Source organism: Ochotona curzoniae, unplaced genomic scaffold (assembly GCF_017591425.1).
Source record: "Ochotona curzoniae isolate NIBS_2020 unplaced genomic scaffold, NIBS_Ocur_1.0 scaffold_4505, whole genome shotgun sequence".
NCBI lineage: Eukaryota > Metazoa > Chordata > Mammalia > Lagomorpha > Ochotonidae > Ochotona > Ochotona curzoniae.
In genome coordinates, this window is record NW_024467118.1 from 26654571 (window position 1) to 26942928 (window position 288358).

At 37.7% G+C, this 288358-nt stretch overlaps 1 protein-coding gene across 1 annotated transcript; it reads right to left on the reverse strand.

Annotated features, from left to right (window-relative positions):
• Window positions 1-42952: 42952 nt before the first annotated feature.
• KCTD8 (potassium channel tetramerization domain containing 8) lies at window positions 42953-224937 on the reverse strand. The gene is made up of 2 exons (XM_040966080.1): window positions 223751-224937; window positions 42953-44295 (listed from the first exon to the last, which is right to left on the reverse strand). Exons 1-2 carry the CDS (start codon window positions 224703-224705, stop codon window positions 43835-43837), a joined length of 1416 nt encoding a protein of 471 aa, XP_040822014.1. The 5' UTR covers window positions 224706-224937; the 3' UTR covers window positions 42953-43834.
• Window positions 224938-288358: the final 63421 nt, after the last annotated feature.

Genomic DNA, 288358 nt, shown 5'->3' on the forward strand with positions numbered 1-288358 from the left:
ACTTTTTGTACAGATACAAAAAAAACTTATCTTTTGAAAAGTAGTTCTTTCCTAACCTAATTAATTCAGTACAATTTTGGTATGAATTACTGGAGTAAATGATGAAGAGAATTTGCACCAATTTGTAGGACTACTGTCTTGCATTTAACTTCATAAAATTAAAAATTATATATGTTATATAAAAGATATTTCCTCTTATATTCCTGCTTTATTGGCAAATATACAAGTCATGGAGTCAAGAATCACAGTTCATAACTTTAAGAGATACTGCACACCTTAGCCTTTACCTTAGCTGCCCTGGCAATGAGGTGAAAAACCCCTTCACCTTGCCGGGAAAAGGAAAAGAGATAAAGTAAGAACCACAATTTTTCACTCAGACCAGCAGACCTTTCCAAAGGAATACAGGAATGCAGGTAGGGTCTTCTCCGGGTTCAGTGCTGGCAAGTGTGGATTACTCGGGGGAAAATAGCACCAAAAGGCACAGCCCTAGAGCTGCAGGACACGGATGGAATCACCCCAAATTCCACAGAGCACAAAAAGGTGACTCTTGGACATGTTCTGAAGCCATGCAGAGCCCTGAGCAGTGTTTCAAAGCAGGAGACTTCCTTAGGTCCCACAAGGGCTGTTCAATAAGTTGTTTCTCACACTGGGCCCTGAGTTACAGCAGTGGGTGGTAGAGATTGCCCAGGGACTAGCCTAGACCATACAGAGCAAGCAAGAGAGATTCCTAGCCTGTATATAGTGTCCTTCACTAGCCCCATGGGGCCTGAGTGAGAGACCCTCTAAACCCTGAGGTTCTATGCATACTGCCACTGTATTTCAGTCACCAGAGCTTTGCCACAGCACATGATAAAACCCCCTCTCAGTTTCAATTGCCCCAGCTGTATGCTTGCCATTTCGTGAATCCCAGCAACCCTGCTGGACATGAGTAAAGAAACAACGACTCCTGCAGCATGAAGACCTGTGACTATTGGTCCCATTAGGCCGAGGGAGACCTGTGATTACACTTCCTCTGCAGAGCCTGCATTCCCTGGGCCCATGAAAAGGGCCCACTGCATACTGCAGCTCTGCGACAGATTGCTGTATGCATTGCAGAGGCACCCACAGTTAGCCTACTGGGCCTCAGGAAAGTGCATTCTTCATTCTGCCTCTCCATCCTATGATTTACAATGCGCAGTCCTGAGTATAACTTATGCTCACTGTGGTGAGACCTGGGGAAGTGCTTTTCCTTATCCTGAAGCATGGAACAGTGGCAATGTTGGTATTTCTCAGAGTTATCTGAGCTCACCCCATGGAACCTGATAAAGATCCTATCTGTAATCCATTGCACCAGGCCACACCTGACAGTACAAATCTCACTAACAGATAAACAAGAAAGATAACCAAAAATTATTCCAACAACAAAGAAAACTATCAATAACAAGAAGTAAATAAACAAACGATATATAAAACAATCAGTATACAATTAACAATTCTTTGTCATCCATATTCACCCAAAATGTAAACAGATTAAGTTCCCCAGACAAAACAATAAATTGGACAAATGAATTCAATAACAAGACTACATGTTTCGTATAAGAACTTCACTTTATAAGAAAATATACAAATAAGCAAAAAGTAAAAGAGTGGGATAGGAAAACCCTTGCAAATTGAAAAGAAAACTAAGCAGGAACAGCCATACACCTGTCAAATGAAACAATTTTAAAACCAAAACTGTAATAACATACAAAGGTTTTACACTGTGATAAGGATGATGCATAACATTTATGACTTTTAATATGTTATACATTATAACATTTATAACATGTGTACCCAACATCAAGCAACTCAAATATATAAAACAAATATTATTAGATCTAAAGGGAGAGGCAGAGTTCAGCACAAGAAGACAGGGGACTTCATTACCCATCAGCGTTGATGGGCAGATCAGCCAGGAAGAAAACTAGTCAACATAGGAAGTACTCAATAGAGCAATTGAATGCTAACAAACCTTAATGCAGCATTTCAACTAAGGTGCAAATTACACATTCCTCCCATTAGCATATGCGACATTTTCCCAGACAGAATCTATGGTAGGTCACATACACCCTCTTAAAGTATAGCAAAACTAGATATCAAGAAAGCAATTCAAAATTAAATATACACATGAAAATGGAACAACAGGCTCCCAAGTAATCACATGATGAAAGAAATTTAAAAAGAAGTAAAATTTCTTGTAACAAATCAAAAAGAAAATATACTATATTAAAATCAGTGAGATACAGGTAAATTCATAGCATTAAAGGCATTTAATATCTTAGAAGCAATCAAATGATATAACTAAAAGTCTCAGAAACAAAACAATAAATTAAATAGATAATAAGGAGGTGAAAAATAAAAAGGATCAGAGCTGAAATAAAACAAAAAAATGAAAATTATATTTTTGAAAAAAACAATTGATAAAGTTTCAGACTAAAGAAAAGCAAGGAAAAACTAAAATAAACTACAGATAAAAGTAACAAAACTACAATGAATCCTAAGAAACTGTTACAAACTATGTGCTAAAAAAAATGGATAGTTTTAAAGAAATGGCCAAATCTTTGGACACATAAAACTTACCAAATTAAATCAAGAATATAAAATCTAAACAAATAGTAAGCAATGAGCTTTAGGGAGCTGTTAAAAATCTTTCATTAAAAAAGCTCTATGACCTAATAAGTTTTATAGCTAAGCACTACAAAGCATTTAAAAACTCCTTTGTTTTCAAACTATTGCAAAATTAGAATAAAATTCTGACAATCTGTTTATGAGCTCATATTGCTCTGTTACCATTGCTAAAAAGATTATACCCACTACAACAATAAAACCATGAAGTAGGACCCTTGGTAAGCATAGATGCCAAAACTCTCAAGAAATATCTCCAAATTAAATCCAACATTGTATCAAAAACCAAACACCATGATCAAGTGGGACAAATCCCCAGGGGAGGATTTACAGAAAAAGAAACGAGGGTAAAAACTAACACAGCCACCACAGGAAGCAATACAAGAGTCCATAAAGACAAGAAGTAGATCTGACACAGCACACCCTGTTACTGGACACATAGCCCAGACATGAACTCACTGTCTCAGAGATACTCGGGCCACCAAGTATACTACCACACCAATCACAATAACCAAGATACGACATCAACCAAGAAAAATCAAGACAGTCACACCAGTGGAAGGATGGTGAAAGACACATACATCCAAGTATTTCACCAGAGTCATCCTCAGCAGAACACAATGAGGTCGGCCAGTCTCCAGCTGAATGACCCAAATGAGCCTCAGCGATTCTGTACCCACAGCACAACAATACCTAACTGAAAATGCTCCGGCAGAGTGCTCACTTCGCCTGAACAATTAAACTACTTCAAATACGGTCACATCCCAAGGTAGCGGGAATTAGGATTTCAACAGATAAATCAGACAAGAGGAGTGTCAAGGCACCTTTAGTAGTCACAAACTCCTACCACGACTCTAAAAGATGAAGTAACACTAGTTGTAAATGAGCATCTTCTATTTGTAAGGCAGGGAGAAAACATAAAAGGATGGACTGATAAAAACAATCCAATTAGATGTGGACATGCACTCACCATTCCAGGAGATGTTCATATTCACTTCTATCCGGATGCACAACGTCAGGCACTGTTAAAATCGGCTACACAGCTCTTCAGGGACATCTCGGCTGAGACCGCCACCTGCAACAAAGTTAGGGTTAATCGCTATGTGCTGAAGACCAGAGCAAACCAACTTACAGCTGGTTGTATTTCAACTCTTTAACTTCTTCAGATATTGGAGTTCAGATACTTTTGACACATAAAAAGTGGCTTATTTTTTAAAGCTCTAATTCTTATATTCTGTGGTTTAAAGTCTGTTTAGTAAAAAAAAAAAAAAAAAAAAAAAAAAAAGCTGCTATGTTTTTCACACTTCGGCTAAGGTTTTTAGCAGGCATCATGCAACTCCTGTTTTCTGTTTTTGCTTTTTTTTTTTTCTTCTGATGAGTCAGCCAAACCGGGACTGGTGTCACCCCAGAAGGCACTGGGTACTTTCAGGGGTAGGTTGGAGGAGATGGGAAGCATCTCTCCCACTAGGCTGGTGTACCCCCTAAGGACTTGCCCAGCTAGTAACTGATTTAGAGCACAGGGCAGTAGCTTCGGAAGAATTTCCTGCTTCAGTTGTAATGGGCATAATTCCTTTCTCCTTCCCTAACACATTCTAAGGAGTAGATCTAAGAAGCCATGAACTCGAATTTTTCTTGCTGGCTGCAGCAAGCCTGGCAAATGCCCAGCAACTCTAAGTAAAAGCATTAGAGGTACACTGCTGGCTTGTCTCCAATGGCATTGCCTAAATCTCCGCAAAAGATTAAGATAGAATGGCTCCACCATTTTGGTTTTTCAGAGCAACTGCAGCTGTCAGTAGCAAGGCTCACACATTAGAAGGACTAATTCCTGATTCCTGAGGAAACCAGAGCAGGCACACAAACTCCCCATCCCCCGAGGCTAAGCTGGGATCCTCCCCGGCCCTCCAGCCGCTAGCTCCGCAGCAGGGCCCAGCGCCAGGAGTCCAGAGCAGGCCGGCGCCAGCAGAGGTCCTGCACACCCAGCAGTGGTCCTGCACACCCAGCAGTGGTCCTGCACACCCAGCAGTGGTCCTGCACACCCAGCAGTGCTAACAGGGCCACGAAGCTCTGGCCTTCCTCCCGCAGCGTCCAGCCGGCCCTCTGGTGCTTCTTACCCCCGGTCAGCGTCTGCCTCGAGTCCGGCACCGCAGTCCCTCCATAAAGGAAGCATGCGAGTTTTGGGAAGTCCTCTTCCAAGAGCCCTCAGAATGTCATGCGGGCGCTGGGGCCGCCCGTGACAGGCTACGGGGATCCAGCAGTCGTTAGAACTACCTGTGATAATTTTGTAGCCCAGTTCTGACAAGATGGACAGAATCCACCACCAGAAACTGATACAACCGCCAGAGTCCAGGATGGCTTCAGGGCCGCAGAAACTCCGCCAATGGTACAGTTGAGGAACACTGTGGAACTCTGGGAGCATGGCGAAGTTGATGAGCTACTACTCCAGGCTGCACGGTCCTGCAAGTCCGGCACCGCAGTCACTCCTGTGGAAGCTGAGGTGCTCAGCAGCTTCACGGTATCTTTTCAGGGTCGTGATGGTTCCTATATGGCGGCGCTGAAAAGAGGAGAGGACCCTGCAACTATCACCAGCCCGCTGCGTCCACCTTTAGACAGGCCCGTTCTGTGCGCCCCCTTCCTCCTGCAGCCGCAGCCCCCGTGCGGTGAGTAGCCGCACTTCCTGCGGAGATGAGCTTCCGGGGGAGGAGTCCCGCCTTCTCCGGCTGGGTTGTGGTTCAAGTAGCCAGTGGCCAGGTTCACCTGGAGGGTCATGGATTCAAAGATGGATGAGCCAAGATTTTCTTTTCTGTCATGAACCTGTTCGTCAGGACCTGCCCCCTCTGCCGCCTTTTGGGCAGCTTGTAAGAAAACGTCATCCTTGGGGCCTCAGACTTTCTGATTTGTATAGGTCCCTAAAAGCTGAAGGGTTCTAAATGCCTAAGACAAATAAAAGACCTCGTAACATATTTTTATCTAGTGCACACATAACTAAGGTTACTGTTGGATTTTGTGCTGAATCCTCAATTTTTTATCACAACAAGGGTCTTAGGAATGGGAATTGTTTAAAGGTAAATAAATGTTTATGAATACTCAAGACTAGAATTTAGGAATTTTTAACTGTTCTTTGTCAGAAATTAATGCTTTATTTGAAGCTGCACAAGTGCACTTCAAATAAACTATGATTAACTGTAGAGGCCTGGCGGGGTAGCCTAGCAGCTGAAGTTCTCGCCTTGAACGCACCGGGATCCCATTATCTGCTCTGCTGGAAACTAGTAACAGCTGGTTCTAGCCTTAAACAAGCACCCCACCCTTCTGGAAGCCTATCTGCTCTCAGGCTTGTGTAGGATTCTAGCAGATGTGGCTTTAAACATTCATCTTGCTGTGTGACTTTGACAAACTCATTAAACTCACTGAACCAGTATTTGCTTGCTTTCTGAATCTTGCGTCTGTGAAATTGCAGTGTGATTAAAACATAAATAGGTCATTTCCTTCAAGCTCTCAACACATAACCACACATAGATTGCACATGTATGTCTGCAAATATCTTAGAAGCTTATCAAATGCTTTCTAATATGTTATTTGTTACTGCTGAAGGAATGCTGATAGAACACTCTATGTAAAGATACCATGTCCATATTAATATCATTTTACTTCTTGATTGCTTAAGAAGAGCCAGGGACTATGCGATAATGCAAAATATAAAAACAAACAATAAAGTTCCATTACCATGAATTTTGGTGTGATTAACTTAGGGGATAATATTTCTGAAAATATTTGTTTAATGATGATAGCAGCAGTATTAATAATATTCCATGGTAAATCATTCTTCAGTTAAGCTCCTAGTTGAAAGATTAACATTTTCCTTGAAGATTCCAAGTCCTGTGCTGTAGGCGAGAGTTTTTAGAATTATTGAAGTTAATGTTATATTTGGGGTGTGGGCAGAAAGCTGGCTAACAAGGAGCTGAGGTGCCCACCCCATTCCTGCAACCTTCCTTCTGCAGTAGCCTTTAGTCTTCAAATTTCTTTCTTCTGTCAAAGATAAGAACTGGGGCTCAGCCATTCCACAACGGCAAAAGCATTCTGTTTCCTTTCCTCAAGTTAATTAGCCTCACTGAATTGTAAGCTGAAAGCAATGAAGGTATAACACCAGCAGCCATGTACAAAATGAGCTGTGATTGCGCTGTTGGTTCTGATTTATAATAACAAATAGAACTGCACTACCTGAAAGATGACTAGTTTTCAACTGGATGGCATCTGGTTATTTCTGTACAATATCCAAGTCAAATGATGGCTAATAAAAGATAGTGATAATTGAGTACTCCAAATGGAAAGAATAAATTGTGAAGAATGGTAGGAAGAAATTAAAATCTACTGAGCCCACAGTCTTCTGCTTTCAGGACACAATGTATCCCCCAAGAAGGAGCAATGAGCAAGAGGGTGTAACTGTCAAGGACCATGACTGATTTCCATGCTGACTATTAGCAATCCATCTCTTACTTCTGAATTACACCTCATAAGTCACAACTCAAAAAGCCTTACTGCTGGCTAATGTCTGCACCCAGGAAGAACAAATAATTCATGGATTGCCTTTTCTTCTACACTCCATTTAAGAAAGCTAATTGTTTAGGGAATAGATGTTCCTTGGCTCATTGGCTTAATAATACAGGAAGCTCTTAAGAGTTTCACACTAGGAAGCCAAGGGCCTCAATGAACGAATCTTCCCTTAACTCACACTTGTGACAAAAGCAGAGAGCTTTATTAAAATGTAAACAGATAATGAATGGATACACTCACTCTTCTCCCTGCTGGGACATTGAGCCCTTGGGTAGCCTTCAGCTGGAAACTGTACAGAAAGTAAATCCTCGTTAATTTGAAGCAAAAGGAGATCACAAATAAAACATTTGTTCACTAAAATCCACATTCTAGCCCTAGGACCTCTGCCATGGAATGTCTTTATATCATTTGTGACCTGTGTCAACAGGATCTTAAAATCCTACAGTTTTTATTAATTTCACAAATAGTCCTAAATACTCTGATTATTTGCCTTTTGTTATGCAAATTTGGAGTAAGATGGAAGAGCCTGAAGTCAAGACATTGTACCCAGATCTGCTTCTATTCCTAGATGTATGTGAAGGGAATACCCCTCCTTTTCAAATATCATCAATTATGTGTTTCACAAATATAATAGCGTAGAAGCCACTGTTTTAGTCGGTTTCTGTTTTAATTCTGAATTAAAGAAACTATCAAGTCTCGTAGCCAAAAGTATATGCAGATGGGACCAAACATGAACACATATTCCCATCTTTATCCTCTGAAATTTTTATTGTGAGGTAGGCAGTGTGATTCCAGGCCAAAAACAAAAAGTAATGCACTTACGTTTAGCAAAGTAAATAATAGCATAAGCAATGTTAATTCCTCAAAATTTTTTTTCTCTAATACATGGCATATTGGCTGTCCATATTAAAGAGCCCATTTAATCCCTGCAACAGGCCATAAGGATGATATGATTATCCCAGTTTTAGAGGAGATGTATGAAGCTCTGAGAGGTTAAGTAACTTTCCTAACAAGCCAATAAACAGTGATGGCAGGATTTAGACTCAGGACTCACTGTAAGTCGTATGTTATTGCTTTCCCACTATATCATTGAAATATGTCCACACAAACTATAAATCAAATTAATATCACAACTTTAGGCATGGGAAAAGATGAATAGACTGCTGTAGAGAAATTGGAAAGCATTGAGTTAGGTACTGTGACAGAATGCTAACACAACTTCCAGTGCTCCGTTCCTGTGTAAAATTCCCCTTAAGCGTGTGTGGTTCTGGGCTGTGAATGTGAAGGAATACTTAATATTGGAAAAGTCAAGGGAATTTTTCAAATACAATTGATTTCCTAAACTTCTTATCTTTTGATTAATCAAAAGTTGATTCTCTTAGACTTAAAAGGTGAGGTTTACAATGAACAAATCTATGTTTTCCTTAAATATCATATAATTATGAAGGACATTTTCACTTCCCCCTAGAGAGTCCAAAACTTTTAAGTCTGCTGAAATAAACTGACAAAAGACAGAGCAACAGGAAAAAAAAAACACATGTAAATGTGTTCATATGAATGTGTGCACAGGGGTCATACAGAATGTACATTCCAAGAGAGGGCAAATAGTTGAGACTTAAACACCTTCTTCATGGAAGAGAGGGGAATAGGTGGCTGCAGGCGATCCTGGAGTGCTACTAACTGACTCTAGTGAATATAGATGGATCCAAAGAATAGACAATGGTCTTTGAAAAAGTTCTTCTGACTTCCAGGTGTATTGTTTGATTTTCAGTCTACTCCAACAGTTAAATCTCCAGATTAATGAAATTTCAAAATTGCATTTCTTACTTAGGTAATTGAAATTCAGAGTGTCTACCCATGTCAATATGGAAAGAGGATCAACACCTAAAGGGTGGGAGGTCAGAAAGATTTTAATTCAGAGATTGTCTCCTACTCAGCATGTCAAAGCTGCAAACTTTTTTTTTTAAGATTTGCTTATTATGTTTTTTTTTTAATACAAAGTGATAGAATAAGGGAACAGAAAAGCGAGAGAACAATCTTGCATCCATTATTTCACTCCTCCAGTTTTGTCAATGGCAGGAGTTGGGCCAGGGCTAAACCAGGAAGCTGGAACTTCATTGCAGACTCACACAGGGAAAAGAATCCCAAAGCACATGGGCAATCTTGTGCTGCCTTCCCAAGCCTGACAGCAGGGAGCTGATTAGTACTGAAACAGCTGGGTCTCACACTCATGTTCATGGGGGAAGCCAGGATCACAAGTATTAACCCAAGCTGCATTGCCAAAATGCCAACCTCGTGGAAAGTGATGAAGTAAAAAATAAATAAATAAATAAAAAGTTATTATGACTTCAAATATTTAAAACACACACACACACACACTTTTTTCAGGAAGATTGTTGTAAAAATAAGGACTGGCCTTACCCCTGAATAAAGGGACATCAGCGGTTATGCCACTGCACACAGAGAGGGATGAGAGAATGAACAGTTCCTAAGAGAAGACGCCAAAGACAAGGGGATTGCTGCTAAGCTGACCTCCAGTCATCTTAGTAAAGTCAGAACAGAGACTCAGTACAACAATGGAGGATGAAAAACCTGCTCAGACATGAAGGGAGCCAGACCAGACTTCAGATATGAAGGGAGCCACATTTCAGGCACAAATACTGGACTCAGAAGGACAGATATGGGAGCACACGCCAAGGCCTAGTCCAAAAGAGAGGTCAGAGGAGTCAAGACGGCTGGGAATCATTGTCAGAACAGACACACTTTCCTTTAGCCATGCAGAAGCAAAGCTCATAGTTTGAGAGAAAATGTCACAGATATGGACATCTGGACCAACTCCAAGAGCAGAGATTGGTCCATGGCCTAGAGCCAGCAAGAAGACAAAACATAAGGATGTTTTCTAGAGAAGGTTCAAAAATCAGCATTAACAACTGTTCTGAAATGTGACAAATGGCAGGCAAATGTTCATAGCATTTGAAACCCAGTAATGATCATAAAATGCCTAGATGCCAAAATTGTGTTTTAAAAAAGTAAATGAGGGCCCAGCGTGATAGTGTAGCAGCTGAAGTCCTTGCTTGAATGAGCCAGGATCCCATATGGGCGCCGGTTCTAATTCCATCAGCTCCACTTCCCATCCAGCTCCCTGCTTGTGGCCTGGGAAAGCAGTTGAGGACGGCCCAAAGCTTTGAGACCCTGCACACACATGGGAGACCTGAAAGAAGCTCCTGGCTCCTGGCTTCGGATTGGCTCAGCTCCAGCCATTCTGCTCACTTGGGGAGTGAATCACTGGACGGAAGATCTTCCTCTCTGTCTCTCCTCCTCTCTGTATATCTGCCTTTCCAATAAAAATAAATGAATCTTTTTTTTAAAAAAGCAAATGAATATATTTGTTTATTAGTAAAATATATAAATCAGATAGTACTAAGGAGCAGACACTGTGGTTCACCTGCTTAGGCCTCTCTGTTAGGACACATCCGAGTGCCTGGATCAAGCACTGCCTGTGCTTACTATAAAACTTCCTGTTCCTACATATTCTAGAAGGCAGTAATTGTTCATAGGCTAAAGTCCCTGCCACTGTTGTAGGAGAAGAGATGCAGTTCCTGGCTCCTAGATTTGACATGGCCCATAATTAGTTATTGCAGCCATTTAGAGAGTAAATCTGCACATAGAATACCTTTGTCTCTTTCTCTCTCTGTCTAAATGTCTCTCTCTTTCCTCTGCTTCCTCTTCTTCCTCTCAGTTGCTCTGTCTTTCCAAAAAGACAAACATACAATTTTTTTGTAAAAGAAGTAATGACTAGCATATTCCAAACTGTTGCATCCCTCCAAGAAAAACTGAGTGCAATGTAGATCAAAATATGAACAAGATGATTTGAAACCCATATCTAACTGGGTTCAATATTTTGTTACCTTGACTTCATTTCATATGACAAATGTATGGATACCTTGAAGAGGCATTCTCTAGAAAATAACACCTTAATGTGGCCAAAAAAATTTGCATCTCAAAAGGTTATTTCACCTTTAGGCTGAAATGCAAAAATAGTACCTCTTGCTCATCTCCTGTGTCTGAAGTTTCAGAGACTTCCTTTTTTGATTTCTACAGGCTTGCTGAAGGTGCCCTGAGCAGCATCAAAACAAGATTTAATGGTGTCTGTGACATCTGCATTGGCATTAAATTGTAGTGGGAAATAGAATAGCACATCCAAGTCAGGGCCTTGGAAAATATACAGCAAATAGATTCATTAAATGAAGACATTATGTGAGGATGTTGCTTCCTGCAAAATGAAATATGAGGTTACCATTACAATTTGCCTTCAAATTATTTAATGATCTCACAAAAAAATTACTGATAATTAGAAAAGCAGGATCATAGTTTTGTATTTATTTCCGTATTTTGATGGCTCAAATGTGCATAAATTATCAGTGAATTTTATAACTTTTAGAATGAGAAGAATAATCAAGTTGGAGAAATTGAGACTCAATAAACATTAAAATGTAAATGATCACCTAGGTGGTCATTTGCATGAACAAAATGTAACCACTGAATTCTTTCCAGTTTCCAGATGCCCTGGTTCTAGGTTCACATAAGGACATACACAGAAAGACCATTCTTGGGCATTTAGCCAATGCTTATAGCTCGCAATATATCATAAATGAAACACTACACAGTTTCTTTAGCTATAAAAAGTACTAGCTAAATGAGATGGGCATTATAAGCTTTTCAACTAAAATGCTCTGTAATTTTGCATTCTGCAATCCACTGGTATTGAATTCTTGCAGATTTCAGATTTTTAGGGTGATTGGCAAACTCAAAACATGCAAAGCCTTAGAATCTGTTTCATCTTGAAGGAGCTGAGACTCAAGCAGAAACACTCAGCAGCGATTTGACGAGGCCATGGCCCTGTGAGCGCATCACCAGAGCTTTAATCGCATCTCCTGCTCTTTTCCAACGTGCACCTTGGGGAGAATTATTCAACTGCACTTCCGTGTGATCATGCAGGAAGAACAGTAACCCCAAGTGCCAAATTCTTAGGGTTGGTGTGAAGATTCAATTAATTCATACATATAGTACACATAGAAGAGTATCTGGCACATGCTTAATAAATATTAACTGTTACTATGTTTTCTTCCCTGTTCAAGCAGAAGGAACAAAATGAGTCAGATGAAAACCTCTGCTCCTGGGAATTGAACCAATTTATCCTGCATTAGAAAAAGGCAAGCAGGGACATCTAAAATTTCTCAGTCAAATCAATCTTATTAACTTCCTTGATTGCTTCCCCTGATGATTTACCTTTACAAAAGTATAGAGGAAAAGTTATGTAGGCATGTTACAAACGATGGTAACATACCTGAAATTCTAGACAGGAATATGAATGATTTTTTTTATACAACTTAGTTCACCAATTCAACTCTGTACCTTTCCTTCAAGACCATACTCAATTGTCATATTTGAATATTGATGTTTCTAAAAAATGAAAGTGATACAATTTTTTTCCTCAAGCCATCCTTTATTTTAGAACACACAACACTTTTTAAAAATCTTATTTCATACAAAGCATTAAGTGAGTCATCCATCAAAATGCACTAATGCTTCACTGAATAAGCATACCTAAATAAAATGGTTTATAATGTCCCAAGCTATGTTCCAGGCACTTTGCAAATATGATTTCATTTAATACTGGTAAGATTATACAATACAATCACAGTCTCTCCCATCTGTGTTCGCCCATCCTCTCTCCATTCCTTTGAACCTGAGTCGTGATTTATTTGGACAGCAGAATGCACCAGAAGTGACATCTTGTAGTATTACTGACTGTGATATGCTCTTCTTGACTCACATTGTCTTGTAAAGAAGCCTATAGTAAACCTGTTGAAAAAAGGAGATCTTGTGGAAGTGCCCGGCAACAACTAATACCACCTGCCTCAAATGGGAATGAATATGTTGATTATAAATCACCAGTGGCATCACTAGACAAAAATAGCTACATGAGAGACTAAAACAACAGTACCAGAAAAATCCTGCAGTTGCTAACAGCCACTAGATTTGAGAAATCTGTTTTGCAGTTAATATTGAATAATGTACTAACTGTATTAATATGAACTCGATATAACCTATTCCCTTTATAAACAAGTGAAATGTCCAATGTTACACAAAGTTACGCAAGCAGACACCAACCTTTGCTTCAAAGTGCATCCATTAGAATGTCTGGCATGTGATGAATGTTTAATAAATATTTGAAGTGCCAGCATCATAGGCCAGAGGTTTAAGCTATGGCTTATGTCACTGGTATCCCAAATCTGAGGGTCAGTTAAACTCACTGTTATTCCACTCCTCATCCAGTTTCCTGCTAATGCACCTGGGAGGCAGCAAAGGACGACTCAAGTACTTGGATGTGTTCTAAGTGTTTGGGAGCCTTTGGCTTCAGCCTTGGCCGGAAGTGTCTGTTGTGGTCATCTAGAGAAAGAACCAATAGATTGGGTAATCTCTTTCTCTTTGTCTCTGCCTCTCTGTTTCTTTCACTCTGTCTCACAAACAAATACAAAATGAATAATTATCAGAAATGAATACTTGGGGCTATATTATTCAACCTTTATTTGGTTTTACCATCCACTTGCCTTTGCAAATGAAGCCATTCACGTTTCTTTGTTGTATTTCTCCATGGCACATTCTGTATGTCACAAGACATGACAAAGAACAGCCTTCATAGCCTTCAAGAGTGCTGAAACGCTAGTGACAACTAAAGAGAAACGAGTCGATGTTTCACTATCTCCTTCATGTTGCAATTCAATATCGAGGGATGTTGGTGACAACCACCTTAAAAAGTGACATCTTGTGAGGAGAAAATAGGCTGGTAAAAGATGTGTGGACAGAATAATAAGTCATAGATTCAGAGAAAAAACAATTTTGGCATGAATATCTGTTGGTAAAAAGAAGGTCATATAATAGGTAATGACTCTGTAAAATCATATATTTGATCTCTACAGAGGAAAGTTAAATGGTTTTCACTATCTTCATACATGCGTATAAATATAGGTAAACAAGCAAATTTTGTAGGAAATGGAGTTAAAATATAAGCTTATTTTGGTGTATAACTGAAATCCATGCATATGTCAACAATTAAAAATCGAAGCACAGACTTCAAATTTTTTGCAACAAAATACTTAGCTTTTAATTCCATTTCCTTGAACTTTCTGAAGTATTCTTTATCACTTGACATGCACATATGGTAACTGTATTATGTAAATGTAGTGCAGAAACTTTGAATTATATGTTAATCTCAAATGCTGATAAGAATCCAGACACCTTTGATTTATAATTAAGTGAATAAATATCACAAATCCTTAGCAGACTAAACATCAGGACTCCTGACCTATTCAGATGCTGATGTCTTATTGATGTCCTCTGCTGCCTTAGGAAACTAGGGCTTATGGAAGAGTCTTGAATGCCAGCCCCAGGAGGCTGAACTTTAAGAATCAATGCAAACACCAGGAAGAGAAGGTCTCTTTAAGTAGAGAGGATGTACGGAATAGAAAATATAAATATAAATGTTCTGTTCTTGCTTCCTCCTTACTTTCCTCCCACAGCTGTGTCTTTTGGGATGTTAGAAAGAAGATAGAGGTTTGTGGACGTTGTAAAATGAGTATACTGTCAAACTTGAGAAAAAGTGGAAACAAGTTAATAGTAGTTTGAGATATTTCTAGTGCATGAAGCCAGTAGGACCTATGCTACCCTTGAGTAGCAAACTTAATTTTGGATGTTTCATGTTATATCAGGTACCTAGGTGTGAATTATAATGAGAGATCTTCCATATGCTAGTTCACTCTCCTAAAGAACCAGCCTTTTGGGGCTGGGTCAGGCCCCAAAATGTTGATGAAGCACTTTTTACTACAAATGATATACTACTGACATCCAAGTCAATAGATTTCTACTCCAATCTGTTCTCAGGAAGCCCAAAAAGCAAAATGTCCTTGCCAAAGCACTGCTTTGCCAACAAGCTTGGTGATCTTTTGGTGCATAGCAAAAGGCAAGGAATTGCATGCGATTTCCTCAGAATGGAAAACCTGGTGATTAGTTCTACTGCCACTTCCATATTTGTTCCTCCCCAACCCTAGCTCTACATAATCTCCATCTCCAAATCCTTCCTCGTTCTTGCCTCCCCTTTTTCATTTCTTTTCACTACCCTCTACTACTTCTTTACCTCCCAACTTGGCTCCTGGCCTTTTCATCAGACATCAAACTCCACCAGAACACATCCACACTATGAAAACAAACGAACAAACAAAAGATAAAGGCTCCAGTGTTGACCAGAACAGCAGGGGCCAGATAGAGGTGGGCCAGGAACCACTGCCATCTTAAGAAGATTCCCCCACTTTCACTATTCACTGTCCCCAATATAGCCAACAAGACACAGCTGACGTAAGTTTCAAAAGTAATCATTTCGCTTATTTGCTTACAATTTTGACAAGACTATCTCTGATCCTTTGTGAGGTGGGCTTTGATCCCTAGGCTTCACCTCCTACAGTTTTTGTACACTGACTCTATGAAAAGTAAGCAAAATATCAAATGTTCCAGAACATTTTCATCATTCATGCTGTGCTGGCTACATATTTTCACTCTTCTCATCCTGGCTGATTCTGCTGGTCCTCCAGGATTGAAATTCAGAAACTATCTTCCTGAGAAAGCGTCCATGGCCCCACTTACTCTACTGAGCTGTGCCACTGTAGCAGTTTATGAGTCACTCCACCAGAACACATCCAAACAAAATAAGTTTCAATCTACTTCTGTGGCTCTTTCACTATAGTAGAAATCGCTTGCATTTAAGCACTGGGAATTTTTGTCTTTACTGTACATATTTTGCTTTTCTATCTGTAATATATTTGCATATATATGTATAATATCAGCTTATAAGAATTATGTGAATGTTACGAATCAAATTCTCAAATGCCTGTTAAGCGGACACTGTTGTCTTTGCTTAAAAACCATTGTTCCTTGGGATGGGCATTCTGCTACTAGGAGCTAAACTGTCGGCTGTAACTTAAACATCTCCTATTGAAGCAACTGTCTGAATTTCATATCCTCTGCTTCTGATTCAGCTGGAAAAGAAGGAAAGGCTGGTCAATATACCTGGGGCCCTGACACCCCACTGGGAAATTCACATAGAGTTTCAGGCTTTTGGAGTCAACCTGAGCCAGTCAGTCCCAGCTTCTGAAGACATTTGGAGAGTCAAACAAAGGATGGGGATCTGACTGTTTCCCTCAATCTTTGTCTTTAAAATAATAAATAATCTTTAGGAAACATTTTCATATCCCTCATGTGTAACGTAAGGAAAATACTCAAATGTGTGTTGAATAAATGGAAAAATGAATAAACTAATGAATTTATGGACAGATGAGTAAACATTTTGCCCTAAAATAATAGTATGATCTTCTTGTGGGTTTGTAATTCTTTCTAAAAATATTTATCTATTTTTATTGAAAATGCAGATTTACAGAGAGAAAGAGAGACAAAGGGAAACATCTTCCATGTTCTGATTCACTCTCCAAATGGCCACACTGGCTGATTTGATCTTACACCAGGAGACTCTTCTGTGTCTCTCATATGGGTAAAGAGTTCCAAGGCTTTTGGCCATCCCCCATTGCTTTCTCTGGCCACAAGCAGAGATCTGGATTGGAAGTGGAGCAACTGAGACATAAATTGCTGCCCATGTAGGACGCTGGTGCTTGCAGGCAGAGGATTAGCCGGTGGACTTTGCCACTAGCCCCAGCAACGAATTTGTGTGACTTACTTGTTTTCCTTCAAATATCTTCAGTTAGTATGAAACTCATAATTCATTTAGACCATTTCCAAGTGACAATTTTTTCAAATATACTGATGTCATTAATGCAATTATTAAGTTATTTTGATTTAATAGCTAAATAGTTTTTATGATTAATATAGGTTTTGGGTTAACTTTAAAGCTTAGTCTGTTTATTCACAACATCGATGATTTTTCCTTTCAAATTACAGATACTGAATAACTGTAGGCATTATTTCAGTACAGTCATTTTAAGGAATGTGACATATGCCAACATTTGTTTCTAGAAGTGTGATTATTGTGGAAAAAGTTTTATAAATTCCAATTTATTCATCCTGAAGATTGGTGAGAATATGTTGTTTTGGCAGATCAGAAATAATGTATTATAAATTAGACTTTTATCAGTACTTTAGAGTTTAAGTTGTGTCTTTTTGATTGCATGAAAAATTTAGATTTATATGTATTTAAATGGTTGTCTACTAAGCAAAGAATTATTATTTTGCATATCTCATCATAAAAATAAGAGGTTTAGGCATTTTCTGTCTTGCAAGAGAAAAATAATTTCTAAGATACCTGGATAGACAAAGACTACATTTTCAAGTTTAGCTGACAAGTGACATAAATTTATACATTATTTGATGAAGAAATTAATATACATGCACATTTCTATTTTCCATGGGAAATATAAACTTCACTTTTCCTTAATTGCTTTAAAACACAAGTTAGAAATCATAAGTTCCAATAAAAATACCTCTACTTGATAGTCTAGCGAACACATTATTCCAGCCATACCAGCAATACTCTACAAGAGTCATGTATTTCCACTCCCTTCTGGCAGCATCTCACTGTCAAGGCTGAGAACTCTAGAATGGAAATGAATTACAGTAAGATATTTGGTCACAATTAGTAAGAAGATGGCTTTTGTGCGTTACTACGAGATGAGCATTAAGCTAATGAGCTAGCCACTTACCTTTTCTGAGTCTCTTCTTTCATCTGTAACATGAGGATAAAAATACAGGATATCAAAAATCTTGAAACGATTCATTAGAACTAAGTAACCAAACTTATCTCAGGTTGTCACAGGAAAATTTTGCAGTTTTTTCCTTGTGTTTTGCATGTTTTTTCCTTGTGTTCATATTCAAACGTTTTCACACTCGGTTACTGTCTATAATCAAATATATCTAGACCAGCTTGGCAATCCTCTGAACTAGACTACTACCTTCCTACCTTCCTTATCACATGATAGACACGATTTGGAACTTGTCATTGTTTTCCAAAGAATCAGAACCAATATTGTACACATGAGTATTTCAAAAGTCTTGTGGAAAGTAAAATCGAAAATTAAGTTTATTTTGCTATAAAATTAAAATCCATGTAGTTTCTATAACTTAAGATTTCTCATATGCATAAATTTCAGTACCTTTTTGCTCTAAAATAAACTTATTTTTACTGTCATTTTCCTCTGCCTTGGAAGTAAATATATTTATTATGAAGAATTTCCTGTTGCAATTAGGGACTGAGACGCTGTTATTTGTAAATTGGAGATCCTGACATGCAATTCAAGTCTGAATGAAGGCCTGAGAGCCTGGAAAGCATTTAGTGTAAATCCAAGTCTGAATACAGAAGATAGATGTCTTAGTTCAACTAGATACAGGGAAAGCAAAGAGACAAACTCTTTTTTGGAACATTAGCCAATGATGTTCACTTCCTACTTTGATTATGGATATGTATTTCTGATCTCAGTTAATAAGGCATGGTCATTTATCTGGCTACCCAGTATGTAGAACATCAATGGTCATCCTGAACCTCTCTGTCTTTCCTTCTTTGCCTCAATGTCCCAAAAGAACTTAATTACAGTGAGCTCAACATTGAATTCATAATCCTTTCCCCAAATCAGTTAAAATCTGTGTCAGGAACTAACACCATTAGGAACCTTCATCTGCTTTAACGCCTTATTTGTGATCTGACTGCTCTTCCTTTGCCTTTTTGCCCTCTTTAATGCAAAGGTCCTTCTCCTTTGCTTCTCTCTTTCAATCTTTGCCAGTCCTTCTTAATTCTCCCAGACTCTACCCATCCAATAGCTATTCTGTTGTTTGAGTGATCTTAGGCTGTGATTAAAATAAGGGAGAACAATTACACTGCAACATTTCACAAGTTTTGCAAGATTTTTGTAATAGCAAACTATTTTCAATGACTCCCTCCTATTGTTTATATTATGGTTATAATTAATTTTCTTTGTACATAATTTATATTAATAAATGTATTGTGTTGAACACCTGTTGTGCTGAACAAACTTGCTGAAATCTAATGTTTGATGGAAACACTTTATGTGCTCGCTTCAGCAGCACATATACTAAAATTGGAACCATAGAGAATCCTGTGAAAGGATTGAAACACTTCATTACTATTTTTTTGAACAAGCTATCATCCATTACTCAATTGAGAAAATAGTTTCACATTTTTTACCTTCTTTAGTGTTCTTCTGTTTAATGTAGATTTAAGTTTTTGGCGTATCATTTCCTTTCTCTGTATAGAAGAGTTTATATTACCTCTTTCAAGACAAATCTACAGCAACAAATTCATTTGATTTTTTGATTGTCTGAGGAAGTTTTTGGTTCTCCTTCACTTTTGAAAAAAATGTTAAAGTTTAAATAATTTTATGCTGGTAGGTATTGTTCTCCCAGCCTTGCACCTGTTACCCCATGCTTATCCCATGCGGAATGCTGGTGTTGTAGGTGGCGGCCTTATTCACTACACCACAAGGCATCACTCTGTATTTCCCCATCTATTCTCTTCTCAGTTCCCCTCAAACTCAGAGATTCTTCGGTCTATTAACACTAAGTCATAGAAATTCTTCAGATCTGTGGTAGTGTTTTAATTTCTAGTATCTTTCATTTTTATTCTTGGGATTTCCATTTCTCTGCTTACTTTCCCAACTGTTCCTGCATGGCAATTTATCCATGAAATCTGTTAACATGTTAAACCTAACTGTTTTAAGTTCCCGCTTTGGTTATTCCAAAATTGCTGTCATACATGAGTCTTATTCTAATGTCTGATCATTCTCTTCCAATTGTAACTTGCTTGTTTATGTTTGTTCCTTGCTTCTTAATAGCACATTAGATTTAATATATGTTTATATATTACATACTGACATTAATAATATTATAAACTAAATAATATATTAATATATAAGTATATTAACTCTTGAGATATTGAGTTTATATTAATATATTGATATGTTAAATGCAATATCTGTACTATTTAATACAGATATCTGTATAATATCTGTACTATTATATATATATATATATCTTTTGTATAAAAGCCAGACATGGTGATACTGGTAAATCAAGCTATAGTAAATAGGCTTTTATCACTGTATTGATAAGCTAGGGGTGTATGTATGGGTTCTGCATTCTCGTGAGGGCATGCCTGCCAAAGAACAGAGCGCTAGGAATACCATTTTCCTCCCGCTTGCTGGAAGCTACCGGAGGTGAGGTTCACATCATACCCATAAATGTGCCCGCTCTGTAGTTTTCAACTCTGAGAAAGTGAAGAAAAATTTGTTGATTTTATTGTATTTGGCCTTTTGTGTATCAAGATGCATCTTAAGCTCTATATAAGAGCTCGCTGATATTTCTTGGTCCTGTTCTCATCCATAGCTGGGCTTCCATACCATCAGTTACAGCTGTAGCTTACCTCACATGTTGTTAACACCAAAGTCCAGAGGTGTTTTCCAAACCGCAACTGACTCTGCTTGATCATCACTCTTTCTTCTTCTTTCTAAATCTCCTTCTGCTATACAAAGTTAAAACATTTCAGCTTCCCAAGACATAGTTAATTGATTATACCCCCTTTTCTCTGTCATCAATGAAATGTGCTAAATTTTCTAATTTTCCATTGAATATATAGCCTAAACTTACTAAAACTCTCTTGCGTATTTATTCAATAACCGTGTTTTTCTGTCATTTCTTGAAATTATCTAAAACTCTAACTCTGATTGTTAAGTGCATTCTCTTAGTATAGCTGAACAGCTGTGTATTATAGAAGAGTGCAACAGCTATGCCGACTGGTCACATGTCAGTTTATGATCAGAATCACAAGGCAGCCCTCCGTGATTTCTGCGGTATTCTACATTTATTATCTCCTCACGTTTATACCATCACTCTCATAGACAAACACTACATACTTTCTTCTTTCTTTTCAAACATACAGCTAAAATTACTTCATCCTTACTCACAAAAGGATGTTCTGCTTTACTGGAAAATTAAAAAAAAAATTGCAAGATAACTCTTTTACTGTGACATTTCCCTATCTAATTATCTCTGTGCCATGTGTTATTTCTCTTCCTGTTATTTCAGATAAATGACAATTGTAAAGACCAATTATTTCATTAATAACCTTAAATCTACAAAATATCTTCACTTTTGTCACTTTCTTGGCTCCAGTCTGATGGACAAACCCAACCTTTCACATCTGTTCATTAGAATGTGATTTCCATAAGAGGAAGCATATTGCTCCATTTTTTTCCTTATATGTTCCATACCCAAAGCCTGAAATGGTAGAATATAAAAGGCATTTAGAAACATTTATTAAGGCATGCATTGTTACACAATTGACTAAAACATTGTTTACAATACTTGCATCTTCTTTTGTAAATGGAAATGAAGCCCAATTCCACTTTAAGAGTAAGTTCTTGCCATTGCACACACTGGCAGAGAAAAGGTATGGCTCTAAAACGTTTGGTCTCTGTCACCTATGCAGGAAATCCAGAAGGCTTAAGACTGGCCTAGTCCTATCTAGCTGTTGTGGACATTTGGGAAGTGAACCAGCAAAGAGAAGATCTCTCTGTCTCTTCTCCAACCCTGCACTCAAGCTTTCAAATAAAGAAAAACAACTCTAGAAAGGTAAAACTCCTTTAAAAATTTCTTGAATATGTTACTAAATTCAGTGCCATATTATCATGAAGGGTAGTAAAGGCTTTGAGATTTTTTTTTCTACCTACAAGTTTTTGCTATGCTTTCACAGGTGCTGGCAGGAGACACAAGGTTTGTAAGTCAGAGACAAAGGATTCACTTCTTTGAGGTGCAACCAGCTGTATGAATTTGATGTTTATAATGGTTTCCTTTGCCCCTCAGGTTCTTTTCTTTGGTTCCTATGAATAATATTTCTAATTTTTAAAAATTATTTTTATTATTTTCCATGATACATTTCTACAGCATAGGTATCCCCCTCTTGTTTGAATACATACATGTTTGGATTAGAACTGATGGCCATATGGGATCCTGGCGCATACAAAGCAAGGGTCTTCCCCACCAGGCTACTGGGCTGGGCCCAGTGTATTTCTTAATGTAGGTCATTCTCGCAGAGTTAGGTGGAACCTCAACGTGGCTTTTATTTGTGTTTTCCTGATAGCTGGGAACCTGAAGAAATGTTCAGAGCAGGCATCTTTCAGAAGGAGCAAGTTCAAATGGCTAATGCCTGCTCACTTCCTTCTCCCTTTTCTTGACAAGGTTGTTGAGTTTTTTAAGCTCTTTGGAGATCCTTGATAGTAATCCCGTCTCTGTTGTGTAATATGCAAGGATTTTCTCCCATTCTATCCATTGCCTCTTCCCTTTGTTGTTTCCTTCTGAACAAAAAGAAGCTTCTTAGTTTGATGTAGTCCCCCTCGTTTCCTTCCCTTTTGGCTTTGATTCCTGTATTTTTGTTGGCTTTTCCAAGTCTTTACAAGTGCAATATTAACATAAGTCCAGGCATTGCTGCAGAGACACTGTGTTTGTAGATATTATCTTTTTTTAATGGACTGCAAGTATACCTGCGAGAACTTTGTCCTGGAGGAAACCGCAAGGTTGATTCCAAGCACCAAGCAAGCCTTATCTCTGCTTCAGTGCATCTGATAACATCCTTACAAAGAGTTTGCCACAAAATCTCCCAGTGGCTTTGCAAAACCTACTGAAGTCGATGGAGAATTGTATCCCGCCAGTTACTTTACCTTCCACAATGTTTCTGTTCCTACTTGAAGAGGTACCTAGGCAAGGTACTGCCCTGTTAGCAGTGTAACAAGTCACTTCTCTTCTCTCAATGTGTATCTTTGCTTTGCATACAGTAGATGTTGATATCCCTCATTTCCAATTAGTGCTTTTTTTTAGGACTGAAGTAGAACATTACTTCCTTAGTAAAAGCTTCCAATGAGTTCCTTTGAGCGTCACAATTACCCCCATGTTGCTGATTGCACTGCTTCAAACACAGGGTTTGTCAGAAAGGCTGCTTCCTACTCAATAGTTCTTTCACTGAGTTTTTGTATTTTGGTGAGACACCATGGTGGAGAATTGCTAATTCATTGTTGCTAATAATAAAGTATTGAAATTTGCATCTGTTTGATCATAATAGGCATATGTTAACACTTTGAAGGGTGTCATCTGTAGTGTTAGGCAGGCTTTTGACTGAGTGGTTGTCAGTAGGGAAACTGTATTCTACTTTGGGGTACCCCAGTTTGATTCCTGATTCTGGCTCCTGCTTCCAGCTTGCTGCTAGTTCAGAATCTGGAAAGCACAGTAATTGCTCAAGTAATTGACTTTTTGTCAGTCAGTTGATGGTCTGGATTAAGTTCCTGGATCCTGGCTCCCAGATCATATACATGGGGGGTATGTCGGTGAATAGAAACTCTCTCATATAATATTGTAAATATTATATTACTACACCTTCATTTTCCTCTTAATTCCTTCATCAGAAAAAGTGGTAGTCTGGGCTTCAAATACCTCATTTCATATCAGAGAACCTGGATTCAAATCTCAGCTCTAATCTTGATTCTAGCTCCTGTGAAGGTGGACCCCAGAAAGCAGCAATTCATGGCTCAAATTCTTGGATTCTGCCAGCCAACAGGAAAAATGACTGAAATCCCAGTTCCTGGCTTTCATTTAGCCTAGTGTCAGCTACGACAGAAATTTAAAGAGTGAACCAGGAAGTAGCAAATGTTTTTATTTTCCTCTCTTTGGCTGTCAATCTGTTGAAATAAACCATTTCTTATAAAATGATAAGGTAATGTAAATGATGTGGGCCAGGCGTGGAGTCAATGAGGGACAAGCAGCTAAAGACTGCCGAGATCCAAGCTGTGTGCATCCTCCAGATCATATCAGTTTCTGTTTGGATTCAGCATGGATGAAGAGTTGGCACCCCTACTCCTCATCACACAGCCTACCTGTCACTTTCCTTGATGTTCCAGATGTCGTGACATCGTCATGGAGCTGCCATATGTGCTGCAGCTGTCCCCCATATCCTGTGTTCTTTAGATCTTCAGACAGATGCTGTCATGACCAACACTCTTCCCTAGAAAAGGAATCTCCTGGATCTATCCTTATACAGGAAAGACAGACCTTGTATTAAGGCCAATAGGAGTGTCTTCAGACAGAGTTCTCTACCCCTACATCATGATTTGGAGAGTCCCACCCCTACAGCACTATGCTCCAAAACGTCTGAATCATTAAGACTCGGTATTTTCCCACATTTCCTCAGTACCTTATTGTTAAAGTAACATTTAGGTTTTTGTATTTGCTAAAGTATGTAAGCTTGTTCTTTCAGGAACCTGACATTGCTATACCTACAACCCCAGATTTTCTACTTTTTTTTTTTAAAGATTTACTTATTTATTGAAAGTCAGATATACAGAGAGGAGGAGAGACAGAAAGGAAGATCTTCCGTCCAGTGATTCACTCCCCAAGTGAGCGCAATGGCTGATACTATGCCGATCCGAAGCCAGGAGCCAGAAGCCTCCTCCAGGTCTCCCACGCAAGTGCAGGATCCCAAGGCTTTGGGCCGTCCTCAACTGCTTTCCCAGGCCACAAGCAGGGAGCTGGGTGGGAAGTGGAGCTGCTGGGATTAGAACCGGCACCCATATGGGATCCTGGCGCGTTCAAGGCAAGGACGTTAGTTGCTAGGCCATGCTGCTGGGCCCCAAGATTTTCTACTTAATGACAACTGTGATAGTGTAGCAAGGAGTTCAGATCAAGTTTATTTTCTCTCACAGTAATTATCTTTAAATTTCAACTTATAAAGGCAATATGATATTGAATAAAGTTATGAACTTTGAATATATTTTGTGAAAAAAAGAAAAACAACATGGTTATTTTTATAACTTTGGGTCAGAGATGATTTTACTTTGCTGTGCCTTGAGAGTAAAACAATAGCATTCTACTTCGTTGCTCAGTGTGCTGGGCCCATGGCAATTTCTGTTGGAGTAAGTTAATGGCAGGCTTGCAGTTGAACTCGCAGTTGCCTTCCTTTAATTCATTTGTTATAATACTGCTAGAATTTTTATATTTTAATATTTAACAATGGGCAAGACCCCTCTTTTACCCATTCTTTTCTGACAGCTGTGATACTTTTCTAAGGAAACAAAAAAGTAATTTTGCAAATTGTTGACTCCTATCAACCAATGCATCCTTGAAGCTATTAAGTACATAAAACAAAATAAATGAACCATTGCTATGGAACTCTGGATGATTAAAAGGAGTCTCAGTATGTTTAATACAATACTTAGGCTAAAATTAATTCACCTGGTATCTTAGGGCATACCCTCTTGTAAAAGTAAAAATAAGCAATGAAAAATAAAGCTATGACTATATAGCCTTCTTGAAAAAAAATCCTGCTCCCATTTCAGTAACACTGAAAGCAAGTTACACAATTCAATATCAGTAGCCAAAAAATTTAGAAAGATAAGGAAGACAAAGTTTGCTTCTTGGGCCCGGTGCCGTGGCTTAGCAACTAAAGTCCTCACCTTGGACGCGCCAGGATCCCATGAGTGCCGGTTCCTATCCTGGCAGCTCCACTTCCCATCCAGCTCCCTGCTTGTGGCCTGGGAAAGCAGTCGAGGATGGCCCAGTGCTTTGGGACCCTGAACCCACGTGGGAGACCTGGAAGAGGTTCCTGGCTCCTGGCTTCGGATCAGCACAGCACTGGGTGTTGCGCTCACTTGGGGAGTGAATCACTGGACGGAGGATCTTTCTCTCTGTCTCTCCTCCTCTCTGTATATCTGACTTTGTAATGAAAATAAAATAAATCTTAAAAAAAAGTTTGCTTCTTTATATTACAGGTTGATGTTATTTATGTTGAAGTCTCAGAGCTAGTCTCATCCCCATTACAGTGTATGGGGATTCAATATGCTGAAAGAGGTAATATCGGAGAGTAATAAAACTTTCAGATTCAGGCGTGAATTCTAGCAAGGTAACCTACTAGTTATATACCTGTGGGCTAATTATCCAACTCTTTTGCGTTTTAGTATTTATATCAATCATATAGGAAAGATAACACATCTTATTATTTATTTTATTTTATATTATTTCATTGAAAAGAAAGGCAGAAAGAAAAGACAAGGGCAAAAGACACAGATGGACAAACAGCTCTTCCCTCTGCTGGCTCACTCCACAGATGCCCTCAGCATCCTTGGCTGGACCAGACTGCAGTCAGATCTGGGATATCCCAACTTGCCGTTACCTGCTGCCTTCACAGGATGTGTATGCATAGGAATCTGGGATTAGAAGTGGAGGCAGGGCTTGATTTTGGGCAATCCAATATTGGATGCAGTTGTCTCAAGTAGCAGCTTAACTGCTGTTCCACAAAACAGCCCCAAATTACCGTGTTATGTTAACCACATACACTGTAACAACTGTGTTTTCAAATATTTTAAAAGAACAATTAGTTATTTTACAGGCAGAGTTGCAGAAGTGAGAGAGGATGGAATAGAAAGACAATCAAACAGTATCAGAATGTTGAAGGGGTTGTTTTTAGGTTATTTTCCATGAGTTGAATATTGATGATATCTATGAAATAATAAGCTTTATTTGAACAGCAGAATAGAACTGCCAAGAAGCAAGGGGCTAGTAGAGAACCTTGTAGCCTAGGGATATTTATGACAGACTGTGCTCTGTTAGCTTTGGTGCTGGACAGGAAAGACATATAACAAGGGTTGTGTAAGGGACTTTCTTATCTCATTCAGTTGTTGGAATCTTTCTGTTGTTATGTCAATGGGAGCAGAGGAAAGGGACCTTGAAAAGGAGAATTTATATCAGGGGCAAAATTTTAAGAGTAGGTCAATTTGGTCTCAACTAAAACAATGCACATCAAATTTACAGCACAGTTCATGTCATTAAATAAGGATATTGCTGGATTTGATTTGCCTAGGGCCAAGTGCCTAAACTTGGCATTCCTTGGAGGTGGCAGGATAAATGAGGGAACAAGAGAAAGCACATGAAGTTGAACTTGTTCTTCCACCTTTAGTGATTCATGCCATGAGTCACTCCGAGAGAGTTCTAGGACTGAGATGCTCCTACACAAGTAATAAGAATGTGAGAGGGAGAGAAGAAATTAGACTTTACCAAAAGTACATACTAACTAAATGAACCTTGCCCTGGAGGCACCATGCAACACCAGGACAGGGTGGAGGGCAGGAGAAGCCATGCACTAAATTTCTCCCTCATGTGGGATTATTTCACTGCTCTGAGAAGAGTGGAATTGTCAGAATGGATGGACTCAGGTGAACTGGATGAAAATTAGGTATGCTAATCTAGTTCATTCAGTTTGCCTTTGTTCCATCTTGGTATTTACGTAATACAGCCTGCTTTGTCTCATTTGGAGTCAAGCCTTCCTTGAGTTTCAATATTTGTGTGGAATGCCTGGGATTGTTTTTGGTGGCTTTTCTCAAACGCCTGCCATGAGACCTTTGGGATGGGGGCATAGTGTGAATTCAATAATAAATAAACAGATTTAGCAAAGAAGAAAATGATATTTTGTTACTTGAAAGCGCTCCTTGGGGTTCAACTCTGAGCACATTGGACAAGTCAGCAGTTTTGGAAGAGTGTGTGTGAGCAAAGCTCTCCTTCATTCCTCCTCAGAGACACCATCCAGAGAGAGAACTGGGCTCTTAAAGTACTAACTCCAGAACTATTTGGATAGAGTTTGCTTTTCTTTGTACATTGTTCTTGCTTTTTTTTCTTCTTACCACTGAGGCTTAGTGTTTCATCCTACAGCACAGAAAGCAAATTTACAGAGAGAATGGGCCATTAATCACATTGATTCAGTCATTAGCAAGTGTTAATTACACAACAACAACAAAAACCTTAAATGCATCTGAAAAACTAATCATGGAACCTCTGCAACACTTCTGATCACCTCAACCCAGCTTTCTTTCTGTCATTATGTTAATGTTTTATATTGCATTTGTCAAGTAATTTAATCTCAGGGCCTCCACTAGTGCCTCTGAAATAAATGGGTTCTACTTCTGTGGACTGTTGGCTGTCATGCTTTTCTTAGCTGTCTGGCTATGAATATGTTAGCTACTTTTGGTTGGAGATTTAAATTTTGATCCCAGGTTTTACTCTACTGTGAATATTTGATTAGCCATCTAAAATTAGGCAGGCATTTCTCTTCAAAACATCAAATTGTGGAGCTGAAAAGAATGCTAAACTTTCTGCCTTCTTGAAATGTTAACTTCTGGAGAAAGTTTCTGAACACCCTAAGGATGGAACACCACTACTAGAGGTAGCCTTGACTGGAAAATTGCATGTGCATACCCAATATACACCCATGGCATTCTGGTAAATCAGAAGTGATAGAAACCAAAGTATTATTTCCATAAAATTGTAATATCAATTCTTTTAAAATATGTTTTCCATACATAATTATTTGAACTACACAGAACTACTTGATTCTGACATAATCCCACATAAAAAGGATTGGTATAGTACAGCAAAATTTCCTTTGAGTTGCAGTGACGCCTTCCTTAGATCCAACCCATATGCATGTCGATGGGGGCTGTAGTCTTGCCCAGCCTGGTCTGTTGTTCAAGGGACTTTTATTTTGTATATAAAAAATAGAGTTTAATAATTCTTGTGTTATAGTATGTGTGACCAAGCTAGTGATGATGATAAATAGGATATTATTTAAAATTACTCAGACACAAGGAAGCTGACAGGACATGTGATACAGGGAAGAAGAGTTATGCATTCTGAGGTACAGAGCACATAACACCATTTAAAATAGAACCAAATGGGTAGTATTGGTGATATACATATATATATATATATAATGTAGTTGTCTACATATAATGCGCTTGCATAAAAGAAATTACTACTTAAAATGAGTAATAGTATGAAAATGCTGAATATATGTGTAAATATATAACTACAACTGAGAAATAACCATACAACTTTAGTAAACCTGTCATATAAGACAGATACATTACAAACACCATATATCAGTGTATTTTAGATATATGCATATAAAGGAGCATCTCAGAAATTATGGTTTGTTCAGTTATGAATTTTGCCCTAACCCTTGATCAGTGGCGATAGAAATTGTGGTATTTCAAGTGATCACTGCTATGCTCAATAGCCAAGCCCTCCACTACCCAGAAATCATTCACAAAGAACTAGGCTTCAGCACAGGCATAAATGAGAAAAATTTATTTCTTCATAAATAGGATGGACGGAATTAAATTATCATGTCAGTAACTAATTATAAAAGTGCATTCATTCTCCATTGATATAGTAAGGGAGATAAAGCCTTCTTCACACAGAAATTGCCAAATACTAAAATGACTGCTGAGCCAGAAAGGCTATTACTCAGGCCCCTGGAGTAACGGGATGCGGAAGTGGAAATGAGTGTGGAAAGCTACTGTGTTAAAGACTATTTCTAGTTATAAGAAAATGAGCAAACTGAAATACTAAAGAATACATTTACCTTGAGATGAAAATCTAAAGATTAGCCACACCATATACTGACGTGAAGTGAAAAAACAGTCACGGTGAGGCACAAATGTTAATTTCAAAGAAATTAGTTTAATATACTTAAAGTCTTTATTTATTTTTGAGAGACAGGAGTTTTTCAGTCACTGATTCATTCCCCAAATGCGTACAATGACCAGGCTCAGCCAGACTAAACTCAGGAGTTGGGAATTCAATCTGAGTCTCCCAAATCAGTGGCAGGGACCCGTGTTCTTAAATCATCGCGGCTGTCTCCCAGGGTGCTCACTAGAAGGAATGTGGAGTTGGAAGCAGAACCATGATTTGACCTTGTGCTCCAATACGGAAGGCAGCATTTTAACCTTTGCATCAAACACCTGCCCTTATACATTAACATTATAAACTCATATCCCTGTGGACAGAAAACCCCAACTCTGAAAAACCCTTACAATGCCTTCAGCCTCAGGCTACTTTCTGATTATGTGAACCAAGTCCATCAGAAGCAATGATTTGTAATGGCTGCTTTACTCCTAGTGTCATTTTTAAAAGGGTAACTTTTTCTCAATTCCATCCCGTTCATTTCCAGTTAAATTTATTAACTGACACATAGAAATTATATGTAAGAATACATACACACAAAAATGCATTGAAGAAGCACTAGGCTGTTAGTATATGACAAACCTGGAGAGGGATAAGGTAGATACATAAACAAGTACAAATATGAAATACTATGGAACTGTGTCTATTGAGATACCAATGCAATTCTTTATGCATTTATGTTACAGATCATCTCTCTCTCTCTTTTTGCTTTGTCATCCAGAAGGTGTCATTTGAGAAATTTGAAGGAACAATTTTCTCTTCATGGATGAAAAAAGAAGCACCATGTAAACTAGCGTAAAACAAAGGCAGATAGTGGCCCTGGTCTTATGCAAGGATCATCCAGTCTGTTTGGCTGTGTTGTGGGGTACATACAGAAGAAAGTGTTGGTTTGGGGAAGGATAAGAGACCATCTGGTGATGCTGAATTACAAGAGGCCAGTTTCAGTCAGGAGGCTGCAGGGGAACCTCCCCGGGACTCAACACTGAGGGATTTCCCATATCAAAAGCCGTGAAATGTTAGTTGTGTGGTTCTACTAGAGTGTGCACATACAGAAACATTCATATGTAAATATGTATATGTTATTAATACATTACGTGTGGCTATTTGGATCTTCATTTCTCCTAAGTGTGCAGAGCTGAATCATTTCACAGATATTCTGAAAAAGAGCAAGCAGTTTTCTTTATGAATGATAGTAAAAAAACCTATGAGATATTTTATGACAAAATTACTAATACCTAACTCCCTAGAGATAAAACTGATACTATGGAAATATATTTAGAAACATAAATTTGTGAAATAGGGTAGTACATAATGTGTTTAGGTGACAAACTGAATGGAAAAGTGATGGCAACAGAAACGTGGCAAACATAAGGATAAAGCATGTAATATAGTACATAGCACATAATAATTGCTTATTACCCACCTCCTCCAAGTTAAAAAGAAGACTTCTTATGACAAGACTCATACGAAGTATTTTTATGCATGGCATTAAATGACTGAATAGAAATTTCAATATTATCCACTGGTGTTCCAAAACTCTGCCAGGGAATTTTCTTTGAAGCCATTACAATAACCCAAGCAGACCATCAATATACAAGAACAATGGACATGCTCTTTTCACTGTTCTGTTCTCAGAAACTTACATCTTTCTCTTGTTTCTAAAGTTAATGCTAGAATGTCTGCATACAGCTTTTCCTTTTTCAGTGAGTGCATGAAAATGTGGGAATCTTTATTTGCCAGCAGAGACATAATGGAGTTGCAAGCAAACAGCTCATTAACTTTGATCCTGAAAGATGAAAGTACTTGGAGAAGTATTACAGTCCTCTCTTTTTTTCCTCTGCACTCTATCACCCGAACTACAAGTTTTATACTATATATACACTGTGTCATAGCCAATGCCCAGGAGGCCCTTTCAGCCTGCCCATATTGTGCTGGTTGAGGATCCTGTGGAGGTCCACACTATCAATATGCTCTAAAATGGCAATACAGAAGATAACTTTACTTGATTTTAGGATGAGAGGTTAACTGAAGAAGATTTTGCAGCTAGTACCACAAAGACTGAAAAACTGAAAAATGGCTCGGGGTCGGGGGTGGGGGAGGTCATTTTCTGAAGTTTGAATGCAGATGCAAACCCAAGCAACAATTACTGGATCAGCTGATAGCCTCAGGCTTCATGAAAATATGAGAGGGATTTGGAACTAGATTGACACCAGGAAATACTATGGAATGGGACATCTCAACTCCTTTTTGTCCATTTTCACCTTCAACCAAATAAGCACATATTTCCAACACTCTTCCTGTTCGCTTCCTGTGGAATGGAAAAATCCATCCATGTCATTCACATCTCAGTTTAATACAGAGTTTCCTTTGATACCCTAGAATTGCTAACGTGTCGAAACAGAAACAAGCTAACTAAAGAAAATGAAGTTCAATTCCTCCTGGCAATGTTTCAGGCACTAGCACCAAACTAAGCAGCTATTGATATATTGTAGCTGTGAGATTTCCCACATGACCTAGAAAAAATTGTGATATTTTCTCTTGCTGTAATATTACCTTAGAGTGAGTGCCAGGGGTCTATTTACCCCCTTGATGTTGAAGACTGGAAAGTGCAAGAAGCATGGTGTCATAGTTTGGCAAGAACTTTCTGCTTGTGTTACAACATAATGCATGACATGGCATGGCTGGAATAGTTACAACATCTCAGCGATAATATGGAAGGGGCCAAACATGGAACAGCTTTGCTTCATAACAGCTTCCCTCACAGTAACTGGTCCAGGTCTTTATAACCTAATCTACTTCAATCAGACAGATCTTAATCACTTGCCAGGGTCATGACCACATGACCTAATGACTTCCAACTAGGTCCCACTACTTAAAGGTTCCAATCCTCTTAAATATTGTTGCATTGGGCACGCTCCTAGCATATGGACCTCTGGGGAATAAACCTCATTCAGAGTATGGTGCAGGGCAGGGGAACAAACACCCCGAACATTTGTGTTCTCAGCTCACACTTTAGGGTTCATCGTGTGAGCATTATAGAGTTCATAAAAATGTTAACTATCAAATGAGTTTCATGGAAACCATTCTGCTAACAAACAGAAGGAAAAATTGTGCAAATTAGTTATTTGACAGATGTGAGGAGGCCCAAATGTATTTAACTGAACATCCTAGACCGTTGACAGACATCTACGTAAACAGCAAAATTGTAAATGGGTTAAAGCTGAAGCAGGGCCAAACCAATGAGAAAGTGTATCAACTATCTTCTATCACAAGGAGAATATGGAAACATAGATGCCTATGGTTTCCTTAAAAGTCAAACTATCACATTACGAAGAAAGAAGTAGTAGCTCAGTTAACCAACACCTCAACTTCAACAGAGATATAGTATAATCAAATGGTGCTCTAATCTATGTCTCAGAGTCCTTCTTGCGTATGAACATACCACAATTTTAAGATGCAGCTTGTTTGAGGCATGTTATAAACACTCACAGCTGTCTAAATTCTGTGTTAATAGTTACAGTTATGTGGGACTCAAAGCAGAAATCACAGGCAAAGACAAGCGTAATCAGCACCGGGAAACCAGGAGACAAGGCAGTGAGATTTTACCAAAGATCTCCCATGAGTTTCATCTTACGTTGAAGGGTATTAGTCAAACATCGCCAGGCTTGGTGATGCTATCACAAACATGTGGAACTTGAAATAAAGAGGAAAAACAAAAAGAACTGCTAAATGGACTAAAGATGACCATGGATAATGCAGCAAGGTGAAGCAGAGAAGAACATTCAAACATAGCAAAAACCCTTTACAGCTACCCCCATGAGCTCAGCTGGCACCTTCCAAGGCTCGAAGCCTGTGCCTAACAGAACTTCTGACCAAAGCAAATGCATGGAAATCTTGGTCAGGAAATTAGGTTTGGGGCAATAAAATAAACAGTAGCCCTGAATGCACACACTTACAGGCCATTTCCAACATTTCTTTATTTGAAAAACATCCAATAGATTAGTGATTGGAAACTAGAGAAACGTTCCAGTAGCCTTGTTTTCTCAAATAATAGGTTATTTTTATGTGGCCACTTAGTCTTGCAGCCGCTCACTCTTGCAGCAAAGAGTTGTTTAAAAGACTCAATAATAATGATTTATTATTAAATATTTTTAAAAACTATGTTTTAATTTCATTTCCCATAATATTTTTATGCTACCCTCAAGTAACCTAAGGATTAATTTCAAAAGTATGTCATTTGCCAGTAGGTAGTAAATAATGGAGCTGGACATTCAGTTGCATCCATTTCCTTCACACAATTTAATTCTTACTAGAATTATTACTGTCTATGATGGTTACAAATAAGTTTAGGGGCTAAGTCTGTCATCTGTCAGATTTGGGAATATCCTAGCAAAAAATGTACTCCTAAATCTCTTGGGTCTTTTCAGTTATTTTACTTTTCTCCATATCCAGTGTTCACTGCATTGTTTATGCACATAATCTATCTGATTCACCGTATTATAATTCTAGTCAGTCATACCTAAACTCACACCTCCTGTGCAACCAAGATGAGAAGTCTAAAAAACTTGCTTACATGTATCACGTTTCTTAACATTCACTGGGTCATCATTGTCCCTAGGAATAATCTACAAATTTAGCCACAGGACCAACGGCTCACACAATTTAGGTTTCCACTGAAATTTACCACTTCACCTCTCTGCATTTTGACTTCTGGATTTCCTTGTTTCTCATTTGCGCAAGCTTGTCTTTTAAATTTCAAAATACTACTCCCTCATCAAAACGTCTGAGCCATGCTCTTTACTCCCATGTCTAGAAAATTTCTACGAACTCTTCACATGTCTTCTGGAGACCTTCCCTTGTTTCACCCCGGACCAGCTGCGGGCGGCACAAACCCTTTGTCACAATGGCTCCATTTGTTCACTTTTACTTAGATCCTTAATTATTACTACTGAAAAACACACTATGAGGCCACTGAGTCTTAATTATTCATGACTGCAGAATCATTAGAATCAGAGGGTAAAAACTTTAAAAATGAACACAAATAAAAACTCTACAATGAGTTTTTAAATTCCTCAAGTAAAAAACAAAAATAATTTAAAAATCAGTATGCCATGTGCACATTTCCTAAAAGCATAGTGCTTTTTGGAGTGACCAACATGAGCTGTGCTATTTTTTCAAATAAAGACCAGACACGATTATGGATATAGTACAAAGGGACACTACAGAGATTTAGGAAACAGATTTTTCAAAATAAAAATTTCATCTGTGTTCTTAGTATGTTATATGCGCATCTTCGTCAGTTTTTAGACACTGTCAACAGCAACAATGGAATGGAAATATCACTCTCTTTTAATGATGTAACCATATAATCTCCTACTGTAAATAATTTCCACTTTCCCATGTAGGCAACTAGGAAGCACTGCTTTAAAACAAAAAACCATGTAAGGTTTTTCAGTTAAATACAACATTGGGTAATTTAATGATAATTTTTAAATTTTTAAATGCTAGGAATAAATATCTTTGTGTTATTTGTAATAATAAGTATTCCTTAAATAGGATGTAAATAGTGATTTGGTTAAAAGTATTTTTTGCTGAATATAAAATAATGTGCTTTTGGCATGCTTTGTTTTCTTCGTGTCTCCAGGTAGCAAAGAATACCATCATCATTGAAGAGTTATCTATTATTTGGAACTATCTGTGACAGGCTCCATTGTTTCCATGCTTTGTGGATGGACAGTTTCAGAATTTTGTTGCTGAATATTGCTGAGAATGCTTGTCCATATGTTATGAAATAGTTGCCTTGTCCTGAATTCATACTATCTCCAGTTCAATGAGGAAAAAGTGTAAGATTGTAGAAGATATATGATAAAGATTCAGTAGGATGAAAAGTTTGGTATCATTTTATCAAAAGCATTTTGTTGGGAATTCAAATTGGGTAGGACTATTCTTAAAATATTATACATTCTACAGTGTGACTGTGAAAAGGCAGCTTATGTATAGGCCCAGTCAACTAGACTCTCCCATGAACGAAAGCTTAGAACCTTCTCTGTTGAGTGGCCACTGATATTGCTCTCTTAATAAAACCTTCCACATTAAATGAATCTGCCACTAACAAATGCTTTGAAAAAGCCCATATTCTAAGCAGCCAACTTTTGCATTGAAGCCTGACTTAATCAAGATTAAAATAGGCGCTTACCTGAAGTGATGGGATTTATTTTGAGTTTGGCCTGGATCATGCAGGCACATGATTTCTAGGTATTTGGGGATGCAATTATTATGATGTTTAGAAAACTCGGAAATCTAGAGGAATGGGGGCAGTTATGAAAAGCTGATTTTTTTTCCTGAACACTATCATTGTCTAGGAAAGAAAATTGAGATAAAAGGTGAGTGTTTTTATTATCATTATATTAGGTGTACTAGTATTTTCAATTCTGAAAAATGCAACTTTCAGCATATCACATATTTTTGATTTATGTTATTCCACTGTAGCCTTATTTTGCACAGTGAGTTATTCATCAGAATCACAGGATGATAAAATCAAGGGGCAAAATAGAACTTAAGGAAAATGATTGCTCCCGTGGTCTCTGTTTCATGCTAGCCAATTTCACTATCATTTGAATTGGGACTTCTGAGAAAACAATGGAAGAAATAACGTCACCATGTAAGACTGGATAAATTAAAAATATGTAATTTTTTTTAGTAAAGCAATTTCCCTAGAAAAGAACAAATATTATTAAAATTCTATCAATTTCAAATGCACTGACATAGCTAAAATGGATTAAGGTCCTCCAAAAATCATCCCCTTCCGTTACGGAGCTTTGAAATGAATCCCAAACAAGTGCATGTTTTGCTATGTGAGTGACCTATGTTTTGCTATGATAACAGCATGGTGTACAGTTCTGCTTGCCACGACAACGCTATATTGCACCTTATCAGACTACACAGGTGAGCCATTGCTCTTAAGTATTAGATTCCAAAAACATATACAGGGACTTTCTTAGTCCCTATCCTTATCTGCAGGGGATACATTTTAAGACTCCAAGTCCATGCCTGAAAGAGTGAATAGTATCACATCCTGTATACTTTCTCTGTCCATTGATATAAGTTGAAACATAGTTTTTGTTCATATATGCCACCTGCAAACTTACCTTTTCCAGCTTGACTAAATATATACATACTGTGTTTTAACTGTTGCAGTTGGAGGTGCAAACACAAATTTGGCGCAATTTTTTCCTTCATAATTTCAGATGGAAGATTGTTTTTACTGTGCCTTTTATCAACATCAGCATGTGAGCTTTTTCTTTATTAGTTAGAGAATTTTCATTTTTCTAGCTACAGGAAAAAGTTAACTGCTTCTCTTTGGCATATATGAATTGCCAGCACTAATAATCATGTGCTTTGAGCTATCATGTGGCTAAGGTTTGCTCTTTCTCCCACCTTCAACTTCCAGCTCATAGAGCAGTTTCATGTTTGTGACACTAAGCAAATGGAACTTAATTCTCTGAAAAGTCACTGGATAGGATTAGGTCATCTTCTGCCTCTTGCTGCGTGATGCTCTGCTAGCAAGAAGGTTACCATCCAGTGAGACTCCTGGGGCTTGGACCTCCAGAATCATGAGCCAGCTTCAGGTGCTTCAAAGGAATGAAGATCCAGCTGATACAGGTGACATTATTGTCAGTTCTCTGTATCCACAGGTTCCACATCCAAGGACTCAACTAAAACTAAATTTAAAAAAATATTAAGCCTATGATGGTTGCATTCCTATGAATATGGACATTTTTTGTCATCATTCCACTAATACTATTTACACAGTATTTGCATTTTATTAATTGTTGAAAGTGGGACACTTTATCACACTGATCGGATTTAGGCAGGCAGCTGGTTCACGATTAAGTTTGGAAAACATATTTCTACTGCTTGTGTAATCCTTTCTGTCCACCTGTGAATCAAATGATGCTTACCTATGATCATTTGGAACCTGGGGGGTGGGAGTGTCACCTACTCACTTCCCTGTCAAGCCCTTAGAAGCTAAAGGGCTTGCTCTTTCTCTTCACTAATGACCAAATGTATCATTCTCTGCTTTACCCTTTCAATTCCTGGTCCATTCTTTCTGAACCTGGCCCACATGTGTCTGTATCCCTCATATTCGAAATTTAAGCCATGTTTGTGTCTGTGCTTAAAATGCTTTTTGAGCAACAGGTAGGAAACTAGAAAATAAATATTAGGCCATAACCTACAATACAACCACACAATTTAAATCTTATCAATTATTTATTTTTTGGGATTATCTATTTCAAATCTTCAGATTGTGATTGACCATAGAGGTTACTGAAACTGGAAAATGAGAAGTGCCAAATAGGGGCTCCTATACAGAATTTTAACAGGAAAAAAAAAGGCTTTGGTCGTGGAAAGCCTACCTTCCACCAGCTTCTGGAGTGTTCTTCTGAAGCCTCACATGCCCTACACTAACAGTGTTCATCAAAGTTGGGAATGGGATGTCCATAGAGTACACCAAGAAGCCTTGACTCTGTCAAGACGTTCACACACATATGTAGGACTACCTATCGTGGCCAAGAAAAACCCAGGAAGTTCCTAAACCTTCACCATGGGCTGACTTCTCATTATTTTTCAACCAAATATCCTCTAACTATTATTCATAGTTCTGAGTGTTAGGTATTTATCCCCAGAGTCAAAAAAAAGATCTAAGCGCAAGGACCGCAAATGGAAAACTAGGGGACACAAATCAAATGTGTACTGGTCATTTTCCCACTTTTCATTTATGTATAAAAATGACGGAATATTAAACATTAATGCAAAAATAAATGCGCCACAGTGAACAGTTTTGGTGGTTTAACTTTGTAACAGTTATGAATTGTGGGAGCTTGCCCTGGATCTCTGCCTGCTTGGCCTATGTGGGAGGTCATAGGCACACAGCACACTGGCACACTGTGTCCCGGGGAAGCCCCTGACAATGGTTTTGGCTAACTGAACCACAATCTGGCCTGTTCACTGGGCATGCAGTGAGAATAGCGAAATGCACCCCGGTCTCTCTTCTCTGTCCTTGGAAGTGTGCTGGGACTTCCTTGATAAGCAACTCAAACACCACTCCAGCCTACTTGCCAGCCACACATGGAGAATGTGACCTGAGGCACAGCTTTCAGTCATGCAAAACATGACTTGTGACCAGGTTTGAGGGTCCAGATAGAAAGACAGAAAACCATGCCCTCTAGCCAGTGAGTGTCACTGTTGGTTGGGAGGACTGTCACGGACTGCCCTTCTGCCTTCTCCTTTCCTAGTATATATAAGTTGTGCTTTCTTTACACTAAAGGGACATGTTCCATCAGACTGTCCCCCTCACTTCCTTGGTAGTCTTGGGGGCCTGCTGGCAGAAAAGAACTCCAAGAACGAATAAAGAAAGTGTTGTATATAATAACAGAATTTGGATATTTCACACAGGTACAGTTATATTTCAGGGCAATAAATGAATAAAGCACCCAGCTATCAGACAGCATGGATAGTCCTTGAGAACATTGGGGTAAATAAAAGTCCAAATGAGAGAATGCATTTTTGATTATTTTGAATACAAGACTTTGCTGAAACAATCTACAGAATTCAAAGGTAGAAAGGTAAGGGTGGGAATTACGGCACAGTTAGAGGGAAAAGAAATTCCAAATTTGGGAAATAAAAGGAACAAACAGAAGAATTGGGAAGTGGATGCTGCAGATTGGAATTGAGGTGGAGATTTAGCAACAGGGATGGTGAAATGAATATGATATGGCCAGCAGAGAGCGTGGAGAGGGACAGATGGGGGATTTTGCTGTAACCTGGAGGCAGAGAGCAAGCCCTTGCTTCTAGAGAACGGAGTATACAATGAGAGCAGTGCTTTAGGAAAAGGAAACGTTTCTGTTTAGTTGCTGGGGAGGAACAAGAGAACTCCAAGGGAGTTAGAAGAGTAACTTCTCATCGAATGGGACTCAAGTTATGTCTGTCAAATTAAAGAAGAAAAGTATGGGGCAGTTTCAAGTAACTTGTCCCCTTCTAGATACTTTTTAAAACCTAAACTACTCCCATCACTTAAAAGAAGCCCCTGCTTTTTTTTCTAACCAAAATTGCCACTCCTTCAAGACCCTGCTTTGATGCTGTTATTTCTAAGTTAATATTCATTTCAGGCCCTGGACCACCCATTCTATCACCTTATTCTTTATTCCAGTAATTTAAAAATAATACATACTTAAGCTTAAAAATCTATGATATAACTTAAATCCTAAGTAGCATTCCTCTCTCTCTTGCCTCTCCGGATTTTAGTACGTTTGTCTGAGGGACAAAAAGCCAACAGATTATTGTTTTCATAGCTATTTTGTGCTCTGACTCCAGGGCTCTAGGTTTGCTTCAAAAAAACCAAATGACAACATAAACTGAGATTATTCTCGTTCACCAACATCAACAGCTCTCTCAAGTTTCTTACTTTTATTTAAAATTCCTGGGGTATTTCTTTTATAATATTTCTCATAACACTTTTTAAAATGTTTAATGTTCACTTTTTAAATGCATGATGTCTTATATATGGAAGTGGAAAGGTATGTGGGCTAGTTACTTGCTTTTATCAGCCTGAACAAATGCTTCATCTAGTTGAAGACACTGCACATCATGTTATATATTTTAAATGATTATTTACTTGAAAGTCAAAGTTTGAGAGGAAAAGAGAGAGAGACTGAATGAACGCTTCTGTGTTGTCTCATTTCGTGAACTGCAGTAACGGCTAGGACTGGGCCAGGCCAAAAGCAGAGGCCAGGAACTTCTCGGCTTTACTGTCTCAGCTTTTCAGTCTTGACAAGTCTGATTCATATTTTCCTAGTAGGAAGAAAAGATTTGATTGTACCTAGTAGAAAGAAAAGATAAAAGTAGGCTTATTGCATTTTTCCAGAATATTAAATTTCACAATGAATGTTAATTTTCTCTCAACTTCATGTTCAATGTTTCCACAGAACTAGAAATAGTTGAGTGTCTATACTCAATAGGAAGTAAATCATGAATATTGAACTTTGGTTAGTGCTTCCAGTCCTTTTACAATCTAGGATGATCATACTGTAAAATGTAATTCTGCAGAAAGGGTTTGGACACCAAGTGCCAGCAGTTCAATTCATCTTCGTTTTTTCCTTTTTTTTTTGCATCATCTTTTCCTTTGGGAAAGACAAACCACTGCACTTGTATCTTTTATTCCAGGTAGCCTTAATTGAGGCCAGCTAGGTTCTTGCCTTTAGTGAAAGCAAAATATTTTGAAGGAATTAGATCATAAACTTATTCCTAAATGCAACAGTGGTAATTTCATTTCTTGAATGTGAGCCAAATGCTGCAATTAACAGATTACCGTCCACCTCATGGTTCGGAACTTCTATTCTAATAAGAAATGTAAAGGTGAATACAGAGACGAAGCTATGGAATTTTTTAGTTATCAAATTCTTCCCATTGTCAATTTGTATGAATTGCCGTGTTGGGAAAGAACAGCAGGGTACAGAGTAGTTTACAGGTCTATTTTCTGTCTGTTGCCTTTGAACCTGTGTAGATTATATAGCTAGACACCTTTGCCAAATTGCTTCCATTTACACTGGGAATATGAGGGAAATCAGAATACAGGAGCAAGTGCGAAGCTAACATACTTTCCCCCTTCTGCCTTAGTATTGGATAGATCTTTGGAAACAACCGTGACTTCCCAGAAACTAATGCTTTTAGTAGTTGCTTATCCCTTTGTATGTTAAATTTCCCATTTGGTACCAACAGCCAACTTTCCATTTGTTTCTATCTCCGTGAGTAGGGGTCATGCCCTACATCAGTCACATGGTCTCTATGATATTACTGTTTCCTTATTATCTTAAATATTCATAAAATCAAATACATAGTGATACAGGTAGAATCTGAATGTGTGACACAAACAATAAGCTCTACCCACTTACCAGGATGTAGCACCCATATCAAGCCGTGTTGAAACTGCCAGCTTTCCAGAATGAGATGTGAACTGGAGAGAAGCTTCAGTTTCTAAAGCCTGTAGACAATGCAAGGTAAATCATATATCTTTCTTTGTTTAAATAGCTCATTGTAAATTATATTTTATATGATGATACAGTGAGAAATCTAAAAACACACAATAAGTGAAGACAGAGTTCTAAAACTTTGAGTTTATAGTGCTTGCCTCCTTGCATTACGCAGAAAGAAATGATTCTCCAAGCACTGCTCCTCTTCCATTTTGACTAACCACAGTGGAAAGTGAGTTCCAGAAAATATTCCATAAACAGTTTTCCCTTTTCTCTGTCCTACACTTTTGTGAAATTTTATAATGTCATACATGTCATTGTTTCAAAAATATTTATTTATTTATTTATTTATTTATTTATTTATTTATTTATTTATTTATGTATTTGAAAGACAAAGTTACAGAGAGACAAGGGGAGACCAATCAAGGAAGATCCTCCATCTGCTGGTTCACTCCCTGAATGACTGCAATGACAAGGGCTGGGTCAGGCCAAAGTATGGAACCATTGTGAGCTTCATCAGGGTCTCCCACATGGGTGTCGAGGCACAGGTACTTGGACCATCTTCTGCTGCCTTCCCAGATGCATTAGCAGGAAGCTGGATCTCGGTGGAGCATACAGGACATGAACCAGGCCCGAGTAGATGCTACTGTCATTGGAGGTGGCTTTACGTGCTGTGCCACAGTAATAGTCCCATGTATTTCTTTCTATGTAGATGGCAAGGTGAAACGGCGTTGCCTTTGACAACAAAGCTCGTTTCCGTATGCACGACCCACAAAAAGTTGCTTTTCATAAAGACTGACCTTTGAGCTTGTCATAAATCTTATTCCCAGTTAATTGGCTAGAGGTATTTTCTCAGCTGCTTTTGGAGAGATTTTCAATTTGTCAACTAAAATGAAATGTTAGTGCATTCTGAAATATTTTACTCTTGCATGTTAAGCATTTACTAATCAATTTCAGGGCTATCTGTACTTATCTTCATTTGAATTATGTTTAAATTTGTCAACATTACTTCTGAACAATTCACTCTACAATGTGGGATAAAAGAAAAACCGGAGCTATTAGAAAAACAGAATATTTGAGGAAAAAAGTCAATAGAAGTAAAGACATTCTAATAGGATTTTTCTTTTTTTTTTAATAAATACATAAAGCTCTCTACCATTTCCCTCAATTATTTTGATTAACATGATAATAGGATCTTTCAGGCCATCATCTTACCAATTCCATAGCCTTTTGTAAAAGATTCATTTTATGAAATAATCATACTAGCATTAATAGATGAATGTTGGTGCCATATCACAATATAAGAAATATTTACACCATCTCTACATACACAAATACCATACACATACACACAGATCACAATCCAGAACGAAGAGTATTCAGTCTCCTAGACAACTAACATTGCTAGGCTTTGTCTGAAACGTTTATTTTTGCTTTATTTACTGTAATTTTTTTCTTTCCAAGCAACAGACTTTCCTATTTCTTGTGATTTATTTTTAACATTGTGCTCATGCAGAAATAATACTTGTTTGATTGCATTAACATTTAAACAGTTTTGGACTTGAGTCCTAAAACCATCATCTAAAATTTTACTTGATGTTGCTTCATCCATATTGTCATTTTCATTGATGTGATATGATGATTTGATTTTGGTGAGTTACAAAATGAGAGACATGTCAAGTTCACCACAGTTCAAAAATCAAGAGTCTATGCTTCTTGCTCATGCACATTTTACCTTCATTCTTGGAAAGACTGTTTGAATTGTATACACCATTTTGAGTCAGCATTTACTGGTTTCATTTTTTAAATCATGTTTCTAAAAACAGCAACAACAAAAGGAATGGAAGAAAATACTGTCCCACATCCACTTTTCACAAAAAAAGGAAGAGCAGCAAGGATCACACTGACCATACTTGGGATATCAGCCAGGTGGTGATAGAAGAGTAAACACTGAGTCTCATCTTTATACCGCAGGAATGTGATCATTACTATAAACCGTACTTCTGCAAGAGTTCAGATTGCCATTGGCGTTTGCGCTCTGGAAAATAATCGGGGATGTGGATTTTTTTAAAATCCTGAATGCACTTTTTCATCTCTTCTTCCACAGTTAGCTTCTCACAGACTTTCTTTTTGGAAAGATTGGTTTCTCGGGACTTGCTGATGAGCGTCTGAAAGAGTTCACTGTTTCTGCGTTTGTCTGGCGGGGGCATCCATTGCACAGGTGCCTTTTTGGAGGGGCGATCCAATGTTAACGTGTTAGGTTGGTGGGCTGCTGCCTGCTGGGCATTGGGTGGGTTGTCCTGGGGAGTGCTGGCCTCTGAGTGGCTGTCACAGCTGGAAGTGGAAAGCTCATTGCAGGAAGTTCCACTTTCACTTCCTTTATCTGTGACTTTGTCATTTTTCCTGTCTTCACGTTCTTGTTTAGGTGACACTATTTTCTGAGGGGGGCCTAGAAAGGAAAAAAAAAAATAGAATATAAGAAATTAGAGCAAAAGAATGAAAAGAACCTTTATTTCTGTTTTCTATTTTAAGCCAATAACCTTTATCCCAAGAAAAATGCGACTTGTTGCATTAGCCTGTATTTGAGGGATTCAAAAACACACGGGGCCTTTAGTGTACCCTGAAATAGGCAGCATGTTGATTATCGATAGCCAAAATTGGAGAGATCTGCTTAACAGTATTTCTGCTGCAATAGACTTATCAATAGCTTCATGCTGAAAAGGTTTTTGTTAATTTGTTACTGAAACCTGTGAAAGACACCATGTGTAAATAATTTTTCTAGGCTTATGTCTGCTTCATTAGATACTTGATCCATTTTGTTCTAACCACTATTCTGGGGTTCTATGCCGATCCAAAGCCAGGAGCCTCTTCTGGGTCTCCCACGCGGGTGCAGGGTCCCAAAGCCTTTGGGCCATCCTCGACTGTTTTCCCGGGCCACAGGCAGGGAGCTGGAAGGGAAGTGGGGCTGCCGGGATTAGAACCGGCGCCCATATGGGATCCCGGGCGTGCAAGGCGAGGACCTTAACCACTTGCGCCACCGCGCTGGGCCGGAGGGAGCATATTTTAGTCCCTTTGACTCTGTTGCAAAATTAGGACCTTCCTTCAGCATTTTTCTGAACACTACCACACACCCAGAACTACAATAAAACTTTGATCAAATGGAGCCTGACCAATCAGAATCCTTGGGGACTTATATCTCATTTTTATTTCTGTAGTCCAGTTTTATGAGAAGATGTATAAATAATAACTGGGGCAGAGGTACCAGGATCCTTTAAACAACTGCCCTCAGGGTTCTACTAGAGAACAATCCATCTGATTCATAGGGTCTCAACCATTTCAACATGGAAAGCTTGATTACTGGCATCAGTCCAAACATCCTGATTTAATGCATCGTAGCCTGATTTAATGCCTACTGTGCCATAAAGCAGATCCAGACAATTGTGCTATGCAGCCAAGGTTATAAGCCATTGCTCAGTATAATATTCAAGTACTCAAAATTTCACAACAACAAAAAAAACAATAGATCACTTTATTTTAGTCCCCAAATTAGAATTCTATGTATAACTTTTTCCAAAGTATGCAATTTTGCTGAACTTCTTTTCCTAATATAGTAAAAATAGTTCAAATGTCTCAGACAAATCAACAAAAGTAATTTTCGTAAAGGCACCTACTATGTGCAACACACTAGTCATAGCTCTCACCAGTTTCTTCTATTAAAACACAAAAGAAACAAATTCTATCAAATATTAGTTGAATGGAATTGAACATTTTTTAAAGTTTTGTGTTGACAACTGGCCTAATGGTTAAAATGACACTTGAGATGTGCGAATCCCATGTCAGAGTGCTTGGGTTTTTGTTCCAGCTCTATGCCCCAATTTCTTACAAACACATCCTGGTGCAGGTGGTTGCTCAATTAATTGAGCCCTGCAACCCAAATCAGAGACTTGTATAACTCTCAGATCCCAGCTTCAGCTGGTTAATTAGTAAACAGAAGGTCTCTCTTATAAAAATCAATTAATGTAATTAATTTTAAAATTTAAGTAAAAAGACTTGACTTTTTAAAAAGTTTTATTTATTTTTATTACAAAGTTAGATGTACAGAGAGGAAGAACTTCTGTCTGATGATTCACTCCCCATGTGAGCAGAACGGCTGGTACTGTGCCAATCTGAAGCCAGGAACCAGGAACTTCTTCCAGGTCTCCCACGCGGGTACAGGGTCCCAAGGCTTTGGACTGTCCTAGACTGCTTTCCCAGGCCACAAGCAGGGAGCTGGATGGGAAGTGGAGCTGCTGGGATTAGAACCAGCGCCCATATGGCATCCCAGGGTGTTCAAGGCGAGGACTTTAACTGCTAGGCTACGCTGCCGGGTCTGACATTTTCTTGCATGATGGAAGTATTTCATATCTTGATTGTGGGTTTGGTTATAGAATTATATATATTCGTGAAAACTGACAGAATTCTACACTTAAGACAAATGAATTTTTTTGTATGAAATATATATTGAAATTAACATGCATGTAGGTATATAAATGGAGGGGGTGGAAGAGCTGAGACATTTATCTAATTATCTTCATGTTATCTTTATCTGATCTCAAGCAAGCTTGAAACTCAACTACCCTCATACAACACAAGGCACAAACACACTTAATATACAATCTTCTGCATTACATTAACAAAAATTACTCTCACAGGAAACTTTTCATTCCTAATCATGACTAAAAGATTAAATTGCAAAGACCAGAGCAAGCCAATTATATCTGAGGATAAATGAGTGATGAGAAAAGTCATTTCCTTCTAAGAGGCAAGGGATACAACCTGAGACAGAGCATCAGGCAGGAAAGAGAGAGTAGAATATGGAAGAGTGGGAAGAAACCAGCAACAGCAGAGCAAATTCTTCATTCTGCTTCTGTTTACATGCAGAGCAGACTTGATGACAGATGGCAGTGAGGATACAGAGTTCACATAAAAGTCCATGCGTTAGCACGACAAATTATATTTAGATATTTTACTCAGCACATTATAGATTGTTGCTTAGCATTAGTAGACACATAAACATTCCTCAATATAACAGAATACAGCATATGTAGGATGGAAATCAATTTCTCTTGCAGTGCAGGTCAAAATGTCCACGTAGACTTCCCCGAAGAAGACATCAATATGCTACCACTGGGAGAAGGCACATAAAGGAAAGTGAACTCTTTTCTGATGAACCTCAAAAGCTTACTGTGTCCTCAAGCAGGTGAGGACCAAGTGTGTGAAGTGCCTAAACATGTATGGTCAAGGATTCTTCTGACAACATGCTAAGACGCACTTCACACTGAATGGTTGCTAACTAAAATCATTAGCAGTTTCCCTCGTTCCCATCCTTTGTTCTTTTGCTTGAGACTAGCCTTATCAAGAATATCCTCTTCTTGTGGACTAGATCAGGGAAAAGCCAGGCTGGGCGGATTATTCCTACTGGTGCAAACAAAATTAAAGTGGGCGAGGTTTGTTTGGGCAGCATCAACTGGAATCTGGGAGTGGGAGAGGCCTGGGAGGGAAATAGTGGGCTCATCCCTCTTGGGTTACCACTTCCACGGGAGGACATAAAACTAAGACAGCAGCTGGGGTGGAATGGGATGTGGGACAGACTGGATTACTGCTACACTTACTGGCAAACCAGGGTAGGGGGTGGGCCTGGTTGGGGTTATTGTGGGTCGCTCCAACCTAGGCTACAGCTCCCGCTGGTTTATGTGAGGGCCAAGTATGTGCTGGGCAGAACCAGACTGGACTGCAACACCCATTGGCTCCAGTGGAAGACGGGAGTGAAAACAGAACCAACCCAGGAATTGCAACCACCAGCTGATTGGAGCGATGGACGGTGCCAGGCCCTGTACTTGTTAGCACATACAAGAAGTTTCTTTGGAGATCTTCCTAATCTAAATGCTGGACTCAGAAGCATAACAAAGAAAAGAGAGAAGACAGAACGGGTCAACCAACCATCTAAGCTATGATGGACTATGTCAATCAGTGGATTTTTCAAAGACCTCATAGTGCTTGGAGCGGCAAGATTGACAGCGATTCATAACTGTTGCAATATCAAAACCACTTGAGCAAGAACCTCAGAGCATGCCCTACACCCGGGACTTGGGGAGGGTGGGAAATTGGGTGGGCCTTCTCCCTTAATACCCCCCTTTTAAACATGAAGGTAACAATATGGAAAACATATTAGTATTATCCACTTTCCTGTAGCCCTTGAACCTTCTTACTCTAATTAACTATGTAAAGAATGTCAAAATAAAATTTATTAATAAAAAAAAAAAAAAAAAAGAATATCCTCTTCTTCCCTTTACACCATCAATGACAATTTGGTCAGAAAGAGTCTAACACTGTTAATTACTTTAAATGCACGTGAATATTTAGAATCTCTATCGATATAGATGTTTTAAGCTATGAAGAAAACAGTAAATGTCGGCCTGATTTAACGATGATTTGTATATACACACACACGTATATATATACACACACACAAACACACAACACCTCATAATACTTGCACATTAATGAAAATGTATACCTATATATGTTTATGTTTTACTATTCCCTTTAAAAAAGCTATCTTTAGGGCCTGGCACGGTAGCCTATTGGCCAACGTCCTCACTTTAAACATGCCAGGATCCCACATGGGTGCCGGTTCTAATCTTAACAGCCCCACTTCTCATCCAGCTCCCTGCTTGTGGCCTGGGAAAGCAGTCCAGGACAGCCCAAAGCCTTGGGACCCTGCACCCGCGTGGGAGACCTGAAAGAGGCTCCTAGCCCTTGACTTTGGATTGGCTCAGCTCTGGCCATTGTGCCCATCTGGAGAGTGAATTATTGGACAGAAGATCTTCCTCTCTGTCTTTCCTAATTTCTGTATATCTGACTTGCCAATAAAATAAATAAATCCTTAAAAAATAAGCTATCTTTAGGCAAAGTGGACTCATTAACAAAACAAACAGGTACACAGAATTCTACTGTGTCTTAGGGGAAAATATTTCACTTTTTGTCCATATTTTTAATACAAAGTATAAAATGATAGTTCTTTGGATAAATCATTAAGGATGATTTATGCCAGCATTCAAAAATGTTATTTAATTAAGCATACCTTACATCATGATTGATGCTAGTGGATTCAAATTGGAACCAGATACAATAACTTAAACTGATTTATGCATTTTTATGATATTAAATTTAGAATTATGGATTAATTCAGAAGAAATTATTTACTCTAGCTACCTGACTTGCTTGTGGATGAATGCTAACCATTGGATTCTAAGGGTCATTTGAAACACTGTATTTTTAAAAAAATATTTATTTTTATTTGAAAGGCAGATTTATGGAGAGAAGGAAAGGACAGAGAAGGATCCTCCCTCTGCTGATTCACTATTGAAATGGCCCCAATGGCCAGAACTGAGCAGATCTGAGCCAGGAGTCAGGAACTTCTGGATCCCACATGTGGGTGCGGAGGCCCAAGGACTTGAACCATCTTCAGCTGTTTTCCAGAGCACAGGCGGACAAACAGACTGCAAATATAGTAGCTACAAAATGAACTGGCACCTGTAACAGATCAGGCTCTGCCACCATGTTGACTCGTGAGATTTTAACTATCATTCTGTAATGTTTTCCAATGCCAGCTGAAATCACTTGAGCAGCACATAAATGATACTTTCAGTATCACTGAGTTTTGCTTACATGGCAGCATCATGACTGTTGTAAATTCTATTCCTCTCAGTTAGATAGAGTCCAATTTGTGCTTGAATGAACCTTCTGAAAACCATTGTGCCTAATGAGTCAGAGTACCTATCAGACCTGCGTGGAAGAAGCAATCCAGATGTGCTGCCGTGTCTGCCAGCAGGGAGTTCTCCCACACACGGAGAGACTCAGTGAATAGGCACATTTCATAGATATGTAATATTTATCCTCTAAAAAGGTTTATTCTTTAAATGTATTCAGTACATAAGACCTTCAAAATATGGGAAAATTAACCAAATTTTCTGTCTGGTGATTTTCTATCAGATCAGAGATACTACATTATGCAGTATTTTTTTTAAAGATTTATTTATTTTTATTGGAAAGTCAGACATACAGAGAGGAGGAGAGACAGAGAGGAAGATCTTCCGTCAATGGTTCACTCCCCAAGTGACTGCAACGTGCAGAGCTGAGCCAATCCAAAGTCAAGAGCCAGAAGCCTCTTTCAGGTCTCCCACATGGGTGCAGGTTCCCAAGGCTTTGGGCTGTCCTCGACTGCTTTCGCAGGCCACAAGCAGGGAGCTGGATGGGAAGCAGGGCCGCCAGGATTAGAACCAGTGCGGCACCTACATGGGATCCCGGTGCATTCAAGGCAAGGACTTTAGCTGTTAGGCTACAGCACCGGGCCCCATTATAGAGTATTTTTCTGTGGGACATACAGTGTTACTTAAAAACATAAAGCCAGCCGAGTAGTCCTCCACAGTTGTTTCAGAAAAACAGTCTATACACTAACATCCACATTCACACACACAATTATACTAAATTTTTATGTCCATGTTTTCATCACTGTGTGCATTAACTGTGGGCAATCTGGGTAGAACCTGACTCTGAAGTTCCAAGCAAGCAAGCACTTTGTGTCATTCATATAATTTTTCTAATTTTTGGTCCTTGTTGGTTAATATTTTAGGTATGGCCCTTAGGTTCTTTCTTGCAATCATGCTAATTCTAAAATGATACACTGAACAGAAGGCAATTTTCCAACCTGTAAAATTCTAGATTTAAAGATTAAATATTATACATTGGAAAGACACAAGGAACGAAGACTACCTCCCAGGATGGGGAAACAAATTCAATTTCCATGAAAATACTTCAAAGAGTTTCAGAGTTCAATAATATATTTCTGTAATAGGCTGACATGTAGTTCCAGAAGATGTTGTCAACTTAACCCGTGTTTAGTTATATCTGCAAAACACCTGTTCAAGAACGATGCTTAAAGCACCATAGATCAGGCTGTCTGGATTTGTGCTTCAGTTCCGTAACTTCACTTAGTCAAGTTACTTTTTTCCTTCAATTTCAATCTCCTTGTTAAAATGCCCAAAACATGTTGCAAGGGTGGAATGAGTAAATACATACATTAAAGCACTCTGAATGAATCTGGCATGTATAAATGATTAAAAATGTTAATTATCATTCAGCATAAATATCTCTTTGCTATTGTGTCTTGAAATGGCATTTTGCTGGTACACTGAGAGAACTGGCTGAGGAATTCAGATATTCCCAATTTCATTCTAGCTTGGCACATATTACCTGTGGACATGCAAGGGAGATTCAAAAAGTTCACAGAAATATATAAATAAAACATAGATTTATTTGCATCAAATTATTTTTTCACATATTATTATGGTACCCTCAATCTAAACTGTGGGCAAATCTCTTAGTATCTTTCTTCAACAACTCTTATGCTTAGAGTAAGAAAAAAAAATGTGATTATGTAAACTGTAATCTGTAAAGTTTTATATTAGGTAAACCCATATTATTAGTTTTAGTCTGACACATGCTATTTATAGATTTAAACTTGAGAAGCTAAATATTAGTATTTTTGTGTCCAATAATACATTTTTAAGAAAACAAAAGGTTCTGTTACAAGTCACTGAAAATATGTGAAATAAGAGCAATAGTAAAAATATTGTATTAAATGAAGTAAGAGCAAAGGCAGGTATAATGATCTGAGCGAGCAAAACAGTGATTTATGTTTATTTCATTGGGTTTATTACACTGAAATAAAAGGAGGAAAAGCTAGCTTATACTGTGGTTTGAAAGGTCAAAGTCAACACTTTTGTCTTTTGAGTAACTCTCTGTACGGGCTTGTTTATTAAGAGTTTCTCTCTCTCTCTCTCTCTCTCTATATATATTATTGAATATGCAAGCATTTCCAAATGAAATATATGTGTACAATTTTACACCTGAAAAAGTACCTCTTATTTCTTTACTGATCCGGTGATGGTAAAGAAAAGAAAGACTTGGCATAAAAAACACATCTGCAAGAGGGGCAGTTCTCAGAGGGGAAATCACCCTTTACACATATTAAACCCAATAATATGTGAATGGTTATTTGGAATCTGAACGAAATGAACCATTCTAAATATTAGCAACAAACAGACATTAAGTGATTGTATCAAGGAGGGATCCTACGGGTTGGTTCCACAAACGTGTTGAGCACTCACGGTGTATAATTATTGGCATTAACTATAGCGGTGTGTATACATGTGCTTACACATACATACACAACACAAAGACAACCCCCGTCCTGATATCAACTAGTTCCGATTTCAGGTAACAAATGCAGAATATAATCGAAGTTTTAAGAAAGAAGGAAGCAAGCTAAATGGGATGTGATTAGAATGAGGAAAGGATTGAGCGTAATTTTTGTCAATAAGATTCCCACTCTACATTGAAACACAGTGGTCATATAAGATGTGCTCAAAACACCACTGCAAAGAATAAAAATTAAAGCGTAAATGAAACATGGAACTTACTCTGCCTGTTTGCTAGTTTTCATTAGAATTATTTATCGACTTTCATGGATATTGGCAATAAAAACAAATACAATATGAAATCTGAGCTAACACCTTCCTTTGATTCTCTATAAACTCTGTTGGCTTATTACTATATTTATTTATAGTTTTTCTTTCACACCTAAAATATAAACTCCTTGGAAGCAGAAATTGCCTGTTTTTTTTTTTTTTTTTTGTCTGTCAGGGTGCCTTGGTCACAGTAATTCCTTAATTGTTCGCTTATTATTTGACATTCACCACTATGTATGCTATTAAATATGCATCTCGATGACCACAGAATAGGAAAGAATGCTTCCAATATCCCACATTCAGTCCATTCCTATGTGACCTCGCTCCTTCGGTCCCTAAGTCAGCATCTAAATTCTGGTGTCCTAGCTCCTCCAAACTTCTATGAGAGCAGAAATTGTGCCTCGTGTTTCCTTACGTGAGACAGCTCAGAAAGCTAATTTATCACTGAATTAGTGATACCAGCAATGTAATGCAGCATTAAGAAAAATATTTGAGAAAACATGGTTGTGTACTGGAATTTATACTGATTGGGCTTCAAAAATCACACATTTTAAAAATAACTACTTATTTATTTATTTATTTATTTAATTTGAAAGGAAGAAGAGAGAGAAGCCATATGCAGAGAGCTGGATCAGAAGCCGAGCAACCAAGACACAAACTGGCACCTACACATCATGTTGGCACCATAGGCAGAGACTTAGCCTGAGTGCCAAGGCATTGGCCCCTGGAAATCATTCAGTCCCTTTGCATACCTAATATAAATTTTATAGAGTCAAATTAGGAAAATTGCTAAGATGTAGAAGGAACAGATACGATGAAAGAACAATTTTTGAACTTGTGACCTGTCAGGTATTTCTAATATCTAGACTATCAGAACTGTATTTGTAGAACAAAGCATCTTTAATCTTGAGCCTTGATCAGTGAAGGTTCTGACATGAGGACAGAGATGTCTGCTCAGAGCTCTCATGGTCTAATTAAATCATGAGTAGATTTTATCAGTGGTGAGCCGCCTTGAACTTTTCATGTCACTTCATAGTGCACTTTAGTCTACACTGAACATTTCAATAGCAGCAGAAATGTCAATCTTCTGTGACATTAAAGCCAAACAGATTCAAAGACTGATAAGTGTTGTTAATGAAACCATTACAAGATAAAAAGATGTGCTAGTAAAGCATATTTAGATTAATTGAAATGGTTGTGTAAGGAAGGAATTGCACTGAAAATACACTTGGAAAAGGTATTTAGTTATGTTATATATTAGTGATTATTCATTAAAGCATGAAAAAAGCATTTTTCTTACACATCTGAAGTATTCCCCTGGTGTGATCAATACTGAAAAGGTTTCCATAAAATGCTGCTAACATAAGTTTACAAAAATGAAGATTTTGTTTGATTTCATACAGTTCAATATAAGTAGTCAGGGAGTGTTGCTTTTGTTAACTTTACAAAAAATTATTTAACATTTATGTGTCTGTGAATGGAAAATTATATTTATTTCTTGTGTAATGAACATTTATATAAAAGAAACTAAAGTTATAATTTCTTACTATAAAGAATAATTATAAAGATTACTAGTTAATTGGCATTATTCATAATAAAAATGATTTCAACACTACTGTATTGTATATTATAGAAGTGCAGAAAAAAATGCTTCAACCAGTGATTAAAAAAATCATTCCTTTGCTTGAATAGCCAGCTACTCTGTTTGCTTTTGACATGTCATAACCTGTTTTCCAAGCAAAACTGATAGGTCAAGGTGAAAATCTACACAGAAGACTGAGCAGGCTCTGATGTTGCAAGTTAAAGGCAAAAGGAAGAATTTTTAATGTTTTTTTTTTATTGGTTTTGTTCTACCAATTTATCCTTTCTGATTTCATTAGCAAAAAATATACTTATAACTAGGAAAATACTATAATTTTATCTTAAGTATTATGTATCTAAATTGTTCTGCCCCTTAGCTATCACAACAAAAATATTCTGTACTGTAATGTTTGGTAAAACAAGTTTTATTAAAATGTAATTCTTAAGCATGATGTATTATGTAGAAGTCAAAATAATTACAAGAATAAATGAATTACGTCAACACTACTTTCCCTAGGACCACTCTAATAAAATGCTATCAAGGAACATGGCATCATGTCACTGATGGAACAGGGACTAAAGAACACAGCCTCCCCTAGGGTAACACAGTGAACAGGGGAGAGGGGAGGGAAGGAAGTGAGGTGATGGTGAACCACTCTCATATTTCACAATCTCTTATCTGGCCCTGTGAAATTTCATGGAAGGATGAGGGAAAATCAGAGAAAACACCTGGAAAGGTAGATTTAAGTCAAAACAAGTGAAGTCAGAGACAAAGTGAGGGTAAGACTGGATTTGCATCTTGTAATAATCTTCTCCATATTTATGAAGAGTATCTTAGGAAGCAATAGACCTAGCTTGATGTAAAGGGCATATAAGACGTTCACTGTTCCCTAGTTGAGAAATGATGAAATATCAAACTAAAATGCTACTGCTGCTGCTGCAAATGGAAGACAATGAAAATATCAGAGCATTTTTACAGCAATGAAAACCAGCAGTATTTACTGACGGCTTGGTCGTGAGTAAAGAGGAGAGTGTAACAGAGGTGTACATTTCAGTGATGATGCCTAAATTTTTGACCTTTATAATTGGTTGCATGACCATGGTACCTGGAGACAACAGACATCACAGGAGAATGAGACTTATGAGCAAATAAAAATCATGAGTTAATCTGTTGCAAACCTACTGAATTTAGAGAGGTTAGCATGGTCTAGTGAAAATTCATCTAAGCTATTGGAAAATTCATGTAAGCTATTGTCTGGACCATGAACAGAAGTCAGTCCTTAAATCCAACAAAGAAGAGAGCAAAAGTAAAGCAAACTGTTTTAAAAAAAAGTGATTAAGTCATGATTGCCAAAGACGATGGGCAACTGTGAATCGAGGTCCTGATACGTAGCACGGCGTAGTGAGAGGACTAAGAGGAATATCCTTGAGAAAGAGAACACACCACAATTAACTCTGTTTTAGTGAAATATGTTAAATACAGGCTAATTTGAAAACTACCAACTGGAAGACTAAAAACATAAGGCATACATAGGACATTCATAAACAAAGGAAAAGTAAGTGAAAGTGAAACAAACTTGCAAAGCACAGATAAAGCAAGCACGTTTGTCCCTAAAACTTTGATCCCAGAAAAACAAACAGGAGGCCCTGAGAGCCCCTGGTAGCTAGATTTTCTGCTGGAACATTCTCTTTTTTGCTTGAAATCAGAAAGAAAGCAATGGCATCCTGAAAAGTGAAGGAATTCGAAACCGTCACTTCTTAATTGTCATTATGCTGGAAATCATGCCGCACAATGAAAGCGAAAGCAGGACACAGTTCTTTCTCTTGTAGTCTTTTTTTCATTAGTCACCCCAATGTGGAAGCTGTTGATAGAACGTACCCATATCAAGAAGTGGAATAAAACTGATGTTAGTTCTGTGCTGTACTTCAATTTTCTAGTGAGAATAAGAAATATCCGTTGTGAAACTTGGGTAGTTCAACATAGAAATAGATGTCCTGACAAAAAAAATAGTATCCATGCTAAAATGATAAAATTTAGAATTTCTTTTACTTGGAAAAGCATTTTCATTGTGATATAGGCACAAATTCTATAACACAGCAGGTACACATATGCACAAATAATATGACAAATTGAGAGCAAGATCACAGAAAAGCTTTATTTTTTAGTATCTCTAACAGTTCCTTTTTGTCTTTTTGTTTGTTGAGCAAGAAATTCCCTATATTTCATTTGGCCTTGTGTCAATGCTGTCAACAAGACCTTTACAAGTTTATTTTAAAATGGAGACTCATGCAAATAATGTATAATTCAACCTCAAGACATAACCGATGTGAAAAAATATGGCCTTCTAGAAAGAACACTGTAGTCTTAAACACATTTAACTGCAAGTGATAAGGAATACAAATGAACTAACCAATTAATTAGAATTCAATTCAATGGCTTGCAAGACAACAACACAACACAAAAATAAGCAGGAGCTTAGAGATGAAAGGCAAAAAATAACAAGGTAATAAAACATGCATAAATTAAGTACATGAAAATTTTGCTGAGAAGACTGATAGCTTTGCATTATTTCTTAGAAAAGAGGGATCACATAATTTAGAATGAGAAAGCAGATATTATTAAGAAACAATTTAGAATGATACAAAATCACTATTAGTAAATTTGCATCAGTGAATTTTAAATTAGTCACTGTATGAAAAATAAATTCTCCTCTTTTGGGTAAGAAATAGAAAATATGAAGAAATACAGATAAAAAGAGAATTTGGAGGTAAATTTAAGATCTAGTCCTAAAAAAGGAAGCATGATGCCTTTATTTAATGTTTTCCAGTCTATTCTGTAGGCACGAATAACACTGAAACAAAACCCAAACATACAAAAAGAGAAGGAGTCCACTGATTTTCTGAGCATAGATGTGGATGTTTTCATTAAAATACATGCAAATTAAATCTAAAGATTAGCAGATTATCACATATGAACAAATAATACTCATGCCCAAAATTTCAATGATGCATCACCATTACTTATATATGGCATTATTTGTTAAAATGAGAAAAATGAAATCATTATAGAAACTGCAGAATGCATGAAAAGTAATTCGAATATCTGACATAAATTTTTAAAAAATAGCAAAGTAGAAGTTAGAAGAAAAAAATAACTTGATAGCAACATATCAGAGGTATTTTCTTTAAGGTTATAAAAAGTCAAAATAGCTACTTTTCTTAGCAATACTCATTAATATACTAAAGTAGATACCCAATAAAGTAGAAAAAAACTAAAGAAAAATAAACATAAATGTTAGGAAAAATGTAATGGAAACATAATTTTCTGGCTTATCCAGAACAACTGCAAAGGCTTAAGTAAGTTTCATAAAGAGATTGACACAAAGATTGGGATATAAAACCAAACATTTTTATGTCAGCAACAGTACTTAAAAATTTACAAAATTAATCATAATGCAGCAACACATACATCAAATTTATTTTGGGTCAAGTTAGTAAGAGGCACATGAAGAAAGGCCTAAACTTTGGGAACAATACTGTATTGATTGTCTTGAGCAAACTAAATAAATGGAGAGTAATAACATTATAAAGATGTAATCCAAATGTTTAATTTCAGTATGAGATTACAAAAAAATCAAGAAAATATCTTTTGCAATTTCACAAACTTATTCTAAATAATCTGGAAGAGGAGTCACAGAAGCACAATGTACAACGTTCTTTAACAGAATAAAACACATGTGGAATCTATGATCCTGGATAGCAAATCATACGTTAGCGGCCAGCACTGCTGTACACTATTTTCAAGCTTGTAATGATGCAATGGTGGCATCTCATATCAGAGTCATATTTCAAGTCTTGGCTGCCCTACTTCCAATCTAACTTCCTCCTAATAGACCTGGGAAGGAATCGCCGATGGCCCAAGAGCTCAGGCCATTGCCACACATGTAGGAGAACTGGATGAAGCATCTGGAAAATTCATCATTCTCTTTCTTTAAATATGATTTCTTTATTTATTTGAAAGGCAGGATAACGGAAGGGGGGAGGGAGGAAGACAGAGAAAGATCTTCCATGCTCCAGTTCACTCCTCAAATGTCTGCAAAGGCCACAGCAAGAACATGCCAGAATCTGAGCCTTGGAAATTCCTCCACACCTCTCATGTGGGAGGCAGGGCCAAGCCATCTGGGGCATCTGCTGCTGCTTCCGCAGGCACATCAGCAGAAAGCCAGATTGGAGGTGGGAAACCAACACTCAACTGGGATTTGCTTTCATGTTTTTACACACACTTGCAAACATACACACATGCATAATTTTTTATTAATATAAAGAGAACAGATTTCATATATTTCATAAATGCAATTGTAAGTAACAGCCATACTTCCTTCCCACGAGATAAACCCACTGTCTCACACAGTTGAACACAGATGCCTTTTTGTCTCTTCAGCTCTCTCCCTGTACTCTACTTTTCGAATAAATGTTTCTTTTTAAAACCATGTTACAACTTTACCATAATTATAACAATGGAAAATTATGTCAATTGGAATGAAATGGAAAGTGTAAAATACATTAGAAAATCTGGTATTTGTTTGTTTTGAACAAAGATGCACTACTTAATGAGTTGTATAAAGGAAATTAGCTATCCATTTGGTAAACGCAGAACTACTCCTACCCCATACCATATATATTTTCTGGATAAAAGAAGACCCAAATATTTGGGAAAAAAGGGGGAGGGGAGAGAGTAAAATGAAAAAGAAACTGGAGGAAATACGAAGTTCTTTACAAATAACGTGCTATCATAAAACAGAAAAATTGGAATATCAGATTTCATAAAAATATAAAACTACTATAGGAACTATTACCACTGTAGTGTTAAAGATAAGTAACTAATGAAACAACTCAACATATAAAATCTATTTTGATCACAAACATTCAGGCTGAAGGAGATCAAAATTAATAGTAGGGCTTGGCTCAATAGCCTAGTGGCTAAAGTCCTAGCCTTGGATCTGCTGGGATCACATTCGGGTCTGTTCTAATCCTGGCTGCTCCACTTTCAATCCAGCTCCCTGCTAGGGGCATAGCAAGGTAGTTGAGGATGGCCCAAAGCCTTAGGACCCTGCACCTGTGTGGGAGACGCAGAAAAAGTTCCTGGCTTCTGATGGATTCATCAACGGCCTTTGCAGACATTTGGACAGTGGACAGATGATCTCCCTATCTGTCTTTCCTTCTCTCTGTAAATCTTTCAAATAAAAATAAATACATCTTTAAAAAATAATGATAAAGTAATTAGAAGCCCTGGAGTGTGGGAGAGAAAAAAGGTTGCTATCACTATATATCATATTGAATCTATGCTATCTTAAGTAGAATTAAGCAATTTCAGACATCCACCAACTTGGCAGCCCTTCCTCTGCAAAGCTCATGACAATGAAGACAACAGTAAAAAAAAATTTTCTGGACATAAGCAGATCCAAACTAAAGAGTGACAGAAGATTGAAAGAAAGCACAGATATCTGACAACATGCATCTTTTAGGGAAATGAATATAATGCTAGGGTGAGTGAAGGGGAACTTTCCTTGTGTTGTTTAATTTTTGAAGTTAAGTAAGATTCATTATTTGGTGACTCCAAATGCAGGTGGAGAGACAGGTGTTTGGCTCAGTGATGAAGTCGCACTCGGGACACTTGACTCCCACACTGCAGCATCTGGGACTCAGCCACTCTGCTTCCAATCCAACCTCCTGCTGACCTACATCCTGTTAGAAGGCTGCAGTACTGAGTCCCTACTGCCCAAATGGGAGACCTGGATGAGTTCCTGGATCCTGGCTTCAGCACAGCCGAGCTACAGTTTCTAACAGGCATTTGAAGAGTGAACCAATGAATGGAAAACCTTTGTATCTCTGCCTTTGCATAAAATGAAAAAAAATTTTTTTAATAATACAAGTGGAGAGTTTTGACAAGAGGCCCGAGTTGACATGCCAGTTCTGCAAGCAATCAATGAACAATCTTCCAGGAAAAACTGCACCCTCTTGGTGCTTGAATCCTTCTCTGAGGGAACCAGCCATCATCAAGGAAGCCCTTGGAGCTCTGAAATGTTCAAACATCACAGCAGAAAGTAAAGGGATTTACAGCCCAGTGTCTTCCACAGGGAAGCCTGGTATCTCTTCCCACTCAAAATAACCTCTTGGCTACAAACCTGCAGCAGCTACATAAATGTTCACAGCTAGGGGCAATGAGGTTGAAACATACACAATCCATCCGAGTCCTCCTACGTCTGTTCAGAGACTCATTCTTTGTAAAATGGGACGGAAAACTATCTATATACTTCCTCAGGTGCTGCCAGCAAGCTGGTCCTTGGGCAGGCCTGTGGATGGCTCTGCATGCTTCCTCCAGCCACAATGTCCAGGATCAGAGTCCCTCACTTGAACTTCCATAAGTGTCTGCTTGTTACCCGGTGGCCTGGGTACTCCACATGAACAGGAATTGTGTCTGAGTAGTTTGTTAGAATACAACTTGGAAAAGAGGCCTGAGCGTAGGTTCAGTCTTGTCTCTTTTTAACTAGAGATAACTCTCTGGAAGTTACTAACTTATCTTCTAGAATCAGAGAGTTGTCACCCATGAAGAACCGCTGTTAAGTATCACATGAGATGTGCTATGCAGGGAAAGAATTACGCACACAATGGGCTCAAAGCTGGAAGATAAAGATAGTAATAACATCACTCAAAGTGAATGATCAGTGTTAGGTCCTTTTAAGAGCTGTACTGTTCAAGTTGGCAGCTCAGAGTACATGTGTCCAAATACCAGACAAGAAATCTTACACCTGGAGATGTTAGGTGTTCTAACACATCTGTGTGGCCTTCTACAAGTTACTTAAACTTTCCATATGTTAGATTTCTAATAGAGAAACAGACAAAAGCACATATTTTATCAGGCATGGTGCCTTGCTCTGAGTTCTCAATACATATTTTAAAATAAATAAGCCCTCAAACAAAATGCAAGTTTTATTACATGAATGTTATCATCATTTCTTTCATGTATTTGACTAGTATCTTTCTGTATGAGTTCAACTTTGCTCACTCTATTTTAAACCACAATCCACCTCTACTTATTCCTCTGTGATTCCTCCAACATATAACGTAATCTACTTTTCACATATCTTGTATATTTCCTCCATTTTCCCATCATAATGTTACTTGCTTTACTGTTGTATTCTGTGTATCTGACCTATCATATACTTGAAAATACCAAATAAATAAATCAAGAATGCATGACTGAAAAGCTTTATATATTCTTTCCCTATTTCCTATGTCTCTGGAATACAAAAATGGGTTTTCACCAAACCTGTGGTGCATTGACATGTTAAGTTAATGCATGTATTTCCTTAATTCCATAGCAGGGGGGATACAAGCCAACAAGCATATAACACTTGTGTCAACTGTGACACAAGCCCCAAACATAATATAACCAAAAAACTCAATTATAACAGGAAAACACACTGTTTTCTCTGCAGGAAGCCTAGAATAATGCTGAAAGATGAAATTGCCTGAAGAGTTTTATTAGGTGCTGCAAACCTAGGGAATGGCTTGCTGCTGAGTTGCTAGGAGTAACAACATAGGCAGAGGAGGCAGGGATGAGAATCGTAGGCACAAAGACCGAGCTGAGACAATCACATCTGACCTGTCTGGTGATCTCGGAACTTCTTCTGGAGTTCAAGAAACAAGCACTGAAGACATCTCAGGAGGTCGTTGTACTAGACTAAGCCATCTTGCATCATTCATAATTTTCCTCTTGGGTATAAAAGGTGAACACGGCTTTTAAGAGGAGACTTCACTTGGCTTTCCTAGAAAATAAATTTTCTCATTTTCTCCAGCAATTATCTCCACTTTTCTTTCTTTTGTTGATATAAAATTTCTGACTATTATCACAACGGTAACACAGTAATTACATTCAATGTTGAACCAAAGGCATCATTACAACTATTTTTATAATAGTTTCACTGAGTCCACACCAAGTGGTGTTATCTTTCATAGCTCCTCTATGTATCCTGGCACTGTGCAGGAGCAGCTAGCAGGGGAGGCAATTACCCAGGTGCCATAACCACTGGGACCTTCACAGAACTGCAGCATCACCAGAATGCATCTTAATGAGTAGCTTTTAAATCTGCTCTACCTTGTATCACGCCTTCCATAAAGTGAAGGCTTCCCTAATTAGGATCATTCTATCAGGCTATAAGATAGAATATAAATTATGTTTTTAAAAACCTGCAAAATAATACCAAAGAACAAGTTTGATATGCTCCCAAAGTAAAATGTATGTGGCTTTTCATCCTCAAAGAAACGTGATCTTTCTGGGCAAGACTACTGAGCTGCAGTTACTTCGATGCTGTGCTTTCCAACCTCTTGCTGATGCACTGCCCTACCCCTTCACTGCACATGATTTCATAAAGCTTAGCTGAAATACAATCCTTCCATCATAAATACAGCATCCATTAAGCAAAGCAAAGGTTTCACTCTCATCTCAGAAATTAGGAAATAGAAATAAGATGAGGGAGGATATTATTTTCAGAGTGCTTGTCAGTTCTGACTTGATAACTGCTGTGAAGATAGAGGAAATTACATAGCAGCTTAAGGTGCTTCTTTAGTTCATACCCTGAATCTCTAGGTAATAGAGGAAGCTTGTCATTTGTTTATTAAGAGGCACTTGATTTTGTTGCATATGGATTTTGAGGTCCCATTATTTTAGGAATGGCCTATGATTTCCATGCAAGTAGCCTAAAAGAAAAATTAAAATAAGTAAAAAATGCACTTGATTGGAAATCTTGAAATTTTACCCCCTCGCCAGCCATTACATTTAATGATCTGTTAAAATAGTGTTTTCTGAAAAACTTCTATTATGCATACACAGCAGGGCTTGCTTTAGAATGGCTTTCTTTGCAATGAGGAACCGAGAAAAGACATACTGTGGACGGAAGAGCACTTAATGAAAGAATATGAGACTCAAGATTTCTGTTCCAAGGCAAGATGCCCACTAGGGAATATCAGGTTCAAATACAATTTTTCACCTCTTTGAGTTCACTCTTTTAACTGAGAAACATTTTATTTTGCAGTTTTTAAATTTTCTTTCTCCATCTTTTGCAATGTACATCATTGTTTCTCTGTTGCTCTCTTCAAAGATACCGATTACCTATCTGTGCCTACCAACACAAGTAATGAAAGCATGATGTAGACACAGACATGGCCACGGTAGAGACACAACTGCATTCACTAAGCTGCTCCATTTGCTGGGTTCTGTACTGGGTTCCTGACATGGATTTCTGTTTGCTATAATTACTCAACTTATGTGCTAAAATTGAATGTGAATATTTTGAGGAATTGCAGGCCTTAAATTGACAAAAAACAAGCCAGTGTTAAAAAATACAGTAAAAATGTAAGGGTGTGAATGAAAAGGAAAGGTAAATTTAAATAAATGAATGGAAATTCATTAAGGAGCTTGGACATACTGAGGCAGTGGAAACAATTATGCTATTAAGAACAAGAGAGATTATGGAGTCTTAACACTAAAGGATAAAAGCTGCTAAGTTTCTAGAACAGAGGGAGGGAATTTACAAAGCAAAGCTGTAACAGAGACAAGAAAGCAAACTAATCTATCTGAACTCAGTTTGAGACATCTCCATTTGAATGCCCAAGATATGCTTTGTCCTAGGTGTGTCAATATTTCAGTAGTTAAGCCTATTATTGCATCCTCATTTTTCCCCACAATTCTCTTCTTCGAAGTGTTTACTCCCTGTGTATGAAATGATGAAATGCTCAAGTGTCCTCAATGAATCTGTATTTCAGGAGCTTGGAAAATCAGACAATTATAGTAATGAGCCTTTCCTCTTATCAAACACTTCGTATGTATGGTGATGGAAAAACGCTAAAACATTTTTGTTTTCCTTATGAAATCACACTCCATCAATCATAGCGATTTTCTGTCTAGAAAATACTTTATAAAAAAGAAGAAAGACATATCAAATGATTTTAGCTATAAACAATTAGGAGATTTTAGTTTGTTATAAAGGCAAGCGGATGCCTTACCATTATTATACTATTTTTTTGGTCTACTTCAAAGAACACTTATCCACTATGCATCTTGACAAATGGACTCCACAGAGAAAAAAATAATAATAAAATTTCGCACAAACATCAGTTACACTTGATGAATGGAAACTAGAAAAAAGAGCTTGTTGAATGGGTAAGGAAAAAAATGGGGTGAAATCCATTTCTTGTGTGAAGCAGACGGGGCACAGCTGTGTTTCTGATCTAAGCATATTCTCTCTGAGGACTTGCATGGGAGCTGGGCCTGAATACAGGCACCCAGCAGTTTGATATCCAGCAGTATTTCTGTGTCAGTTTAAAAGAGAGGAAGATGTAGGAGAACCTGAGCTTTGTGTGCTGGTGCAGAATCATGGCCACCACCATGAGTCATGGCCAGTACCATGACTTGGCCCAATTATTAACAATATTAGATTGGACAGAGTTTTCTCTTTCAGCAACTTTGCCTCATCTTTAAAATGTGCTTAAATGAAGAAATTACTCAGTTCATTTTATGTATTTAAAAATGTTGTGTATACTTTCATACAAAACCACAAGTAATATGTCATGTGACAAAGCATAATATACTAAATCATGGTGATCATGACACCAAAATGAAGATGGAAAATTTTATAGTTCTCTTGAAGGAACATGTGGTTTGTCCCATAAATACAACTATATTCTCTTTTAAAAATTAACTATCCCTAGCTTTAAAACTTCTCTTTCTCTCTCTCTCTCTCTCTCTCTCTCTCTCTCTCTCTCTCTCTCACACACACACACACAGACACCATGTATGATATCTGGCCTGTGTTTTGCATTTGAGTTTTAGGAAAATGTGCAGTGACGTGATGGGACCAGCATTGTGGTGTTGCACGTTACGCTGCTGCTTGTGATGTCACAGTGTCACAGTGCCAGCTGGAGTCCTGACTGCTCTGCTTCTGATCTGCTCCCTGTTAGTGCACGTGGGATGCGCTCCTGCCACCCACAGAGGAATCTAGGATGGAGCTCTGGCTCAGAGTTGGTTGTGGCGGCCATCTGAGGAGTGAACAGGCAAGACCGAGAAAAAGGTCTCCCGTGTGCACTCAATATCTTTCGTTCCACTCCAGTGTTTCAAACAGTACTTCCTTTTTTCTTTTTTTTTTTAGCCTGCAGAAGCCTGAGTGAGCCACCACGCTGACCCAGCATGGTTTGCGAATTCCCTACAGCTGGTTCCCACGTAATAGAACCTATCAAGTAACTTTAACCATGATCAGAGGAACATCTACTGTACTTCAAGGAATGAACTTTCACATTTTAGAGCCACCGCAGTAAGTGTGATTAAAGAACCCACTGCACATGACAACACTGAACTTAGGAATGTGAGGTACCTAGCTGATACCAGCAATCAAGTCCTTCTGCTTTCACTCAGCTATTCTTTAACCTTCAAAGAGTTCTATGACTCTTCAATGTGATGAATAATGCACACATAAATTTGCTTTTTCATAAACCCATTTCCATGTATGTACTCATCACACAAGAAGCACATGTACTCTGTAACGAAACTCAGGTGTGTGGAACAGCTGAGACAGCTGACTGCTGTTGTGACGCCTAAATTCTGTTTGATCAGCAGAGTAAACTTCTACTTCGATTACCCAACCAGACTCTAATTATTTCAGTCATCCCACAGTTTATCTATTTTAGTTCAACACGGCATTTTTAAGATTCAGCCACATGGCTGAGGGTTGCTAAACTTCATAAATGTATGTTTTGCTATTAAGTGGTTAATATTCTGCCTATTCTCTCAAGGGCACACTGAGGTGGGTTGCAGCATTTGGTGTTAATACGAACAGTGAACATTCTTAGAACTGCTTCTGGGTATGTATTTCTATAGAGTACATCATGAACAGAAATAATTCAGCCTCACAAGATAACGCCAAAACATTTCCTCAATTTACTATTTGTTATGTCTGTGTCACAGATATAATTAAAAGCAGAATTAAAATCATTTGTCATGTTAGTAAATGGTGGAATTCTACATGTGCATTAATATATTTTGTGCTGTTCATTATAGCTACTTCATTTTAATTTTTATTGTATTTCATTACATTGTTTTCTAACTTATGCCTTCCTAAGAAATACAATTATAAATTCTACAGTGCTTCTCTTCTTACCTAAAATACACACTACTTTATAATTCATTTATTATTTTAAGTATATAATATTTTAAAGTTAAAACACTACAAACAGATCAGATTTGTGGTTGCTAGAGGACTGTGATATGGGCCTTGTGGTGCAGTTAATCAAAAGATACCACAATGAATGTCTATGATAACAGAACAATAGAATTCTGTTTCTTGACAGTGGTGGCACTTACACAGATATATATCTATCTATATATATATATAGTAAAACTGCATAAAGATAAATACACATACAAAACGAATACGTACTAAACCAAAGAAATTTGAATAAGATCAATGGATTGTACTTATGTCAATTTCCCAGTTGAGATACTGTATTATAATTATTTAACCTGTTCCCATTGAAGGACATTTTTGTCCCTTTTTTTTTAATTTAGTTTACAAGCAGAGTTATAGAGAAAATGAAAGAGAGAGGGAGAGAGAGAGAGAGAGAGAGAGAGAGAGCAAGAAATAAGGGATAGAGAGAGAGGGGGGTGGGGAGATTCCCCCAGCTGCTGTCTCACTCACCAAATGCCCACAACGTCCAGTGTTAGGGCAGACTGCAGACAGGAGGCAGGAGCTGCAGCCCAGCGTCCCTTGTGGGTGCAGGGGTTAAAGCACCTGGCCTGTGCTCACTTGCTTTTTCATTCACACTAACAGGCAGCTGGACTGGAAATAGAACAGGCAGGACATGAACTGGATCCTACATGGGATGCCAGCCTGGCAAGCAGTAGCTTAACCTGTTATACCACAGCCCCATTCTCTGTCTCTTTTTTTGCACCGTCAGTTGCTTATATTCACTTTAACTTTTTTATTGATTGAAATTCTAAATTATATTTTTATTTTTTTTTAAATTATTTATTTAAAAGCAAAAGTGATAGAGAGAGGGAAAGATAAGAAACAGAGAAATCTCCCATCCCTGTTTGTTTACAATGTCCAGGGATAGAACAGGGAGAAGCCAGAAAGTAAGAGCTCCACTCTGGTTTTCCATATGGGTGTCAGGAGCCCAAATTTAGGCATATTCTTCTGTTGTCACCCGTATGTTAGTGGGAAGGTCGATTGGAAGTGGAGTTGCCAGGATTCAAATTGGCCCTTTTAAAGAGGATGCTATGGCTTCAAGAAGCAGCTTAACATGCCACACCGCACGTTGGCCTCTATATTGTTATCTCATAGCTTTCCTTAACTAATCTGAGATTAGAAACTCTGTTTTTAGTTTTTACTTTGTGGGCTAATGTGCTTTGAATGTTTAATATCTTTAGATTTCAAAACAAACACATTTGAATATGACACTATAAAATTTGAACTCTCATCACTGTCTTTTCCACTTTAAATGATATAGTTGACAAACTTTTGGTTTATTTCTTTTAATTCTAGAATTTAGAAATTGTTATTTATTAAATATATTATTTATATATAGATTTTCCATGTTCTGATGCTTTTGTATTAATTTACTGCCTTCTTAAAATATTACTTTCATAGACTTTGATGTTCTGTTATTTGTTAATTTTCTATTTTTACCTGTTTTAAAAATTTGTTCTTACTCCTGAAAGACATTTTTGCTGAGGATATACTTCTATGTGGACTCTCATTTTTTCTTAGAATCTAAAGATATCTGTTTTCACTAAGATGGTATTTTTTTGTTATTGTTCTGAAGTCCTCTTAGCAGGAGTTGAAAGAATATAAGCCCATTTCCTATGGTCCATTTTTATACAGTTCTTAAGCTAACAATAGTTTTAATAATTTTTTAAAGATTTACTTACTTTTTTGTTGGAAAATCAGCTATACAGAGAAGTGAGACAGAGAGGAAGATCTTCCATCTGATGATTCACTACCTAAGCAGCCGCAACTGCTGGAGCTGCACCAATCCGAAGCCAGGAACCAGGAGCCAGGAGCCAGGAGCCAGAAGCTTATTCTGGGTCTCTCATGTGGGTGCCAGGTTCCAAGGCTTTGGACCATCCTCAACTGCTTTCCCAGGCCACAAGTAGGGAGCTGCTTGGAATTAGAATCTGCATCATCCTGGCACATGCAAGGCAAGGACTTTGGCTACTGTGCCAGGCCCTGACAAAACATATTTTGTATTTTGTGTCACTTAAGCTCATATCCCACAAATCTTCCTTACAAGGCCAGCACCCTTTAAATATCATATGTTGTAGCTGATTAGTCATCTACATGTAGGAAAATTATTCCTTAGGATACAGAGTGTCTATATATATACATATATACGTGTGTGTGTACCATCCCACAAATATATATAGTTATATATCCTAGAGAATATATAGTAGGAAAAAAAGTCCTCTGAAATAAGCCAGAAATCTTAAGCAGCTTTTCTACAACAGTACAGGTAATAAACAGCAGAAGTGACAGATACAGAAATAGCTCTGAAAACTCCCCTTTTATAAAAATCAATCATTAGTAATGCCATCTATATTAGAAAAAGAGCTATTCCCAATTTTCATCAGAGACTTTAACATTATAAGCTTCCTTCACCACACTCTTCCTCTCCCATTTTTATGACTTTGCTATACCACCACTATGAATTTTAAGTTCCACTTCCTTTCCAATGCTCAGAACAATACAGATAGAAGTTTCAATCACCTGATGCCTTCTTCGGGCCTCATATTTTGTGCAACTCTGGTGTTCTTGCATGTAATTAAAATTATTTTCCCCCAGTTAATGTGTTTCTTTTTTTTGTCAATTCAATTTGCAGCCCAGCCATAAAATCTAGTGATTAGCGTTAAGCCACTTCCAAGCCCTCCAGTGTGCATTTTGTAAATGCTTCGGTTCCTGCTTTTGTTGTTTTTCTTTCTCTCTTTTAAGCAATGTTGCAAATACACAAAAACAAAAGCTCTTCTACATCAAAGACCTTCCTTATTCAGCCTAGAAAAAATAATATATTCCAATGATCTGGATAGCAATAACATATAGCTTAGTATTCTACCATGTACAAAGCTAAGTGTTTCCTTTTTACGTATTTTTCCAGTTAAAATTATATAAAATGACAGAATTCTTATTAAAAGGTTAATCATTCTTTGATTCGGTTACAATTTTTTATAGGGAAGAAAACATTGTTGTCAGTTTTAATTGAAGGCTAGGGCACCAAAATCTCACCTTTCTGTACTCTAATTATGATACTTAATTAGGAGGTCAGTAAGTTAAATCCATAATTTGGAATTCTTCAGAGAGTTATGAGAATGCACTGCATGGAACTGACCAAGAATTTGAACTACAGTCTGTTGGGAGCTCTGGTTATCATTCCCATTTTTTAGCACCTCATTAACCTTATACAGAGATAATGAATCCCGAATCCCCCCAATGGGGCTTTTGGAAACTACTGGAATGAAATTAACCTATCATCAAGTGGGCCTGAACAGAAAGAACTCACAGAGTGAGAGCAGCACGATGTCTACCCAAATGGACAGGTTTTTCTTAGATTCTAAAACCAGTAACAGGTCCCCAGTGTCTTGTCACGTCTTATTAGAAGCTTAGAAAACACCTATCATATAATAATAGGACCAGGTGCAAAAGGGAGATAGCTGCTGACATTCACTGAAATCAAAAAGCAATTTCCATTTTTTCTACAGGGTTTGAAAGCAAACAGTGCAGAACAGGCAACTGATATGTGGAAAACTCTCTGCTACTAAATTTTGGAGTAGAAATTCTAGAGTTTATGACAATTTAGAGAGTTGACTCTGTTTTAGTAATGATCTTAATGGTTCAAAATTCAGCAGTTCTAGTCCTGTTAGCTAACATGCCTTCTTAATTTATAGAAATTAATATGTTTGACCGTTAATTTTCTACCTTGTACCACATCAACTGTTTTGCTTTGTTTAAAAGTGGGTGAGTATGTGTGCATTTGAGAAAGAAAACATGGTTAGTGACTGCAGATACATAACTGGCTCAACAAGTGGACATTATTAATATTTTTCCTTAATGGCAATTTATTCTCTTAGTCTTAAGAGCTAATGATCTTTTCCAAGGATTTAATTTTGTGGAGAGCATATTGTGACAAATTTATTTAATTCTCTGGTAGAAAACTAAGAGAAACTTCAATGGGCATATTCCCATCCACACACTAATAAAACAGTAGATGGCTCAAAGCATTATTTTCTTAAGTGTATCTAAGAAGCCTGGTAGAAAACTAAAACAGTCTCTCGGAATGACTGATCAGAGTGATGATCATTATTGATCCAAAAATCAAAGGTGGAAATTGAGAATGCAATGATAATCAAATCAGTCAGCAGGAAAAAATACTGGCTGGAATACGAGTGGGCAAAACTAGGAGACAGATCACAAACCACATGGAAGTATCAAAAGAAAAGAAATGCTGAGTGCTGTCTGTTGGTGGTGTTGGTGTTGCTGATCCCAAGGCTTTCATAAACCTCCTTCCCCTTGGTAGAGCAACACAGCACAAAGCGAGCTTCTCAGCCAAACAATGGCTGAAAATACTGTAAACACATTCCCACAGCCACTGACATTTCTAAAATGAAACTGGAACTCTTCACAGTGCCTGGAATTGAGACATCACATGCCATCAGGAACTAGTCACCTAGCATTCCTTCCCTAGCTTAACATGCCCTTGTCCTACCATTTGATGACACTAAAATTAACTCAGCCATTTCTACAAGGTTACAGGCACCAGACTCAGGAAGTCATTTGCGCCTCTCATAACACCTGAACTGTCAGTATTATTTTGAGGAGTTTCAGGTAAGGAGTTCCAGGTCCAGGACAGGAAGTTACCACATGCATGAAGCTCTCAGAATGAATGAAGTGCATTTTGCCACTATAAAAGTTGTTTGAAGAGCATGGGTATCGTGACCAAGCAGAAGCCTGGAGATCAGCTGAGCATGCACGTCTCAGCCCAACTTCAATCTGTATTTTCACGCTAATCTCCAGGGCTGCCTGGGAATCAAGCCATGGTTTCAGGCTCTCTCCTGTGTTAAAGCCTCCAATCTTCCCCTTTAACCACTACCACTAGTTTTGAGGTTTATTCATGTATTAACAGCACTAGGACTATATTTTCTTAAATTTTCCCAGTCACGCAGCTTCATTCTCTTCTACTGAGAAAACTGTGGTTTTCACTTTGTATAAGGTGGCCCCATATTTCTTGGTTCATCGTGTATCACCGCTCCATGATTGTAACATGGGCTTCATTTAACTACTCCAAAAAGTATTATCAGTGAAGCAAATAATAAAACATGTTTGATGAAACTGCTATAATATTGTCTTGTGTGATTAGACATTCCTTATATAGCTTAGAACATATGAAAGAGCCCACATTAGAATTACAGTAGATAAGGGGTAATTATGCCTCATTTACAGGGGGAAAAAAAACTGTGGTATGGGAGTGATGCATCAAAATACTTCGCCAACTCAGGAAACCCAGCATTCAAAAATTCAATTACTGGTACCCACAGCAAGAAAACAGCATGCTCATTCCTTTTAGGTCTTATCGTGATAGTATAGATAGTAATACTTGATGTATCTTGATTCCAAATTAGTGATGTGCAAAAGAGTTGACTGCCAGGTAGGAGCCTATAGAAGCAGAGCACAGTTTGATTTTTTTTAAGAGATGAAGATTTTTAAAAAGGTATTTGCTGATAGAATGCAGATAATCAGAGTGAAATGAAATGATATATCTGTTTTTCTATATCTTGGAAGGTGACTCTGGGAATATATACTCCATGCTGTCATACAACTAGGATGCAATAATAGTAATACTAGCATTGATTCAAAATACAGGAAGGACCAGATATATAAAAAATATCCTTGGAAATTCCACTGACATTTGTGTAGGCAGCACCATTGTACTTCCCCAGAGTTCACTGTCCTTGTCTTTATATAACTGTTATTAGACATTCTGCCTCTGACATCTACCAAGTAGCATTTTTCTTTCGAGCTCTGTTTTCTTTCCCTCTACAGAAGGATGCACCTTTCCCAGTTAATTTTGGGGGCTTCTTGTACTGACTAGAGATCAACTCAGTTGTGAGAATAATGGCTATGTGGAGCTAAGACCAAAAGCAGAATGCTCAGAGATATCTGAAGCTAAGGATTCATTACCCTAGTATATAGAGAAAATTAAAGTTTTAAAAAAATATTTAAGTTAAACTCTATACCTCCATCCCCGTCACTGCAACAGGTGAAAAGTTACCTTGATGAGTTTGTTCTTCCTTGATCACACTACCATTTTCTAGCCTAGACAATGATAACTTTGCTTTTCAACTTGTTACATTTGGGAGACATGTAATGGGTTTTAAACCCAAAGATTAATGCCAGCTGTACAGTGGAACTCATCACTTTAATGTGAGCTAGTAATGTCTGCCATCATCATTGCTGAATTCTGGACATGTAACAAATGAAGGAAATGAAGAAGACACAATCAGTTGGACACATCATCCTTGGGATGCTCTTAACAAGCCAAGAGGGTTCTCTGGTACTTATCAATGTATTGTCTTTCAGCTCCATATTCACTCTTTCACACCTTCTCTACAAAAGCAGGCTTTTCTTTGAGCATTATGAGAAGTCATGATGGCAGAGGGTAGGAAGGAATGAGGGGCTCTTGTTGCCTCGTTTGACTCTACTTTCCCTTACTGCATGGGCAATCAGAGGTGTGTGTGAGTGAAGGACACCCAAGGGACAAACAAGTTACTGCCCTCAGAAAGCTTGCTTTCTAACGGGGTAGATATTCAGCACTAAAATACACCTGTGGTCATGACACCATAATAAAGTAGATAAATGCAGTGAAAATAATCTATACTCACTCAAACATAAAAGTTCACATAGAACAAAAGAATCGCTGTGAAATTATAAAATTAAAGAATTTATGAGGGGGTTTAGTACTAAGGGATCATTTCCAAGCCTATCATTTTTGTTTGCAGAGAAGAGCCTAAAGTTGATATGGGTCTATCAGACTGGCAGTTGTGAATGCAAGCTAGATGTGAATACTAAGATGAATTGGAACATAGAGACACAAAGTAGATAACACAAGACACCTAAACCACATCTGTCTTACAAGAACTGCAATTGTGGCACTGTAATTGCTCTGAAAGAGTAGTTCCTCCCTTCTCCACAGCTGCACACATGTACCTAGGAGTCAGTATAGCTGAGGATGGAATCTGAAGGGCTTGGAGAAGTTGCAGATCTGCATGCTGACACTTGCAAGACTTAAACCACCATTTTAATGAGATACAACAATGTCTGCTCTGTATCATCAGAGAGTAAGAAAACTGGCATCCACCTTCTAAATCTCATGGAACTATACACAGAAGGAATTTGGGGAATAACAGTCTATCAGCCCAAGCACAAAAGTGCACGCACCTGCCCACCTTTCAGGTAAAAAGAAGAGGAAATAAAAATATAGGAGATCTTAAAAGGTCTGTGGAAACTTGGCATTTTGAAAACAGTATACATATAACTTGTGTTTGATATGGTAGAGATATTGTATGATTTATGTTTTAGGAAGATTCTTGTTGGTTACTTAGAGAAAAGTAGCAGCAGATATATGTAATATGTGACAGGAAACTTGTGATTTGGACTAAAATTATGGACACTGCTCCTAAGGGAGATGTGTAAGTAGATACAGGTATTCAAAATATATATTTTTAAAAAGTGACAGAAACTGCATACATTTCATATTAAGAGAGACAAAGCATTGACATTCCTGGATGATTATTTGAATGTGTCCATAAATTATGCTGTTTGGTGGATAGTTCTAAATGTTATTTTTCTGAAGTTCTACATTGTACTTTTTCATAGACAAAGGGAACACTGATATAGAATCAAATGACATCTTGTTAGGTTACTTTTCTAACAAGCACATGGATTTAATCAAATGAAGCTACAGGATTGAATTCTGACTCTATAGTTAAGAAAAGGCAAGTTATGCCTTGAGAATCCCTCTATCCAGCCATGTCCAACATATAAAATTTTTCAATACTTTCAGACAAAATCAGAGGTTGATAATCCAAAGCTCAGCTCTTGCTGTAAATAAATGTCTATCTGGATGTAGCAATGCCTGCTTACTTACCATGCTGTCTCTTCATTATTTTGTATTATAAAGGAATAACTGATTAATTATGACAGAGACTGGAGCACAAAGCTGAAAATACTGATATGTAAATCTTCTCTGTAAACGTTTGTGGACCCTTGGACTAGACAACTTAAATTGTTAGAATTATAGGAATTATTTCCAAGTTACTCCTGGAGAGGTTTTCATCTGATGTGCTTGTCACTAATAACGGGGTATGTATCAGCACTGTACATGTACAGAACAATTCTCAAAGAAGTTCTGGGGGGCTCAGTAGAAAATCTGATGATAAAATCCACGGGCAGCACATACCACAAAGACACTGGCTTAGAACAGCACTAATTTACCAGATAACAATGCTGCAGGCTAAAAATACAACCCAGATGTCAGCATGTGCAAGCTCTCTGGGAAATATTCAGGGAACCCACTGATCGAGCTTATGAGAGCCAGATGTGCCTCAGCTTGGGGCAGCAGAACGCCAATCTCTGCTCCACCTGCACTTTGCCTCTTCTCTTGTGTTTCCACCTCATCTTCCCACTATGCATTTCTATCTCTTTTTGTAATAATACTGCCAGTGTTGTTCGATGAGGGGTCATCCTAACAACTTTATATTCAATTCAGCACTTTGGAAAAAATCCTTATTTCCAAAAGGTCACATTCTGAGTTACCGAGGGCTTGTATATCAACACATCTTTGGTTCCTCTAAAGTTCTTTATTTACCTTAGTCCCCTGCTTGGATAGGATAGCAACTCAAATCAAAGGGCTTTAGTAAGCAATCAGTGAGTAAAATGTTTATTTTACTTTCTATAAAGTGGAAAGTTTATTCAAATAAATCACTGAATATTTTGGAATAGTCTGTCATTTTTTAAAAAATATAAAATAAACAGAATCTGAGGCCAGATTTCCTGGGCTTGAGTCCCACCACTGTCATTTGTAGATCTAATGTATTTAAGCCGAATAATAGCAAAGGCTATTCCATTTCCATGTCTGCGAAATGAGGAAAATCAGCCTCATCTGTAGCACTGGCGCCTGACAACCAAATGGGATGTACATGGAGTATTCAAAACTATACCCATTGTAAATGTGGTAAACAACTATCTTATGTTGGTATTATTTGAGATATACAAGATACAATATATGCTGCAATAGCTGATAAAAGTGATCATATTTTTTTTCTGCACTCAGGGTGTTCACTGTGTAACCATGGAGATTTTGCAAGTCAAGTTATTCACATCAATTTATCCATTTAGATGAAATGAAGTAAAGTAAAAATACTTGGGATTTCACTATGAAGAACATTAAGATAATTAACACAAATACACACTGCAAGTACATAATACTGTCTACTATTGATTTTGCATCTGCCATAAAGTCACGTTCCATGAAGCATTATTTTCTTCCCTAGAGATTATGAGTTAACTCCAGAAATATTTCTAAACTATGTCCTTTAACGACTTAAAAAGATTAAATAACAGGCAAAATATCTCAAGTCATTTCAGGCAGTACTCAACATCTTGGACAAGTAGCTTATACTATTCTGTCTTCTTTCTCACGAAGCAATCTTGGGGCAAACTTTCAGCTCAGCTTTGCCATACAATCTCTTTATATTCAAAGCTTGTCTTCAGTATTTAGAGATCTTATTAGAGCATGTCATTTTGAACAGCTACCAACTGGGAATATCCAGCTCTCAAGCATAATACATGGAAAAGAGTGTGATTTCCGTGCCCATCTGGTCTTCTGTGCTTAACAGTTCCAAGCAAATACCCTGAGAAAAAAATTGATTCTGCTTGCAAATTCATAAATTTGGTCCTAAATTCTCACTGTTTGCTTAGTATCATTCCACTGGGCAGCAGAAATGCTAAACAGTAATGACAAACTCAGATATGCACATTCAGTTGATTATTTTAGATTCCAAACACCTGAGCCTACAGTAGGCTGCTGTTCAACAATCCTAGATGTCCTTCAGCTTCTACGTGACGTGTTTCCTATGTGGGTTAGGCAAGATCATATATTCCTGCACACACAGGCTCTACCACTGATTTTCAGGTTTTCCTATAGTTGGTTTCATCAAAGCTATATGATATTAAATGGATATTAGTGGGAAACCTATTCAGAATACCGTAATTAGCAAGCTGCGTAAACCTGGAGATGCTGTTGCAAAACATTCAACTCCAGGAATGGATTTATATAAAACAAAATTTATATAAAATTATCTATGACATTTGTTAACTCTGACCTGGTTGATACTCAGTCTTGGTGTTAATTTATTTGAGATCATACTCACATCTTATTTTGTGAGATAATGATTGGTGATTAATGATTGAAAGCCATATTTAATCAAAATGGAATGTTATCTTTAATATGTTGCCCAAACATTTCATCATTGCTATGATCAATGAAAAAGGAATTTTTGGATCATGCTTGTGAAATAAATTTAATTTTTTTCATGTATCAGAAAGATGCAATAAAAACTAACTATACTCTGCTTCTAATTTCAACTTCTTATGGAAAGATTGATTTCCAAGCCAGTTTCTTTCTCTGGTAAGAAGCTGTTATCCATTTAGACTAGATTTATACAGAGACTTCAGAACTGAATTAAGATGCTTTCTCTAAAAGTTAATGTCTGAAAGGGAAAGTTCTTCACAATATTGTTGGCTGTGTTTATGATCTAAACCTTTTTAAATTTGGTAGCTTTGTAATGATCACTAATTGCCAAAGTTTCTCAACTTTTTATTTATTTAAAAGGCAGAATTAGAGAGAGAGAGGAAGATACACACACACACACACACACACACACACACACACACACACACACACACACACACACACACACACACAGAGTTGGAGTCAGGGAACAGACAGAGGAAGGGGGCTAGTATGATGGTTCAACTGGCTTATCTGCCTGCAAGTGCCAGCTTCCCATATCGGCACTAGTTCATGTCGGGGTTGCTCCATTTCCTTTCAAGCTCCTTGCTTATGGCCTAGGAAAGCAGTGGAGGACGCCCCAAGCTCTTGTAACCCTGTATCCATGTGGGAGAATCAGAAGAGGCTCCCAGCTCTCCGTTCCTGTCTTCAGTTCAGCCCAGCTCGGGCTTTGGTGGTCATTTGGGGTGTGAACCAGTGGATGGAGTATCTGTCTTTCTTTCTTTTAGTAAATCTGTTTCCAATAAAAATAAATAAATATTTTTTTAAAAAGGAAGGAGGGAGGAGAGAAGAGACAAAAGGAGAAAAGAGAGTAGCAGAGAGACCGAAGGTGAGAGAGAGAGAAACTTCTGTCTACTGGCTCATTTCCCAAATGCCTACAAAAGGCTGGGCTAGACCAAAATCTGGAGCCAGAAATTCCATCATGGTCCTTGCACAGGTATCTGGAGCCCACATACTTGGGTCATCTTTTGCTGCCGTCCCAGACACGGTAGCAGGAAGGTGAATTAGAAGAAACTTGGCGCTTACCTGTGAAATGCCAGCCTTGCAAGTGCCAGCAGTGACCTACTAAATCAAAACCTGGCATGTCTGGTTATTAATTTTTTGGCCTATCTATCTGAATGTTTTTGGACAGAAGGAATGCTTGATAATATATTGTAATCTAACATCCTTCACCAAGTTGAGTTCAATGGATCTGAAGGAGGCCCTGTTTTTTGGAAACTCCCCCAGAGAAGTTTCAAGAAGTAATATTAAAACAGGATTCTCAGGATTGATCAGTTGTAGACTAAAAATCCTTTCATTGGAACTCAAAATTCTTTTCAAATCCTTCTCACTGATAATATTTATTGAGTTATTGAGTCTATTTTGCCCAGAGGAAAAAAATCTCACCCCTCCTTTGACAATGGTAAAAGTGGTTAAAGGAGGGGCCCAGGGCGAAAACCTAGTGGCTAAATCCTTGCTTCAGTGCACTCGGGATCCAATATAGGTACAGTTCATATCCTTCCTGCTCCACTTCTCTTCCAGATGCCTGCTTGTGGCCTGGGGAAGCAATCAACAATGGCCCAAAGACCTGGGACCATGTACCCCATGAGACCCGAAGGAGCCCCTGGCTCCTGGCTTTGGATCAGCTCAGCTCTGTCCATTGCGGCCACTTAGAGAGTGAACCAGCAGACACAAGATCTTTCTCTGTCTCTCCTTCTTTTTGTATATTTGCATATATTTGCCTTTCCAATAAAAACAAATTTTTAAAAAGAAAAAAGTGGTAAAGATGTCCAAAATCTCCACTGAAGTGCCAGTTAACCCTACTTTTCTGCTCCACTACTGTCACAGCTCCCTGCCCCTGATAGACACAATCTTATTACCTAGATCATCTACACAGCATGACCAATAAGGCCCCATAAAGCCTCACCTTTCTTTGCAAGGTGCCAGTATAGTTGAGAATGATATGATCCATTGCATTATACTCAGTCTACCAAGAGAGAAGGAATTGAGCAGTTGTTCCGCTTCCGTAAGAATAATCAACTCTGCATTTGTTTTACCCATTTACACATGACAAAATTAATAGATTTATTTATTACAGTGCTAGTCTAAGAACAATAATAAACTCAAGACAATAGTTCATTGTGGGGAAAGAGCAGTTCAATCACACCTGATAAATTATACTTCTAAAACTGAGATATAGATTATGGCATATTGACACATATTTTGTACTAGATGCTTAAATAAAATAGTATTCAATATTTGTTATCTAGCAGTGTGCACTTAAACATGAAATATACAACTGGATAAAGAGAAGGTAACTGCCTTCAAGGAGATGAAGTTGCTAATGGAAAAGAAGTTACTGAAAACTTTATTTTTTCATTATAAGATTACTTACTGATGTTTTGAATTATACAGTAAATTGGTCAACAAATAAAATAAAATTGCAAGCAATTAAATGTTAGCTTAGACAATAGATTCATTTTCTCTTATTTGGTTTGTTTTTCTGTTTTCAACAAGTCAGTTGTTTCCTTTAGACCATGATTTTATAGAATTCTTCCAAAGAAACTCAAAACCGATATGTTTCTTTCCTTCTCTTTTGAGTGGATTTCTACAATATTTTGATCTAGGCTATTGATGAGATTTGGGGTTTTCTGGGGATATTTTATTAAAGATAAATTCTTTCATCATTCACAACAGCCAGCTCAGCTTAGAGCATTCCTATGAACCTGATGATCACAAGGACAAACAGTTCTTTTTCATGAGGCAAATTCAGTGCTGCAGCTTTTAGTTCTTCCAGGTGAAATTTACCACTTCTGTAACAAATATCACCTGTGAATCTGTGATTTCATTAAGTTTAACTTACTCCAATATAGCAAATCCCAAGTTTAGATACAACGAACTGAAAACCTGAAACTTAGCTTGCTGTCCTATAATCTCTCAGGTGTACTATGTTGCTCTGCCCTTGTTTTATTTCTGTACATAATGTCTGAATCTTGGGGGTTAGCAAAGCTGCCAATATCTGAATTCAGTGTACTATTTGCCACAAAATTCTAACGCTTTTCTGATAGAAATAAAACATTACAGTCTTTGGGAATTTTAATTAATCTTCTCTAACAGTTTCTTTAAACTCAGCATTTTATTGACATATGCACAATGTGGAACATTTCAACAAGGACTATATAGTTTGCATAAGCTATGGTTTCAAATAGTCTCCTCACATACTGATTATTTCTATCAACTGCATGCTTTTTGGAAAACTTCTAAGTCTCTCTTTGCCCATTTTCTTTTCTGTAAAAGGAGACTTGTGATTATATCAACATTGTAAGACAACAGGCCTACTACATATGCACACTGCTTAGCACTTGGCAATGATGACTTCTCATTTTTTTGTGTATAATAATTAATCCTCAAAACAAGCCACGAGAAAATTACCGTCAGCGTCTGATTTTTATAGTTTAGGAAACTGATGCTGGTTATTGTCTACAATAGATATGGTTTCTACTCTTAACAGAATTTGCAAGGAACACAGAAGATGAAATCCAAACTATCCTAGCGGGTAACGGAAATTAACTCAGGGCCTGTGAGGCAGTGAAAGTTGAGCCCCTTGTGTTCTGAATATAACATGCCTCTGGTGGGTGTGCTTTGTCAGAAGGGTATCAAAACAGGGTTCATAACTAAAAGGTTTTTTAGGAGGAACAAAGGGTTGAAGAGTTGAATGTGCTTTTGCTCTCATTGTATAATAGAGACTACAAGACAGGAAAAAACAGCAGAGGATTCCAGCACTGGCCAGAGATACTACTAGCCATGCTGCATCTCTGCTCGACTCTCAGCTAGTGGACAAAACAGAAAGCTCCTTCCCTTTTGCCGACTCTCCTGCTTCTCTCAAATCAATGAAAATCGAAGGCATTACTTAGGTTTAAGCAATGCTTGGAAACAGCAGTTAATATTACAGATGGTAACTTTTGGAAGAAATGTGTATTTCCTCTAATCCATTTGTATGTTTTTTGATGATTGTGAACTCAGCCGCATTTAAGTTATTACCAAGTCAATCAGTGATTTTAAAGCTACAGAGAAAAAGGAAAGAAGCTATAACCTTTCTTCATATGTGATGCTTTGTTTCAAAAAGCTCATTATTTTTAATTCCACATTTCTTGAACTTTTTAATACCCCCTTCATTTGCATGAAATGTACACAATGATAAATACTGGTGTGTGTGTGTGTGTGTGTGTGTGTGTGTGTGTGTGTGACCAAAAGGATGCACGCATATTCCCTGAAAAATACTGGAGAAGCAAAACATAAAAATGAAAACAGAGCTAAAAAGCTACGGGGCCCATTTATTCACCACCACCTTTATTTCACAGCATGGAAGGAATCTCTGCTCCACAGATCCAAGGAGAAATGTGGGAGGAATCCATGTGCTCCTTTTCCTGCCTCTCACCCCTCTTCCAGGAAGCAGTGATATCTAGCTTCTGAGGGGTTCTAGACGGGATCTCATTCTTCTCTTGGCTCTGTTTCCTTGATAAGATAAACAGTAGTTCCTGATCTTCTGAATTTCCATCCCTACAGGTTATTGTTAGGGAGTGGGAAGGTGGGAGTTATTGGGATAGTGTGGCTTGTGGTTCTGAGTAAAATTATTCATTCAGGGAGTGGTACCAGGAATCCAAACCGTGGCATAAATGTAGCTGTATTCTTTAATTTGGAAACCCCAATTATAAAACCAACCTCTCCATCAGTGTATCTCACAGATCACTTCAACAGGCTTGCAAATGGAGAGAAGAGGGAAATGAGCTTTCTTAGCTAATTCTGAAAAGAAGCCCAACAGGAACTATTTTGAAGATGAGATCATACCCAAAACTTCTCTTTCCAGATTTTCTGTCTAACCCTGAGTATTTGTTCCCTTTCTAAAGACTCTAATTCTGCCTGCTTGGCTTGCTTAGAAACATCTTATGAAGGACGAAGATGACTCACTGAATAAATCCCAGGTGTTGGAGGGGAAAAGTACTGCTGAGAAACTAAGCAGAAACCAATGTGACAGCTGAGGCCCAAATTTCAGTTCCATTCATGTGAATAAAACACTCAAATACCCTTCCGGGATCACTCCCTCCTTCAAACAACATATTAGAAACAGGAAGAAATAAAAACAAAAAAGAAATTGTCCAATATCTTCTATTGCTCCACGGATGAGGAAATCTCAAGCTTTACATTCACAACAACAGTAGAATGTAAGCCAGTCCAACCATTAGGATCATGTGGATATTCCTCATAGATCTGAAAATACATCTACCATATGACCCAGCCATCCCCTCACGGAAATTTACCCAAATGGAATAAAAATCTACATATGAAACAGTTATTTGTACACCACAGTCATTGCATCTCAATTCACAAAAGCTAAGATATAGAGAGAATCAAACCAGATGGTTTAGTGAAACTAAGCTACTGCCTCCAATTCCAATTTGTCCACTTCCTGGCTGTGTGGCCTCAGGAAAGACACTGAAATTCTTCACCGTTGTTTCTTCAGTGGTAATATTGAGGTAATGGTAGCACAGATCTCACATTGGTTCTGTGAAGATGCAATGAGGTAGCACATGGAAGGTCTGAAGAACAGGGTAAGCATCAATGAACTGTAAAATTCACTGTCTGATGCAGTGAGTTCTTATACCAGATGGTATGAATGATGATACACACAATTTTATGGTCTTTGGGTGAGAAAAGAAAAAAAAATGGAACTCTGTCCATCTGAAAATTTCAGAATCAAAGGGAATGTAACTTAGCCAATCAGAACTCAGTGGAGAGAGCCAATGCTTTTCATTTATTAGTAATCTGTACCTCCAATTGGTTTTATCTTTCCCGTGGTCTTTTCTTTTCCTCCCAAGAGACGTGTGTTGGTTCTTTCTGGGAGCTTGTAACTTTATCTCTCAGATGAGGCTTCAGAATTTTCAAAGTGGTTTGGCTTCTAACTTTAACATCTGATTTCTCTTGCACTTGGGGATATCCTCATTGCAAAATCTGGCAAGCTGTCTTCCACATTTCATGTCAATTACCTTCCTGTATGGATTCATCGATACAACTGGAGATGCATGCTAATGCAGACTCCTGCAGAAATCATCAGAAATTTTCAAAAATGCTATTTATCAAGATCCCCTGCCAGTCTGCATTATGGGAAGAAAGTTTACTGGGAACACTCTTTGCATCAATTTGTAAAATTGTTTGAGACACTGGCAGACAAATTACTGACATTGAGAAACAACTACTGCCTTCTTGGCAGCCACAAAACAGTAGTGAGTTCCGCCTGACTTGTTTTTAAGAGATCCACAAACTTCATTGCTCACAATGGTTTTATTCTGTAGATTCTGTAAACTACTTTTCCTATTTCTGTTTTTTCTTTTTTTCTATAGAGAATAAATTGGGGGATTTCCTATTGCTTTTAGGCCACACTTTCATATTTTCAAACATCTATATATTCATAGAATTCTTTTTGTCTTTTGTAACCCTGAAATTTGACTGTAGCAAAGTATTTTTACATCATCCCTCCCCCCATTTTTTCTTAGAGTGAAATAAATGTTCAGCTTCTGTCTCTTTGCATTTCAAATTCTTATAAAATGTGTCAAAAAAAAAGATCATACTAGGTATGGCAGTGAAGACAGAGGATGTTAAAGGCAGATTTCTTTTTTTTTTTGAATAAAGAACGTAGGAAGACTATAACATATGACTTCTTTAATTTTATCTGAAAAAAATCCTTTAAGACACAGGTAATAGTTCTAATAGTTTATAGTTCTATAAAATGCTGACAGGCTATCCGGAAAAGAAAGATTCAGAGTATACAGTGTATCTGGTGTTAAAATGTCCATATTCCAATAACCATATGCCAGCAGACATTCAACTAAATTAGTAGTTTTCTCTTATCAAGCAATAAATCCAGTGGAAGATTGATTTAGAAAATCAACAGACTCCAAACACATTCTAGAATTGGTTTTCTAAAATTGCAGTGCCTAGAGATAAGAGAGGGAGTGTTTGAAATAATGTGAACAAGTTAAGGACTCAGAACATAATACATAGGCATGTAATCCTTGCACAGCTTTCACACAGGCTCCCACTACTGTAGACATTCATTGTTGCTTTAAGCAGTGACAATAAACAGTAAAAGCAATAAGCAAAACTGCATTTTCCTACTAGTTGGCTGTGGTAACAGAAAGCTGAAATAATGACTGGCTCCCAAAATTGCAGAGTTACGAGTTTTAACATTTTAATAAATGAGTAAGACCTTTGGAATGTGTATGTATTTCCATGACATTGAAAAATTCTAACATTTCCTTGGTTCAACTTCTTAGAACTTTCACCCAAATCTATGTGATAGTTCTCAAAATAAGCAAATCTGTATTGCTTTCATTCCTTGCAAATGATTCTATTTCCTACTTAAGCAAAATTTGAAATCATTGGATTTGAATTACAACAATCCAAATTAATCTACATTTTAGATTTGTATTTATTTATTTTATTGGAAAGGCAGATTTACAGACAGAAGGAGAGACAAAGATCTTTCATCCGCTGGTTCACTCCCCAAGTGGCCACAACAGCAGGAGCTGAGCCGATCTAAAGCCAGAAGCCAAGAATTTCTTCCAGATCTCCCACGTGGCTGCCAGGTTTCAAGGTCTTAGGCCTTGCTTTATTGATATCCCAGGCCACCAGCAGGGAGCCGATGGCAAGTGCAGCAGCTGGAACATGAACCAGTGCCCATATATGATCCCGGCATGTGCAAGGAACGGATTTAGCCCTTAGGCTATTCTACTGGGCCTGGACGCATCCAGATTTCATCCCATTTTCTTTCCCCCTCTCCCCCTCTCAGGATTAGGTAACTTCTTATTTCAAGTTAATCCTTCAATTTATGGTTCCTAAACTGTTTTTCACTTCTTCAAGCATCACGCTCTACTGGTGAAATGTAACCTCTCCTAGATATTTTTTTACAAACATTCTTCTTGTTGAAGAAGAAGGTTTATTTTTCTTTTTTGAAAATTTAAAAAAATCCTCCATTGGCTTGGATTCATCTTCTATCCATTGTTTATTGTTTTTGTTTTTGTTTTTGTTTTTGTTTTTTTGGCCAATGTTACTGTTTAAGCTGCTTAGAAGAGTTCTCAAGGCTAACATTTCTAGTTCCTCATTTTGTATTCACTCCCGATCACGTGATTTTTATCTGCCTGTCTCCACAGGACCATCTTTCCCTAGAGATGTTCATGGTGAAATCAAAATCAGCTGTGATGAGCACGGCCAGGGTCAGTGTGTGTCTCTCTGATCTTCCATATTTCCTCACGTCCTTTGAGATGTGCAGCACATAACTGACCACACTGTTACCTTCTGCTCCATTTGTTCATCCTATTCTCTGCCATTCTTTTTTGTTTTTTGAAGATTTAGTTACCTACTTGAAATATACATTATTGGAGAGAGGCATACCATACAGAGCAAAAGATCTTTCTTCCACTAGTTTACTCCCCTAATCACCGTTAGCAGCTAGGTCTTCCTTTCATCCCTCTCACGCCCCTCCCTCAATCCCTCCTTTCCGCCCCCAACTTTCTTTCCCAAATAAATACTTCAAATATAGTCAAAGCCACACTTCATACCTCAAGACCTTCTGAATTCATCCTTTACTATTATGAAGTTGAGTCTATGATTTAGGCTTCTCCAACATGGACAGTATTCATAAATGATGCAAAAAGTATTGCTTTGTTTTTAAAAATTACTCATTTTAGGTACTATTTTTTGAAACCAGCTTTTTTTCCACCCAAAAGTGTACTTAATTTTTTAATAGTGTTGTCTTTAATAGTGATATCTTTGTATATTTGTATAAAACATGTGTGTCTAAGATAATACACATACCAAGAGGTATATATTCTTGGTCATATAGAAGTGGAAATCTGGGCATTTACGGGATGATCAAGCCGCTCTGTGCTATATTTATGTATTCAACAGAAACATATTTTTCCTGCTCTGTTTTGCCACATTTTTGTGACTGTTGTCTAGCTTATGAAAGTTATATGAAATCCCAATTTTCCTTTATTACAAACTACTTAGGTTTACTGGGTGCTTATTATGTTGAGCATGATTCAACACATTCATCCTACTGCAACTAATCACATAAGCAAATTTAAGTTTCACCTCCATTTTACAATTTGAAGCAGATCCCAAAGACGGAAAGCAAGTCTCCCAGGAGTAGATTACTCAAGGAGTCAGGGGAATAACTCGAGTGTGAATACAAGTGATCGGATACTGAAGTCCACATTCTTTACTTGAGAAACTAGCAATTCTCTCCCCCTCTCTTTTTATACCGATTTTTATTAATCTATCTGAAAGACAGAGTTAAGAGAGGCAGAAAAAGTGGCAGAGACAGAGTTCTATCCACTCGTTCACTCCCCCAACAGCCACAATGCCAGAGGTGAGCCTACTTGAAGATGGGAGCTTGCTCTAGGATCTCCCACGTGGGTACAGGTGCCTAAGGAGTTGAGCCATCCGAAGCTGATTTCCTAGTCCATCAGCAGAACCTGGATCAGGAGTGAAGCAGCTGGACTTGAACTAGTGCCCACCTGGAATGCTGACCACAGAAGAACCTTTGGCTACTATGCCATGGTACTGCCCCTCTTGGTTTGATTTTGCTTTTTCTGAGTGAAGTCCAGGACCATTTCATGTATTCATTTCGCATTAAAATTTATGCTCCTATGAATTTCCTGGATGCATTCTGGATTGATTCATGGCTCATTATTATTTGGTTGTGCACTTTTTCCATATTGGTTTGCGGGATTTCTTTGTATTTTCTGAGAAGAAAATAGCATTTAATTTACAGAAGATGAAGAACACATTTTACCCAGCTCAAAATTTTTTTCCATTTTTTCAGGGTTTCTTCTATTCTGTATTTAAAATAATTTGCTATATTTTATCAAAAAATGTAAGTTATCTTAATAATAGTTTTACTATTTCAAAAGTGTTACTTGCTACTTGATTTATAAAAACTTTCATCCTTTCTCTTTATCTGAAAAGGAGAGAGATAGAGATGGTACTTTCATTCAGTGGTTCACGTGTCAAAAGCAAGCAACCACAGGGGCAGAGGAAGACAAAATCAGATACTGGGAAATCAACCAAGTTCTTCTTTTGGGGTGGCAGGGACCTAACTACCACAGCTGTTGCAACTGTCTCCTAAGATACTCACTGGCAAAAAGATGTATCCAGCAGTGAGAACCAGCTACTAAACCAACTACTAAACCTAGGCCTCTGCTATGGGACATGTACATGTTAACTTGTGGGCTTAAATCCATTTCTTAGGTTTACAATTTAAATAATTAAATATTTCATAAATCTTTGTCATTATAATAGAATATTAACCCAAACCCATCCATGTCCCTATATCAGTAAACCAATGTCACTGGTTAAAACATTTTATGCAAAAAACCCATGCATTTTGATTTAGAACTCTTTCCATTAAATAGGATTCAATTGGATATTTATATAGAGAAAATGATAATCTTGTACCTCCACCTGGTACCACACATGAAATCCATTATACAAGGATTATTTTTCTAAATCTGAAAGCAAAACAACAAATTTTTTTGGTGGAAACAAAAGATTATCTTCAAGACACTGAAATAGATAATGGTCTCCTAAACATGGCATGCAAAAAACTTAATTATAAGACAGTAAAAGTTCAAAACTGATACTTACACATACTCAAAAAGAGTATGAAAGGACAATCAAAGAGAATAGATAATCCAAATTCATACATATGACAAAGAAATATTCTCACTTTTTATTGCTACAGCAGGAAAAAAGCGTCTCCCTGTCAAGATACAAGTCTTGATCAGATGGGAAACAAGATGGTGGCTAAATAAGTTTCTTCAGGGACCACCTCCTCACAGAGATGGGAATTTTTTGGCAATATATTCATACATCAAATCACCTTACCAAAGGTTACGGAAGATAGGATTTTGAATTAATATTAAATGCTTGCAGATACATACCTGATCTCACTGAATATACACAGTATAGATACATACCTATTTATATACACACATATATCCAAATATCACATAGCACCCCATAAATACATTTTATATCTGTATTAACATTTTTTAAAAATTAAAAAGGATTGAACTACTGATATGAATTCTCATTTCACAATTGTCAGATACACAGAGGAGCTGATGATATCCACAGATACAATGTTTCAAGGGAAAACATCACGATGAAGAGTGAACACAAAAGTATGCAACGTGGGTAACATGATCAGTTTACCTGAAGCAGGAAGGAATCTCTATACACAGTTGGTAAGAATATTAACAAAATCAACTTCTTGGATAAGAATTTTGTAATATTTACTAAAGCTAAACAACTATAAAGCCTGGTTAGTATGTACAACAGAGTTTCTTAAATCTGTTTGCACCCGAAACCCCCAGAAATTGTGAATACATCACTTTACCTAACAAAGATTTAGCCTGTATGATTAAGAGTTTTCAGATGGGGCATTTATCCTGTGTATGAACCCAGTGAAACACATTATAGGAGTCTTTCACAGTCAGAAAGGATGTGAAAGTGGGAGCACAGGTCAGAGTATGGCGAACACCATGACTCAACACAGGTGGGTGGCCTCTCCCCCACCTGTGTTGAAGGAAGAAGGCAAGAGCCTGGAGAAGGAAGGCATGGCTGAAAGCTCATTTCAGACTCTGACTTTACAATCAATAAGATATTCAATTTAAGTCACCAAGACCTTGCTAACTTGTTATAGAAGCAAAATCAACAATTTCTTCATGCCCCAACAAAGAGTGCATTCAACAAAAGCAGTACACCAATGAGACATGGTGATGCAAGTTTGAAACCAGCTCTTTACTGATAGTAGGGCAGATAAATAAGTGGGGATAACACCATACAACAGAATACAAAAAGAAGGAGCTGTCTGCTAAAGCAAGGAGTAACACGGAAGGATATTCATATGCTCAAAGAAGAAGGTTTCATATGAAAAATAAATGCTTTTGGTCCAATTTATACTCAGTTTAACCCAACAGCTATGATAATAGGAGACAACACTGGTTATCCATGGAGACAGATCAGAGCATACCAATGAACAAGGCGGGGGTTTCAGGTTCTGTTAGTATCTACTACTCAATCTGTTTTATGGTTACACAACAATATTCAGTTTGTGAAACTTCATGTGTTTTGCATATTTATTTTAGTATATGTGTTGTTGAAGCAGGCAGTTACAGGTTTATTTAATACTTTAATCAAAAATTAAAGAATACATTAAAATGTGACCCAGAAATTTCTTTTGATTGACAACGGGGAAAGGTAAAATCTGCGCAAAATTGGAAACATTAAAAAAAAAGATTAAAAAGTCACTTTGGATAAATTGTTCAGAAATATTAACCAAGGTCTTTTTGAGGTCTTATTTAAAAATTAGAACATTCTCTGAAGGCCTGAGGGCTTAGCCTGTGGCTAGAAATGTCCCTAGAGTACTGAGTTGAAACTATGCATATTTAATTGAACAATTAATTGAAACATGCATAGAAAAATATTCCCCCAGAGCTGACATAATGACAGTGCTTTCCTAATTATTTTTCCATGTCCCTTTTGAGACTACAATCTTAAAATAGGTTATATTTATAGTAAGAGTTCTAGTTACATACTTTTATAACTGCTAAATTTTCTGTTCCTACTACTAAATAGGCACACTCATGTAGGAAGTGCCAGTTGCTCTCTGCTTAGAGCCAAGAAAAAAAGGAGTCAAGGCAGAATATTCCAGGTTTTAGAAATGAGTTAGAATTTACTCACAAGGCCTCTACTTTCCCAGAACCTCTGCACATCACTCTTGAGATGTGAAAGTCTTAAATCAGCTTTCCCAAATTCTCGAATATAAGAACAGAGGACCTACATATTGATGCTGTCCATAGATAATTGTATCTTCAACAGGAAGAAAGATAGTTGACTTCTTAAATGCCTTCTAATTCACTCATCTTTTCAACACCTGTATATGGGTCCTGATGTATATGTGCCAAAATAAAGTGAAATATTTATGTCTGGCACTGTGATATACCTTACATTTTTTTAAATCACTCATTCCTCTAATAAATACTGGTAGTCTGAATTCTCCACTATTTCACTTTTCTGATATGTATTCACTCCAATGATCCTTTTTTTGGTAGGTCACTTTCACAGGCCACTGAGATACTCCTTAACTTCAGACTATCAGGCCACAAAGTAGTACTTAACCCACAGGAAGTCAGCCTTAGAAACTCTGGTAAGTCCCAGATGGGACAGACACATTTAAGCATTTGGTTAGAATGAGTACACAGAAGAAAAGACACGACTATAACACAAGTGTCCACTAAAGGCAATTAAGTAGAACTCGACTGAAGTTCTCAGGAAGGGGGACACAACTGTGATGGGGAGAAAGCAGCTTCAATGCAGCAGAGATTGACTGTAGCACATTTTAAGAAGAGTATCTCCCAAAATCATAGAAAATATTTTAAAAATATGCATCTCATAGAGGGCTTATATCTGGAGTATAAAAAACTCCAAGATGGCAAATAATGTAATATCAATCTAATACCAAAGGGTATCAACAAATGTATTTCAAAGAATGTAAAAAGGTCAATACCATTAATTATTATAGAATACAAATAAAATAACAATGAGATCTTTCATGTGTAACAGGATGTCTTTAATCAAAAGGCCACACAGTAACAAGAATTGGTAAGGATGTGGAGAAAGTATAGCTCTTATTCATCGATAGTAGGAATGTAAAATGGATCAATTGGAAACACAGCAAATTTCTTCAGATTGTAAATTGTAGATTTTGCAAAGGATCTAGCAATCTCATTCCTAATACCCGAGAAATAAAAATCTGTTCATACAAAATGTGTACATAAATCTTTACAGATTTACGAACAAGCTAAGTGTCTATTGACTGATGAATGCATATGCAACATGTGACAAATGTCTTCACACAATGAAATATCAATATGACATGAAAAGAAATAAATTACTTACATATGGATTCACCAAGAAAAGTGAGGCCACAGAATACAGTATCGTCTCGAAATCTGAGACGAGGCAAATACCAAATAACACAGGTTAGTAGCAATCTGTGGATGGAAAAGAGGAGATAAGCGACTACCAGTAGGCACAGACGTAACGTGGGACGTGATAAAGGTGTTCTAAATTTAAAGTGCGGTCATGGCTGCACAATTCTGTTCACATGCCAAAACAAGAAATGAGATTTATAAATAGGTAAATTTTATAACATGTGGATTATATGTAAGTAAAAATGTATTTTTCTTTAAAGAACTATAAAGTAATGACCACAAAAATCCAGGCAGAGGGGAAGAAAGGGAAGACTGAACTAATTTTCAATTGCTTGGCCCAAATGAAGCATTTATGAGCACCCTTGATTTCCAGCTGTCAAGTTGTTCATATATTTGCAGAGGAGGGTTATTTTATTCTATTACTATCATGTATATGCTTATTACTTTTAGGTTTATAAGCTGAGCTTAACAGAAAATTCAAACATTTTTATGAGGCATAGTGTGATATAATATGTGTATACTGAGTATAATTTTAAAAATCAAGGTAATTTGCCTCTCCTTTAATATCTATTATTTGTGTTTGAAAGGCTTATGGCTCTTGATGTAGTATACAGTAAATCATTGAGTACTATAATCATATTCGAAAACACAAACCTATTCTTATTAAGTCTATTTATTTTGGAACTGAATCTTCCTGCTTCGTGATTCCTATCCTCCAGTGACCGCACTTCTATTCTCCACTAAACTTTAGCCTGAGTAGAAACGTTTTCCTTAAAGTCCAGATACTATATTAACTACATTTCACTCCTTTCTCCAGTACTAATTGTGCTTCCTTTAAACAAAGGTGATTATGAGGAAAGTAATAAGATAATTATATTGGCGTTTGTGTGAAGGGCTGGAGGATGATGTCAGCTCTCTTGGTTCCAATGCAATTGGGCTGAATTTTTGCCTTGCAAGTGTGGGGATCCCATATAGGCACTAGTTCATGCCCCAGCTGCTCCACTTCACATCCACGTTCCTGCTTGCAACTTGAGAGTAGAAGATGGCCCAACGCCTTAGGAAACCCAGAAGAAGCTTCTTAGCTCCTGGCTTTGGATCAGTTCAACTCCAGCTGTTGTGGCCACTTTGGAGTAAACAAGCAGATGGAGGGTCTTTTTTTCTCCGTTTCTCCTTCTCGCTATAAATCTGCCTTTCCAATAAAAGTAAATAAATCTTTAGAAAACATGAGCTGGTTCTAATGGATCACTTATCCTCCTTGTGACTCAATTTCTTCATTTGTCAAATGGGAATATTGATGATTCCTACATTGTAAAACCAGTGAGAAATGCCCAAATGGAATAAACAACAGTCAACTTCTAATGTGTGTCGTAACACCAATAACTTCTAAATATAGAGTCTTCATAAATCTACAGAAAATGCAATGTATAGATTATGAAAAAATCATGTATAGATTTCATAAATTGTACTAAACATATTATTTACATCTATTTTCCATGAATTTTATGGAGTGTTCTTATTTAAAGTTTCCACAATTAATGAACAACATTGGGAAGATTTTTAGAAAACAAAGCACTATGTTGCCCAAAGAGCAAAACACTTTCACAAAAGTCTTCACTCTGGATCTGAAGTAGTGTTTGAGTTCTTCCTTTTTGTATGTTTCAGAGGCAACTGGTTTGATTTTACCTGTTATTTGTATTCCTGAAAATTTCTTTTGGAGCAATTCTGCACTCATACACATGTAAGTCAATTAGAGACATGCTAACTACATGTTTTTTTCCTGCACCTAGAGGAAGTAAATTATCTTTTAATTATCATTAGCAAGATGCTACTATAAATGAAAAACATAACTGCCTCATTAACACTTTGTGTAAAATAAAGCTTATGCTTCCCCTTTCAATTACAGAAATCAGAGAGGTAAAATAATAGGAAAAAGCTACAAGATTTATTTTTCATCCCTGCAAGCACATAAAATATTCTAAATGTAAATCTATTTGAGAAGAGTGAATTACCCCTGGGCAACAAGTGCTAAATTCTTACAATCCATACAGCCAAGTACTTTTCCTTCTCCTTTAAGCAGTGAAACAGTAAAAGAATTCTCATGGGACTTATACTCTAAGCAAATAGCCTTGATATCAACAAAGTAATGAATAAGGGAGGTAAAATATAACGTCAAGCATTTGTTAAGTGATTTGAAAAAAACAAACAAAAAAGAAATCCACACAGAGTAAGCAGATACACTAAAGATTTTGGAGGGGGTGTGGCAGAGAGCTTTCAGGTTTTGTCATTTTAATCAAGGCATGAAGAAGGTGAGAGAGTAGCCTAAGCAAACATCTTACAAATACAGGAATCCCTCAAAGCAGAGAACCTCAAATATTCTCATTTAGAATTCTCAACAAGGGTAGCTAAACCAGTATGGCTGCACTTACAAAATTAGTCAACGTGTGGTGAATAATGTGTTGTCATTTTATTGTGATATCTTGAACATACAAAATTGTCAGTTAATAAAGGAGAGAGAGAGAAAAAGAGAGAGAGAGAGAGAGGAAGAAATAAGGATTGAGCCTTAACATGTATGGTATTGAAATGCAAAATCTCCTTGTGAAGAAGAATGGACTGATCTGTACTGCAAACTGAAAAGCAGCAATCTTCAGATAGCAGAACAAGAGAATGGAGTAACCTAGCACGTTAGGTTAGAAAATACTTAACAAGGTAAGCAAACATTTCTGTCTACTGCTTCTCAAGGATTAACAATGTGAAGAACTGCGTCCCTGAACTGACCATGAGGAAACCACTGGTGACTTTGATATGAACTCAGCTCAAGTATGAACAATAGGATGTGGAAGAAAGCTTGATTACCATAGACTCAAGAGTGAGAGATGAAGAAAAATGTGAAAGGATTTGGAGAACAAATGTAACCGCTGCTGGTTATATCTATAGCTATATATTATCAATAAATTCTTTCTTTCTCTCTCTCTCCTCTTCCCTTCCTTTTCCTCTCTACCCATAATAATGACCCTGGAGATAAAGGCCAATTTGTTCATGGTAAGTCATCTGTATCTTAGGGTAAAGCAAAAGTACTTCATTTCTTTAAAATCAATGGAATGTGTATTTTGATTTTAATGAGAAAATTTCTAGAAAGTTTGCACTAAATTTTAATGACCTGTTAGAGTCTTATGATCATTAAAAGAGCAGTTAAATCTCCAAAAACTATAAATGGTAGTATGACCCTCCCCATTTACCACCTGTATGCTTTAAAAGAGTATAAAGGAAGTGGGATTAATTCTTACCAATAATAGCTATACACAGGTGAAAGGAGGAAGCATGACCAAGACATTCACTCCCCACTCAAAGAGCAATAGTGGAAAATTAGATACACATAGAGGAGGAGAGAGGAAGATTCTGTCCGTTGTCCCACTCCCCAAGTGGTTGCAATGGCCAGAGCTGAGCCATTTTGATGTCAGGAGCCTAGAGCCTCCTCTGGATCTCCCACACAGGTGCAGGGTCCCAATCTCAAAATGTCAGATAACACCTGTTTGCTCTAATATAAGATGATGCCAAATCTAGGAATATTACATATGAATCTTACTTTATGTCACTTCATACTTACCTATACCTTCTGTAATAAGATCTTGTGATATAATTCATTAATCAACAACCTTAAGAGGCTGATTGTTTATAATTCCCTGAGATGGCCAATGTCCCTTTTATCACTGTTATTGGTATTGTCCATAAACAATGAAGATCTAGTCCTCACTGTACCTACATTAGGGCCCTGGGATACAAGAATGAACTGACAGTGATATGACCGACAGTCTCCTACATGGTTGGGAGACACTCCAGCAGCAGCATGATGGACTTGGAAAAATTCACAAAAGCACTCATTGTGAGACTGGAGGGGAGAAGAGAGGGGAGGGGAGGAAACTTGGGGGAAGGGGAAGGAAGACCCCTGCAACAACTAAACTGTAGAAAACATAATAATAAATAAAGAGCAATAATGTGCTCTAAAGTAACAGCCAATGTTTTCCAGAGTATCTATCCAGCTTCAAAAATAAGTTTTTTTGATGTTGCACTTGCTATGGAAACTTTTGTAAAGTGAAATGGCTTGTATTATGAAATTAAACATATGGTAAATTGTCACAGTGAAAGATCAGCTTAGGGCAGAGGGCTGCGTATGTTACAAAATTTTCATGTAACTGTTTTCATTATCCTCATGACAGTTCTAAATTTCACTCTGAAATGTTCTTTCTTCTGCCAATGCAGGAAAAGAAAGCATATGATATTTTTTCTTATTATAGTTTCGCATTTTGTGACATTTTGAGTATAACTTGGTTGAAATTTTTGTGTTCTCTTCTGCTGTACCTGGACTTAGATTAAACATAAAAGGCAATGAGGGAATGGGCGAGTGTTGCTTCTCAGAGAATATGCATTACACAAATTACAACCATACCTCTGGATTCCTTCCAAGAAAACAAGTGGAGTGCTGTTGTCAACATACATAGTCAATACTCAACAAGACTGCAAGAATATCATGAAAAGAAACAAAGAGAAAATGAGGGCAAAAACAAAAGGAGAAGAGCTAAAGTAAAAGGAAGGGTAAGATAACTAAAGGGAAGAGGAGAGAGGCAGGGTAAAATTCACATTGGGAGGAAGGTTTACACAATATGGAAAATGGTAAGATCAGTAACATGCATCCCTAGTTAACAGCCTTGAAGTGACAGATGAAGTTATTATGAGCATTAATTTAAGAGGGGAAGGTGCCTTCAACTGTATCGTACACACTTAAGAACTTTTCCAAACATTACTTATCATTGATATCATGATTAAAAATGATGAACTACCTCCCTCCACAACTGGTGTTGAAAATTTGTTTCCCTGAAAAGAGAAAGGCATAAAGAGAGAAGAGGAAGAGACAGGGAGAGACTCTATCCAGTGGTCCACTCCCCAAATGCCAGCATTAGTCAGAGACGGGCCATGGTCAAAAAAGGAGCCAGAAAAACTATCCATGTCTCTCAAACATGTGGCAGGTATCTAACCGATTACATGATCAACAGCTGTCTCACAGGGTATGAGAGGAAGTCAGAATCCAAATGCAGCTGAGACTCAAATCCAAGCACTCCAGTACGGGATGTAGTGATCCAAGCAGGGGCTTCCCTGTTGTGCAAACAATTGCCTTATCTTCCACAATCTTTTAAATTCTCTACAGAAACTGACTTCACTCTCTGAAAAATTTTACATTTTTAAAAAATTTTCTTTTTTACTTCTTTTTAAATTATTATTTTATGGGGCCTGGTGCAGTGGCGCAGTGGTTAAGGTCCTCGCCTTGCACGCCTGGGATCCCATATGGGTGCCGGTTCTAATCCCGGCGGCCCCACTTCCCATCCAGCTCCCTGCCTGTGGCCCGGGAAAGCAGTCAAGGATGGCCCAAAGCTTTGGGACCCTGCACCCGCTCTGGGAGACCCGGAAGAGGCTCCTGGCTTCGGATCGGCATAGCATCGGCTGTTGTGCTCACTTGGGGAGTGAATCATCAGATGGAAGATCTTCCTCTCTGTCTCTCCTCTCTGTATATCTGCCTTTCCAATAAAAAAAAATAATAACTCTTTTAAAAAATTATTATTTTATGATACAGTTCCATAGGCCCTGGAGTTTCCCTTACCCCCTCACTAAATCCCCTCTGCTGCCATACTGAGTTCCCCTACATTATTACTATAGTATAGTTCTTCATAAACAGTCATATCTCCATCATTAAGGGCATGAACAATGGCAGAGTCCAGCATCCTATTGTCAAGATATAGTTAAGAGTGTCATTGGACCAGAATTCAGTACTTGGTCCCTGTAGCTGCCTAACCACTATAAAGTTAAATTACTTTGTGTCAGTCTTCTGTTTTCCTACTTGTGTCACATTACAGGACGTGTGACGTCTCATTATGCAGTCTGCGTTCGGTTACCAAGTCTTAGAAGGCAGTGTTATACCTTTCCTTAAAAACTTCCATTGTCTACCATCAAAAGAACAATCTGACAAACTGGATAATGGTGTTCATTCTAACTACAGGTGAATATTCAACAGAAGGAAAAACTGCTGAAACGATAAATTTCTAGTAAGCAAATTTTCCCACCAATAAGTATATAAAAATGTGCTTATAGATATTGTTAATGTTCCATATGACTTCCGTTTCAACATGATTTGATTTTTCTTTTCAAACATGTGTCCTTTAAGGGAGTTCTTTAATGTCTGTTTTGTTCTCAGTATATCATATCTTCTCTCAATATGACCCACTTAACTTTTTCTTAGTCCTAACTTTCACACATAGAGTATGGAAACTGTCATCCTAAATGTTGACTACAGAATGTATTAATTAAATTATTAGGAAGGAAAGTTCAGGTTGTACACTATTTACTCCTTTCCACATATCTCATAAATGCATGAATTCAGACACCAAATGAGGTTAAGATTCATAACTCTAGCTTAATGTTTAAATAAGTAAGCCAATGGCATGTTCATGCTTATATTATTAATTAAGACCTTAATTTATCAGAACTAGGACTACCTGTCAGGACAGATAATACACTTCAAAATCCTTCCACTCAGGGCCCATGCTCAATCAATATTTATACAGAATGCCAGTCTTATAGTATGAATAATCAACTTCATGAATAGTAATCAGTCATAATAGAGATATGCTGTGTGTGCCAGATAATTAATTTGCTAATAGTCATTTCATTGTGGGCAACAAACTAGAATAATAATTAACAGTCTTCAGGCACCGGACACAGACTTCTAATGTTCAAGTTTCAATGCCATAGTTCACTGCGACGGTGACCATTTAAACTCTTCTATCACATGAAGAAGAGGACCTAGACTGTGAGCATGACATCAAACGACATATTTCGTGCCAGCTCAAAAGAACGAACCATCAATCAATACTTCTAATATTATTTACATGGATATATAAAGAGGCTTAGTCATAAGTAACTGCTGTTATTGACAGTATCTTTCAAATAGTGACAGTTTATGGGGGTCAATCCAATAAATACAGAGTGGATCTACGTGGCCAATAGGGACATTTTCCCCTATGCGTCACTTGCAGAAATACAAATGATGAAAAACTAAGCTGTGATAAAAAGTAAATTAATGCTGATCTTAGGGTATATTATGGGATTGAAACAGATTTGTCCTACTCTCATTCTACATAGTAAAGCAACGGACAATGGCTGTCCAGAGGAACTTATGAACTTGAACTGCAGTATATTAGATGTTGAAAAACATTTGGGTGCAGGCATTTGACAGTGGTTAAATGATTACTTTGGGTGCTCACATCCTATATGGAAAGTCTTAGAGACTAGTAATGACTCCTATCCAGTCAGAGGCCAGCTAAGATGTGTTCTGGAAGACACCAGATGATAGTTCAAGTTATAAGGTCACTGCCACCTATGTGGGAAATCTAGATGGAGTTCTGGTCTTGTAACTTTGCGTTGATCCAGACCTGGGTATTATGGGCATTTGGGGACTGTCCCAGCAAATAGAACATCCTTCTCTGCCTATCTTGCAAATAAAATGAAAACAATAAAACAAGCACGGGGTGGGATATCTAAGAGTTTTAAAAGCAGTAATCGACACCGAATATTTTAGATCATCTGCATAGAGCATAATCGATAAAACTACATTATCATTAACACTTCTCTCTTTAGAATTTGTGCGTACTGATCATATTTAAGATTAGAAGTTACATCATTTTTATCTATTGGCTAATACAGCTCATTTATTATGCCAACCACGCATCAGTTAACTGCATTAACCACTAGAAAACATGACAGTATCTTTTTTCTTTAAGTACACACAGATCACTGGGACATCTGAAATCTTTCTAATACAGCAATGCTAACAAATAAAGACCATCAAATTCCTAAAATATAAGAACACACACTTGATTTTGGCATATATATATATTCAGAAAGTGACACTCCTTCCATACGGTACATGCAATTCATAATTTTCTATGCTACAGGTAGAAAAAATAGGCAAGCTGAAAAGGACTTGACTATTCACTTTAATTTAAAAGTTTGCTCTCTCAGTAGTGAATTTATACTACATGAGTGCATCTGTCATATATACAGTAACAGATTTCTATACAAATATTTTCCAACTGAAAACAACTAAGACATATTTGATGTTGACTTTGTAAAGCCATAATGAATTTTTCATGACTGGAAAAGTGCATAGCTTTGCAATACAAATTAGAAGTTTTACAAAAGGTTGAAAATGTTTCTAAATGCAATGTTTAAACCAAGGGAGTGGGGAGACGATGACGATATTATGGAAAAGGAGCCACTGTTCCTGAGCTAAAAAGAAAAAATCTCATAAATTGAATCTTCAGGATTCTTTATAAACAGACATTTCTTAGGTTTCCTACCGATAACAACAATTCTTTAAGGTAGTGTACATTTCACAACAGAACATCATTTTTGAAACATGACAGGACAAATTAATGTCAATAGTTAAGCCAAATAACCTGGAAGTTTTTGGAAGGATAAGGCACTAAATAATGTACAAATGCTGTGATGTTGTACTTTCTAATCATGACAACATAAGCACATATTAATTCGGATTTTCAAAGATGAACTTATTTTAAAAATTCTAAAAACTGAGGGAAAACATGCTTATCATGTAAAAGTTTCTACTCCTTTGAAATCATGTACTTAGTAGAGGACTAGTCTTAAATTGCTTATTTTTCTAAACTGCAGTGATTATAGAAGGCTACTTGATTGGCCAGTGGCACCACATTCTTGTACCCCCTCAACCTTAATCCAAAAACTGTTTAAACAAATTTGAACATTTGGCCAAAATTCAGAGAAAGTATAAGAGATTTTATAACACTCGGCTTAAAAAGAGATACCCCACTGGCTGGACAAGTTATTTGAAATCCTTGTTTTCATCTTGAAATAATTCAAGGCAAAGTCATCATCCAGTTTTGGGGAAAACTAAGAATGTGTTGGCATTAGTTATTCTGAATGATTACATGTGTTTCTCAGAGATATTTATAACATTTTTCTATTTCTCAAAAATACATTAATTTAATATTTTCATCATTTAATCTCCACAATCACTATCTAATATTTGTTCCCCGAATTGATGGCTTACTTCACACCAGAATAATGAAATCAACAGATTATGGTGAAATCGTGGCTGAGTTATTGTGAGCAAGTTTTTTTCCCTATATGCACATTATTTCTACCATTTAGGGGTTTCTCAAAATGTTCACTGAAATGAATATTGTTGAAATTATTCAGGTGTCTAAACTTTTTTTCTTATCAAAAAACTTGTGCTAACTTGTTAGGTCAGGACAGGATCTGATGTCACAAGAGAATGTCAAGGGTCATCATAACCACTGCACCTCACAATTCACTTTAGCATATAAAAAATTCTAAAGAAGGGAGTCTTTTAATTTAGTCTGCTCTTAAATATCTCTTATCTAGGCCTTGGGATTCTTTTTCAAGGGATATGTGATCACTACCCATATAAAACAGATCCATGAAATCATTCATTCATTCATTAAAAGCTTACTAAGCAGCAGCCAAAGTGTAAGATTAAGATTGGGTCAGGGGGGCGGGCGGGGAACAAATATGTCAAATACGTCACAGAGAAGCAAGATAGCAGTTTTCCCCTAATACCTAATTAGTTAACAATTACTAATAAATATTAGGGAGCACCTGCTTCCATAAATTTTCTTAATCATTTACATGTGTTATTCCTTAATTTTACCTAGGACCTTGTTCCTATGTGTGTATCACTATACACTATTATAGAGATAGGGAGGTACAGACTTAGAGTCATCCAACTAATATTACAAAGTCTGCAACCAGACTTTGCACCAATGTTTCTGACTCCAAATCTGGGTTCATATTACAACACAATATTCTTAAGCAACATTTCCTAAAAGAATTTGCTTTCTGGAAATTGTATTAAGTTTATGCAGCAAAGGAAAATATTATTCTTTAAGTTTATTCTTGCTGGGTTGCCATCTATAAACCTCAGGACCAAGTAAAGTAATTGTTTTTAACAACTTATTTTAGCTTTGGTTTCTTCATACCACTGCCTCACTACTTTCATTTTCCTCGTCTTGGTCTAACATATCAATTTGCACCACCGTCTTACAGTTATTAAGTTACTTCAAATTATTTTTGGAAAAATAGGAAATAAATTTATTTTGGGGCAAAAGTATTTTAAATCCCTGCATAGTTATCTTCATAATACTTATTTACTTTAAATATTTCAGATTCTTCAAGTATATCAATTAAGTCCACAGAAAAGCAGAAACTCCAGAAAAATAGATATGTAAAATGCATATGTATTAATATGAATTGCATATTAATAATGCTCTCTTAGGTGGCCAGATTATTCCCCCATCAATACAGCTCCATCACATATCAGGACATCTTGCTTTCCTCCATTTACTCTTGCCTAGCACCCTTCTCTCCCTTTCTTGAGGCAGGAAAAAAAGAAAGAAAGAAAGAAAGAAAGCTGCAAAGTTCTGTTAACATGCAAAAAAGGTTTACTGAGAGAGTACTGGCAGTAGCACAGCAATTCATTTCATGTTGAATACAATATCAATGATGAAAATGAAGGGGAATTCGTTTAGAACAGCAATGAGCAAATAGCTTAGAAGCTGTAGCGGACACTGTCTGGACGACCTCAAGCAGCGAAGTCATCCAGACTTACTTGGAAATTCCCTTAGACCTGAAAAACCTATCACACACCACAGCGATCAACAGTATTCCAGCTGAAATGAAAGACATCAGAAATGATGAGCATTATCAGTGACCTGTTTCACAGCCAATCCAAGACCTCATCTCTGATTTCATCCTTTTTGACTTTCTAGCCATGACTCAGAGAGCAGGTCACTTTGTTTCCATTATCTCTCAGCTGTGGAGAAGACAGAGGCTACTGACTAACAAAATCTTCTGTAGGCCTTTCCTACACTTTCTTCATCAACAGGCTGCAAGGACAAAACAAGGTAAGAGACAAATAATTCAGTCTACTGCAGTGTGTAAGATCTTCATGGTACAAATAATCCCTTCTAAATTAATACTTACCCTTTCCTGTGCTAGCACCACACACACACACACACACTCTCTCTCTCTCTCTCTCTCTCTCTTTGATATCCTGGCTTGTATTTCTTCTTATAAGATTAGACAGACCCACTAGAATTAAACGTCAGCTTACTGGACTGGCACTGTAACACACCAGGATGAACTGCTGCTTGCTCTGCCAGCTTCCCATACTGCAAGTTAAGTTTTAGACCCACCTGATCTGCTTTCCAGCTTTTGCTAATTTGTCTGGAAAAGCCCAGGGAGATAGGCACCAGGGAGTTGGGGATGGAGTTGGCTTTTGGTGTAAACCTGGTACAGCTTCTGCAGCTGCAAGAATTTGGGGACTGAACTAACAAACAGAAAGTTTCTGTCATTAAGCCTTTCAAGTAACTACATAAACCAACCTGTTAAAATGTCAATTTCATTTCAGTATTATCCCTAAACATGTAATTAAAATCCAACAAAATAATACTCACTTTAGTATCTTTGCCTAATTTTTCATCAACAACCTGTAGTCCCAATGTTTAGCTCTTGCTTCAATCTCTGGTTGACTAAGGTCTGAGAACTTTTCAAGAAGATGGCATAAAATCTATGTAATTATTAGCCCTGAAATCTCTAGAAAAGAGGAATTATTGGGAGAAAATATCTACCTCACCTTTCTGACAAACTTAGATATTTCAAAGAACCAGCCAAGGCTGAAGCACACCTCTATCAAACCTACATTAATCCAAGAGAAACAATAGAATCTTCTTTTCCAATCTAATGATACACAACAGACCTAGAAACTTCTTAGCATAGGCAGAGTCCACCTGACTACAAATGACAATCACTACTAAACTCTGGGCATCTTCTCACCTGGCATACTAAAGCTCACAGCAGTCGGGATTTGCTGCATTTATTCCCATGCAGTGTTTTTATCACTTTGAAAGTGCCAACCTGTGCTTAGATTCAGAATAATTTATCAACTTGAGCTTCAGGGATGACAATTATCAATCTCACTACTAAGGGTCAAGAAAATAAAGGAAATGCTCCAGAATGATGAAGGACTCAGTGCCTCCATTCCGTGTTGTTTCCCATCGATACCACAGAGACTGTTACAGGGAATCCGATAGTGGTAGCTGGCCAGACAGCCACACTTTTTAAGAAAAAGATTTAATTGTAAAGTCAGATATACAGACAAGAACGGTAGTCTAGCTACTAAAGTCCTCACCTTGCAAGCACTGGGCTCCCAAATGGACGCTGGTTCTAATCCCAGCAGCCCCAATCCCTATCCAGCTTCCTGCCTCTGGTTTGGGAAAGCAGTCAAGGACAGCCCAAAGCTTTGGGGCTCCACATCCAGATGGAAGACCTGGAAAAGGCTCCAGGCTCCTGGCTTCAGATCAGCACAGCTCCAGCCGTAGCATCCGCTTAGGGAAGGAAGAGCTTCCTCTCTGAATCTCCACCTCTCTGTATTTCCTCCTCTCTGTGGCCACTTAGGGTGTGAATCAGCAGATGATAACCACACTTTGTACAGAGAGCTCTTGTACTAAGGTGAGTTTAACCTGACTGGCCTTTTTTATATACTCTGAAAATTTCCTTGTGCTATATATGCATTCCTTTCATTGTCCTCTCAACGTAACTATCAAAACACAAAAGAAAATTTTGCTGCCCGGTACCAAGGTGGTACTTGGCTGTCTGATTGGGTTCCTATATTTGCATACATCATTTTAGAATGAGATTCAATTCAGAGAGAAGGGAAATACGAAGGAAATTTGACATTAATGTGGAAAGTGAAATATTGTATCTAGAAGTAGTTTACAATGTGGGTCTACAGTTTTGACCTAAAACACCTTTTTATCACAAGGACAGTTTTAGAGCATTGAAATATGAAATTATCCAGTCTAGCCATCTGAATTTTTTTTAAGAAATATGAGTGGCTATGTGATTTGCCTAAAGTGACACAGGTTAATCAGGCTAGTATACCTTGATGGGGGTTTGCCTAATACTAGTTCTGCCATGACAGTTGTCCCATCTCTTTCCAAATCTTGCAATTCAAGTCAGTTTGCGAAAGTTCCCTGTGCATTCTGTACCCAAATTTTAAAATGTTGATCATATTCACATCCTAGCTATCAAATTTCACTTACTACGACAGAGTTAAATGTGTGGATTTCTTTTACATACAGAATGTAACTCTGATTTACATCTCATAAAGGGTACACGTTTTCCTACTCAGATTTGGAAAGCATAACTGTCCTCTCTCCCTCCCCCAAAGCACATATTAAAGTATAAATGGCTCAAATGACAAAATATTTGGCTCCCACAACTTCTCTTTGGACACCACTCTGAACAAATTGAGGCCTATACTACTGAACACAGGTTTGACTGATAACATTTTTCCTGGGCTTTCTGCCTAACGATATTAAGACAGAGTCCCAATTTGTATTTGTGGTGATTTACCATTTCTGTTCCAAACGCAATGATGGAAAATGCCTTCCCACTATCATTTAATTAGCCCAGCCATCCTGGCAGAAATTAGTCTTAAAAATGTACCAGCAGAGAAAAGATTGAGAGCAGCTATAAAGAATTCTGCACCAAGACTGGACAATTTTAATAGCACACACTGGCGTGAAGCACTATCAATAACAGGAGTAATCCTTTACCAGGAAGGGATTAGAACAGGATGTCTTCACAGCGCTTGGAGCTTATTCTCCCCATCTGTATAACAGACTGGTCCAGCAATTTGAAATGTTATCTCTACTTCTGTGATTCTATGGTTCATAACTTCAAAATGGCCTAACTGAAAAGTGCCCCTGAGGGTGACTTGTCTGTCAATAAATATTCTAAAATGAATGAAAATTCATTCCAAAACCATGAAATGAACCTGGTTTGTCTGACTATATACAGCTAGTCACACTAGAGGTTAATTCTTGAAGTCCCAGCTGCTCAGAAAAGTGTCTAACCCCTTAACAAACAGCATGCACAGTGGGGACGGCTTTTTGCATTTCAGACAGTAAACGTGAACTCACCTGGAATTATTGAGAAGTTACAGTAAGAGTTTGCCATTGGTGTGTTACAAGAATTAACCAAGAACTGAGAATATTTACAGAATCAGAGTGGGATAAAATATCAAATATTAAAGCCACAGTAAAGAGACTCTGGTTTATGCTTCAGAAATTCAGTATGATCTTGAGTAATACATTTTTTAAAAAAAAACTAAAAATGATAAGCTATAGTTCCTTGAGCTTTCCCACTGCCCATATAAGTGAAGTCTCTAAGGGATAATTTCAAAGGGATGGAAAATAAGATTTGAGTTTATTGTCAAATCAACATATACAAATGTGTTGAGTTCCTTATCAGAAAAAAATATACATGTCTTTTGCTTTTATAGTCTTCAGCTTTCTCTTTAGCAAATGCAGAAATCAGGCAAACACTGGAAATCACATAAATAAAAAATATGTACTCCACCAATTACATCTCTCTTCCTGAAGCATGTAAATGCAAAAACACTAACAGACTTTGGGTGTCAGACTCAAATACTGCCATCAATTTTGATTTTTAACAAATCTGCAAGTCAAATATGATGGATTCTTATGTAATAATGTACACATTATGTAACCAAGATGACACAGGCTGTTTATATCACACTGAAATAGAAATTTTAATAATTTTCATTATTTGAATATTCTATTCACAAAGAACCAAGAACTTGTTCTTAGTAATGATTTTTCCCCTTAATCCTTCGCTTTGAACTACAATTGAAACATTCTCTCTTTTTAAAGATTTATTTGTTTTTACTGGAAAAGTAAATTTACAAAGAGAAAACAGGTCTTCTATCTGCTGTCTCACTTCTCAAGTGGTGGCAACAGCTAGAATTGAGTTGATCTGAAGCCAGGAGCCAGGAGCTTCTTCTGAGTCTCATACATGGGTAAAGGGTCTAAAGGTTTTGGGCCATTCTGCACTGCTTTTTCAGGCCACTTGTAGGGAGTTGCATGGGAAGTGGAGCAGCCAGGACTTGACTAAATACCCATATGGGAACCCAGCACGTGCAAGGCAAGAATATACCCAGTGGCCATGGAGCAAGGCCCTCCAAAACTCTTTGTATTAAAAAATATCTATGAAGAACTAAGGAAGAGTAAAATATGAAACTAACAATCCAATCAGTTTTAATTTTTTTGTTTGGGAGGGGCAGGGATCAAATAAGAGGTTCTGTGATAGACAATGGAAAGACAGTGTGAATGTGGAGGTCAGATTTAGAATTGAGGTACACATCACAGGACTTGCTGATGTTAATTAAAGGAAAGTAAAAGAGAGTGAAATTAATGGACTTACTGAGTTCCTGCTTTAAGCAACCTGGCAGACAATAACATTATTTTTACAAAATTAGAAGAGATCCACTTAGCACAATTTCACAGCTATAACATAGACTTTTTCATTTAAATTCCATAGACATACACTCATATAAATTATTTAAAATAGAGCATCTAAAAGTACTTTCACATACACAATGATGCTTGTCTGCTTGAAAATTAATTTGTTAATCACATATTGATCATGTTTCTCCATCAGGCTTAGAGTTACAAAGTTAGAAGTGCCCATAATATCTAATATTTTTCAAATATTTGGCTGATCTATGGGCTAAAAATTCTAGAAAAAACTAACCTTACTTATACAGCCCTCCAGCCTCAAATTCAACTGTTAATTAATTAATAATTATTCACTTTTGTTTGAAATATAACCTGAGAGATAGGAACAGATACACACACATACACACACATGTTCTACCAATTGGCTATTGGCTCACCACCTAAAATATTTCCAATATTGGTTGGAGCATCTGAAGCCAAGTGGTTTGGTGCTGTATTCAAGGCTCCCATGTGGGTGGTGGGAATCCAAGTACTTGACCGACCTATTAACCATTATGTTTCAGGTTGTCCATTAGCAGGAAGCTGGAGTGGATGCAGAGCCAAGATTTGGAGCAGGTGCTCCCACGTGGAACATGAGATCCTAAGAAGTACAAAGCCTATTCTTTAAGCTCAACTTTTAAAAAAATTATTAATTAATTAATGAATGTACTTTCTTTAAAGGCAGATTCATTGAGAGAAAGCCAGAGGAAGAGAGAGCTGCTTCACTCCCCAAATGGCCAGAATGGTATGAGTTGAGCTAATCAGAAGCAGAGGCCAGGAGTTTACTCTGTGTCACCCATGTGGATGCAGACCCATAGCCTTCAGCCTTCCTCTACTGCTTTCCCACACCATAAAATGAGGAGCCAGATCTGAAGTGGAACAGCTAGGTTATGAACTGGAGCCTATTATGGGATGCCAGCACTGTGAGCTGAGAATAAGTGTGCAAGGCCACTGTGCTGGCTCCAAACTCAACTTTTAAACCGAGTAAATGGTAAAACATATTCATTTGTATTAAAACAAAATCTACTTCTTATGAATACTTATCTAATAATCCCGAATCTACCATCTGTGGTAAGTCAACAGCATATAAGCTAGGATGAACACTACTTGCACCCCTCACAAACTGATCCCGGTATCCCTCCAGCTGATGCTGCAGGCCTTGGAGCCACAGCCAAGAAACCATTCGTGGCAGCCAGCCTGAACTGACAGAAAATAAAACTAATCTCTTCAAACAAAGATAATATTTAATGAGTCCTTAGTGTATTTTTGCCTTCATAGAGTTCACAGTCCAATTATGTAAGAAAAAAATTATACAACATTCTCATGAAAATTAGGATTAAAGGAAATATACACATAAAGAAGAGAAAAGGGGTACTTGACTAGACTATACAGGATCAGGAGCAGATACTTCTTGCCAGGATGCCCTGTTAGATATTACGTGTGTCTCCACTTTTATTTTTCCAAACTTAAGACTTGTATGTCAAAAATATTTTCTTAAAATTACAGAGGTTTTCTGTTTTTAAGATGATATGTTCAAATTCCACAATGTTTTCAGTTTCATCTTTTCTTTTTTTTTTTTAAAGAAACCCTATTTTATTAAAAAAATTTTTTTTTAAGATTTATTTATTTTATTACAAAGTCAGATATACAGAGAAGAGGAGAGACAGAGAGAAAGATCTTCCTTCTGATGATTCATTCCCCAAAATACCGCAACAGCTGGTGCTGTGCTGATCTGAAGCCGGGAACCAGGAACCTCTTCCGGGTCTCCCGGGCGGATGCAGCATCCCAAGGCTTTGGGCCGTCCTCGACTGCTTTCCCAGGCCACAAGCAGGGAGCTGGATGGGAAGTGGAGCTGCCGGGATTAGAACCGGCACCCATATGGGATCCCGGGCGTTCAAGGCGAGGACTTAAGCAACTAGGCCACGGCGCTGGGCCCAATTTCGTGTTTTCTTACAGGATGCTTTAAAGTGAAAGTTAAATCAATTCACTTTGAAAAAAAAAGTCTTTCCGACTAGCCATTTAATTTCCCTTGGATTTTCTGTAAATATCTTGAGATGTCTATGTGGAAAATATAAAAGAATGAAAAAAGAGGTCAATGTTGAAGGTTGAAGTTTGAGTTTTCTTTGAAATTTTGAACAGGCATGTGTAATATAATGCAATACTGAGAAATGTATTCTACATTTTTAAATTTTAAAAAAGTATATTTGAATTTTAGCCATATTTGCTTATTTTATTATCTATTTAATCTTATGTATCAACATAGATTTAAAATTCTATTATGTTAATAAGACCATGTCTCCAAACTGTGAGTTCCAAATAAACAGATGTGTATTAAGTATGTCTAAACACCTGTTTCATATTTACATGTTATATGTAAATACATATTACTAGTACATATTAATATAAAGATTTTGAAATATATATAAAGCTAGTTAGAAAACTACCTTGGATATCAAAATTTGGGGCAAAATAAACTAACATTTAACTCTATTTTTCATGTCTTTTGAAGTAGCTTCATAAAGAAATTTACTTATAAAAACAACACAAAACTGAAATAGCTACTTTTAGGACAAGAACTATCTTACTGATACAGCAGAAGACAATCAAATGGTAAAACATGTTTTTTTTTTTTTGTGATTAGACTCAAATATGTTGATACGAAAATGTCAGAAACTATCAAGTAAGCTAACCATTAATAATTTCTTATCTTTAAAGGGCCTGCATATTTTTAATCATTACAGAATTCCAGGAGGTATTAAGCTTTATCTCCAAAAGGCCGATGACTTCCTCCTAAATGTTTTCAAATTATAGTTCTTAATCCTAAAGTGGTTGAAATCACTTCCTGATTTACAGGTGGGGCCCACAGGGCAGAATCTTCTCCACAGCTCCAGTGACGAAGGGCAGCTGGGTGACTGGCACAGATCATTGCATGTTGATAAGAGGAGAGAGTTAGGGCAGCTATTCGGATGCCCCTGTCCCATTTGGGACGGTCAGGGCTCAATTTTGGCTCTGACTTCAACTTCCTACACAATGAGGAATGTAGGTAGGAGGCAACATTGCCAGCACAAAAGCCACAGCCCCCGCCACTCTCAGGAGAATCCCAAACCACAGGAGCAACTTCTGTGTCTGGCCTCCATGAGCGTTTGGGGAGTGAATCCGCTAACGGATGCTTTTTGACTATCCTAGTCTCTCGCTTCTGTCCTCTCTCTCTTTTGCTTCTCTCTTTGATTCTGTAACAAACAATGAATGAAGAAATAAAATGCTGACAAAATACTTCAAACCAAATTGTAAACAGTCATTTGGATAGTTAAAAAAGAAAAAAAAAAGAAGAAAAACGGGATGACAAGAATCGAAACTGATGGAAACTGATGCAAACTAACACCTCAAGGTTTTCAGCATGGCCTTTTCCCATAAATACATTCCACAGTTTTCTTTTCAAAACTATGACATTAAGTTTTTAACAGTTAATGCCCTTTTCACTTTTCTGCTATAAAATATAGCCTACAAAATAACTGGACTCAAATTATTTCAAGAAAGCAATGTGCTACTTGCCAAAATTTAAAGAAGATAAATTCTTCAATTCTTTTTTTTTAAGATTTATTTATTTTTATTGGTAAGGCAGACACACAAAGAGGAGGAGAGACAGGAAAATTTTTCCTCTGTTGATTCACTCCCCAAACTGCCGCAATAGCTGGAGCTGAGCCAGTTTGAAGTCAGGAGCCAGGAGCTTCTTCTGGGTCTCCCACACAAATACAGGGTCACAAGGCTTTTGGCCATCCTCAACTGCTTTCGCAGCCACAAGCAGGGAGCTAGATGGGAAGTGGGGCCGCCAAGAATAGAACCAGTGCCTATACGAAATTCCCCATGTTCAAGGTGAGGACTTTGGCCATTGAGCTCTTGTGCCGAGCCCAAATTCTTTAATTCTTAATGGAGAATACTAGAAGTAAAGTAAAATACTTAACTGCTACTAGGACTCTAGGCTCAATTCCACATCTAATTTATGTTTGATCTGGGAAAAATCATAAGCATCTATAGGTTTATGCTGGAAGTAATAAAGGTATGTTGTATAGGGGTGGCATAGAGAATATAAAGAAATCAGATTTCTATAAGAAAAATGCCATAGAAGAGTAAATGGTATTTATTTCATTTGCTAGGTTTCTGGACTTCGATTTTTCCTCCTCCTAGGAATCCACACAGATAGATCAATAGATGGTACCTTAGTCAACTGTTTCATGATATCTTAGAAATAAAATCCCCAAAGAATCCTTTCAGCACAGACCAAAAATAGAACAAATAATTAGAACCAACTTCAAAATTCTTTTTCTGAATTCTTTTTTCTGATTAGGGCAGAAGATCTTACAAGAAAACATGATGAGCCTGAGGAAAGCAAACCAGTAAGAGAATTCTTTATCAGACATATCAAAAGAGGGAAAGCAGTTTGTCATAGTGGATAAGTTGTCCTTCGGGATGCCACTCCCCACACCAGGGTGTACAGAGTCCTGGTCCCACGTGCAATCGTAGCTTCCTAATAATGTGTACCTTTGGAGACGGCACATCATGGAGGTGAAGCAGGTGGGTCTCTACATCACATGGAGCTTGAATGGAGTTCCAGGCTCTCAGCTCTAACTTTTCCTAGTCGGAACTACTGCAGGTATGGGGAACCAAACCAGCAGATGAAAGCTCTCTCCTTGTCCTTTTATCTATTTGTCAATCTATTTGAAAATGAAACTGGTCATCACAAACTTTAACTGATGATCTGCTGCTGTGGTGTTTAATTACACCAATGATTTCCCAACTTTTATAGAAACACACAAAAGGTAAACAAACAGCTGCATTTTTTTTTCAGGACCTTCTTCTTAGCATGTCTGAGTCCCTGGAGTCCAGTGGTACTGCAAGAAAACCAAAAAGCACAATTGACATACAATATGGAAGTTGCAGGACTCTGACCTGCCTACTCATGCCAGCCATCTGAAGGAGCAGACAGGTACTGGTACAGAAACAGAGATGGATATCAATGGAACAGAATAGAAACCTCAGAAGGAAGTCCACACATTTACAGCCAACTAATATTTGACAAAAGAACTGAAAATAGCTCAGGGAAAAGGTTGGCATCTTCAACAAAAGCCTTTGGGACAACTGGATAGCAGTCTGCAGGATTCATACTGGTGGTTGCAGTCCCCTGGTCAGCTCTGTTCCCGGCCCCATCTCATACACAAACCAATGGATGCTGCAGCACAGCCTAATCCTGCCATCTACCACACACTTTCCTCTCATGCACACCAGTCAGAAATGCAGCATAGTTGAGCCAATAGTCTTCACCAAGCCTACCCTTGGCCCTAGTTCCTGTGCATGCCTGTATGTGCAGCAACTGGTCTGGTCTGTCCAAAATCCATTCAACCCTTGTACACACCAAGATTTACTACAGCCTAGCTTGGTCCAACAGCCCCCACTAATGCCAGCAGGTGCTGCCACCTTGACCAGCCAGGCCTGCCTCCAGTCCTGGTTCTCATGCTCACCAGTGGGAGCTGCAGTTCTTCAGAGTGATGCCTACAGTTTCCCTACAAGTTCCACTCCCAGACATGGATCTTGCACTTTGCAGGTGGTACTGTGTGATTTGACTCGGCAGCAGACTCCAGACAGGTGGGCACTACCTCAGGCTGGCAAGCTATGTGGGCAGACCAGACCTGGGTCCTGTGCCGAATTGGCCACAGACATGGTAGCTGTGAATTGCCCTAGGGATGTGTGCATGGGGTGGAGGGGAGGGGGAGAACACTAAGGGATTTATTATGGGTGAGGAATTACTTCCGGAAGAATTTCACAGACAGGGCCACTGCAGTTGCTGGTAAATGAGCGGGATGAGACCAGGTGGCTTGCAGGGTGTGGAAGCAAGAACACATGTCTGGGTCAGATCAGGACATCTGCTCATGTGGGAGATCCGGGCTGGGCTAGCTGGCACTGATCACAGCCCACTATTGTACACAAAAACTAGGGCTTGGGGGACTACCTGCAGGACTAGGCCATAGTACCTGCCAGTGAATGTCAAAGCAGGGGATGGGCCATATTAGGCTAACCAGCATGTCACAACTGGTTCTGGGGGCAGATTTTGTGGGCAACTTGTAGGTTCACTCCTGTGGGACTCTAGCATCCTCTGGTTTGTGCAAGAGCTGGGGGTGGTGACAGGCCAAGCTAGGCATGACCACAAAACTAACACGGCAGCAGTGAGGGCTGGCTTGGAGGGGTAGACTGGGCAAAGCCAGGCCAAGTCATAGCACCCACTGGCATGCATAGGAGCCAGGATGGGGTGCAGGCTATGTGGGATAGGCCTCTGTGCCTGCCTGTTTGCATAACAGCCAGGGATGGGGACTAAGAAGACATCCCTTCTGGGCTATGGTTCCCATTGGTGAGTGCAAGAGCCAGAATGGGGCAGCAAACTGGACTGGACATGGCTGCAGCATCCCTTGGTATGTGTGTGGGGATGTGCCAAGCTGAGCTAGACACCAGCACTTGCTGGCATTTGCAAGAGCCAGAGTGGGTATAGGACAGGCCTGGCTAGGTCTTGCCATACACTGAACCATGTGAGAGCTGGATCTGTCGGTGGGCTATAGCACCCACAAGTAAGAGCCAGAATGGATGCAAGTCAGTTGGGCAAAGCGGGTGTGCTTGCCAGTGAATGCCAGGATAGGAGGTGGGCCAAATCAAGTTAGGCCCAGAACCCACCAATGTGCACAAGATCTGCAACTTGGAGGTGGTTTGGGAGAGAATCTTGGGGAGCTCCTTTGTCAGGATGTAGTTCCCATTGATGAGCACAAAGACCAAAACTGGGAGCAGCCCAGACTGGGTCCTGTTACAGTATCTTCCTGCACAGATGGGAATCTGGTCCATGGGCAGCTGGGCTAGGCCTTTTCACAGCACTCACTGGCAGGTATGAGAGCCAGGATGGAGTGCAGGACAGGCCAGACTGGGTCCCAACATCAGCAAGTTTACAACAGGGCCAGGACTTGGGGCTGTCCAGGCTGGACTAGGCTACAGCATCAGCTAGCAAGAGCTGAAACTGATGGCAGGCCTGATAGAGCCAGGTTGCAGCATCTGCTAGCAAATGTTGAGGTGAGACGGGCCATGCTAAACTGAGGTGTAGCACCCACCAGCAAACATAAGACCCCAGTGTGGGGGTTTAGCCTACAGGTGCTCCCCTGTTGGGCCATTGCTCCTGCAGGTGAATGTGAGATTTGGGACTTGGAGCAGACCAGGCTGGGCAGGGATACAATACCTGTGCATGTGAACTGGGTTTGGGGGAGAGCCAGGCTCAGCTAGGCCACCATATCTGCTGGTGTATATACGAATTAAAGCAATTGCAGGCTGCTTTGGGTTTTGCCACACCATCAGCTGGCAATGCTGGAATGGGGGGGCAAGTCCTGTACAAGCTTTCAAACTTATTTTAAAAGCTAAAGTTGCTCTCCTAAGAGAATCTTAGGCTGAGCCTGATGTACAGAACAGACAAAAGGTATATATTTAAAGGAAATTGGGCATCTCTCATCCCAAGGTATAAAAAGATATTCTTTTCTCTGGTGATATACTGAGTCCCATTCCTTGGATCCTAATGACAAGACCTCAAAGAACCACAGAACATAGGAGAGGTATGACAAAACATCTAAAACAACAGGAAATAAAAAGGTTCTCAGAATAACAGAAACTGGAGGGTTACAGGCCTGTCTGCTAGTACAGCCTTCTAGAACTACGAAGCTGGAAACTTCAGTTTGCTTCTGGGATCAAAAGCTCTTCAAATGCGCTTGCTTATAAGGCCTAGCAGAACCCTCCCTTCAGAACCTGAATAGCATCCTGATTAAAATGACAATTCGTGGGGAGCAAAAGGAAAGAAAAGTAAGGAACAAATTAAGTTTTTAAATATTTCTGACAGAATCTAGTTTATCTGTACCTGATATTATTTATGTTTATTTAAATATTGGTGTAAATATTACCTGTCATTTGCTACAAAATGTGTCCTGGTTCCTTTTGCACTGCTAAAATATGACCACAAATCATACCATGTGCAATTTGTACAGGGCAGAAATCTATCTCACTTTCAGGATGCTGGGAAGTACAAGATCCACAGACAATTAATAATAATGGCTATTTATTTAAAAATTCAATTTTAATTATTTTTCCCTTTGGATGATGGTTAGCTAGGTCACTGGGTAGATAAATTTCAAACTACTAAAGAGCTTCAAGTATTTTATTAATTTTTTCTTAACTGACAAGTCATTGATAATGCTTTCCCTTAATTTACAAATCTATGGTTATATGATTGTTTGTATTTAACGTACTTATGAAGTATAATGAAAACTATTTGACAATATAGTACAAATAGAAATCATAAAGGCATTTAAAGAATCATGATGTATATTGTATGAAATAATTTAAATATTTTGTTAGGCAAGCAAGTAATAAACCCTCTCATGTTTTTGTCATCTTGGAATTAAACCAAATTTCTCTTTCATTCCTTATGAAGTACAACTAATTCCATTTTTGGCACATTAGCCAATAGGAGAAAGCATATGGTTAACAGAGTCTCCAAACAGAAGACCTGTGTTTGACCTTGTAAATGACTTTCCCATAAAACTAATGAGAAAATGAATGTCAGTCTCAAAAGTATCATAACAAGAGTGCATAAGTTAATTGGACATTTGTGAATAGTAAGTGGGGTTGGGGCTCCGACAATCATCTTTACTGTTACACTGTTTCAAAAAAGTTAATTATGGAACACTGTCATTTTAAAATTATTCTTTGTAAAATGTAAGAATGCTAGTCTATAGAACACTTTGTTGACCTTTAATAAATTCACAAAATTATTGTAGTCCTATAATAGCATAGGAAAAAAACCATTATCAAGTGGGTTCCACTAATATTTTGCTTCTAAATACTGGCAAAGACACCTGATGAGCTGTATGCACTTTTGTTTTATTCTTTACTGTTTTTGTGATTTTCCTGAAAATTTAACAAATATGTTTTTTTTTTTCTGAGATAATCTCAAATCAAGCAAGACCAACTACCTACCTTTATTGTCACTGGCACTAAGCCCACACTATACAAAAGATAATACAAAGCTGCACTTCGAACCTCTAATACAAACAAGATATATCCATGTAAGCTCTTTCCATATTTTAAGCAGTTACATTTAATGCCATGAAAGCAGAGTCTTTTCACATATGTCATTGAGATATCTACATGCCAGTCAGTGGGTTCACCACTGTTTAGAATCAGAAGATGATATTCTTGAAATGGATCTGCATTCCTGCAGGGAAAGAACCAAGACACTGATCTTCAGGGAATTCATTCACATGAATGACTTGTTTGCCCTATCCCTTTCTTTGTCAAAAGGTAAAACTAATTAAGACAAGGTACAGAGAAAACAGTAAAAGTGACCATCACCAGCAGTGACTGCTCACATTTTCTGTTATGACAGAAATGAAGTATAAATATACTAGAGAGACAGCTTCCAGCCACAATGAGAAAAAGCCACATGGGGAATGCTTCTAAAACTTGCTTCTTGATAGTCTTTTGAATGATTCAACACAAAATATACTCCATTAGCTTGGCTGAACTTTTTTTCAGGTATGAAGAAATGACTAAATGCTACCACCATCATAATAGCAGGTGACAACACTTCTGGTTTGAAAAACTCTCCTTGGGTCAGACGATAACACACAGAAGATCAACATGAAAAACTGTCAGGATGACAGTAAATAAAGCAGCAAGTGAACAGAATTTTTTAAAAAAATCACTTATCCCGGGGCCAACGCAATACTTTAACTGGCTGATCGCCTACCTGCATGTGCCAGCAACCCATAGGTTCATGCTCCAGCTGTTCCACTTCTAAACTAGTTCTTATTAATGGTCTGGGGAAGCAGTGGAGGAAGGCCCAAGTCCTTGGGACTCTGCACCCAAGTGGGAGACCAAGAAGAGGCTCCTGACTCCAAGCTTTGGAATTGTCTCGGCTCTGGATGTTGTAGCTAGTTAGGGAGTGAAACAGTGGATGGAAGATCTTTCTCTCAGTCTCTCATTCTCCGCTAATTTGCCATTCCAATAAAAATAAATAAATCTTTAAAAAGAATAAAGACAAAAAGCCATCTATCTCATAGATTACAAAGGTGAAAATATTCACACAGTCCATTTTCTTTTATGTCTGTGGGCTCTGCATCCATGGATTCAGCCAACTGTACATCAAAGAACATGCCAAAAAATAGTATCTGCATTAAATATGTGCAAGGAATGTTTTTCTTACACAGTATTAGGCCAATAAGTCATCGAAAGATCATTAAAATCTACAAAAGTATGTGTCAAGATTATATATAGATATTACAACATTTTATATAAAACATGTAGATATCCACAAATTTTGCCAACTGTTGGGGAAAGTAAGTTTTAGAAGCAATCCTCTATCCCAGGATACAGAGGGAAGACTGCATCTTCAAATAACTAAATAAATAATTCCAAGTTTTCAGCCACAATAAAAATTTAGTATTTCATTATTTCTATCTTTGAATAGAAAAACCACTTTAGAAACATCAATATATCTGTAATTTTCGGTACTAGCTTATGGAATATGTATTCATGTGATGGGCTGATATTTGTATAGACTGTGCGGTGTGTAAGCAGTAAGCATATCTGCTTCCACAGCTGTCATTTATTAAAGTACACTCATTAGGCACCACCATTATAGATGTCAATACATGCTTGTGGAAGTGAATGCTTTCCTAGCTCTCTGCTTTTACCTGGCCAAGCCCAGATGCTGTGGCCACTAGAAGATGGGAGATCTCTTTCTGTCTTGTCTCTATTATTCCTTCAAATAAATATTACACTTATTTATAAAAAGTGAGTAGACCTCGTAAAAGATTTAGAAGCACAAGGGCTCCTCTCTCCTCCTCCTAGAAATGCCTCCTCAAACTAAGACAATGACATATTTTTCTTTTACTTCACAAGCTTAGCACTCTAATAGGTAAAATTATCATGGCATAGCAAGTAGAGCAAAAAGAAAATAGAGCTGTTACTGGTACGAAGAACTTTATACCTATACTGTAACTGTTCTTAAATCCCAGGGTGCTACTGTCATATACAAAGATTACATTTTTTTGTTCTCTGTATATTAATTGTCACAGATCAGAATAAATAAGTATTTAAGAAAACATAAAAGTTAGGAAATAATACATAAACCCATCAACCAAAGATAAGCTCTCATAAAAGTCCTATAAACTCTTACACAGAAGAGTTTAAAAAGACCCATAAAAGTAAAGAGTGACACATTTCATTTGGGTTTTAATTAAATCTACACTCTTATGAATAAATTAGAATGGATTACAGTTCTCTAAAAGTCTGATGTTTATCAGATCCACAATACCTATTTCTATTACTTAATCAGGGTTTTTATTGCTAGTAATAGGGTAATAATAATAAAAATATCTTTCACAATGGATCTAATTCCAACATATACTTTATGTAAAAATACTACGCTGCTATGCCTCTTACATGCTTATTCAAATCAATTCTATGAAGTCCTTCATCTGACAAATAAAGTACCCTAAGTATTTCTGCCATTTAAGGCACTATGTTTGTCAACAAATTTTCGTCTCAAACTCCTGAATGCAGAGTATGGGCCACTCGAAGCATGACAAGAAATAATAACAATTAACAAATCAGAGCTCAGTGAGCAGAACAGAAGACAAATCCACATGCTGGGGCATAGACTGGACCTTAACCCAGAGGTGCCTTCTCTATTTTTGCTTTAAAATGACTGTCACAGTTAACAATTAATGATAATGAATGGTTAGAAATGATTTCCATCTTCGGAGAAACCTCTTGAACACCTCTCCCCCTGTGCCTATTCTGAGTCAGAAATCTCACATAAAATACACTAATAGGAAAAGGAATAATAAATTGCAGCACAAAGCATGCCATCAACACTCTGATTCTATTACACTAAATGGCTTTAAATTAAATTTCTGTAAGAGAGCTCTCATGCCATTATTTTGATAAGCAACATGATAACAGAGTAAAACAATTAGTAAATCATTGTGGAAAAAAAGATAAAACAAAAAATTAAAACATATCCAGTGATTATTCTTTGTTTCTGATAAGCCCAAAGTGACTCAGAGAATTCTAGGGGGCCTTAAACTGCTTGTCTTGGCTATGACAGTATCTACACAAATGGACACATCTGTCAAAACTCAAAGAATATACACCAAATGGTATTATCACATCATACTAGCAATGTGTTAACAGAAATATAAAATACAATAAAATTTTTAAACATTTAAGGGATGGGCCAACCAGTAGATTTGATACATTTGAAAATGTAACAGCTAAATTAAAGATAAATACTGATAAGACAGCAAAATAATAAAAACTAGTTCATTTGAAATGAAGATTAACACATGTATAATATCAATGAAATATACCAGCAAAAAGAGGAGTTGGACTTTATAAGAGACACAAAAATAAGGCTGTAGTATTTAAAGATATACCAACTAAGAAATTTTAAGATGGGCCAAATATTCATTTTAATGACACTGCAACAGAAAAGAAAGATAATAATAGCTAGAGAAAATGATATATTCCAAAATAGCACACAAAAAATCTAAAGAGAGCAATTTAATAACTTCAAAGCACTGAAGGTAAAAATAACTGTCAGATAAGATAAATCATGACATACATGTCAAGAACAATGCCTTTCAAAATATGCCCTCACGAATACACAGAGCATCAAAACAGATTCCACAAGCCTCTCATTTGTGAGTAGTACAGGAACTCCTAATGAACAAGTTTCAAGAAGCCTCAAACTGAGTCCATATGCCTCATATGTAAGGACATTCAGAAAAGACACTCATAAATGTATTATTTTATCTAATCAAATATTAACTATATAGAAAATAGCATGAAATAATACTGGAGCATAACAATTTTTAAAAACAGAATGACTATAATCAATAAAAAACTTGAAAGAAAAAGTTATAAGCATTTTAGAGAATACTTATTATGTTCAAGTAAATATTTGTATTGCAATAAAATAATAGACTCAGAGGTCAGTACAGTGGTGCAGGTTAAGGTGTTTTCTGTGATGCAAGCATCCCCTATGAGCACTGAGTTCAGGGGAAAACAGAAGAACTCGACCTAAGTACCTTATTAGATTGCAGCAGCTGTAAAGGAAGATTAGTAATTAAGAGTTATGAAAGAACAGAACTGAATGCAAAAGAATTGTTTTTAATGCAAGAGAATTTATTTTAGTAAATGCTATTCAGTCTAAAAACTATTAAGTTCCCAATCCCCAAAGAACTTCACAATAAATTTCTAGACAGATGTTTCTTAGGGGTATTGTAGAAGGCTTGCTTATCTAGGGGAAAAATTAAATTTGGAAAAATTGAAGACACTTTTCAAGTTCATATTCAGTTTCTAGTAATAATTGATATGTTTTCTTTTATTATGATGTCCAGGACTAATCAAATCTACAGAGCCCACATTAAGCTTGTCCATATATCTGTTGTCTAAAAGTGAGGTGTTGTGTAAAATTCCCATTCTGCTATTACAAACTCATCTTGCATGCTGACACATTACTGAAATCAAGAGCAGTATTATTTCTAGAATATAGTTGACACTGGATTCTTGTTTTCAATTCTTGTTTTCAACACTATAAGACAAAGATATCTGGTGAAGTTGAGTAGACTGTCATTATTATATCAAATAAAAACAAAACATGAAACTGTATTTAAATAAAGAGCCACTGGGCACAAAGCATGATTGCTTACCTTGTAATTTCTTTTTCAATTAATTGCATAATTAAATCTCAAGTCCCAAGAGAAAAAACTGACTAAAGCTCCATATCAATCTAGGATTTTCATTATATCAAGTGACACATGATGAGCAAAGTATAATTATCATGAAACAGGCTATAATGTGGACATGACTTTTTTTCCAACTATTTGGTCTTAAAGCTATTACCTGCATATACCTAAATAAAGTCCTCAGTCACATATTCATAAAATGTATGTAGTATATATGTTCATTGCATAATGCTATTAGAGGATCCAGGTAAAAGACATATTCATCAATTGCAAAATAATATATTGCAGGTACTCAGCAATCAGAAGACTATGGCCTACTATTGCAATTATGTTCAACCATGTTTCATATCTGCTTTTCATATACTATGCTTCTATTCTTGATAGGAATATCATTTTCCCATCATATGCATGCACTCAATCTAGAAATCTGAACTTACAAATAAAATCTTTCTTTATCCAAGAAAAAAAGAGAATATGTAAGCACCTGTGATATCACAGAAATATGGCAACGGAACTTTTAAAGTGATATGCTAACATAATCAATCCACAAGTAGTCTTTGAACTCCAAAACTGTCTCTTGCCTGAAAAAGAAACCAGAGCTGGGTCAGTAGCCTAGTGGCTAAAGTCCTGGCCTTGCATGCGCCAGGATCCCATATGGGTGCCGATTCATATCCTGGCTGTCCCACTCCCTGCTTGTGGCCTAGGAAAGCAGTCCAGGTTGGCCTAAAGCTCTAGGACCTACACTCCCATGGCAGACCCAGAAGAAGCTGCTGTATCCTGGCTTTGGATTTGCTCAGCTCCAGCGGATGCAGTCACTAGGAGAGTGAATCACCGGATCAAAGACCTTTCTGTGTCTCCTTCTCTGTAGATTTGTCTTTCTAATAAAAATAAAGAAATCTTAAAAAAAAAAAAGAATCCAACTTTCATTTTCATATAATTAGCTTACGTAAATTCATTTTCTCATACAGTATTTACTAAACATAAGTTAACATAATAAGTCATGGAATAACAGGAAACAAGAAAGAAGGAAGGCAAAATAATGTCCAATACACTGATGTTCAAGATTTACATAATTTTTGCATTTTAATATTTTGTTGTTTGCATTTTAGTGTGCCACAGATATATCTTTCTGATAAGACTGTTATATTTACAATATACTATTAGATGAGAGCAAACAATTTCACTTCTATGCACACATTTTAATTAATGTTTAATTGCACAAGGCACTGTGAAAGATTTTTAATGGTTTTCTGATCAAGGACAAAATGCAAATCTACATACACAAATATCCAGTAGGTCATCGTAACAATTTTTATCAAAATATGAATTAATCACTGCCATGTATCCTCCATTGTACAGTTATGAATCAGAAACTCCATGAATCTGTTCCAGAACAGCATGTTAACTAAAATCTGAACAAGAATGGTACAGATTGGCATAGAGCTCCTGAAAACTATAACTGTTCTAAATATTGTTAATAATAGAATTCATAGCAATAAACATGGTGTATTTATTTGACTCCTCTTTAACAGAGCTGAGAAGTTCAGATGCATCTTTAAAAACTGAAGAACTGTCAGTCCAGTATCTAAAAGCAGTTGTCTGAACTATTGCTGAATATCAAAACTTAAATGCTATTTTAGATGTATTCGCTAAAAATGCTTTTCACAACAGACAGACACACTAGAAAATATGTCCTTTACACATTGTACTCTTCTGAAATGCAGTAAAAGCTTGGCTATACTGAATTCTCTTTTACTCAGAGCATGTAATTCAGTAGCTCACATAATTGATTTTACAGCTGAGATAAAATGGAACTAATTATTAACTTCAAGAAGTTACAGAATTGAGGCAGGCATACATCACAGTGTTTTACCACCCAGGTTAGCACAGTTCCTATTTGAGATGTTGGATTCCGGCATTGACCCTGATTTTGATTCCAGTCCCCTGCTAATGTGTACCCTGGGAGGCAACAGGTGACAGACAAGCATAGGAGTCCCTGACACCCATGAAGGGGACCCAGATTGACTTCGAAGATTCTGGCTACAGCCTGGCACAGCCCTGGCTGTTGTGGGCACTTGGAATGTGAATCAGTGAATGGGAAACCATTGTTGCTTTCAAAAAAAATAACAAAATTTATAAAAGTTACATAATAAGTCTCATAAGACTATTTCCATAATATTTCCCCAAATCTCAATATTTGATTCATTGAAAATGTGGTTTTAATAATTTGTTAGTACAATATGAAGAACACTTGTATAGTAGAACACTGAATCTCTGAAGGCAAACTAATCATGGGATTCAAATCATTTTCAGAATTCAAAGTCCTTGAAGAGATTACTAAGTTAGATTAAATTGAGAGTAATATATTCCTTTTGATTCCTATGCATCGCTTGATACATATGACACTTCAGAGATCAATCAAACTTGGATATAGGTAGCACAGTGAGGCAGACACACTGATAGCACGGATAGCACTATCTATGAGGAAAATGAGAATTTGTGTATAATGCACGTTGCATATAAAAATAGACCCAATATACAATTTCCAGATCAAGGTAAAATAAGAAAATTAAATGTTGTTAAATTGTGCAACAAGGTTGTTTTTCAACAGAATCAAAATGTTAAGAATGAAAATAAAGGTTTTTCACACATTTTTAATAAACTAGCTTGTCTACTGATAACACTAGACAACTAAAATTGCTACTTAATCTCTTTAGGAGAAAAAACAAACTAATACTGTATTAGCATAGGCTCTCTATCTTGGTATAAAAGCTGAAAGACTGAAATGTTGTATACATTACGAGTCTTGGAAACAGTTATTATACAACAGGGATAGTGATCAGATTCATGAGTAAACCTCAGGCACATAACATGGTTATCACTAATGTCAAGGGATGTTGTAGATGTAATGGAGGATAGTTTTAATTAAAAATTTGATTGCAATACATTTTTATGTATTTGTTTTCAATTTATTTGAAATGGAGACACAAAGTGGGCGAAAGTAGGAGAGGCAGAAAGAGGAAAGGAAGGAGCACAGGCATTTTGCATGTGTCGGCTTATTTTTCAAACATCTGCAGTAGCCAGGACCAGATCAAGTGGAAACAAGAGACTAGAACTCAATGTGGGCACGGCCAAAGAAGAAACAAACAAACAAACAAACAAACACTGGAATATGAAGTGCAGCCAGGATTCAAACACAAGTAACCCAACATGGTTGAGGGCATCCAAGTTTCATTTTACCTGCTGTTTCCACTACTTGAAACATTTTTTATTTGACTAGTCTGAATGTTGAAATTTTTTTTTAGCTTTGTGTGTGTGCATACATGCACACCAACCTTACATGTAAATCAATTTTCTTCAGGCTTAGGGTTGAAAAACTAATTTCCTTTCATTCACTAGAATGCTAACTACAGGTCACAACTCCAGGTTTCCAATGCAAGTCTGTCCTATACCCATCTTTCCCAACCTTCTAAACTGCTATTTCTTATTCCTTTGTATTATTTTCACACAGTTCTGAATTTACTTTTAATGATTCCTGCTAAAAATGCAGTTTTCTCATACTACTCTTTCAAAGACAGTTAAGCCTTTAATTTTTTCTGTAAATAATATACCAACAAATCTCTTATCCTCAGAACAAAGATACCAACAGTCTTTGGTTCCAATACCCTGTTTGATCACTTTCTTCTTGTAATTCTCAAAATCATTTTATACCAATCCAAATGATGATAAAACACAATTCTTGCAAATTGTTTTATATGGTCTCATATTCAGTCTCCAAATTATTTTCTCAGATAGTAAGTGGAACTCCTTTTACCATAAACCAGACGATCTTCTTGTCTACCCTTTATTCAATTCAGATAAAAGTGGAAATTGTTCAGTCAGTGCTACATCATAGCTACATACAGAAAGCTTTACTTTGCTCTTAAACATGTATATGTGTGTGTGTCTTTTTAGTCTCATTATAGGAGAGATCTAAATTTTAAAATTCCAGAATCAGTATCAGATGACAGAGTCTGTCTCTTCTGTGCTAGAATGTCCATCAACTGAGCCATTCAGAAAGGCAGGACATCATTACAATGCTTAAGACTGAAACAGAAACATCACGTTTAACACTTCAGAAAATATGACATTGCAAGACAAATGAAACAGAAGATATACAAAGCAAATGTGCTTTAACAGTATGGAGCTAATGCAAGCAATTCAGGATCTATAAAGCAAAGTCCAAATTAATTACATCTCTGCACTCAACTGAATCTAAAAAGCAGAATACCATATTTTTATTGCTCTTGGCTTCCTTATGTCATTATCTGATCCAATAGAGCTAAATACTTAAACTGACTCAACTGAGAAAGCAAGAGAACAAGAGCTGTCATAACCACACATTCTGCTAGGCATGTATCAGAAATAAGATAGGTTACTGTTACACTTTTTACTGAGTCCCCAAACCGCATTCTCTTGTTAGCTTTAAATGTGTTTAGTTATGGCTTCTAAAGAGCTACATCATGTATGCATGTGTGTTTGTCTGCATGTGTGTGTATGTGTTCAGAGGTATGCTTTAAGGTTGTAAATCAGAAGAACCTTGGGAAATGTTCCCAAAAGATTTTCTGAGGAAGTAGGTAGGTTTGGGAGAGCTTTTCAAGAATGAAATATTTTGTCTTTCTCAGGGCACACTACTTCTCAACAAGTCATGTGGCTCATGCTCTCTTTAACTCACTTTAATGGATTTTAAGACAGAACTGATTAGATGTCCTAATTGCACCTGCAGATAGGAAGGCCATTCAAATCAGGATGCAGAATGCCTAGGAATACATAATCTGTTATGTTTTTATGTTAAAATGAAGACATGAATAAACCTGAGAGAGAGGAAGGAAGGAAGGAAGGGAGAGGGAGAAATGGGGTGAGGAAGGGAAACAATCTTCTATTTACTGGTTCACTCCCCAAACAACCACACAACAGTTAGGGCTGGGTCAGGCTAAAGCCAGGTGTCTCAACTACAACAGAATGCCCTTCATGGGTGGAAGGGACCCATCACCTGCTACCGCCCAGGGTTCACTGTAGCAGGAATCTGAAATTGAGCAAAGAGCCAGGACTTCAGTCAAACCACTCTGATATGGAATAAGGATGTCATAATCCATCATCTTAACCACTACATCAAATGCTTACCCCTGTGGTACATCTTCCTTATCTTCTGATACTCACTAAAACCACTAAAAGCGGTGCTTCCATGAATTCCTTTTTTTGTTTAGGGATCATTACTTACAATTACTGTTGATACTAAAAGTCCCAACTGCTTGTTTCTCTACCATAGGAAAAGGGAACAGCCACATCACTTTCACATGTTCAAAATGTGGTTATTTAATAAATCACCTAGCTTTTTCACAGTGGTATTTGCACTTATAGAATGCACATGGATCATTTCTGGCTTCCTTATAACATTTATTGGAGCTGGCATGATGGCTGAACTGGCCAATCTCCAGCCTGCAAGTGTCAAATTTCTATATGGACACCAGTTCACATTCTGCCTGCTTCAATTCCCATCCAGCTCCCTTCTACTGACCTGGGAAAGCAGAGGAAGATGGCCCACAGTCCTTGGACCCTACTCTTACATGGAAGTCTTAGAATAAGCTCCCGGTTTCAAGTTTGTCCCCCTTTGGGAAGTGAATCAGTGGATGGAGATCTCTGTCTTTGTCTATCCTTCTCTCTGAAAATCTGCTTTTGCAATAAAAATAAATATTTTAAAAAGAATACTTATCTCTAGAGTACTGGGTTCTAAAATGTGTGTAACTATACAGCCAGCTTTCTATATGCCAGCTACCATATAAAATTTCTAACCATTACTCACTTCTTTTTTATTATCCTTGTGATGGCCCCTTACCTTTTGTTTTTATGAAATTTTTGAAATATGAAAAATTTGAAAAATGTAAGGTATGAGCTAGATTTCTTTTTTCAAGTTGCCGTTTGGAACCTGACACTCATCAAAAAAAGTTTTACAAGAAAGAATAATCAATATTGCTAAATTCTGCAGAGATTTCAAGTGAGATGTGGGTGGAAAAAATAACCCTAAATATAGAAAAAAAAGGATGTCATTTGTTACCTTGGAGATAGCAGGTTAAGTGCAATAGTGGGGAAGAGGGCAGGGAGCAGTAGCTTGGGGAATGACTGAGATGTAAAGAAGCAGACAAAGTGTAGACATACAATTTCTTAATATTTGTCTGTGATAGACAAAGCCAGCCTATGTATACATAAACAGACATATGCGATTAAAATGTGGATTTTGTTTACACTTTTATTGCCATTGCTGTTTATTTTTGGACACAACTATATCAAATTTAAAAATGAAAAATAAAAAAAAAAACTATGAGACAGGGGAAGAAATAAGTGTGAATGTGAGGGAATAATTTATGAAATGTGTCATTGGAGAATCAGAGGAAAATAGACTCCAGGCGCCAATCCACTCGAGGTAAATGGCATATTGGAAAGCAGAAGGAAAGGCTTGTGTGGATTAGTCTAGAAACAAATAGCAGAAATCTGTAAATGTTTCCATTTTATTGCTTCTATTTACTATGTGAAGTTCAAGCTGAGAACACATGTGAGATATTAGCTAACCCAGGAAATTGAGAGGGTTGAAATGTTTGCCAAAATTGGGATGGAACTGAAGTGTACAGGGTAGAGTTGGGGGCAGACATCATTATGCATTTACATGACTTCAGGTTCTAATTTTCTGGAGATGCTCCCCATAGCCTGAGTCAGAAAACAAAAAAGGAACATAGGGGTTTTACTCAAAAAAGGACTGGATTGGAAGATTAGCAAGAGATTTCTGAAATGTGACCATGAGGTTGAAACCAAATGGAGAAGAAAGGAAAAACTAAATAAAATATAGAGAACTTAGAGACTAAGTATTTTTTGTGATAAATAAGATGCAGTTCTAATACTCTAGCCATACAGTCGTAGGAAAAGAAGCTGTGATTAGAGGGTAAAAAGCTTAAACAGAAAGTATATGAGGAGGAAAATTTCTGTCATCATCCATTGTTCATGTTTCTATGGGTATGAATCATCTAAACTGTCACATCAGCTTTAAGATTTATTAGGCTTGCCTTCCAGGGCTAAGAATGTAAAGTTTTAGAAACATACCAAAATGAATATAATCTGGAATTTTAGAACTGCTTGTACAGCTGATCTAGGGTCTCTCTCTATTAGCCCCAAACCTCAATGATCTTTACAATGATAAGGACACTGTAAAGAATGGCAGTCCAGACTCCACTCCCTTCAAGCTTCAAACACTGCAGCAAACATCTACTAACTCCTTCTATACTGTCCTTCCTTTCTTTGAATTTCACACAAAGAAAAAGATGTCAACCTTAGAAAAACTGTGCGTTGTGCACAGTTTCAAGGGATTTCTCACTTATAGCTAAGGTACTAGACCCAGGGTGTTTCAGAATTTGCTTTAATAGAAAGCTCAATGGGGATTATGGTATTGCCTTAAATAAACAGAATGCATGTTATGATTCAGATATATGACCCTGTCTGATCATTGGGACTGTTTTCCTATAAATATTGTGAAATAAGGCTTCATACATTTTAACGGCGCAGAGAAAATAGCTAAGACACAGATCTCATCCAATAAAGCATTTTTATTTTGAAGGGCTCTCTGGAATATATTTTCAGAGAAGGTTTTAAAACTGAATGACCAAGGTGCACAACAGCATAGGTAGTGTAACAGAAACAATGCTAACGAATCTGCAATAAAGTCCTACACCCATGGCTGGGAAAATGCTAGAGAAGGGAGATGGAAAAAAATAAACATGTACACCAAAAAATAAGAAAAGAAGACCGACGTTCATTCCTGATTCTAAAAATGACTTCTTCTTTGCTAACCTAATTTTATCATTTTTTTCAAGAGTTCAAGCCAATGGACAAAAATAGATTAGAAGCCTGATGGTGAACTGCATAGACCCACAAAGTAGCATTTGCAGGAGGGTTTGCATTTGCTCTACATGCATTAGAATCTGTTCTATGCAAAGCTCAAGTTTTCACCATTGTTCATGACAATTTTCATCACCCTAGAAAACCCTAGTGCCTGCCACTTTATTCTATCAATGCCCTATAGCACATGTTTCTTGATATTCACCTTATTTTTATTTACTCTGACCTTAATCCTCATGTTTAACACAAGCTTATGTACAATTTTTAAACTAAGGATAATTCTTTTTGGTCTCCAACTAACCTGCAAGAAACTCACACGCAATATGATTTGAATTTTCATTTGTTGACTTATTTGCCACACTTTTTAACTGTATAGTAACAATTTTCCAATTGTGTAACAATTACCACTATTGTATTTAAATGCATAATATCACTTCTGACCTGTGATCTTTTTTAAAAAATTAGTTTTCTATTACCTTAGCCTGTAACAACCTCTTTAACAAGCCAGGAAATATAGTATGTATTGATGTGTTTGTTTAAACTGGGGGCGTCACAAAATATCAGAAAACTGCTAATAAGACAGAAGACACAAGATTTGTGCATGGACTAGTAGGTATTATGATAGCAACATAACAATAACAAAAACTAATCATTGTGTGACACACTTGATTAGGTGTATTAGTCATTATAGATTGTTTTGTGCAAGAGCTAAAACTTTACCCAGAAGAAAATTCAAAGAGCAAGGAGAACAGACACAACTGAATGAATGAAAATATTTAATGGTAAGATAAGACACTAAACTTGATCTGCATATTCCCACTTTAGGGATTTTTTTCTAATGAGATAGAAATATCAAAAGTTTGTGAAAAAAGACATCCTTTCCACTAAACAGATCGGGTACATTAATGAACTAATAATCCTCAGATGCTCTCTCTCTCGTATCACATTTTCTTACAACTTCTTTTTTGAAGGTACATGACTTATTTGGCTATCTTAGCATGCTTAATTACATTGAGTTCAATATTACAATGGAGGAAGTGAATCCTTCTCTGTGAAGTTAATTTATATGTTCTGACCTAATCTGTAACACGTTGACTTCTTGGTTTAGAAAGCAATTTAATTTGCATGATTCCTTTGCTCTGATGTAACAGTCCAGCAAAATTTTAAATTATCTATAGGAATATATGTAATAGACTACAAGCAGTTTTCATTTTTTTAAAGGTTTATTTTATATTGAAAATGCAGATTTACAGATGATACTGATCTTCCACCTACTGGTTCACTCCCCACATGGCCACAATGGCCAGAGCTGAGCCAATCTGAAGTCAGGTGCGAGGAGCTTCTTCAGGCTCTCCCACCCTTGCACAGGGAGCTGAAGGGCCATCCTCCACTGCTTTTCCAGGCCACAAACAGGTCACTGGATAGAAGTGGAGCAGTAAGGCCACATTTAGTCAGAGCATCAGCCAATGAACCATGGGAACAATTCCGTAGTTTGCAATCTTAAAGCTGATGACAGGTAAACAGTCAATATAAAAATCTACCTTAAAGTTCATTTGTTTTTCTTTTCTTGCAGTTCTCACTTAGGCTAGGGATTTTTTTACTAAAATTTTAACAATCAAGTTTCTTCTGCCAATGTTTTTCCATTTACGTAAAATGTCAAAACACGGCATACTCAAGAGGGCAGTTGAGTGAGAAGCTCTGCAATAACTTCACTAGTCATCAATGTGAACAGCTACACACACACTGAGTCATTTTCCTACGACCTATGGAAGGTCGATCAATGCTTGTGGATGGTCTCTAGACTAGCCTTCCAAATCAGAAGATGTGTCCGGATCACACATACTTGTGAATGTCTGAACATCTGGCATCAGGAATCACAGGAATATTTGGAATTCACTGCTAAACAAGGAAAACCAGTACTGAAGAAACTCCAATAGTGCCAGTTTATAGGTCAGGGCTTGAAAACAGAGCTTCTGGACCTGCTTCACTGAAACATGGAGCTCTGTGGTCCTTATTGAGTAGGCATATCCAGTACCACCAGTAGCAACAGTGGGCAGTGATTCCATCTCAGCAGCAGAAAGACCATAGAGCATATGGACCTTCCAGGAAAATAACAAACGAAGCCTGATAACTGAAACTAGGCTTTCATTGTGTAAATGACATTATAATTGACCAAATATCATGAACATCTATAGAACCATGACTTTGGGCCCAGCACATTGGCTTGATTGCCTAATTCTCCACCTCCAAGAGCTAGGATCCCATAGGGCACCAAGTAGTGCCCTGGCTTCTCCACTTCCCATCCAGCTCCCTACTTGTGGCCTGGGAAAATAACAGAGGATGACTCACAGCCTTGGAACCCTGCACCCACATGGGAGACCTGGAGGAAGTTTCTGGCCTTGGGATGTGGATTGGCTCAGCTTTGGCTGTTGCAGCCATCTTGGAAGTGAAACAGCTACTGGGAAACCTTTGTGTCTTAATTTCTCTCCATAAATTCACATTCCCAATAAAAATAAATAAATCTTTAAAGAAAAATAATCATGACCTCATAAAAAGAACAAAACAAGGTAGTAGAAATGTCCACATTTTTTAAAACAGATTTTAAAAACTGGTAAGTGTGGAATTCTTCAAAATTTATTCTATATAGCCCAATTACCTTGATATCAAAACTTGACAAAGATACATCAAAAAAGAAAACTCAAGACCAGTAACATTTGTGAACACAGAAGCAAATATTCTGAACCAAATAATAGCAAACTAAAGCTGATGGCATATTAAAACCATAATTCACCATGTGGGATTCATTCAAGGAATGCCAGGATGCTTTAACATATGCAATCAATAAGTATGAAATGCCACATTAGCCGAATGAAGGACAAATCATATGCTCATTAAAAAAGATGCAGAAAAGTGTGATAAAATGCAACATCCCTTAATGAAAACCTTTGACCAAATTAAGTGCAGAAGTAATTATAGCTCAACATAATAATTGGTTATATCTAACAAGCCAACAATCCCTTCTATGTAGGAAAAGCAAGGCTTTTCCTCTAAGATTTGGAAGAAGACAAGGATGGTCACAATCTTGACTTTTATCCATTAGGGCAATGAAGGTCCAATCCAGAGCATGTAAGTGCAAACCCCAATCACAATAAGGTATCACCTCATTCCAGCAAGATTTTTTGTTTTTCAAAAAGACAAAAATCACCAAGTATTGTCAAGGTTGTGTAAAAAAGAGAACACATCAAAGTTTTTATCCTGGGAAAATAAACTGTACAGTCACTGTGGCAGTATGAAGGTTCAACAGAAAACCAATAATAGTTCTGTGACTGGAATAGCAACCCCACTATGAGTATGTAGCTAAAGGAGGTGGAATCCACCTGCTAAAGAGACACCTTCCCTCTCATGCTTATTGAACCACTGTTAAAACAGATAAGACATCGAAACAATATAAGTGTCTATCTACTGATGAATGGATAAAGAAAATGTGGTAGAATTGTACCATGTAATACTACTCAATCATGAAATTAATGAAATATTGTTAACTGTAATGGTGTGGATGGAATGGAATCATGGTAAGCGAAATTAGTTCAGCACAGAAAGGCAAGTATTACAGGATTCCATGTATGTATGAACTCTAAAACAAAACTTCAGTGATTTAATAAAAGTTAAAAAATGTAAGTATGGTTACCAGAGGCTAGGAAGTGAGGAAGAAAAGATTAGGTAAGATTAATTGATTAATGGGTATTAGTTTACAAGAAATAAAAGTCAGAAGTCCACAGGGTCTATCACACAGTAGGATAAGGATGAATAACGTTCACTTAAAAAAAAAAAAGATTTGTTTATTTTTATTGGAAAGGCAGATTTATAGAAAAAAGGAGGGACAAAGAGAAAGATCTTCTGTCTACCTGTTCACTCCCTAAGTGGCTGTAATGGCTGGAGCTGAGCTGATGTGAAGCCAGGAGCTTCATTTGGGTCTCGCACATGGATGCAGGGTCCCAAGGTTTTGGATCATCCTCTACTGCTTTCTGTGGCCACCAGTAGTGAGCTACTTGTAAGTTGAGCAGCTGGGACACAAATTGGTACCCATATGGGATCCTGGCACATGCAAGTCGAGGACTTTAAAAACTAGGCTTTTGAGCCGGATCCTGAATAATGTTAATTCATAATATGCGCCTCTAAAAAAAATAGAAGAATCAATTTTGGATAGTTTCATTATAAAGAAATGTTAAATGCTTGAAAAGATTAATGCATTTACGAATTGGAAATTATACAATGTAGCAGGCAATGAAATATCATGCAGTATCCCTATATTTGCACATTTTTAACTGTTAAATTTTACTTATCATATTTTTAAGATTTATTTATTTTTGCTGGTATGCAGATCAGTTTTACAGAGAGGAGAGATAGAGAAAGAACTTCCATCCACTGGTTCACTCCCCAAATGGCCACAACAGCCGGAGCTGAGCCAATCCAAAGCCAGGAGCTTCTTCTGAATCTCTCTCATGGATGCAGGGCCCCAAGCCTTTGGACCACTTGAGGGAGTTGAATGGGAAGGAGAGTAGCCTGGACACGAACCAGTGCCCATATTGAATCCCAGAGCTTCCAAGGTGATTATTTAGCCTGTGAGCCATCACATTTAGCCATACTGTATTCCCTTGCTGATTTTTTTCTCAAGTATTTTAAATGTAGAGTTACAGATATAAGGAGAAACAGACATCTTTCATCCACTGATTTTCTCGAGCCTGCCAATCTGAGGAGATTTATCAGGGTCTTCTGCACAGTACAGTGGTGCAAGAATTTGGACCATTCTCTGCTGCTTTTCCAGGGGCATTAGCAAGGTACTAGATCAGAAAGAGAAAAGCCAGGAAACAAACTACAATGCACATAAAAAATGCCAGAGTCACAGGCGGTGGCTTTATCTCATATAACACAGCATAGGAATAGAACAAACTCAAAGAACTAGAGAAGTATCAAAGACTATTGACAACATCGAATGAGTATTTACTATGACTGTGTGTTTACATGCGTGCCGATTTTGGTAGCCTACTTCCCTTTCTGGATTAATTTCTACTTACAACCTGGATTTCACTGTATGCCATGTGCCTTTATCTTTTACGGCTTCTGAACTGAGACTAGAACACCTTGACTTAACGGAAGTGATTGATTAAAGAACATGATATGCAAAAAAAAAAATTCCTCATGCTTTCTTTATTTGTATGGAAGGTTTCTGATCTGAATTATGAATATAATTACCTTCAGTCTTTGTGGCAATTACCTAAGCAATTCACAACTTAAGCATCCTTTTTTATATTTTTGTTTCTCTCTCTTCTATAAACAAGTTGCACTTCCTTTAGCTTACCAACCTACTTGTTTGTCTACTGAGTACTTCTTTTCCTGCTGTTATTCACTATGTATGCCCATGATTGAGAGTCCTGTTTGCCAATATATAAGCATTTAAAAGTATGCTGTTCTCTGTATGATCCCCATGCATGAGCCACAAGTGTTCTCACAATGAAATCAACCAGCCTGTATTCTTCATCCCTTTGTTCTTCCAAAGGAGGGGGCTAATCTTGCTATGTAAGAAATCATTTCTTCCTTTACTCGTCAGCTGTTTCTGCCATGCTCCAGTTGGCTCTTGGTTTGGAAATAAAATTACACAAGGATGAAAACAAAGTCTGCTTCAGAACATTTTCAAGGAAGATTTGTTCCTCTAATGGGTTCTTTGCTAAAAGATATGGTTTTTCATTTATGAGAAAATAAAAATATTGTTCAAGCAGGTGAAGCATATAAAGTCAGGGGTCAAAAGTCTGTCTTTACAGTAAGAAAATTTAAAGCCCATATGAAGTAAAATCGCAAACATAATTTTTGCTGTGATTTATGTGTTTGGATAATTCATGTGAAAACAAATGAAAACCAAGTCAGGTTTTGAAATGTTTTTCATGCTTATTAGTCTCAGAATCTACCTTGTTTGTAAGTACAAAATATGCTGACTTGTTCTCACCATCTCTATTTCCTTATAATTGTAATTTTCTGTTTTATTCTTTCTGACAAAATAGTTCTCATATGATACATTGGGCAATAATGTTTGTGTAAGGTTCTTCACTATAGCGATAGGTATGGATAGAAACATCTTAAATATCAGAACTTACAGCAAACTCTAACAGAACATAGAAAAAAACCGGAGTCTAATTTACCTATCCTTGTCATTAGTAGTATTACTATAACTATTACTGTTTTATTTAAATGGTTACAGAAGATCTATATTCACATTTCAGATTTCCCACTAACCAGCTGTGTGATTTTGAGCAAATCATTCAAGTTCTCTATGATGCCACAGTATCATCCATCTGTCGGCCAACGGAATGAAGGGAAATAAAAATGAACGAATCCTAACAAAGAGCCATCATTTTTTCACCACCTGTTTTGTGTTAGATAACTATTCTGAGAAGATACAGTTGAATGTTTAATAAAAACTTGAATAAAGTTTTAAAATACTCATTTTCAAGGTGATCTGGGGAACCTACAGCTCTCCAGAGATGTTTTGTATGGTTATCCATTAAGAACATGAAGCAATGAACTGTTCTGTACTAGCAAAGACGAGGAGAGCCACGCTTTCTAAACCATAAATGATGTCCAGAGTTGTCTTTAAGTATCATCAAATACAAATGTGGTTGAAGCTGGAGAAATGGTCTCAGGTTTCACACAACTAAACCTTAACCACTGGGGAAGTTACTGGAAAAGCCAGCAATCTTTTGACAGCCCAGCAAGTCCGTGCATTATTGAGTCAGTACAGGGTGAGTCGCCCACACGTGAGCAATGTTGTTACTCCCTCAGGAGACAAGGTTCAAGTTGCTTCCCTATGGACTTCTGTTTCTCTAACTACTCAACTGACAAAATGCCATTTCTCTCTTAAGATTTTGCTAAATTCCAAGATCATTATTGGGCACCAAGGCATGCTGGGAAGTAAAGATACATTGTAGTAGGCTATCTCTATTCCTGAATAAAAGGAAGTCTCGAATTAAACAGTTAAATATACAGGGGCAGTATGATAATAAATTTTCTACCTTTCCCTTTACCTACAATGACACGAAACACTTATAAATGTACTAAAGGACTATACTATTGTGATAATATGGGAAAAATGGCAGGAGAAGAAAATAGGAAGAAAGAAAAGGGAGAAGGGAGGAATCCGTACACTGACAAAACTGCCCCATGGAAAATAATAATAATAATAATAATAAATTCTAAAAAGCAGACTGTTCCTTTTGTAACATTGTATCAGAGAAGTATCACTTCATGGTTTTGAAAGAGGTAATGGTTTTCAATATTTTATGGATTCATAAAATATTTCTTTTTAAACATGAAAATTACTGAAATCTATCATATTTAAATGTTTGGGATATCAAAATTTCTGCTATTATGTTTTTTTAGATAGCATTCTGGAAACATTCAGAAAAAAAAAGAACCCTGTTTAGTAAGTCTGAATTACTTTTTCTCTGATCTGAATTACTTTCTCTCTGATCTTATAACGCCGTTCTGTGTTACATTCCATAACATCAACACGAAGTGTCAGCTGCATTAATCTTATGAATACGAAACTGCCTGTGGACTGCAAAGTCAACATGGATACAACACCTCCATCATTTTTCTGTTCCTAATTCCAGTCAGAGATTCAATTAACCCCTAGCTGACTTCATATAACCAGATGAAAAACATGAGCCTCAAAGCAAAATGTTGACTGAGATTACAAGCAACTAACACGCACTTATTGAAGGAAAAGATGGGTAAGAATAGAAGCATTGTTCCAGATTTACCATTAACAATACTCAATCATGTTTATGTCCTTGGGGTGCGGGGAACTCAGTCTCTAGGTTTTGTTTATGTTTATGAGCAGGTTGTAACAATGCAGGAAGGTAAACCTAAAATATAACTAAAATCAACAATGTGTTTTGTTGTGGTTACACTGGGATATTTTTGAAGTAGTATGCATTGAAGATGACAATTACACTTTAAAAATACAAATTAATGGCATTGCATACTTTGGAATCATTTTTTTATATATCTATTTTGAATATGTACCCTAGTGGATGTTTATCTTATTGGAGACAGCCGGACAGCACTGGCCGTGGAAGCTTTGAGCTGCTGGAAACACATTGTTAGCCCTCACGTGTCAGCAGTGCATAATCTGATCACTTCACCCAGTGCCTGCTCTAGTCAGGAAAGTCCTATACATTTAAGGGAATCTGCGTAATTCAATTATCAGTTTTTTTCTATTAACATTCTCTGTTTGCTGTAACTAAAAGCCTCCTGCCTCATAATAAGTATGTCTGAATTATAGCAGCTATACTGATCTTTCACTTAGTGTTCCAACCATTAGCGATATGCAGTTAGAATCTCCTGTAGATTTACAAAAGCAGAAATTGTAGTCACTATTCTGTTTCAAACCTCAAATCAATGCTGTCCTTTTTCCTAACACTGTCCCTAGTAATTCTTCTGTTTTATTTAGTTACATTGTTCTCACAGATAATTCATTGTCTACATTCCTAATTTCTCAGAAACTTCAGATTTCTGGGATTAGTTCCTATTTCAGTTTTCAGCAGATCATTTGCAATCATATGTGTTATCAGTATCTGGGAATATTAACACTTTTACAGGGGCTCCAGACAAGTTTATAACCACTATTAATGTAAAAAGTAAAACAGTTAAACATGTCATGAGCTTGAGAAAAAAAAAAACACAGGATCTAAAATTAGGGAGATTTTAGTCTGACAGTTACCGAAGTGAACTTTAGGGACATCATCAAACTTACCTGAGCTTTGGTAAATACATAAATATACTAAATATTTAAAAGGGTATCCAAAAGGTGGTTGTGAAAATTAAATGAGATGCTACAATGCAAAGCATAGGTGTATAATCAACACAGATAATTTGCTTCATTATGTAGTTGGTTGTGACGATAAGACAGTGATGAGAAAGACAGTGTGTCAATGAGTATGATGGAGAACTTCCAGCATTTTTCCGACTGAGTCAGTGCACAGGCGATCTGGACATGAGCATATTCTCCTAGATGAATTAAGAGGCACGAAACCTTGTGACACTTCCCCTCCCTCCATCTTGGTCATGTTATCATCGATGCATAATAAGGTGGGCTAAATAAGTTAAGCATTTTTGGTCAGTGAAGGTGTTATTTCAAAATCCAGGATATACTTTGATCTGGGAGTCCAGGATAGCTCTACGTGGCCTCTCAAGAATGTCTATGAAAAACAAAAATATGAGAAAAACACTTTTTGACGCTACCTGCTCTTTGTCAGTTTGACAGTAGATCTTTGACAGAAAAAAAAAAAACAGATTTAATTGTCAGGCTCTAAATAGATATTATTCATTTTCCATCCTCCAGTAACTGTGGGCAAAAAAATTAAGCATTGGGGTATTAGTCACACACTGACACACCCAATGTTGAATATATTTTAGTTCAATGGCATTAAAAATAAAATTAGTTCATAAACACTTTAACAAATTTGGTATAAAAGTACATTCTTTTAGAAAAATATGCCATCCCACAGAATATTTTTATTTGGCTACAAAACACTGAGAAAAGGATTTGGACTTGGAGAAAAGAGATCATAGAAAGGCATTTAGCAATAGGATATTGTTCTTATTTTAAGAACTGTGACACAAGATGAACTGAAATTACTCTGCAAACAAAACTCAGTATAATTTGTGGTAAACATTAGCTGCAAATTTTCTTGCTGTTTTAGACTTAATATCAATTTATAAAATGTCTACATTTAGATTGAACTACTGCATGCACTCTCTCTCTCTCTCTCTCTTGCACACATGAAGAAAAAGCAAAACATGCTACAAAAGTCCCTATATCTGAAACAAATTTTCACAAACTTGAACTAAGGTGCAAATGATAAGAAACTATACTTTACTTCACAGAAACTAATAACCTCAACTGAAATACAAATCAAAACTCTAGGGTCATCATTCCATTGGTAGATAGAATGTTAAATGAAATATGCTGAAATATTTGAAGCCATGAGAAGATAGAAATTCCATTGACTAATCAATTATTTTCTGACTATATAGTCTTGAGTAAGACATACATTTTCTAAAGTGCTTAAATATTAAGGAGTAGAAATACATCAGCCAGCATTTTCTCTGAATTTCCTAGCAGTTGAATTTCCTTTTTCAAACATAATCCAGTCTGACTTCCCTCTACCCTTGATAGTCACTGCAAATGTCCTAGGATGGAACGGCAAACCTTTGAGGCTTATTTGTCACTCACATCTAAGACCCCATAGACATTGTTCAAATCAAGTATTCCATTGGTCTTTTTAAAGAATCATTTATTTTATTTTTATTTGAAAGGAAGATTTACAGTAAGAATGAGAGATGGAGATGGGGAGAGAGATTTTCCACTTTCTGGTTCAGTTTCCAAATGGCCACTACAGCCAGAGCTAAGCCAATCCAAAGCCAGGACCCAGAAGCATCCTACAGGTCTCTCATGTTAGCACAGGGGACCAAGGACACAGTCCTTAATCAGGGAGCTGAATCAAGTATGGGGCAGCTGGGACATGAATCCAGCACCCGTTTGGGATGCCGTGCTGCAGACAGAGGATTAGTCTACTACATCATCATGCTGGCCTCAAGTACTTCCATTTAACATTATTAACCTCATTTACAAACTTAAGTTTCTTCACACAAAAACAAGAATATTAAAATTATTATCAGTAGAGTCACACAGCATAATCCCATTAAATGTTTATTGATTTAAACAGCTTCATCTACAAAACTCTTAATTTTTATGTACTACTTGCTTTTCTACAAAACACTTCCACAATTATTCAGTATCTCACCAAATTTTTACTAATAGCAAACTAGATAAGATGGTTTTTAAATAGAAAAAGAGGTTCTTAACTTTCTACTAAATAAAAAGCCCATATTTAGGAAGACACAAATCCATGATATAAATTCCAGCCGAAAATATTCTTTCTTCATAGAACTACATATTTCACATGTGCAAAACTTATATCACTGTTTTAGAAACACTCTTTGTCTTACATAATAGACCTAGTGAGCTCAGCATTCACACTGTCATGTGGATAGGGTAATTCATTCACTGAGTACCACTGCATTGTTAATTATATGCTATTTATGAGCAACTCTGGCCTTCACCTTGCCCATTCCTGTTGTACCTTTCCACTATGCAGATCAAAAATGCCTCCAAAAATTGCAAAATGTCCTTTAAAAGGGTCGGGGTAATCCCCTATTGAGAGCCTCTTAAGGTAAACAAAACAAACAAAAACACTCAGGTCAAATGCAATGATCAATTCATTTTAATAAAGTTGCTATCTTACAATGATTCCTTCAACTGAATACAGGACTGAGGCTTCGAATTTTCAATTGCCAAATATTAAATTTATCACAGTGGATCCAACCCGTTTTAATTATAGGCAGGCAGTAGAATCTAAATATATATACATTTATTACATTTATGTAAATATGAATAAATAAAATATTAACAACTAAATAGAAATAAATAAATATAAATATTTAGAATCTAAATTCTATGTAGGTGCAATCTTAGACCCTTGAAATTATTATCTCCTTATTGATGCTAAAGACTTTTATATTGTGATCAGGAAAGATATGCATTATATGGCCATACTACAGTCTCAATGAACATACAATGGATTTTAAGGAGAATGTTATATACTTTGATAGGTCACCAGCACACTAAGAGAAGGCTTCCATTGAATAAAACATCTGAGCCAGTGTCTTAGACACAATTTTACTCATACTGTCCTGAGGCTCAGTGAGCATAGAGCCAAGCACTAGCTGGGTATATAAAATCCAGCTATAAAAGCGAAGATGTCCTTGATTACCTAGTAGCAGTATGTCACTGAGAGATTTGTTCCACAGAGCTCCTGAATGTTATTTGTTACTGACTACTGCTACTCGAGATTTTTTCACACAGTTAAGTGACTTTTTTATTGAGTAAAATGTAACAGATGAGAAAGAAAACATTAGGAGGTAACAGATTCATGATACAAGAAAAATAAATGAGGACACATGTTCTTTGGGAAAAAAATGAAACAAAAGGCAAAAGGGTGGTGTAAATCTGAAAGCAAAGAGGACTATATTATTACATGCTGAAGATACTAAATAAGTGGATCGCTTAATATTCATAGCAAGACAATATTCATCCTCCTTTATACAGTAGGGAAGATTACTAAAATGCATGAAGCAAAGACTAAGTACAAGAGAAAATGAACAAAATTACTTTGTTATCAATTTATTTCTAATTGAGAAAGACAAAAATTAGGCATCTGTACAGATGTGAAGCACAGATTTAATAAAGTTTAGTTAACAGCTACGATATATTGAATTTTGCGCCCTAGAAGTAGTTCATCTTATTCCAATAAAACATTGAATTTTTTTTAAAGTCACTACATAGTACGCTAAATGTCTAATGCATGCTGGACATTCTACTAGTTATTTCAAGGCAGCAAAGAACAGAATAAGAAATTCTCTTCCTCATCCAGGAAACATTTTGGTGGACTAAGTCACCATAAAATCCTAAAGCAAACAGAGTACAAAACATAGGCGCTCTCTCTCTCTCTTGCTCGCGCTTGCTCTCTTTCTCTCTTTCTTCCTCCCCCCTTCCCTCAAAAAAAAAAGGAAGATAGCAGAAAGAAAGAGGATGAGCCAATAAACTTTAAGAGTTTTAGCAACCAGAAAATTTAAAAAACATAAAAATCAAATGCAATTTATATTGTAAAGTAATAAATATACTAATATCCACATTAGTATAATGCAATTGATCACATTTTGGTAAACTAAGCCAGTGTTTACCACACAAAATTTGCCTGGCCGTTAAATTAGAGGTTTTCTTTCAACATGCCTATATGGTTTTTATTGAACATGTCCTATTTTACTCTACCCAAACTTATTTTTTAAATAATTTATTTTATGTACTGGAAAGCAGAGTGGCAGAGAGAGAGAGAGACAGAATGGATCTTCCTGTTAATGGCATACTCCCTAAGTGTGACAAAGATTGCTTAGGATTGGTCCTGAAGACACAAGCCTAAAATTCCATCTGAATCTTCCACATGAATGGTAGAGGCATGTGCATTTGGAACATATTCTGCTACTTTGTCAACTCCGTTATCAGGAAGCTGGATCAGAACTAAGGCAGCCAGGATTCTAATATGGGGTGTTAGAACCTGCTGAGTCAGACAATGCCCCTCACTGCATTCAAACCTCTGTGGACTCACCAGCTGCACAGAATCTTGTGACTCCAGAGCATTTGCGTTAGCTGGTTTGCATCCTTTACATGTGAAGTCTCCTCTCTCCTTGTTATGGCTACAAAGTTAAACCAGTGGTACAATCCAGACCTGAAAGCTAATGCAAACACAGGCCTAGGATCTGGTATGCAGATATAACAACCAAGCCTCCAATTCAGAAAAGACCTATATTAATGTTCAGAGATAATCTCTGTACTGAAATTATAGAATTTTAACATGGATTCCCACAAGTATGCAAAAGTATAATGTCCTATGGGACAGTTTCAGGAAACACTGCTATAACTATTAGCACACATTTCTCTTAACAGCAGAAAGGAACATAAATGAAGCTGTTCCTTCTTCACTGTTCTAATCTTCAGCCCTCATTATTCTCTTCCTCCTGTCCCAAGAGATCACTACACTGTCTTCCTGATACCTTTAGGATACACTGTAGTTGAATTTCTTCAGTGCCTTCTTCAAGTCTGAATGCTTTAGCGATTTTGCTTTTTTGCAGTTTGCATTTTTATGAATTATTTTGTTCATTTCTAAAGATTCATACTTAATTTGAAATAATCTATTAAGCATCAAACAATAAGTTATGCTTTAAATTGCAATTTATCAGAGAAAGTACTAATTTCCTAAAATTCCAGATTTTTATATAGACTAGTTTCATGAATGATAGTAAGTAGAATTTAAATCCTGTGGATTCAAACTATTGCATATAACATCGCCTAAAGATGCTTATGAGACAGTTTATTCTGATTTGAACATTACACAATGTAAATAAATATCAAGGTTATCATACAGTTCCCTATAAATGCACTTCTATGCACCAATTTTTTAAAAATTAAATTTATTTAATACATTTTGCACACACGTTAATCAAACTTACATATTCTCTTTATGCCTCCAACATGTATACCTTGCACTAGGTCAGAGGGCTTTAAACTTGGCATCTGCATTTTTCTTTTTTCCACTTTTTAGGTATGAGACTGAACGGCAATGACAATTTAGTCAAAATTGTATAATTTGACATTAACTAATATCTAATCTGGATAAAAAGTGTAACAGAGATTTTGGCAATGGTGTGCCACAAATAAAGTGAAAGACTACATTCTGAGAGACAAGGAAAGATAGTGGTAGTGAACCTGTTAAAAATCAAGGTTCTTATGTACTACTAGAGATGATGCCAGTCTGGTCAAGGGGTTCACAGACAAAATACAGCTACACTGTAATTTTACTAGCTGCTCCTTATTAGAGTATTATACTATAACTTTATTTGAACAGCTGAGCAGACTCACACCTCCACCTGACTCTACTTTAAAACCATAAAATTCTGGAAGCTTCCCTATAAGTGAGTACATAGCATTTATAAATCCCAAAGGTTTTATTTTTCAAAATGATCTCAGGCAGAACCTTCTGCCTGCTTTTGGTTGACTGCTGTAACCAGTGGCCCTAAGCTTCATTCAAAGAGTATCTACTGGACAGAAGCAACAGTAAACTTAAAGCACTGGAAGAGTTCATATCTTCACATTCTTACGTTCTGTGGATATTTTCAATTCAACACCCACATCTCTATCAAGTAGTAATGAAACAGACTGCTGCAACCAGTCACAGACTTTCAAAGCAATTGAAGTCTTGCCACTAACTTATTTCAGTAGCTTCTTTCTGATGGTTTGCTAATCAACCAGAAACACTGTATCAAATGGTGGAATTAATTAAAAATTGGCCAGAAGATATTGCAGAGACTGACTCCAACTTCTAGAGAACAGATTAAACTGATTCAAACCAAGAATGCATGCAGACACAACTGTCATTCATCTCATGGCTCCAAAAAAGAAGCTGGATAAAAGATCATGGTTGATGGTTTGTACGGGTGCTAAAGAGAATTCAGGCTGGCACTTCTGATTTCAATAATTCACAATCACATTGTTTTTACAAAGCATGAATTTTTCCAAAAAAACATACTTCACTTTGGTTAAAGATAATATACTTATTAACTTTTAGTGAGATTAGGATTAATTCCTTGGCTTTACAAAGCTTTAAACAGCAAGAAAAAAAATGTTGTATTTGAAAGGAGAGGATATCAGTATGGGTGGAATGAGTCTCTAATGATCTCAGCAGTATATAGACAAATAAGTCTGGCACACCAATGATTTGCTAATGTTCTTAGGATTCAGATTCTCTAACCACATTATCCTGGATGATATTATGTCCCAAGTTAACAAATGCAGGCATATCTTGGTTGAGGACATCAAAGTGAAGACTGCTACTCAGATGCTATACCAAACTGTGGAAACTATTTGCTCACATTATTTTGAAATTCTGAGTATGCCTTATTAAACATAGCAACATCAGCACTGGTTATATCTAATAAAAGAAAGGGTCTTTGCAGTTCTCTAGTCACAGTTTATGGGAATCACGGGTGGGGCTTTAGACTGTGGTGGGTGCAGCTCAGCTCTTTACTATCAACAATGGCGTAATAAAGCAGAAAGAATGGCAAATGACCCACCTTTCGACAGCAATGAAAGGCCTAGGATCCAAGTGCATCCCTGAAGATTCCAGGAGCAGATGGCTACATGTCTGCAGAAGTTTTCCAACCATCATCACTAACATTTGGCTTATGTAGAGATGCTTCTGTTAGTTCCTTGCGTTTTGCTGGTTTCAGAAGTCCTGAGCTTGTTTTTTACACTAAAACCCAGCTAACCACCAAGTAATCTCTCTCTCACACACACACACACACACACCTTTGTATATATTAATACAGATACATATTCCACAGAATCTTATATAAAGCTTTTACACAAAAAAGATTTTAAAATTAGTCTTTAATGCTATACATACACAGCATGATCATGCTAATGATAATGTAGGTAGTGACATGCTTCTCTTGATAGCATTAAAGAAATAATTAGATCAATATTTTCATACAAAAAATTGCCACCATTATTCCTGTAGAGTATAATCTTGGTCTTTTAAAAATACATCATCAACTTACATTAATGATAATATTATATTCATATCACAGTTGGAAGATGGTTCTCTGAACATGCACAGCAGGTATAGAAATTATAGCCCAATACTGCTTGAAAATACAATATTCCTAATGATTATTTCTAGCTTCAAATAACACAGCAGTACAGAGATAGGCCCCTAATTAAAATTATTTTTTTAAAGATTTATTTTTATTGCAAAGTCAGATATACAGAGAGGAGAGACAGAGAGGAAGAGCTTCTGTCCAATGGGTCACTCGCCAAGCAGCCACAATGGGAGGATCTGAGCTGATCTAAAGCCAGGACCCAGGAGCTTCTTCTGGGTCTCCCATGAGGGTGCAGGGTCCCAAGGCATTGGGCCATCCTCTACTACTTTCCCAGGCCACAAGCAGGGAGCTGGATGGGAAGTGGGATGGCCAGAATTAGAACTGGTGCCCATATGTAATCCCGGCATGTTCAAGGCAAAGACTTTAGCTGCTTTGCCACCGCACTGAGCCCATGAAATTATTGTATTACATAGAAAGCATGTAACTTTTCAGAATAAAGACTGTAGGTCAGCCATGAAAATCATTAAAGAAAATGGAACTACTAATTAGGGTGAATATTACAAAACAAGTGCTATTAAAAACCAACTTTTTTACTTCTTTCTTAACTTAGTTTTAAATAACTAAAATAATGCAAATATCATATATAAAACTGACCTGAAATCTCCACTTGATTCAAGAATACAGACATAAACCAATTTAAGGGGCTATGTTTACTCCTTTTGTTTCAACAAAGAGAAAACAAATACAAACCATTAAGAATCTCAAAGAAGCATGTAGCTTCTTCAGTGCATACATGCATGTGTGTCTGTGTATGTCTTCAGCCTCTACTCTCTCAAAGTATTCATTCTAATCAAAGACAGCTATACACCGTAACTGTTATAATTTGTGTACTAATTCTTTCTGAAAACATGTAAAAAGAGTGTCCTATCAAACGGAAAATGAGAACTCCGCAGGTTTTGACAAATTAATTTCTAGACCAATGATTCTAGTAAACTATTGACTGCCATGTTCGCCATTGTCACTTATAGTGAAATGAGCAGGCAATTTTCAAAAGAACAAATCCAAATGGCTAATATACTTAGGTACCCTAGATATCAAGGAAATGCAATTAAAAATCACAGATTGGCCTGTATTCAGTATTGTAATAACAACCCCTACTGCCATGAAAGTGGAGGAAAAAGGTATCCAATATCACTGTTGGTGGGAGTGTAGATTGTGCAGCCACTATAGAAGTCAGTATGGAGAATACTAAGAGAACTAAAAATTGACCTACTTTATGATCCAGCTATCCCACTCCTGGAAATCTTTCTAAAGAAATGAATTTGTGGGGGCCGGTGCCATGGCCTAGCAACTAAAGTCCTCACCTTGAACGTGCCGGGATCCCATATGGGCGCCAGTTCTAATCCCGGCAGCTCCACTTCCCATCCAGCTCCCTGCTTGTGGCCTGGGAAAGCAGTTGAAGATGGCCCAAAGCTTTGGGACCCTGCACCCGTGTGGGAGACCTGCAGGAGGTTCCTGGCTTCTGGCTTCGGATCAGCACAGCACTGGCTGTTGAGCCCACTTGGGGAGTGAATCATCGGAAGGAAGATCTTCCTCTCTGTCTCTCCTCCTCTCTGTATATCTGACTTTTCAATAAATAAATAAATTTTGAACAAAAAAATTGAATTTGTGTATAAGAAAATGACCTGTATAAGAAAATCCTGTATCCATTGCAGCACAATCCATAATAGTGAAAATTTGGAAACAACTAGATGCCCATGAAAGAGGAATGGATAAAAAATATTGGGGTACATCTACCCCAGGGAATACTACTCAGCCACCAAAGAAAAAAAAATTGAAATTCTACCATTTCCAACAAAATGGTCCCAAACTGGAAAACATTACACTCAGTGAAATAAGCCAATCCCAAAAGGATAAATATTACATGTTCTCTCTGATTTAAAGCAACATACATGCAAAATACAAAATAAATTACCAAAAGGCAAAAATTATATTCATGTATTTTCACAGAGGAAATGTGTAATAGAGACTAGTATTCTGGAAAGTGAAGATATATCACAGTATACATCTCTACTCCAGAATAAAATGTGTACTCCCAAACAGTTGAATGTTTCTTGATCCTAGGATACCAGATTTTCTCCCTTTGTCTATGTCTACAATATCATCATGCACTTTAATAGCAGAGTTTTAAACTAATAACTGTTACTAAAGGAATGTAATGATGTATAATACTGTAATAATATGTGGGTAAATGATGGGAGAGGAAAATGGGATGGGGAAAGGGGAATATCTGTACCTACAAACTGTTTCTTGGAAAATACTAACAATTTAAATACACACACAAATTTCCTATGATAAATTATAGCACACCACTTGCCATAGTGGGTCCTAAAAAAGTTTCAATATGAAATAATCTGGCAAAATACAAGCCAAAAATTTCAAAACTCATTTGGCGTTGTTGAAGAAAATCATTTTATGTATGACAACCTTACAAAATACACTTAACACAGTGAATTTATAAATTTTCATTGTTTGGAAAAATATTTTATAGTCCTATTTCTATTAAACATCATCAATTCAAAATGGCATGATAATGAATCTGTAAAATTGCACTCATTTCCATCACTGATACAACAAATATTGATGTTCTGCCCTATTCTGAAGTCCTTGAAAGACCTGCCAACACCTGCTCTCTTCATTTCTTCTTTTATATACCTAACTAACTCTAATAAAATTTCTGTTCCAATTACCTGAATGCCATCCTTTTACAGTCACCAATGAATCATTGTTGGCTACCTGGAACAATCTTAAAGAAAATTTCAATTGATTCAATATCTGTCTCATCCAAATGTCAGTTCACATATGGATTCTCAACTTCTGAAATCCTAGCTAAAAAGAAACCCCTTAATAATCTTATTCTTTATCCTCACGTACCTTAAATTACATGACATTATTGACATGCCAATTTCAACATGATTTTCACCTCTTTCCTAGAATGTAAATTCAACGAGGATACAGACCTGCTTTACCAGGACTTAGAACAGCTCCAGATGTCAGGAAACGATTGTGCAATGCATGAATAAATGATGCACTGAGGGTAACACTGCAGGTTACACGATCTGACGCTGTCACCACAGAACCAAAATTAGTTCAGTTTTAAGCCAAAGAATTTTTTATAAATAAATAGTACCCAAACAAACCCACCTGGTTGATACCGAAGCCAAGTTTGACTTCCCAATCACTTTGACTACTTTGTCCTACCAAGTAGGTAAGATTAGAAATAATTTTGTAACGTATAATGGTTACATAGTATATATATTTGTACAGCATATATATATTTGCATAATGTATAACATTTAGTAACTAAATTTTGGCACTATAAGCCTAAACCATTTACTTTGAAATTCCTCTTCCTATCAATGGCTTAAAATTTCTGATCTTAGATTTACAATTTTTAGATTTAAAATTTTAGGTTTTGTTGAAAAACTGCTTGTATTCTATTCACTGTTGTGCTTACAAACATAAATCAGGCCCCAGAATACACAAATGTGTCTGTGCAAATCCCTTTTCTGTTTCCATGACCATGTTTAAAACCATAGTAAATCCCAGATATGGGATGCAGAAATCTCAAGATCAAGAAGCTCCTGTTCTTGGGAAAAGACAAAATTTCCTTTTCCAAGTGCTCTTTCAGGTTTTTTTTAACTGGTGTTTGGAAATGAACAACAAAATTTGTATTTGTTAGCTGACATGGAGATATCAGCATTGTTGAAAGATTCAGAATTGAAATGAAATGGACTAAAGTCAAATTTGTCACTAAGTAGATATAGACAGCCTCAGCCAACTGGCTTACTGCTCTCGGGCCTCAATTTCCTCATCATTAAAAAGGGAGTGAAAATGTGTTTCATGATTAGTTGTAAGAACTGAATACAGTATTATAAATAAGAAATAATGCCTATGCTTAACTAGCGTTAAAGACTTATTGCAAATATTACTATTGCTGAATTAAAAGCTGGAAACAGTATCCAAAACAAAATATTGTGTCCTCAAAAGCAGAGTTTGAATATACGGCAGAAAGTTATGGTCAGAGTTATGACTCAGCACACTTTTAGGAACGGATGTATGTATTTACTGTATATTAAGTGTCTTCCAAATCTTTTCCTCACTACCAACAGCAGACTGCATCAAAGTCCCTTCCCTCACTCCCTAATACCAATAAAGGAAGAGGGATGGATGCATTTTTAAAAATCCTTTATTCTATTATTTGTGTCCTAATCTTTTACGAACTTTTATTTTGCATTTTTCGTTTATCGCTATTTATTCTTAATTTATCTTGCTGTAGTATTTCTTAGTTTAGATTCAATATGTTTTTCATTTCTAAATCTAAAATGGAAGCTCAAGTAATTGGCTGTAGAGACCAGTCTTCCTTTCCAATAGAACTTTTCAAAAATTATTCTATGCTTTGTTTTTATTCAGTTCAATCTTTTGTGATTTCATTGCTTTCTTTTCACCAACTGGTCACCTGGACTTGTGTAGCTTGGATTCTCCACATTTACTAATTATTCACATAGAAATAATTCCACAAATATATGCATAATATTTTGTTCACTCTAAATAATTTTCAATATATTTGGCTTGCCTTAGGAGTAAGCATATGGACGAATGTTTCGTGTGGCTCCTTAGTGTAAACAGTGGTTGAATGTGCTTGACATTGTATGCTTGACAGTGCTGATAAACTCTGAAAACTATTCTGTTTATAACTCACTGTTCCAGCAATTACTTTAAAAATATTTAAATTACCAGCAAAGTATTGGTTTATTTTTGCACTTACTTCTATTCCAGCTTGTGCCACATCATTTAAGATTTTGATGAGCAAACACACATTAAGACTTGTTTATAAGTGGGATGCTCATCTTATAAGTCTCCCTTTATTCATGGCAATATCCCTGAAAATTTCTGCATTATATAATGAAGCCACACAGTTTCCTTATGATTAGTGCTTGTATGCCTTTAAATGTTTGCATTTTAAGTGTCCTTGCAGATTTATTAGATTTAAAATTCACATATAATGAACTGCCTTTATTTAACCCATAAAATTGGTTGAGTTGTAATATAAAAAGGATCAATTCTAAATTCACAATAATGAAGCACCAACAAGTTACTTAACTCCTTTGTAATTTCTCCCTTTCTACCTCATTCCATACAACACAAAGTCTGCTTAAAACCACCATAACGTACTTTCAAATTTTCAGACTTGTCTATGGTTTTGAATAAAATCATTATTTCATAGATTAACTTTTTACATATATGTAAATATTTCATTCTTGCTTTGACAGTACCACATACCTATCTAGGTATACATGCATGAAAACACAAAAAATATTCTCCAATAATTCAATCATTTATGGACAATTGGGCTGCTTTGGGCTTTAAGATTTAAAAATAAAGCTTTTATGAATGTCTGTGTAAAAGTAATTGCAACGATACATGATTCCACTTTTCTTTCACATGTAACTAGAAATGAAAGGTGATTTGCACAAAAATGAATGAAAGGTGATTATAATTGCTGTGCCAAAGTGTGGTCAGCTGCGGTAGCCTATTATCTGCAGAACTTGTCCTGCACGTGCTGGGATCTTAGTGGCCCCGCTTCCATTCCAGCTCCTTTATTGTGGACTAGGAAAGCTGTAGAGTATGTTCCAAAGCCTTGGGACTATGCATCCATGTGGGAGACCCAGCAGAAGCTCAGGACTCTTTGAATCAACTCAGCTCTGGCCACTGCGGCCACTTGGGGAGTAAAGCAGTGGACGAGTGATCTTCCTTTCTATCTCTCCTCCTCTCTGTGGATCTAGATTTCCAATAAAAATAAATCTTGAAAATAAATAAAATGCCAAAGTGATTCTGTAACAGCCAGCAGTACTGTGTCAGAATTCAAGCTATTCTGTTATACCAAAAACATTTTATGTCCAATTTTGATCATTATCCTGGTAAGTATTTAGCAGTTTTTTAATTTCTTAGTGTTCATTTCTATAGTAGTAGATACATATATGTAAATGTTGCACATATATTAATTAAAAACTAAAGCGCATAGGAACACACTTCAAAAAGTTCATGGAAAACACAATCATGAAAAAATATACATAAGTTTCAAGATTTTTTGCAGCAAAAAAAAAGTATATTTTCAATTCAATTTTCCTGTAATCTTTGAAGCTCCCTCATCATTAGATATGGACACTAAATTGTTTTATATATGTTTGGTAAAACATTTTATAAATATTTACTCCAAGATTATATCTTAATATTTGAATCTTATTTGCAGATTGATTATGAAATACATAAAACACAATATAAACCATGGTTACACCAACAAAAATGTCCAGGATAAGTTTAAATGGGCTGAAGTGGAATGATACTAAATCCATCCTAAAACAAAAAGAGAAAAAAAAATAGAAAAGGTACTGAGTTTTATATAGCTAAATATGTTAAGTTCCTTTTTTTATGTTTCATGATCATTATATTCTGGAATAAATTCTTTGCCAAATTTAAAGTAACTAAGATTTTTTTTTTCAATTTCTAAAAGTGTAAACTTTCACTTATACATTTAAATTTATGATCCATTTGCAGTTAGGTTTCATATGAAGTGTGAATTAGGGATTATGATTCAATTTTAACATATGTCCTTCCAATTTTCACAATGATTTTTCATTATTAAATACATATAAGCACCTTGTTATACTGCTTCATTTGCATATCCTTACATTGTAGTTGCTAAATTATAAACATCATTTAATAATGATCCTGCAAACAATAGTCTCGATACAGCAATATCTGTTCCATGTTGGGATGGAAGTAAAAGAGTGATCATGGGCCCGGCATTATAGCTCAACAGCTAAATCATCAACAGCAAGTGCCGGGATCCCACTGGTGCTGGTTCGTGTTTTGGCTGTTCCACTTCCCATCCAGCTCCCTGCCTGTGGCCTAGGATAGCCTATGGATGGTCCAAAGTCTTGTGACCCTCACTATGTGGGAGACCTGGGAAAAGCTCCAGGATATGGCTTTGGATCAGCTCAGCTCTGGTGGTTATAGCCATTTGAGGAGTGAACCAGAAGATGGAACAGTTTTATCTCTGTCCCTTATTCTCTCCATAAATAATCTGATTTACTTTTCCAATAAAAATAAAATTCAATAGAGTAATCATGAAATACTACTCTTTTTAAAGTTTGATATTACTTTGAAAAATAAATAAAAACAAGAGAATCAGGAAGCAAGCAGTCAGCAGCAAAATGATTTTGGTGGTCTCAACATTTTGGATTGTAATATTGCAGTATTAAAATTAAAAATTTCTGAATTCAACAAAGCATTAATGCTTAAGACACTAAATATGGGCTGAGAAAAAGATTATCAACACAATCTGTCTTTAAAAACACAGAATGCCAAAATACTCTTTGTCCTTTTCTTAGTAATATAGTCTTTGGGAATGGTGCTAAACTAAGCAGTGACAAGGTCATTCTTTCAGGAGGTATTGAGATCAATCTAGACATTTGCTTCATAGCTGAACACATGGTTTCTTCTGCCTTGTATCTCATTAGAAAGTGTCAGCTTGTTACAGTGTCAGCTTTTAGTAACTCCAATGTATAAGATTAATACTTACTTTAAAATTACCAAATTAGCTCAATTTCATAGTTTATAACTATGTTTTACCATTATGAATGGTTCCAGTGCTATTACAATTACATACGGATATTGCCATGCACTTGCTATGAAGAAATTGCTTTTATTTATTTGGGAGTTAATTTGCTTTGATAGCTAAGATTGTCTGAACATCATTTCTGCATAAATAGAGCACTTATATAAACATAATAAATTGCCATCCAGTGTCTGGATATAAAGCATTTGGACTGGGTGTGGACAGTGCATACACGAATGAGAAATCCAGATAAGCATACTCTCCAACTGGTGACACCAATCTCCAAGTGTGAATACATGTGATTTATGCATCTTTACATATTCTATGGTGCAACATATTTTTATTGGGAATTCAGATATGCAGAGAGGAGAGAGAAGAGACAGAGAGGAAGCTCTTCCATCTGATGATTCATTCCACAAGTGGCTGCAACAGCTGAAGCTGTGCCAATCCGAAGCCAGGAACCAGAAGGCTCTTCTGGGTTTCCCAAAGCGGGTGCAGGGTCCCACGGCTTTGGGCCATCTTTGACTGCTTCCCCAGGCAACAAGCTGGGAGGTGTATGGGAAGTGGGATGGCCACCAGGATCTTAGCAAAGAAAGGACTTTAGCTGCTAGGCTATCATGTCAGGCCCTGGTGCATCATATGTATTGAAATTGTTGAATAAACAAGGCCACTAGAAGGACAAAATATAATCATTAAATATTTAACAAATTAAATAATTGTATAGATGTTGACATTCGGCATATTGACATTAGGTATGATGCCAGCATACTATATTGCAGCCCCTGGGTCCAAGTCCTGGCTCTGCTTGCAATTCCAGGTTTCCACTAAAGTACCTTTGGGAGACAGCTAGGGATGGCTCAAGTACTTAGGTCCATCCCATTCAGCTGGGAGCCTTCAATTGAATTCTGAGTTTGTAGCACTGGCTGACCCAGCCTCAGGCTGTTGAAAATCTTTGAAATGCGATCCCATAAATGGAAAATCATGTACTATGTGCCTATCTTAGTTCCTTTGCCTTTCAAATAAATAACATAATATTTGCATAAAATACAGGAAATAATCAATATATTTATGGCAAAAGTGAAACCTAATTATTTTCATCAGCAATCATTTACAAAATGTCATTACGAATGCAACTGCACTGACACACATTCACATCTAAAACTTGGATTTGTCCCTCTGACTTGCAATGTACATATTCCGTTCTTCTTCAAGTTACTGAGTTTTTCATGATCTTCAGAATATGATTACAGCTTATGAGTTTCTAACTTTTTATCGGAAGTCTTCTGAACTGCTTCTGAATTAACTTCAGTCTTTCATTTGCTTTTGCCATATGTCAATAAAGGTCATAAATAGTTCATGTGAGTTGAGAATGACTTACATGTCTTTGAATCACTTTCAATGCAAAATAAAAATACAAATGGAAGAATATAGGTTCATTATTTTAAAGAGTAATTACTTCTTCCTGTAGTTCTGTTACAACATACTTTTATACTGTGTCCAGGAGGTGGAAATGTATACAAAGAATGGTGAACTTATATCACCCACATTTCATTTTTGTATCAGACATTGGACATTCTCAAACTTAAAATGAGATGTTTAGTCATTGGGAGGACATGTTATTTTGACAGAACACTGAAAATATCCCGTGTTTATTATTGCTTTTGAAAAACTCTTAAATGCTATAAAATTAAAGGACAATAATTTTGTAGGCTATCCTCCTACAAGATGTCATTCCGTTGTTCACAAAACCAAATTGTAAATACATTTAATTCAAAGAGAGGTATCCATGAATGGTAGAAACAGCCCGAAACCAAGATAATAAAAAGATAGCAATTTATTACAAGTAAACCATCTCTTCTCTCACAACATTCTGTCCCCCTTTTAAATGTTAAGAAATTGAGAGATAAAGAAATAATTCAGCAAATGCAGCACAGCTAGAAAAGTGGTAGAACTGCAGCATCCTGGAGACTTGACTTCTGAAGCTCATCCATGCCCTCTTGCATTGCTCTGCACTCCTCTCTCCCCCTACTCCCATATTAACAAACCAATGATTCAGTGAAATGGGCTGATGAACGCTTAACTGCATGCCTGCGTATATGGAGCTGTCTTTTCTTGAAGAAGGAATGGGTAATTCCAAAAATAATTACATTGGCTCCCAAATAAAAGGTTACACAGGTGATGTGTGTTAGAGAGCTATTTCTGATAATCTGGAGTTTAGCTAACATTAAATATTGAATGACACAGGACCCCTTCTAAAAGCTAATTCTCTGAAAAATTAGGATAATGTAAAGATAAAATCATGGGAGATTCTACTTTAAAAATAGTCACAATTGGAAGTATGGTTCAGAGGATGTGAGATAGTACATATACCAGATAGCCTTCTGAAATATACTTAAAATTTACAAACAAAAAATTCTAATATATAAACTGAGACTTTTATACAATGTACCTGCTTTTTAAACAAATAATGTCCTCTGATTCATCAAAATTAAAGGATATGTACACGTCAAGGAATAATTATGTCTGGAATGATAATTTATTCTCTAAGGATATAAATATTCTTTAATTAGAACTGCTGGATTTCATCCATGCTACAGATTTGCCTTTTTGCATCACAATGTAGCAAAAAACAACCTGGAGGAGCAAGAAATACTGCCAGCAATAATTTTTACCGTAACCTTGAATGCTATTAAAGCATCTAAATATAGAAGATGAAACTGAGTTGGAAAGTTCTACCAAATCCATATAGGAAGGACTTAACAAGGTCAGGATTTTTCTCTCCTCTACATGATATAGACCTCTTGTAATTAATATCAGAATAAGATGTTCCTTAAAATGTCAAGTATGGGTCGCTGCTTAATTAACAGTTTGCAAGTTATTTCAGTGAAACCCACGTTGCAAATGACTTACAGGATAAACAGGCTGGCGGACAGAAGCCTTAGGCAGGATCTGAGTTCTTGTCTGATACATACACATCACTGTCCCAGAATCACATTTTCTTTATAGGTAAGATAAAGGGACTGCATCAAGTGTTCTGGAGGTGCCTTTTTGTATTATATAAAAATACTGCAATTTTTTTTTTCTTGCTTGAGAATATCTTTTTCCAATCAGGAAGACAGTAACCTCTGTTCCTCCAGCACTTGTAATTTATTCAACATACTTATGTTTCAGAGAGCAGTAAAGCGTACTGTCACAATCAAGCCTTCTTGCTATATCTCATTTCTACACTCTAAACTTATTTTCTGAGTATTTACTGTAACAGTTTGCTTTTCTGGGCTTTCTCAAGTGATCACACAACTTATTTAGTTCTGCCTTTCATATAAAAGAAAAAAGTCTTTAAATTTCTACAGTATTCTCAACAAAGAGCAGAGCAGTATGAAAACAGAGCTATTAAAATAGCACTCCCTAGGTTTTCTTAAATAAATCCACTTGTATTGGTGAGGATGAACTATGGTTTTCTAAACATGGCCCACGTACTTACTTGAGTAAGTTCGTGACTCATGTACTTTGGTTCCTGGTTCACGTACTTACTTGAGTGACCTCCAGAAAATTTCTTAGTCTCTCTGTGTTTCAGGGTCCTAATACACAAAATTGAGGAAAATGAATCTTACTAAATTATGTTCACGACTAAATGAATCAGTATTTGTGAAGATCTCAGAAAATCAGTTGGCACCGAGTAAGCATATCACAATCTAGGTCAGCATTTATCACACCACTTTTTTTTTTCCCAATTTTTATCCCCAGATAAAAAAAAAAAACGCTATTGGTAAAAGCAATACAGAATAATTGTTTATAGTTTTAGGTAAAATCATAATGGTTTAACAGATCATTTAAAAATCTGTAAAAATTTCCATAAAGAAGTAAAAGTTAAATGCAACAGTACAATCATCTATTTGGGGGGTCTGCATCCTGGTGTGGTGAAATGAGTTGCCCCATCAGACCACCACTTCCATACTGGAACACTTAGGTCCCAGTCCCTGCTACTACCCTCTGTATTTCTGATCCAGCTTTCTGCTAATGCACTTGGGGGACAGCAGATGATGGCTCAACTACTTGGGCTTCTTCCACCCACGTGGGAGACGCAGATGGAGTCCCTGGCTCCTGGTATCAACCTAGCCCAGCCCTGTTCACCCCAGGTAGGATAGCTATTGTACAGCATCAGCAACAAATAAATGTTGCCAAGGATATGGGTGAAAAGACACATTAATCCACCATTAGTGAATTTGTAAAACAGCCAATCCACAGGATTTTTTTTAAACAAAATGGATGCATTGATGCTAATTTGCATACTACAGAGAAAAATACATTGCTAAATAATTACATATAATGACATGCTGCTGAACAATGAGTATATGGTTGGAAAAATGCATCAAGAGATGCATTCTGGCATTGTATAAACATTGTACACCATACTTGTGTACCAACATACTTATGAAACAAAACGCCAAAATGATACAAGATTTAATCAAGAGCAACTGAAAACTCAGGCAAGGAACATGTTATACATGAGAAGAATGATGCTCTGCTGGGGTAACAAAGCACACTGTTTTGTAATACTCTACTTCTGCAGTATGCTGCAATATAAAGACAAACAGTTTAGCATGATACACACATCAATCAAGAACAGTCATTTATTACCATGATCTAGTCTCATGTACTTACATATGTCATATGGTATTCTTTCATATCGTTGGTTTCACAGTTTGCTCACACCAGCATTACCACAAACACATGGCTAATATACTGCCTCTGACCTTAAGACTGCTGTAATCTCACAAGGCGACACAATTTTTTCAGCTCCATTATTTTGTTATGGGACCACTGCTGAATATGTGATCTGTCACTAATGGAACATGGCTGTGTATGGCATGTGAGTGTATTCTTGCCATGTTCTTACTGATGAGAAAAGTTAGAGGGAAAGATAAAGAAATATATTTCAATGACACAATCATGAACTCAATTTAATGTTGTCCTTTATTCTGTTTCTGGGTTAAAACTCTTTTCTTGTCTTGGAGAATTGATAGTACACGTTACTGTGGCATAAGAACCAGAATATGTGTAAAGGACTCTAAATGACATCCTATTCATTAAGGAGATGGTGAGTGTACTGACCTGCACATTCTAAAATTCTTTCATGCAGTTACGTTGTAAATTAAAGCAATGCTATTTTTTTTCACCATTTGTGGTATCAAAATATTTGTGATTGTCAGTTCCATTATTTGGAAATGCTTCACAATAGACACATTACTTTTTAATGACAAAATTATATTCTTTTCTACCGAATCAGTGTCCAAAATGAAAATGCCATTCATGCATCCATATTTTACTGACAGTCCTACTGACATTTAGCAGAAAAATTCAGTATCAGCTAAAACATAATACAGAGTGTCAAGCAGAATTTTCAATACTGATTTTCACAAAATTGCACAAATGTCACACAAATGACTTACCTATGAAACAAATCATTTTCTTAAGGATGTCTTTTCTACTCCTAAGCCATTTATCTTAATGACTTAAAACATATAGTAGCATTAGAATGGGAAATGCATACATAGACACACAATGAGGTCATGACTGTTGTCTTCAAACATAGGAAGTGTGCTCATACGAAGAAACCATAGACATATCCCCTTGTAACATCTGAACTTAGATGAGCATATGGCAGTGGCACATACATAAAAGTATAATTCTTAGATTATTTTCTTACAAGAATTTTCATTTCAAGAATGGGCAAAAAAAAAAATCACACCCAGAAAATTAAAGTGGATACAAGTTAGTAAACTCAGGGACGCTTCAAGAATTGGTACAAATCCAAGACAGCTGAAGAGAGACCCTGCATTTTCTTCCACCACAGAGCAGAATCAGAACAAAGCCAGGACCACCTTCTCAGAAGAATGATTAAGGGACACATTTCAGGGAAGACATAACAGGAACTGGGAATAGCAAAGACTCTTAGAAAGTATGGAAAGAATAGAGGATGAACTATGGTTTTTCTAAACATGACTCAAGGTTTTTGGTTCCTGACTTAGAAAGTAAGCAAGAATAGAAAGGAACAAAGCCCTGTGCACCACACAGCTGGATCCCAACCAAGGATTCACCAGCTTGTTAGGGAAAGTTATTAAGGAAATTCACATCCTGGATCATTACAGCAGCTCTGCAGCCCTCACTAGAGAATTCCAGTTTTCTGTGGGTTTAAGTCCGGTCTAGAGGGTAAGGTGGGATCTGAGAAATGGTTTGGTTTCAAAAAAATGCAGCCCACACTGCTTTTATATCTCCATCCTGTGGTAGGGTACTATAAGTAGTCCTGTTGTAATCACATTCCTGCAGCCAGGGCACTTCCAGGGCATACAACAGATCCCCTCTTAACCTCTAACTTTAGCACTGCTTGATTGGGGGCACAGACCTGGGGAAGTACCTTTTGCACCTCAGAGGACAGGGGTCTTGGCAGACAGGACAGAAGCCCAGTAGCACTCTCTTCAAGATTTATTTATTTTATTGGAAAGTCAGATTTACAGAGGAGGAGAGATCGAGAGAAAGATCTCTATCTACTGGTTCACTCCCCAAGCGGCCACATGGCCAGAGTTGAGTCAATCCAAAGCCAGGAATCAGGAGCTTTTTCCGGGTGTCCCATGCAGGTGTAGGGCACAAAGGCTTTGGGCTGTCCTTAACTGTTTTCCCAGCCCACAAGCAGGGAGTCAGATGGGCAAGCCCAGAAGCACTCTTGCATGTCCTGTGGAAAGTGGGAGCAGTCCTTCTGTGTCCTGCATTGTCTGGGATTGTCACTCTGGGTACAATGCTTGGAGTAAATTAAATCACACTCCTCAGTGAAACTTGGAAGGGACTGTCAGCATTCCTCTGCTTCAGGGTGGTTCCTGTTAATCTCCAGATCCTCCAAATTGCATCTGTTCTGTATGGTTAGGGACACCAATATAGTTGGCAGTTCTGAGACTGAGAGCTCTTCAACAGTATCACCACTCATTCTCTTAGAAAACTTTTAAATGGCTTGTTCAACAACAACGTTCTAGGGATGCACAAACTGCCTCAAAAAATATATAACTGAAAAACTTCATTACCTATCCAGGAATTACTATAATCTCACTTTTGGAATCACTTAAGAGAAAGACATTGCTGGCCTTCCAGTCTACATTTTGAATATGGACATAAAAGCATATGAAAGCATTATAAACAAAACTAAGCTCTACCCACTCCTGAAGAAGTCCAAAGATCCAATTTTCCCCATTTACCCAGTAAAAGGAAATTTCAACCCAGTGAAAATCAATGCTCTCTGTTGTGAGTAATCCAGTTAGGGAAATGTTGCCAGGATAAGCAAGAACTATTACAGATAAGATATCACAGAGGAACCATTTCACCAAACTACCCAGTAATTGGGCTGTTCTAGTTCCTACCTGTTTTCAAACCAGAACCTAGAAATTGTTGATCTCATCTATAGCATTCTTGTTCTCCTTTACAAAAATTGGCTAAAATCAGTTTAATTACTGGCAACCAAAATATGTAATTTTCAAAGGGCAATGCCAATATCATGCAAAAGATACAACGAATGGATATATAGGTGAACAAGTATACACACACAGCTTCATAAAGGAACTGAAAGTAGAGACTAGCATATCCAGAAGCAAAATACATCACAGAAGGCATCTCTATTTCAGAAAAAAAGGAGGACTCCCAGTGAGACAGTTAAACATATCTTGACAATATGATACTAGATTTTCCTTATCTATATTTATAATTCCATGATTTACTTAAATAGCACAATATTAAATTTGTAACTGTTACTAAAGGACTGTAATGATATAATAATATGGGGGGACATAATGAGAAAGGTGAATGAGGAGGTTGAAAGGGGAGGGAAAGGGAATATAGTCACATTACTGAATTTAGATACACATTAAGATTTTTTAACTCTTTTAAAAAAATTTCATTTCATTTTATGACACAGTTTCATAGGCTCTGAGATTCTCCCAATCTCTCCCCATACCCTCCCTCCATGGTGGATTCCTCCACCTTGTTGCAGTATTACAGTTCAAATCCAGTCATGATTCTTTCATTGCAAGCATGTACCATGCATAGAGTCCAGCATCTTATTGTCCAGGTAAACTCAATAGTTTCCTGGGGAGACCATCTCTGGTCTGAAAGCAGAGCTGGCAGAATATGATCCCATCCAATGAAAAGCCACAACATAACATCAACAACAATTTACAATATTATAGGGATAACTGACATGGTATTGAGAGACCAGTGTTAGAAAATACAAGTTCTTAACCACATCCTGTGCCTACTTCATTGACATTTCAATTTCAGGTTATGCACAACCGGCTGCTATACACCTTTAAATGGCTATAGGGTACTATTCAGCTGTCTCAATACACATTAAGATTTACAAAACTCCAAAGTAACACTATTTTGGAGATTTATAAGAATTCTTGGCACAATTTTTAAAACTCAATTTTAGTTCTGAAAATGTTTTATGTATAACAACAGGACAAATAATCAGATATTGGGATTAAAACCCATGAAGATGTGCCAGATTTCTCAATAGGAGAAAAATCATTAAATTGAGAGCAACAAAAGGAAACCTAAAATCTGAGGAGATACATCACACAAACGGATTCAAAAACTGAAAATGCTGTAAGGCATTGATTTTTCATATATTGCTCAAGGCACAGAATTGTGTTCAATAAAAATCATAATTCATGTGTATGTGCATGTACATGTGAGTAAGCTGATACAAAAATGTGGAGCTGCAAAGAGCCAAGAATGGCAAAGACTGTAAGAAAGAAAAACAAGATGAGAAAACATGCTGTGTGAAAATAAGGAGCTCAGACAACATCATCATGAAGGCAATGTGTTATTACCATAGTGACAAAGCAAACAAATGTAACAAAACCATTACTAAAGCATGCATGTATTAGTAACCGATGTTAAACAAAGTTAGCAGTTCATGCAATCCAAGTACACACTTTTCCAATACATTTTTCTAGGGCAATTTAATATTCATAAGAAAAAAGGGGCAAATGGATATCTTGCCCACATTAAAAAAAATTCCAGGTGAGTTGTGGAAATATAATTGAGTGGTAATGTAATAAATCTTCTGTTTATGACAGAGTATTGAAACATTACTAAAACTGGACAAAATAAATAATTGTGAAAAACAGTACTGATATTGTGACTTACATAAAATTTAATAATTTGTGTACCCAAAAGGTATTTTGAAGGCAATGAAAATGTAAGCTACACATTGGGAGAAAATACATATGACAAACACAATCAATGCAGGGCTTGTACACTCTGTGCATGTGTGTGTGTGTGTGTGTGTGTGTGTGTGTGTGTGTGTGCGTGATATTTCAATTATATAAAGCTTACTAAGAAAAAAAGATAATCCAGCAGAGAAAATTTAAAGAGTCACTTAAAAAGGACAATTGTGACTCATTTTCAATAGTTAAATATGAAAATTAAAGACTAGATCCTGATGCAAAAACAAAACAAAAAATCAGACCAATTAGAATTAAAAACCTGACAAGTACTGAAATTGGTAAGAAGGTGAAATAATAGAAAAACATCAAATGGCTGGTGGGAGTGCATAATTACATAACTACTTGCTGAAACACTTTGGCATGTTCTATTAAAGCTGAAGATACTCAGATCAAATAATTTCACACCTGACAGAAAGATAAAAGTAAAACATGGCAAGTCACTGTGAACAGTATAAGAGATTTAAAATTACAAAATACCCATAAATTAAATACCATAAAGCAATGAAAATGAGCAAAGTACAGCTATACACAAAAGCAAGTATGACCAACATCATTGTAGGAAGAAGCTGGGAAGGAAAGTATTTGTAATGTCTGATTCTGTTTCCTCAAAGAAAAAACAGGCAAGCAAGCAAGAAATGGTGATACAGACGTGTTTATTAGCAGCTTAAACTATAAAGCAAAGCAAGATATAAATAACATTAAATTAGGAATACTGAAGTTACCTAAATAAATAAATAACCCCAGGTTGTGGAACAGATGGTAATTTAGAAAATGTGCATGGGGACCAGTGCATCTTAGCAAATCTATTTCCTGTCCTGCATGTGCTTGCAAAAGGTTTGGCTTTGCCATAGGTAATTAGTGTGTATAATTCTGTCTCACAAATTGTTTTCTGTCTTAAAAATAAAGTTGCAAAATTAAAACATGAAAGAAACAAAATGAAAAATTTCCTTCTACATATTTAAATTTGTCGTGACTTAAAAAAATAATAATACGGGCCCGGCGCGGTGGCGCAAGTGGTTAAGTCCTCGCCTTGCACGCCCGGGATCCCATATGGGCGCCGGTTCTAATCCCGGCAGCCCCGCTTCCCTTCCAGCTCCCTGCCTGTGGCCTGGGAAAGCAGTCGAGGACGGCCCAAAGCTTTGGGACCCTGCACCCGCGTGGGAGACCCGGAAGAGGCTCCTGGCTTCGGATCGGCATAGTATCGGCCCGTTGCGGCTCACTTGGGGAGTGAATCATCGGACGGAAGATCTTCCTCTCTGTCTCTCCTCTCTGTATATCCGCCTTTCCAATAAAAAAAAATAATAAAAATAAAATCTTTAAAAAAAAAAATAATAAAAAAAAAATAATAATAACAATTCATTTATTTGAAAGGAAGAGAGACAGACCATGATTTCTCATCTTCTGGCTCAGTAACCAAATGACCACAACAGCTAGGACATTGCCAGGCTGCAGCAAGGAGCTGGGAAAACAACCCAGATTTCTGAAAGGGATGGTGAGGAATGAATTTCATTTGAGACATCACTGGTTCCCTCCAAAATCTGCATTAGCAGAAAGTTTCAACCAAGAGCATGGTACAGCTATCACTCTGATGTGGGGATGCCAGAATTCCAAACACCATCTTAACCATTAGGCCAAAGACCCACCCCTCTAAATATTTCTTTTAAAAATCAACTAAAGCTACAGTACTACCATTACTCTGCCTGTGTCATTTTGTTCTATTTCTTCCCTGTCTCAATTCACTAATGTAGCAACATTTTTTGTACTGTTCCTTCTACCAAGTTTTCCTAAATATTGCATGACTTTCCTCAAATATGATACTTTATTGAAGATTAGTAATGTTCTTACAGGATGAAAATGAATCAAATCTGGGGGATATTAAATTCTTTATAAAAATGTTAATCATCCAAGTCATCACTTATTGGTAAATTAGGAAGTAAACATAATTTAGAGAGGATACAATGTACCTAAGACCACATTTTATATGTATTTTCTTATACCACAGTAACACATAATTCAAAATGTTCAATGTAACAACTCATTACATAGACACACAATTTATTCCTGTAGTTATTTAACTATCTTCTACTCGCACTAGTTGTTAGACTTCATTCATATGGATCATGAACTAAATCCATGTAGAGTAGTTATCTTTTTTTTATTGTTATTAACATTGTATTATGTGATACAGTTTTATAGGTACTGGGGATTCCCCCCACCCCTCCCACACGAGTAGTTATCTTTTAATGAGGCTTAGATAAAATTTCAAGCAGCAAACACTATCCTGAGTAAGCTTAACATTAATCACGAGAGCAGATATAAGACATACTATTAAACATTTGCATTGTCGTCCTCTCCGGAAAATCTTTGAGGTAAAATAACAAAGAATTACCAAAGAGAGATACACACAAATAGCTTTCACTGAGTATATAACTAACCCTGTGAAATAGAAGCCAAGGGAGTTTTTCCTAATACATAGAAGCACAGGATACACCTAAATGTACCCTTAATAAAATATTTTGTTCATAAAAAGAAATATGAAACATAAATTATAAATGTAACTTAATGCAAAGCAGATTGTGCAGAATCTTTTGAACACACCATCCAAATCTCTAAGAAACTATGAAATTTTTATTTGCTTTCTGTAATCCTGGTCTCCAATAAAAGATAAAACACATTGTGAAAATCACCTCTCCCTGTTGTGCTGTACACACCTTGTGTATGGTCTGCCTGTTATTAGGCTTAGCCAGGTTAACAGTTATCTTTCACGCACATTTCTGTAAAATTCCTGATGGAAACACAGATGCAGTTAAAAAAAATTGAAGCTGCCAGAAGGAAAACATCATTAATATCATTCCTTTAGAAGTTGTCTTCAATCAGAAATGGTTTAGGTAAAACTTAACTTGAAAACATTAAATATATTCTCAGGTTAGGAATCTCCTCTTAGTAATATAAACGAGACATTATGCATGATTTATATCACTGTTCAACATCTTCTAAACAAAAGAATGTTTACTCACTAATGCAACAGAACGTTACATGGTGAAGTGCGTTTTGGTTAGAATGAACTAGACATCTTCAAAATAAGAAGTATCATGCAATGATGAATCAGATTATTCCCTGAACAGTTCAGCTGACAAACTCTAATATGGCAGAGGACATTTGCTGTTTGTCAGTTTCAGATATTCTCTAGACAATAATGTTAATATATCCAAACTGATATGTACTCTGCATTACTGAGATGGTCTAAAGTGTCCCCCGAACCTATACAGGAAAAATACATCTGCACCAAATATCAGCATTTTTAATATGTCTATGGTTATTTACTTATTTATATGAAATAATATTAAATGACAGGATGGAATTATAAAAAGATAAAACATGAAAATTCAATATTAAGTCTAATATAATTCTAGGTGCCATAAGCGTATATGAGTATAACATTCAACCTTGGTTGTAAGTATTTTATACACACTTAACAATAACTCAACAATTTTATTGTTGAGTATCATAAAAAAATCTCAGTATTATGTGTCAAGAATAGAATCATTTAGGTACTGTTCACACTGACTCAAGAAGTTGGAGATGGAATGTTATCTGACTAATGAACTGCCAGCATTTCAACAAATAGCAACATTGTAAATAAAAAATTATAAGCTACAGAAATATAATTAGAGATTGAATATATAATGGAGTAAATTATTTTTTCATCTTTTAAAGAAATTTATTAACAAAAAGGAAACATTTTACACTTTCCATAGATACAGTCCAAAAGGAATACAAACACACACACATACTCACACACTTCTCATAGGCCTCTCTCCTATTCCCTCTCTTCAACAGGCTTGCAAAGACATAATTTTAACATACTTTATACTCACAAATTTAATTTGTCATGAATCCTAGTATCCAAAAAGTAGGAAGACCACAGTTGGATAAAAGTATAAACAGAAGCTAAAAACATTTATACGCTGAAGGTACCATTTCATTCCTGTACGTTATTTTATATTCCATCTTAGCTGTTACAAATCTGAAAAGCATATTTGGTTTTTTGAGACTGGCTTATTTCATTAAGCATAATGGTTTTCAGTTGCATATGCATCCACTTGATTGCAAAACAAAACGAAACAAAACAAAAAATAGGATTACATTCCTTTTGTGGCAGAGTTGTATTCTATTGTGTAAATATACAACATTTCCTCTCCTATACTCATTAGCTGATGAATATCTCAGTTGATTCTCTGTCTTAGCTATTGTGAATTGAGCTGCAATGAAGACTGGGCTACAAACAGTTCTCTTATACACTGATCTTAATTTGGGAAAATGCAGAATGCCTGGGTCACATGCTAGAATTTTAGATCTCTGAGGAATCTCCATACCGTATTCCAAAGTGGTTGAAAACTACATTTTACCCCCACACCATTACTAGGATTTTGTATTGTTGTTGCTTGGTTTTATTTTGTTAATTTTGGATGATGGCCATCCTAAATGCAGTGAGATGAAAACTCATCACGGTTTTCATTTGTATTTCCCTGCTGGCTAGTGAACCTGAGCATTTGTTCATGTGGTAGAAGAGTTCCCAATGGGATTTGGTTGAAAGGTAAACTCCACTTTGATGGGTCAAGCTAAGTGATGAAAGACAGTTGTCTGGGCCAAAACTGTGGCTGATTTTGGATGCAAAGTTAAAGACCTTTAAATTATATTTTGAGAGATAAGAAGCATTAGGGAAGCAGTGCTATTTTTACTCACAAGCCCAAATTTTCGGAGTCCACTGGTACAATTCATTTTTGAGAGCCAAACAATCTATTAAAATCAGTCGTTCATTATTACAAATTGAAAGAGGCTTATTTCATTCATAGTTTGGGAGCAAAGGGAAAAGGTCGGAACCACATGTTGTAGGTTCTGGCAGGCTTCCATGTTGGAAAGTAGGAACGTATGTGGGAGAAAGTGGTCATCCTGCCTCAAAGCCAGGGTCACTGGCCTTCCACAGTCCTTCCCAGAAGCAGCACCACCAGGGACCTGAAGACCATAACACACACAAGTCTTTGGAGGATAAATTCAAACCTTAGCAGCGGTTAGCATACCTCTGTCACACCCAGTCTTTCCTCAAAATAACAGCTAAAGTAGCATAAACAGGATAGTATTTGTGAATGATCAAACGGTATTACAGAATGTGGAGTCAAACAGTGAAGACAAAGTTATAAAAGGGGCATGATGAAGTTTTAAAAAGTATTCAGTAAGATAAAGTAGTAACCAGGGTTAACTGCACTGCAGGCTAGGATCACAATGGAGAAGAAATAATTAAAATGGCATGACAAAGATAGAACAAATCTGCAAAGCTTCTTCACTGAACTGTAAAGGAAATAAAGATAAATTAAGAAGACAGCTCTTCCAATGTTAAAGGTTTATTTTCAAAAGCTTATTAAAACTCTAACCCATTTAGATCCAAAACATTTTAAATAAATATGTAAATGTTATAAAATAACTCAATAATTGCAAAGATAATTCTCTAAATATCAAAAAAGTGTTACAAGATGTATTCTCAACACATTTGTTTTACTTTTTCCTTTTCATAATGTAAACTAACATTATCTGAAAATAGGGAAAAAATAGGCAAGTTGCTATGTGGATGAAAATTATTCCTGAAATTGGTGTTTTCAATTCACTTATTCTGCAATGTAGTTTATATGCAAGATGATAATTTAACCAAGAAGCTAGGGGAATTAAAATTACATTTCTTTCTCTTTTTTTGTTCAGAAAGCATCATTAATTCTAAGTATTTCCTTGATTTCTGTCACCATGGTATCAAATCACAGGACTATTAGAAGAGAAACATTAAAAGAACGGAAACTCCAATGTCTTTTGCATTCATTGTAACTCATATCAAAGCTTAAGAAGTGAAAGCAATACTTTCACATCATTTGTTCTAAGGTTCAAGGAGGGATATTCAAAAATCTATCTTTGAAGTATTGCTGCAAATTGTAATGCTGGGACTAGAAACAATCTCAAGGGTAAGGATCAGCTACCTCAAAAACTGCTCCCTTCAGCATCAAACACTAAATGAAGTTCACTAGAGGTAATATGGCAAGGATCACAGACTTGAGTGAAATGAGACGTTGTGAGAAAGACCAGGCAGCTGTCAAGAATGTCAGTCTCCTCTCAGCACACTGACAATTTTGTGTTTAAAACAATCATACTCTCTGCACTGAATTTGTGGAAGTGTCCCTGTCAGTGAAACCATCCTAAATTAAAGATTCAATGGAAGCAGAAACCATATTTATGGCTTTCCAGTAAGCTACAGAGAAATAGCTAAACATTCCTATTTATATGTAAACCAATATCCACACTTACAGTGTGGTAGAGTAACACAGGCTGGTAGAGGGTTCCAAACATGGAAAAAGCATGTGTGCTTAAATAACTGGATATTCCCATGTGAAAAAAGCCTAAACACAGACATTACAACGCTAAGAAAAAAAGCAATTGAAAACAGACCAGTTATGAAGATAAAACTCAAAACTATATTATTTCTAGAATATGAAAAGATTAGATGATCCTGGATTTGGCAGGAAGTTTTCAGATACAAACCCAAACCACTACCTATGAAAGAAAAAATTGATATTGGATTTTGTGAACAGTTTCAGGTCCTTCTCTGCAGAAGACATCATTAAGAGAAACTAACAGCCAGGCACAGACTAGGAGAAAATATTTGTAGAATACATAATGATAAAAGATGTACACTCAAAACACAGAAATGGCATAAGAATCAACATCTTTTTAAAAATTGGGAAAGAAAAAAACCTGAATAGATGAATAGTAGCTCAGCATGACATGTTATTAGAAATTTGCAAATCAAAATCACAGTATCATCTGTAAGAATGGCTAAAATGTAACACAGAGACAAAAACTCGATGACTGCTGTGGGGAGCAACAGAAACTCTCATTGATTTCTGGGGGAGATGTAAAATTATACAGCCATTTTCAAACACAATCTGACAGTTTCTAACATAGCTAAACACTGCTTTACTGTGTGATCCAGGAATTGTATTTTATTCAAATGAATTGGAAACATGACTATGTAAACAAGTGAACATAATACTTATGCCAGCCTTATTCATAATTTTCAAAAACTGAAACAATTAAGAAGTCATTCGATATGTAAACTAATAAACCAATTCAAGCAATTTTTCAGCAATAAGAAGAAATAAACCACTAAACCAAGAAAAAACACAGAGGCTAAAATACATATTGTTTAACTGAAAGAAGCCAAAAACTGAAGAGGCTCCACATGATTTCAGCTAGATGGCATTCTGGCAAGAGCAAAAACTATAAAGAGAGTAGACAAATTCTACACTTTTCAGTGATTCGAAATGAATCAACGGAGGAGAAATTAGAAAGTAATGCTCAGAGGATTTTTACAAATGAAAACCATTCCTGTTGAAGATATAAAAGTAACTATTTGGTATTGCACATTACAAAATCAATAGTCTAAAACACCCAGTAAACCCTTCAATAAACTATGCACAACAATAAGCAGTGCTAATTTTGGTTCACTGATACTAACAAATGAAATCACATTCTATCATGTTATTGCTCTTATCAGTTTCAATTTCTAATAAACTTGGAAAGCATGTGCATCTCCCTAACTCAAAATAAGCCCCGAGTGTAGTGAACCTGCTTATTGCTTACTGTTACACTGTTAACACACAGTCTGATAATTTTAAACAACCCAATAAATCATTCATTGAAAAAAATAGCTGAACCACTCAACGAATCTAACAATCAAACCATCTCAGAGCTCAGAGAATTCACCGAGGTTCAAATTCCTTTCCTGGGCCACGTTTTTCACAAAAGTCTGTGACATTCACACCGCATATTAAGCTCATGTCGAGGAATCACATATTGACAATCCCTGATCTTACAAAGTCATACTTTTAAATACTAATAAAATAAGGACAAAAGGGCATGTTCTCTCACTACTCACATTTCTTGCCCCAGCATGCTTGAAATGAGAATCAGTGTTACCAAATATTTAAGTAACTAAATAGATCATCAATTAAAATTTGAGACAGTTGCAGAACAAAATATTTTTTTACAAGCTCAATAATTTTGGCATATATTCTTAAATATCTTTGCAACACTGGATATAAAAATACAGCAAATGAGGACAACATGGTGGTACAGCCAGCTAATCCTCAGCCTGGATGTAGTTCGGAGTCCTAGTTGCCCCACTTTTGATCCAGCTCCTTGCTAAAGCAACTAGGAAAGCAGTGGGGGATGGTCCACGTCCCAGGGACCCTGCACTCACATCAGAGATACTTAAGAAGCTCCTGGCAGCCAGGTTTGGACCAGCCTACTTCCCCGTAGTGGCCATCTGGGGAATGAATCAGCAGACAGAGAATCTCTTTCTGTCTGTCCCTGTGTGTGTGTGTGTGCACGCACAATCCTGACTTTCCAGTAAAATAAAGGAATCTTAAAAATAATTAATTAGTACAGCAAATGGTATAAGTATACCATCATTCATTCTAAAATGTTTATGATTAGATATAATTTGTATAATTTATTTTACTTATTTGAAAGGTAAAATGACAAAGACAAACAAGCAGGGATACAGAGAAAAAGAGATATTCTATCTGTTCCTTCACTTCCCAAATAGCTACAAATGTCAGGGCTGGGTCAGGACTAAGTCAGGATCCTGGAACTCAATGGGGTTTCTCAAACGAGTGGTTGAGACCCAAGAGCTTGGGCCATCTTCTGTTCCTTTTCCAGTCATCTTCTCAGATGATGTATCAGAAGATGGTATCAGAAGCCAAACAGCTAGAACTCAGATCAGCAGTACCCTGAGATACAGGAAGCCAGAATCACAAGCAGCAGCTTAACAATGCTTTAATCCATCTCAATATATACATACGTGTGTTCATACACACACATATACAGAAATACAGTGAGATTTTTCTTTAGAAAATTTTTTATTTGCTCTCTCAAGGCAGCCAGAGCTAAAAGCCTGTGATATGGGCAGTCATGCTCTGCTGGTTGAGATTAAGGATAAAACCATCATTTCCAGATACTATAAAGAGCTTGTGCAGCAGTCTTCCCTGTTTGGCACATATCCTTCTGAAAAGCAAATGGGATTGTGCATGAGACATACTCTGGAATTCAGCCAACAACCGTGGACACGCAGTGGTACTAATATTTTCTGAGGAGATTAGGTAGAGGACCACTTCCGAATGTACAAAGAACACTTCCTAAAGCAGGAAGAATAAGCTATGCTTTACATTTCTTGACCATTGTAATTAGCAGCAGCAAAAAGATAAATGTGGATTTTTGGTGCCTAGAAGTGGAACAGGTTTTCTTGGGAGTAGCTGTTATGTAAACTATAAGGTAAAGAAATAATCCCAGAAACAATAAAAATAAACAACCTCAAATTCCTGTTTGTATATGAGCATTTTTACAATCACCTGCCTTAGAGTAATCTCAACGTAGGCTATATAGTTAAATATGAAGGCTATAGTTAAACAACAATAACATTGTGAGAAAGGATTAAAGTTTCTAAAGTCATCAGTAACACACACTTTCTAGAAATCTGACCCTCTGGCATATTTTGGGAGGTGCACTGGGCTGCTTCTAACGTAATTTTACACCTGACTGGACTTCGTGAATCATCAGTATAAACATAGCCCAGTTCTTTTCACTCATTTTTTTGCAACATTACATACAAGATGGTCATCCAGGTTTTCTGCATCAGTGACTCCAAGTAATACCCTGATGCACATCAATGCAAGCAAGACACAGAATGAAAAGATACTTTTCTAGTTAAGGGTGGGAGTGAGAGTGCTGCTCAGAGTATTTGCCAACATAAAAAGACTCTCCACTGCAATCAAGTGAATAAAAGGGGAAGAATTCCTATAGCATGAGTAGTCTTCGGTAACAGGACACAAATTAGACTATGGTGCTGTTATGCCTGCATTTCTAATTAAGTCATGCTTAGGGTTCTAGAAAACCATCCCCTACAGAAAGTTTGCTGGCTTATGCTAAGACAGAATCAAGCATAATTTCTAGTTCAGTCTGTGATCCTTAGTTAAAACACTGTAACAGTTTTTTCAAGAGAAAAAGTCAAGGTCCAGTACTGTAGCCTAGTGGCTTAAGTCCTTGCCTTGCATGTGCCATTATCCCATATGGATGTTGGTTCATATCCTTGCTGCTTCATTTCCTCCAGCTCCCTGATTGAGGCCTGGGAACACAACAGAGGACGACCCAAAGCCTTGGAACCCTACACCTACGTGGGAGACCAGACGGAAACTCCTTGCTCCTGGCTTCAGATTAGCTCAGTCTGGCCGTTGGTGCCAACTGGGGAATGAATCAGCGGATGGAAGATCATTCTCTCTGTTTCTCATTCTCTGTATAAATCTGACTTTCCAATAAAAATAAATAAATCTTAAAAGAGAGACAAAATTCGCATTCCAACCTGCCAGTGGAACTCACAAAACTAACACACCTGGAAACTATAGAGTACTTCAAGATGTGAAGCTTGAATTGGGATGAACTTCTCTGATAATTAGAGAGCATCTGCTTTACTAAAGAGCAGAAGCAAAAAAAAAAAAAAATCATCACTGGCTTCCAAATGAGTCTCGTTTTTAACTATTGAGTGAAGTTCTTATTTAATGTAAGACGTGGTTTTGATTACCTTTGTGCAGTTCTCCAAGTAGCCTAATGTAGATAAAATGTTTTGAACAGACTAGACGCTCAAGAAATACTGACTTTATTTAATGACCATCTGTAACCCACAGAAATTTTGAAAATAGTTTGTTGTTATTTATATGGTATTTACATGATGCTGAAGAAATCTGACTTCTGAAAACAGTTCAAAGATTACCAGATCTTGAGCATAATGTGTTCAGTGTTTTCGCAATGCTATTGTACTGATTACTGCACTGAAGATATTCTATACTAAGAAAGAACATGGAATCTGCCACTGATATTTTAAAAATCACTTTTAGCTTAGAAAAATGCACATAAAGATTGAAAAAAAAAAAGACTAAGAGGACAAGCATTTGGCGAAGCAGTTAGAATGCCTCTTAGGATCTCCATGCATCACAGAACAGAGTGCCTGAGTTGAAACCACATCTGACTTCCTAAACCAGATTCCTATTATTGTGTCCCACAGGAGGCAGTAGGTGATAGCTTAATTTGGGTGTGTCTCAGCCTTTCCATACGCAAGACCTAAACTGAGTTTAGACTCCTGACTTTGGCTGCCTGTCTCAGACTTGTAAGGCTCAATTTCTCTCTACATATATAAACAAACACATAAACTTCAGAGAGGAATAAGAAATAGTTGTCTTCATTTGCATTTCTTTTCTAAAAACCTAATGGATTTTAAAACCTATACAAACCCTTAACCTTTTTTCGGGGCTAAAAACACCCAGATATTTCAGAATAAGGATGATGTAGGTGGGATGTAAATGAGTGTCTCGTGACATTGAAGTTCTTTCTGTTTCTATCATTTTAAATATCTAGGTAGCATTTTCACCCACAGATTTCACATAAACGAGTATTATTTTTATAAAAAAAAGTTGCTGAGTATCCAATTCTGTTCTACTGGCCTTCTTCTAAGTGCTACCTCACAGCAAGCAGAAGCACACAACTTTTCAATTCCACTTTTAGCATCATTGAAAGAATTTACAACAGAGGTAGGCAGGCGTTTTGTTCTAGTAGTGAAGATGCTGCCTTTTCAAAGGATTCTAAAAGCAACAGAGACTGAAAAATATTAAAGAATATAAACCCAATTATTCTTAATCCCAATTATGAATCATAATCTGAATTTTACCTTCCTGTTTGCTAACAGTGCCTCTCTGTTAAATTCTGTTGTAAGCTACAACCATGCTGAGTTTCAGTTTCATTGCAAAATGAATCATAAGCCATAGCTCAAGATCATTATGATCATGAAATAAAACAAATATGTCTCAGTTGTTAAGTATTCAGTAGAATCTGCTTCCTTTCCTTCCATATTTTTCATTTAGCTTTTTTTGCCAATTATATAATTTTACATCTGGTTAAATTTGATTTTCAATTCTTCCCACCTTTGCCCCAAACAACTTATATGAGGCTTACAGTCACATTCTCTTGATGCTCTATTTGAGGCCAAGCAAGAAATGGGTAAAATATACACATGTGTGTTAGAGACAATATTTATTTTAAGGGGAAGAATACATCTAAATGTTCCAACTGAAACAGCACAGTCCCCAGTCTAAAATATTTTACAGGTATAACTGATTCACAATGTGCCATGCAATGTATTACACTCAATATAAGGCAGTTGCTATGCTCAAAGAGCACACATACCAGAAAGACAGAGGGACTACCAATTAGAGGTGAATGAAGCAGTTGCATTGGGGAAGCTACACTGTACTGATTTTGTGTGGAAGCATAGAGGAAGGTTACAGGCTCCAGCAAAGGCAGGATGGATCAAGACAGCTTTGTAGAGGAGGTATGACAAACGCAGATTCATTTTATGGGAACAGCTAAGACTTGAGTGGGAAAAACAGGAGGTAAAGCATTTCAGAAGAAGAAAGGTAACATTTTACAAAGGATTGTGCATTTCTCTGCCAAGAAGCTTGGGACATAATTTCCTTTAGTCACTTTACTCACAAAGCCACTTCAAAATCCAGCAAGTTTCTGATTAATGAAAATCCTCCACTCTTTCAAAGGTCTTAAAGCTAGTAACAGGAAATCTTTCTGGGCTCAGATTGATGGCTGAATTTAAACTTCTGCAAATGAGGACAGATTTCAAAGACACTGCTTTAATTTTTTTTTTTTTTTAAACCTAGGACATGATTACAAGCTGCATCCTAGAGCAGAGGTATAATTTCACATTATCATTCATGACAACAGACTGGTGAGTCAACCCCCAGCCAGATCAACAGCTTTGGAAATACATATTTCTAGCCAATAGGGACAGAAGGACGCATTTGTAACAGTATAAACACCATTTCTATTATACACAATAAGTGAATCTACAAAATTTTCACTGTACTCCGCAAGCCGCAAGCTCAACAACCCTTGAACTTCATTCTCCCACTCCCTCCACTTTCATAACCTCCACGTTAGTATGAACAGGAAGAAATCCCTTCCTTTGGAACCATGAGAGAAGTCTTTTTCTCTGTGTTCCCTTAACTTCATCATCTAACAACTACCAAATAACTGTGTATCTTAACCACTACATTTATAATGCCCATGGATGATAAAACCTTCTTAAAAGGATCAGTGAAATACTGTAACTAAGACCAAGGACTTCAAACATGAGCTTCTAAGATTAAAACCTAGCTCTGTTACTCAGGAACTCTGAGTCCACATACCCAAGCTGCTTATCCTTCAATTTCCTTATGTGTAGATTAGAGTCCTTCAGATTACACACACATAAGGCTGTTATGAAGAAAAGTTACCTAGTACTTTTCAAATGTGCATTCTGAAACTTGATTCATAGTAAGTAAAATATAAATTTAGCTCTTCAAAACTTTGACTTAGTCATCAGGAAATGCACTTGGACAGTATAATTCCTGTCACTCAACAGGTTACAAAAATGTGTTGAGTAAATAAAGGGAAGAAAACAGTTTGCCACTTTGTTCCTCCCATGCTATTCTTTCACTTCCACTCATTCTCTGCCTGCTTTCCGGAGCCTCATTTGCTTCTTCTCCTTTCTTATTCTTGCCCCATTTTGCATTTGCATGTCACAGGCATGGTAAATATTCCAATTTATTAATATAAATCCTTGGATTAGACATCGTGAAACCCATAAACTTTATATATTACACTGAAAAAATCTTAAAGACCTCTATTTTATACAAACATAATTCTTAAAAAACAGAAAATAATTTAGATAGCAAAATCAGCAAATTAAATGAAGATTACAGTGTGCTCAGTAGAATTTTGGCAGTCTTCAAAATTAATCTATCTAGGCAGTGGTCAATGTTCATTAGTCTACATTACCTATAATCTTCCAAATGATTACACTATAAACTAATGGTTAGGTCCAACTTTATAGCATAGACAAATGCAAAAAATATCTACAGTAGTCAGAGTAGAAAAGATGAGTGAGTTGGAGAGGAATTATACTAGCCTTGAGCCGGCAGAGAAATGCCACAGAGGGAAGGGATATGCATTAGTTATGAGTACCAAGTAAGTGTTAGATTTTGTAAGAGATTATCTTTATTTCATTCGTCCTAAGAAACCAATCAGTCATTTATTTCTGTGCCCATGTCAGTGCTAAGGAAACTAAAGCTTAGTTAAATTAATATTCCCAAAAGTAAACACTACTTTGAAAAGTACTTTATTGTGAATTCATCTTTCTATTATGCTATTCTAGATAAACAATAACATAATAATATTAACTCAGAGAAATCCAAAGAAGATAATGAAAAAAATTCCCAAGACCAAGCTTTTCTAAGGATTCTGAATGCAAGACAAATGGCTTTAGGCCTTGAAAAATACTTTTTAGTTAAATTTGCATATTCATATATGTTAGTGATCAATCATTCACATTTGTAAGTTCCTTGATGAAGAAATGAAAATAGGCATACCTGAAAATACCAAATTCTCTCATATCCAAAGATCCATTATGTAGGGGCAAAGCTACTTACTATTCAGAAACAATTTTCTGAGTTGGATCATGAAAACAGTACAAAGAAAAATGATCCTTGGCTACCCATACCTACAGTCTCCCGGAGTTGGATTTCTAACAACAGTTAAGACCATTTTATATAGTTTTTTGGCAGCTGTGACAAAGAATTAATAAACAATTATTCAATAACAGAATTATGCATTGTCTACTGGAGAAATTATGGCTATAAATCCAGCAAAATATTCTATGCCTCCCATAGAAAATAATCTGTGTCTCTAACCAATAAATAAATATTACTGTGGTAAATATCTGATATTAAATCCAAATTAAAACATCGATGAGGTACCACCTAACACCAGTAAGATTGGCCCACATAAACAAGAACACCAACGACGCTTGCTGGCGAGGATGCGGGGAAAAGGGAACCCTACTCCACTGCTGGTGGAGCTGCAAATTGGTACAGCCTTTATGGAAATCAGTCTGGAGAACACTCAAACAACTCAAAATCTGCATACATATGACCCAGCAATAGCACTCCTAGGAATATATCCAAAACACCTGTTTTACGACAAACCAACATGCATCCCTATGTTCATTGCAGCACAATCAGTAATTGCAAAAACATGGAAGCAACCGAAATGCCCATCAGCAGAAGATTGGATAAGAAAGCTTGGGTTCATCTACTCCATGGAACACTACTCAGCTATTAAAAAAAACAAAATGCAGTTCTTTGTGGCTAAATGGGCACAACTGGAAACTATAATGCTAAGGGAAATGAGCGAATCCCAAAAGATTAGATACCACATGTTTGCCTTGATTTAACCTGTAATTTTTTGTTTGGTTGTTTGTTATTTTTTGAACCTGTCATTGATACTGTCTCAACCCAGATGTTTCGAAGAAGGGAACTTGCATTATTTTTAACATATTGTTTACCCAATACTATGTCAATTAATTCCATAATGTTGTATATAGATACTGAGGCCTTGTTGGGGCTTTTAACTGACCGGATCTTTACTCTGTTAGACCTATCTTCAGACCATAGAAGGTCTCCCCAAGAGGCCACTGAACTTATCTGGACAATAAGACGCTGAACTTTATGCTAGGCAAGTGTTTGCAAGCAATGAATCTCAACTGAACTTGAACTATGGTTATGCAACAAGGTGGAGGAATCCACCATTGGGGGAGGGGTATGGGAGGGGTGGGGGGAATCCCCAGTGCCTATAAAACTGTACTACATAATACAATGTAAGCAACAATAAAAAAAAAATAAAAAAAATAAATAAAAGTAACCCTAGTAAGTACACACACACACAAAAAAGTAGGGGTTGTCAAATTTGGAACACAGAGGCTTAATTAAATCAGCTATCCAAATGTTATAAAATTACTTATGATTTTTCAATTTTTCATTTCCTGAATGTTTACTTAAATATAATTATCTTATTCATTTTAAAGAAAAAATATGGACATACATGTATCTCTACTAATCTTGGAAGACAAAATATAAAGTAGTCAATATATTATCATTGGCCAGAAGTCTTTGGTGGAATTTATTCCTCTTCTTAGCCATTCCAAATCTTTGCTAAGGAAGTTCTGTAGGTTGGTTAAGCATTTTGATAATATCTTAAATATCTCTTTTAACATATGATAGTCAAATACTCAGAAGTAAATAAAAAACAGGCAAGGCAAAAAACTTTGAGTAGAAGAGCTTATTGATTCAAGTCAAATGAAGCCAACAAATAAAACAGAAACAATCCTTTAATATAAGTTACAAAAAAAAAAGGTGACCTTTTTCTGGAGATAAATACATGAATGAATGCATTAAATCAGCAGTACACTGCCAGATTCCTCTTATTCTGAACAAGTGTATGCCTTACTTATCGCATACATGTGATCTAAGCTCAAACACAATCTTAAGCGGGGAATCACTTTCTAATCATAAAACAAACATGATGCTTACATTTTACTCATATTATGAAATGAGCTGACCTGGATTGTTTTCATTTGACATCATGCGATCTCAAATGGGAGATTCAAAACTTGTTTGAAATTTGTCTTTTGGGCCCGGCGCAATGGTGCAAGTGGTTAAGGTCCTCGCCTAGCATGCCCGGGATCCCATATGGGTGCTGGTTCTAAAACCGGCAGCCCCGCTTCCCTTCCTGCTCCCTGCCTGTGGCCCAGGAAAGCAGTCGAGGACAGCCCAAAGCTTTGGGACCCTGCACCCGCGTGGGAGACCCGGAAGAGGCTCCTGGCTTCAGATCGGCATAGCATCGGCCGTTGCGCTCACTTGGGGAGTGAATCATCAGATGGAAGATCTTCCTCTCTGTCTCTCCTCTCTGTATATCCGCCTTTCCAATAAATAATAATAATAATAATAATAAAGAAATTTGTCTTTCTAAGTTAAGGAGTTAGACAATAAAAGAGTCAGACAGTGTAAGCAATGACAGTCAGATACATCCTGCTGGGAACACACATGTGCACTGGGGGTGTGAGGTGAGAAACAAGAAAGCCACAAACCCCAGAAGCTCTGGTGTCATCTGAAGCTGGCTGGGGGGAACAGGGGGAGAATGTGAGACAATTATATGCAGAAGTGACAAAGACAGAAATTTTGTATCCTAAGAAAGCAAAGGCAGGTAAAAAAAATAAATAAATAAAAAGTCACAACAAAGAAATCAAACAAATAATGTGAGTGGTGGGAGGTGAGCCGAAAGTAAAATGACAGATAATGAATTCCAGAAAGAAGTGAAGCATGAAGGCACTGTGAGGAGGCAGTGCTATTTTTTCTGTTTTTGAATTCTCACTAAGGGATTCAAAGACTCCCGAGCTTCAACAGCAGCAACATGCTACTAACTCAAAGACCTGCAGTTGAGATCCTAAATTTTCCTGTGTTTTACTTTATTATGGTAACACATCCAACTTGAAGACGGAAGGTCCAGGGTGGTTTCTGAACAGTGCACAAAGGTCAGCACAGGACAGGGAGACATCTACTGGAAGGGCAAAATAGAGGGTGGACCCCAGGCACAGTTTCTGAGCTCTGATAATAGGCTGTTTGGTAAAAAAACAAAACCTACTGGCTGTCTATTCTTGGAGGAGTGTAGTTACTCCCTGCACTCTCATTTCTACACATGAAGGAACATGCTTTGTCAAAACAACTCTGCTAGTGTCATAGTGAGTATTTGTATCTCTCTAGCTTTGTTTATTCCCTTTCTCTTCCATTCCTCTGTGCCTGCCACAGAGAGAAGTGATTGGGAAATTGATGCCAATGGTTGAGATCACTATTTCTCTCAAAAACTTATAGAGGGAGTGCTTTAAAACATTTGTGAAAAAATGGAAACAGAATGTTGTGTTGGGAACCAATATTTTTGTGCTGCAAGTCAAACCTCTACCTGAGACACGTGCATCCCGGAGTATTGGGTCCACCTCTGATCCAGTTAATGCATCTAGAAAGGCAGTGGAAGATGGTCCAAGCATTTGGAGCCCTACCACATGTGGGAGATTAGGATGAAGTTCCAGATTCCTGACTCTGGCCTGGCTCAGACCCAACTAGTGCAGCGAGTGGAACAGCAGAGGAAAGACACACTCTCTCTCTCTCTCTCTCTCTCTCTCTTACTCACTCACTCACACATACACACACACACACACACACACACACACACAACCTAAATATGCAAGCCTTTATGTTGGTACCAAAAGAAGTTTGGAATCTAAGTTTTATTCATAAAAAATCCCAACAACTTTTTCAGCACCTTTATGTTGTACACCTTTAACTCCCTCACACATTGTGTGCCACCAGCATGCCAGGAAACAACGTCCACAATTTCCTCATATCATCTCCAAACTATACAAAATGCAACCACAGTAAAGGCCCAAACCTTTATTCCTAGGGTCAGATGAGAATTCTTTCCTCTTGTGCTCTGTGTTTTCTATCTCACCCATACATATGTCTGCGTGTGGGTTCTATCCAGCCAAACGGCAGACACTTTCAGAAAATATCTACAATGGTTTTCAAAACTGATATTTGGGAAAATGTAGTGAAATTCCCCCAGTATTAATGGCCTCGCATCCCAAACCTGTTTCAATTGCAAAGCACAACCATGCTTTCTACAGTTTCACCAGGCAAACCTGTACTTCAGGCTTAAGGGAGTTTCATTTAAACCTTAATTAACCATGCATTTAATATAAAAGTTTTCTTAGGGGCCCCATACAGTAGCCTAGTGGCTAAAGTCCTCATCTTGCACACTCCAGGAGCACCAGTTCTAATCCCAGCAGCCTTGCTTCCCATCCAGCTCCCTGCTTGTGGCCTGGGAGAGCAATTGAGGATAACTCAAAGCCGTGGGATGCTGCATCCACGTGGGAGACCCAGAAGAGGCTCCAGGCTTCAGATAGGCTTAGCTCCAGCTGTTGCGACCACTTGGGGAGTGAATCAGTGAACAGAAGATCTTCCTCTCTGTCTCTCCTCTCTGTATATCCGCCTTTCCAGGATGGATTGATGGATGGATGGATGGATAGATAGAGAGATAAAAGTTTTCTTAGGGTCAAGAAGAAGAAGAAAACTAAGCTATATGCATATCATCAATCTTCTGAGTGTGTTTTTGCTTCACCAATGATGGTTATGAAATAGGCCATGGAAAGGTAAGCATAAAGATCTGATCCTTTCCATCAAGACACCTATGTTCTAGTCAAAAATAGGAGAAATGTATTGGGACTGACGAAAACAACGGGGATACCAACAGGGAAACAGAGAACCTCTGGGAAGAAAGTCAGCAATGACTTTTCTGCATCTTGAAAAACATGTCTCTGGAAAAAAGAATGTGTGTCAGGTTTTTAGGTAATAATAATAATAACAACAACTACTACTACTAGTACTAGTACTGCCACTGTGAAGCAAATAGGGTTCCTTGTGGTCAGCACACTAAGCCTCCACCTTTGAAGCCCGCGTCCTATACAGGCTCTGGTTTGAGGCCTAGTTGTTCCACCTCTGATCCAGCTCAGTGTTAATGCACCTCCTCAAGCAGCAGCAAAAGGCCCAAGGGTTCAAGTGCTTGGGTCCCCACACCCACATGCAAGACCAAGAAGCTCCAGATTCCTGGGCTCAGCCTAGCCCTTTCCCAACTGTGACGGCCATTCGGGAAATGAATCAGCAAATGGAGGATTCTCTGTCTCTCTCTCTGTCTCTGAAACTCTGTCTCTCAAATACATAAAAGAAACCTTTCTTAAACAAAGAAAATGTATTCCTAGAAAAGGAGATAACACATACTTAAGTATCAGACACCATGGAAGACAGCAAACTCTGTATGAGACAAGGGTGTCTGTAGCAGGTAAAATGCACAAAAACAGAGGAAATGACTGTGACAAAGGTCCTAATTTCACTAATTTGCAGAATCCAAAGTAAAAATACAAGCAAAGCCTGTGTATTATCTGCCCAAGTATTTAAAAGATACGAATCGAGCTAGTATACTGTTAAGCATCCTGTATTAAAAAGCAGTCTTAGCAACCTGGAAACCAACTGAAATTTATAATCCTTATAACTCCCTGAGGTTTCACAGCAGAGCACAGCAGGGTCGGAGTACACAGCCTCCATACTCTGGCCAACCCTGCTGTTTCCACTCTGGCTCCTAACCTCTATGGGTGGGTTGCTCTTTGGAACCGGTTCCTGCTGACAGCCATTACCTTGTAGGCATATGAAGAAAGGCAAGCCAAGATTCTACTCTGGAAAGGAGAGAACTGTGGAAAAGGCCAGCCATTGTCCCAGACACAGCCTTGAACCGCTTTCTTGGGTAAAATGATGAGGTCCTGCATACCTTCAGGATCCAAAGGGAAGTTCTGTTACAGAATGCTTACCAGTTCTTGATCCCACAGACAATTTGTCATGCAGTGAAATGCAACTGTAAAAGGGACAAATTGGGTATAGGCAAAGTTGTTGATAAATACACATTATTTTGAAGTTGGTGGCTCAAAATAACAAAAATGTATCATCTTACATTTCTGGAGATCAGAAGTCCCAAAGCCTGTTGACTGAAACTCTTTATAGACCATTGTGTAAATATGGAATCACAGAAGGTTAATCACCGGAAGTCATCTGGTATAGTCTCGATGATACCAGGACCTCTATCATGATGAACTTACTTCATTTTTCTTCCTGGTTTAAAAGGTACAAAATGAGGGGCTGGTGCCATGGCTCAACAGGTTAATACTTCACCTTCAAACACTGGCATCCCATTTGGGTTTCGGCTCACATCAAGGCTGCTCTAATTCTGATTCAGCTCCCTGCTTACCGTAGCAGAGGATGGCGCAAGTCCTTGGGAACTTATATCCATGTGGGAGACCTGGAAGAAGTTCCTGGCTTCAGAATGGCTAAGCCCTGGGCCTTTGCAGTCATTTGGGGACTGAATCAGTATATCAAAGAACTTTCTTTCTTTGTAAAATCTGATTTCCAAGAAAAATAAGTAATAAATCTTTAAAAATGTGTTATCTTGATAAAACAATAAAAGTGAGTAACTTTATCATAAAAGATGTAAAATATGAGAATCCAAAGAATTTAGTGGGATCATTCTGACCAATCACAAAGATCTACATTTAGTACCATCTGGATTGTAAGTGTCAATAACATTATGACTGTGTAATAAAATTTCTATTCAAATGTGCAAATAAAAAGAAGTCTCACTGGACAAAAATTAAAATGTCAACACTGAGGCCCACTGTAATAGTCCGGTGACTAAATTCCTTGCTTTGTATGTACCGGGATACCATATGATTGCTGGTTCATTCCCTGGCTGATCCACTTTCCATCCAGCTGCATGCTTGTGGCCTAGGAAAGCAATAAAGGATAGCCCAAAGCCTTGGGACCACCCACATGGGAGACCTGGAAGAAGCTCCTGGCCCCTGGCATTGCATTGGCTCAGCTCCGGCAGGTAAGGCCACTTGGAGAGAGAACCAGCAGATGGAAGATCTTTCTCTGTATTTCTCCTTAAAATAAACCTTTGAAAAAAAAAGAATTTTAAAATGTCAGCAGGACTGGTTCCAAAGAGTATCTGGGAAACATTCTGTTTCCTTTCCTTTTGTAATGCATAAAGGCCATATGCATTCCTAGGCTCTTGGACTCATCTATTTTTAAAGCTACGAAGCACTTTCTGAACTCTGTTTCTTGCAAGGGCTCACTGTACTGAGCCCTCCCAAATAATCCAGGCTAATCTCTTCCTCACAATGTTATTAACCTAATCACACCTGTGATGTTTCTTCTGCTAGATAACATATTTCAAGTTCCCTAGATTAGAAAATTCACAGCTTTGGGAGGACATTTTTCATTTATAATAGGGGTTGCATATGAGCTAAGTAATAATTGATGTGAAAATAAGGTTACCAGCTTCTTTGATCATATAATTCCAATGAAAAGGAAGTAAATAAAATGAAATTTTACAGAACTATTTCTATCTTTCTGATTAGATGCCAACAGAACATGGAATGTCTGGAATGTCCTAAAGCAGGATAAATTATTGTAGGGGAAAAAAAAGATCTAACATGTATTACTTGCAGGACCCACAGTAAAATAATACAAAGTAGGCTTCTATATTATATCTGAAGTGTACACATCTTGTGTTCAGATCACTATATATAATGGGTATTGTCCAACAAGCTATTTGTTTCTAAAGATTTATTTTACTTTTATTAGAAAGGCAGATATACAGAGAGGAGGAGAGACAGAGAGGAAGAGCTTCCATCCAATGATTCACTCCCCAAGTGACCACAACGGCCAGTGCTATACCGAACTAAAGCCAGGATTCAGGAAACTCTTTCGGGTCTTCCACATGGGTGCAGGGTCCCAAAGCTTTGGGCCGTCCTCAACTGCCCTCCTAGGCCACAAGCAGGGAGCTGGATGGGAAGTGGAGCTGCCAGGATTAGAACTGGCGCCCATATGGGATCTTAGTGCTTTCAAGGCTAGGACCTTAACCACTACACCATCGTGCTGGGCCCAACAAGCTTTTTTTTTATATATTTAATGTTTATAGATCCTATCAAATTTATATAATCTAAACCAGAAATGTTAAAACCACAGCTTGGCAGCCATGTGTGTTGTGAGTTTTTTTTGTGTAAGCTACCCTGCTTTGAAGGGACGGAATAGTGCTGCCTTTCGAAATGAGTGAATCAGTGAACAATCAAATTTGTGTTCCTCATACTTTACCACAAAATTTTTTATGTGAGAGAAACCTGAAAGGGGTAACAAGTTCTCTGGCTTAACTAAAACACGGACATGCAAAATTACATTAATATTTACATTATCATAATTTCCTTTGAATCAGCTCTACTGCAAGATTAGCTCCAGCTTCTGTTCCAGTTCCCTGTTTATGACCTGGGAAAGCAGCAGTAGACGGCTCAAGTCCTTGTGTCCCTGCAACCACATGTGAGACCTAGAAGACGTCCTGGCTTTGAATCAGCTCAGCAACGGCCGATAGGGACATTTGGAAAGTGAATCAATGGATGAAAGAATTTTACTCTTTCCTTCTCTATATATCCCTTCTTCTCTTTAAATTTGCCTTTCAAATAAAAGTAAGTCTCTTTTGTCCAGTATGACTTTTATAACTGTTATATAAAGCACAGTAAATTTATCATGGGTATTGGCGAAATTCAAATTTCCTTTTTATTTTAACCTTTTTGTCTCTGGCCTGTAAATAACTTAAGTAGTTTTAGAAAAATTTTATACTAATTTCCTTTGAAATACACTGTTTTTTTTTTAAAGATTTATTTTTATTATTTTTTCATTGGAAAGGCGGATATACAGAGAGGAGAGACAGAGAGGAAGATCTTCCGTCCAATGATTCACTCCCCAAGTGAGCACAACGGGCCGATGCTATGCCGATCCGAAGCCAGGAGCCTCTTGCGGGTCTCACAGGGGTGCAGGTTCCCAAAGCTTTGGGCTGTCCTCGACTGCTTTCCCAGGCCACAGGCAGGGAGCTGGAAGGGAAGCGGGGCTGCCGGGATTAGAACCGGCGCCCATATGGGATCCCGGGCGTGCAAGGCGAGGACCTTTAACCACTTGCGCCACCGTGCCGGGCCCGAAATACACTGTTTTTAAGATCAGATTTGGAAGGCCCGGCACAACAGCTCAGTAGCTAAATCCTTTCCTTACAAGCACTTGGATTCAATATGGGTACTGGCTCATGTCTAGGCTGCTTAACTGCATATACAGCTCCCTGTTTGCGGCCTGGGAAAGCAGTAGAAGATAACCCAAAGCCTTGGGACCCTGTACCCAAGTGGGAGGCCCAGAAGCTCCTGGATCCTGGCTATGGATCAGTTAAGCTCCAGTCACTTAGGCCACTTGGGCAGTGACCCAGTGGACAAAAGATCTGTCTCTTCTTCTCTCTGCAAATCTTTCTTTCAAATTAAAATAAATAATTTTAAAATAATAGATTAAACATGGAATATAGAATAACCTTTATTTTTCTTTCCTCTTGAAACCTGATGCTACCTTTGAAGAACTAACACAGCTATAGTCTGACCTTCAGTTGCTCTTAAAAATAACTCACTCATTTTAAGTCACAAAATTGGATTCAGTACAATCAATGCATAGAAAAGAATATAACTCTGCTACATTCTCACAATAGCACATCTTTCCCACATTCTGCTGCAACATTGATACCAGCAATAATCCAGTGTCAGCACTTTTCTTATGTCTTGGTGGTCATCAGTATTCATGCTTTGCAGGCCGGAAAGAAAGTGTTTCTTTGTCCATATCTGTTCTGACAATTTGATATATTTAGGTTTATCACATGAATATCGTTTGGTGATATTTTTGGGGTTCAGTAAAAATAGAAGTTTTTTCAGCTGTACAGAGCTATAGTTTATGATAAAATTTGTACAAGGCAGAGATGATGATGAAGCTATATTGTTTTTTTGCATGTAAGCCAATTTCATAATTCTTAGACTTTTCTTCATTTAATCTGCAAAGGAAGTCATATCCACCATATGGGGTTAATCTCACCTGGCTATTCTTAGCATGATCAGAACACCTTATTTAGTATCTGTTAGAGTCAGACTACCAAGGCCTCTATATAGGTTTTGGATGTTAATGAACACTGGCAGAAAAGGAGACTTGGAGACGTTCAAAGACTTTTTCAAGCACACCACAGTTTTAATATTGTAATATGACTTATTGATATCTGAAACTATGCATCTACAACTTGTGTTGTACTAATACTTAAATGATAAGGTCAGTAACTATGGTGTTTAAGAATTTCCTGATTTTTTTTTTTTGCATAAGACAATGCATCACACTGACAATTCTAACACAGGAGAGGACAAGACAAAGCATGCAGATTCTGAAAGCTAACTCTGTCTCCCTCCATAAGCCTTAATGCCTATCACCAGGAAGCTAAAGTAAAAAAGAAGTTTATTCCAAGTTTATGGAACATTAAAATCTCACAGGCCCTATTCTGTGACTTGAATGAGCATAAACCCAAACAATATTATCTGTGTGGACTAAGGGATGCAATAAGGATCATATCACCTATTTTTTTTCTGTCTCCCTAAGTTTCTGAAATTCTCACACTTGGAACAATTTTTTAAGTTATCATTTGCAAAAAAAAAAAAAAGATGCAATTAGAAACCATTGTGATTAATAAGTCAGCCCAAAAAGTTTAACATGTCTTCCCTAAGTTGTAATAATTAATTTACAAAGCACAAAAATGCAATCTATATGAGTAAAATTGACATGTGGAGGTATGAATATTATTTACAGTCTATTTCTCTAGTCTTGAGAAACAGTGGTTTTTCCGCTTATTACTTGTTGTTTATTTGGTGCAGGATTAAGCTTGTGATTATAAACTGAAATTACACCATTGTGATAAGAAGATAATAAGAGCAGAAGAGGGAGGATGGTAGAATGGGCAGAAGGCAGGAAAGGTAAGCTTCTAAATGTGTAACATGAAATACATAAAATTCACTTTATATACATAAGAAAAATTGAAAGTAAGGAATCTTAAAAAGGTAATATTTTTGGACTTGTACTGAAGTTTGACACCGTCCTACGATTTTCAACCAAATCACTCTTTGGCTTTAACTTTAGGCTCTGGTTTTAGAAAACTGGTTTTCTGATTGGCATTTTGTGCTACATCTGGTGACTCTGAACTTGTGAAGACTCATGAGGATTAACACAATTCTAACACGTGTGACCACAGCAATCATTTTACTGCATCTGAAAATATAAACAGTAATGGTTTTATTATTTTAAATTTCAAATACCTATCAAACACAATTTATCAGCAACATAGCACTGATGGAAGGCATACTAGAAAGTATTTCATTTGATAGGATAGAAACTGCTGAGGTAAAACTATCATTTTAGGCAACTTAACTGAAAAAAACTTAGGTACAAAACCAACTCAAGACAACATCTAGCAGAAGCTCTACTTTCTACCTGATTTCACTAGGAAGAAAGCAAATCTGTTCCACTTAGAATAGTAATCTGAATTGACACCTGCAGAATGAATTAAGCATGTGACTAACTAGCTACTGCATACTCTACATAGGAACAGCAATTATTGCTGAGTGTTACATTTGCAGAGGAAAAACACATGTGGTTCTTCGAGCAGAGAGAATGCCAAAGTGATGGAAGTGTGTGCTTATGAACAAGAGAAACAGGATGCATAAGCTGAGACAAGAAAATAGTCCAAGACTGGCTCAGGCAGATCCCTCAAGCCCATGGATATGAAGCTTGAATCTAATGTTAAGTCATTACGCCATGAAAGAAATGATCTGATGATAAATCCTTCAAGATTTCTATCAAGAGAGAGCAACCAGCATAATCTAGCCACTAGAAGGATAATCAAGATGAATTTCATCACAGAAGCCAATGGAGGAGAGAATTTTTGGTGGTGAAAGGAACTGATCAATGCTGCAAAACATTACGGAAGAAAACAGAGGCTTAGTGTTGAAAACACATTCAATAAAACAGTGATAGCAGAAGTTGAATTGTGAAGTAGTAAAATAAAACCCATAACTTGGTAAAAGAATTCAGGCAACTACATCTGGAAAATAAAGCGGAGGAACAACAATGATAGCCTTCTAAATTGTAGTAATGCTGGGGGGTGGGGATGGAGTGTGCAAATTTCAGTTTAGATGCAGAAAGGACAAAAAGCCAACAAATTAAGGAAAGACAGAGAGGGGAAGCAAGACCCCAGAAGAGGAAGCCTAGGACTGTATCTGTTTCAGAGGTGGAAGAGACACCTGGGCAAAGATTCAGGGAAGAAAGACATTAATGGCAGGATAAAGGAGACCTACCAAAGCAACAGAGTACGTGGGAGACTCCAAAAGCAAGCAGAATTGGAAGAATGCATTCTATTAACTATCAAAGTAGGCCTCACAAGACAAAAAAGAACTGACAAAAAAGTCTATTGCTGGAGATCAGAAATCACACAACAGAAGAAAAAACATTGACAGTAAGTGGGAATATTTTTATTTTGCTCTAACTGATGAGGATAAATCTTTTTCTAAACACACATTCTAAAATATAATGTGGGAAAACACAGTATATTCTTTTTCAGATAAGATGATAATTGTGGAGTATGAGAGAGATCATGCCAGACAAATCTAGGATGTATTAAGGAGCTTTTATTAACCAAACCTGGTGATCGCAGAACCCATTCGAAAATAACAAATGACAAGTCCAGCGGCAATCCAGTCTGAATTGAAACCCGGAGAGGAACATATTACTCTGAAGTCCATCTGTTAAACTGAAGACCTATGTTCCAGCCTCCCCAGCAATATAAGTTACCCCAAGAGACATGCAATGAACAACCTGGAAACACTTACAAAGCTGTAAACATTCACCTTTTCCTGCCTCCTCTGTTCACATTCCATTATTGCTAGGCCTCATCTCTCCTGGAACTCTTGAAAGTACACAAATCACAAATACAAAGCATCTTAGCATTTGCATCTTTACTGACTCTCCTAAGCAGTGAAAAGAGGGCGAGGAATACATATACAGGGCCCATGTTCAAGGGCTACCTGATGCCAGAATCTCTCTGTGGGAAGACAGCAAGCAGGTACTGGTGTGGCCAAGAGTCAGCGTGCCAGAGCAATGGAAGTGACCAAGAAAGTACCCAAAAAGCATGCTGTGCTCAAAGGTGAAAGATTAGCCAGTTGAGCCATTGTGCTGGTCACCAATATTAAGCATATTTAATGATGGTTTCTAAAATAACTTTGGCTGTCTCTCTATCCTACTTCAACCCAGCATTTTTGTACATTAGAGAGAGAGACCTCTACTCAAGTTAGGAACAATGTTTCTACTATTAAATCAGCATAATCTACTATTGAATCTACATGTACTATTCATAGTATACATGCCTTTTATCTAAAAGGTTAGTTATTATTTTCTTTAAATGCATATTTATTTGAAAACAAGAGAATCAGAGACAGATACAGATAGATCTTCGATCTGGTGGCCTACTGCCCAAAAGCTCATATGTAGGGCAGGACAAGACAGGAAATAGGAACTAAACTCAGTTTGGGTCTCCTACAGGAGTGGCAGTGACTAAAGTATTTAAGCTACCACCTGTTCCCTTCCAGGGTACACATTAGCTGGAAATTAGATACAAAGAAGAGCAGGAACATAAAACTATGCATTCTGATATGGGATGCAAGTATCTTAAATTCTGCACTAAACAGCTGCTCCAATGGTATCTTTTCATATTATGTAACTTGTATTGAAACTATTTCACATAAATCTGCAATATTTTATCACAAGAAGAAAGCACACTCAAAGTTTTGAAGTTATATTTGATTTGCGGTACATATTCAGCAGCAGCTGTTGAGTACTGAGACTGGATATGGAACATTTAAAAATGTTTGAAATATATTATTTTTTTTAAGGTTTATTTATTTGAAAGTTACAGAGCCTGAGAGGAAGAGACAGCAAAACCTTCTATCTGCTGGTTCTGCCAATGCTGGCCACAGTGGTCAGAGTTGCTAGCTTCTTCAAGGTCTCTCAAATGGTTGGCAGATCCTAACTTAAGCCATCTTCCACTAGTTTTTCCCAGTCCATTTGTAGGGAGCTGGATTGGAAGTTGAGCAGCTGGTTTATGAGCCAGCATCTATATTGGATGTTAGCATTACAGGAAACACCTTTATAAGCTATACAACAAGGCCAGCTTTATTTCTTTTTGTTTAAGTAATTTAATAAAACATTAGATTCACAGTCAATGAAAATGTATCGTTATTATCAATTTTCATGTTAGTGTGATATTAATATTAACTAACTACATGTTAGTGTAGTTCAACTACATTGAACTAATTCAATGTAGTTGAGATACAATTTTAAGAATATAATGATATTTCCCTGCCTCCCTCTCTCTCAGGTTCAAAATATTATAGCCTTGTCTCAAAGTTTTCACGTCTTCTATCATACTCTTACCTTCTCATAATACAGAAAATGAAAGAAAACAGACATCAATTTCAGCAACTTCAATTAAACAATCTCAACCAATCCCCCTGAAAATTCATTCTGTGAATGTCTTTAGTTCAACAGATATATTTCACAGTTTTTTAAGATGTACCTTGGTGATAACTAAATGCTGCAGGTTTATTGCACTGATGGCCTTGAGGCAACACTTTACAATACCTACTTCCAGGCGTTTTCCTCTGGTGATCATATGAGAAAGCCCCGCATTCTTTAAAACACAGTAGAGTGACTGGAATTTTTCATCAGTGCATGCTTTAGTGGACTTCTCTGCTTGCATCTTCTTATGGCAGTCTCTGACTCACTGTCAAAGAACAGCACGGGGCAATGTCCCATGGTCAAAGACCCATTGGTTTGGAAGGCACAAAAACTTGGGTTTCAGCAACTTTCTAAGCATTTTACCCTTCTTTGGCTTGATCTCACATATAAACAGAGATTGAAATACTGCTTACATCATGGTGATCTCAAAAAAATAAATGAATTTATACAAGCAGACTGTGTAACAAAAAGTTCTATTTATTTAATAGCAGCACTGCTGCTCAATCTAGGCTTTTTCCAATTCCAATTCTTTAATATTCTAAGTTTCAAAAAACCTCAGTCCTCCAATTAGAAACTGTAGATTATTATGGTGTTGAATATATGAATTCTATTTTTTTACATTATCAACAATAGCAACACAACTTTTCCCAAAATAACTTTATACAAAGAGGTTATGCAAACTGAAATACGTGATTAAGCATAAGATAGTTTAATAGTGATTGTCTTAGTTACCTCAAGATCCTATGTTATCTTTTAAATACTATATTTTAAAATGAAAATCTACACTCTGGAGTAAAACCTGAATTCACAAGGGTGAAGTAAATCTAGAATCTGAATGATTTTATAGCAAAGAGATAGATGGCAAAACAATTGCAGAATAAAAGACAATTCAGGGAGCTACATTTTTTGATTTAGTCATGTTGTTATTAGACTTCTCATTTTACTGCCAGTACATCTTGCAACCTCAAATGTTTATTTTCTCTCTTAAGCAAAGAGCTTAGATCAACACAGCAATATAAAATATGTGTTTATGCAAATATTTTTTACTTTACTTCCTCTTTGCATTGCAGTCCTTAATAGTCCTTAATATCAATATTTAATTACTATCAAATTGAAGTAAATTATTATAAGACATTTAAACATATGGAAAAATTTTAAATGCAAAAATCCAGTGCTTTCATAAAGAAAAAGAAAACAAGAAAGAGGTGCCCTCATTAACTCCAGGATGAGATCCAGAAACCATCTTGTCTTGAATTTAATAATGCTTAGGATTCAAGAAGCTCTCCTCAGTCCTATCAAAAGGTCTCGAACATGTATTCATCCTTTGACTTTCACAGAATTTGCAACAGACTTTCTTTTAACTGCAATGGATCATAATTGCTGTCACATCTCCCCTCAAGGCAGCTGGCACTGAATTAGTAGATTAAGTTTTCAAGAATGTGGCTAAGCAGAAGATGAAACAGAAATTCTTGTCATGGACTATAATGAAGTGATTTCAAGCAATTTTCAGAATCTTAAAAATGGCTTCCAAGAGTGCTCCTACTCTGCAATAGTCTACACTGGTCTTGAACACAAAGGCATGGGCAAAGCTGTATCAGAACGTAAATGTTCCTTATCGATACCTGGCATTGGAAATATTCAGTCAGTACAAATAAGGTGGGACATGAACTGAGCCAGAAAATCATTTGTGGAAAATTCATTTGTGGAAAATATTCAATGTGAAATTAAAAATATAACATGGTAAAAACTGAAAATATTTTTGTCAATGATATACTCAATAATACTGCGCACAAAATTACAAAGCCTACTGTTGTGGAGTTGATAGAACATAACAGAATTGCTTTACTGGTTAAAAATCTCTAGCAGTAGTGTAAAAAATGATTACATGTGTGCATGAAGACACACTTTATGTGTGGCAATAATTTAAAGTATATTTCACATAGTAAATGTCATATCTGGCTATTCTTTCCATAGAATGTGATCAAATTAATCTGCATATGTAGAAGCATTGTATTAATTTTTTTGGTTTGCCATCACAAAACATTATTGTTACTCATGAGTAACAATACTTATCAATGGGTGACAATAGCTAGTTGTAGGACACTCTGTAAAGACACAAACCTGTAGCTTCCCAATTCTGTTTAATAAAATACACAGTATCCACAATTAATCTATGCACATACTTACATACTTTTAATCTATGCACAATCTTACATACGTTATATCATGGGAAGATAATTTATAATAGCTAATGCTTGTAGATGCTCTGCAAATTTGTGTTGTACTGTTCATGGAATAATCAAAGTTATATAAATGTTCTGTACTGTACAGTACTGGCAGGATTTATTTTTCCAATAAAAATATTTTGCACCCTCAACTGGCTGAACTCATGGGTGTGGAACTTACAGATATGAGAAGTTCTGGTGGTTAAGACTCCAGGATCAAGGTGTCAGAAGTTTTCTCCTGGGGCCTCACTCTTTGGCTTCAGTTGGTCACATGTTGGCTCTGTCTTCCTATGCCTGTTCTCTGTAAGAACACACTCCTTAATGTCCTTTGTATGTCCATATTTCATATTTTTCTAAAAATACAGTCAGATTATATTGAATGTCATTATAGAGGCTTCCCTTCATTAACTTATAAGACCTTTTGCTCCAAAGAGGAGCCACACTCAAAGGTATAGGAGGTAAAGGTTTCAACATAAGAACATGGGGGCATACAAGACCAGTACAAAGAGTTTTCAGCTTAAAAAAAGAACTAGTAACAAGAAGTACATAGACATGATGGGCAATTAAATTTTCAAAGTATTTTTTTTTTACAGATCCTGTGATGTCATTAGCATTTTCAGTATTTTAAACTGTGTAACTTGTACTATTTTATAATTTGAAGCACATAAATACTTTTCTAACTTTTCTGTAGAAATCATTTTATGTTTTTCAGTGCCTACTAAACCAGGATCCATTGCACCTCTCCAGTTCAGTCTATCTAGTGCCACTATTCTATTGACTAATCTCTGAAATCAAAATTCTCCTGGCACTGAAAAATAAACATGCACACTTCACTTCAATAAAAATATATCTGCATTCTGAATAGAAACAATCACCTCAGTAGTGATATATTGAAATGGTTTTATAGCAGGCCATACACTCACACACTCACACACACACACACACAAGCTTGTTTCATCGCTGCTATTTATGATATCCACTTATCCTTCAAGTTCTTGAAATATTAATATTAGATATTAAATTCCTTGCTGTGTTCTTATTTTACTATTTTTTTTCCATAACTTGTTTCTCCCTATGTATATCAAGGTCATAAATAGGAAGTTTTGAAAATACCAACAAGCAAAACTTTACTTACTGACAAAAAAATGCATCTGACCTTGGCAAGAAGAAAACTAAGGATTTTATGTTCCCATATTAAAGTCTATGCATCATTATTTAATGGGACATGAATTATATAAACCAAGTTTAGTGCTTTTCTGGTACCTCAGCATGCACTGGGTATTATCCAAGCTGTGCCTCAGGTCTAACGAGATGGAATCCAGAAGAGAAAATTACTTGAATGACCTAAAGAACTAGTCTACTTGACAGATACTCACCAGAATAATGAGTTAGAAAAAGTCGATGTTTAATTTATAAAATCCTCATGTTTTGCATTTCAAGAGATCTTCCTAACTTACATCCAATCAGAATTCCATCATGTTTAATTTCATGTTTGAAGTCACATAAAAGTAATGAAGCTTGTCAAGCACTCTCACTTTGAACATTTCCTGAAATGTTGAGAATTCAGGTCAGAGCTTCAGGTGCTAAATGCCTCTCTTGTTTCATAATAATCACAGTTCACCTTCACTCACTTATGTTTGAAGTAAAATACTCTGGGTTTCATAGGACAAAGCCACTTTGAAAATATTAAAGAAATTATAGTTCAAAGAAAGTAACTATTTTTTTTATAAATTTGAAATTCATGAAGCTTCTGAATTTGGATCTAGATATTTCCACCTCGTCGGATGTAACAGTCATGAGCAAACATATCAGATTTTGTTCCAATCAAAATAAAAACAAAGAAAAGGCTGATTGCACATGGTTTTAGGCTGAAAAAAATTAAATCACTTGGGAAAAATGTCGTTTCATGACTCAAAGATTTTATTATTCATATTCGTAGAAATTGTCACTTTATTTACATTCATGATACTGAAATTTGAATAGAAATGATAATTTCTAAAATGCCATCTATTGAAACTGTTCCCTAAAGGTCACATAAGGAAAAAAAAGGTTGTTTTGTTGTTTCTGAGATTTAATTCTTAAACTCTCGACATCAACATCCTTGCTGTGTTATTTTAATTTCTCAATTCTCTCCATGTCTATCAAAGTCAAAATTTAGCAAGTTTTGAAGATATCAATAGAAAAATAGAGTAGAGGAAGACATGGAGTGAGACTTTAATTTTCTTCTGTCTTCTCTCAAACTCAAACAGTTTTACTTACCAGGACAAGGGTATTACCCACTTTTATCTTAATGTAAGGGAAAAACTACAAAGCATATTATCTGTACTCACTATTATTTTGAATCAATCATTCCTGTAACTCACGTACTTTGAAGGGCTTGCTCTATTTTCCCAAACAATAAGCAGTGGTCAAGTCCTTCCCACCTGAATCATCTGTGTAACACATTTTGGCTGCATAAAACTGCACAAAAGTAGGAGGCATGTTTGCTCATGCCTGAAGACTGACATGATACTTTGCCAGCCTGGCTTCCTTTGACATCAACATTGAGGAAACTACTGCATGTCTCCATCACACAACTTTTTTCATACTAAATTGGATATCCTCTTCCTCTCCCTGAAATGAGATTACATCCAAAACAAAGAGGTGGATATGTAATGAGTATCAGTTCTGAGTTTAGGGCAGCAGAGGAGTAAGTTTCTGATAGCCCACGTGGCATTTAGAACACAGACAGCTTCAATGGCTTACTACAGTTCAGATCATCATCTTCTGGACCATGATTTTACACACTGTAATATATGACTCTTCATTCGTGAGTTGAATCATGATCCCTAAGCAAGTCTTACGAAAAGAATTTAGGAGCACAAACACCTATGGAAACAAGAGCCTTCACCAAAAATAGAAAATGTTGAAGGAAATTTTTGGAAAAAATTATGCACGAATCCAGGGAATATGATACCATCTGTGCTTCTTGTCACATTATTTTTACCCTTAAATTTACATATTGTATTTACAAATGTTTCTGTTCTCAGGTTAATTTTAAGAGCTTAAGTTGGGCATTTAAATGTTTGAATAAAACATAACTAAACAAATTTGAAAACCCAAATCTTGGATGCTGAATGCATATAGATGACAAATTTTTCTCTCCAATTGTCAGCCAACACTTCAGTTCAGTTCCATCTGTCCAAAAGCCCACTAGGCATGTCCAACTTATTATACAACCACCATCTCAAAATTATCTAAAACACATTACTTTTCTTTTTCCAGAAGTACTGCTTTGCATTATTTTTAATCACTATTTTACTGAAACCCCATTATTTTACGCACAATTCAGCTACATCTTTCTCTCATCCATCTCTATACTCTTTAACAAACCTCTAGACATAGTACTTTAAAAAATTTATTTTATTAACCTAGTCTAGTTCTCACAATTTGTATCTCAATTACTAAATTAAATCTCTAAACCTATGTATCTTGAAATGCAACATTTAACTAGAATGCATTTTCAATGGAAACAACAACCAAGCCCGTAAACTAAGTGTACTAAAAATAGCATGTTTAATATATTTAACAGTTGAGAAATGAGTGTTGAGACGTTTGAAGTTGTAAGTATCTGAACGGATACTGTGATTGGGGGCAAGCCAGGCCAGGTAAGGCTATGGCACTGATGGCAAAGGCCAAACTGGGTGATAAGTAATGCCGGGCTGGGTCAGAGAAACCTCTAGCACACATAGATCTGTGGCTGGAAGCAGGCTGGGTCAGGGAGCTAAGTAAGGGAACACTCCAGCTGGGTTACAGTACCTACTGGTGAGAGCAAGAGCTGGAATGGGGGCAGTGGTCTGGGCTAGAGATGGCTGCAGTGTCCTTTAGCATGCGTGTAGACTGGGTCTGGGGTGTGCCACACAGGGCTGAGCCCCAGCACCCAATAGTGCTCATGAGAGCTAGAGTGGGTACAGGACAGTCTGGGTTAGGTCTCTGCATCCACTGAACCATGTAAGAGCTGGGTCTAGGGTTGGGCCAGGAAGGACTGGGCTTTAGCACTCACAAGCAAGAACTGGAATGGGTATGAGCTGGTGGGGCAAGGCCACTGTACCTGCCAGGATAGTAGATGGACCAAATCAGATTGTGCCAAGCACCCACTGATCTGTGTAAGACCTGCAACTGGGAGGTGATCTGAGAAAGGGACTTGGAGAATTTCTGTCAGGACACAATACTTGCAGGTGAATGCAGGAACCAAGGCTGGGAACAGCCCAGACCTAGCCAGGATACAGTAACCACCAGCATATCTTTGGGTCAGGTCAGGGGGAGGATCAGGCTGGGACAGTGCATAGACCCACTGGCAGACGTGAGAAACAGAACAGGGTGCAGGACATGCTAGGTTGGGCCACAATAGTAGCCAGTTCACATTAGGGATAGGACTGGAGGCTGGCTGGACTGGACTGGGCTGTAGCATCTGCCCGGCTAGACAGTAAGTGGCACCCACCAGCATCAGAGTGGGTTGGAGAGGGGGGATGGTCAGGCTGAGCTAGGCTCTAACAACCACTGATGTGTATGAGAGCTGAATGAGATGCAGAGAGGACTGGACCAGTCTGCTGAACACACCTGCATCCATGGAAACTGGGGCTGGGGATGAGTCTTGTGGGAATTACTGGAGCTCACCTCAACTAGGCTGCAGTTCCCACTGGTGTTAGTGATGATCGAGCATGTGGTGAGAAGGGTTATGCTGGGCTGCACCATCCATCAGTTTGTGTATGAGACATCAGTTTGTGAACTGACCCAATAACTGCAATCACAGGTTTCTTTGGGGATCCCCCCCCAACTGGATCACTAAACTAAAAACTCCAACCATGGTGAAAACCGCAGGATCTGTGCTCTGACCATGAAGTGCTTGTGTCAGTACTGGGTCTCCACAGTTTCTAAGGCCTATGCAATGTAAGGTATGCTCAGATGTTCTTTGGGGACATGACAACCAGTTCACTGAGGCCTACGGAGGATGCTGAGTACCACTGATGACAGAACAAATTGGACAAATCTCCCAGCGAAGCTGCAACAGCAAGTGCCTAATTGAGTGGAGATTGTAGGGTAGACTATATGAGCCAATGGAAGGATTTCCTTGAAAGAATTTCCTCACCCTTGCAGCAATGAAATCAACAGATCTCAGAACTGTCAAAACCACTTACACAGTACCCTCAGAACATGCTCCACATTGGGATCCCTAAGATGACATGAAGTGGCTGTCCTCCAACCTGAGGTGACTGCTATGGTTGGACTGCTGGGAGTAACCCTCTCCCCTTCTTTCCCCACTTTCCCCAGATACAGGAAGAAAAAAGGAGGTTGAAAACAATTCTCATTCCTCTTCCCACATTCCCTCCTCACCCTAATCAGTGGTCCTCATGGGCATGCATTCCTCCATCTATGTAAATATCATGAAAACAAAATAGTTTTTTTTTTTAAAAAAAAAAAACCATAATCACAAAAGCCCTTACAAAGGGAAAAACCTAAAAGGTGACGAGATGGAGAAAGGGACAGGGAGAAAGAAGTGAAGGAGAGAAGGAAAGGTATAGGGAAGATTTGAAGATAAATAAGGCATGTGGGAAACCTCTAGAAGGCAAGGAACAGATGTTGCCCTGCAGCATCCAAAAGGAACATGGCCTGACACCTGAATTTTACCTCAGTATGATCCATTGAAACTTTTGATCCTCCAGAACACTAAGATAATGAATGCATGTTGTTTTGATAACTTAATATACTTTGCTAACAGTCCATGAGAAAGTAATACACTGGTCTTTATGGGAAAGCACATACACACAAAAAAAGTTTGAACGGTTTTATTTAGAATTGGACAGGGAAAGAATTTCAAATGCAAAGGTCCCATAGCAGAGCTGAAAGAGCGAGAGCAGCTCATTGCTGGGAACTTTCAGAACAGGAAATACACAGGAGCAAAATCCAAACTCAGCAGAACAAAATGAGCAAGCAATGAGAAGGTCCAGACAGAAGGAGAATGTTGGAATCCTTGCCAAACACGTTAAAAACCAACGTGCATTGTTTCAACACAACACAAAAACAGGGATTTAAAAAAAAACATTAAATTATTCAGGTTCTTAAACAGATCAACTGTTAGAAACATACTTTGAAGGTGAAAGAAGGATGGAGACATATAGTGTTTATCAAGGCTGTCACAGAGTCAAAAGTTGTTGACTACAAACATGAAATATATGAAGACATTAAGTACACACCCTCAATATGTGTACTACTGAACTCTGAATCATAAGACATACAAAAATGTGAAAAGTCTTTAAAAATACACATACTTGGAAATTTTTTTATCATTTTCTTGTTTGATTCCCAGTGGATTATCTAGCGAGTTGGTTGATTTAGGTTGACCTTCCCTTGATGACTACAGGATGTCAAACTTTGAGTGTTTTTGAGTGCAGTGTACATAGAATCAGCAGGAAAGTGTAACTTAAGCCAACTTAAGCCACATTACTCTGGGTCTACGCACAGAGATCCCAGTTCAGTATCTCTGGTGAGGCTCGGACACCTCTATCTTTTAGTAAGACCATGAGTGATAAGAAACATGTGGAAGCTTTTGTTCACAACCGTAAGATACACAGGCCTATGAACTATCCCTACATTTTCTTATAGGCCTTGTCTTCTTTATTTACTGAGTGTGACAGCATCTTTTTAAAAGACAGAATACATTCCTGAATATTAGGCTTAGCAGAGTCGCTATTCATTTAAATATACAAATGTTCATACTAACAGATTCACAATATGAAAGTTACTACCTATTCTCTAACTGCCCTTTTTTGGAGGTTAAAATTATTGGAAATCAGAGAAAAAGCATACAATGTCAATTTCTTATACTCCAGGTTTTTTATGGAGTTTCTATTGGGAGATAGATCAGAATTCCTACTGGAAAAAAAAAAAATGTCCTGATCATAATAGTGCTTCTGGTTTCTAATTTTAACTATTTTAAATCATTTAAATTATTCAGTGCCTAACAACATGCACCTGATCTGGTCATGCGCCTCAATTACCTGGTCCCACCACACAGGCCACTCCTTCCTATTGTTGGCAGCATTTTTCTAAATGTCTGCACTCAAGGTCACCAGCTGCCTGCCCTCTTAGCAATGAAGTATGAATCTCAAAGTTGACATTCATGTCATCAGTGAGAACACTGCCCTCTTAGAGTTCCCATATACCTACCTACTTGCCATTAGAGCAAACAAAACGTGTTCAACTTAAACCTAGAAAATTCCACCATTACAAACAACTTCTTGTAATTTGAGTGAGGTACATGTAATAGGAGAATTTTCTTCTCTCCGTGATAAGTTGTTCAAGTAAGTTCTTTTGACACGCATTGATTCCTGTGATTTTCACTCTGGGTGCACAGAATGGAAATGGGAAGAAAAAAAAATTAAAACACTCACACCTAAGAACAACCCTGTATTTAAAACTCCCTGAAAGACAGACACAGTTTAAAGATGCTTCCTCCATTTCATATCATTTAAAAATCATTGCAATTTATAGTCCTTCCAAATCACACTGGAAATGAAGCTGAAAGCTCAACAGTAGTATGAGTATAAACAAGTCACATCGAAACAAAAACAAAACAATAGAATTTCAGGATTTTAAATCTGGTCATTACTGACATAAGCACTGAGATTTGCCAAAGGCTGGGGAAGGGTACAGCTGAACGAAATGGGAAGAACAGGACTTTGAACATGGACCCAACCGGTTTAACCCAGCTGCATCAGCTGAGCCTCATTTTGCAGGACAGTAGAACAGGAATGGCAATCCTCCCATTTTTAGGACTATTGGAAGGATTAAGATGAAGCAGAATAAAAGGCTTATGACAACACGTGGAAAGTGGCTTATATGCCCCAAATACTCCTATTCACCTCAAACGCAGAGGAGCAGCAGTGGCTGCTATTGCTGCTGTTGTTAAGTAGGACACTCAACCTCTCTAAACACCTTGTCCCCCCCCATCAAGACTTTGACTGCTTCAATGTCCAGGTAAAGCTAATGACACATCTAATCTGGTGCAATTCCCACCACCCCCACCAGAAGGTAATGGACAGTCTAACTGGAGACTAAGAAGGTGTGAAGGAAGATGAAATTTACCTGCATCTGTGGGGCAAAGGCCAAGGATACGACTAAGTTCTACAATGGTAAATCCTTCTAGAACAAATAACTAGGAGCCACCACTCTAGATGCGAAACAGTCCACTGGTAGAACAGCTCTACTGTTAATCATTTTATAAGCTGTCAAGACAGAGTGAAACAAATTTCTCTGCATTCTATTACCAGACATTATCATACCAGCTATGATTCCAGAAAATGTCTACCAGTCCATCTGTTTAATACAACTGATTAAGCAATTCCGTTCATTTAAGCTAGAGCTAGTTATTGTTGACAGCCCACCACAGACAATGAACTACAGCACCCATTACAGGCGGATCTAGAATTCCAGAGTCAAACATGGCTGAAAGTTAACCAGGAAGGGGGTAAAAGGATATTGAAGCAGACACACAAAGGGAAGCCATGAGAAGGTAGAAGATGGCAGACATCCACAAGCTGCAGAGTTCTGAAAAGTCACAAATGTGCACACCTTGATCTCAAATGCCTAGCTCCAAGACTTGTGAGAAAATACTATTTGCTGTTTAAGTCCACTGTCTATAGTACTTTGTCAGTCAGATCAAACTAATACATCCGTAAAAATAAATATTCACATTTTTAAATCTTTATTTACTTGAAAGGCAGAACTGCAGAGACAGGAGAGATAAATCTTCATATGCTGGTTCACTTCCCCAATGGCTCCAATAGCTAGAGCTGTACCAGGCTGAAACCAGAAGCCAAGAGCTTAACTTAGATCTTCTTCATAGTTGCAGGAGTCAAAGGACTTGGGCCATCTTTTTTAAAGATTTATTTTAATTTTATTGTAAAGTCAGAGATACAGAGAGGAGGAGAGAGGGCGGAAGATTTTCTGTCCACTGATTCACTTCCCAAATGGCCACAACAGCTGGAGCTGAGCCTATCCAAAGCCATGAGCCCAGAGCCTCCTGTCGGTCTCCCATGTGAATACAGGGTCCCAAGGTTTTGGACCATCCTGAATTGCTTTCCCAGCCACAAGCAGGGAGCTGGATGGGAAGCAGGGCTGCCAGGATTAGAACCAGTGCCCGTATGGGATCCCAGCATGTGCAAGGCAAGGATTTTAGCTGCTAGGCTATCACACCAAGCCCAGACTCGTGCCATCTTTTGTTGCTTTCCCAGGCACATGAATGAAATCTGGATCAGATATACAGCAGTCAGGACTAGAGTCAGCTCCCATATGTGATGCCAGCATTGCAAATGAAGACTCAAGCCATTAAACCACAATGCTATACCCAAATATTCAGGTTTTGTGAAGAAATAAAGGGATGGAGGGAAGGGGCAGAGAGGGTAGACTGCAGATAGGTCAGTCCCATTTGCTGCATGTTGCTTCCACAACAATGTTGACTTCCTAATTTTATCCTATTCACATCTTAAAGAACAAAAGGTAACAAATACTGGACTCAGTCAATCTTCCACTTCCCTTGAAAGTCAATATCACACAATTATATTTAGATTAAATCTGACAAAACAGTTTTATATTTACTGAAGGCAATGATTCATTTTGACTTGTAAGTTTTTTAATCATTAAAAGTGTGACAAGAGGCAGTGGTTATTTATGTATCTATTTTGTTTAACTTTTTTTTTTTTTACCATATAGTTCCCTAGGTTCAGGATTTCCCCTCCTTCCACTCTCCCACTGATTTCCCCTAAATTATTATAGTACTACAGTCCCTCAAAAACTAATTTAGAGACAGCGACAGAGGAGATATGACAGCTCATCCCTAAATGCCTGCAACTTCCAGTTTCCAGCTGAAACAAAGCAGGGAGCTGGGGACTCAATCCAGCTCTCTTATGTGGGCGGCATGAACCACATTCTTGATTCATCACTACTATCTCTAAAGTTCTACCCCAGAAGAAAGCTGAAACCAGGAGCCAGAACAAGGAATTGAACCCAGAGAGCCTAATGAGTGCCCACTGATGATTATACCACAAGGACAGACACTCATCCAAGCAGGGATTGAATGTGTTCTTGTTATTTATCCCTCTACACCTGGAACCATGCTTGCCCTTGCCGTTGCTTAGGAAATAGTTGAGGAATGCTCAAAGATACAATGAAGAAAAAATACTATTTCTGTTTATTCCTGATGATAGTATACATCCTGGCAAGAAAAAGAGAAGTAAAACTATCAAGGATGAACAAAAACAACTATCATATTACTCTACAAATAACCACAATATAATTAAGTTGATGAACTATTCATAAATTTTAAGAAAGCTATATTTGTTTTTCTACACTAAAAATATTCCAATGACCAGTCAGAAAATATAATCAAAAATAAGACACCTTTACTAATAAAGAAAACGTTACAGAGAAGGAATCAAAGTGGGCAAAAAAAAAAAAAAATCACAGCAATAAAATAGCAGATAACTAAGCAAATAAAACAAAAGATACTCGATGATTCTCTGAACTCTAAAAGGTAATTTAACGCATCCTATGATTATATTGCAAATCAAGGTTTTGAGAAATATAAAAAAGACTAAGGTGGGGAAATAGTTAAATAGAAAAATAAAATGGGATTCCTAGTTGTAAATATCCTTTAAAAAAAAAAGTACTTCAGACAATTAAAAACCTGTAACAATGAAGTTAATGAAGAAAGATACAGTGTTGTCCTTTTCAACTTTGATATCCTATAATAGTGTCAAGAGACTTAATTGTAACATTGGAGAAGGCATAGGGGATTGGGATGGTTGATAATGGAATCATAAGACAGCGATAGATCAAAAAGCTTAAATCATTCAGACTAATGTGTACAAATAATCTTATACTACCATAAATTTTAAAGTAGAAATGAAATGTGATGAAAGCATATTATGAATTTTGCATGCAAGCATAGCCTATCTGTACTTAAAATACTTTATTAGAAACAATTAGTAATGCTTATGCATAGCAAAGAACAGGAATCTTAAGATGTTATCAGGCCAGTTTCATGTTACAGGAGGTAATGGCCTCTACAGAACAAAATTTGATTTGGGTCACTGAATGCCTTAAATGAGGAATAATTAGGTAGTTCCAATACTTACTCTGTGCCCCCCAGAACTATATCAATGTTACAGCCACTTCACATTTCTTGTTTCAACTTTCTCATACATGAGGGAAGATACTAACCAAATTATTGTCTAATTTTACCAATTTGAAAATATAGATGCCTTTGAGAATTTAATGAATACTAAGGATTTCTTGCTTTCCTAAAAATAGCCAAATGGTTATGTACATACAATTGTAACACAAATGTGACAATATTCCAGACTCTAAATCAAACCCCTGTAGCTCAGATTAAACAAATCCGAACTAGGAGTCACTAGCTATGATTCTTTTCAATTCCAAAAGGAAAACAAAGAGGATGTGTCATGGAAGGTTGCTAAAACTCTGGCTTATGTATCAGAATAAAAGAGACAACGCTGAAATAGAAGCAGGTATTGTTAAGATGGAATCAAGGAAGGGAATCATGAATTTTGGTATTAACTTGGATAGATTAGATTAGACATACTCTTCACACATTACACGGAAATTTCTAGTATGACACAGGTTTGCCAGCACATGTGCTACTCCAAGAAGATCATGTTATGGACATATATCTGGAAATCATCTACAGAAATACAATCACTGTATCAAGATGATCAGGTTCTCTGGCAGCATGGGGATGATGAGAAGGTGGACAGAACAGAACTAAAATAATTCCAAGATTTAAATTCTAGGTGAAGGATGATGAACTTATAAAGAAATTGCTAAAGAATAAGTATGGTGCTTTGTCAGAAAATCAAAGATACTAGTAGTGTGCCACTTGGGAGGATAAAAAACAAAAAACAACGACAAAAACTGGCCCTGACACTGTGGCAGGCTTTTGGATAAGTCTTGCACAGAAGAATACACATTACATTTATCCCTCAGTGTGACACAAGCTGAACATCAATTAGTAACAGCCTGGCACACAAGCAAAAAAGTTTGTGTCAACACAGCCTTGTCAACGTCAAGAGTTGATAAGAAGTGGAAATAAATGCGGGACAAAACAAGATGCCCATGAGGCCTGATGTCACTGTCAGAAAACACTATTAGAGACCTTCGAAAGGGCTGTTTAAGAGGTGTGCTCAAGACAAAAAGCCACGCAGCCGAAATAAGAGCATAAGGTGAAAAAAACTTCAATTGTGACATCTAAGTATGCACGCGGTATGTAGAAAGGTCAGCTGCCAGAGTAGCAAATTACACAGGGACAATAAATGACTTCAGAGCTATTTCACTGTTTTAAATGGAAGGAACTCTAGGAACTCTGTAAGAAGAATAGAGTTAGGATGGAGAGACAGAAATACAAACAGAAAGGTTAAGGTCAAAAATCAAAAAGCATATTAGTAAACACAAGAAGTCTATTCACTTGGACTGCCAAAAAACTACGAGCTTGGAGCAAGAGAAACTCAGAGGAAAACCTCACCTTCTCATGCAAGTAAAAAAAAAAAAAAAGATAGTGGGAAGACACAGTTCCCTAAAGAAACTGCCGCCTGCAGCAGCAGTTGGTCAACATTTTTTTTTTTTCAATTGGAAAGGCGGACATACAGAGAGCAGAGACTGAGAGGAAGATCTTCCGTCCCAAGATTCACTCCCCAGGTGAGCGCAAGGGTCTATGCTATGCCTATCTCAAGCCAGGAGCCTCTTCCGGGTCTCCCACGTGGGTGCAGGGTCCCAAAACTTTGGGCCGTCTTCCTGGACTGCTTTCCCAGGCCACAAGCTGGGAGCTGGATGAGAAGCGGGGCTGCTGGGACTAGAACCAGTACCCATATGGGATCCAGGCGAGGACCTTAACCACTGTGCCACCACACAGAGCCCTCAACATTTTTTTTTTAACAAGAGTTAGAAAAATGTCAAGGATTTTGTAAACAGGGAGTAGGAGAGCCTTTACTGCTTGCAATTTGCATACGGTGTATAATTACACTGACATTGTATGTTAATGACTCACATTGGTCTCCTGCAGCTTATGTGGTCTGTGGTGGTGTGCCCCAGTTAGCATAAAGGAGCAGTATCACTTTTCCTGAACATCCCCTGAAATACAAGCACAACAGTGTCAGATGCTCAGCACCCCAATTCCAGTTCCCATGGTTTGCTTAAATCTTGCTCTTATTTCCAAAAATTGTTAATGCACTATCACTAACAAAGTGGCGTGAGCTCAGTTGTTAGGCATGCAGGACTGAAGAAATACTATAAGGGCTTCCTTTTTTATTTGTAAAAGAGGCAAATATTCGCTGAGAACAATAGAAATAATGAGAAGTTAGGGATTAAAAAAAATACAATAAAATTGTAATGTACAGATTTGGCAAATTTACTGGAGCACAAAAGTATTTCCAGAGCTCAAGATATATTTAAGATGTATTTGAGTTACTTCTGAGGCTGGTGTTCACAGATTTTCAACAGAAGTAACAGGCTCTGTTATGTGATTGTTTCCAGAAGTTTCAGGCTGGTTATGGCACGGAAAAAAATGCTAGCTGGGTCCCATCAAGAGTTGAGATCACTGAAGGCATAGGAAGAAAGGAATGCACTAACCCTAATCCTAAGATGGGATGCCTCTTCCAACGTCTGTGCTCCCTAGTAAAACTGTCCTCTGACTGTCCACCATTTCACCTCACACAGATCCAGTGGCTCCACCACCACCAGTTTCCCTGAATATGCAAGGAGTGCAAACATAGCTCCTTCAAGCAGAGCTGCTGTTCCCCGCAGCTCTGGGATGGTGTCATGCATACCCGGGACTGCAAAGGAGGATCAGGCAAGGGCAGCTGTTGCACCTGATGTCAGCCCAACTGGGCTCCCCGGTATAAACAGAGCAACAGAAATAACCGAAAATAGACAGTCCTGACATTTTTGCTGTATCCCTTTTATATGAAATATGTAAGGACAATGTTATTAACTTTAAAAAGAGATAGGCAAGAATGATGAAGATATGTCCACGACTGTCACTGCAATGACAGAACTGTAACCTAAAGTAGGTAGGGAAGTCAGTGAAGACGGGGGAGATGCATCAAAGACAGTAGATTTCAGAGAGATTACAAAAACTGAGAGAGGAGGGTATGGTCCGTGAAAGCACTGGATTAACATTTCTGGAGGCGGGAGAACTAGCGCAGACACTTCATGGTCTCCCACTGTTGATCTGAGGAAGTGACAGAAAAATATCTGAAGTCAATAATTGTCCATCACCAACTTGAGTCTTTCACTGGGGATCTTCCCATCTGCAATGGTTATTGGCAACCTGTTTTTCATGAGGACACATCTAGAAGCAAAACTTCTCAGGATAAGGTTAGACTGTAAGAACCAGAGCTAGATGCAATAAACTGGACTCCTATTTCCCTTCCTCTCCCTAAATCATTCTTCGCATTCCATGTTCCCATGTACTCTTCTGGGCAGCAAGAGTCACCTGCCCCCTTCCTTTGAATCAGTGATAACCAGGCCACAAGCCTGGTAATTCCTTCTCTCCATTTTTAAACTACATGTGAATTCTGTGATCCTTTTCTCAGAATCTACAAACTTAGGAGAACTAAGCAAGATTTCCTAGAGTTTACTACATAGAAAACCATTCTAAAAAAACCAATTGCATTGCAATAGCCACCAGTAATTTATAAAGATGAATGTAAAAGCATAGTCTGCAATGGCAATAAAAATGTCAAGATATATAATGGGAAAAGCCACGAAAAAGTTAATCACTATTTTAAAATTTGTTTTTGCCGTTTTAATAAAAGGAGGTGCAGACATTTAGGTTCACAGCAAAAAGGAATGCACAGAGTGCCTATACAAAATATCATTATCCTCATGTACAAAGGGTATTTATTCACTGTGTCTTTTATATCATACACCATAAATCTTTTCCCAAAAGGTTTTCGTGCTATAATCCACTTTCTTAATATCTTCCCTTACTGCTGTATCCTTAACTTTTTGCTATAACCAATGTGAATGTTAAGCTACCACTTGGGATGTCTGTGTCCCATACTGGAGTGACTGGGATCAAGTCACATCTTCCACTTTAAATGCAGCATCCACAGGAGGCAGTAGATGATGACCCAAGTGCCTGAGTTCTTACTAAAGACATTACATGGTAAAGGATAGAGCCACAGACAGACAGGAGGGATTTTTCCGTAATAAAAGAGATTAAGAATAAAGCATATGGTTTCTGCTGGTTTTTTGTTGCTGCTGTTTGTTTAGCACATAACTGAGAATGGAGTTTAGCTTCGCTCTTAAGAGATCTTTGTTCTATGTCTACATGCCTGAGTTCAATCACCAATTCTGTTCCCTGACTCCAGTTTTCCAGCAGTGCAGAAAACTGAGAGGCAGTGGTGGTGACTCAGACAGATTCCTGCTACTCTCATAGGACACCTGCACTGAGTCACCAGTTCTTGGCTTGAGCCCCAGCCCTGTCCCAGGAGACAGTCAAGGAGTGAACCAGTGAGCAGATGTGTGCATGCTCTTTATCTGGAATAGAGGAGCCAGAAATTTATAAAATTATTTTTGAGAGAACATTGTATTATGATTACACTTTATGTATCAGATATCAACAAGAGTTTTTAAATTAAATTTCTTGGATTGCATTGAAATAGTGACCATTTAACATGTAATTCATGGTTTTAGGTACTTTCTAAGTATGGAGACAGGGAGCAAAATTTCTGATAGATTTTAAACTTCTCCAGCACAACAAAGAGTGACAAAGCAATGTTCTGACTTACTGATGAATATTGTGGGAATATTTTTAACAAGTGTGTCTTTGATTATCATTTCTGGCTGCACTAACTTACACACCTACCAACAGTAGATAATGTTTCCTGTTCTCCACAGCCTCATCAGCATTTGTCACTCCCTGGGTTTGTATTTTAGACTTTCCTAATCAGGCATGAAGTGATAGCTCATTGCAGTTTTGGTTTGCATTTCCCTAGTGGCTGGTAATGTTGAACATTATTTAATACATTTACTGGCCATTTGGATTTCATTTTTTTTGAGAACTATGTTTGAAATAAACTTAGCCAGAAATGTAAGGGATCTCTATCATAACAATTACCAAACACAATAGAAGGAAATAAAAGACACAAAAAGCATGAAAAAAATCTGCCACATTCTTATCAGCTTCATAGTATCATATGACCCTTTCAGTGATACCAGCCTCTAATTTTATTTATATGAATTCATGCGTAGATTTTGCTTTATCGGTCTAGAGGTTTACCTACTTTGTTGCTCTTTTCATTCAGTAGCATGTTGTTTCGTTTCCAAGTATGTAGGAGTGTTCTATGGTCCTTTTGTCACTGGTTTCTAGTCTCTGAAGATACATGGTATGATTTCAGTCTTTTAATTTGCTGATACTTGATGTGCGCTTAACATGTGATGTATACTAAAAATGCTCCATGTGCTGGTAAGAATGTGTGTTTCAGAGCTGCTGCATGCAATGGTCTGTAAATTTCTTTCAGTTCAATTTGCTCAATAGCATGCTTCAACTCAGAGGTATCTTTATTGATTTTCTGTCTGGATGATCTGTACAGTGATGACAGCACTGTGTTGATGTCACACACTATTACTATGTTGTGTCTCTCTCTCCCTCTAAGTCCTACTGCATTTGCAGTAGATATATATAGGTGATCCCGCAGTGGACATGTAATTTATGATTGCTGTGTCTTCCTGTTAAGTTGAACCTTTTATCAAATTACAATGTCCTTCTAAATCTCCTCCTTTAAGTTTTGGATTTAAAGTCTGTATATCTGATATCAGGATAAGTATTCTTGCTCATTTATGGTTTCAATTTGTCTGGTTTATCTTTTTCCAGCCCCTGACTTACAGTCTATGTGCATCTTTGTGAAGTGAGTTTCTTAGAACATTTAGTGGAGTCTTGAGTTTTCACTTTTTGTTTGTTTTTAATGTATTCAGCCAACTTCAGTCTTTTGGATAGAAGCTTTAATCCATTCCCATTCAAAATTGGAACTACGAGACAAGATGGCCGATCAAAGAAGGAAAGTATAGCCAAGAGTACAGAGGGAGCCATGAGATAAAATCAGGTGGGGAACAGAACTGAAGAAAACCCACCGCATGGAGTACGCGAAGCTCCCCAGAGGCCACTGGAGAGAAGCAGGTGCTGCACAAAGAACCTCTGCTAAAAACATCCAGTGTTACAGCCAGCAGCCCAAGGGGAAGGAGAGTGCAGGCCAGCTATGGGAATGCACCCCGATTCAGACAAAAGCCTAATGAATCTGGAGCCAGCATAAAGGGAACAGGAACAGGAGGACTCCCAGTGGGAGCTCCCACAAAGAGACACTATGAGACAACAAGCCATAGGACAAAACACTAGTGAAAGGAGGCAAAGTTGAGTGGAAACTTACAGTTCCCAATTGATCATCCCCCAGATCAGGACAAACACACCATTGCAGAACAAGCCACTGGGGAGTGAGCCTCTGCAGAGTGAACCAGCTGAGAGAAGGATTCAGGGAATGAAAGCAGAGTTTACCCCACACCCAAGAATTTATACTCCAACTCCCTCTCCCCCACCCCCAGAGAGATACCAGAACCAACCTATAGAGATGCTGGATCCCTGTGGGAGCAGAAACTGGACTGGGATCAGCTACACAAATCCCAGAGTAAACCAGTAAAAGCCCAGACAGATTCATGTCAGCTAGCACTAAGACTTAGAGGCTCACTCACCAACATGAGAGCAAGTGGAGCAAAACAAGACAGGAGGATGAGGATCTACAGAGGCATGCACAACTGCAGCAGGAACCACCAAGTGGTGTGCTTGAGGCAGCCCCAGTAACCAGGAAAATGCAAGCAGAGCAGATGGCAAGCTAACAACTGCAGCAGCATTGGCAGAGGCACTGGCAATAAAACTGCAGGCCTGCTCCACTACACAACTCCACAGGCTGCGGGTGGGGATTGAGAGAAGAGCACTACTCCAGCAGCTAAGGGAAACAGCCAGAGCAGTACTGTCAGAGACCGAGGATGAAGCCCCCTTACCCACAAACACAACATAGAGGCAAAAGCTGCTTGCAGAGAAAGCCCACATATCTAAAGGGCCATGGGGAGGGGAAACAGAAAATCAATAAGCAACATAAAAGTGGCAAACAATACTTTCCTCAAAAATGAGCAAAAAGACCATCTCAAACTTAAAGCTATAGGATGAAGACACTGAGGATCACCCAGACAAGGAATACAAAACATCATTATAAAAGGCAAATTTATCAAAACCAGTGCCTGTATCAAGAAAAAGACAGACACCAGGTAAATGAGCTAAGCATACACCTGAAGGAGACAGAGAAACAGAATACAATGAGAAGACCAACAGAAAAAAAGGAAAGTACCAAAATAATAGAGGAAATAAATGAAACAGACACCAAAAGGACAATACATAATAGATTGAAACAAACAGAACTCTTGTGTCACTAGCTCAGGATGTTGAAAGCAGTTCTTTGGCAAGCACAACACATAAAAAGATTCTTCTCTCCTTCTCTAGCTTTCTCTCTCTCCTTCCTTTCCTCTCTACCTTTCAAATAAATTCTAAAATTACCCAGAAAATAGTGCCTTAAAAATGTGTTTCGCCAGACCAATGATAATAATGTGCCATGAGAATTTCTGTTGATTTCTAAAGCTATACTTCCTAGACACTTTTATGGCCTACATTTCAAATTGTGATTCAGGTTTCACGACTAGAGGATCTTGTGAACAGGGCATCATGTGTGAACATGCAGATGATCTTATTTTGACTGGCATGAATTGCAGCCGAAGTGGCATTGTTAGCTCCTATAGCTATGTGTCACTTATTTTCTGAGCTCCTAAATCCTTGGCATGCAATGCTTCCCTTGCCACCTCCATTCTGTCCCATGCTTCGGAAACATTCCTGGAAGCTCAGCATTTCATCCAGTGTGTGAGCAATTTGGTTCACTTAATACATTTTTTTCCAGCTTAAATTAGCTGAAGGTATCTGTACCTAAAATCTACGAACACAGGGCATCTGAAAACTACTGTATTTTCAATCTTCCTAGACATTTTACAAGATAGAGTTTGAAATCACGAAAGTGATTTTCTATTGCTGTCATAACAAAGTACCACAAACTGTGTGGCTTTAATAATTCAAGTGACAGTTCTGAAGGTGAGAGTCCAAGTTCAAGGCATCAGCAGGCTTGATTCACCCTGAGGGAAATCTGTCCAATACTTCCGCCCAGCTACTGGTGGCTTTCTAGCAATTTCTGGCATTCCTTGCCATGTACAATCATCCTTTCTAACAATGTTCTCATTTCCCACAAGGTTCTCCCATTCATGCTTGTCCATGTTTTCCTGTTTTCAAAGGTCCCCAGGAAAGGGTCCTTTCACTATTGGATTAAAGCCCTCCTTAATGACCTGATTCTAACGCTATAGTATCCATGGAGAGACATAATATGTAATAATTATGTGTGTAATATCTAATGTGTAAATAAGCAAAACACAGGGGTGGTGGGATTGGGTGGTTAGGGCTTCAACACATATGTTGGAAGAATAGAGTTCAACTTATAATCTTCTGCATGTAATTCAGGAAAAAAAAATGTAGCTCATCTCCCCTAGATTCCAATAACTGTACTAAAACTGTTGGGGAAAATTTACTTTCTTTTAGGTTTACCAAATACTGGGTATTATGGAGCTTCACAATGTAAATGCTAAGTAGCAAATTACAATGAGGATAAGTGTGACTTGACAGTGCCAACTATAAAACAGCCTCTTGGAGAGAACTAAGCTTAATTGCAATCTAAATATGCTATCACAGAAAGTAAAACCTGAAATATCATAAGGATTCTTACATGCTTTAAAAACACACTTGTCCAACAGAAAAATAGCAAACAGTCATGTAAAACTACAGCCTCTTCCATGCTGAACTTAGTAATATACACCTGGTTTTCTTAAACAGTAAAATTAACTATCGCATATAAAGCACAGAAGTTTTTCACTGATGCCTATGAAGCATGCTAAAGTGCACTGACTAAAATGAAAAGTAACACTTCATAACTATTTCAAACCTTACATTTAATCTTCATTTTAGAATACTTCTCAAAGGCAACCAGGAAAATTCTTCATTTTGATTTGATGCTAGGACTTACACTTGAGGAACTGACAATATCTATAAGAAATACAGAAAAATCTATATTTTAATGGATTTTACATTTATACAAATGGTAAATCCTCAGGGCATGAATCATAGCACAGAAACATGAAAAATTAGCATTTTCAGCAGACTTCGTTTTGCCCTGGGTGAATACTGCTGTTAAGTCATGGCCTGAGACTCCATAACAAAACGCCTGGTTCAAGTCCTGGCTATTCCATTTCTAATTCAGCTTCCTGCTAATGCACATTTGAGGAATAAGCAGATCATGCTTCAAGTACTGAGGTTCTATCCAGCAATGGAGGATGCAGATTGAGGTTCAAGCTGTAGACATCAGTCTTGCCCAGCCTTGGCTATTATGGGTACTCAGGGGAGAGAATGAACAATTAGAAAATCTCTTCCCATCTCCCTTCACCCCACCTCAAATAAAATAAGCAATTTTCCCAAAACATCAACATTAATAATAATGTCCCATTTTCCCACAGCTCAGAAGTTAGATTCCTGGTTTTGTCTGTAGAGGCAAACTGTCATCCCTTAAAAACACAATTAAAAAAAAAACACAATTGTATATGTATGTGTGTATATGTTTAAGCACATCCACACTCACTGTTTATTAACAGAGATGTGCATAAATTTATATGGCTGTAAAGTGGCAAGAGATAAAGATGATTTCTGGCCACAAGCACAGCCCTCTCACTGGTTTGCAATCATTTATTGCAGATATAATAAAGTACCGTTCAACTAATATGAACAATCAATGTCAAACAGTGCACACAATCTTGCAAATCCGTATGTAATAGTCTGGTCATGAAAAACAGGAAATATGGTCATTATTGCATAGTACCATACCTTCAGTACCTAATATACTATTTGCTCTATTTCACTGGCTAACAAACACAGGGATAAACAAAAATGGACTAAAGAAGATTCAATAGCCTAAATTTCATCAGTTTATTCCAAATTTTAGAAAAATCATTCCATGAGCTAGTTCATTAAAAAGTCATCCTCAAAAAAGTTTTCCTATTAGCAATATATTCAAAACATCCTATGTAAGAAGTGACAGTCTGACTCACTGAAAGAAAGAATGATCAATTTGATTCAGCATAGATTACATGGTACATATGGCATTCCATGAATGTATGGTAGTAAAAAGATCACTTTCTGCCATTTTTGACTTGAAGAATGCAAGTGTAAAAAAGGAAAGCCTCACTGAATAAAATAAAATTATATACTGATGAAGGTTAAGCAAACAGCACAAGAACCTCAACTGTCAAATTCCTTTTACTTCTAAATTAAGATCAATATTAGGACCGACTCCCTAAATCCTTTCACATAGATGACATCAATAATTTCTGACTACCATCCCTGCCTCCTGACACCACCCACCATAAAGTTGCCACTGCAGCAACTTTTCTTATCAAAGGCAGAGCTCACATTGGAATTTTACCACGACTCCACATCCTCCACCTGCAAAGATGCATGCTAGACTCTGCCTTCACCAAAGCGGTTAGAAAACTGACGAATTACTTCTGAATGGCTGCCAGCCTGAAATATTTTTGCTTTAAAAAAAAGTTACATTCAAACTATGCCAGAGCCATTTCAATGGAAGCTGACCGAGTTAACAGCGAGAGGTTTCCCTAAAACTGAAGATAAATACTTGAATGCAGAAACTAGCCAAAATCCTGGCCAAGTGCCCAAATTCTGGGCAATGTTTGAATGCACCTGGTTCTGATAATTATTCCTTTTGCATAAAGCTGCTCAAAAGCAAATTTAAAACCCTTTATCACAAATATGAAGAAAACGATCAAAAGGTAATTTGACTATATTCCATAGTTGGAGGTAATTTCTATAGGAAGCTAGTATGCTTGTTAACTATGTCAAAAATCAGCCTCTAATGGCCACAAGACCTGGAAGAGCATATTCTTCCCCACAAACAATGAAGAACCACCTAGAGTATACTTTCTTTAACGCTATGATTAAATTTATACTCAAAATAGGACAATTTTAAAAAGGAAAAATGCAAAAGCTGAATCCTTTCAGGGGAGTTTTCAATGGCTACAGTTTTCAATCGCCCAAAAAGAGAGAGGAAAATGGTACTGGGAATTAGTATCATAGAGAAATTGAACTGCGTACATACTCTGAAGCCTCTAAAAGAATAGAGTATTCAACTTGCTCCTAATGCTACCCTTAGCGATTTATACGGATTACTTTACTCAAACCTCGTAACAGGCCAATCACGTGAATTCTACTGTTTCTCTCTACTTGCTCTTCAGGGTTTCAATTATTTTTTCAGGATCATATAGGGCCACACTTTTCCAAGAACTGACTAAAAAATGTATCAGATCATTCATAAGTTTCAAGATGTGCTGCTATTACGTGGAGGCCAGGAGAGTTGACATTGTCTCCTGCTAAATACAGCAGTGCTCTATTCTAGTTGGAGCAGATATTAGAAAATACATCAGATCCAAAATGAGAATCTCATCCTCAAGGATTCTGTTATTGTAATCTGTGAAAGAAACGGAAAGAACACCATCCGAGTGGTTAAGACCTTCACAATTCTTATCAATATGTTAATATGTATATCTCATTAGTATATCCCTTTTTATATTTATTTTTCCCTACATAAGTAGAACTTAACAAGACGTTGGCTACAATATGGTAAAAATCACACAGTGAGTTAAAAACTAAGCAATCACTGAATTAAGCTTAGCTGGTGCGTAAACAGAAAACAGCGCTGTGCAGTGCTGCAGAGGCATCTTGGCTTATTTTCATTAACTACCTTGACATAAGGTTCAAGAGTCTAGATAAAATTTTTATTTTAATAGTTATCATTACATAGTAATATGTGTTAAGCATATGTTAATACACCTTTTGAAACTGAGTTCAGGCAGAGAGTTAACTAGAGGGTCACCCATGCTAACTGTCAGCACAGACCCTTCCCCAGCTTAACTTGCACAGCAGGACCAGAGAGCAGCACATGTACTGCTTTCTAAGACTGTCTCGTGAGGTTTTAATTTCTAGATTAATATTTATGCAATTGTTCAACACATATATGCAGCATAAAACTAATACTATCAGGCCAATATCCCTTCCGTTTCCTCATCTTGTGTTTGGAGTCTACCAGCTCTTTCTTTCCGTTCATCACACTGTATATAACACATCACTCAGTCCCAGAATCAGTTATTCACTCAAATGGTTTTTACTCATACTCCAACCTTACCTCTTTCCCTCACGCTTCCCAGGCTCTGGCAATCTTTAAACTCATATCTGTTCATTTCTACATGAAAGAGGACATGTGATGTTTGGCTTATTCATTTTAACAGGAACTTTAGTTCCATCCACCTTGCTGTCAATGTTAGGATTTCATTTTTATCACCAGGTAAAATTCCTTTATATATACACATTGTCTTTATCTATTCAAATGTTAATAGATGTTCAGGCTGATTTCATAATGTGGCTTTTAAGAATAGTGAATATAGGAGTACAAGAATTTCCTTCATGTGCAGCTTTTACTTCCTTCACAGATATATACTGAGGAGTAGTATAGCTAGGTCTGTGGTAGACTTTTAGCTTTTAGAGAAATCTCCATACTCTTTTCCATAATGGTTGTACTAAGTTGCAATCCCAGCATTAGCATATTAGGATTCTCTTCCTACATCTTTGCATTTGTTATGCCTTTTTAGTAATAGCCACTTTAACAGGAGTGAGAGGATACTGCATTGTAGTTTTGATTTTTCATTTTCCTGACTGCTAATGGCTCACATGTTTTGCCACTAAAATCCATATGGGAGATTTGAATGGGCTTGTATAAACCTGGCTTCCACTTGGCCGAGCTCTGGCTTTTGTAGCCATTTGGCGGATGAATCAGCAGATGAAAAATATTTCTTCTTATTGTAAGTGGACAGATTCTATCCCAAAACCTAGTCAAAAGCAGACTCTTAGAAACTCGGGAGTCTTTAGTCACTGGCTGGAAGACTGTCCCATATCACCATAAGTGGAAGAGGGTATCAGCTCTAATGGGCCACTGTCGGGTTTTTAAGCCCACACTGGCATGAAAAACTATCCAATCAACTAAGTTAACATTGGCTTGGGCATAAAAGACTGTTCAATGAACAAGGCTAACACTGGTGTAACATGACAAAGAGAGAACTGTCATGAATTCTTGTCTTCTCAAGGCTGGGCACTCTCTTCCCAAGGTTGCTCATGGAATTTTATTCAATGCATAGAAACACCCAAGCTCTGAACCAGGCAACTAAAGGAGGTGATGAACATCCAAAGATCTGTGTTTTGGCCTGGGCTATCAGGGGAAACTTTGTTTGCTGCATGCTGAACAGGATAAGGGAAGGTCCACTACCTGCAACCCAACTGCCAGGCACCACTAGGACATCTTATTGTTTAATAAGACTGTTAATTATGTTTCTGTGTCTCTATAATCTCTTGTTCCCCAGGAGACCTGTGTCAAACAGGGCGTGACTTTCAGAGGCTCTGCCAGACAAAGAAAGGTCCCCTTCCAGATTTCGATATTTTCTTGATGTATACACTCACATCCTTGCAAGGGACTTCCCAAGAACTTGAGATCATGGCAAGGGTCAAGCTATGGACGTGTCAAAATATTTTAGAGGGTCCTGCTTGACCAATGGCATTTTTAATTGCCTGTGTTGCCACATTCCCATCTCCTTCTTCAACTCGATAATTTAAATATACAATTTTAAAATTTTAACTTTAAAATAAGGTAAATACTTAAGCTGGTATTCATGGGTAGGCTGGGGCATTGAGCATTTATCCTGTATCTTTCACACATTACATAAGTCACTAAAGATTTAATCCCTTTCACCTTTACATTTCCCTTTTTGGAAAAAGACAAGATAACGCTGTGGGTGTATCTCTAGGTTTGCAATTCTAACCACATTTAACATACCTTATTATTTAAGGTGTCCTATACTTTAGTTCAATAGCTTAACCTCTCTTCACTGTTCATGTTGCTGTTATAACAAGTTACCTAATTACTCCTGCCTCATAAGTAAACCCTCTTAAACATAATCTAGTTACTTACATTTTAGTGGGATCAAACAAGATCTCTGCCTTGTTCATACTTTTATGTTTTGCCTGTGCCCAGTGAGTATACTTTAAAGTGAAGTGCAACTAAGTCTTAAATTCAGTATCTTCATGGAATTTCCAATATCCTAGTTAATTCAATATCTAGTTCATTTTTTCAGTTCACACTTGCATTCAGCCAAAAAATGCATACTTCAACCTTAATGTAGCATTAGCCATTACACTGGGGACTGAGAATATGAAAGTGAGAACTACACGAGACAGGAAGCTAGAGTGGAAGATCAACATAAAATCATCGTAAGCCATACAAAAAGGAGACCTATGGCCAGTGTGCTACAAGAAGCCACACAAGTACAGAGACAAAATCCAAGGGTTCACTCAGCAGTACCTGGCTCGGATACCAGGGGTACAGAAAAAGTCCATGGATGAGAAAATGAACTTAATGACAAAAACTCTGCACAGATCACCTCATCTATGCTTACTTTTAAAAACTCAAAACTAAGTTTGTAATTAGAATCTAGCAGGGGCCCAGTGCTATGACTCAATGGCTAAATCCTCGCCTTGCAAATGCTGGGATCCCATATGGGCTGGTTCAATTCCTGGATGCTCCACTTCCCATATAGCTCCCTGCTTTTTTGCCTAAGAAAGCAGCAGAGGATGGCCCAAAGCCTTGGGACCCTGCACCCACATAGGAAACCCTGATAGAAACTCTTGACTCCTGACTTCAGATCAGCTCAGATCCAGCTGTTGCAGCCACTTGGGGAGTAAACCAGTGAATTGAAGACCTTTCTGTCTCTCCTCTCTATAAATCCATCTTTCCAATAAAAATAAATAAATTTTTCAAAAAATAGAATCTAGTTAGGATCCTGCTTGGGGAACATCAACAATGAAACATATTCAGAGAGGCACAAGACACATATTTTCAACTTAACAACCGGAGCTTCTCCATTACACTAATAAGCTACATGGCTGGTGACTTACCTGGTAGAGAGGCCCTGAAAGCCAGTCAACCTCTCCTTACAAACTTCAGCTCTTACAGCCCTTGACTACCAAAGCAATACATATTAGAGAAATCTCCTTCCAGACAACAGTTCATTCACATACCTTTAAGTTTATTCTACTAAAAAGAAATCATCCATATTTGGGAAAAACAAGCAGTGGTTACTAAAATTTTTCTTCATAAAATGGTATTCAATGATTTAAAAACACAAAATAGCAAACAGCATGGAGTCTTACAGGAGGAGTAGGAGTTGGAGGTTGGAATAGGTATTTGCTGCAGCATTAGACCACCATTTAGAACTCCCATTTCCTACATAAAGGTGCCTGCATTTGAGTAATGACTGTGCTCTCCATTCCAGATTCCTGCTAATGGGCTTTTCAATGGTTAGATCTCCGTGACCCACATGGGACACCAGACCTGATTCCTGACTTTAGTGTGGCGTACACCTAGCTGTTGTGAGCATGAAGACAGTGAACCAGTGGATGAGATTTCTGTGTCTGTCTCTGACTCTCTCGTGTTCTGTTTTTATTTTATTTTACTTTATTTTTATTAGAAGTATGCAGCTAGACAGAATGACTTTTAAACTATGCTTCTAGAAAGCCCTTGATACAAACGCTTGCTAGATCACTATTTAATGTTTTCAACTCAACGTGTGTTCTTCAACCCAACACAGTGAATTGAGAAAGAATCGGAGAGAGTAGGTACAAAACTCCATTAATACAAATTACACTTAACAGTTTAGCTCAGAAATATTATTAACTTCTAAATTTGGCATGCTCATATATAATAAAAAAATAATCTATGAAGTCCAACCTAAAGAAATGTGCACTTTCACGGACATACAGGTTTCAAAACTTGCAGCACTGTAAGAGAAACACAGCAAATCAATACAACTTTTCCCAGAAACTCTGGTTATGAGAAATACAGGAAATACAAACTCTGATACTGAGAAACAAAAAAATACACACTAGTTTTAACTATGAGTAATAAACATACCACATCCTCCCATGATAATTATGTACCTTCTATGCAATGCTCTACCAATACAAGAAGCCCTTTGTCTGAGACATTGATAAGAAAAAAAGCCATAACTACAGTTACAAGACATTTCCAAAAACACAGGAACACAATAAATCACTCTGTTTTCCCTAAGAAAGGATAATCCACCTTTAGTATTCAAGACTGTTACGTAATTTAATGGTAGTAGTGCAAGAAGACTGGAACTATTCTGAGGAAAACGCGGAGCATCGGGGCGGGCATGTGATGTTGCTGGGTGAGCTCCAGGTCAGCACACCTGGGCCTCCTATGGCGTTCCAGGAGTCTCTCGACCCCAGCTGCCTGTTAGTGTGCAAGGCAACAGGTCATGCTTGGATGGACTGGAGTCCTGCCACTCTTGTGGCAGACCTGGATTGATCTCCCAGATCCTGGCTGCAGCCTGACCCAGCCCTGGTCAACGAGGGCATCTGGAACTGAGCTAGCAGATTGGAAATCTGATTCTGTCTATGTCTCTAAAATTAAAAGAAACAAACCTCAAAATACAAAAAAAAAAACATGTATTATGAAAATATTATTCATAGATTTCAAAGTCTTGGCTGAAAGTGTCTTTTAAATCTATTTTCCACCAGTCTTTTGAAGTCACACATGGACACTGTAGCATACTAAAAACACGTAATTAACAGAAGTGAAGGTATATAAACATGTTCATGCAGCCCAACAACAAACAAGGCTGGTTGAAATGTTTAACAGACCATGTATAACATTGACTATCAGAGCCCGAACATGCACACAGGCTCTTAAGGGAATATGAATCCAGTAGTTATTTGAAGTCCTAGAGGAGAGTGCTAAAACACATCTTGGCCTTGAATCAGAAACAGACTCTGAGAAGTCACTTCAATAAAATCAAATGTAATGTGACTGGCTAGCTCAGATGAATTTTCCTGAAATACTGAAACCTCATAAAAGAAGTTATTCAGTTTTTTTGCTTCAAACTAGTACATATTTAGTATGTTATCATCTAAATGCAAAAGAATTGCCTAATTAAATTCACAGTTAAGCTTACTATGTATACTTTAACAAATAAATTTAGTGTTCACACGAAGGATAAGGTCTACAGAATATTACTGCTAATGACAGCAGTTTACATTTCTAAAGATTTATTATGGGTCAGGCCTGGGTCTAAGCACTTTAGATTCACAAACCTTATGAAATTATTACTGTGATAAGCCCCACTATTCAAGAGAGGGAACTACACAGAGATCTAGTCAGTAATTTAACCAAGATAACACATTTGGCAAATAGTGAAAACTGGAATTATTGTTCAGCTTAAACTACGTTCCACTGTTCTACAGCAGAAATTTAGAGGCATTATGGAAAACCAAAATTGGTATTGAGGAGTATAAACTACCTTAATATTTTCAATAACAAACCACTATATTTAGAACAGTCACAAACCACTAAATTCACCAATAACCTAAATTGAAAAGGGGGTTAAAATAAGACAAATCATACACTAAATAAATCTATGTTCTACATAGATTCAATAAATATTTATTGAAATAACTGTGTCAAAGGGAAACATAAAAATCATGAAGGTTTTCTTCTGTACCTAAGACACAAGTACATAAAACCACCCAATACTTCCAATTTTGTGATTCACTGAAAATATTTTTATACAGATTTGCCAAAAAAAGATAATTGTATTCTGCATTATCTGAACTGGTTAGCAAGGAAGTACCAAAATTTTACAGGGCTTTTTCATTAAAAAAAAAAAAAAACAAAAAAACCAAAGGAATCCAACTCAAACTTGTGAAAATACAAAATGTAAAAAACTTAAAAATATGAATATTAGTAGATAAGATGAATTTTTCAGCCAAAATTAAGTGATAATTATATGCATTTGGCCCATGCTTGGACTTATCATTGTAAGGAAACTTTTAATCAGAAATTATGCCCTTCCCTTCCAAACTAAGACAACCAAACTAAATAAAACTAAGAATTCCCCTTAGATGTCTGAGACTGCTATGAATGAATCTCCGAGCTCATTAGGAATGTGAGTACTCCGCAAGTGGTTAGTAACCTTAAATTTCTATTTAATATTTCTTTAACTCCAGAAGTCAAACAGGCTCTGAATGTCAAAATCTGTCAAATGGCTTTATTTTCCCTAATTACAGACAAACTGCATTAGCATCCAATCAAAGTAATAAACATTCTCAAGTCTACATTATTCTAGTTGAAAACAGATGAAACTCTAAGATTTCTGAAGTATAAGAAACTTAACTCCACAGAACAATGTCTATATCTTCTCTGAAAAAAGAAACTACCAGAAAGGCTGAAGTTCATTTTGACTCATTTTCTGAGATGGCTGGATTCACTTCTATTGAAATTATTCACACATTTACAACGTAAGATGTTGCCTTTAAAAAGGTCTTGTTGGGAAAAAAAAAAATGATGCTAAAAATATTTCAATTAGTACCTACCAAAGTGGTATCAATTTTGCATGAACTGCTCGCTGCTACCATTCCTTGGGGAAGCTTTTCTGACCACCAACTGTACTATCTAGAGCAAGGAACACTTTGATTTAAAAAAAAAAAATCTTGCTTTGGTGGGCACTTCATTTATTTCCCTTGAGATGCTTTCCTCCCTGTGAAATCCAGCTCCATTTTAAAAGACAATGTAACACTAACAGCCAGCGTACTGTGTTTACTCACTCCACAAACACTACCACCTTCCCTCCAAGCTTCCACTTCTCTTGCCAAAGTTCAGTGCCTAAGCAGTAGTAGAATTATCAAAATACATAAATACAATTAAAGCTTCACTGTTTCCTGGATGGGCTTTCAAGGCAAGGCTCCCTACCACTACAGGTGATTTAAAGCTATTTGTGTGGTGCCAAAGGAAAAAAAGCTTGCCAAGTAATGTTCCTGCCGGCAACCCAGGTGGCTTATTTGTCCAGAGGGCTCTCTAGTCTGTATCCTCCCTGCTCCGCAGAGCAGGGACTGTGCCCGCCACGCCCCCCGCCCCCACCCCTCAGCCCAGAGCACGGCGGTGCAGTCTGGTGCAGTTCTTGACCTCCACAGAGTTCTCGGGAGTGCATGCTCCCAAGAGCACCAAGTCAAATATGTGGCACAAATCCAGCCTCAATTGTAAAATCAATGTATTTAATTCACCTTGGAAAAGTGACTCCATCCCCCTTGCGCACCCTAAGTGTGTAGAAAGGAGCGAGCGCGCGCGCGCAGACACACACACACACTTCCTAATCCCCAAAGCTGACAGTAATGCTCAGACATTCCAACTCTAGCTCTTCCAAGCTCCCCTGCCAAAGCACCAGACGGTCGGACTGTGTAACTGGCGCACCAGGAATCTGAGTTCCCACCCGTGCCTGGAGACCTTTCTCCATCAGCCGCTCAATTGCCCCCATCCCTCAGCTCCTCCTCCACGGCTTCCTAAACCGCGGGTAACCGGATGCCCCTGTGCCGCACCTGCACTGTGTGAAGCAACCTTGCCTGCGCTGGTTCGTGCCTCGATGCCATCCTGCCCTCTGCAGGGCACACAAGCTGACCTACAAGAGGCCGCGCGAGAAGAGGTCCTATGCGCCCAGCGCCAGGTGCCCGTCTCCCTCCAGCCCTGAGCAGTAGAGAACCCACACATCCCTCCCTCCATGGCCCTCCAGCGTAGGGAGAAGAGCTCAATAAAGTTACAGAAGGAGAATGCATAGGATAGGGTGCTGCGGCGATTCAGGGGTCGAGCGGAGAGGGAGATCCTAGGAGGGCCAAAGTGTCTAGCGTTGCTTTGCGCCCACCCTAGCAGGGAGGCAGCGAGGCGCGCAGGGACCCCTGCCTGCACCACTTAAGGAATCGGCTCCCTCCCCGAGACCCCCTGCCGCGGCCAGTTCGAACCCGCGCGGCACCTGCGCGACGTGGCTGGGGGTACTAGAGCGGGCGGAAGCCGCGGACTTACGGAAGAAGATGTACTCGGTGTAGCTGCTCCAGATCTTGTCGTCGCGGTACTGGTTGACGAAGGCGGCCGTGCCGGAGGAGTTACACGCCACCATGTGGAAGCCTGCCTCCGACAGGCGGTCGAACGCCTGCTCCAAGTAGGTGAACTTGAGGTAGAAGCGGGACGTGTACTTCTCGGGCTGCCGGTCGGGGTCGCGGCTCTCGTTGAGCGTGTCCCCAAAGACCTCTTTGGCCAGCGCGATGCGCCCGCACACCATGATGCGCGCCACTCTCCGGAACTTGGCGTCCGCCTGGTTGTCGCGCACGGTGGTGTAGGAGCCCCGGTAGCCCAGCGTGAGGAAGCCCGAGCGCTTGTCCTGCGCGCCGCCGCCGCCGTGCGCTCCGGGGTCCGAGGGCGCGGCAGCCGCCGCCGCCCCGCGCAGCAGAAGCGCGTCGCTGCTGCCCTGCGAAAGGTTGTCCTCCAGGTCGCTCTGGCAGCCCTCGTCGTTGAGCGAGTTCTGCTTGGTGACCTTGGGCGACAGCAGCTTGACCAGGTCGGTGAGCTGGAAGTACTCGGCCTCACGCAGGAGCCGCTCTTTCTCGGGGAAGTGTTCCGGCAGCGCCAGCTGCTTGTCCCGCAGGTAGTCCAGCACGTACCTGAAGAGGAAGCCATCCCGGTCGATGAAAAAGCGTGCCCGGCTGTCCCTGGGTAGCTCTCCCCTGCGCCTGGCGCCGCCCCGGGGACTGGAGGGCGAGAACATGCTGGCCAAAGTGCTGTCCGGGACGCTGAGCAGCGTCGAGTGCTTGGTCACATAGACCTGGCCTCCCACGTTCAGCTCCACCACCTCGGGGAAGGGCGAGAGCGCACAGGGCCCCGGGGCGGCGGCTGCCGAAGCGCCCGGCGAGCTGGACGAGGACACCATCTCGCTAATGGGCAGGATGGTGCTGCCTCCGCTGCCCGTGTCCTTCAGAGCCATGGTGCCCCCCTCGCCGCCGGCCAGGTGACCCCGGGAGAGCAGCACTCGGTCGTAGCCGGAGCCCGCGCCTCCGCACTCCCGCGACCTCCGGCCCGTGCCCTCCGCCGGGGCAGCCCGGCTCAGAGCTCAGGGCAGCGGGCAGCAGCGGTAGCGGCAGCGGCAGCGGCGTCCGAGCTCCATGGGGATGGAGGAAGCGCCGTAAGGAAGTGGAGCCCCGCGGTGGAGGCGCGCGCTGGGGCGCCGACGGCCAAGTGTGTGAGCGACTCCGGAGAGGAGCTGGGGCCGCGGCTCGGCTCCCGGCGGGGAGGGCGGGAGGAGGAGCCGAGCGAGGAAAACTCGCCGCCCTGGCAGCTGGCGAGGGAGCGGGGAGCGCGGACGGTGGCGCTCACTACTCCTCGCAGCCGGGGAGGCGGCGCTGACGTCAAGCCCCCCGGCCTGGGACCCGAGCCACGCCGGCGTTTAAAGGGATAGGCTCGGGCGGCCGGCTGCGCGCTCCGGCTCCTGGGGACGGCCCGGGGGGCAGAGCCCGCCAGGCTGCAGCTGGACAGTCGCTCCTCCCGGGAGCAGCGCGGAGAGCCACCTGCGGAGAGAGCGCGGCTGCTCGGCTGCTCCGTCTCAGCTTTGCATCCCCCTCCTTTAGCCTTTCTCCCACTCTGACTTCCTCCCCTCCAGCCCCCAGGTGAAACTAATGTTTTCCACTTTCCTTAAGGTGAGAAACGGGGATGCGGGCCAGGCAGGAGAACAGGTTTGACGGATTGTGAAAAAGACGCGCCAGGTGCCTAGTCTGGAATGGCCAGGGATGCTATGCTGTGAGCAGTGATTGGGAACATCTTGAGAGAGGGGGGAAGCTGTCAGTGGCTTTGTGGCACTTTTTTTTTTTTTTTCCTTTGGCAGTCAGTGGGGCAAGGGCCCTTATTTCACTGGGATCAGATTGCGTAGCTGCTGGTTCTGCCGGGAGTTCAGTGTGGAAAACTCTGAAATCTGATTACGTTTTACGATATCCGTGAGGGACTGCAATGTAACGGCTTCCTTCTTTTATCTTCATCTGATTCAAGTGGGTGCTTAATAAATGTGGAGGGAGGAGTTGAGGCGGGAAGAAAACTTACCCTATTTTTTTCAGTTTCTCATTTGGGTCAGCCGCTCCATAAATCTTTCCATTTGCCTTTCAACTTCATGGAGTGGGGGTAAATTGGGTTATATTTTATTTTTACGAACTCCCATGAGGCAGGTCACAAATAAAAACCATACAAATTTAAGATCACCTTTGTTCCCATCTCCCTTTAGCAGGTGTAGTACCCAGGTGTAGTAAGGATAGAATTGCAAATGAGATATTACCTTCAGCTGTGAGAATCCAACCGGTAACCACCCAGAGGCATAGTTTTGGGTTCTCAAACACGAAGAATTATTGGTCTATAAAGTCCAACAGTGAAAAGAGTACATTATGGCAAAAGCAGCTTGCTTCTAAAATTAGCATCGTGGTATTAGAAATGAACTTAATCTACCTGCCAGCAGTTAAACTAACATACAGATTGTGCTATTTTAAAACATCCCAAATGCTTAATTAAAATACCTTCTGATCCACCAAAGAATTTCCCACATTCGAGACACAAGGGTAGTCTTGAATTTGCATAAATAATCAGGACGTTTTCATTATAAGCTGTAATTAATTGATCCTCATATGCCACATTCACAGAAGCTGTGGCACACCTTTAACTTGATCATCTGCAGCAGAGTGCCTAATGGACCAGTGAAAGAACACTGCGTGTTGCCCAAAAGCTAAGACTTAATGCTGCGTTATTTGTGTGCACCCTCACATACTCTTGTTACTTAATCCTAGTGCCTCCTCCTAAATTCATAAGCTGATTAATCAAATTAGGTAGGATTGTCTTGATTGTTGTTCATTTAAAAGATAAAACCAAACAGAATAATAGGGAAACTAGACTGTTTTCTGTCTCCTTTGAAACGCAGCAAACGTCTGTAATTTAAAGTAATATTTCCTGGAAATGAATTAACACCAGCTTTATTAACCTCCATAGATGAATAAAAAATAAAGCCTCAAACCACTACTAATGAAACCCATTTATCATGAGGTAAATGTCCCTAATGATAAGTATTGTATAGAGAGTATAATTATAATGAAGTATATATGTAATGTATAAATAAATATATGGATATGAAGTCTCTAAAATTAATCTGAAGTCTATTTCTAACTACATACTTATAATCTAAAATTTTTACTCCAAATGAATCAACTAAAAAAATTAGATGATTCACCTGTGTGTTTGCTTTTTTGAAATTATCTTGTTTGCGTTAGAGGACCATTGGGTCTGTTTCATCTCTCCCTCCACCATACTCCTTTTATTGCTTTTCTTTTCATATCCTCCAACCAATCTCCAACAAATTACAGAGCTTGAATGCATCTGCCTTTCCCTTCTGCTGGGAATGCCTTTCCTTTTCCACCAACTTTCTAGTTCCCATTGATTACTCTTTTTCTCTGAGCTGAAATATCACCTCTTCTGGAAATCTTTACATTTCTTACCCAGTCTCCTTAAGTCCGTGTTAATGTGTAACTTCATGATCTAGTGGCTTACCCATAAGCAAGGTTTATCACACCAGTGTTTATGCATCTCCCATCCGACCAAGTATGGCATGAAGTGGATGCAATTTTCTATTCCCCTAGAGTAGTGCTTGGCCCCTTTAAGAGACAACCAGTTTCTATTTATTTAATGCTCACTTCATGGAAATGCACTCCTACAGTGAATGGATAAAAACATATCATTGGGGTTCTGGGTACAATACTAGGCATGAGATTGTAAAGATGAATTTTACTCAATGTCCTTAATAATGAAAATCAGAAAAAAAAAATTAGACCTATCAAAAAGGAAGTCATGTAAAGTGGAACTATGCATTTGGTGACCAGATCAACACCAGCAACCATAACCAGCCATTTTGCTCTAAGTCACAACAGCAGTAATACTCCTTAGATGGTTCTTATCGCAGGTACCAATGTGTTAAGAACTTCTGCTGCTGTGCAACGGCCAGAAATCAAATTTCTCTGACTAGAATCTACATTAGAACACTTCCCATTTGCAGTGTATTTTAAAATACAGTTAAACCCATACAACTGTAAAAGCTTAGCAAACATATGGAAGAGAACCTATTGAGTCCAGATAATAAACATAATTAAAAATTAATAACAAGTGAAATATTGCCTTAATAGGTGGAGAGTTCTTTCCTGGCAGAAACTTGTGTGTTTGAGGGGAGTTACATTTCGGAGGACAGCAGTGTCAGAGTAGAATGGGGTTGGAACGTAACTTTTTTCTGGCTCACTGTGATTTCAGCAAGTTATTAACTAACCCTTCTGAAGCTCGGTTTCCTGAGGGGTAAAATGAAAGAAATAAAGATTGGAAGCTTCTTGCTTCCATGATGCCTTCACTAACAGGGCCACCTGAGTGAGGTGAAGTTCACTGTATTTATTACATCTGTTTCACACCTTTGATCTGTGGAATGGGAGCAGAGCCACATCTAACTACACACATCCAACATCCTGCATCAGGACTGCAGTAGCCCCACCTGCCTTCTTTTTATTTCACCTCAAATGCCCAAAATGACAGAGACCTAAAGTTATGAACATCCCCATAACACCTTGTTCTTCCCTGTCTGTGTCCACTGCTGTCTCCTCGTTGCACATTGTCATCCTAGACACCAACATGATTTAATGTATTTTGATCCTATTTTTTAAAAATATTTTTCAGTCTTCTGCCCATGTTCTAATTAGTTGATTTAGTCTAATGAATGGAAAATACTGTTTCAATGTGAAATCAAACAGAAACATATTAATGATGTAGTTTTTCTTATGGTGGGTCTTTTTGTCTTAAGATTTATTTTTTCCATTGGAAAGGCAGATTTACAGAGAGAAAGAAACACAGAGAGGAGAGGATCATCCTTCTACTGGCTCACTCCCCAAGTGGCTACAAAAGCCAGAGCTTAGTAGATCTGAAGCCAGGGGCCAGGACTTCTTCCAAGTCTCCAATGTAGGTGCAGGATTCTAAGCACCTGGGCCTTCCTTTGATGCTCTCCCAGGATATAACAGGGAGCTGGATGGAAAGTGGAGCAGCCGGGACACGAACCAGCGCCCATATGGGATGCAGGTGCTTTGCAGGTAGAGGATTAGCCTGTTGAGCTCTCATGCCTGTCCCTTTGATGGGTCTTGAAAACACAGTATGTGTTGTACCGTTATCACAGTTCATATTAGCCACATGTCATTTACTCAGCACTCACAGGTCAGGTAACTAGTGGCTATTATATTATATAGCACAACTTCAGTGCATTTATGCCTCTAAAGCACCCACATGTTTTAAAGATCAGGTAGGAAAGCATAGCTGTGTGAGGCTTTACTACATAACTATGATGACAGGAGGCTGGGTGCTTGAGGAAAATCATGCAACAAATGCAGTGGAGCCTCAAAGCAACCCTCCAGCCCCACAAGAGGAGGTGTTCTGAGCAGGATAAAGAAACTAAGATCCAAAGAATTTGCTTCACAGTGTTACTTCCCACAAGCATCACACTCCCCAGATGATGAAATATGAGCAAATTTTGCATCACATATCCCTTTGGGGGAAGCAGGCCAGGCAATGACTCCCTTGAGGATGTATGATGTCATGCAGGGTAAGAAGAAAGGGTTTCCTGCCAGCATGAAAGAGTGAGTTAACCTTTATAGGGCAAGACAAAAGATGTTGTCCATCTGGCTGCCGTCTTTATACACATCTCAGCTTCCCAAAGCTTGGAGAAAAGGGCAGCAGAATTTCCCCCAGCCTTAGGACAACTTTGTTTAGGGTGGTTAGGATAAACTTAAGGAATAGTGTTTTGATTGTACATGGATGCTTAATACCTTTCAAAATCATAAAATCAGTGGCCTAACACTAATAATATACAAGTATGAATAATATAAATCTTACAAGTTCTATGCTGCATTTTTAAGCTCCAATATTTAAATTTAAAGTGTTAATTTCTGACAGTCAATTTACATTAAAAATTTCTATAGCGATTTTTTAAAGATTTATTTATTTTTATTGCACAGTCAGATATATATAGAGAGGAAGATGTTCCATCTGATGATTCACTCCAGAAGTGACATCAATGGCCAGAGCTATGACGATCCAAAGCCAGGAGTCAGGAGCTTTTGCAGGTCTCCCACGGGGGTGCAGGATCCCAATGCTTTGGGCCGTCCTGAACTGATTTCCCAGGCCACAAGCAGGGAGCTGTATAAGAAGCAGGACTGATGGGATTAGAGCTGTCGCCTATATGGGATCCTGGTGCGTTCAAGGTGAGGACTTCAGCTGCTAGGTCTCCGCACTGTACCCGAAACATTGGTTTTGAAGACAGAAAAATGAAGTCAGATAAACAGTCATTCCATCCACTGATTCATTTCCCCAATGCCCATAATAGCGAGGACTGGGACAGAAGACAGCTGGGAGAAGGAACTCTTTCATTTGAGTGGCAGGGACCCAGCTACTTGAGTTTTTGTGTAGAGTATACATTAACATGTAGATGGAACTGGAGGCAGAACCAGGGCTCAAACTCAGGCACTACCATTCGAATGCGTGTGCCTCGAGAGAGATCTGTGCTAAGGTTGGCACCAAGTTGGAGGCTTTAAATAAGTTGTTTTGATTAGAAACTATTACCTGATGAATTGAGTCCACTCTCAAAATCCTAATTCTAGCAACAATTCAACCTCTTGCTATGTATTTTTGACTTTTTATTTTACTTGCTCATTTTGTCAAGAACATTGTTTGGATTATTAAAAAGCACTCTGAACTTTTAAAATGAAGTTACTATGACAATTAAATGTTATTCTAAGTATTGTTTTTTCTGCTGTGCTGCTTACCCGCAGTGGGAACACAGTGTAAATTATATCTGTGAAAATAGCTGTCTATTCTAAAATTGGCAAATAGTGAAATATTTGAAAATTATCTTAAATAGGCAATTAACATCTTAAAAATAAATGCATCCAGGTGACCTGTCATTAAAATTATAATATAGAATGTGGGTGGGGATGCTGACATTTTGATTAAATGGAAAGCAGCATTTGCTTGTTAAAAGGTCGAATTGCTTCTCTTTATCATGAGGATGCTAAAAGTATCACTGGGGGCCCGGCGCGGTGGCGCAGTGGTTAAGGTCCTCACCTTGCACGCCCGGGATCCCATATGGGCGTCAGTAATAATCCTGGCAGCCCCGCTTCCCTTCCAGCTCCCTGCCTGTGGCCCGGGAAAGCAGTCCAGGAGGACGGCCCAAAGCTTTGGGACCCTGCACCCGCGTGGGAGACCTGGAAGAGGATCCTGGCTTCGGATTGGCATAGCATCTGTAGTTGCGCTCACTTGGGGAGTGACGGGGGTGCGGGGGGGGGGGGGAAGTTGTGATAATAAACACCAACGGATTGAAGAACAACGCTCACAAGACTAGCAGCCTCTCTATGTATCCGCCTTTCCAATATAAAAATAATAAAACAACACCCACAATCAAACCCCTAACACCCGATTTACCACCACATAGATTCGCAGTCATCTTCCATTCTATCCCTCACACCCAAAACATTTCTATATCCCAAAAGTAACAGTAACCCTAACCATCCTAACCATCCCCATTTCACACGACTCAATATTCAATTTCCTTGATTCGCGTACCATGGTTTCACCATTGTCCCCTGTATTTACCCCCTTTTCACCAACCAGCAACCAGCATTCAACCGTCAAATTCCATTCCACATGTCCCAAAATTCTCAATCATTTTAGTTCAACCCCGCCTCCATGCCCAACACTACTCCACACTATTCACTTCCATTACACATTTACACATCCAACTACCTACAAAAGGCAAGGAAAAAAACTACAAACACCACACAACAAGGAATCCATCTCCACACACAACCCAACAATCATACAAATTACCTCCCTCACTCCCATACATCCCCATCGTCCCCCCCAAACCGCACCTGATTAGCACGAGACCTTCATCCCCCATCCGGCCCGTTCCAAAACACCCCCACACCCCCAATGCCCTTAAACCACACCACCCTAACACCAACAATAACTCCCCAATTCACTTACACCTACCCCAGCCACACATTCCCCCACCTAATACCCACAAACCCCCCAAACACTAAGCCCTAGCCGGACCCCAATCTAAAACTCTTATAATCTACACCAAACCACCCCATGGACACCAAACTTACAAATCTCCCCTCCCTCTCATACATCACCCACCAAAAAATCAACCACCTCAACCCCCACTCAACACCAACCACCCTAAACACCAATCCAAGTATAGTAGTTCACCAATATGACCAACACAGAACCTGTGAATTAAAACAACCCGCCCACATCCACCCCCCTACCCCCTAATCCTCCCCTACCCCCACAAACCAAACACAATCTTTCCATATCCAGCCCGCCCCGCACCCCATCCCATATTTGTATTTCCCCCCCCAACACATACACCGCCTACCATCAACCAACTCCTATCTTCACCAGCCCCTGCCTCCCAACCATCATATTCAATCATCCCAAATCCCATCACCCACTTCCCCTACAATCACAAATATACAGAACACTAAACAACACTAACCCCCCACACACCTACCCCACCCTAACCGCATTTCCAAAACCCCCCCATCCGTCCAAAGCCTACCCGATTGAGCACAATGCAAAACCAAACCTATCTACCAGGGGACCTGGTCCTGCCCCGACCTCTGACCCAGCTTCCTGCTGTTGTATATCCTAGAAGCAGAAGTTAGGTCAAGAACTGGACTCCCTGCTATCCACATGGGATATCTAAGTTGAGTTCTGGACTCTTGGCTTTGGTCTAGCCCAGGACTATCAGGACTAACTGCTGTGGGTATTTGGGACTGAATCAGTGAATAAAGATACTCATATTGTCTTTCTCTTTCTCAGTCTCTCCCTCTGCCTTTCAAGTAGATGAAAATAAATAAATATGTAATATTTTACTTACAACACAAATGTTTCAATCTGGGCTGATTTTATAATATAAGGTAAAAATTCAGCTAATGAACATTATTATAAGCTGTGTTATTCAGGTTTATTACGCATGGTTTTGGAAATTTAGCTTTGAAGCAAATTGCGCATTAAAATGCTCTGTGGCAGTAAATATTAGTCTTTGTTTTTTCCCATCAGGACTAGAGTGTGTCACAAGTCTGAACTAGAGAGATTAACTCTGAATTTTAATTCTACCACTAATAGTTGTATAATTTTATTAAGTGACCCAAAGCAAGTATCATTTCTGATCAGTTTCCAGTCTTGTCAAATGCACACATTCCTGTTCTGATTATGAGTTATTGCACAACATACCACACCAAAATTTAATTACTTAAACAAAAATCTTCTTGCTTCCCGGGTCAGCTAGGTTGGTTCTCAGTCAAGCTCCCATGGATGTTTGCAGATAGGAGCTAAGGCTGGAATCCTGCAGTGCCAATGCTCTGACGGCTGAAACACCTAGAGCTCTTTGGGTACTTACTCTCTCTTGTCCTACTTCTCCATGCACATGACCTGTCCATCATAGTGATTCTGGTCTCCAAAGTTTCAGGATGTAGACAGAAACAATGCATGTTTTAGATTGTGCCTCCCCCCGCAAAACCACACAGTATCATGATTTACTTTTCAAGGCAGCCACAAGGCCTTCTCATTTTGAGAGGAAAAAAACAGACTCCACTGCTTAAACGGAAAGGGGCAATATTCTGGGATAACATGTCGAACTAACAATATTATTGTGATCATTTTTTGAAAGTAGTCTGCCACAAAAGCTGCAAGAAACAAGTGCTATTGCATTCTTTGTGATATTGGTCAAGACAAAAGTCTGTGGACAGAGCCATAGCATTCCTGTGTGGCATTAATTTCATAGGTTTTGCAAAAGTGACTGTGATATGTGGGACACACAGACACACACACACACACACACACACACGCAGCTAACTCGGTAATGTAGCTGTCGGAAATCTTAAACCAATACTTAAAGACATGAAAGGACAGCCAGGTGTTTCCTTCATTTTTAATAAGAATCTCCATTTTTCTCATCTTGATCATTTATTCTGCTCTAATAAATTGCTTCTGCCAATTTGCCTCTGCTCTAATAAATCCAGAACTCTCTTCTGCCTCGTTCCTTTCGAGTCCCTTATAACATCTGTGAGTCTTAATTCTCCCTCAGTGAATCATCTCTTTTCATCTTTTAGATGCTGACCTAGTCAACACGTACATCTGTGAAGAGCTTAAAAATTTACTTGTTACTCGGTTTTCCTACAGTTTTCTCTACTCTGATCATTATGTAATGTAACTAGCCCCATTCCCTAAGCTTTCGCTCTGTGTTTCAGAGGACACACATTTCCTTGCAAAAGTACTGACTTGGAATCACACGGTACTCATAAGGCTGTTTTTTCTCATTATGACTTATGTTATTGTCATTTAATTCCTATTGCTCATAGTATTTACTTATTCAAAGATATTAAATATGGTACATTTATTCTATCTTGGTGTAAAATCACAATATTTGAGATTTTCTCCATATTGGGAAGAATAATCAAAAAAAAAAAAAGAAAGAAAAGGAAAATAACCAGTCACTTCAATCCAAATATCTAGAATAGACTATTTTTAGGTCATATACATATTTAGATAAATTTTTGGTGGCTTTTCACACCAAATTCATATCAAGGTCATTTAAAATTCAACAAATGTATGTTGATTATGAATTAATTTACTAAATGTATGTTGAATTATTAAAGTGAATAGGACAAACATCCTGCTATAAAAAGTTTACTAACATTTGAAAGTAGAATTAGACAATTCCCAAATAACTGAGGGTTGAATTACAGAGAGGCCGGCCCGACATGGTAGCCTAGCGGCTAAAGTCTTTGCCTTGTATGCGCCAGCATCCCATATGGGCGCTGGTTCTAATCCGGTGGCCCCACTTCCCATCCAGCTCCCTGCCTGTGGCCTGGGAAATCGGTAGAGGATTGGCACAAAGCCTTAGAACCCGGCACTCAGGTGGGAGACCTGCAAGAGCTCCTGGCTTCGGCTTGGCACAGCTCTGGCCATTGTGGTCACTTCTAGAGTGAATCATCAGATGGAAGATCTTCCTCTCCGTCTCTCCTCATATATATATACTTACAATGTCATGATGCACTTAAATAGCAGAATGTTGTAGCAGAATGTATAGTATTGTAATAATATTGGGGAAAATAGTGGTGAAGGGAATGCCGAAGCGGGAAGGGAAGGGAACACAGAGGAGGAATCCCTATACCTATAAAACTATAACATGGAAAATAATACAAGTTAAAGAAGCAATTACAGATACAAATTATAATGACATGCAAAGATACACAGATTTGAAAATGTTTTGCATAGTAAAATATGCATGTATATAGTTTGAAACATCAAGAAGTTAAAATAAGTGAGTTATAGATATACGATATAGGCCCAAATGATAGACATAATTTTGGTAGACTTGGAGGACAGAGTCGTATTTCAAAATTTTGAAATTGTAGTACAAATCAAATCAGGTCTGAAATTGTAGTACAAATCAAATCAGGTCTGGTTCTTAACAGCACTGTCTCACTGTTCTGTTTACTCATTCGTGTTTCTTTCCCTCCAAAATTGTATTATTTGCCTACTTGAATCTTAAAAAGAATTACCTGTGTCCACACTGGAGCCAGCACATGCCTTGTCATCAATAACTGTGGGTTCTTTTCTTTCAGTACCTTAAATCTTCACACAGTGCATGTCAAGGTCTGACAGCCCGAAATGGATCCTTAATGGAAGAGCAGTAAATGCCTCCTAGCCTGCCATTTATTCATTATGTCATTTCCAATTCTTTCAATAAATATTTATGTTGTGTTTTTTATGTGACAGACACCCAACTCACCCGAAAAACAATGCAAAACTCTCAGTTCTTAGTAGCATCCCCCTTAGCTGTTTTTTTCATCTTGAACCTTGGGTTTATGCCCTGATTTTAACTAATTTTTTTCCTGGTTTGTTACTTCTCTTATACTGGTATTTAAAACCAAGTATCTAGTACAAATCTCGATTCCTTTAGACTAAAATACTTGTTCTAGCTAATAATTTGTCTGATGCCTGACACAACCTGGCCATGTTCAATGACGTAACAGATAAAATATGCTTTATACACTTTAAAGAATCGAGAAAGAGCAAAATGTAAATTATGTCTTTATGGATTTATTCCTATTCAGTCCTACCAACCTGTAACTTCTTACTTAATCTTCTTTCTCAAAGCATAATAAACATGGCATTAGATAGTCTAGGCAGAAAAAAAAATGATGGCTTGCATTCCTGTTGCATAATGGACAAGACTTGGTTATATTAATATTAAGAAATGACACAAGGGAAGCATTTGAACTAGTCAAAGCAGAAGGTCATAGCATGCCTATGTCTGAGAGTCAAGATGAAAAGCAGTTACTAAAACCTCAGGGACAAAACCATGTGGAGAGATCTCTTTAAAAGGTCTCTGGACTTTGTTAGTGAGACATCAGTCCAAAAACAAACAAAAACCAGAAACAGAAACAAAATAACAAACAATAAGTACTTGGATCTTAATATCCTGTTTTGCTTTATTGTATTTGCCAATCATCAACAATTCATTAAACTCCACCCAAAACTGTCAGAGCAAAGGAGCTCATTCTTTATTTGTGTCAGCATGTATGTGGGTCAGCATTCCGGGAGGCCAGAGAAGCCTGCTGAAGAGTGTACCTGGAAGGGCAAAGGATCTACAGAGACAGTGCTGTAACAGTGTGAACACAATGTGAGGCCAAAAAGAAGCTGAGGGAAAACTCTGCCCAGAGACAAAGGTGGGAAACAAATGGAAAGTTTGGAACTGAAGATACTCTCATTGGCAGTTTACTGAGAAAAGATCTTGATGTTCTTAGAAGATTTTTAATGAATTTATGTATTTAGAATGCAGAGGAGTACATAGAAAAGTATGAGGCCAAATTGGAAGGTGGAATACAAAGTTAGATGGCTTTGTATTTATTATGCAAATAGTGAAAACTGGAGTATTTTAGAAGAAGCAATATAATCATCTTATTGATAAAAGAAAAAAATTGGTAGGGGCAGGAAGCAATGATAGGCCATCATTTGTACAAATGTTCACATACTCAGTGAAAATATATTTCTCATCCATTCCTTATGCTTGCGTACTAGGAGACAAGAAAATAACTGGCTTTATATTAAAGCATTTAATCTTCACTATAATTCTATAAAAAGGATATTTTATCTTCTGTACCGTTCAAATTGAGGTTTAGTAAATTAGAGACATTGGTAACTAGAAACAAGTTACAATTCAGTCAGTGGAGCAAATCACCCTCAACATCTCCCACCCTCTCAAGTATTTCTTAAAACAGTTCGACGAGCAGGTTCCATGAGATCACCCTCAGCTTTGGTTATCACTGGAAAGACTCAGAACTCACTGAAAATTATTGTACTCTTGTCTAAAATTATTGCAGTGAAAACATTCAGGTTAAAATCAGCAAAGGGTGGCTTCTTGGGCATTTGCTAAACTCGAGTGTAAAATTAGTACAGTAAGGAACACACGGGACAGAATGCAGGACAGCTCAGTTCATGGAGTTTCCACTTTTCCTCTCCCAGGGCAGTATGGAGAGCACCAAGTTAGCCAGTATAAGACATGGTATATTGGTCAGAGTACCATCAAAATGGGAAATTCTTTCAATTCTTCCCAGTTTTTACTGGAACTCAAGTCACATAGATATAGTTGGTTTCCCCAGTGGCATTCCTTTATCTCCAACCCATCATGTTATTCAAAGTACCCATCATAAATGATCCCAGGGGGATTGTCTCAGGGTCTAAGGTTTCCAGATAAAATTTGTCTTATCAGGCAAGGACATTAGCAGGGCTTAGAAATAGTTTCCCAGGTATTAAAGGAGAGGGTCATTTTTTGTCTTTAGCCAACATCAAACTCTTTACTTCAACCATGTGGAATTTTAATCATGTGTTTTAGTGCAAGATGCCCAAAGCATTATTTTATCAATATAAAATCAACATAAAATATGAATGCACGTTTTACATGTTCTCTAAGTCTTTGAAACTCTGTATGAATATTACTTATACATGTCCAAACTTGGACTAGTCGTTTCAGATGCTTTATAACCACATATGGCCAGTGACACATGGTAATTGCAACTCTGTGTTCTTTGTCCTTGCAGAATCTAATAAAGGTTTCTATATATTCTGTGCAAATAACTGTAAGTGCTTTCATTATTAAAGTATATTCATTACTAGAAAAACTTAACTCTCACATTTAAAAATGATATTTAAAACATTTTAATCCATATCAACAAGTAACCTCTTTATCTACCACTTAAAATCTAAATCTATAACTTTTATCTATATGATCATCACTATTCTAACATACTTTCATTATTTTTAGATTGGTTTCTTGTTCTTAAAGTCATACTCTAAATAGTTTATGAAATATTTGTCACTTATAATTCAACTTTCTACACTTGGGGAATAATATTTTGTAGCATTTGATGTCTTTTTCTTCAGATTGCATCTTTTTCAATGCAACACAATAAAAGCAAGACTTGGACTAAATCCCTAAATGTTGAGAGAGAGGGAGACAGAGAGAGCATGCGTGCATGCATTCAAATGCTCCCCATCATAAAAGGGATGTTTAAAATACTTTATTTTTATCTTAATCTGAAAATAAGATGAAGAAGTTCCAAAAGATTTGAAAATATTGTTGGCGACTTAAATTATCCCCCAAACTGACCAGGAAGTGCCATTATCTATTGGAGAAAATATTTTTCTAGCATTTTTTCATACAGTTACAGTTGAACATTGAATACTTGTGTTTATATAACACTTCCAAAACAACATATTAGATAGTATATGTTATTTAAATGGCTTGTTTCCTTGTCTATAAATGATTGGAACATTTTTGGCAGTAGACCTCCTGGTGGCTATCGCAAGGCCACACGGTAAGGGTCAAATTCACCTACAAGTGCCTGAACATCCTTTCAAGGTCTCTGCTCTTCCTCGATTGGGTCACCTCCCATGGTGGTGGAGCACACTATGTCAGAACATTAGAGAGATGCGTCTGAATTATCTTAAATTCATGCTTTCTTCATTAAAACTTTACACCAATATAGTCTTTATCCCCCTCTGTACTCTTGCTTCAAAAGTTCAAAGATCTGAGACTTCTATTGCCTTCCACCCTAAATTACAAGTTTTTTTCCTACCATGGATAACATTTAATATGAAGTTATCTTGGTGGATTTTCTATTGTTTCTTTTGCTGCTCTTTTTGAACATAATTGTGATTTGAATTTACACTGTCCAGATGTGTTATGTAGCAACATCTTATTGATAGTATTCAGGTTTTTTTGGAATGAGATCATTCTTGATGCCTAAACATGGAAGGAGATTTTAATTTAATTCAACCTGTTTATTTCTTAGTCTAGATACTAGCCTGGGAATTTCCTTTTTTCCCAGGAAATCAGCACTTTATTTTAATTGGTCTGCATTTTGTTATGTGTAAAGTGTGTATATCTTTTTGTGCCTTGATATAACAAAACTATGTAATGACCTTTAAAAATTGTTCTCATTCTCTTAACTGTTGTTATAGCTGATAAACGACAAATATGTTGTCCTTCTTCTCTGTCTCTTGCCCTTGTAGCTTTTATGAACAGAAAATTAGTGGTGTTGATATAGGTGGAATTTTGTTCTTTCCTACTAAAATATTAAATATTATATAAAATCTCCCTCTCTTTCAAAGGTCATAATGTATCTTCCTTTAAAACATTATACGATTTCTTGAAGTGGACTATCACTTCAAAATAAACTACATTTTACTATAAAATATTGACCATACCACCAAACAAATCAATTATCTTCAGCATGAAAAACTGGGACACATCTAGTTGGATGTGTAACAAAAGCAGCTCTGCTTCCACATATCCATTGACATTTACAGAAAAGGTAAAATTAAAAAATGTCTTCTTTTTTTTTTAAAGATTTATTTTATTTTTATTGGAAAGGCGGATGTACAGAGAGGAGAGACAGAGAGAAAGATCTTCCATCCCGTGATTCACTCCCCAAGTGAGCGCAACAGGGAGTGAGCACAACGGCCGATGCTATGCCAATCCAAAGCCAGGAGCCTCTTCAGGGTCTCCCACGTGGGTGCAGGGTCCCAAAGCTTTGGGCCGTCCTCGACTGCTCTCCTGGGCCACAGGCAGGGAGCTGGAAGGGAAGCGGGGCTGCCGGGATTATTACTGACGCCCATATGGGATCCCGGGCGTGCAAGGTGAGGACCTTAACCACTGCGCCACTGTGCCACTGCGCCAGGCCCAAAAGGTGTCTTCTTAGAAAACACACCTAATGCTATTATATGTTCAAGTAAATGGAAAGCAAATAAATTCATGGAATCACTTAGTAATTAGAATTGAAATAAAAAAAAAAAACAAAAAATCTGTATTGACAACAGTAGTAGTTGAATTGCTTTTGAATCATCCTAACCACAGACAGGAACATTCTATCCATACAACAAATCCATCCATAAAAATAAATATGATGACTAAAATAATAAAACCACCAGACATTTTCATACACACAAAAAAGAAAATAAAGAACATTTAGATAAAATATACTGTATATTGGTAAACTTAAGTGGTATTCTTGTCTAGGTATATATCAAATATACATGTTTAAATTAGAACTCATAGGGGTAAGTGTTTGGCACCGTAGTCAAGGCAGCCACTTGGGGCACCTGTGATCCCCTATCTAAGTACCTAGGTTCAGGTTCTGGCTCCTCTGCTGATCCCAGCTTTCAGCTAATGCACACCCTGGGAGAGAGCAGGTGATGGCTCCAGTCGCTGAATTTCTGTCAATCAACGAGGAGACCTAGATAGAGCTCCTCATTCATGGACTGGCCTGCCTAAGGTGGGCATTGGGGAATGAACCAGCAGATTAAAAAATCCACACAGACATGAGGTTGTGAAAAGCCCTGAAGCCTCACAGGTACTCCTTGCAAAGAGTACTTCCAGGAAAGCAGCTGAAACAAGGGTGGTATTTTAAATAAGCGTAGGGGTCTGCAGGGAGGTGTAGAGGAGCTGAGACTACTTAGAAAATCTGAAGGATTTTGGAACAGAATCCAACATTGGTAGAACCAGGGCAATAAATCATACAAAATAAGGACATATAAGTATATATAAATAATTATTCCAAAAGGGGCACAGGTAAGACATCACCAGGCCACATTTTTCAACACTTCACAAACACAATAGATGCAGGAGTTCTAATGCCTGGAAACTAGAAAAGGGATCCTGATCCAATTCTCCTATCTAATAATGTTCATTATTTAGGGATGGCAGAAAAAAAAACCAACAGCACAGCCATACAACAGATGAAGATGTGGCTGTGCAAAGGAGCAAATAATATCAACTGTGGAGAGATCTCCAGTGTGTTATTCCATGAAAAAGCATGTATAAGCCAGCAGCTAAATAAAGAAATGCATTTTGTGTTCAAATAAAGTGTACAAGGAAGATATATCTATCACATATATGATGTGAATATGTTATAGAATAAAAATTAATGTATGACTTTCTGGTTTGTTTCTTGGCTATCTTCTCTAGGAATAAATAGTAGAGCCAGTATATTCAAGGATAACTCTTTAATACTGTAAGATTTAGCATATAAAAATCTGTAATGATGAAGTATTAATGGCTTTGAACTGAGAAGAATGTTGAATCTGATCATTTTTTCAGAGAAGTAAAATGAAAAGGGAATATAATTATAAATTTCAGCAATGTCTATAAAAAGTTCTTTCCAAGTAGTTCTTCATGGACAAAGGTGATACAAACAATGCCAAGTTATACATTAAAAGACAATGAAGTATGAGAAATAAAAGTGGGCCCTGCATGGTGAGCTAGCGGCTAAAGTCCTCACCTTGAATGTGCCAGGATCCCATATGGGTGATAGTTCTAATACTGACTGCCCAACTTCCCATCCAGCTCCCTGTTTGTGGCCTGGGAAAGCAGTTGAGGATTACCCAAAGCCTTGGGACCCTGTACCCACCTGGGAGACCTGGAGAAAGTTCCTGGATCTTGCCTTTTGATTGGCACAGCACAGGCCGTTGTGGTCATTCGGGAAGTGGATCATCAGATTGAAGATCTTCCTCTCTGTCTCTCCTCTCTGTATATCTGACTTTGCAATAAAAAATAAATAAATCTTTAAAACGAAATAAAAAGTAATACTTCGGGCCCGGTGCGGTGGCGCAAGTGGTTAAGGTCCTTGCCTAGCATGCCCGGGATCCCATATGGGCGCCGGTTCTAATCCCGGCAGCCCCGCTTCCCTTCCAGCTCCCTGCCTGTGGCCTGGGAAAGCAGTTGAGCACAGCCCAAAGCTTTGGGACCCTGCACCTGCGTGGAAGACCCGGAAGAGGCTTCTGGCTTCGGATTGGCATAGTATCGGCCGTTGCGCTCACTTGGGGAGTGAATCACGGGATGGAAGATCTTCCTCTCTGTCTCTCCTCTCTGTATATCCGCCTTTCCAATAAAAAATAATAAAAATAAATCTTTAAAAAGTAATACTTCATAACAGACTTTCTAAGAGATTTCTGAGTTGATTATTACAGGAATAATAGGAGATAGCCTGAAAATAATTTCTTGGTGATGCAAGGTTCAAAAGTGTTGTTACATGACACATCAATTTTCATACTTCTATTATACAACAAAGCAAACATAAATTTGCTCTGGGTAGACATTTTGTATTGCTCAACTGAGCCCACTACAAAACTTTTAAAGCTCAAAATTCACTTATTTAATTATTAAATTATTTATGAATAGAAATGTTACTTTATTGATTTCTGACCTCACATGAGAAATGGTTTTATTTTTACCTTTCAAAGTTGTTGCTGATTCGCATGATGTTTTATTTTGATTGGGGTGGTGTTGTGAGAAATTTTGACCTTCAAGAACTCAGTTAACCTTTCTTACTTCCATAATTTACAGCAAAATAGCAACAGGATTTTTTTTATATATAAAAACAAACATTTAAAGTGTATTATTTATCTTCCCTCTTCCTGTGCTCCTTAAGTACCAGTGTATACTTAATGCTGGCTCTTTATATTGCTTTATATGCATTAACTGATCTTGATGCGTATATGTAAAATAGTTAGTATTGGTTTTCATATGTATTTTTAGTATTTTGTAAGTTGCTTCTGCTATAAATTGTGTTCTCTCTCTTAGTGCTTCCTTTGGCGTTTTATCTGTTGCTACTTGTTAAGCTAGGGTTTCTTCTTCTGAATCAATAATGATATGCCTGATTACATGTTATCATCATTCATATATGACATGTCCTATATAGGGAATAACATGTATGTATGTAGGTTGCCTTTCATTTTCATTCGTATTTTACTACCAAAACAAACATCTTCATAAAGGTCTTTTGGTATGTTTGAAGGAGAGTTCATGAAATACAAAATATTCATGGAAAATGAGTTTTCTAAAACAACTATGAATGGGTTTCAGAATTTTTACTTCTCTTTCAGTTTCATGTCCATAAGTTTTTTGAACTATATTCTTATGCCCCAGAGTGAGCAGGCACTTACTTAATTTTCCTAAATGCCTCGTTTGTTTTCTAAAGTGGCTTCACTAATTACCATTTTCAAATATCACAAGAACCATATTTCCTGCCATTTTTAACAATGACTGACATTTCTAATAATTTGCTGTCATTAATAGGACAAAACGTCACTGACATGGATTTCTTTTCATTTTACTATGAATTGAGAATATTATTCATTTTTATTAGCTATTTTTCCTTTTTAAATTCTATTTTAAGCTATTACCTACTTTTTTATATTGTGATTCTACTATAATGTAAATTAATAAGCTTTTGCCAATTAAACATGTTTCAGATAGTACCAAAACCTAAGAACTGCTTAAAAACAGGACAATATGAGTGTGTCACCAGGGTACAGGCACCAACTGTAAAGCTTTCAACCTCCCAGAGTATAATTATCCATGAGCATATACCAACAAAAATAAAAAATAAAACATAAACAGAGAAAAGAGTCAGCTTTGCACAATTGAAGAGTATAATGATAGATCCATCTTTAAATCTGATCATCCTATGATTGAGTACAGGACAGAAGGGTGTGTACTATGGGCAATTCAATTGATATTCAGGGTTAATATCAAGATTGATAAACCATGTGGATAAAATGCACCCTTGCTGTGATGTGATGCAAGCAGACTGAACTTTCCTTTTTATCCTCTAAAATTCACAACCCTCAACTAATCACCAAAAAAATCTGCTAAGCTGGCACTGAGGAATATTTTATGAAATAACAACTAGTGCACAGCTAAACTCTGAAAGTCACCAAAATTAAGGACAACCTGAGAGTTTGTCACAGGATCCAAGGTGCTAGAGACATAATACTTAAATGTAACATGCTGTCATGATGGTTCATCAAAAGCAGTAGATAAAAACCAAGGAAATGTAAGTCAAGTTTGGAGCTTTGTTAATAATATCATCTCCAGGGCCCGGCGCGGTGGCGCAAGTGGTTAAGTCCTCGCCTTGCACGCCCGGGATCCCATATGGGCGCCGGTTCTAATCCCGGCAGCCCCGCTTCCCTTCCAGCTCCCTGCTTGTGGCCTGGGAAAGCAGTCGAGGACGGCCCAAGGCTTTGGGAACCTGCACCCGCGTGGGAGACCCGGAAGAGGCTCCTGGCTTCGGATCGGCATAGTATCGGCCCGTTGCGCTCACTTGGGGAGTGAATCATCGGATGGAAGATCTTCCTCTCTGTCTCTCCTCTCTGTATATCCGCCTTTCCAATGAAAAAATAATAAAAAAAAAAAAAAAAAAAAAAAAATATCATCTCCATATAGATTCATTTGATAAACTAGAGGAATTAAGATTTTGACAACAGGGAGAGTTGCACATTTTTGTGAAGTATAAAATTATTCAAATATTAAAAGTTAATTTTTATGCTGCTAATATCATTGCCAAAGCTGTAATTATCTACTGGTTTTGTCCATAATTCCTTGGTTGATCAGAAATATTAAACATGATGCAAGCTTCAACAAAAGTTTAGTACTGGAAGTGAAGTGGATAGTTTTGGGAAATATTTTAAAGGATGATAAATTAAATGTTAAGAGGAAAGAAAGCAAGACATTGGGAATAGATCCTTAATTTTTTTTTCACCTTAAGAGTAATTTCTTGCAACTTCACAGTTTCTATTGTGATTATAAATGATATCCTATTTTCTTCAATTTCTAAGTAGTTAATGCAGTTACAAAAGGAGTTATTGATTTTGTATATAGATCTTGCTGCAATGGCTTAATAGTTCTAATATTTTTTTCTGCTGATTACATGAGGTTTTTTTCAGAAGTGATCAATTAATTACAAGCACTGAATATTTATCTTCATTTTATTCACATATTTGCTTTTTATATTTATTTTGGTAGAACTTTTAGTACTATTTTAAGCAATGCAAGTATATTAGGAGATTTAAATAATCCTTAATATAAAAGGCAGCTTCCAAAATTTGCTAATTAAATATAACATTGGTGTTTTTTATTTTACATATCATGTAATTGGGAATAGGAGTGAACAAAGGTAACTTTTGTGTGAGTAAGAAAATTTGTTTTAATTTTTAATTTTTAAGAAGTTTAAATAAAACCTAAATGAGCATTGAACGTCATCCATTCTGCATATTTTTCTTTATTTACTGAAAGGATGTTAGTTGTTGATTATTTATTCCCAAATTAAATCCTCTTTGATGCATGGTGTATATTAAAAAAATGCTCCTAAGTCTCCTGAGATAAATTGTAGTTAAGAAATTTTAGCCTTGCTCAAAGGAGAGGTGGGTTTATATGTTCACCTGTCAGTGTGTCTGCATCTAGTGTTGTTATTGTGCCGAATGTTGCTACCTTTGCCTTTCCAAATGTATCCTCTCCTGTTCTTCCCCCTGCTCAGTCTACGGGTTCCACCATCACTGCTCTGCCCTCCAGCTTCTGGCCAGTTTCTGTGATCTCCTTCCAGGGATGTAAGGGCAGTCAATGAGTGGGGTATGAATATTGCTCCCTCCAGTTCCCTTTCTATTAAATTGCAGAGTTTGGTGTATCCATCTTCCAAGGGTTTCAGCTCCTCTCTGAATGTTGGCAGTGATTACCTCAATGTCCCCTCAAGGGTGGGAAACCCTTTTTCTACCAAGGGCCATTAGATATGTAATATGTGGACCACACAAAACTATCAACTTAAAAGTTATCCTGGTATAGATTTAGTGAATGTTGGATCCTGCTTGTGGGGCCAGACCAAATGATTTTGTAAGCCTTATGAGCCTATGGGCCAGATATTCCTCACCCTTGCAAAAGAGTGATATTTGGGTTCTTGTTGTTATAAGCCTGGGTACAAAATTTCCATGTTTATTTTATTAAAAGCCACCCTATACCATTGTGAAGAGTCCCTTCATTAAAATGTAGTTAAATTTCAGTGGGTGTGTGCCAGCTACTTCAGATTGGACTGCTAACAAATCCATTATCAAGGATAACTCTGTTAAATTCAATCATATCCTCTGGAAGTTTTGTAAGACTAATCTACAGAAGGCACATATTTTTGCAGTTTAAATTTATTTATTTTAAAATGTTTGCTATATAGGTGTGGGAATTGCAGTCCCATGCAGGTCTCAGGGTAGAATTGGAAAAGATTCAGTGTGTGGGAAAGGTGGGCCATGGGAAAAGCTCCTCCCTCTCTCTTGTGACCAAGGGGATGGAGTTGTGCGGGGTAAGAGATGTGATGCTCCTTGCTGTCAGATTATGTCAATGTCAGGGGACAAAGACGATCCCTTGATTTTGTCCTAGGAACCCTGTTAGGGCGAAGACTGTTCTGAGGGTGTTAACTTGCGTAGTCTTGATTGTTATGAAATGGCCTTGCACCAGTGCAGGATATTACTTCCCGTACTTGCCACTATCTGTTTGTGTGGAAGCCACATTTTTATCACCAAAGTAATAATTGGTTTGCACAAATGTTTCATTTCTGTTTCTACTTGGTAGTACATATTGACTTACTAGTGTCTAGCCACCCATTACATTCTTACTAATCTTGAGGTGTTTTTCACATCTATAGTTGTTTCCTCTGGTTTAATATTTTATTTATGTATTTGTTCTGTCTTTTTGGTATGGAAAACTGTCTTTCATAATATCTTTTTTTAAAAAAGATTTGTTTATTTTTATTGCATAGTCAGATACACAGAGAGGAAGAGAGAAAGATCTTCTGTCTGATGATCCACCACCCAAGTGACCGCAATGGCTAGAGCTGTGCCAATCCAAAGCCAGGAGTCAGAAACTTCCTCCAGGTCCCCCACATGGGTGCAGGAACCCAAGGCTTTGGGCCATCCCTGACCACCTTCCCAGGCCACAAACAGGGAGCTGAATGGGAAGCGGGGCTGCCGGGATTAGAACTGGTACCCATATGGGATCCTGGCACGTTCAAGGTGAGGACTTTAACTACTAGGCCACTGTGCTGTGCGCTTTCGTAATGTCTTTAAGACAACTAGCTTTGCTTTTGAAAAAAATTAGCTTTAAAAATTATTTATTTTTGAAATTCAGAGATACAAAGAAAGAGCTAAAACTAGAGATCTTCCATCTGCTGGTTTACTGTCCAAATAGTCCCCAACTGTGAGGGCTGATTCAGATCAAAGCCAGGAGCCAAGAGCTTCAGCTAGGTTCTCAGCTGCATGAGTACAAGGTACCAAGTACTGGGGTTATCTTCTGCTGCTTTCCCCAGGACATAAGCAGGAAGTTAAATCAGAAGTGGAACAACTGGGATATGAAGTGGCTCACAGTGGGGTACCCAGTCTTTCAGGTGGCTGCTTTACCCACTACACCACAGTGCTGTCTCCATGTCCTAACCTGTTAAAAATATATATATATTTTTTCTGGATTTCTCTGTGATCAGATTCATCCATATCTTTATAATTTTCTTCCCTTTACATATATGGTAAAATAGGTAGTTAAATTTCAATTAGAGATGTTGGAAATTTGAAGTAGCAAGATACATTTTATGTGTTGTTAAAGGAAACAGTTTACACCTAAAATGTTCAAAACACCTAATACAGTAGTGGAGCTATAGCTGTTACAACACTAACTTCATCTTAGTGTTGTCACTGATTTTAATGTTTGAATCAACTGATAATATGTGATAAAACATATTTGCTTAGCAAAACCCAATCGAGAATATTGCCACAGCAACCTGCAAGCTATAAAAATGTAACAACCAGTTCTGCCGCAGTCACACCCAATGTACCTCTTCAGATGTTCTGAAATCTCACCTGTTTTACTCACTTTGTTCTGCATGGGCTGAGTACTTAGAGGTGGGTTTCGGTCTGAAGTCCCTCTCCAAGTATCATTCCTAGATTTGGATCCAACATTGAAGGTTTCCTGATCAGATAATAGAATCCCAGAACCTGGGAGCAGCTAATTCCCTGAGGAATGAAATTTGTTTAAGGGGACAATCGCGGGGCAGAGAGCCAGCACACAGGCTTCTCTGGCCTTCTTGCTCTGAAGTCCCTCGGCCTCTATAGGGAGTCCTCATGGGAGGCGGATGCTGCACAGCCAGCTGGGCTTCCCGGTGGCAATTTAGAAACAGTTATTTTCTACCTTGCTTTTGGTGTCCTGTCTGCCACACTCACTTCTCTCCTGCTTCACACTGACTGGACTCACAGTATTTCTCAACTGAACGTCATACTTTTTGACCCTATGGTTAGCAAAGCCAAGAAAGGTATATACTATGGCAATCCCTCATCATCCAACAGAAATCCAGTGAGGCTATTTGGCCTAGGAAGGACAGTTGCTCACTTTCTAATATAAATAAATAAATAAATAAAAGCTACTTTGGGAGCTCATGATATATTTAATTTTTACTTTTCATGTTACAGTATAATAGGCTCAGAGATTGGCCCTCCCATCCTCCCCATTTACTGCCCCCCCCCCTGTATTCCCCTACATTATAACAATAGTATAGTCCTTCAGCAATAGCCCATCATTCTGCTGTTTAAGTGTATCCTGACCATGTAGATACAGACAATGGTAGAGAGTCCAGCATCTTATTCTCAAGGCATCTTTGTTTCATTGGGAGTCCATCTTTTATTTGGGAGATGCATATCATTGGTATGATGGAGGGACTTATGATTTTCTATTTGTTCTCCTTGTTCCAGTTCTGACAATGTGAGAACAGAAACAGCAACAAGTTTAGGTCAATCTGAACTTTGTGGTCTTCTCAGTTACCTAATCTACCTAATAAACTAGAAGCAGGGCGTTAGACTCAGGTCCCTGGACAGGTCTATCACTTTTGAACAATTCATCCATTATAATTTCAACTCTCTGTTCTGCCTTTTGGGGGGAGAAAAAGAACCCTTCCTCCTTAAATTTTCATAGATATACATTATGCTAGTTAAAAAAAAAACCTCCTTAAAGGTAATTCTGCATGCATTTAAATTTCCTAAGATGTGCTCTTTGTTATAGGTCATGCCAACCTTGAAAGAAAATATAGTGTCTAACCGGATGTATTAAAATGCTACTGTGTAAGTCAGAGCTACAATAAGCAACAATATTGCATTACTGTAGTGCATGTGGAAATAAGTTTAAAAGGTAAAAAAAAACACAAACAGTAAACAACAAATGTTTGTAGTATACAAAAAAAAGAAAGGAATTCTGTTTTAGGAAACCAAATGGTACAGCCACTGCAGAAACCAGTGCTGTAGTTCCCCACTGAGATAAACCTGGAATTACCTTGAAACCCAGTAGTCCCATTCATGATTATATACTTGGAAGAAGTGGAAACAGGTATTCAGGCAAAAATTTGCAGGAAAAAAAATGATATTGATAGTAGCACTATTCACAGCACCCTAAATATGGGAGCACTCAGATAATAATCAACTGGTAGATGGGTAAACCAATGTGGGATATCTATACAACAGAGTGTGTGTTCAGCCACACAAAGGGATGAGGTACTCATCAGTGCTACCACATGGAAGAGCCTCAAGGCTGTAGCTGAAGTGAAAGACAATGCACATGAGAAGCATATAGACTTCCATTTATGTGACAAATCTAGAAATAGCAACTCTATAGAGAAAAAGCAAAGAACTGATGACTGCCGTGACCCAGGAAGAGAGAAACGTGGAGTGACTGTTTAATGTATACATTTCCTTGTAAGGTGCTGAAAATGTAAAAACAAATAGGTCATGGTGAAGGTTGCTGAACATTGTGTGTATATAAAATGTTAACCTTGGTGAATATTGTGTTAGGTGTGTATCATCATAGAACAAGGATAGATAAATAAAATAAATGTACATATCTGGTTCCATCTGATCTTTAGAAATTGTTGATCCTTTCTTAAAATTCTTCCAAACTTGTTATTCAGAGTGAGGGAATGGGTTGAAATTTGTAAATTAATCCTTGACAGTCATTCAGTGTCACTAACTGTGAGGATAGGGCTAAATTGGATTGCACTTCCATATCTATTAAAAATGATTCACTCAAATAAGCATATTGTCTAAAAGGCAATCTATGTTTAATTGGTATATTACACATACTAGATGACTAATAAGCTTATTTTTGATGAGTAAATAAAGAGCTAATAGAGATAATTGAGCTAATAAAGATGATTAATTTTCTAAAACTCTAAAATTATAAGCATTCATAGGCTACTAATTTTCTGTAGTGAAATTTTATTTGTTAAACCTTTAAAACATGATATTTCTCTTAGATTCATTGTAATTTTAAAAAATATATCCAAATATAATTCTCTTATCATGAACTGAATAATACATGAGCATGAAAAGTATATTCAAGACAACTAAAACTTTTTGAGACCAGGAAGACAAACTTGGTATTCTTAAAAGTCATTTTAATAGAGGATTAAAAAATTCGGGAAAAGTTAATAAAAGTCAGAAGCCACAATAAAATATGTGGTGGGATTCCTGTGAAACAAATTAAATTGGAACTTATTGACACTAAATTAAAAAAACATAAGCATAATCATGGAAAGGTATGAAAAACATCCATCCAGAGTGAAAATGAATCTTATTGTTACTGGAGATTAGCTCCTCAGGGGTTCTGGTTTTTATGAAAGGAAGAATTCAGACAGGAGGTAATACAAAGTAGCAGTAAACCTCTAACCAAGTGGAAGGAAAAGCAGCAGTGAGGAGACATTACAGATCAGGAGGGCTTCTCCTGCAGACCTGGAGCGCAGTCTGTTCAGCCTGTAGTTTATCGGCGAATGGCTCCAGTGCTTCCCACATGCCCTCCCTTTTTTTCCTGGACAAAGGATTCGCCAGATGTGACAGGTGAAATTTCTCCACAGTATTATGTTCCCTAGTGCTATCAGACATGGTAGCCCATCTGGCACAAAGCAGAGGAGATTCCCCTAGGATGTCTTTTTTTGAAGGAAGGCTGTGAAGGTTTTATTACTCAACATTATCAGACAGTGTAGGCCATCAATCCTGGACAGAAAGGATACTTCTGGGAACTTCTTTGGGTGGAGAAGCTAGTACTCCCATAATGTTGTCTTGTTGTGTACAAGACTTTGTAATATGAAATACTGGGTTGTTGCAAGGTGTAGTTCCCAGGCTACTAAAAGGTACTACAATCCTTTCCACAGAAACTCTGTCTTCCTTTGGCCACACACACATCCACATTATTAACTTCAAATAACAATATAACAGGGATATGCTGAAGTCATAACTAAAACCTACAATTAAAAGTGGAACAACCAGTCTACATGGAATGAAACAGAGACTAGAAAAGATCAAAAGAAAAATGAATTTGGTGTTTATGGCTACTTTAGTTTTCATGACGACAAAGAAATTGCTGAACTCATAATTGTAACAGGTATCATGTCAGTTTCCTCAGCGATCCTTTTTAGAAAAGCTGACACATGCTGTCAAGTGCTCAGAAAACAAAAATGAAGATACCGTTTTTCAAATGATTTAGCAGACCTCTAGCAGTCGATGTTGTTGACAGAGAAAAGTTTATGCATAAGGGGGGAAAAAAGCACCATACGCTGGCTGCTTTTATATAGCATCTTGAACCAAGTGTTTTAACACAGTTTGGTGCTGGGAGTGCACCTTGCTGGCCTTCTTTGACAGAGCTGCCAGAAGCTTCATGGTGAAGCTGAGCTATTGAGCACAACCAGAGGAATCTGTGGATCGCAGAGTGATTGTAGCAAGAACATTTCCAACAGAAGAGAACAAGGGACTGAAATAGAGAGCTAGTGTGTCTTCTCAGCAGTGCTCCTTAGCACTAGGATGATGAAGGAAGCACCCGGGAGCCACTAACTTGGCTTCTCAACATTTCCTATGCAAAGGGTGCTTGCCTATGCGGATGCTGACTGAAACACTGCCCCTTCTCCTCAAATGCAAAGCTGACTTACTCATGTTCTCTAACGCTTCACTGGTTAATTCCTTCCAACTACTGCGTGTGTGTGTGTGTGTGTGTGTGTGTGTGTGTGTCTGTCTGTCTGTCTGTCTGCCGTAGTTTTGTGGTCAGTGAATTAACACAGACCAAGTTTGACTTAGGCAAACTTTGTCTCTTCATATATAACTTTGAAGATCACTTTTGCTTCCTGAGTTGTTCTTTCTTTGTCCCTTGAACCTCCTTGCATAAACACACTCAAAGCAATCTTCCTCCCAAGGAGAGTTTACATTGTGAAGGAAATTAGGAGATTTTTTTTTTCTGCAATGGATGGGAGAAAAGATACTTGAGGGGAGACTAACTTCATTTCCTTCAGCATCATGTTCCAGACACTTCTCTCTCCCTTATGTAGTACAGATTTTATAAATGATTTGTTTATTTATTTGAAAGGCAAAGAAAGAAGGAAAGGGGAAAGAAAAGGAGGTGAGAGGAGAGAAATTTTTTACCTTCTGGTTCATTTCCCATTATGGCCACAACAGCCAGGGCTGGGCTATGTCATACCCACTATCCAGGAACTCCAGCTTGACAGGTGGCTGTGGTTGGGCCATGTTCTACTGCCTTTCCAGGTGCATATAATGCCAACTTGAAATACAAACTCTTTCAACTTTACATGAAAGCTTTAATTCATATATCACTTTATTATTTCATACATCAATGCCATATAATATTTGTATTGAGCATTTTACTTATCTGATCTTATTTAATTATTAATCTAACCACTGATGATGCTGTTATTATCCCCATTTTAGAGATGGGACAACTGAGGCTCCATGAAGAAGTAAACAGCATGTTTCAGGAGATAACAGCTGGTAAGCAGCAAACTCTATGTTTCTTTTTCATATTAACACAAATATTTTATTGTGCAGAATATTTTAGTATGCAAAAGTTACAAAATTAAAAGCCATGGACATTTAACATGTTTGAAGTGCTGAAACTCATGAACATTGGGAAAAATTCCTCTGCTGTGCCAGGCTTCTGTGCTCCTACCCTCTTTGGCTTGTGCGAATTCTGTGCTTATATTCAAGCATTCTATTGCTCACTTGATGGCTTTTTTTTGGTCACTGCCCCTATACCATTCAGCTCCTTGCTCCTCAACTGGTGAGTTTTCCCCTAACTAGTGCAGGACCAGTTAATAGAGATAGTAATTCAGATATGTGGGCCCATGTTCTGCAGTGTACCACATTTCAATACAGCAGTCTAGGTTTCATGCTCCTAACTTGAGAAACACAAGCTAAGAAACTCTTTGGGTGATCATGCAGGTCAGAGTGGGGTAGAATACAACAGCCAGTTAGTCAGGCTTGTCTATTCTTGGGTTGAACAGATCTTTAATTCTCCCCCATTGCTAGTCTGTCTACTTGATACCCTATAAAGACTGTGGAATGAGAGCAGTGAAGATGAAGAGGGCAAAGGGGCTCTTGAATTTCCCCAAAATTATTTCACAAAGATAAACATGCGCTGTGCAGATCCAAGGGGCTATGTTAATATTGCTAAATATTGATTAATTTAGGGTCATTGGTGTCAGCTTGATTCAAATGTCAGTCACTCAGTAGTTGGCAATCATATCTCAATCCTTCATTTGGAAAATGAGGTAAAAATACCTGACCTTACAGTAAATGAAACAATGGGTACAGACTACTAACTCTTTAATAAGGAATAATGATTATTGATGGGAAGTACAGTTGGTACTCATTATTCATGGTGGCTTTGTTTTGCAAAGTCATTGTGAATAATGTGCTTGCAAATGCTGAAATCATCACTCCTAGAACAAATGCAGGGTTAGATTTCCCATGAACCCTTGTTCACAATATTTTTACAGTCAACTTGCAAGTTTATGTGTATTTGTGCTTTAAAATACCGTATTTCATATACATTATAAACTCATTCACATTGAACTCATGGCCAGCAGCTCTGTAACTTAAGCCTAAGGGAAGATTATCTAGCACAGGTGTTTTCTCTATGAGATACATCACAAGTTTCTCATATTTAAGAACAACTAGGCAGCACTTCAGTACTTCTCAACTGGTGAAGTCACCCCCCCACACACTGAAATTAGGAAACACAAAAAATGAATATATATATATATATATATATGACATTAAGTAGGTCCTGAGAAGGGTCCCATCTCTAAAATGAGGATAATAACAAAAAAATTGATCTATAGATTTTAGCAAGTAGTAGAATTTTGACTCTGGGAACCCAGAAATCATTAGGACTTTCTGTATGGTTCTGTAGCTAAGGGTTTGTAATGTGTTAGGAGACAAACTGGTTTTACCACTCACCATCTGCATTGTCTTGGGCAAGTAAGTTTCTGTGAGTTTTCTCACCTGCAAAATCAAAATCGATGTAGTACAGGAATTATATAAGAAACAGCATGTTAAGTTTTTATTTGGCACATGTTAAGTAAGGAAAAAAAATGTTACTAAAGGATGACTAAATAAGGTAAAGAATTCACTCTAATACAAGAATTTTTCTTATGGATACCTCTTAGAATGATGGATGGGGGAAAATTTATCTGAATCAGCTTCCTCCTATTTCCCATGTATGAGTGGAAAATTGTTGACAGATACACAGAGGATTATATTAGGTGAAGTATTTTGAATCGGTAAAAATCTTTTGAAGATCTAAACCAAAGCATGTAGATACTTTGCCTTTTTATGTATTTTATCGATTTATTTATCTTATGATACAGTTTCATAGACTCAGGGCTTTCCTTTCTTCCCCTCTCCAATTCTCCTGCCCACACTGATTCCCCCTATATTATTACCTAATAGTTATAGTCTTTCAAAACAGTTATAAGTTACTTAGTTTTTAGTGGAGTCTTGTGCTAGACTTTCAAAAACTGCAGCAGGAATAGAAAGTTAAATTATTAGTATTCGTTTTATTTGCCTAGATTAAGCTGAGAGAAATAAGCTCAAGTCTGTAAGGGTCTGGTTTCAGCACTGAAAGGAAAATGCACAGGAACCTTGTCACATGACCTAAAATTGCATCTCTATTTTATGCGCTTTAAATGATTTACATTTCTAAGAAACCTTAGCTTTTACTGGAAATCCTCTTACAGTATTTTAAAATTTAACAGCCCACCTATAGGTCTCTGTGATACCAGAAACCATAAGAGGGGAAAGCCACTCTATTAATTCTTAATCTATGAATTCCTGTTAAAGAGCATGTACTTAATTTATTGAGATGATACTTGATGTATGCCTTACTTTATTTCAAGTAATATTCAATACTCAGATCTTTTCCAGAGAGCGGAAAACAGAATAATGAATGATGAAAACCTGTTTTTAGGAAGATTTGCTTATTTTACCTTGAAAGACAATGTTACAGAGAGAAACGCAGAGACAAAAAGAGTTAGAGATCTTGCAATTCCCTGGTTCACTCCCCTCGTGACAGCAACAGCCAATGCCAAACCAGGATGCCAGGAGCCTGGAACTTCTTCATCTGTGTCTCCCACATGGGTGACAGAGGCCCAAACACTTGGGCCATTTTGCACTGTTCTTCCCAGGCCATTACCAACAGGGAACTAGATCAGAAGTGGAGAGCCAGGAAGAGAACTAACACCCATCTGGGGTGTCAGGGTCTCAGAAGGCAGCATGACCCACTGTACTACAATGTTCTCCCCTGATACAAGCTAGTGAAACCAGAAAAAAGTGAGAGAGAGAGGAAAATCTTTTCTACATATGCTGCAATGTGATTGTATCTAGTTGGAGGTGAAATAACAATACACTTCAGATTGCATCTTTATTCAATTAAAAATCTTGCCAAAATTATTTTTGGAAAACATATATTCACTAATTGTGCTTTTCTATTGTGTTTGACTGAGGATCTTAAAAAAAGCAGAACAAACCAAATAAACCAAAAAAAGAAAAAACCCCAAATATTTTTGAATGAAACTGACATCTTCAAGTTTGATTATTGTTTACAGTTTATAGTTATCATTGTTATTGTTTATAGTTTTTATTTATATCCTTTCTGAGCAGTATTCTTTCTACTTTTTACTTGTTGAAATGTTTATTTGTTGAAGCTTTAAGTTTGTGATTATGAAATAAATTATAAAGGGAACAAAAAGGGATGATGAAAGTATTATATTCTTGGATGTGTGTCTTTGCATGACCAGAAATCTGTTCTCTTTATATGACTGAAAACAATAATTTAAAAAGAATGTTCCACAGAAATGTACAGTGCATATACAATGTATTTCAAAATGTTTGTGGAATGTGGAATGAAAAAAACAGCTTGATTTGGTACAAAAATTCAAGTCCATGCATATTAAAAGTTACTAAGTTTCCAGTAAAAAATGGTTGTTACTTTAAAAAATGATATATAAGGCATATCAAATTTTTTGCAGAAAATAAACTTACTTTTATTGCATTTTGCACAAACTTTATGATATGCCTTCACATAAAAATATACTTTTACCTTATTAAAAATTTAAAAATTGGGCCCGGCACGGTGGCGCAAGTGGTTAAGTCCTCGCCTTGCACACCCCGGGATCCCATATGGGCGCTGGTTCTAATCCCAGCAGCCCCGCTTCCCTTCCAGCTCCCTGCCTGTGGCCCGGGAAGGCAGTCGAGGACCGCCCAAAGTTTTGGGACCCTGCACCCGCGTGGGAGACCTGGAAGAGGATCCTGGCTTTGGATTGGCATAGTATCAGCCCATTGCGCTCACTTGGGGAGTGAATCACGGGATGGAAGATCTTCCTCTCTGTCTCTCCTCTCTGTGTATCCGCCTTTCCAATAAAAAAATAATAAAAATAAATCTTTAAAAAAATTTAAAAATTATAGTTTTAATTAATTCCAGATTTACCTATAACTAAACTAATCATGTGCAACTTAAAAATAACTTTTCTGTACCTCTTTGTAGAAAATATTATTAGTTTGGAATTCACAAGTCTAGTGTACATATTTAAACTCACCAATATTCGTTTTTAAAGTGTTACTCTACTTTTAAAAAATTCTGGAAATGAATTAAAAGATAAGATTATTTGAGTGCAAAACATTTTTTGAAATGGCTGCATAAGTTTTTCACAATATGCATTTTTGATGAGCTGTTTGAAAAACCACGACTATTTTTATAATTTTTTATAACCTTACTCCCCCTACTGTTTTTCTTAGATAGTAACGGAAAATGATGCTTGGGGGATAAAAAAGCAACTTCTAACTTTATTTAACCTTTTTATACTGACAAAATTTGGGGTATTTTAGTAAATTGGTAAATGTACTGCAGGTATTTTTCCAGTTGAAAATTTCCACAAACCATTGATATAAATAATGGGAGAAAATATGGGTAAACTGCGAAGCAAAAACAACTTTAAGAGCAAGAAACAGGAAGGTATCATTACACTTTGTGATGATTCTTGGGTTTTATTTGGAGGAATGATTTATTTCTTTCACAAGTATGGCCTGAAGCAAAGGAATATCATAAGCCTGTCCAACAACTGTTAAATTTCCACAACTTCTGTTCTTTATATTTCACAGTTCATTATGTTCCACAGACATATTATGGGGATTTATCTCAACCACATCACAAAAATGTCCAAAGTCTGGAAGTTATTCACTTTTCAAAATTCATTGGTCACATCACGTAGCCCTAATAGAAATATAGCTGATCATGCCGTAAAATATACCGTGATCTACAGTTTTAATGTGACATGCATTGGTGCTTATCTTTGGCATTGCCCAGAAGCTGCATCTGATGCCAAGCTTGGTCATGCAGAGCATGTAAATTTAAAGAGTCATTTTTTATTTATAACAAACAGATCCAGCTGGGAATACAGCTGTTATGTGTCAAGGCAAAGCAAAATTTTCAGCTACCTGGGAAGGTCTAATTGTAAAAGCTTTCGAAACCCAAAAGTGAAATAGCCTAACATCAATATGGATATAAGTGAGAGAGAAAAACAAATTACTGAATCCCTAATGCTGAAGAAATGATGAATGTTTATAGTTTTAAAATCTGCATGTCTTTCTTGAAGCTGCCGTTGATATTATGCTTTATATGTAGACATAAAATCTCCACAAAAATAAATGTGAATTACTGTAGTGTTTATGTTTCTATGTCAATGTTCTCTATTGAAAGAAAATGAGAAAACATCACCAAGTGCAGTAAATAAAGCCAGAATAAGGACTTTTGAATACTATAGCAGTATCCCTAAATAGTTGGATTAATGTATTAACAATATAATAGGTCTCTTTGTCATCTCTTAACATTTTCACAACTATTGAGGCAAAATTTTATTATGGTTGTGATAGATTGTTCATGGTTGTCCTCTTATTAGAAAAAAAAAGTGATATTGGAAAGTAAGATAATCCTTTCTCTACGTGTTGTACTTCAACAACTTAGCTTCCCAGTATCTCTTCAAGGTGTGCCAGACACTTCCCAGTGCAGCCATCGTGGGCCCTACTGACTGTAGAGTTTCTAGGTGAGGACATATTTCCCCAGTCTACTCAATGCATTAAGTGATCACAATAATATTTTGAAATGTATCCTGTATTCATAAGCAACATGTACATTGTCAGTGTGTTAGCCTCAAATGAAGTATCTGTCCTTCATAGTGAACAGGACGTATTTCATGGATACTACATAGATTTGACTTTGGACTCATTGTATGATTTATATCACCCTGCGCATCCATTCCATAGCATCAACTATCCAATAATTACTCACAAAATGTAAAGATTAAACTTGAGAAGCCAGGTTTTAAGAGCATTTTGAAGCTATCATTTTAAACGCGTTACCTCTTTTTAAATATCTACTTCTCCTTTGCAGTAAAAATAAAATATATCACCAAACTGTCATGAAGTTTTTAAAGTTATAAAAATGGAAATATAATTTATATAAAATTGTGTTTCAATTTTACCAAATATCTGAGAAGTGAAGCAGTTTCAAAAACAGCTATCAAAGAGTAAGACTTGCATAGTCTACAGCATTTTGTCACAATATTATTATTTTTCCCTTTCTTTGTATTATTTGTGCCCTTCTGCCTTTCCAATTGAGACTTTTTAATGTTTAAATAACTGTTCTTGTTTATAGTGAGACTTTCTCAAAAGGTAATATTAGTCTGTTAGTAAAATCAGTGTTTCCAAAAGATAATGGAAGAATGAGCACAAATGTTGAGTCATTTGGTGGAGTTTTCTGAGGAAATCTGTGACTACCAAGAAGGAGAAGGCATTAATGCTATTGATGGTTGGAACTTCTCAAGTTCTTATTACACTATTCTAGAATATATGACTTTTCCCTTGAAATCCTCGCAGTCTTATGGGATCTTCCTTCTCATATATGATAATTGGTAGGCACTATGATAGAATTGATCTATTAATTTTTCTGTTTAATGTTGTTAGTGTATTTTCTCAGATGGACTTCTCCTTAGTTTTTTGTGATTGTATTTTGCTGTTTGTTCAGGAAGAGAAGTATGTAAAATAGGTCCTATGAACTTCAGAATTCTATGGTGAAAGATATGCAGTACAATCTACAATAGCTAAGACATGAAAACAACCCAGATGTCCTTCTAAAGAGGTGTGGATAAGGAAACTGTGGTACCTATACTCCATGGAATATTATTCAGCTATTAAAAAGAATGAAATCATACCATTTACAACCAAATGGTCCCCAAATCATTGTTTAGTGAAATAAGCCAATCTCAAAAGGACAAATACCACATATTTTCTCTGAAAAGAGGCAACCTCTTAGCAAAATACAGATCAATAGCCCTTTCAGTGCTGTTTTTGCTACACCCCATGGGTTTTGATATTTTTGTTTTTATTTTTGTTTCGTTTTTGTCTCACTAGATTCTTCACTGACTCATAGGTCATACAGTAGCATCATTTTCTCCAAGGAGGCTTTTACATTTTTCTTTTTCATTTCTTCAGAGACACATTGGTCATTCAGTAGCATTTTACTTAACACCACGGTGCAAAACTTTCAGCTCTATTTCTATTGTTGATTTTGGTTTATGGCTTTCCATTTACGGGAATGTATAGTAACAATGTAATAGATACAAAAATAAAAGGCAGTATGCATCCCTACTTCTAAATCAAAGATAGATTCCAGTGAACCTTTTGAATGTTTTTTGACAATAGGATGCTGGACTCCCTGCCATTCCATACCTGCAATGTCAGGGTACTCTTAACTAGCAGAATTATGGACTTATGACTGCTTATGAAAAAATATACTGTTGTAATAATATAGGGGAATTCACTGGGCTGGGGATTTAGAAGGGGAGTAAGGGAAATCCCAGAGCTATGGAATTGTATCATTAAACAAAAATAGTATGCTATAACTATTTTAAGGTTTATAGCAGCTAGTTGTATATATACTAAAATTGAAATGTCAATGAAATAGTCACAAGATGTGGTTAAGAACTTGCATTTTCTAACATACTGGACACTCAATACCATGTCACTTAACTTCATGATGTTGTAAATTGTTGCTGAAGTTGTGTAGTGGCATCTCATTGAGGGATGATATTCTGCCGGTTCTACTTTCAGACCAAGGATGGTCTCCCATTGAAACTGTTGAATTTATCTGGACAATAAGATGCTGGACTCTCTGCATGGTCCAGACCTGCAATGAAGGAATCATGATGGATATGAACTGTACTACTGTAACAGTATGGAGGAATTCAATATGGGAGGAGTGCTTGGGGAGGGATTGGGGGAATCCCAGAGCCAATGAAACTGTGTCATAAAACAAAATAAGAAAATAAAGATATGAGGTAGAACTTTATATGTTAATGAGCATGACACAGAATGTTGTCCAACATAACATAAATGCATACATGGATTCTATTTCATCTGATGTTCCATGAGTTCTAATAGTGATTCTAGAATTGTAACACTATCAATAACAGTGAAAGATGTCCCAATACTTGGGCTCCTGCAACCCATGTGGGAGACCAAGTTGTAGTTCTTCACTCATGGCTTTAGCAAGGCTCAGCCATGACCTTTGTGGCATTTGGCGAGAGAACCCAATGGAGGCAAGATTCATATTCATTCTCTTTTTTTCTATGTGTTTATGTGTGTTTTGTCTGCCTTTCCCCTTTTCTCTGTAATTATTACTTTCAATTAAGAAATAAATCTTAAAAAACAAAAGTAACAGCCTCATTCTTTGTACCAGAGGGAGCAGATCAGGGATGGCAGGGATGGAACATTTTAATGCCTCGGTTTTCCAAAAGAAGTCATTATTTGCCCATCTGCTGGTTTCTCTGGAACACTCCACTGGGAAGGCTTATCTTTACTTGACCTCAGTTGAACTCACCATGTGCCAAAAGCTTCTCCCTAGGAGATGTTTGTCAAATGTTTTAACATCATGGTTGCCAGAGGCAGCAAATACTAGTTGAAACAAACAATGCCCTGAGAAAGTTTAAAAGGAGAAGTTATGAATCTGTGAATCAAGATGCCTATAGGGTCTTTAGAAATTTCCAACACATTCCTGGTGCTATAGAATGGCATACATTATGTTAGTGTACATGCACCTAACACTGCTTTCAGCTCTCACTGATCTTCACACTCGGTAACCGAAAGTGTCTTCAGAAAAGTGTCTTCAAGGAAAAGCAGCAAATTTGAATTAATTCAATGAACAAGACAAGCCTCAACAAAATCACAGAAGCCTTAACAAAACCCAAATTGCTTAGTTCAGATATTTAACAAAACCTCTGTCCTGTTATTAGCTGACTCAGTAAACATAATGGAACTGTTAAGCTGAGTGGAGACTTCTGGAGGGTAATAAGGATATTGCATTGACACAATTTAGAAGCAAAGATCGTGAAACAAGCAACCAAGCACAATAAGCAGCAACAATGACAACAAACTTACTTGGAACTGTTGGGATAGAGAAGTTGCCTGATTGTCAATGTCACCAAATCATATTATTTCAAAGACTCAGTTTTCAACAATTACAAAATAGTTTGAAGAGCATAGCACTTAAATAGGGAAAAAAGCAGTACAGAAAACCTCAGTGATGAATACCAGACTTTAAAGTTGTTAAATAAAATTTTGTATTTTTTTTTTCGGATTTATTTTATTTATTTGAAATGCAGGGAGTTGGGGAAACAGACACAAAGAAAGATATTGTTTACCTGTTGATGTACTCCATATGTGGCTGCAATGGCAAGGGCTGGGTCAGGTTGAAGACAAAAGCCAGGAAGTTCACTGGGTCTCCTACACTGGGGGCAGGGGATGGAGCCAAGTACTTGGGCCACCTTGTGCTGCTGTCCAACATACAACTGCTGGGAAGCAGAGCATTCAAGATTGGAACAATCACTTCAATATGGGATGCCAGTGTCACAGGCAGCTCTAAACCTACTAAGCCCCAATTATGGCCAAGGACAAATACTTTCAATAAATGATTAGATAGATTCAAAAGCATGAAGGAAATCATTTACAAAAATACTAGAGAAGTATTATAATTAGGTATAAGAATATTAATAAAGAAGTGAGGTTTTTATAAGTAGAAATACTAAGCGGATTAGAAACTCTCTTTCCATCTGTGACTGTCAAGTAATTTTTACAATTTAAAGTATATAATAACAGGAAAGAAAAAATATATTAGCAGTGACAAAAAAACCTCAAATATAAACAGGAAAGTAGATTAGAGGAGTCTATTAAGAATGTTAATACATGAGCAAAAATATATGATCCTTGTTGCCCAAAAAGCACCAGGTTATGAGACACAAAATGGGGCTAGGAAAATGGAAATATATGCGTGTTTAAAAGCAGCAAAGTATGTAATAGAAATAGAAGCCAAGGAGATGCTCATATAAAAATTCACAATCTTGAGCATATACATCACATGGAAAGGAAGTAAATGAGGTTGGAATTAAGCGATATGACATTGTCAAAGTAACAGCTCAAGAGGATTTAATCAGAGGCAATCAGTGTAGTTGCATGTTAGGTCAGAATTGGTGCAGAAGTTATTAATGGATGGGACTCAATTATCTGGACATCTGCTGGATATTTCATTCAGCTATGAGCAAAAAAGCTCACAAAATATTGTTCATAAATGTCATTTCAAAGGAAACAGAGTTATATGGTTTTAAAGTGTAGAAGATTTTCATAAGAATGAAGTTATCTTTACTGTGACATTTAAATCCAGGAACGTGTAAGTGTAGATAGATGGAAATTTACTGAATATTGTAGAGTAAATATTACAGAGTAAATTATACTTGAGACAGATATAAAATAATAAATTCCATTTCATTCATTCCATCTATGTGGTACACTATCTCTCCAAAATTAATATAGCTCTGGTCCGAGACTGTCTGCCAAGAGTTCATTGTGCTGAAAACTTAATTCCTCAATATGGCACTGTTGGGCGTCTAGTAAAGGCTTCGAGAGGGCTTACTATGGTAATTGGCCCTTTTTCACATTTTTTTCCCACATACATTCTCTTACCCTTCACTTTCTGCAGTGAGTTGAAACAACACAAAAGCCCTCACCAGAAACACAGTACGTACTGGTTCCTGCTAGTCAACTTTCCAGCCAAAAGAACCAGTGCGTAAGCTGTTTAGAGCCTACTGGGCATAAAAATATGGATTGCAAAATTAAAAAAGTAGAAATATCTTCTAAAGAGTGTAAATCAAAATAACCAGAGTAAATAGCAAATCTAAAACTGGTCTTCTTTGAAGCTCATAATTTTTTATTTCTAACCAATAAAAATAAGTGAAGACCACTACTCTATGGTCTGTACCAGCAGTGTCAGGACACACTTAACTAACAGACTAATGAAATCATGATTCCTTATGAAGGATTGTACTATTGTAGCAATGTAAGGAAAATCTGTTGGGGGGTGGCAATTTGGCGGGGTGGGGGAATCCCAGTCTCTATGAAATTGTACCATAAAAATCAAAAATTCAAAATAAAAATTTAACCACAAAAAAATAAGTGAAGACCAAAGATGTAAGCATAATGGTTCTTTGGTGAATATTATACCTTTGTTCTTTTGAAAAAATATGTATTTGAAAACCAGAGATACAGATCTCCTCTCCACTGCTATACTTCTCAAATGCCTGTGACAGATAGGTCCCCACAATGGCTAAGTAGAGCCAAAATTAGGCACCAGGAACACAACCCATGTCTCCCGTCTGAATGGCAGTGATCCAACTGCATGAGCCATCACAACTGCCTTGGGCATTGTACATTGGTAGGAACACAATGTAAGATTGGAGTCAGGCCTCAATCTATGCAGTAACTTATTCTATGTGAATGTTTCAACTGCAGGTGTAATCATTAAGCCAGTTGCCAACTCTGTTCTCTTGTTCTGAGTACAGTTTTTATTGGTGGCATAGCATTAAGATCCTTCTTTTACAACACTGACATCCCATATAGGCACTGATTTGTGTCCAAACTGCTTCCCTTCTCATCCAGCTCCTTGCTAATGGGCTGGGAAAGCAGTGTAGGATGGCCCATGGCCTTAGAACTCTGTACCCATGTGGGACACTTGGAAGAGGCTCCTGGCTCCTGCTTCAGATCCATCTAGTTCTAGCTGTTGCAGCTATCTTGGAAGTAAACAAGCTGATGAAACATCTGTGTGTCTCCCTTTCTCACTCTGAAACTCTGGTTTTCAAATAAAATAAATACATCTTTTAAAAAGAAGTTTATGCTAATTGAGATTAAAAGGCAATACACAGAGCCCAGCACAGTAGCCTAGTGGCTAAAGTCCTCACCTTGCATGTGCCAGATCCCATAGGGGAGCCGGTTCATGTCCTGACAGTCTCACTTCCCATCTAGCTCCCTGCTTGTGGCCTAGGAGGGCAGTTAAGGATGGCCCAAAGTCTTGGGATCTGCACCTGCGTGGGAGACCTAGAGGAGGCTCTTGACTCCTGGGTTTGGAGCTACACAGCTCCAGCTATTGGAGCCACTTGGGGAGTAAATCAATGGATGGAAGCTCTTCCTCTCTGTCTCTCCTCCTCTCTGTATTTCTGACTTTCCAATAAAAATAAAATAAATATATTTTTTAAAAAGTAATGTATGCCCAGAGCCTATGGAACTGTATCATAACATAAATAAGTTGATTTTTTTTTAAAAAAAGAACTTCCATATTAACCAGATAATGGACTGTGGGATCTTACTTCATTTCATGCTCCTTATCATTAAACCCTGGGAGATAAAGGACATAAAGATTAAGACATTTAGAAATAAAGTGTATCAGAAGCACTCCAATTCCCTGTGATCTCTTTGGCAGTTGGGATATAGTCCTTGGTGCCCATACTGATAGTCCTTGGTGAGGATCCGGGAGTCTCCAGGGTTAAGATACAAGTCTCCTCCTGTGCTCCTGTTCCACTCTGAGGTCCCCTCCTGCTCTGCACATATGACCGACTGTTACGAGGCTGTCAGGATTGTTCTTGATCCCACTGTATCTCTTAATAGTTTTTGCTGGTGTCTGATGCAAATTTGAGTCTGCTGTTTGTAAGTTACCTGTTACAATCTTGGTAGAATATACCTAACATCTTCCTCACTCACTCCAAGAAGGTGGAAGATTTCTCTGCTCAACCAACCCATTGCGGAATAACATAAGGTGTTAAAAGTATATCAGGCTTTTCAGTTCTTTGATGTAGATCATAAGTAGTCTGTCTCTCATTGATTATTGGTTCATTGTTTACATCACTATATTTTATTGCATGTGATACAGGCTGCTTGATGGTGTAATAATGTTACAACTTACAGGTACTATTTTTAGGATTGACATTATTTCATCTTAAATTAAGGCAAACATGTGGTATCTAACCTTTTGGGATTGGCTCACTTCCCTTAGCATAATGGTTTCCAATCAGGTCCATTTGGGCACAAAGAAATGCATTTCGTTTTTTTGTTTGTTTGTTTTTTTAATAGCTGAGTAGTATTCCATGGAGTAGGGGAACCATAGCTTTTCTACCCAGAGTTCTGTTGATGGGCATTTCGGTTGCTTCCAAGTTTTTGCAATTATTGATTGTGCTGCTATGAACATAGGGGTGCATGTTGGTTTCTCGTGCAACAGCTGTTTTGGATATATTCAAAGGAGTGCTATTGCTGGGTCATATGGTGTGCAGATTTTCAGTTGTTTAAGTGTTCTTCATACTAATTTCCATAGAGGCTGCACCAGCCTGCAGTCCCAGTAGCAGTGGAGTAGGGTTCCCTTTTCCCTGCATCCTTGCCAGCAAGTGTTGTTGGTGATTTCTTGTATGTGACCCATTCTTACTAGTGTTAGATGGTACCTCAGTGATGTCTTGTTTATTTATTTCCCTTATTGCCAGAGAGCTTGAGCATTTTTTCATGTGTTTGTTTGCCATTTGGATTTGTTCCTTTGTAAAGCATCTGCCCATTTCTTGAGTGGTTTATTTGTCTTGTTGTTTTGAAAAATAAATAAATCTCAAATAAACAAAGTTTGAAGATACATCTTAAAAATTAGAAGTGGTAGATATTACCAGATATTACCCTTGTCCTGCATCCCCACTAGGGCAGTAAGAACAGTGAGCCACATTCTTTGGGTAGTGGTTGAATTCTTGTATCAGAACTCTCTTATTACTGGAGTTTATTCTAGCTGGAAATCAGCTAAGCCAGAGGCTCTAGGAAATCATCACATTCACAAACACAGAGAGAATAGTGATGAAGCAAATGGCGGGTGAAAGCTGGTAGAAAAACACTCCAGCTTTCTTACTCCTTGGAGGAAAGTAGTCAGGCACATATTCTCAAAGCAGACCTAGTGGCCCATAATGCTGGCAATGCTTTCTCAGCTTCCTTCTTGTTCCTCTGTCACTTCTGCCCTCTATTTGTATTTTCCAAGCTCACCTCCCCCCAGATAAGCTCATTACCTAAAATTTTACTTCTTGGAAAGTCAGAGACTATAGAGAAAGTCATAATGTGTTTGGATCAGAATTTTTTTAAAAAAGAAATTGAATAGGAATAAATGAATAATTGTATGTCTTAGCAGTAGAGTAAGGTGAGAAAAATGTAGAAACAATGTATTAAACCCCCCAAAATGTACATTTTTTTTTGGTTTGCTACTATTTCTGTAACAAGTAGCCACAAATCTACATGCTTACAACAACATAAATTTACTTCTTATAGTTATGAAAGTCAAAAGTGTATAATAGGACAGCAGGGTATCTTCCTTAAGGAGGAAAACAAATCCATATCTTTGTGTTGTCCACTTTCTAGAGTGTTCATGTTCCTTAGTTCGTGGCCCCATCAATCTCTACCTCCATTGTCACTCTGATCCTTTTGCAGGCCTGTTATCAAGATCCTTATGATTGCACCAGGACCAGTCATACAATTCAGGATCATATCCCCATGTTTAAGACCCTTAGTTCCATTGGCAAAGTCCCATCTACATTAAGTTTATATATTCACAGGCTCTGGGACTTAGGACAAAATCATGTCTATGAGGGTCATTATCCTGCTCAACATAGAGATATTTAGTAACCACAAATTCAACAAAAGTAATCAATGCCACATAGTTTTTAAAAATATGACATTTGCAGAAATAAACCCATTGCAGGGTCTCAGGCTTCTCATACAACCATATTCTCACTTTTAGTGCATACCTTTTATACCGGGCTAAAGGGAGTTGCTTCACTTCAATTGTTTTGGTTTATTACACTTTCCTCTCAGTAATTTGACATTAGATTCCAGATGAACCCATTCAGTAAAATGGTAACTCCAAGGGCTTCACCCAACATCCCACTGGCTCTGCCTATCTCTTGTTCTTTAGGGTTGTCAATCATTGAGATCCTGCCTGTAGCTATCTAAGATACAACGTAAGATGTTAAAAAACAAACTCATATGTAATGTCAATTTTTAGTTATTTTGGCACTCTCCATACTGACTTCCACAGTGGTTGTACTAGCCTACACAACAACAGTGAAAGAGGCTTTTTTCCCCACATCCATGCCAGCGTGTGTTGTTAATAAAGTTGTGAATGTGGGCCAATCTCAAGGGTTAGGTGGAACCTCAGTGGGGCTTTCATTTGTATTTCCCTGACAGCTAGGGAGCCTGAGCATTTTCCATCTGTCTGTTAGCAGCAGAATCTACAATAGCAAAGACATGGAAACAACCCAAATATCCATCAAAAGAGGAGTAGGTAAAGAAACTGTGGTACATACATATGATGAAATACTACTCAGTCATTAAAAATAATGAAATTCTGCCATTTGCAACCAAAGAGTCCCAACTAGAGACCATTGTGCTCAGTGAAACGAGTCAATCTTAAAAGGACAGATAGCATATGTTCTTTCTGATATAAGGTGATCTTCATGAACTAATACGAGATAATAGTTCTTTTATTACTGTTTTTGCTACATCTCAGAGGGTTGGATATTTTTTAATTTTCATTCATTAAAAAAGGTTTTGTTTTTTTTATTCATTTCCACACAATCACATCATTTGCTCCAGCAATTTTTTTAATTTTCTTTTTCATTTTCAGCAACACATTGGCCAAGCAGTAGCATGTTATTTAATTTCATGTTATTGTAAAGTTTCTCTTTTTCTCCATTGTTGATTTTGATTTTTGGCTTTTCAATTAAGGGAATGTGTAGTAACTGTGTAGTAGAGACTTGCCTGCAGATGTGAAGATACAATGCAGTGTGCATCTCTATTTCTAATCAAAGATGGACTGCCAATGAAACTCTTGAATATATGTTAACAATAGGATGCTGGACTGACAATGTCCATGCCTACAATGTCAGGATACACTTAGTAGCAGAATGATGGACTTACGGGCTTATTTATGACTGATTGTAAAGGACTGTACTATCTTAATGACATGGGGACAATTAGTGGGGGGTTATGGAGATTTGGGGAGGATGAAGAGAAATTCTGGAGCCTTGAACTGTATCAAAGTATAATAAAACAAATAAACTTTTTAAAAGATACTAAGAAAACTTATTATTCCACATTGTTTCAAAATCTTAGCTTTGTGTATTAGCCATTATTTTTACTTAATTTTCTCTCCTGTAGGACTCCTTCCATTCTACTAAAAGAAATCTACAGTTTGTACACCAAAATAGCTTGGCACACCTCAATTTGCAATATAGGCTTTTCCAACTCATTCATTCACTTGCTAGAATCAAAAAGAGGAAACTATTTTGAGTCTGGATTTGGCAAGCATATGGGATTTTGGTATATATTACCTGGTTCAGAATAAAGAATTTAAAATCTGATATAAAGTACAAAAATTTGCCATAATATTTACAAAGCAGCAAGAAGTGAACAAGACTGAAATTAAATTAGATAATATCACATGTGAATTAGAGATGTTAAGCCATGATTTTTGTCACTGTGGCTTTTGTGAATGTATGGGCTTATCACAAACATAAAGCTGCTAAAATTATGCTTTATACAGAAAGAAGCATTATAAAATTATTGTTGGAAAACTTAGCTGCTGTTCTCATAATGCTCTTGTTGTCTCTCCTGGAGGTTCATTATGATAAGTTGATAGTTTGTGAACTCTGGCACATAAATAAGAATCACTGCTGATAGAGATATTCCCTACTTCCTTTCAGAAGCAAGCATGTTTGCCTATGCACTGATAAACCATCTATTAAAGAAAAGGCCATGACTTTGAGAAAGAAATTATGTTTTTCTTTTAAAAAAGATATATTTATCTTTATTGGAAAGGCATATTTAAAGCGAGGAGTAGCACATCTTCTGTCTGCTAGTGCATTCCCCAAGTGGCCACAATGGCAAGAGCTGGGCTCATCCAAAGCCAGGATCCAGGAGCTTTCTTCAGGTCTCTCATGTGGGTGCAGGGTCCCAAGGCTTTGGGCCATGGTTGACTGCTTTCCTATCCACAGGCAGCGAGTTGGATGGGAAGTGGAGCAGCCAGAACAGGAAGCAGCGCCCACATGGGATCCTGGTGCATTCAAGGTGAAGAGTTAATCACTGAGCCATGGCAATAAGCCCAATGGAGTCACTTGTTTCCCCTTGCGAGTGCAGCACTGGCTGAGAGCTGTGGCTGCTGGCACTACTCAGCATCCCAAGGGAGAATTGTACTGCACAGTGCTAGCCTAGGGAAATGCCAAACATAAAAATGCAAAACAAGGTTTCCACAAACAGAAGAAAAGGTCTGTCTAAATGAGCCATTTAAGTCAGGTTTTAGGGGGGTTTCTTTCTTAACATTGGAAGTTGAGATTCTTGTCAGAATTTTAAAATTATGTTTATTATTGAAAGTATAAAGCTGCGGGCCTGTAACCCTTGCTGACTTGATGATGTATTTGGTTTCTTCAAATGTATAAAGTATCTAAATTTCAGATAATCTTGAATTAGCTGTCTTCTTGGATCTAGAGAAGTACTTGTCAATACTGAGCTCAAATTCTTGCATGGCATCAATCCAAAACAAAATAGCGGCACCCCAATTTTTTGAGCCGCACATTTGCCCCACTGACTCCTGTTCAGCCCTCTCCGTGACCTTATGCTTCATGCCTGGGTCCTGTAGCCATTTAAAATTAATATCCGATTTCTGCGTGTAATACTTACCCTGAAATTTTAGTTTTAAACAGTTTGATAATATAAATCAGTAAAAATAAATGTCCTCTCCCACACATTTTGCTAAGAAAGTAGCAGCAACTACAGAGCAGTCATTTGCAGATTTCTTGAAAAGCCAGCAAGGGTCTACACCAAGCTCCTCTCACCACTATGCCACCTTGAATCTCCCTCTGAGATTCTTTCACATGGTGAGGAAAAAATGAGTTCAGGCTGCTAAGAGGGAATGCTTAATTTTGACTATATGAAGTTGAAAAGCAAACATACCAGAAGAGAATGACTGAAATTCATAATGATTCTGGAGGAAAAATTCTGCACAATGGAAATTGATAATACTTTGCTTTCAATAAAACACACACACACAAAGAATACCCCGATCTGCTCTCTCTCTCTTTTTTTTACTCTTTTCTAAAATAAAAATGCCTTTTATTACTACAATGAAATGGAGTCTAGTGGCAGGAGTAAAGCAGATCTTGTTAGCTAGTTACTAATTATAGCTATATTATAATTTACATAATGTTGACTGATCCTTCTTTCTGCTTGGTTTTCATCAGTAAAATGGGACTGATCGTATCTGAACATTAGCTTTGCCGTGAGGTCTCTGGAAAACATATGCAACCACTGAGCACAGTGGAGGCAAATCATTAACATCATATTATTATTATAATTTGAACTAAATACCTGCACCTAACCTATAATGTCTATGGACAGAAACAGTTGCCAAGAACTTAATTAGACACATTGCATTGTTAAAGGCTGACTTCTAATTATTAACCTCAACCTTATTTGCAGTCAGCCATCTGCTTCCTCTGCACCTGTACCTGTAAACAAACATATCTAAGCGGAAGAAAAAGAATCATGTAACTGGGCAAATTTAATTGTAAATGTTGATTTATGAATTTAAATGGGTATTGAAAACTGTCCAGTAATCTTGATAATGATTTTCTGTTTGGTTTGTTTTTCATTTTCTGCAGAAACAATTTCCTCATTTCTCGCCTTTTGAAGTATCCACTCTTCATCTCTCTTTGCTTACAGCGTTGTTAATGCCTTATGCTTCATTGATGAAAGATAGTGTTCCAGAAGCTGCCAGCCTCCCCTCTGTAAGTCTGCAGTGCGCATGTGCTTGCCAACCTCTACCTTGTTCTGGGTCAGTGAGGTCTCTTCTTCTACCATGCACGCATAGTGTCGGGTTGCTTCTTAAAGCTGAGTAACTGAGACCTCTGGTTCTCAGAAATGCTCACTCCGTTATCATCTATCTTTCATCTAGATTTTACGTTCATGTACACAAACATCTTTATATTCTGTCTCTTTTTTTTAAAGTTTTTTTTTTTTTTTTTTACTGGAAAAGTCAGATAGAGATGAGAAGAGACAGAGAGGAAGATCTTCCATCTGCTGACTCTCTCACTAAGTGGCCATAATGACTGGGGCTGAGCAGATCCAAAGCCAGGAGCCTCTTCCGGGTCTCCCACATGGATGCAGGGTCCCAAGGACTTGGGCCATCCTTGACTGCTTTCCCAGGCCACAAGCAGGGAGCTCAGTGGGAATTGGAGCTGCCAGGATTAGAACCTGTACCCATTTTGGATTCTGGCACAGGCAAGGCAAGGACTTTAGCTGCTAGGCTGCCATGCCGGGCTCTGGTTTTCTCTCTTCACCCCCGATTTCTTTGTAGCAATGGTTCCTATCTTCTGTTCTCATCCTATTCCATCCTATTCCTCTATGGAGTATACATTTGAGGAAGATTATGTTAGCAATAGCCTCCAACAGCCCACTCTCACCACCTTCTAACTGTCTGTGCTTGAAACTGTATGACATGAAGACCCACTAATGTCCTTATCTCAATATTTATAGCCATGTAGCTTAGTAAAAAAAGAACAAAAAAGTTATCTCCTCTTAGAAAAAAATGTGCAATGGAAGTGCTCACGGGCTTTTTCATTTATATGATAGTTTTGGGGGGAAATACATATCCTGTGTGTTATGATAGTAAAATCTTAGAGGAATTTTTGAATAAATACAGAATAACCATTTTCTTCATTAGAATTTCTGAACTTTGGCCTTAAGGAATAAAAAAGGAACACTCTGAAATAAGTACCATAATGAAAAAAGAAAAAAAAAAAACAGTTTCTTTGGGAAGGAGAAAATCAGTTTAGTCCCCTGGAAAGGCAGGTGCAGACAGGGTTCACTGTGTCTTTTCACTCTTCTGAGGGTTGTAAGGCTTTATTTCATGAGGCAGCTAAATCCTCAAACTCTGAAATTAAGCACACAGTTGGGCAGTATATTCCACCCAGCCACAAAAAGTAGAATACCCCTGTCTTAAAAGTCTACTGCTAAGCTTACCCTGAAGGAAACATGGGAATTAGCTGCTAAACTCACACCAAATCAAGACACACACAAAAACAGACTTATGAACAAACTTCAAACTGACAAATCAGTACTAAGGTGAGTCCCCAAACTGGAAGCTGAACAACTAGAACTGAAGAGACCTCGATTCATGGCCAACGCGGCCTCATCCCTATAGCAACTATCTATTGACTACGTAAGGAGAGCCTTCAAAGGGACCACGAAGCAACTGAACTTCCTGTTTCTTTCAGATGTGCTGTTTACAGGAGCAATATTCCTGGTCACAAACAGCACCAGGATTAATACTCAAGGGACAACACCATCTCTTTCATTTTGTGTTTATTTCTACTCTCTTGAATTCACCTCACTGATTCCCATTGTCATAAAAAGAAAACAGGGGTTTTTTTTAAAGATTTATTTTGTTTTTATTGCAAAGTCAGGTATACAGAGAAGATCTTTCATCCGTTGATTCTCTCCCAAGTGGCCGCAATGGCTGCAGCTGAGCTGATCCAGAGCCAGGAGCCAGGAGCTTCTTTCAGGTCTCCTACAGAGGTGCAGGGTCCCAAGACTTTGGGCCGTCCTCAACTGCCCTTCCAGGCCACAAGCAGGGAGCTGGAGGGCAAGTAGGGCAGCCAGGATTAGAACTGGCACCCATATGGGATCACGTGCAAGGTGAGGAGGTAGCGTGCTAGGTCCTGAAAGCAGGTTTTTTTTAGTAACATCAACCATGAATATCATGGCCTAAATGGCAAATAATACATTGTCCTATTAAAATAATGGAATATGTAAGAAAATAAGAAGCACTGAATAAACCCTATGAAGACCCCTTCCATCCGTGTTCCGTGTGCCAGCTGCGGGGGTTTTGTGCAGATGATCCAAGGTCAAATCTTGTTTCTAGTTACATTTTTCTTCCTTAAGACTCTGCCCAGATCTATTTTATCTTCTTTCCCATTTTCAATCCTAGTCTTCTTTCAGAACCGGTAAGGAGATGAAATCTTTATCATAAATGCAGTTAGCGATACTTATAAAAGTGATATAGAGTTATCTGGAAATGAAAGTCTGTCCGTTAGTACATTTCCAGTTACTTTACAGAATAGGAACAATATGAGGAACTATCTGATTGAGTTGATAACTGCTTTAATGGGAGATTATCTCTAATTCATTCTGATCTTAAGGGTCTCTGAATCACAGCAGGCAAGGTTTTATTCTGGATGATTGAAAGACACTGTGATGAGACTGAAAAAGTAGAGAGCGTAGAGGAGGTGACAGAAAGAAATCTGGGTAACCGAGAAGGTAGATATGGATCTTACTCAGATCAGAATATCACAACAGGAATTCTGGGTCTCTGGTCACTATTTTTTTTAAAGATTTATTATTATTATTATTATTTATTGGAAAGGCGGATATACAGAGAGGAGAGACAGAGAGGAAGATCTTCCGTCCGATGATTCACTCCCCAAGTGAGCGCAATGGCCGATACTATGCTGATCCGAAGCCAGAAGCCTCTTCCGGGTCTCCCACGCGGGTGCAGGGTCCCAAAGCTTTGGGCCGTCCCAGGCCACAGGCAGGGAGCTGGAAGGGAAGCAGGGCTGCTGGGATAGAACCGGCGCCCATATGGGATCCCGGGGGTGCAAGGTGAGGATCTTAACCACTGCGCCACCGTGACGGGCCCCGGTCACTAATTTGATTGTAACTTTGGAGTGTGCATGGGCTGAGTTCTTGGGAGACTTTATACCAGTTAACTTACCTATAGAAACATTGAATTTCCCGTCGGACTTCCATGTGCTAAACATACACAGAAGTTCTATATCCTTTTGGAATAAGAACTATGAAAAATTAAGAATTCTGCTTCTGTGGAAGCAGGAATCATCACTTCCTCTTAGTGACTCTAAATTCTGGAAAGAAAAGGTTTTCCAGAGATATCTATGATTTGAACTACAAATAGTTGGTACTGTTTTAATATCAAATTCTGAAGAGGTGACTCAATTCTGTTCTGTTATGACAACCAATGGGATTCTCAGGTCTTAAAGCATCAGTGCCTTCTTACTGCCCTTTTAGTACTGTGCAGTAAAAGCTTGTAATAAACTTCTTTTTATTAAGTCGAGAGGACCAGACTTGGCCTTATTTCCACAGATTTATTTTCCCGCTAATTTAGAGCAAATAATATTAAGTTCAAATTCTTTTTAACATCATGGCTACAGTTGCAACCATTTAGAGTAACTGTATGGACTTGTCAAGTGTTTGATTTATATATACTAAGGTATCTATCAGTTATTTGCATATCTTAACTAAAGAGTTTCAAGGCTCAATAGGAGATCGAAAGAGAGATGATCCCAAGCTCACCAGTTTGAGACCTTATTTTCATTGAAGTAGGCAATATCAGAGCCTAGAGTACGTGAGTGTAGGAAACATTAAAATAATTTCTCCTTATGGAAATAAGGAGCTGAACCCTAAATCTCTTAATGTGCTTTATCTTGCCTGAGAAGATGAAGTAATTGCTTACAAATGATCACCGAATATTTAACATAGAATTTTTGAAATAGACTTCACATATCTGATAGAGTGGGTTGATTATGAGCATTCATCCCTAAAGACCTTGGGTCAGGAATATTCCATGTGTCATCAGAGCAAGAGGAAGTGCCCCTGTGCCCCTGGCAGGGGTTCAGCCCTTTGCAGATTTCCGCATCTGTAAGAAGGTCACATCACAGCTGGAGAGGCAGAAGCAGCACAGTTTGCCACAGGAATGACTAACGTCTCTTAGGATAGAGTACTGCCTCCCTGAAATTATCAGGCCATGGGCTGTCATATTTGATACTTTCTTTAAAAAGTAAGTTGGAAAGACAAATTACTGCACCAGCCCAGCATTAAACAGAATGGATGTTACTGAGGTCATGAATTTCAAATTAATTCGTTCAACAAGTGCAAAGCCAATTCTGTGCCAAATGCTCTTCTATGAGCTGGAGCTAAATAAAAATGTAAAACACTTGCTCTTATGAGGAGAAAGATTAAAACACATATTACACACACACAAATATATATACATATGTATATATGATGTAGTGAACATTGCTTAACAATATTTTAAGCATTTTGAGAAGCAGTACAGGGTTACTTAAAAGGGTCAGGAGTCAAAGTTTACCAGCTGGTCAAGTTTGAGCTGTATCCTGAAGGAAGGCCAAGAAGAAGGGTTGGCACCAAAGCACAAGGCAGGCACATGCTTGGCTTGTCCGAGGAGTAAGCTAGAGGCTACTGATGCTGGGCAGGAAAGGCCAAAGGAGAGTTAGAAGTCAGAGCACGAGGGGATTAACCACATGCAAAGTTAGAGTTTTGAACTGTATAGATGGGAAATGTGTTTGAGCAAGTCAAGGTGGCTCCCAGCACCATGCTGTTTTCTTCATTGTTCTCTGCATCTCTCCTATCTCTTTAGTTCTCCATGGAGGGTCCTCTTCAGATTTCACAACTCTTCCAGTGCAAAAGAAGGCCAGGCATGGTTTGTTTGCCTCATCAATGCTAGCCTCATCGGATCTGTTCAGGATGGATGGCATTGGTTTTAAAAGCTGTAAATGCTCAATTGCAGGTAGCTCAATGGCTTCATATAGAAGAATTTTTAATTGCTAAGACTGTCTAATTCTGTATGTCTGCATCTTTTGCAAGTGGTGATGAGTTTCTTGTTTGTTGGGTTTTTGTTATTTTGCTTTTGTCTTGACAGAAACAGTAATTCATATCTACTCTAGAAAAAATGGGCCTGAGTATTAGGATCAAAATTAATCTTCAGTGTGGCAATCAAAATAGAGCGGAGTTTTATTTTTTTTTCTGAAAAAAAGTTTGGTGTCAGCCCATCCTTCTGAGTCTGAGTGAAAAATATTTATCACCATACAAGTACTTTTTAATATAAATGGAAACTCCATTATTTTCACTTCGAATTTTTAACCTTTTTGAGTATGATTTAAGATTCCTAAGTTGAGTGTCACGAAAGCATTCTTTTCTTAACATTATTTTATTTTATTATTAGAAAGGCAGAATTCCAGAGAGCAGAGACAGGGAAAGAGATTGTCCAGCTGCTAGTTTGTTCCCCAAATGATAGCAATGGCCAGAGCTGAGAAGATCTGAAGCTAAGATCCAAGAGCTTCTGGATCTCCTACACGGGAGAACAAGAGCTATCCTCTACCACTTTCACAGGCCATTAATAGGAAACAGGATTGGAATTTTGGAGCACCCAGTACATGAAATGGTGATTATATGGGATACTGGTACCTAGGGCAGAGGAATAGGCTGCTATGCCATCATGCTGATGCCTGAAAATGTGCATAACTTACAAAATCTAAGGTACAGATTGAGCATAGATATGAAAATATTATTCTCTGTGCTGTTATTCAAAGTGTTATGCATTCTGTTGTTTCTGTCCATGTAGTAATCTAGGACATAAGTTGAAAGTGGAATCAGATTGTCCCTACCAAAGATGGTAGGAATGGAGAAATTAGGTGGGACTTGTAAGATGAACAAACTTTAAGGGAGTGCCAAAGAACAGACACCAGGAGAGGGTTCATACTCATGCTTAGAATTGGCGAAGTAGTAGGGAAATGGCATAAGGACTGATAAAGAACTGTAATGAGAAACCTCACTGGAAAATGTGGCGGAAAGGACAGGAATGTAACAGCCCGGTCGTAGGGCTGCATAGTATGCCTCTTAAAAAAACACTAAAAGGATTCTGAAACAATAACTGAGGGATGTGAATTAATGATTGGAGGGTCAAAGTATGGATTCCAGCACTGTAGGAAGATAGGTCTGTACTCAAACCAAGACAGCAGCAGACGTGGCATTATGCTGGAAGTCATGGATACAACATGAAAGTCAAAAAAATTTTTTGACACATTGACCTTAGTGAAAGACATTTTTAAAAGCCATGCCTCTAGGAAGTGATAATGTTATGGCAAAAAGAGACTGCAGAATGTTATGAAGATATTGACAAGGAAATATTGTCTTTGACACTGGAAAAAATCTTCTTGAGAAATATTAATGTCTGTAGGTAAAGCTGTATGACAAATTGTGAGGAAACTATATGCGAAATATCCAGTTCTGTAAAAATTGCTAGTTTTGAGAAATAAGACTCTTAAGTGCATTTTGGGGAGAAATAACAGAAGTTTATGTATTTGTGAATCACACTGTTGGAGTTCCACTGTACTTAGTAATTGGTATTGCCCATCTTCCAAATTGTTAGGAAATGGAGTATTGTTTCTTTCATTCTGCTATATTATATTAGTAGTCTATTTTATATCTAGTTGCAAATATTAGGAAAATTTATTATAAATTTGAACCAATGCTCTAGAAGGTATAGTAGTAAGATACCTATTTAATTATAAAAATTCTCATCCCAGAAACAGCAAAGAAGTTTCCTAATTTATTACTTTAAAAATATACATTTTAGGTGAAGATTTTGCACTTTGCACATGGAAGATGCTTTCACAAATCAATATATGTATTAGTTTTGTTACTGTAATAGCTAAACATTAATGTCTATTCCAGAGTTTTATTAGAAGGCCACAAAAAATAGTCAATTTGTTTCCAAATGAATACTGCCGAGCACTATAATGGTTTCTGTTTTATGTACTATATTTCAAAAAAATGGGGTAATATCCTAATGAGGAATAACTAAGAAATATTGTGAACTCTTGTCCTCTACAAGAAGCATTTTACAGATTAAATGGCTGTGGTGCAGAGAATAAGCATTCTATTGAAGTGAAACACAGAATTAGTTACATGAACCTACTCCCTATGCCCAGTGTGCTGCTTAGAAATAAAACAAAGCCAAAACACAGCGCTCTGGGTTCTTTCTATGACTGTGATACTGACTACCCACACTACGGAGATTTCTCATGACGAATGAAAAAGGAAGCCAGTAGAAGCAAATATTTTTAAAATTCCAGACGTTGTTTACTAATCCACTAATGTTGTCCCAAAATGTGCTGTGTGCCAGACACAACAGTTGGAATCACAGATTTTATATTCCAGGAATGGCTGTAACAATTGCATTCATACTATATGTTCTTGAAATACAATCTTAACAGTCTTCCCATAGAAATGTGCATGTCTGTATTTCCTCTCTCAGAATCTGGAGAATCTGATGGCTTTGGTGAAGATGAGGTGACATAGTTCCTGTTCAAATCTCTTGTTAAGCTTTCTCTTGTAATTTAGTAAACGTGTGGAAAAGCCCACGTAAGAAAAAAAAAAATAGCCGACAGAAAGCTCTGACTTACCAGCTACAAGCGTGAGTCATCGTAAAGTTAATCTTTGAATGTAATCCAAATCAAGTCATCCCAGTTGGCATCACAAACAAAACAAAACAAAACAGGCAAAAACAACCATTACCTACAGAGACAACCTACATTACAGATATGTGTGGAAAATAATTGATGGTTTTTCTATGAACACTGATTGTGTGTGGTGTGTGTGTGTGTGATGGTTTGTTACACATCAAATTTGTTTTCTTCGGAAGCTTATAGTGAATGATGAATAAGATTAACTTAACTATCATGATACATTGTGAAAAACATTCTAATAACAATATATTAATATAGGAGTATTTGGAGACCAGACTGTAATGTTCCAGAATAATAACATTCCTGGAGAAGTAGCAGTTAAACTAACACCTGCAGAAGGCTAAGAAATGGAAGCTGTGTATTTTGGAGAAGATAGTGTGTCTTGCTAATTGTCTGTGTGATGGCAGGAGTGGGAAACATGGGAGAAAAGGAACAGAATGTGAAGAACTATGCAATAGCTAAATGAAATTATGTCAGCAAATTTGGACTTGATCCTAAGACAATGACTCAAGAAATATTTTAATTAACAACTCAGTCAGGTTTTCCTTTTAGAAGAACTATGGCTCAAAGGCAGGTAAAACTATGAGTATACAATAACAATAATAATACCAATAATCCAATAGTAACAATAATCCAATCCTTTTCTACTTGCAGAGTTTTTCTTCTTGATAATACAACTCTGTCATTCTAGAAATTCAGGTCAAAATCCCTGGAAGCACCTTTGTCTCTCTTTAGCAACCTACAACTAGTCTAGTTGCAAATAAATTCTGCTTTACCTATGTTTAAAGGTATGTAGAATCTAACTAGAAAAAGAAAAAAAAGGATCTTCTTGGCTACTGCCCTGTTCTAAATCATGATTTCTCACATGAATTACTGTAAGCATTATCTGGATGATGACCCAGTAAGTAAGATCACTTATGACACGTCTATTTTCAACAAAATCAAAACATTCAAATAGCAAAAATATAGGACAGGCATTTGGCCAAACAGTGAATATGCTACTTCAGATACTTGCATCCCATATTGGGGGGCTTGGCTATGTTTCTTGGCTGTGCTAGTGACCCCAGCTTCCTGCTAATGCATGAACGATGATTGTTCAGGTAACTGAGTCTCTGAACCCACATAGGAGACCTTAGTCCCAGCACTCACAGTTTGTGAGCATTTGCTAGTGTCCCAGCTGTTGGAGATTCTGTCTGCCTGTGAAGTAGGTTAACATTAAAAATTAGAACCTGAGAAAATCATCTTCAGCTCTTGCTCAAAAGCTTGCAGTGCCCATTTTACTCACAGTGAAAGGCGGAGTCCACACAATGGCTTAGAGGCTGGATATCATGACTTCCTTGCTTTCTGATACCATCTTCAGCTCTTGTCACTCTTGATCCTTCTCTGATCCTCCCTAAGACTCACTGTCCCATTAGCATTCCAGCCTTGGGCTCTCGATGCATCCCTGAATGATGTCCACATTCCTGACTTCCTCACCCGCTTCATATATGTAATCAACCCAGAAACTTAAGCCATCCTCCACCACTGTCCTAAGCCATAAGCAGAGAGTGGATCAGAAGTGGAACAGCCAGCTATGAACTGGCATCCATATGGGCTGCCAGCACCATAGCTGGGGAATTCTCTTACCATCATGTCGATTCAAGGCAGAACTTTTTAAAGATTGATTTTATTTATTTGAAAGGCAGAGTGACAGAGATTAGAAGAGATGTTCCATCGACTGAATCACTCACCAAGTAGCTGCAAAAGTCAGGGCTGGGCCTACCAAATCTTATGAATCTTGTCTCTGTTCCTCTCTGTTGCCCTTGCAACAGAGCTGGAGCTTTCATCAACCCAGGTAGCTACTGGCTGTGATGATTATGAATTCCTGCTTCTGCTCTCCCCTAACACAGCACACATTAATTCAGATCATGGCACCAGAAATTTCATAGAAAAAGATCCTGCACTAATGATGTTTTCCAATTTGCATGTTATTTGCAGTAATTGTAATTGTGCAAAATTTACACTTAATTATCCATCTTTCCTTTTTTGGTTCCTTTTATCAGACTCATTAATTAAGGTGAGAATTTCAATGAATCTGGTTCTGCTGAATAAGAGAAACTGACTTTGATCTTTATGTAAAAAATAGGCATTCAAGAATATCTATGAATCAGCTCTAACATTCTCTCTGATGGATTTAGTTCAACTATTAAATATCATTGCGCCTTTCCTACGCTTTTTTTTTTACATTACTCTCAGAAAAGTCTTAAATGTTCAAAATTAATTATTTTTTCTTTGATGGGCATGCAAAAAGAGAAGCCATTTGTCAAAACTATTCTTGGCAGTGAAAATGAGGGCTAGTGGTTCAAAATATCAAACATAACCATTCTCTCTCTCCCCAAAGATACTGCAGAAAATAGAACTTGGAATACATCAAGGGAAGAGGAAAACGGAGAATTAAGAATAAGAGAGAGGGGGTGGTAACCATGAAGTTCGACTTGTGAGTATTTAAAATAACTTTTCTACCTTCAACTTGTCACATACTAAAAGATTAACTCTTATGTTATTAGACTAATGATATTATATTTTTAATCCTAACTGGTATTGAATTTGATTGGCTATGTATAAAACAGTAGTAAATATGTTCTCTATCTGCCCTTCTAATATTAACATTAAAATGTAGAATACATATATATGCTGTTTATTTATACTTTTTATATATTTATTATTTTCAAGTGATCCTAAATCACAATCATTTGTGTTAAGATGTTTCAACTTTCCAGTGGTACAAAAAGTATACACATTCAGTAGAAATAATGTTTCAGGTTAGTAAGTTTGATTTTTTTCTGGGTAAACAATATGCAATGAAATACTCTCAACATGATCAGGGCAGTGCTGCAGGTTTCCGTCTGCCATGGTGTGACGCGAGAATCACAATAGGAAGCTATGCTGCTGAACTACACTGTTCAGCATATTAGTTGTATTAAATGCATTTTGATCTATAATATTCAGTTTATGATCGGATTATATACACATAGCTTTATCACGAGTCAGGATTATATGTACTATCCTTTCGGACACTGTATATGTAGTGTTTTGTTTTCTGGTTCATTTTAGAAAATATGAAAAACTGATGTCACATTCATTTGTAACATTGACTACACTAAATCTGAGAGTCTTGGAAACTTTGTATCATGTATTCCATCAACAAAAATTTAAATGCTTACTCTCTGTCCGGCCCTCTTCTATATTATCTTAGAAAAACATAGAAAGTCAAAGTATGACTTCGCTCTCAACAATTTTAAATAAAACGAAAACACATTCAGGTGTCCATGGTTAAAATGTTTTACAAAGTGTAATTATTGCAAGGATCAAGAAATAGAAAATCTAAAACTTAGACTAGTTGGTGCAAATGTGTTGAATTTGGAACAGATATGGGCCTTAGCCACACATTCAGAAGACAGAAGAAACAAATGGGAAGAGAGCATGAGTTAACGCTTTGCACAAGTTTCACATTTTAGAATTAAAACTGGTCAAAGAGGAAAATAAGCTAATATTTGTTGAACACTGTGTATCAAACATTGACTTGTACTTGCCAATTTATACAGCAAATGAATGATATAATGTCATTTCGGCACAATGACATGGTGTATAGCATTGAGTAGAACATAGCATAATGAGGATGTGTATTTTATTTAGTCTTGCCAAACTTTTTCAATGTCTTCATCTGCAAGCTGGGGAAATTGTTAACACTGATTATTTATGATGCTTTAATGAGATAATACAGGTCAGCAACTTTGGGTGGTTTTCTAACACAGAACAGAACAGAAAGAGGGAAAATCCATACCCCCGCAGCGTTTCTCAAAATTGTCAAACCAGCTCCACTGTCATCATCTTTATAACTTTATAAAACTTCTTGCTCAACTGTTCAATGTACCTAGTATAATCCAGAAAAGTGGTAGGAATAGTAGGAGGGCGGGGGAAGGGGAAGAAGAGCTTGTTTTTTGGAAACAATGAAGGTAAGACAGCAGAAACATGCCATCCATAACAGATATAAACCAGTGTATGGGAGAAAAGCAAATAAACTCGGAGGTTCTGCATCACAGAAGGAGGAAGCCTGCTGCAGGGAAGGCCGCCTTCTTTTCTGGAGAACCTCAGTTGCTTATGTTGCAATGGTGACTTGGAGTGAGATGTTAGTTTATTTGCAGCAAGGGACATCTGGATGTGTTTTTATACTTCAAGAGATTCTCCCTTCCCTTACTACAAAGCCCATCAATTCAAGCCCCTTAAGTGCTTTCTGTTCAGAAAATAACATTAGGCTTTTCTTTAAAGATATTTGGCAAATAAATTTTTATAAATGCTGGGGGAGGGGGAGACCCTGTGTCTGGTGGCACAGGGAAAGTGAGAACTGAAACTTTGCCTTTTCTTGGCTTGTCAACCAGAAAGACACCCACTGAAAAGCAGAGAGCACATCTACAAGAGGGCTTTTCTATTTTTTGAAAAACAGAGAAGACTCCTTTTGCTATTTCATCTGTTGAGAAGTGTCACATTTTTCTGCTGTCTGCTCATAGAGGGTGGAATCCTCCAGCTGGAGCAACGATTCAGCTGTGCATTGAGAATGAAGACCCAAGAAGTCCATACACTGGCCTGTAAGGGTCTCCTCCCTGCTGCTTTCTTCTCTGATCACTCAAAAGCAAGGCATCATGCTTTCAATGTACTCCAAAGCATTTCTCATTTACTTAGATCTCTATGACCAAGAAGAGTGGGTGACTTGGAACATCCTTCTGCATTGAAAAAGCCTATGAATAGGGGACAGCAAGCTGTGGTGCCAAGCCAAATCCCAAGCAACATATGTTTTTGTACAGTCTGTGAGTTTGAAATGTATTTTTGTACCTTTCTTTGATTGAAGTGAAATCAAAAAGATCATTCCACATGTGTATAACATTTATGAAATTCAAAATTCAGTGTTCATAAAGTTTTATAGGAATATACACAATACATCCATGCTTGTATTATTTTAGATATGGACTTAACTTACTTGAAATGCAGAAAGAGAGTTTCTATCTACGAGTCCATTTCCCAAACACACACAATAGCTGGAGCTCAGCCAGGCTGAAGCTTGGAGCACAGAACTCAATCTAGGTGCCCAGTGTGGGTGGCAAGGACCCAACTACTTTAGTGATCACCAGAAGATCTGGCTCAGCAGGAGGTTGGAATTGGGAATGAACATGGGATTCACACACAGGTACTCCAATATGGGTTGCATGTAAAGTGGGATCTTGGGCCCAACACAGTAGCCTAGCAGCTAAAGTCTTTGCCTTGTATATGCCAGGATCCCATATGGGCACCAGTTCTAATCCCAGAGACCTGCTTCCTATCCAACTCCCTGCATGAGGCCTGGGAAAGCAGTTGAAGACGGCCCAAAGCCTTATTACCCTGTACCCGTGTGGGAGACAAGGAAGAGGCTCTGGGCTCCTGGTTTTGGATCAGCTAAGCTCCAGCTCTTGCGGCTGCTTGGAAAGTGAGTCTACAGATGGAAAATCTTGCTCTCTGTGCCTCCTCCACTTTGTATATCTGACTTGTCAATAAAAACAAAATCAATCTTTTTTTTTTTAAAGTGGGATCTTAATCACAGCAACAAACACCGATTCTAACTTAATCCTAATATTTCACTACAGAGTGCAGCCTTTGCATTTGACCGAAAAAGACTAAAATCTGTACTATGTGGCTCTTGACAGTACTGTTTTTGATACCACCATATAGTATTTATTACAAAATTTTCCCTTTCCTAAAAAGTTGAGAAAAAAATGGTTTGGGAGATTGATACGTCTTGGACTTGCATTTCTTTTTTTTAAGAAATGAGTTTACTTCATTTATTATTCTCATTCTAGACAGAATGCAACATCCATGTTCATTCTCTTGTGCCAACTTGAAATTCTAAACATCTACCTGAATTTGGGCTACATCTAAGGGAAGAAAGTGGTCAATGAAAGCATCTGTGTGCATGGTGTCTGTGTCTGTCTGTATCTACCTCAAAACACAAGGTTTCAACACCAGAGTTTGTTGTTGTTGTTGTTGTTGTTTTAAACAGCTCTAGAGGAACAGTGTTTGCAAACTGGCTGTTGCCCTCTTAGAATAGCCTTCTCTTGCCAACATGAATCCATGTAGTTATGTTTTTATTCATATTTTTTTCTCTGGAAATGGGTTTAAACTAATCTTCAAATGCCACTTTTTGTGCTGCTTTTCTGTAGCTCTTATCCTTAATACATGCGCCTGTGGTCTTTTGTGGGGCCACGAAGTCAGCTGTCATGTTGTGAAATCTAGATAGGAAGTGAATCTGAAGAAAGAGAACATTTAGAGAAATCCCTGGACACAACATGATGTTATCAAAAGGACAACTAATGCTGCTCCATTTTCCATTCCTGACACATTATTGAGCTGCCAGGAAGGAAGCATGATAGATCGCTGACATTCTGGGAGCGAGGCAGAATTTTACAGTGTCACAATGCTCGCAGCGACAGACTCACGAAATGCCTAAACTAATGTCATTTCTTCGTTTTTGAATTTAAGTGTTGTTCCAGCACTTTTTAAAAGATTTATTTATTTTTTATTCGAAAGGCAGATACATAGAGAGGGGGATCTTCATCCATTGGCTCACTGCTCAAAAGGCTGCAGTGACTGGAGCTGAGCTGATTTGAAACCAGGAACCAGTAAATTTTCCAGGTTCCCCTCATGAGTGCAGGAGCCCATGGAATTGGGCCATCCTCTGCTACTTTCCCAGGATATAAACAGAGTACTGGATTGGAAGTGGAGCAGCCAGGACACAAACTGGCATCCATATGGAACGCCAGTGGTACGAACCTGTTATGCAAGCGTACTGGCCCCAGCTCTGTGTGTTTTGACATAAGCACATGATGGAGCCACAGGCACCTAGAACATTATAAGTGAAACTTGAAGAAGCAAAATGGAGAACAAACAGGAATTGTTTGTGGATTCATCACTCTAGAATTCCCTAATAAGTACTTTCTAAAAGTGGGGTGAATTCAGTAGGCTTTGGCATTAGAGAAACAAGATCTGGGTCTACAATTTCTGACCTAGGTTAGATATACTTACCCAATTTTAAAGCTAAATTAAAACAATTATTTAATTATCATATTGTTCCACTGCCAAAGGTTGTTTCTAATGATGCTGCCTAAAAGGGCAGCCATCTGATTATTATTCAGAACAAAAAATTTAATGAAGAATCATGAGTAGAATCTACTTCAAATGGTGATCATTTGTCTCCCCTACACTGCTAGGAAGATTGCCAGTTTATTTTCCTTCGGAAAGACAAAGGCAGAACTATTCAAAGAAAATTGGTCCTTATAATGGGATTTATTACCTAAACTCCAATAAAGAAGACAGCATAAATACTATTCAATGAATTCATGAAAAGATAATTGTCAAATTGAAGTTATCATAATTATAATCATTCATGTGCAATTAGGAAGACATACAATATGGTTGAACCATGTGCTGGCTCCAGACAAAATTTAACATCAGCATTATCATTCTACTTTATAGCAATTATGATAATAGACATTTAATCCATTATTAGATTTACAGTTGTAATGAAATTATTTCATCAACTACTAATAAAACATACTAGCCTACACAACATATTAAATATTGAACACTTTCCCTGAGAAATACTATTTTTAACTTTTAGCAATAAGAAGATATTTAGACTTTGTGGAATAAAATGTGCATTATTTTAGGAAACACTATTAAAATGGACATTTCAGAAACAGAATTTGATATTCATTGTAATATACCAAGTAAAATAATACAGCAGTGTATTTTGATGTGTTTGTCAGACTTTCCAGATCACCGTAACAAATATTACAGCCTTGATGGCTTCGACAACACAAATTTACTTTCTCACAGTTCTGAAGGGCAGGTGCCCAGCATCAAAGAGTCAAAGGGCTGGTTCCTGGTTAGGCTGCTTCTCCTGGCCTTTGAATTATCTCCTCACATAGACTTTTCTTTGGGACTTTGCACACACACACACACACACACGAGTACACAGAGAGAGAGACAGAAACAGAGAGGAAGAGATACAGAGGGAGAGAGCTCTGGTCTTCCATCTCCTTCTAAATACATCATTTCTATCAGTTCAGGGCCCAGATAATCTTGCTGATTTTAGCTATGTCCTTAAACATCGTGGTATTTGCTTTCATATTTATTTATGTGACCTTTTCCTATATACATATACACCACTTGGTGGAAAAACATATTTTGGCTTACTATTTTGTTGTATTAATCCTTATATTTATTCTATTAATCCTTTATTCTATTTAACCCTTTAACCCTTATAACCTTGTTTAACAATATCCACAGAAATTGTATCAAAATGTATTGTACATGAGTAAAATTGAGTATATTTTCATTTGATTGTTGTTCATAATTCTTGCCACTAGTTCTATTGAGCTATTTTTTTTTACTTTCATTTGTTAAACTCTTATTGAGTAGAGCATTAAATCCTTGACACTAACGTAAGCATAACAATACATTCATTCTCCCTAATTCTGTGTAGTATAGGAGAGCTGTAAGATTTAGTATTCCAAATAGGGATTTCTTTCCCTTATTTCTGTTTTTGGGTAACCTGCAGACTTAAAGAAAAAAATAGTTTGAGTAATTCATGATGAAATATTGCTTTTCTGCTTTCATGTTTTGGATTTGAAAAAGTGTCTTTGATTCCTATGAAATCAAACGCCAACCATTCTCAATGGCATGAGTGTGGGGAAAGGGATAACACACAACTGGAAAATTGGTGAACTGGAGCGGCATGAGCCTACACTTGTCTACCTTGGGTGTACCAACTGAACAATCCACATTAATAGCCGCCAGTCATCAACTGGCAACTACGTGGGCAGCCAGTGTAGTAGTCAGACTTGTCATAATCACTGCGACAGTTTTTCTTTCTATTTCTGTGTGTAGATGCCAGAATTTTCTCTCATTTCACAAATGAGGAAACATAAACTCAGATAGGTATTTCAGCTCAACCAAAGTTAACCAGTACACATTC

Coding starts and splice junctions, on each gene's coding strand:
- KCTD8 (XM_040966080.1), bottom strand. CDS start 224,705: ATGGCTCTGAAGGACACGGGCAGCGGAGGCAGCACCATCCTGCCCATT. Junction 44,296..223,750: donor CACCGAGTACATCTTCTTCC/GTAAGTCCGCGG, acceptor TTTCCTTTCTAG/GCCCCCCTCAGAAAATAGTG.